The 288,358-nt window shown below is 36.5% G+C and overlaps 2 protein-coding genes and 1 long non-coding RNA gene across 4 annotated transcripts; all 3 read right to left on the reverse strand.

The window, feature by feature from the left end:
• Positions 1 to 25,619: 25,619 nt before the first annotated feature.
• LOC108022040 (tiggrin) lies at positions 25,620 to 183,018 on the reverse strand. Of its 2 annotated transcripts, XM_050889986.1 has the most exons (6): positions 182,919 to 183,017; positions 180,178 to 180,411; positions 130,267 to 133,511; positions 46,115 to 47,074; positions 25,878 to 27,680; positions 25,620 to 25,817 (listed from the first exon to the last, which is right to left on the reverse strand). In XM_050889986.1, exons 2-6 carry the CDS (start codon positions 180,398 to 180,400, stop codon positions 25,755 to 25,757), a joined length of 6,294 nt encoding a protein of 2,097 aa, XP_050745943.1. In that variant the 5' UTR covers positions 180,401 to 180,411; positions 182,919 to 183,017; the 3' UTR covers positions 25,620 to 25,754. The 2 variants fall into 2 exon arrangements, with proteins under 2 accessions (XP_050745943.1, XP_050745944.1); XM_050889987.1 differs by lacking the exons at positions 25,620 to 25,817; positions 25,878 to 27,680; positions 46,115 to 47,074 and adding exons at positions 94,601 to 94,737; positions 94,793 to 94,905 and having other exon boundaries at positions 182,919 to 183,018.
• A 10,050-nt stretch (positions 183,019 to 193,068) lies between these two features.
• LOC127011812 (uncharacterized) lies at positions 193,069 to 193,918 on the reverse strand. Its single transcript, XR_007765181.1, has 2 exons — positions 193,660 to 193,918; positions 193,069 to 193,602 (listed from the first exon to the last, which is right to left on the reverse strand). It is a non-coding gene; the product is annotated as an uncharacterized LOC127011812 (long non-coding RNA).
• Positions 193,919 to 262,744: 68,826 nt separating this feature from the next.
• On the reverse strand, positions 262,745 to 263,833 carry LOC127011805 (uncharacterized). Its single transcript, XM_050889940.1, has 2 exons — positions 263,257 to 263,833; positions 262,745 to 263,184 (listed from the first exon to the last, which is right to left on the reverse strand). Exons 1-2 carry the CDS (start codon positions 263,630 to 263,632, stop codon positions 263,039 to 263,041), a joined length of 522 nt encoding a protein of 173 aa, XP_050745897.1. The 5' UTR covers positions 263,633 to 263,833; the 3' UTR covers positions 262,745 to 263,038.
• Positions 263,834 to 288,358: the final 24,525 nt, after the last annotated feature.

A 288,358-nucleotide genomic window follows, 5' to 3' on the forward strand; every position in this document is an offset into this window, starting at 1 on the left:
TTATGGATTTGCCAAAATTTCATATTTTGAGGCCACTTATTATTTTGCTTATATTTCCAATTACTAGAAGGGTCATTTTTATTAAATTTATTATAGTTTTCAGAAACATTCCTTCTACCCTGTCTAAGGATACCTTATTTAATCGCAGTGACATGTCAGACGGCAAAACTTTGTGCCGCTGTCGACGTCAGCAGAGAAGTCGGCGCAGCGTAAAAGAGTACCGACAAGAGCGGTCCTGCAACTGAGAGAGGCATACTATTTTAGAGATTTCTCTCTTTAGCCTCCAAAAGAAAAACAAAAATTTTGGAAAAGTGGCGATTTATTTCTCAACATATCTCCTCTTAGCTTGATACACTTGACCCAGCGAGTGACTTTTTGGTTTGAAAACAAAAAGTCAAAACTGGAGAATTGGTGGAAGGGGTAGCAGTTTGTAGCCTAGTTCGACCAATTTGGCCTTGGCGAGGGCGGAAGTGTGAGCTAGTGCGTTGTCATGATGGAAGAGCATTTTTTTATTTCGCCAAATGGGGCCGTATTTTCTGCAATTCGGCGGCGAATCGGCCCAATAATTCGACACAGTGAACTGTGACCGTTTTGCCCTTCTCCAGGTAGTCGATGTAGATCACACTTTGTGAATCCCAAAAAACGGAAGCCACCACTTTTCCGGCCGATGGAACAGTCTTCGCCTTCTTCAAGCAGGTTCGCCGGGTGAAATCCACTGCTTCGACTGTTAATTGGTCTCTCGTGTGTACCATTGGGTCCATGTTTAGTCGACGATCGCGAAACGACGCAAAAACTCGTTCGCTTAAACAGTGTTAAACACTACCCTGAAATGATCTCACGGTTACGTTTGTTGTCCGGAGTGAGCAAACGCGGCACCCATCGCGCCGGCAGCTTTCTCATTTCCAACATTTCATGCAGGATATGACCCACGCGATCTTTTGACATGCCTACTGTTTCAGCTATCTCGCGTATCTTCAATTGGCGGTCTGTTAATGCAAGATCATGGATTTTTGTCACTTTCTCCTCCGTGGTAGCCGTTTTCGAATCACATGTTGCGACCACGTTGAAACTCGTTAAGCCAATTTTCAAAGGTCGCTACCGAAGGAGAAGTGTCACTATATACAGCATCCCAGCGGTCTGCGATTGCGCGATTTCCCTTCCATAAACAAGAATCGAATTACAGACCGATATTGCTCTTTCTCCATTTACACGCAGTCAAAACAAAACTACGAGTCCGATTCGACTACACAAGGCTAAGTACTAATCGGACTGCCAATGTCTAATCTGCCTGCCCTCGGCGCTCGAAGAGCCAACAGTCCGCCGTCCTTTTTTTCGTCTCTCCCTTATGTTCAGGAGTAGCGACATGAAAATGCCCTAATATTTGAAAAGCATTATGGTATATCAAAATAAAAAAACTAATTTTGTTTAAAAATTTAAATTATTTAATCAAATCAAAATTAAGTAAACTGAGTTCACTTAATGTTATGTTTATGTACAATAAATTATTATTTAAATATATTACGAATGTAAGATCTAAGTTATGTGTCAGATGTTGTGCGTTGATCTAAATGTAATTTTGGTCCACTTTTAAGATGTTTTATAGGTATTACAACGTTGGCCAGGGACGTATGATAAATGTTCAAGGAAGGCGATGACTATTGTAAAAAAAGTAATTGTTATTTTTTTTAAACATAACACGATCACTGTAAATTTGTTTGGTTTCGTTGTTGGATGTTTTACTTTTTCCACACAAATGAATTTTGGATGACGTGGCCCACGTCGGCGCCAATTAATTTTATGTGTGGTATTTGACTTATAAAATTATTTTTTTAGTTATTTTGTGGGTGATTGACCCTAATTCACTTACTCATTAATATTTCAAGAAACTTTTACTTAATGTTATTTGATGTGACCGATCGCGGCTTCCAATATAGACTTTTTTAATTTTTGGGTATTTTATATAAACTATTAAAAGTTATGAAGTGTGAATTTAAATGCATAGATATCCATTATGTCAGCGAAAATTACTGGTTTTTGTTCGTGTTTAATATTTCTTTGATATTTTCATTCTTTACAATTTTTGTATTATAAACACATTAATTTTTAAAAGGTGATGGTAGTAATCAAGTTTTTTGGATCACATGTCAATAATAGTAAGCGTTGTTTTCCTAATGGTAAATCTTGATCAATCAAATAATTTTTAAATCTATAGAAAGATTTTTATATATATTAATATAAATATCATATTTCTTTGAACAATTTGGAATTGATAATATTATTGATAATTATGGCTTATTATTACTTTTCATAAGTCATTGATTTTTTACATTAACAAGACTACCATTATCCGGAGTTCTAGCCAACCTTTTCCAGACGGTGCCTAGCTCATTAATTCCCCTTTTTGATTTTCTTTTTATATTAATTGATACTACGAGTATTATTATATACCCGTTACTCGTAAAGTAAAAGGGTATACTAGGTTCGTCGGAAAGTATGTAACAGGTAGAAGGAAGTCGATCTAGCCATGCCTTTCTGTCCGTCTGTCTGTCTGTCCGTATGAACACTGAGATCTCGGAAACTATAAGAGCTAGAACAGTCAAACTTGGCATGCAGGTTCCTGGGCGTCCGCACCAAATCAGTGGGGTGGCGCCCTAAAATATCGCTTTGCTGCTTATATATCTACATTCCCTATTTGCTCCGTTAAGCAGAGTAACAGGTATCTGAAAGTCGAAGCACTCGACTATAGCGTTCTTCCTGTTTTTTTTAATGTTTATGAGTTATGTAGAATTAATGGAAAGAAAATCCTTGTTGTCCTTAAACAGAATCAGAAAAATCAATAATTTGGGAATAAAATATAAATTTAAATTAGTAACGTAGAATTAATCGTTACAGTATTATTAAAAAAGAACATCTTTGTTAACTGAAAAATGAACGTTATCAATTAATTCTGAATCACTGTGGAGGACAGTTGTAAAATTTTTAAAATCAGTGACATCGATTTCAAAGTTATTAATCAACCAAAATGGCCACATTCACCAGTTGAGAACATCTTATATAGCTTGAGCATTGACACAACTTTATTTTGTGCGTATTTTTGGCATTCTTTAAAAATACCCGTTTCAAAATTATAAATAAAAAATGTCCTATTTACCAGTACCAGGTATTAAAAAGGTTTTTGAAATACGTACGCCTTACTAATAAGATTTGTTCAAATATCATCGATTGAAAATTGTGTGCAAAAGATTTTTTATTAAAAGCTTTTTTAACCTTTTTTTTTTGATTTCGAAAACTGCTTAAACGATTTCAGATTGAATTTAAAGGTGGATAGATATTTTAGAACATATAACACCTTCTGAGTTTTGTTTTTTTGTGCGTATCCATTTTTTTATTTAAGTTCTTATAAACAGAAACTTGAATTCTGAATTTTTTGGGATTGTAAATGGTAATCATGATTAATGTTTGAAATAAAAACTTCTGATATCAAACAATAACACCTGTTAGCGAGGTAAAAATATAATGACGATCGCACCTTTAATAAACAAAAGTTATGATATCTTAAATCTTATCTTCTGATATTATTAAATCTTGATTTCTTTATTAGCAGAATGATTTACTGTTCCTTCTAGTTTCCTTTTTTGAACTTAATTTTGCTTCCTGGTTTACTGGTTTGAACGGTTTAAACTGGTTTGTAGGATCATTCTTCTGATAATAATTATTATTATATCTGCCTCGAATTTTATTTGCCTGAAAATATTAAATATATTGTTTCAAAGCCATTGAATCGACAGCTTGTTGTTTACGACTGATATTCTGATTATGGATTTGCCAAAATTTCATATTTTGAGGCCACTTATTATTTTGCTTATATTTCCAATTACTAGAAGGGTCATTTTTATTAAATTTATTATAGTTTTCAGAAACATTCCTTCTACCCTGTCTAAGGATACCTTATTTAATCGCAGTGACATGTCAGACGGCAAAACTTTATGCCGCTGTCGACGTCAGCAGAGAAGTCGGCGCAGCGTAAAAGAGTACCGACAAGAGCGGTCCTGCAACTGAGAGAGGCATACTATTTTAGAGATTTCTCTCTTTAGCCTCCAAAAGAAAAACAAAAATTTTGGAAAAGTGGCGATTTATTTCTCAACATATCTCCTCTTAGCTTGATACACTTGACCCAGCGAGTGACTTTTTGGTTTGAAAACAAAAAGTCAAAACTGGAGAATTGGTGGAAGGGGTAGCAGTTTGTAGCCTAGTTCGACCAATTTGGCCTTGGCGAGAGCGGAAGTGTGAGCTAGTGCGTTGTCATGATGGAAGAGCATTTTTTTATTTCGCCAAATGGGGCCGTATTTTCTGCAATTCGGCGGCGAATCGGCCCAATAATTCGACACAGTGAACTGTGACCGTTTTGCCCTTCTCCAGGTAGTCGATGTAGATCACACTTTGTGAATCCCAAAAAACGCAAGCCATCACCTTTCCGGCCGATGGGACAGTCTTCGCCTTCTTCAAGCAGGTTCGCCGGGTGAAATCCACTGCTTCGACTGTTAATTGGTCTCTCGTGTGTACCATTGGGTCCATTTTTAGTCGACGATCGCGAAACGACGCAAAAACTCGTTCGCTTAAACAGCGTTAAACACTACCCTGAAATGATCTCACGGTTACGTTTGTTGTCCGCAGTGAGCAAACGCGGCACCCATCGCGCCGGCAGCTTTCTCATTTCCAACATTTCATGCAGGATATGACCCACGCGATCTTTTGACATGCCTACTGTTTCAGCTATCTCGCGTATCTTCAATTGGCGGTCTGTTAATGCAAGATCATGGATTTTTGTCACTTTCTCCTCCGTGGTAGCCGTTTTCGAATCACATGTTGCGACCACGTTGAAACCGATTCGACTACACAAGGCTAAGTACTAATCGGACTGCCAATGTCTAATCTGCCTGCCCTCGGCGCTCGGAAAGCCAACAGTCCGCCGTCCTTTTTTTCGTCTCTCCCTTATGTTCAGGAGTAGCGACATGTAAATGCCCTAATATTTGAAAAGCATTATGGTATATCAAAATAAAAAAACTAATTTTGTTTATAAATTTAAATTATTTAATCAAATCAAAATTAAGTAAACTGAGTTCACTTAATGTTATGTTTATGTACAATAAATTATTATTTAAATTTATTACGAATGTAAGATCTATGTTATGTGTAAGATGTTGTGCGTTGATCTAAATGTAATTTTGGTCCACTTTTAAGATGTTTTATAGGTATTACAACGTTGGCCAGGGACGTATGATAAATGTTCAAGGAAGGCGATGACTATTGTAAAAAAAGTAATTGTTATTTTTTTAAAACATAACACGATCACTGTAAATTTGTTTGGTTTCGTTGTTGGATGTTTTACTTTTTCCACACAAATGAATTTTGGATGACGTGGCCCACGTCGGCGCCAATTAATTTTATGTGTGGTATTTGACTTAAAAAATTATTTTTTTAGTTATTTTGTGGGTGATTGACCCTAATTCACTTACTCATTAATATTTCAAGAAACTTTTACTTAATGTTATTTGATGTGACCGATCGCGGCTTCCAATATAGACTTTTTTAATTTTTGGGTATTTTATATAAACTATTAAAAGTTATGAAGTGTGAATTTAAATGCATAGATATCCATTATGCCAGCGAAAATTACTGGTTTTTGTTCGTGTTTAATATTTCTTTGATATTTTCATTCTTTACAATTTTTGTATTATAAACACATTAATTTTTAAAAGGTGATGGTAATAATCAAGTTTTTTGGATCACATGACAATAATAGTAATAGTATTAATATAAATATCATATTTCTTTGAACAATTTGGAATTGATAATATTATTGATAATTATGGCTTATTATTACTTTTCATAAGTCATTGATTTTTTACATTAACAAGACTACCATTATCCGGAGTTCTAGCCAACCTTTTCCAGACGGTGCCTAGCTCATTAATTCCCCTTTTTGATTTTCTTTTTATATTAATTGATACTACGAGTATTATTATATACCCGTTACTCGTAAAGTAAAAGGGTATACTAGGTTCGTCGGAAAGTATGTAACAGGTAGAAGGAAGTCGATCTAGCCATGCCTTTCTGTCCGTCTGTCTGTCTGTCCGTATGAACACTGAGATCTCGGAAACTATAAGAGCTAGAACAGTCAAACTTGGCATGCAGGTTCCTGGGCGTCCGCACCAAATCAGTGGGGTGGCGCCCTAAAATATCGCTTTGCTGCTTATATATCTCCATTCCCTATTTGCTCCGTTAAGCAGAGTAACAGGTATCTGAAAGTCGAAGCCCTCGACTATAGCGTTCTTCCTGTTTTTTTTAATGTTTATGAGTTATGTAGAATTAATGGAAAGAAAATCCTTGTTGTCCTTAAACAGAATCAGAGTAATCAATAATTTGGGAATAAAATATAAATTTAAATTAGTAACGTAGAATTAATCGTTACAGTATTATTAAAAAAGAACATCTTTGTAGTCAGTTAACTGAAAAATGAACGTTATCAATTAATTCTGAATCACTGTGGAGGACAGTTGTAAAATTTTTAAAATCAGTGACATCGATTTCAAAGTTATTAATCAACCAAAATGGCCACATTCACCAGTTGAGAACATCTTATATAGCTTGAGCATTGACACAACTTTATTTTGTGCGTATTTTTGGCATTCTTTAAAAATACCCGTTTCAAAATTATAAATAAAAAATGTCCTATTTACCAGTACCAGGTATTAAAAAGGTTTTTGAAATATGTACGCCTTACTAATAAGATTTGTTCAAATATCATCGATTGAAAATTGTGTGCAAAAGATTTTTTATTAAAAGTTTTTTTACCTTTTTTTTTGATTTCGAAAACTGCTTAAACGATTTCAGATTGAATTTAAAGGTGGATAGATATTTTAGAACATATAACACCTTCTGAGTTTTGTTTTTTTGTGCGTATCCATTTTTTTATTTAAGTTCTTATAAACAGAAACTTGAATTCTGAATTTTTTGGGATTGTAAATGGTAATCATGATTAATGTTTGAAATAAAAACTTCTGATATCAAACAAAAACACCTGTTAGCGAGGTAAAAATATAATGACGATCGCATCTTTAATAAACAAAAGTTATGATATCTTAAATCTTATCTTCTGATATTATTAAATCTTGATTTCTTCATTAGCAGAATGGTTAACTGTTTAAACTGGTTTGTAGGATCATTCTTCTGATAATAATTATTATGATATCTGCCTCGAATTTTATTTGCCTGAAAATATTAAATATATTGTTTCAAAGCCATTGAATCGACAGCTTGTTGTTTACGACTGATATTCTGATTATGGTTTTGCCAAAATTTCATATTTTGAGGCCACTTATTATTTTGGTTATATTTCCAATTACTAGAAGGGTCATTTTTATTAAATTTATTATAGTTTTCAGAAACATTCCTTCTACCCTGTCTAAGGATACCTTATTTAATCGCAGTGACATGTCAGACGGCAAAACTTTGTGCCGCTGTCGACGTCAGCAGAGAAGTCGGCGCAGCGTAAAAGAGTACCGACAAGAGCGGTCCTGCAACTGAGAGAGGCATACTATTTTAGAGATTTCTCTCTTTAGCCTCCAAAAAAAAAACAAAAATTTTGGAAAAGTGGCGATTTATTTCTCAACATATCTCCTCTTAGCTTAATACACTTGACCCAGCGAGTGACTTTTTGGTTTGAAAACAGAAAGTCAAAACTGGAGAATTGGTGGAAGGGGTAGCAGTTTGTAGCCTAGTTCGACCAATTTGGCCTTGGCGAGGGCGGAAGTGTGAGCTAGTGCGTTGTCATGATGGAAGAGCATTTTTTTATTTCGCCAAATGGGGCCGTATTTTCTGCAATTCGGCGGCGAATCGGCCCAATAATTCGACACAGTGAACTGTGACCGTTTTGCCCTTCTCCAGGTAGTCGATGTAGATCACACTTTGTGAATCCCAAAAAACGCAAGCCATCACCTTTCCGGCCGATGGGACAGTCTTCGCCTTCTTCAAGCAGGTTCGCCGGGTCAAATCCACTGCTTCGACTGTTAATTGGTCTCTCGTGTGTACCATTGGGTCCATGTTTAGTCGACGATCGCGAAACGACGCAAAAACTCGTTCGCTTAAACAGCGTTAAACACTACCCTGAAATGATCTCACGGTTACGTTTGTTGTCCGGAGTGAGCAAACGCGGCACCCATCGCGCCGGCAGCTTTCTCATTTCCAACATTTCATGCAAGATATGACCCACGCGATCTTTTGACATGCCTACTGTTTCAGCTATCTCGCGTATCTTCAATTGGCGGTCTGTTAATGCAAGATCATGGATTTTTGTCACTTTCTCCTCCGTGGTAGCCGTTTTCGAATCACATGTTGCGACCACGTTGAAACTCGTTAAGCCAATTTTCGACGGTCGCTACCGAAGGAGAAGTGTCACTATGTACTGCATCCCAGCGGTCTGCGATTGCGCGATTTCCCTTCCATAAACAAGAATCGAATCAAACCGATATTGCTCTTTCTCCATTTACACGCAGTCAAAACAAAACTACGAGTCCGATTCGACTACACAAGGCTAAGTACTAATCGGACTGCCAATGTCTAATCTGCCTGCCCTCGGCGCTCGGAGAGCCAACAGTCCGCCGTCCTTTTTTTCGTCTCTCCCTTATGTTCAGCTAGCGGAAAAATGTTCGTGGAGTAGCGACATGTAAATGCCCTAATATTTGAAAAGCATTATGGTATATCAAAATAAAAAAAACTAATTTTGTTTATAAATTTAAATTATTTAATCAAATCAAAATTATGTAAACTGAGTTCACTTAATGTTATGTTTATGTACAATAAATTATTATTTAAATTTATTACGAATGTAAGATCTAAGTTATGTGTAAGATGTTGTGCGTTGATCTAAATGTAATTTTGGTCCACTTTTAAGATGTTTTATAGGTATTACAACGTTGGCCAGGGACGTATGATAAATGTTCAAGGAAGGCGATGACTATTGTAAAAAAGTAATTTTTATTTTTTTAAAACATAACACGATCACTGTAAATTTGTTTGGTTTCGTTGTTGGATGTTTTACTTTTTCCACAAAAATTAATTTTGGATGACGTGGCCCACGTCGGCGCCAATTAATTTTATGTGTGGTATTTGACTTAAAAAATTATTTTTTTTAGTTATTTTGTGGGTGATTGACCCTAATTCACTTACTCATTAATATTTCAAGAAACTTTTACTTAATGTTATTTGATGTGACCGATCGCGGCTTCCAATATAGACTTATTCTAAAATCTTATCTAGTGACCTAGGCAATACGCTTTTCCTTCTTAAGCTTCTTAAACTTTAGTTTCGGGCTTCAAACTGGAGAGTTTAAGCTTCAAACGAAAACATGAGTTTATTTTACAATGTTTTTATTTATCTTAGCATGATATGAGGAGGTATTCAATGTAAGCGATGGGAGACGTGATATGAACATCACCTATCAAAAGCGGCCGAAGGATTCGCCGCAAGGAAAAACCGTGAAGAAATCAGAGGGTGTTCGAAGAAAGAACTAAAGCGGAAGAAGCAACGGCTCAGGGAACCTTTCAATTACAATTACATGATAGGGATGCAGTCCCTAATACCAAACCACTCCTATACAGCAATAAGAAAACTATACCGATCATAAATTAGAATTGCATTTCAGGCTTGCGGATCTCAATGATCATGTACATACCACTTGGACGACTTGGAGGTGTTGATGGCAAACGATTACAAATAACACAGGAACCCAAAATTGAACTTTGTGAAATTTCCACGAACCATTTCTAGTCTAGATCAAAAGTCCCATATAAAAGTCCACCATAAAACCTACAGGTTCCGCGGTTAGCTAAAAATACAAAACATCGATGTTGGCCCATATGTTATATTATGTGGCCGACGTATTATAATATATTTTTTGCTATATACTCTCAATACATGACGGAATTACAAAAAAATAGTGCCTATCTTGAACCATTGTCCATGTCTTTGAAATTCGACGTCAAAATAAAAACTATCAAAATTTTCAAAAAAAAAGTCTAACATAAATTTTGATCTGTTAGGGTTGGTGGTAATAACATCACTTAACACACCACTATGAACCTAGTTGTTTTCTGTCTTAAAATACGCGTCGAATTACACCTGAACTGTCAAAATCAGATGCTCCGTTGAAAAGTAAAACTCAAAAAAAAAGGAACATTTTTGTTTGTTTGTCAGTTTGTCCCAAAACAATATTTTACAACCCTGAAAATTTGTTAAATTTGTTGTTAAACAGCTGAAGATAAGAAATATTAGTTTCACCACTTTTGGAAAGACCAGCTAGTTTGGCGAGAAAACAGCTAAAAATAGGTCAGTTTCGTACACTCGTAACTTGTGAACCAACATAGCTACAGGCTTGTGCTATATGTCGATAGAAAGTTATTTTAAAATTTAATATAATTTGTCAAAATACTATCATTCTTCCGATGTTTTACCATCTTTTTTCTGCTCTTTAACATCTCAATATTAGAATAATTAGCTCTACCACTTTTGGTAAAACTAGCTAAATTGGTGGAAAAACAGCTATAATTAGCTCTATTTGATACACCCGTAACTTGTGCACTACTAAAGCTACAGGCTACATGTCGTAAGAAAGGTATTTGGAATTACTTTGTTCGCTTTCCTAACATGATTTATCGAAATACTATCGTTTAAAACTATAACCAATCTGTTCCGATACTTAAACCCTTGCAGAGGGATGATGATTTTAGTGAAAATTTTGCAACGCAGTGTATTGGTGTTTTTTTAACATACAACCTCCTACGAAATAACATTTTTTAATTAGTTCGGAACTTAATTTAAATTTTATCTAGCTATCATAGGAAAGACCCGAAAATGATTGGGAAAACAATATGAAACAAATTGTAGCTTCGGTGTTTTTTAACTTATTATTCTATAATATTGGGAATATAATAATTATATTTTTAAGAATTTCGAATTAAAATTAATAATAATCAGACGACATAAAGACTGTCAGAGAAATAATGAAAAAATTTTTTTTAAAATCACTGAAACCAGGAACAATCCGTAAAAATTGCAGAAAAAAGATGTAAAACAAGAAAGTTATCTTCCTTCCTTCGGCAAGCCGAAGTTTGTATACACTTGCAGTTATAAAAAATAATCAACGTTAATAACACCATGTGAAATTTTTAAGGATTGTGGCTGGCTTCAGTGAAAAAAAAACGAAGAAAGATCGCTATAGTCGATGTTATGTGGGCGGCAAACAAGTTTAAGCGTTTTGGCCATTTGTAGGCGTTAGAGTGGGCGTGGTACCTTTTTTGGGAGTTGATAGGTATTGATGAGATTCTACGAGTAACGGGTATAAAAATATTGTATTATTTTTCTGACTTTTTTTTGACAGTTATATGTTAGAGTCGTCCGATTTTTGTAAATTTAAATTCGAAATTTTGAAAAATATAACAAATTATATTCCCATTCTATATTCACAACTAATTAAAAAATGTTATATCGCAGCTTAAAAGGTTATATGTTAAAAACACCAAAGATATTATATTTTCGTAATATTTTCCCACTAATTTCCCGATCATTCCTATATCGCATCTTAAAAGGTTATATGTTAAAAACACCAAAGATATCATATTTTCGTAATATTTTCCCACCAATTTCCCGATCATTCCTATGGCAGCTATATGATAGAATCCTTCAATTTTTATAAAATTTAATTCGAAATTCAGAACTAATAAAAAAGGTTTTTCAAAGCCACATCAAAGATTTAATTTGTTTATAGTATTTACCCACCAATTTTTGATAAGATTTAATTCAAAACTCAAACACAGTAGTGTTCAAAATGAGCACAGATTCAGTGCTTTTTTATGTGCCTAGTTAAGAAGAAGAAAAAGCACAGGTTCAGCACAGTTGAGCGCTTAATTAAGCAGAAGAAAAGGCACAGATTCGGCACAGGCTGAGCGTTTAGCAAAAATGAATCTTAGTATCTTGGTAATCTTAACACACCTTTTGCAGCGCTTTCTCCGCAGGCTCGGATGGCTCTATGTGAGAGACTACTATAAAAAAATTGTTGTTTAATTAAAACAAGTTACAAATAAATTTGTAAGTACTATTTTTTAATATAATAAATGTAATTTTTTGCATTTAGATCTTATAAGATTTATTTATTTATTATTTTTATTAATATTTTTACAAATTAAACTTACAAATAATAGTTATTTTCAGTCCTTAATAAAAACTTACTTAGTAAGGCCGAAACAAAATTTGGGTATGCCTTCACCTTCTTTTTACTTTGTCTCCCTCCAAATTATGGGTCAAAACAATTTGATCGGAAATAAAATTTCTTATTATACTGCTAAATCTTCCAGGTTTGCCATCACCTTGGTCTAAAAATATATAAAAATATTATTAGAAACGAAAAAGAAATCTATTTACGAAACTTGCATAGTCTTCCTTACCAATAAGCAAATTAATATATTTTGGACGTAAAAACAGACAAAAATATGCTTTCTTAAATATTTAAGATTGTAGTTAGTTTAAAAAATTTCAGGTTCCACATATTATCTTTGTTACAACATATATTTTAACATTTTCCTAGGGACTGAAATTAGAGATGTTTGGAGACTTTTACGAACAAATTTCTCTTATTTTTGGTCACTAGCAAGTTTGCAGTCAATATTCTTTTACAGACTTATATTTGTTGTCTTTTACTTAAATAATTAATCTTTTTCAATGCAATTTTTTCCGGAACTGTGTTTTTTGGGAAATTTTTTATAAATGGATGGTTTTATTTATTATAAAATACTTGTTACGTTGATCTAACTCCTTAAACTAAGTAAACGCAAGTAAAAAAGATGAAAAAGAAAACAACAAGCCACAACCACGGTTTCGCTAATCCGTTGTTGTTCTGTATTATTGGCATGTCCCGTTTGTCTATGCATGTTCCGTTGCACATGTAAGCAGGGTATTTATGGACATGTTAGACTATGCAAATCGTTAAATCTAATCTAATTTTGTAAATTCACTTATTAATAAATTATTGACGATATTATAAACACAAAAAAAAAGTTACAGGTAATTTAAATGCCGTTTGAATGATACAATACTTGTGTACACATTCCGTACTTATTTATCTACTGCTTATCTATCTATTTTTAAATATTTTTTTCGTATTGAAAACTTAAATTTTTTGATTAAAAAAGTTTCTTTGGGCGAAAAAAAAAGTAACTGCAAAATTAATTTTTCAAAAATCATTTTGCTTATATTTTTTAAAGTGCCAAAAGGTTCGCGGCGAGGCTAGCACCGAGACATGATGTCCGAATCAAATGGTTGATTTACTCCACCGAAAGAGCAAAAAGGAATGCACTGTACATATAACATCAATAACAGGCGGGCAATTGGAGTGAGAACGGTGATATGAGCGGACCTCAAAACGGATCTAGAGTCGATTACGTAAAGCACATGAAAGGAACACGTGACAGGAGGGCATAGGTGAACGGACAAAACGACAGACCGTGTAAACCGTTTAATCGTCAGGTAAAGCCTGGAAAAAGCAGATGGATAGGAGGCCGATCGGGTAGTCATCTAGCGCAGTTAGAGCCAGCGGGAACCGTTTAATAGTCAGGCCACAGCCGTATTCAAGGATGCAGTGTGCAAAGGCCGGCCGTTTCTTCATCAGGTGAGCGTCGTCAGGTGTAGACAAAGCAGGCAAGCCTGTGCTGGAAGCCGATAAGAAAGGAGGCAGTACAAAACGACGGGACAACGGGACGTCGACCCCTACCTCAAGGGCATGGCTTAAACTGGAAATGGATGCAAAAATAAATAAAAAATAAACTAAACGCCTTGAAAAATTTACCTAGCATGTAATATTCCCAATTCAGGTGCCACTGTCGAGTCGCACTGGACTTTAGTGTCGATCGATGGGCAAAAGAATACTGACAACTCAGGACATCGACAGGAGCGGCGAAGAAGGCACCCGAAATCCACACTGGCTTCAGATGCAACAGCCCTGATGAAAGGATAGGGTGAAACATTCGTCTTTGACTGGTTGTTTGCTTCAGGTTGCTCGGTTTCCCGGAGGGTAAAAGGAAACTAAGTGAGCATCTGGCGTTACCAGCCGGGACAGAGCAAGGCAAGTCAAGAGGCTGTGTCTGGCAGGCGGTTTTCTTTAGAGCTCGGCGCCTGTTCACCCTTGTCTGTGGACTCTTGTGGACAATGGCGCTTTTCTAAGCCCAATTCTGAATTATTGTTACTAGTAGCCAGGCTGTCACGTTTACTATAAATCTGGTGGGACGAAAACTCAAATCTACTGAGCACGAGTTTTATCGCGAGCAATCATAGAAAAACAAAAGAATAGGAAAATGGGGATGTGGGACATACCGCCTTAAAAGGGAGGGTTTCCCATGTTGCACAGAAGCAGGCAATTTTCCTGACAAATCGAAAGACGTGCGGGGCACTGACTGAACTAGAGGCAAACTAAAAGGATATGGTTCAAGGTCTAAGCTTACAGGTGACAGCCGTAGAATGAAAAGACCTTATTTCGACCTTTGACTTAAACGACATGCAGCAGGAAGAGCAACGGAGGGACGGAAGCCGGGAAACCAAGTTTTGCATAGAAAACACATGAAAGGTACAAGGAAAACTAAGTTTTAAGCAGTCGCCAGACAGCGAACATATACGGGTTAGACCTGTATATTATTCCACGAAAAAAGGTGGAACTGCTCCAAAGTAGGGCATTAACGTGGTTCGTGTCGAACAAAAAAAGTAAAGAACTTAAAAAAGGTCATAGAACGTACTTTATGTAAAGTCAAGCGAAGAAGCGATAGTTGTTCTGCAGGATGTGCGGCAGGTTTGTGATGAGAAGTACAGAATGCTGCCGAAGAGTGGGAAATGGCCAGCGATTCCAGCTTCAGAGAGACAAGCGGGGGTCGCAAGGTATTACCTCTGAAATCTGAAAGAAGAGAACAGAAGTTTTCTGAAACGTGAACGAGCACCAAACCACCATGATGGACGACAAACCTGTAAAGCAAAGGTACTACCCCAGAAAGGGGAGATCAATGCGGAGGTGGACAAACACCTACATGTGGTACTTACCGTGCACTCGAAGATTTCTTTCAGCTCGTCTTTAGTGATGGTGAAGGAATGAACCGGCAAGTGGACTTTGTGTGTCGATTACAGACAGATTATCTCAACGTCGGTGACGGAAGCATACCCAATGCCATGTGCAAGCTACATCGTACATAAACTACGAGAAGCACGGTTTATCAGCAGCATGGACTTTAAGGATGGGTATCGGCAAATTTTTCTTGAAATAAAAGGCAGAAATTTCACGTTGCCAGGAAAGGGTTTGTTCATGTCGTGGATTACACTGGATTATAGAACCACCATTAAAGTCTGCGAGCTGAGTCAGTACATAGGCGTTGCTTTGTGGTACCGACAGTCACACACATCGTCCATCTACACAAAGACCTCCCACCAAGGCAAGGCTTGTGACAAAACATTAATTTTTTAAGCTGATATCTGGCATTAATTCTGACGCAAGATACAAAAGACGGCGAAAAGGTAATCCCCTTATTCCTATTCGACAACGGAAAAAAAGTTTTTGACCTTTGTCTGGGCAATAGGGAAGCTAAGGACCTACTTACACTCTGAGCATTGAAACACTTTCAAAAAGAATCGTCATATGAGCTCTGGTGCTGCAACAGTACGATATTGAGATTTCGTACAGAAAGGGCCACTTTAACGTGGTAGCCGACTCTCTGTTCAGACTGCTTGAAGCAGCACGCCACGTCACGTAGTAACGGCAAGAGTGAGAGAAAGTATGAACACCAATGAATAATGAGGTATAAGGACGCATATATAAGCGGGCCCAGTGCTGAAATCATCGAGAATAAAAACGAGAATAAACAACATCAACTAGTGTCAATGTCAAGGATTTACAGCCGTGAAAGTAAACAAGGTCCAAGTTGGCTAGGTCAAGCGTAAGCGGGACAGCGTAAGTTTCTTATTTGGGACACAGCCAGCTGAGGCCCTCAAGGGCTCAATCGACTGTTATGAGGACTGCTTTAGCTACGTTAAAGTGTGTTTCGCCAACGTTGACTATTTTAAGTCCAGTGCGATGGCTACTCTGGCTACATCGGACGGTTGCCCAAATAGTCAATTTGAAATTGTACAGGCGTAGCGCCGCAATGGCTTCAAGTGGCTAGAGTGAAACGTTCGTCACTAACTGGGGATTGGCTACAGGGACTGCTGGCGTAAGCCGGTCGGTTTCCCGAATCGTCAAAGGGGACTGAGTAAGCGTCTGACGCGACTAGCTAGGAAAGAGCAAGGAAGAGGAAGAGAGAGAGGAGGCTGTGGCTGGCAGGGCGGTTGTCTTAAAAGCTCGGCGCCTTTCACCCCAGTCTAAGAAGGGTGACGCTTACCTATGCCAAACAGCCCACCTTTTCGTCATCTCTCTCGAGTGGCGTTAGAAGTTCCATAAGTAGAGAAACATCGCTAGCGGCAAGTTTTTTGAAGCGAACAAACATGCAGCGCCACGGTGGACTTAAAGCAGGTCCAGACTGAACGAATATGGACAAGGATTCATAAAGTGGACACGATCAAGGGTGCACGTGGTCCAGACCGCAAAGCAACAAGATTTTACGCCAGGCATTTTCTAAAGTCTCCCATGATTTCTGCACACGGACACAATGAAGGTTGCGAGAAAACAAGTTTTTGCGTCAGGACTCTTGTCAGATATATGAATAAGCCATGCCTAAAGAATATGTACACGAATAAGACTCAAGGACACAACCAAGGGTGTGCGTTATCCGAACTAAATTGCCAGAGTCATCTGTGATTGATTGATAGGCAAGGCGAAGGCTGATCATGCAGCCTTTTATTCCATATGAGTTATTCCATCTGCTGTTGTTCCTCAAGATTATATTCCTGTGTTGAGGGCTTGACCCTGTCCGGCATAATAATGGTTTCCTTAGGCCAGTTGGCTAAGATCGCCCTCCCGGAACTGTTGCATATCGCTCCGCGATATGTCGTAGTACCTTGTCAACTGGTTAATGACCCGAGCTCCTAATATTGCCTGGAGCTTAATTTACTGCGTCGAGAATTCATCAACAGTCCTCCGTCTGCGCACCTTTTATCTTACCTTTAAATTCATAACGGTGTCCAAATGACCTTCCGGTGCCTTTGCATCCAAATCATCCGTCTACCATGAGAGCTCTGAGCTGTGGTCCATTGTAGCCTGCTCTAGGAGATGCCTGAATTCGTTTTTGTACCACACACTAATTCCGAAAATTAAGAAAGTACTGGATATTTCGGCACATTGGGATGAAATGCCCTTATTTTGGCCAAAACCTAATAAGTTCGTGTTAATATATACATAATGTTACAATTATTTTAAGCTAAGAAATGTCCCTAGACATCGAAAATATTTAATTTGTATTTTATTGTGCAGCCCTCGTCTTGCACCAGCTGTTGAAAGTCAGCTGTTCTTGCCACGTGGTGCATGCAAGCTTGCTGATTAGTGAAGTTCCTAAATTTTGGCGTTCTCGTATTTTTAAACAGTTTGACCAATTGAAATACCTTAAAATGGAAAATATTTCGCATGTATGTAGAAAATATTTGTATAAGTGTTTAATTATATGTGCTTTTGTATTGTCATGTTTTTAAGGTAATACGTAAACACTAGTTTTGTTGATTCTAACCTAAAAATATTTGTGTTTCGTGGAGCATATCTAGCAAGATACAACAGGATTCAAATAACAACTTATGTGGTAGTATGAGTTATTATGTGTATATTCAGATAGCATTTAAATAATTTGCGGGAATTTTCGGGGGGGTTAAATATTTCAACAGATTCAAGCAAGGTTGCTATTCGTCGAGGTGACCTACTAGAAGTTTGGCTGGATAAAAATCGCAATGTCAACGTTTTTTTTGACTGGGTTTGCGTCGAAGTAATTCCAAATGATTTTCCGGAAAACGATTTGGAGGTGATTAAAAACAAAATAAAAAACTTTACTGTTCAAATTAAGAGACTACTGAACAAAGCGCACAAAAATATTCGTCGTTTCGTCGTTTGAAGAATGGTTTTGACGGTTCAACCGGACAGAGCGTTTATAAGCAAAGGTTTAATGATACCGAACCCATTTGCCTGAACCAATCTTTGTTTGTCACGACCATAATTCCCCTTCAAATGGTGGATCAATTTGGGAGAATTATTTGGAGAAGCAGATGTCCACAATCCGTTAAATATTGCAGGCCGCTAAAAATTGAGTTTGCTAAAGTAAGCCGGGATCATATTTTGAATTCAAAATTTCTTTTGGATTCGCAAATAAAAGACTTAAAGCCATTTATGTATGAGGCGGAACAATTGAGAGTGGAAGTTCTATTCGAAGTACACATGACGCTCATCGATGGAAAGTTGTTGAATACATTAATTCAACACAATCCTGTCCAATTTGTGGTGCCAGTACGAAGGACTTTTTAAAAGAAACAGAGTTAACAGTCAAAAGTTCAAGCCTAAACCAAATTCTTATCAGTACAGAGTTAGTCCTCTCCACGCATGAATTAGGTTTTTGGAATTCGTTCTCAACATCTCATATCGTGTTAGTATTCAAAAGTGGCGAATTAGTACGGACTCTGACAAAGAAATAATGATGGTACGCAAGAAGGTCATTGAGCAAAAGCTTTGGTCTGAAATGGGGTTACATATTAACAAACCAAGTCAGAATGGTTTTGGAAATTCCAACGATGGCAATACGGCACGAAGAGCATTTTCGAATGTTAAATTATTTGCCTCAATATTAGAACTGGATGACGAGCTTTTAAACAACTACATATCATTTTAATATTTTTATCATGCGAATATCACGTTTGTTTTAATAAGTTTAAGAAATTTTGTGAAGAAACGCTTCGTTTGCATTTAATTAAATATCCGTGGTATCCAATGACCGCTACGGTCCACAAAATTTTAGTTCATGGTCCAGAAATAATTAAATCATCTGTACTTCCTGTTGGTTGCTTAGGCGAAAACGCATCTGAGGCTCGCAACAAATATTACAAGCGCGATAGGATTTTGCATGCCAGGAAAAATAGCCGAGTGAACAATTTAACAGACGTATTTCACCGAGCTTTGGATTCTTCTGATCCTTACTTATCAAGCATCGCTCAAAAAAAGAGCTCAAAATCACACCCATTGCCAAGTGAAATTATTGCACTTTTAGTTCCTCCAAAACCGGAAGATGCAGCCCAAGTATATAGTGTTGAAGACGAGTTTGAAAGTATACTATATTTTGATCTTGATTTAGAAGAAGAAAGTTTAAATTAATACAAGTTTATGTACGTATTTTTAAGTTTTCGTTAATTAAGATATGTTATAAAATGCAAAAATATTAATATATAAAAATTTTCTAACAATTGTGGATACAAAATAAGGAAGAGAAAAGTATTACTAATATGAAAGTGTAATTAATATGAATTTTATAAATACTGCAGTTCAATTATGTGGGAGGCAAGGTTGTAGTGTTAAAAAAAAAAATCCGAAATTCAACTATAATATAAGCAGCAAATTCTCCAAATTTCAACTTTCTAGCTTTAATATTACGGTTATGGCCAAAATAAAGACATTTCATCCCAATGTGCAATGTATACCACGACAACCAGGTGGCACGCCATCAATATTATCTAAAATGGATATGGATTTCACATATCTTGTGTGACCAGAAAAAGTCAAGGCGATTAAGCGAAGTCAGAAACCGACAACACAACCGAGATTTTGTTGTTGTAAGAATTTGGAGAAATGTATTTATTTGACTTAGATATACATTTGTATAAGAAGAAACTTAAGGGATCGGACAATGCAAAGACCATAAATGGAGCTTAAAGTTTTTCTTTCATTCTAGCTTTTATTTGAGTTTTTCCTAGAAGGAAGGTTCTGTGGCAGCTTCCAGTTCTACCTGTATAGAAAGATGGTACAATTAATTTTCTTGCTAGTTTACAGTTAATCGATTATTTACTTTTAATGGTAGCTCTTCGCGCTGTCTCCTTCTCTTATGACCCTAATTAAGCCTCTCATTCCAACATAGTTGTTCCACGTGCTGCTGTCCCACCTGCTGCTTCATTTTCCACTTTCCTAGGGGACCAGCTAAAGATCCGGTGGGTCCGCCGCTAGCCGATGCCCAGGCTAGGGCCACGCTCATGGTGAAATCTTCACGGTCGTATTCATACTCTCCAACCGGTGCACCCCGGCTGTATGGAGCAAGAGGAGTGGACGTAGGAAGATTGGTGGTGGAATTTATTGTTAGATAACGAGTCGTCTCGCCTTCCAGGCCAAGTTCGTCCCCTTCAAGAAAGAAGTCCTCGTATGCGTGGGGCGGCTGGTCTCTTTTATATTTTGAAATTATTGGCTTGTATACAGCCGTTGCGTTGGTGCTTTCTGAATCCACCACGTATCCACCAACTCCACCATCTTTAGGAAGATCAATAAGCTCTTGGCTATGCAGAAAGAGAACGCGGCGCCAAGCGACTAATTCGCCGACAAACTTAGCATATCGACAGGCGGCTTAAGGACCAGTGGTGGTGCTCTCCCCATATTTCGGGAGTAGGCAGTAGTTTGCGCTCCTCCCGGAACTGTTGCTCCTGGTATTGCCTGCAGCTTTCATTCATCATGAGTCATCCGACTGTGTAATTTTTTGCTTACCTTTGAATTCACACCGGTGACCAAATGACCTTCCGGTGCTTTCGCTTTTGTTCAAGCCAGTTATTAACCAATCTTCCGGTACCCAAATCATCTGCCTGCCACGAAAGGCCTGAGCCGTGAGTGATTCTGGCCTGAGATGCCTAATTCGTTTTTGTAAGGGATGCCTAAATCTGGCCTGCTCTAAGATATGCATAAAATCGTTCTTAATTCTGAAAATTAAAATAAATATTGTGGTGAATTCCACGACCACCAGTTTGAAACGCGATCAATATTATTTAAAATGGATATTAATCTTAGACGTTTTGTGGAACCATAAAAAGGAAAGGCGATTAAGCGAAGATGGCTATCGATATTTTGTTGTTGCGCCGGAGAATTTAAATTGTTCGAATGCGATGGACTGAAAAGGAATAACTATATTTTGATCTTGATTTAGAAGAAGAAAGTTTAAATTAATACAAGTTTATGTACGTATTTTTAAGTTTTCGTTAATTAAGATATGTTATAAAATGCAAAAATATTAATATATAAAAATTTTCTAACAATTGTGGATACAAAATAAGGAAGAGAAAAGTATTACTAATATGAAAGTGTAATTAATATGAATTTTATAAATACTGCAGTTCAATTATGTGGGAGGCAAGGTTGTAGTGTTAAAAAAAAAAATCCGAAATTCAACTATAATATAAGCAGCAAATTCTCCAAATTTCAACTTTCTAGCTTTAATATTACGGTTATGGCCAAAATAAAGACATTTCATCCCAATGTGCAATGTATACCACGACAACCAGGTGGCACGCCATCAATATTATCTAAAATGGATATGGATTTCACATATCTTGTGTGACCAGAAAAAGTCAAGGCGATTAAGCGAAGTCAGAAACCGACAACACAACCGAGATTTTGTTGTTGTAAGAATTTGGAGAAATGTATTTATTTGACTTAGATATACATTTGTATAAGAAGAAACTTAAGGGATCGGACAATGCAAAGACCATAAATGGAGCTTAAAGTTTTTCTTTCATTCTAGCTTTTATTTGAGTTTTTCCTAGAAGGAAGGTTCTGTGGCAGCTTCCAGTTCTACCTGTATAGAAAGATGGTACAATTAATTTTCTTGCTAGTTTACAGTTAATCGATTATTTACTTTTAATGGTAGCTCTTCGCGCTGTCTCCTTCTCTTATGACCCTAATTAAGCCTCTCATTCCAACATAGTTGTTCCACGTGCTGCTGTCCCACCTGCTGCTTCATTTTCCACTTTCCTAGGGGACCAGCTAAAGATCCGGTGGGTCCGCCGCTAGCCGATGCCCAGGCTAGGGCCACGCTCATGGTGAAATCTTCACGGTCGTATTCATACTCTCCAACCGGTGCACCCCGGCTGTATGGAGCAAGAGGAGTGGACGTAGGAAGATTGGTGGTGGAATTTATTGTTAGATAACGAGTCGTCTCGCCTTCCAGGCCAAGTTCGTCCCCTTCAAGAAAGAAGTCCTCGTATGCGTGGGGCGGCTGGTCTCTTTTATATTTTGAAATTATTGGCTTGTATACAGCCGTTGCGTTGGTGCTTTCTGAATCCACCACGTATCCACCAACTCCACCATCTTTAGGAAGATCAATAAGCTCTTGGCTATGCAGAAAGAGAACGCGGCGCCAAGCGACTAATTCGCCGACAAACTTAGCATATCGACAGGCGGCTTAAGGACCAGTGGTGGTGCTCTCCCCATATTTCGGGAGTAGGCAGTAGTTTGCGCTCCTCCCGGAACTGTTGCTCCTGGTATTGCCTGCAGCTTTCATTCATCATGAGTCATCCGACTGTGTAATTTTTTGCTTACCTTTGAATTCACACCGGTGACCAAATGACCTTCCGGTGCTTTCGCTTTTGTTCAAGCCAGTTATTAACCAATCTTCCGGTACCCAAATCATCTGCCTGCCACGAAAGGCCTGAGCCGTGAGTGATTCTGGCCTGAGATGCCTAATTCGTTTTTGTAAGGGATGCCTAAATCTGGCCTGCTCTAAGATATGCATAAAATCGTTCTTAATTCTGAAAATTAAAATAAATATTGTGGTGAATTCCACGACCACCAGTTTGAAACGCGATCAATATTATTTAAAATGGATATTAATCTTAGACGTTTTGTGGAACCATAAAAAGGAAAGGCGATTAAGCGAAGATGGCTATCGATATTTTGTTGTTGCGCCGGAGAATTTAAATTGTTCGAATGCGATGGACTGAAAAGGAATAACTCCCTACAAATTGCTGTGGATATTATTCAAAGTGACCGGTCGGTTAGCAGAAAAGGGGCGAATCAGCTCTTAGTAACGGAAAGGCGAAAAAACTTTGGAAAACCAATTGGAGAATGTGAAAATGGAAAATACGAATTTGGAGAAGAAGAAAATGGAGAATGAAAGTTTGAAGAATGAGACTTGGTGAAAAAGAAAAAGGGCAAAGTGAGGATGCCGTAAAAAAGCTCTTGAAACTCTGTCGTGATCTCCCTTCACCTGAAGGAGGCAGTAGGCATGGCAGTTAAAGATTTAGTCATTCAACCACCCAACGAAAACAAGTACGTAGCAATTACAAACCGCTTTTTACAAAAATTTAGGAAATCTCCAGAGTCGAAACAACTCCGACTTCTGCAGGGTAAAGGTACATTTGGCTTAAAATCATCCGAGATCCTGGCCAACATGCGACGACTAGCTCACTCTTTTCCTGTCTGTCTGGAAAGTACGGATTTGCATAAGTTCGCTAAAATACTCGAAGCGGTAAACCACAACGCCACCACAATACCACGCATGCAGCGATCCCATTCGTTTATGCAAATTCCGCAAAGACCCTTGGAAAAAGATCAACTAAAACTTGCTTTCGCTATCACAGAAGTTTGACGTATTGTAAAAGGAAGTAAAACATCTCGAATTCCAAGGACGCTCACGCAGTTCATCACATCAAGGAATACTTTGCTTTTAACACGACCGATTTGGAAAAATCCCTCAAAAGTGCCGCTCACCACGTTCTTTGATTCTGGATCTGTGGTTTTCATCATCCCCTGTACACTGGTTAGACAAAAAAATTACTTTAAGTGATTTGACTTTGTACGCAGCGAACCAGATAGTCATTCATGGCCATCGCTTAAAACAGGTACCCAACACGACGTGCGCCACTATATTGAAACAAATGGGATCCCCGTTGTTGATAGAAGCCCCCTTGGTGAAAACTTGTCACTGCTAAGAGAGAAATAAACTTTTTGATTGAGCAAGCCATATACACGACTTCACGGAACAACTGCAAGGAAAAAAGTTTTTTCAACCCTCGATTTGGTTAAAGCATACTACCAAATTTACATGACAGAAAACGATATCCAAAAAACAGCGGTGTGCAACAACATCTTTTGCGGCATGGACTTTGTTTATTGATATATAGACGACATACTTGTAACGACTCATTTCGTCGTTGAGCACGAAGAACATCCTCGGGCTGTCTTGAAAGTACTTCAGAAACATGGCCTAAGAATCAATCTGACCAAATGCCACTTTACGCAGTTTGCGAATTTTGAATAAATCCACCCACTGAACGCATAGATGCCATTCTTAATTATGCAAATATTTCAAATACCTTGCTGATGGACGCATTTTTGTCATCAGAACGGATCACAAGCCGCTTGTGTACGCATTTCAGCACCGACTAGATTGAGCATCACCGAGACAGCTACGACATTTGGCTTGCATCTCTTAATTTTATTCTATTATTCATGTTTATGCTCTATAACAATGCCGACTGTCATCAAATTATGTCAAATTGAAGAGGAGCAAGCGTCAGCACCTGAACTAGTAAGCATTTTAAAGAGAACCACATCTTTATAACTTTAAAGAGTTCGATTTGATGACAACATATCTACTGCGATGTTTCTACAGGAAGCGTTCGTCCTTATGTTCCCAAAGCTTTGCGCAATGCTGAGTTTTCGATTATTCACGATTTGTCGGTCAATAGTTCGTCAAGTGCGCCAAGACTTCGTATGGCCCTCGATGAATAAAAATTTCCTCGAATGGTGCAGGGTTGGTCTACCTTGACAGCACTCTGAGATCCACAACCACCTTACCAGAAAAGATCGAAGTGAAGATAACCAGAAGCTGTACCTCTCTAACTTTTACAACTTAGTAAATGGATACTGCGTTCTGGGCTTACTGAATATCTCTATTTGGTTCTCCAAAACCGATCAATACAGATTAGGGAATACAATTTGAGTCAGAATTTTTCACACATCTTGCTAATCTGGTTAGAAGGAAAAACATACAAACGACAGTCTACCATCCTCAGTAAAAGGGACTCATATAGAAGTGGCACAAATCCTTTAAGTCATCTTTGATGTGCAACAAAAATGCGACCAATATCAATAGCGTATCATACCAAGCAGAAGATGTTCTTATCAAAAGGGTTCGATAAATGTACGCATTTATTTCTCCTTACCGACGCCGTAAAGCAGCCTCTGGAAGCCTCTTACGCCTGTCCTTATGAGATTATCAGACGCGATAACGATCGTGTTTTCATTATTAGACTCAATGGCCATGAGACTGCAGAACCAGTTGATCGCCTCAAACCATCATTTTTAGGAAAGGACATCCGTCAGTTCAGAAGTGACCCCTAGGCTGACCAGGATTCCAAACCAGGATTTGTGACGCACTCACTGGGAACCTAATAAGGCAGCAGCGCCAACAGAAGCTTGCCAGCTGACTAAAAAGAAAGACGTGAATTAAGCGGCAAGAATCAGAGAGCGACTCACGTGTATTATTTATATTAATAATTCTCGTATTTCTCTATCTCAATAAATTTAATGGCAAACATGCTTCGCCATACTCCTACTACTGATCCGCTTTTTTTATTTGTATGTATGTTCATAAATATTTTTGCTGCACAGAAAATGTATTTATTTAACTCAGATATGAAAAATATACTTGTAGAAAATAACATTGGTATAAGAAGTAGCTTAAAGACTCGGATAATGCAAAGACCATAAATGGCAGCTTATAGTTTTTTTTTCATCCGAGCTTTTCTTTGAGTTTTTCCCAAAAAGAAGGCTCTGTGGTCGTTTCTTCTTCTACCTGTAGAGAAAGACGGTACAATTAATTTACTTGCTAGTTTACCAGTAATCGATATTTTACTTTTAATGGTAACTGTTGGTGCTGTCTTCTGCTGTTGTAACCCTCCTTTTGGTCAAAGGTTGAGCCACTTTCGAGATAAACCTGCTGGCGACCAAGACCATCCGACTGATGATTCTCAGCCTGATTCTGCTTACGAAGATCATTAAGCCTCTTATTCCATCTAAGCTGTTCCAACTGCTGGTGTCCCACGTTGTGCTGTCCCTCAAAATTTGTTTCCTTTTTATAGGGCTCATTCAACTTACCTATGGGATCAGCTGAAGATCCAGTGGGTTCGCCGCTAGCCGAGGCCGAGTCCACGCTTAAGGTGGAGTCTTCACGATGGTATTCGTACTCTCCAACCGGTGCACCCCGGCTGTATGGAGCAAGAGGAGTGGTGGTAGGAAGACTGGGGGTGGAATTTATAGTTAGAGAACGGGTCGTCTCGCCTTCCAGGCCCGGTTCGTCCTCTTCAAGAAAGGAGTCCTCGTATGCGTGAGGTGGTTGGTCTCCTCTATCTTTTGAAAAAATTGGCTGGTATATAGCCGTTGCGTTGGAGCTTCCTGAATCCACCAAGTATCCACCAACTCCACCATTTTTAGGCAGGTCAATAAGCCCCTGGCTACGCAGAAAGAGAACGCGGCGCCAAGCGACTAATTCGTCGCCAAACTTGGCATATCGCCTTTGCAGGCGGCTTAAGGACCAGTGGTAGTGCTCTTCCCACTTTTTTAATTCGGCAGTAGGCAGTAGTTTTTGATGGTTGACATAGGCCAGTTGGCGAAGCTCTCCCTCCCGGAACTGTTTCAGATCGCTCTGAGACATACCGTAGTAACTTGCCAACTGGTTAATGCGCACGATTTCTTGGTTTTGCCAATCCTTGAGCTGTTGCGCCGTGATTTCATACCTCTGGGTAAATTCTTCTATCAAGTGGGTGTCCTGGCTCTGCCAATTTCTAAGATCCAACTGCGTCATGTTTAGCTTACCTACTAATTCATACAGGCGATCGCGCTCACGTTGCTGCCAAGAGGCCAAATGGTTAAGCCGGCGCTGCTCCAGTAAGTTCTTGCGCGCCATGTTGCCGATATATATGCGTTGGAATGGTGCCAACTGATCCAGACTCACTTGATAGAGCTTGGCCAATTGAACTTGGAAGCTTGTGTCTTGTGAGATAAAATCAAGAAGCTCCTTCTCTGTGATGATTATGCCGGCGGCAACTTCGAGCAGACGCTTTTGCTCTTGTTCATGCCAGTTGTCAGCCTTTCGTCTAATATCCAAATCTTCGGTATGCCAGGAGAGGTCTGAGCCGCGGTCGATTCTCCGCTGCTCTAAGAGTCGCCTAAGCTCGTTCTTGTACCATATCATTAACTCTTCCACAGTCACATGATACTGGGCGACTATGTCCTTCACGTGCTTGTGATCGTTGCTCAGTCGAAGCTCCAGCTCCTGGATGGACCACCTCTGCTGTTTGCGCTGTTGCTGATTTATCAAATTGTCGATGTGAAAGCGTTCCATGGTTTGCCACTCAGAGTTGAAAAGGGCCGCGATCTTAGCGTTCTGGTTCAGCCACAAGTGAATGTCTTCGATATTCACATGGTATTCACGTACGATCTGTTCGAAGATTGCCTTGTTGCGGATCAGGTAACTGTCAAACTCTTGCCGAGAGGAAGGACGCTGGCTGGTCACACTTCGAAGACGTGTCAACAAATCGTTTTTCCATGAAGCAGACTGGTTTTCAACTAATATTTTGGCTATATCCTCATACTTCACGTTATGTTGCGGACGTTCAATTACTCCTATCAAGGAAAGTCGAGCTGCTTCTTTTTCAACCTGTGTATATAAAAAACATACTGTAAATGAATATGCTTACCTATTTAAAAGAGCCAAATGAAAATGCCTTAGAAAACTAGATGGGACATTATTAATGTGAGCTTAAAAGAAGTTGTAATTTAATCAGATGTTAGATTTAACAAAATACCCTTAGCTTTATGCGCAGAGCAAGTTTGTTTCATCAGGATACAACACCCGCTCAAACGCCCGTAAGCCGCTTTAAAATGTAGCTTTTACAATTGTGACACAATAAAAATAAAAATAGCTGAAATGTATTTTTATCATCAAAACTTATCAATACACCTAAAAAAAATGTACTCGCCCACAAACTTCAAAAAAAATTAACTATAAAGGCGCATATCCAGCAAACTACAAAATATTGAGAATCTAGAAGGAATTTTAAATGTCGCAGTGCAAGCTTGATACGCGAACATGCCACGCGCTCTCTAATTCCCATTAACCGTTCATAACAGTGTAGCTTACAGGTTTGAAGCTGTGTTAATAAGTTTAACAAACATTTTTTGATCTTGTCAATACCTGTCAATTACAACGCTACTCTGACGACCACAAAACGCGCAAAACTGTGGTGCCCAATTTTACGTGATATGTATTTGCCTAACCATTATTTATCAATTAATTAAAAAAAAAGGTTTGAATGACACCTCAAAATCGGATGCTTCGTTCAAAAGCAAAGTAAAAAGAAAGATTTTGGCAGACTACAGTTTGTGCCAAAGGGTATTTTAGGGTTCTGACGATTCTATACGATATTAAACAGGCGTGTGCTATATGTCCTTAGAAAACTATTTTAAAATACTTTATTATATACTTTGTCTAAATACCACCGTTTAAAAATAAACAAAAGTTATTTCCCCGAATTTTTAAGCTTTTTTTCTGATTTCTCACGAATAGCTAAGCCTTTAACATTTCTCAGCAAAAATCTAAAATTCTTCGAAACATATAAAACTGGCAAAAGCATTGAACTTTTTGTATCCGTTATTCGTAGAGTAAAAGTAAAGTATGTAACGGATAGAAAAAATTGTTTCCGACTTCAAAATGTATATATATTCTTAATCACTTGATCACTAGCCAAGCCACTAGCCAAGATCAATAGCCATGTCCGTCTGTCCGTCCGTCCGTATAAACGAAAAGATCTTGGAAACTATAAAAGCTATAAGAGTCAAACAAAGAGAAAAACTGATGCGTCTACAGTTTTATGCAAGAAAAAAAATGTTATCTAAAATGTATTCTTCTCGTCAATATCTATGAAATTACTCAAAAATAAATTTTGCAACGCCCTCTCTTACACAAATCATAAGTTTGAACCCCGATATTTCGGAAACATTCAAAAATAGATAACTGGGAATTTAAATACACTACATATAGTTACACTATTTTATTGTCTTGGAATCATTTAAATTGCTATAACCAGTTTCTCTGACTTTTGGGAAAGAAGATGATTAATTGAATGATGTTAAAACATCTGATGTTAAACAAAAACACCTATTAATGAAGGAGTATGGTAAAATTTTTTTTTTAATTCTTTTTTATTTTTTAAGTTGAGTGCATAATATCAGAAGAATATTATGTCATAATTTGAAACCAAGTAAAGCAAAATTTATTTTTTATTTTTTATTAGTATTTTTATATCTGCCGGATTTTAGTTTTGCACTGTATTTTTTTTTTTTGTGTTAAAAACTTTAAAGAGTTTTTCCCAAAACTCACGTTTTTAAAGTCTGTGCTCATCATCATAATTCAAAACTATTACACCGAACGTTTTGAACTTGTAAACACTATTTCTGTAAATATTTTTCAAAATAATGCCGTTGATTTTTTTTTGTGTTCATAATTTTAATTTTACAATGACAATTTAGACGATTTTTTTTCCAAAAATTTGAGTTTTTCACTTGAAAGTCTTAAAAAAAAATTTGGAATTTGACAGCGTTACCTAAAGCTTATAATAATCTAACAAATAAACTTAGGTTTTTGGATTTCTGATGATCCAGCACTAAGTTATGAGGGGCACCGCAATTTGACTTTTTTTCAAGACAAGTCCGGACAATTGCTACTATTGCCATATTTTTGAATATTTCATTGTAAAAATTGGATAAGAATCATACTTTAAAAACCATTCGTTGAAGAAATACATTTTAGCTTTGTCCTCAGAAAAAAATCACAAAAACATTGCACTTTTCGTATAGTTTGACCTTTGTAAAAAAAAAGTTGATATTGATATCACTAGATTTTACTTCGCTACGAGGTATTATTAGTTTGATTCTATAAATACTTCAAAAATTGGCATACAATTTATAATAAATCTGAAGACTGCTTCATAATATATTATTATATTATTTTTTGCAATGAATCAAACTTCACTTTCAAATGGTTTTAAACTGTATATCTGGTAAAAAAAACAACTGAAAAAAAGCTTTTTTAGAAAAATAAATTTGAAATGAAAAAAAAAAGCTCAAATAAGTCTTGGTATATTAGTGAAAACATCATAAAAATATCTTAAACCATTCTAAATATATAGAACTATGACAGAGTGCCAAAAATTACATATTGTGACCCCTCACAGGTGCACACATAAAACTCAAAATTTCGCAAGACCGTTCGCATGAAGATTTCGTTTTGTCGTTGTGAACGAGAAACCAGAAAAAGAGATAATACCAATGACTTTTTCAATTCAGTAGTTCGCAAGTTAAGGTTGAACACAATGTAAGTATTTATAGCTGCATTTCCGCATTTGCGAATTGTTCCAAAAGTGGAAGAATTAAAGTTTATTTATTTAAAGGTCCTGGAAACATTTAAATGGAAAAAAGTAGTGTATAAATAAGAGTTCCGGATAATATTTCTGGATAATAAGTGGTAGGGGAAGCAAATTATTATGCTTATTAGGGTAATAAATTAGGTCAAGGTGCCAGGTGAGGCGGTAATTAAAGTTAATGGGTGCGTGACGAGTGATCATTAATTAGTGTGATTAGTTGACAGGTGTCTGTTCTAAGATTAAGAAAATGGGTTAAAACGAGGGGAGGGATCCTGATTAAGTTTTATGGCTATTTTTAGTACTATATTCGGGATTCCATCAGGTCCCGGTGCCTTGTCGTCCTTTATTGTCTTCAGAACCTCAAGGACTTCTTCAGGACTTGTGAGTTTTCTGCTCCTCGTGTCTACGATCTGTGCTATACGCGCAATACTCTCTTGCTCAGGGAATAGTGTTTCAACTATCCTTTTGAGGATGACTGGGCATGTCGGCGATGGTCTACTAAATGCCCGAAGCCGTTTTGTGACGAGTTTATATGCGAAGCCCCAAGGGTTGGAGTCTATTTCTTCGCATACATTATAAATGTACCTGCGTTTGCTTTCTTTTATGGATTTTTCCAGGGCTGAATTCGAGTCTTCCTCTTGAGCGTTGGTATGAGCGTCTTGCTCTATGGCATTCTTTCCTGGCTTCCGCAATGGATTGGTTCCACTAGTATGCCGGTCTTCTTCTTGATGGGCTTTTCCCCTTCCTCTACATAGATGCATCACAGGCTACCTTGATGTAATCTGCGATGCGGCTTGCCCTTTCGTCTGCTGATCCGTTTGTAGAGAGGTCCTCGAACAACATCTGCACCATCTCCACGTCTAGCGTTTCTACTTTGTACCCTACCACGGTCTTTGGAACGCGTGGTGGGCCATTTGTGGACTTAATCGTGCAAATTATTGCTGCATGATCAGTACCCATATAGGCGTCACTAACCCCCCAGCTGGAGCCCGAAGCTAGTCCAGTGCTCACAAATGTGAGGTCAATGATGGAAATTGTGCTGGCTTTACAGAAAGTCAGTTTTGTTCCAGAGTTCAGCAGTACTAGCTCGAGTGCGGCGAAGCTCTCCAGTATCGCCCTTCCCCTCGCAGGGGTAAAATTCCCAGGCAATTACGGCAGGGAGATTTTCCCGGGCGTCTTCTGCAATCTCTTCGAGCACAGTTATTGCCTGGGGGAGGCTGAGGATTGGCGGCAGGTAACAGCTATAGAAAGCTATACCATTCACATAGGCCCTGGCGAAGGATTTTCCGCTTTTTTCCTGCTAATCGGGCGCCATGGGTTTCCGCAGCTCCATATTGCCGATTTTTTGATACTATTTGCTAGCCATTTACCGGAGTTTTTATTTATACATTGCTCGCTTATGAGTGCCATGTCTACGTTTTGCTTGATGACATTTTTCATCCAAACCTGAGTTTTCCCTTCTCCATGAGACGCCTCCCATAACTCTTTGTTTGGCGGTTTGGGTGCCCAGTACGCCCCTCGTAGTCCTACCACTGCAGATTCTAGCAGTTCCACATCAAACTGTGACTTAACCGCAAATATGACATCCGTTTTGTCAGTGGTCTCGTCGATGTCCTTCACCTCGATCAGCGTTGTCTCAGTCAATAGGGTGGGCTTAAACAATCATAGAGAAATTAGAATGATCACACGAGCCATAAGAGAAAGTTAGGGTGGGGTAGATAGTAAAAATTGGAGAGACAGTTGATAGTATTTAAGGCTTGTTTTCTTTTATGACCCTCGCAAAGCAGGAGCCTGTGTATGTGTGCCTGCTCCATTTGCTTTACAACTCCATTTTGTGAGCTTTTCATTTTCATATCCCTCGTTTTTTGTTTTGTTTTCTGTTTTTTTTTTTTGTCTCTGGGCCCGGTACTCTTTTAATTAGTTTTACTTTACGTGTCATGTTTGTGCGATTTTTGGAGGCTGGACAGCTGAAAAAGTTACAAAAGATAACCTCATAAAAAAACTTGAAATGTGTTCCTCCAGCTGCCATAGGTAAACGTTGCTTGATAAGTAAGGATCAGAAGAATCCAAAGCTCAATTTTTAGCGGCCTGCAATATTTAACGGATTGTGGACATCTGTTTCTCCAAATAATTCTCCCAATTTGATCCACCATTTGGCGACAAACAAAGATTGGTCCAGGCAAATGGGTTCGGTATCATTAAACCTTTGCTTATAAACGCTCTGTCCGGTTGAACCGTCAAAACCATAGCTTTCTATTAGCTTTACTTTATTTATATCAATAAATTGTTGGAAAACAGGCTTTTGATATAAAATGATCCGAGATGCTGTATGGTTCAGTAAGTTCTGCATTGGCACTTCGGCAGTAGTATCGGATACGCTTATATCTATAGGCCGACACTTTTCCTTAGCTTCTCTCACCTTTTCGTAGCTTGGATATATATTGCAGTTCTTTTCGATACTTTTTAAGCGTATGTTAATATATTGCTGCTTGGAAAACGAGTTTTCTATAATAAATTCTAGGGCCTCATCAGGTGATAATGGTATAGGCTCTTTCAATGAAAGTTGTTGCCTTAATTTTGAACTGTCAAGACTATTTATTGTCGTTTTTAATATGTGAGAAATATCCGTATTTTAGCAGACATAGCAGCTGCTTCAACAAGTGGAAGTGTTGAATTTTCCTTTGCAAGTTCGGAAGCAAGTCTTCTTTTATGCCGTAAACTTCCTTCGTCATAAGAGACCCGAGGTCGTCCACCAAGATTATGACTACAATCATTTTTTGAATAAAATATTAGCTCCGATGCAAGCCAGCTAGCATTTTCTTCTTTGAAACGACGAATATTTCTTGGCGCTTTGTTCAGTAGTCTCTTAATTTGAACAATAAAGTTTTTTATTTTGTTTTTAATCACCTCCAAATCGTTTTCCGGAAAATCATTTTGAATTACTTCGACATCTGATGTTAAACAAAAACACCTCTTAATGAAGGAATATGGTAAAAATTTTTTTTTTAATTCTTTTTTATTTTTTAAGTTGAGTGCATAATACAGAAGAATATTATGTCATAATTTAAAACCAAGTAAAGCAAAATTTATTTTTTATTTTTTATTAGTATTTTTATATCTGCCGGATTTTAGTTTTACACTGTATTTTTTTGTGTTAAAAACTTTAAAGAGTTTTTCCCAAAACTCACGTTTTTAAAGTCTGTGCTCATCATCATAATTCAAAACTACTACACCGAACGTTTTGAACTTGTAAACACTATTTCTGTAAATATTTTTCAAAGTAATGCCGTTGAATTTTTTTTTGTGTTCATAATTTTAATTTTACAATGACAATTTAGACGATTTTTTTTTCCAAAAAATTGAGTTTTTCACTTTAAAGTCTTAAAAAAAAATTTGGAATTTGACAGCGTTACCTAAAGCTTATAATAATCTAACAAATAAACTTAGGTTTTTGCATTTCTGATGATCCAGCACTAAGTTATGAGGGGCACCGCAATTTGACTTTTTTTTAAGACAAGTCCGGACAATTGCTACTATTGCCATATTTTTGAATATTTCATTGTAAAAATTGGATAAGAATCATACTTTATAAACCATTCGTTGAATAAATACATTTTAGCTTTGTCCTCAGAAAAAAATCACAAAAACATTGCACTTTTCGTATAGTTTGACCTTTGTAAAAAAAAGTTGATATTGATATCACTAGATTTTACTTCGCTACGAGGTATTATTAGTTTGATTCTATAAATACTTCAAAAATTGGCATACAATTTATAATAAATCTGAAGACTGCTTCATAATATATTATTATATTATTTTTTGCAATGAATCAAACTTCACTTTCAAATGGTTTTAAACTGTATATCTGGTAAAAAAAAACAACTGAAAAAAAGCTTTAAAAATAATTACATATATTTTTTAGAAAAATAAATTTGAAATGAAAAAAAAAGCTCAAATAAGTCTTGGTATATTAGTGAAAACATCATAAAAATATCTTAAACCATTCTAAATATATAGAACTATGACAGAGTGCCAAAAATTACATATTGTGACCCCTCACAGGTGCACACATAAAACTCAAAATTTCGCAAGACCGTTCGCATGAAGATTTCGTTTTGTCGTTGTGAACGAGAAACCAGAAAAAGAGATAATACCAATGACTTTTTCAATTCAGTAGTTCGCAAGTTAAGGTTGAACACAATGTAAGTATTTATAGCTGCATTTCCGCATTTGCGAATTGTTCCAAAAGTGGAAGAATTAAAGTTTATTTATTTAAAGGTCCTGGAAACATTTAAATGGAAAAAAGTAGTGTATAAATAAGAGTTCCGGATAATATTTCTGGATAATAAGTGGTAGGGGAAGCAAATTATTATGCTTATTAGGGTAATAAATTAGGTCAAGGTGCCAGGTGAGGCGGTAATTAAAGTTAATGGGTGCGTGACGAGTGATCATTAATTAGTGTGATTAGTTGACAGGTGTCTGTTCTAAGATTAAGAAAATGGGTTAAAACGAGGGGAGGGATCCTGATTAAGTTTTATGGCTATTTTTAGTTTTATGTTCGGGATTCCATCAGGTCCCGGTGCCTTGTCGTCCTTTATTGTCTTCAGAACCTCAAGGACTTCTTCAGGACTTGTGAGTTTTCTGCTCCTCGTGTCTACGATCTGTGCTATACGCGCAATACTCTCTTGCTCAGGGAATAGTGTTTCAACTATCCTTTTGAGGATGACTGGGCATGTCAGCGATGGTCTACTAAATGCCCGAAGCCGTTTTGTGACGAGTTTATATGCGAAGCCCCAAGGGTTGGAGTCTATTTCTTCGCATAAATTATTAATGTACCTGCGTTTGCTTTCTTTTATGGATTTTTCCAGGGCAGAATTCGAGTCTTCCTCTTGAGCGTTGGTATGAGCGTCTTGCTCTATGGCATTCTTTCCTGGCTTCCGCAATGGATTGGTTCCACTAGTATGCCGGTCTTCTTCTTGATGGGCTTTTCCCCTTCCTCTACATAGATGCATCACAGGCTACCTTGATGTAATCTGCGATGCGGCTTGCCCTTTCGTCTGCTGATCCGTTTGTAGAGAGGTCCTCGAACAACATCTGCACCATCTCCACGTCTAGCGTTTCTACTTTGTACCCTACCACGGTCTTTGGAACGCGTGGTGGGCCATTTGTGGACTTAATCGTGCAAATTATTGCTGCATGATCACTACCCATATAGGCGTCACTAACCCCCCAGCTGGAGCCCGAAGCTAGTCCAGTGCTCACAAATGTGAGGTCAATGATGGAAATTGTGCTGGCTTTACAGAAAGTCAGTTTTGTTCCAGAGTTCAGCAGTACTAGCTCGAGTGCGGCGAAGCTCTCCAGTATCGCCCTTCCCCTCGCAGGGGTAAAATTCCCAGGCAATTACGGCAGGGAGATTTTCCCGGGCGTCTTCTGCAATCTCTTCGAGCACAGTTATTGCCTGGGGGAGGCTGAGGATTGGCGGCAGGTAACAGCTATAGAAAGCTATACCATTCACATAGGCCCTGGCGAAGGATTTTCCGCTTTTTTCCTGCTAATCGGGCGCCATGGGTTTCCGCAGCTCCATATTGCCGATTTTTTGATACTATTTGCTAGCCATTTACCGGAGTTTTTATTTATACATTGCTCGCTTATGAGTGCCATGTCTACGTTTTGCTTGATGACATTTTTCATCCAAACCTGAGTTTTCCCTTCTCCATGAGACGACTCCCTATGTCGGCCATAACTCTTTGTTTGGAGGTTTGGGTGCCCAGTACGCCCCCCGTAGTCCTACCACTGCAGATTCTAGCAGTTCCACATCAAACTGTGACTTAACCGCAAATATGACATCCGTTTTGTCAGTGGTCTCGTCGATGTCCTTCACCTCGATCAGCGTTGTCTCAGTCAATAGGGTGGGCTTAAACAATCATAGAGAAATTAGAATGATCACACGAGCCATAAGAGAAAGTTAGGGTGGGGTAGATAGTAAAAATTGGAGAGACAGTTGATAGTATTTAAGGCTTGTTTTCTTTTATGACCCTCGCAAAGCAGGAGCCTGTGTATGTGTGCCTGCTCCATTTGCTTTACAACTCCATTTTGTGAGCTTTTCATTTTCATATCCCTCGTTTTTTGTTTTGTTTTCTGTTTTTTTTTTTTGTCTCTGGGCCCGGTACTCTTTTAATTAGTTTTACTTTACGTGTCATGTTTGTGCGATTTTTGGAGGCTGGACAGCTGAAAAAGTTACAAAAGATAACCTCATAAAAAAACTTGAAATGTGTTCCTCCAGCTGCCATAGGTAAACGTTGCTTGATAAGTAAGGATCAGAAGAATCCAAAGCTCAATTTTTAGCGGCCTGCAATATTTAACGGATTGTGGACATCTGTTTCTCCAAATAATTCTCCCAATTTGATCCACCATTTGGTGACAAACAAAGATTGGTCCAGGCAAATGGGTTCGGTATCATTAAACCTTTGCTTATAAACGCTCTGTCCGGTTGAACCGTCAAAACCATAGCTTTCTATTAGCTTTACTTTATTTATATCAATAAATTGTTGGAAAACAGGCTTTTGATATAAAATGATCCGAGATGCTGTATGGTTCAGTAAGTTCTGCATTGGCACTTCGGCAATAGTATCGGATACGCTTATATCTATAGGCCGACACTTTTCCTTAGCTTCTCTCACCTTTTCGTAGCTTGGATATATATTGCAGTTCTTTTCGATACTTTTTAAGCGTATGTTAATATATTGCTGCTTGGAAAACGAGTTTTCTATAATAAATTCTAGGGCCTCATCAGGTGATAATGGTATAGGCTCTTTCAATGAAAGTTGTTGCCTTAATTTTGAACTGTCAAGACTATTTATTGTCGTTTTTAATATGTGAGAAATATCCGTATTTTAGCAGACATAGCAGCTGCTTCAACAAGTGGAAGTGTTGAATTTTCCTTTGCAAGTTCGGAAGCAAGTCTTCTTTTATGCCGTAAACTTCCTTCGTCATAAGAGACCCGAGGTCGTCCACCAAGATTATGACTACAATCATTTTTTGAATAAAATATTAGCTCCGATGCAAGCCAGCTAGCATTTTCTTCTTTGAAACGACGAATGTTTCTGGGCGCTTTGTTCAGTAGTCTCTTAATTTGAACAATAAAGTTTTTTATTTTGTTTTTAATCACCTCCAAATCGTTTTCCGGAAAATCATTTGGAATTACTTCGACGCAAACCTAGTCAAAAGTAGCGTTGACATTGCGATTTTTATCCAGCCAAACTTCTAGTAGGTCACCTCGACGAATAGCAACCTTGCTTGAATCTGTTGAAATATTTAACCCCCCCGCAAATTCCCGCAAATTATTTAAATGCTATCTGAATATACACATAATAACTCATACTACCACATAAGTTGTTATTTGAATCCTGTTATATCTTGCTAGATATGCCCCACGAAACACAAAAATTTTTAGGTTAGAATCAACAAAACTAGTGTTTACGTATTACCTTAAAAACATGACAATACAAAAGCACATATAATTAAACGATTATACAAATATTTTCTACATACCATGCGAAATATTTTCCATTTTAAGGTATTTCAATTGGGCAAACTGTTTAAAAATACGAGAACGCCAAAATCAGCAAGCTTGCATGCACCACGTGGCAAGAACAGCTGACTTTCAACAGCTGGTGTAAGACGAGGGATGCACAATAAAATACAAATTAAATATTTTCGATGTCTAGGGACATTTCTTAGCTTAAAATAATTGTAACATTATTTATATATTAACACGAACTTATTAGGTTTTGGCCAAAATAAAGGCATTTCATCCCAATGTGCAAGGGTTTCTCTGGGTTCTGGGTTCTCTGTCTGAAAATAAATTAAATCTCTTGACTGCACCCCAAAGCAAGCTGCGGTTTTACAAAATTTAGAGCAAGTACTACTATGATAGATCACGTTCCTTAAATTAATAAAAATTTAAATATTTCCTAAAGAAATGTTGAGTAGTTTTTGCCCTTTCTGGTATGACTAGGTAATTAATTAAATCAATTTAATTAAATTTTATCAAGTTTTCATGGTTTTCCTTCAGTATCTTTGGCTGAAATCAAGTTAATCAATTCAAAACCAAGAAAAGTCATCCAGCCAGCGGTTACGAGTGGCTCTCCTTTCCCTTGAGGAAATTGACTAGGGGATTCCTTAGGTATTCCAAAAATTAACGTAACATTAAATTTAATATTTAATATTTTCAAAAACATCACAATAAAATTATGTGCTCCCAATGGTACAATATTTTGATAAACCAACTTCGATATCCTCACAAAAAGTGCGTAAAGTTTGGTAAACATTTTAAGTACAATAAGTATGAACCACATGGAACTAAATTTCTATAAATATACTACTATGCTGAGCATAATCAGTCTATTATTTTATTGAGGAAACATCTATAATAATTACGACAACTAGGTGCAATTGAGAGAAGTTCGCAGGTTTTTTGGAGCTTAAGAATTTAAATGACTCTCCCCTTAGAACCAGTTAGAAGCAACATAATTACCACGTTCACAGTCACTTTCCCTCATCAAATGCTTGCTAAAGAAGGGGAGGAACACGCGTTTTTTACACAACAATAAGAATGTCTGTCTAACATCCCTCTCTCAAACAAACACCGTTTGACTTGTTGGCTGACCTGTGACCTGTCGTTAAAAGGCCACACCCTTCACACACCCCTACACAGGGAAGAGTTGTGAAAGCAGAGAGTGCGGTCGCGTTTTTAAATCGCTCCGTCTATTTTCCCAAGTTTTCAGCTTTCAAAACCCAAAAGAACAGCCGGCTATCCGGCCTGGAGCATCTGGACACGTACCGTACCAGGAGACCGTTAACGACACCTAGAAACAACCCGGGAGTTTATCCCCAGCAGGTTTGGCGGCCAGGCAGGGTCGGTCGTAGGCGAGGAAGGGGAGGCTTCTTTTTCTTTTTCCTCTTCCACTCGATTTTTGTTTAGTTGTTGCCAAATTTTCCAGTCGCGCTTTTTGTTTGCGCTACCAGCTGATCATAGTGTGCGAAAGGGGATGCGGGTGACATAGCAGCAAGCTTCGGACAGGGTGCAGGCCAAGCACATAAGTGCGTGCCGTAGCACGTAGGAACACCTTGGGGGGTTATTGTTCGCTTGAAAATTATAAATAAAAAACTTTTAAACCTTATCACAAAGATTTTTTTCTTTTCTATTAAATAATTGAGCAAAGTCCGATCGAAGAGAATCAGGTCACTACGGGTAAAGGCTTAAATTTCGTGCAGTACCGGTGAACTCCCCAGGCGGGAATATGGTGGGGACCGGGGGCACAACCCCCAGTGAGCTGAAGAAGCTAATGGACGGAAAGCGCTCCATCACAAACCCTATGCGGGACATAGTCGATGAAATGGACTTTCTCCAGAGAGAAGTTCTGTCGGCTGTGCAAGGCATACTCGAAGAGCAGCAAAGAGCTAAGGAGACTGCTTAAAAAACTGAGCAGAAGTGCTCGCGAGCAATAAGAAGCGACCCAGGGGACATGAAACTGGGAAAACGCTGGCCATGCCAGCAAAAGATGCGATGCATACGGCGCTGGCAAGCGAAGCTAGCCAAGGGGGAAATAGGGGCAAACATGCTGGGACCAAGAGCATCAGTAAGCCCCAAAAATGTGCACAGGAGTGGAAGAAGTGGAACAGAAGGCAAGGAAGCCCAAGGTGCAACCGCCACGCAATGACGCGACCTCCACTGGAGGGTCCGCAGCTGGAGGACCTAGGACAAGCCGTACAGGTCCTAAGGCGAACAGCTAAGGGGGAACTGCTGATCCTCCTAAATAAAGTCTCTGACCAAAAAACCTCAGAGCTTCAGTCCAAAATGAAAGCGGTCCTGGGCAGCAATGTCGACGTCAGAGCGCTGACTGAGACAACGCTGATCGAGGTGAAGGACATCGACGAGACCACTGACAAAACGGATGTCATATTTGCGGTAAAGTCACAGTTTGATGTGGAACTGCTAGAATCTGCAGTGGTAGGACTACGGGGGGCGTACTGGGCACCCAAACCTCCAAACAAAGAGTTATGGCCGACATAGGGAGTCGTCTCATGGAGAAGGGAAAACTCAGGTTTGGATGAAAAATGTCATCAAGCAAAACGTAGACATGGCACTCATAAGCGAGCAATTTATAAATAAAAACTCCGGTAAATAGCTAGCAAATAGTAGCAAAAAATCGGCAATTTGGAGCTGCGGAAACCCATGGCTCCCGATTAGCAGGAAAAAAGCGGAAAATGCTTCGCCAGGGCCCATGCAGCAATAATTTGCACTATTAAGTCCACAAATGGCCCACCACGCGTTCCAAAGACCGTGGTAGGGTACAAAGTAGAAACGCTAGACGTGGAGATGGTGCAGATGTTGTTCGAGGACCTCTATACAAACGGATCAGCAGACGAAAGGGCAAGCCGCATCGCAGATTACATCAAGGTAGCCCGTGATGCATCTATGTAGAGGAAGGGGAAAACCCCAACAAGAAGAAGACCGGCATACTAGTGGAACCAATCCATTGCGGAAGCCAGGAAAGAATGCCATAGAGCAAGACGCGCATACTAACGCTCAAGAGGAAGACTCGAATTCAGCCCTGGAAAAATCCATAAAAGAAACCAAACGCAGGTACATTAATAATGTATGCGAAGAAATAGACTCCAACCCTTGGGGCTTCGCATATAAACTCGTCACAAACCGGCTTCGGGCATTTAGTAGACCATCGCCGACATGCCCAGTCATCCTCAAAAGGATAGTTGAAACAGGCCTTAAGAAGTCTTTGAGGTTCTGAAAACAATAAAGGACGACAAGGCACCGGGACCTGATGGAATCCCGAATAAAGTACTAAAAATAGCCATAAAAGCAAACACTTAATTGGGATCCCTCCCCTCGTTTTAACCCATTTTCTTAATCTTGGTAACAGACACCTGTCAACTAATCACACTAATTAATGATCACTCGTCACGCACCCATTAACTTTAAAAGCCCCCTCACCTTGCACCTTGACCTAATTTATTATCCTAATTAGCATAATTAATTGCCTCCACCTACTACTCATTATCCAGAAATATAATCCATTTATTACTACTTATACACTACTTAAATAATAGCTTTACATAAGAAACAAATTTAATACCACTTTTGGGAAAGAAAACGCTAGTTAAGCAATTCTCAATAGCTCAAAATAGATCGATTTAAAATGGTTGTAGTTTTTAATCGTATAAGCTGCAGACATGTGCATTCCTATGAAAAGGTATTCTAGAACGTTAATATTAATAATTTTACCGAAATTTCTATGTGGAACTAAAAGTCAAAGACTGTGACACCGATTTTATTTTTTGAGATTGGATATGGGAATGCCCAATTTTTGAAATGTTGACATGGTCTGAAGTTATTAAGATTGAAAAATTACAACTTTTCTCAGTTCAAGAACAACAAACGCTGCCTGCGCCTTAAATTTTGCTGAATAGTAGGAGTTAGTTATTCGTAAAACAACAAATTATAAAAATATTTAAAAATAAATAAAGTCAAAATTTAAATCAAAAGGTAAGGTATGGGTACGTACGAAATGTTATTCAGGTATTGTTACGTGGGCATATTAACGCCTGAGTCCTGAGTAGGACTTTTGCCGGCATAAGCTACGACATATTCGGGTGGTGGGATCTTAGTAAGACTCTCTCATCTCCAACGTTATGAGGATGAATATTTAAGGGGCCAGGAAAATAATATTAGTGCGTAAGGTTTGTCAATCGTCAGTCCACACTGCCCCACAAGCTTAACTAACGCTTGATCGCAATACAATCGGAATGTCTTTTGGCCATATTACCTCCCTTTCACACACGAGTGTACCAAATAAATAATAATAAATTTATTGGGTTATGTGTATTTGTTCCGACAAACTTAGCCCCTTTTAAATCCTGTGCGGTGAGATCTCGACGCTACGGATTTTGGAATTTTCAAAATATTATATGGGATATATATATCTAAATATACGTCCACCAAACAGACTGCTTCCTTTAAGTATACCAATTTACTTAAGCTCAAAGTATTTTTAAGCCCGAGGCACGCGTCGTCTATCATGGCTGGTGGAGAGACTCGTCTTATCACTTGATTTAAATGTATTTGGTATGGCATACATTTTCTTTAGCTTAGATTGATTCGATGGACACATTTATATTGCACCACCACTTTTTCGAAGTATGGTATTGGACACTACTTCTCTGATCGGATAGCTGAACAATCTTCAGGAGCATAAGAATCACGTGTACTGCAGCCACAAACATCCCAGTATGCCGGATGTCGTCCTAATGGTTAATCCTCCCCTCCTTCCTTGATTATAATGGTGGCGGTAGTCCTACACATTCTTTCGTGCTGTTTGTGTCCTCTCCAAGGGCTGTTAGATGTTTTGGCTGATCCTGGTGGCAGACGACTCAGTGGACGACTGCCCCTGGGAATGTCGCCTTTTCTCCAGATTGAATTCTCCTCTCTTTTTTAATAGTCTGAGGTTTTTCTTATGCCCTAAAAGAACATTTATTTGGCTACCAGTATGGATCGGATGAACAAGGTGTTTCCATCTAGAATTACTATTTCCGTATCCGCTATGTTGGGAGTCAACAGCCGGCTGTTGCACTTTGCCAGCTACTGGGGTGTGGTTACCATTAGGTCGATCGTTGACGTTGTTCTAGCCACGTGACACCCTTGAGTTGCAGAATTGCATTTTCTTCTGCCTTTAGGAGTTTGATTATGGCTAGTCAAATGCACCCCCTCCCACCGACTCAAGATTCGTCGTTGTTTCTCTATGTAAATTTTTCTATGAGGATACGTACGTAACAGGCTCGAAGTGATCTATGCTGATCGCGTAAAATGTATTCGCAAAATGAATCCTTGTAGGGTTATTGTTGTCTTTCCTTTCTTATTTCTCCCTCCTTTTCTCCTACTCCATTGCTCAAGAGTCTTATGTTTTATTGGCTGAGCTGTCCGGGCTGAAACCTGCTGATGTTTTATGTTGTTGAAGATATATTCTGTTTTTTAGTGTTTTTTTTTTTTCAACTTGGCGCAAAGAATCTGGACTTTGATGATTAATCTTTTTATGTATCTGATAATATTTTACTTATTGTAATGTATGATTAATTTGTTGCTTTCGTGCTTTTTTCAGAGTTTTAGTGAATATTTCCGGGTAACACAATGTGTATGAACTGTTATACTATTCTTAAAATTTGGTAGCGCTGAACATTTTTTCGCAGTATTTTTTAACAAGCGGTCGACTTGAAAACCCCCTTTAATAGCCACATGCACCCTTTAATAGCCACATTCCGCTAACGAAGTTAATGGGAACGTTTGTAGCAAGCCGCCCATATGGGAGTTTATGTTGTCTATTAAGAGCTCGACAAATTAATCTTTAACGATTTTATGCTTCAGTTTGAAATGTTAGTTGTGCATATTCGTGACATCATCGCTGAAGGATCCGTTAACTCCATTAACTCCTTGACTTTCATTAGTCCGGTAGTGGAAAACGCTCGTTCCATCTCCTGTGTCAACGAATAGTACTCAAAGTCGTAGCTTTATGCTTTTTTCTCCATCAGTTGCCAGTAGCATATGGAATTCACGAAAGACTTGTTGTGGGCTTAGTCATACAACACTTGCAATAGTTCGACGCGGATCAGGAAACATTCAACTGTCATGCCGCGACCGCTTCCATCGAACTTTAGGTACCATTTGTCCATCGTTATTTCTTTTGACCTCGGTCCGAACGCAACTGGCCTCTCTTCTTTATTTCGTTAGTATGGGACTCTCTGTGGCGTGGTGTACCTATCTGCCTACATGTCCCGTTGGAGAGGCGGCATCTCTTGGTATCTTAAGAAGCTGTCAGTCGAAACGGTTCGGGTCGGTGAAGGCAGTCCCTTCTGTTTGGGTCAACTGGATGTTGGGGACTGCAATTGCTTGGCAGCCGCTAAGTTGTCCTTATCGTGCCTTTGATACTGGGGAAGCATTAATAATTTGTCACTTTGTGCGTCGGCCAGAGAGAACATCTAGATTGTACTTACGTAAATGTCAACAAGTAGTCGGTCAGCACAGAGTTGTAAGTATAGTATTATAAAAAGGGAAACTCCTAACTCTTGATTTATGTAAGTTCTGTTACTTTTTCTTAAGAAAAAAATAGGGGATTTTTATTCTAAGACGAAGTTCTGACTAAGCGGCATTGCCGAGTCACAGAAGTTAGGGAATTTGAACCTAAATGTTTGAAAATAAAACTATAAAACAGTTAAATAACTCATGGCAAAATGAGATAAAAGTTAAGCAATATTCAAGTACATCAACTTCGGTACTTCATGGATGTCCTTAATAAAATTCACTACAAATATTCAAAATGCTAACGTTGTATTGTATTACGTGGGCATATTAGTGCCTGAGTCCTGGGACAAGGGCATCCGATGTTCAGGCACCATTTTTGCCGGCATAAGCTACGTCTTAATTGAGTCATTGGAAATATTATTAATGCGTAAAGTTCGTCAGACCACACCGCCTCACAAGCACAGGTGTCCCTTGATCGCAATACGATCGGGCTGTGTTTCGGCCATATTTACCTCCCTTCACACTTTCGTGTGCTGATAGATCATCGCGGGCCGCGCAATACGATCTCCTGTTGTTAAGGTTGTCCGACGAATGTTATCTCATTGTTCTTGATTTACTCCTCTTTTCGCGTCCGCATACCCCCTTGTTATATTATAAATTTATTATTTATTGAGTTTAAATAATTTTAGAAAAACTTTCCTCCTTCTTAAATCCTGGGCGACGAGATCTCGATGCTTCGGATTCTGTGCTTTGGAAAATATTATATTGGATATCTATATATAAATATATGTGCGCCAAAAATACTGCTGCCCTTAAGTATACCAATTCACATAAACATACTATATATATATTTTTAATCTACCTGAGGCTGGGAACTTTTTAAGGGCTGGTTCTTTAATTGTTCATCATGATTCGCACATTGTCCATCGATTCGCTTGATTTAAATGTTTTTCAATGCATTTTGAATGCTACCGCTCGATGCTTCGGATTCTGTGCTTTGGAAAATATTATATTGGATATCTATATATAAAAATATGTGCGCCAAAAATACTGCTGCCCTTAAGTATACCAATTCACATAAACATACTATATATATATTTTTAATCTACCTGAGGCTGGGAACTTTTTAAGGGCTGGTTCTTTAATTGTTCATCATGATTCGCACATTGTCCATCGATTCGCTTGATTTAAATGTTGTATATATATTTGAATGCTACCGCTGCTTTTGATATTAACTTGTCCTGTAATTGTATTATTTGAGGCTATTGGGCTTTGGCTGGCAGCAAAACATATTTTTAATTGTATACATTTGATTTTGTTACTCAAAAATATTTGCCCTGGCAATGCTGAAACACTTTTAGATTGAATAAGTTTGCTTATATTTGTTCAAGCATTGTATACCAAATTGTCTTATGATAAAAAATTTATTAAAAAGAAAAAATAACGGCTAATCGTATGTAAAATATTTGTCGTGACGTTAAAAGATAAATTTTAAAAAGCTGAATTCGGTTATGGGCAAATAACTCGTTTTTCTATAAAGTATTTGATTACAACCAAATGTCAATCTTCAAATCTTACCCATTTCTTCACTTGCTCCACTGTCACGTGGTACTCGATCGCGATGCCGTCCATGCGCTGCTTGTCTCGCTTGAGGAAGTCCACAAAATCCTGGTAGCTAGTCCCATTGCGCTGCTTCTGCAACCAGCGGTTAAAACCGTCGCTGATCTTCTCTTGCCATTGTGTTTGTTTCTCAAATTGTATGAGACCAGAATTTTGCAGGCGCACTAGTTCTTCTCTCAACCACTGATCAACCTGGTCGATGCTTACGCGATGAGTCTGCGAAAGGCTCTGCAGACGGTCGTGGTCCTGAAACAGCTCTTGCTCCACCTGCTCATAAGGTATCTCTTGCTGCTTCTTAAGCAGTAGTTCTATTAGGCGCTGTTGCTCATCCACCTGCCACTTGCTCATATTGTCTACTTTTGCCTGACCCGTAGTTCGCAGGTTAATCAGCTGCTGACGAAGCCACTTCTCGATATCTACGATGTTGACGGAATACTGGTTTGCCAACTTTTGCAAACGCTCCCTTTCCTGGTTTAGCTCCACCTCGAACTCCACAAAGGTAAGATGATTCTGCTGTTTAACTAAATTCTGCAAGCGCTCCAATTCGGAAGTCTGCCATGCACTAAGGCTTTTAAAAGATTCATCCGTACTGCCCCGCAGTCGTTTTAGTTCCTCAACCATCCACTCCTCGATCTGCTCAACGTTCAGGCGGTATTGGTCAGCGAGGTGATTTAAATGGGCTCGGTCTGCTAACAGTTTTTCTTTGTACTCAGAAGTAGTCAGCCCATTCCTGTACTCTGCAATCAGACTCTTAATATAGTCTCTTTCCACTCTCTGCCATGTTTGAAGATGTTCGATGTCAAACTGACCGTTTTTTCGTAGGTCCTCGATCACCTGCTTAACATAGTTGTCCACTTCTTCAACGTGAACATGGTGCTGTTCCGCAAGCCTCATAAGGAAACGACGATCGTTTTGTACCTGCAATTTGTATGCAATTATTTGTAAACATCTTCTTAAGTATATAAGTACAAGGTGAGTTCCAAACTAAACCGGACTTTTTTAATCTAGCGCTCTCTAGTATCGCCATCTAAATGTCAACTGGTGCATTAGAATCTGCTATCGTTTATTGACTTCTAGTAAAAATGACATTTCATCTATTGGAAGTGAGGTTATTGCGTTTTAAGTGTCAGTATGTTTTTGGGGGCGAAAATGAGCTTCGAACAAAGAGCCAACCTTACATTTTGTTTTAAAATTGGTATAACTTTTACCGAAACGTTTCAATTGGTGAAACAAGTTTATGGCGATGATTACCTATCCCGTATCAGAGTGAACGAGTGGTTTTAACGTTTTCAAAGTGGTCGTGAGGGCATAAATGACGATGAACATGTGGGCCAATCAAAATCCGTGATCACCGAAAATTAGATCGAAACTGTACGTGAATTCGCAAAAAGAAACAGCCGAAATCATCATTGAAATTCATGGAAATAGAATTAAACATATCCAAAACATCGATTTATCGCATTTTGACCGAACATTTCGGCTTACAAAAGGTGTGTGGACGGTTTGTTTCGCTCAAATTGACTGATGTTCAAAAATTTCTCAGAATTCAACATTCGAAGGACATCATTAAAAAGGCAAAAAAAAGACCCGAACTTCATTTACAAGATTGTGGCTGGTAACGAAACTTGGTGTTTTCAATATGATCCCGAAACGACCAAAAAATCACGCCTGGAGAAGTCAAAAGTGAAGACAATGCTGATTTGTTATTATGATTCCAGTTTATTGTCCACAAAGAATTTGTCCCACCCCGCCAAAACGTTAATGCGGTATTCTACCTTAGAGTTTTGAAGCGTTAGGTGCTCGCGAAGATGGAAGTTGGCGTCGATCGACGCTTGTGTCCGACTATATGACCAAAAATCACATTTTAACCATCAACACCTCCCCGTATTCACCTGACATGGCACCGTGCACCGTGCATCGTTTGACATGCTTGTGGACCGTGCAAAACGCTGTATTAAAGTAGAAGAAGACTATTTTCAATAAAATAAATTGATATTGCCGAAAGAACTATTTGTTCTGTCTTTTTTTTAAAAGTCCTGTTTACTTTGGAACTCACCTTGTATATAAGAAATAAGTGTGTCGCTTTATATTTCAGACCACTTGGCAATAAGCCGCACAATGAGTGTGAAATAGGGTTTTCAATATCTACGATAGACTGGGATAGGCCGGGTCGATTTAAATGGTGCCGATAGGAAATATGAAGTAACATTATTTTTAAAGAATTGTAAGAAATACTTCCGAACTAATTTGTGTTCCAAAATGACGGTAAACAAAACCATGTTCAATTGAACAGTGTTACCAACTTTTTTTTCAGATCTCCCTAACCGTAGTGCTTAGGTGTTTTTATAACTTTCTTAATCGTTCCTTGCCGACTCATTGGGGATATATGATTAGCAATTTTCTTATATTGCACCATTTGATCCTTTAGTTCAGTCCTGCGACAAATTGATATGACCAGTCCTGACACGCACTTCAAATGACAAATATCATGTTCAGTGGTATTTGCATTTTCGTGACTTATATCAAAACAAATTTGAAGTTCTATACCCCTAAAAAAAACACTCTTTATTTGCCGTAATTTTAGGTTTTTTCAAGGTCTGTTTCTTTCATGAAAATCTGGTGAAACCCGGATCTTGAATAAGTATTTAGCTATTAGAAGATTTGACAAAACAATGAAGGTTCTTGAATTAGATATCTGTCCGAATTAGTGTTTTCGTAAAGTTATTTATAGTCTATAGTTGCAGAACCATCTTCATTAAATCACTTTTTTGTTACCACAAAACAGGAGAATTATAAGCGATTTTCCTTGGTCTTATAATTTCTTCTTTCGTCACGCGATAAGCTTTAGAGTTTACGAAAACTGAATCTGATAGAGCATGGGAACACAGATTGCTATAAACGGGGTCGTCGGCCAAACATGTTTTGCTTTGATTTGCATCTCAGTTCTGATGCAGACTCAGTTCTGATTTGGCTCTTTTCATCAACAATTTTTCGTATAATAAATTCCTTTAATGGAATAAAGGTGGTAAAAAAAGCTGTCATTATCATCAATTAAGTTTTCTTCCGTGCCCCCTTATCTTATTACTCCTGAGAAGGGGCGGCTTTACGAGTGGATAATGAGGTTGAATAGATTATTACTTATGAAATTATAACTTAAAGCGCTCTGTACACGTTCTGCTCTTGAGTACGACTCTATCTCGACTATTCTATAATTACAAAGTCTGACAGATAATTATATTCTAAATTAGGCGCTGTTCACAGTCTTTAACAAGATATCTGCCGTTCGGAAGATTATGAATGGACCTTTATAGCGAGGCGTCAATTTGAGTGATGTGCCCGTGCTGAATGGCTAATTTTCGACCAACACAAGGTCTCCAACGCTGTACACAGTTGACTTCGCATGTTTAGTGTCGCAGCGTTTCTTGGCAGTATCGCAGCATCTGCTCTTAGTTGTTCCAATTCCGCATCTACTATCATCTTTTGGTCCTGTCAACACTATGTTTATCGATGTCATTCGATGCCAATAAGCGTTCTTATCACATAACATAAATATTGAGCGGCAACACTTTGTTAGCCGAAGTCACAACACTTTGCTGTTATGCCAATAATATACATAGGGCATTGTCACTCAGCGACAACGTGCAAAGTGCCCACAACCATTTCAAGTGCAAACGTAATATGATCTGCACTCTTAGCATACCGCGCTTAGAGCCGAGTCATCAAGGTTCCCATACTGACCGCTTATATACATATGTGCATGCATAACTCTCAATCTACCCGATTTACATATTGTTACTTTACTTATATATAAAATATATAAAACGGCTGATCTTCCGCTGCGTCGACAGCTAGCAAGCCTTAAGCAACCACAACCGATGGTCTACTTAATTTCAAATGTGATTGAGCTTTTGGTTACTGGCGACCGTGACAAGTGTGACGAGGAGCAGCGAAGAGGCAAGTGGACTCGCAAACATTCTACATCTTAAGAGTTTGGCAAAAATACAAGGCGACATGAGGAAATAAAAAAAAGTCTAAGTGAGTAGAGTGTGAGTGATGGTACGTGAAGGTCAGAAAAATAAAATTAATAAAAGAATAGCGCACATCAAGTGGTTGCTATTTGCACAGTTAACACCGCCCGCACGGACAACGGCTCAAAAACTTAAAAATTAGCTTGAATTTTTAAAAGAAACCCTCAAAAATAGAGTACCACAAGACACAACTCACTCAGCAAATAAAATAAAAGTTATAAATCAAAAACTCATATCAAAAACAAATACTTTCAAGCCACTTCCGAAAAGACCAGAAGCCTGCCCGACCGACTGTCCCGGACCTCTCTACTCTGCAACATGTAATTACGCATGCATGAAGCCGAAGACCAGTGCGAATACCGGCACCGGCCACGCCTAGCCAATAGGCCCCGAACACCAGCAGCAGATCAACAAGCGAGAGGGGCAACCCGACACTTTCGCCTGCGAAGGAGGGTCAGTGCAGCCAACCGGCGACGACCAGCTACTAAAACTAAATATAAAACTAAATTTTTGTAAAATCGTGCGGAACCATTTACGCTCGTTTAGAAGTGTAGCCCGTAAAGCTATGCGAAACTATAGGTAGGATATATGCAAAAGAAAGATATATAAGAAAGGCCCTTATAAAATAGATGAGGAGTAATTCTATAATAAAATTCAGTGAAGAAATCCATGATATTTATAATTATAATTTTAACAAAACAATAATGGTTATAGTAGACGTTAAGCCAGTAGATACCACTGCTAACGTAATAAAGTTGAACCAAATAACATTGATTTTAAATTTGTTAATACAATGCTAGTAATAATTGTTGTCGTAATGTGCGCCAACTGCTTTTATAAATTGTGCAAGCTTCATAATAAATGTTTGAAAAAAAGAAATAGTAGCCGAGAGAATGACTTGGACAAAATTTAAAGAAAAATAGAGAACAAAGCGCACAAACAATATATACTTATCATGAAAAAAATATAAAATTAAATTTTATTTAAGAAGCAACAACAAGGAAATGAAATAAAATATAGTAAATCTAAAACAATATATATATTTGTATATTCAAGTATAGATACACAAAGGATCATAAGCAAAATATACATAAGAGACCCAGATTTCAGTAGAAGAGTTCAGCAATTAATATCTACAACCCCTGTTAGTGTATACGAGTTGAAAATCCTTTATATAGACACATTTAACAGTCATGCCACCATTGTTTCACTGCACTGCAACCCCAAAAAAGGAATAGCACTAACGATCATTTCGGATGTGCAACTTAGATCATGAATAGATAAGCATCCAATCTTAGGTAAAGCAATTGTTATGATGTTATGAATATAAATTATATCCATAACATAATGGAATGAAATGAATTATGACAAGAATTATCAAACATTAAAGCTGAATTTGACAAATGGCATTAGCCCAGAATAGACCGATACAGAAAACCCCTGTTAGAAAACACGTAGAAATATTAGTTAAGTGCTTGAATACTAATAATAAACACAGAGATAAGTTTAATTAAGAGCATTGATCAATTTGTCAACTATAAGAGAAAAGTTCAAGCTAGATATATCAATACCTTATGTTTTTAATACTTCACTAATAATAGAAACTAGTGATGAAACAGAATCAAAAGATGTTATTAATATTAACGAAAAGGATTTGGAAGAGGAAGAAATAAATAATATCACTATCCCACCTATATTAATGTCTTATTTGGACAATTCTACAGATTCTACAGAAGGCGAACACGAACAATTAGATATTTCGATATTAAAAACAAAGCTAAAAGGTGGCGCCAGAAACCTAGTCGGAAATGAAAAAACTATATCAGAAGTCTTTTCCATACTAAAAAGAAATGTCAAATGCGAAACTATAGAAGTACTATCGGCCAAACTGATGAATCTACAGCAACGACAACAAGAAAACTACTAACCAATACACGTCAGAAGGTGAGCAGATGACGAAAGTTCTAACCCTTGAATTAGCCAAAAGTTATTCTACACAGTCTGCAGTTAAGGCAACGACAAAGAGTTGATCAATTGATAAGGTAAAACTTATGATGCAGGCTGTCTCCTTCAACACGATGAATGATGCCATATCCAAGTTCGTAAATACTTGCACGGAAGCAACTGGACAACCACGAAAGTGGACATTTCAGAGATAACTTTTATAGTCTTTATAATAATTATAACAACTACAACAGTTCCAATTATTATAATAATGCAAGAGGTCAATACAGAGGAAACAATCTAAGACGTGGTAACTGAAATCGAGGCCTAAATAGCCATAACACCAATAACCATGTGAGAGTAACCCCAAATACATTAAGCTACCCAACAGTAGAAAATGTAATGGTTCATGCAAGTAATCTCAGTCAAAATATATTTGTTACTTTTACTAACGTATTCAAAGGAAAAGAACTGGTGTTTTTAGTAGACACGGGTACAGACATTTCAATAATCAAAGAAAATTCTGATGTCTATCATGACATAAACCATAACTATATAGCAGATATAAAAGGAATAAGTCTGGAAATTACAAAATCAAAACGGGTAGCTTCTATTGAGATACAGGCAACTAGGTATATAATCCAACATGACTTTCATATCGTGGATTTACATTTTGCTATTCCATGCCATGGCATATTAGGAATCGATTTCATAAAGAAATACAACCATCTGAAGATTGGCTTAACCTTAAATTTCCAATTTATGTGCCAATAACATACAACATACATGAACCAATCAGTACAAACAATTTCTACAAACAGAAACTGAGATTAAAGGATGATGAACCAGTAAACGTCAAATATTATAGAAGCCACAGTCAGGTGAACAAGATACAGAGGCAAGTCGGAAAATTGATCACCGACGGAGTAGTCGAACCTTCTGTATCTGAATATAATAGCCCATTACTACTTGCCCCCAAAAAATCATCTCCCGCTTCAGATTCAAGGAAATGGCGATTAGTGATTGACTATCGTCAAATAAACAAAAAAAATATTGTCCGATAAATTTCCACTCTTTAGAATTGATGACATTTTAGATCAACTAGTGAGAGCAAAATATTTCTCAATGCGGAGAGCGCCAGATGTTTTGTAGATTTTTGCAATTATAGTAGACGATTCATTGAAAACTTCGCCGAATATTCCCAGCACATAACAAGATTATGCAAAAAGACTATTCCCTTTAAATGGACAGTGTAATGCCAAGACGCATTCCAATATTAAAAAAACAAACTAATAGAACCAACACTGTTATAATATCCCGATTTAAATAAAAAATCTGTATAATTACGGATGCAAGCAAACAAGCATGTGGAGCGGTTTTAACTCGAAGCCATGATGGACTCCAACTTCGCATTGCTTATGCATCTATATCATTCACTAAAGGAGAAATTAATATGTGTACTGCTGAGCAAGAACTAGCTGCAATACACAGGGAAATATTATTTTAGACCATATATATATGGAAAACATTTCATAATAAAAACAGGCCATTGACCTTTAATATACCTCTTCTCAATGATCAATCCCAGTTCTAAACTGACACGTATGAGGCTCGAATATGATGAATATGATTTCTCAGTTGGATACTTAAAGGGAAAAGACAACTATGTAGCGTTATCACGAATAACCATCAAAGACCTACAAAATATAACTAGCAATATCAATAAAGTCATTACCAGATATCAGAATAGACAGAAAATCCGCGCGGAAAATAAAGAAAAAGAATTGCCCACGCAATCTTTAGATACAGCTCCTAGGCCCAACGTATATGAAGTCATAAACAAAGACGAAGTAGGTAAAGTAGTGACATAGCATGTAAAAGATATGCTATGTTTATTTAAACATGGCAGAAAAATTATAGCAAGATACGATGCTATACGATTTATATACCAATAAATTCTTAGGTTTAGGTACATTTTTCCAAAGGCTTGAACTGCAAGCCGGTATACATAAAATCAGCCAACTCAAAGTGGCACCGTGGAAAAATATCTTTGAATATACTTCAATATATAATTTCAAATTAATGGGCAATTAAATATGTGTAAAAACATTAAGAGTAGCGCTACTCAATAGATAAACAAAAAGATAAAGAAGCCATCCTGTGTAACTTACATGACGATCCCATACAAGGAGGTCATACTGGCATTTCAAAAACATTAGCAAATATCAAAAGACCTTATTTTTGGAAGAATATGACTCGTGACATCACTGAGTACATACGAAAAGACTCCATTGACAATAACAGACACTCCCATATGTTTTCGACTGAGTGATAGTTGACACTATTGGCCCACTACCAAAAGCAGGAAATGGCAACGAGTATGCAGTCACTTTAATATGTGATATAACGAAGTATTTAGTTGCCATATATGTTCCAAATAAGAATGCTAATACTGTTGCAAAAACAATATTTGAATCTTTTATACTGATGTACAGTCCAATGAAGACGTTTACTACGGTCATGGGAACAGAATACAAGAATTCAATTATAGAAAATTTGTGCAAATATTTAGATATTAAAAATATTACATCTAAGGCAACACACACACCCCCAAATAAATAAATAAATATTGAGCGGCAACACTTTGTTAGCCGAAGTCACAACACTTTGTTGGTATGCCAATAAAATACATAGGGCATTGCCTTTGTCACTCAGCGACAACGTGCCAAGTGCCCACAACCATTTCAAGTGCAATCGTAATATAATCTGCACTCTTAGCATACCGCGCTTAGAGCCAAGTCATCATGGTTCTCATACTGACCGCTATATACATATGTGCATGCAAAACTCTCTCTCTGCCCAATTTACAAATTGTTACTTTACTTATATATAAAATATATAAAACGGCTGATCTGCCGCTGCTATTCCTTCGAATAAAGACAATTAAAGCAACCACAACCGATAGTTTACTTAATTTCAAATGTGATTGAACCCAAAGCTTACAATTGACAAGATGATTCGGTTCGTTACGGCATTTCTCAAAATCCTTGTATGTAAAAGCTGTTCCACGATCGGTGACAATGCAATCTCTCATTCCAAGGTAGCTGGTTACATCTTGCAGGACATCCAGGTTGCTGTTCTTTTCACCGCTCGTACGATGTTGAACTCGGTAAATGCATCGGCTATCACGAGAATACGTTCGTTTCTCTTGGAACTCTTTGGAAATGGGGAAACCTTTTATCTTATTCCCTCAAGTTCGTAGCTGTGATAGTTATTTGCCAGCTTGGAAATAGCTCCGTTATAATAATCGATTGGTTTTAGCTGATTTCCTCATGTTGTAACAATACTCCGGCTAAACCAACGGCACTGGCATCAGTAGTTGGTTCATGTTCTGCGTCTAGGTGATAACTCGTAATAATTTGATTTGAGATTAGGCATTTATTCAACTCGTCGATGGCTTCTTCATGTAGCGGGTTTCAAGTAAATGGCTGATCCTTGAGCGATAGACTTATCAATGGCGATGACAATATGGCATACCCAGCAACAAATTATCGGAAATAACCAGAGAGACCCAAAAACTTTCTCAAATCGGTAAAGATGGCTGGTTTCGGGAACATTCTGATTGGGTTCGTTTAATTTCTCCAGGTCTATTTCCTTCTGCGTGTATCTCGTGACCAAGGAAGGTTTCCTAATTTAACGTTAATCCAGACTCCTTTAAAACTTTCAGGATGCTCTCAAGCTTTTCGTACATTTCATCAAATGTTTGGCTGCCAATAAGGATGCTAAACTTGAATGCTTTCCACTATGATGTGTGCTTTGAACACGCTTGTCTTAGCGGAGATAATGACGTCCTGTTCCAACAGAAAGTCCTCCTGCAATAGATTGTCGTCGGCTATATACACTTTCGCCATGATAGTTTTCCTATTAATTCCCGTAGCCACAGTCATCGCTTCTGTGAAAATATGTGAGCCTCCGCAAATGTCCCTAATCTTCATTGAGCACTTGTGGCGCTTGACGTTAATTTTCTCGGCAACTAATTGTCGGATAAGACTGACTACCTGAGTCGATGAAGGCGCTATAATCGTGTGAATGTACGCAGATTTTCCTGGTAAATAGATTGTCGTGATTTGCGGCTCTTAAACGTATGTCAGTCTGGGCTTGGCAACTTCCATTTGGCTTGTGGAACTTGTTGCACTTGATGCCTCGTGACTTTTTCTTCTCCTTTAAACACGAAGTAGCAAAGTGTCCTATTTCTCCGCAATTGTAACACTTTAGAGATTCCTTCGACCGTACCGGCTTAACTTCGATGTCCTGCTTCTATTCGAAGTGGCTGGCTTTCGTTGAGTATTCTTTCGTGCTCGTACTCGATCGACCTCTGTTGACAAAATAAAACTCTTCATTGTTGAGAAATGAATTGCTGCAATTCTGTTTGCATGACCAATCTATCTAATGATCGCTGCATCGCTGAGCTTGTAACGCACTCCAAGGGCTGACATCCGGAAACAGTACTTATTTACCGTTTCTTTTGATCACCTGGTTGCATTGGCCATGTTGAATAGCACTTTGTATAGTATCGGCGATGTGCTTCCACGCAGTGTTTAGAATGGGTGTTACATCTAGCCACATATTAGTTGGACCTTTTAGCCTGGTATAAATGGCGAGTAAAAGGAACTTCTCGTCCGTCTGGTAGAAATCAAATGGCGTTGTCGTCGCTGACTGACTGATGCTTGCCTCACGTTGGCTACCAACCTGTACAGGAATGCTCCTCTCTTTGCTGACCTCGTCGATATCCAAATCAAAAATTGGCTGCTGTTGCTGCTGATGATTTTCCTCCTGTACAGGTGCTGCGTTTCCCATTTGAATAGTAACTAATTGAGCTAACATGTCTATTATTTCCTTCACTTTGTTTTGCAATTGTGAAATTTCCGCTGGCTACGAGACAACAAAGTTTTGCACCTGCTTGTTTACTCTACGAATACACAAAAACTCCATGTGTCATGTATGCTCTAGAGAATTATTATTTTCAATAACTTTTGAAATTCACCAATACTCACAACTGTTTTGTGTGTATGTGCTTCGGCTTCTTTTGAACCTCTGCTCTTGAGACTTCTGCGGCCACGGTTCACTAAGAATCATCATTTTACTCCTATGCTTAAGTCCACGGGTTCACTAAGTTTCCCGATCTGAACGCATCCGTCATCTGCAATTTCTCCTGTTACATAGACCTTTGGGAACACATCAACACATTGCAAACTTTCCACGCCGACGATTCTCGCTCCTTTTCTTAGAGTTTTTGGGAAAACTCCTACGCTGCACACATATCCAACTACACTGATCCCACTTCTGAACTGAGAAGGGGTGGCTTTACGAGTGGTGTAGGTTTTATTTAGGATAATGAGGTTGAATGGATTATTACATACCATATAACTTGAAGCGCTCTTTACATGTTCTGCTCTAAGGCACGATTCGACTATTCTATAATTAAAAAGTTGTAACACTACCAAAACGGAATTATCAATACTATTCTAGGGCAGATCTAAATTAGACGCTGTTTACACTCCTTTTTCTGATCTCCGAATTTTTATACCCGTTGTTCGTAGAGTAGAAGGGTATACTAAATTCGTCGGAAAGTATGTAACAGGGAAGGAAGCGTTTCCGACCCCATAAAGTATATACGTATATTTTTGATCAGGATCACCAGCCGAGTCGATCTAGTCATGAGCTTCCTGCGCAGCGCAAGTTTGTTATCACTCCCATTCTAACGCCCACAATCCGCGAAATCTGTAGCGCCTACAGTTTTTATAATAAAATCAAAATTTCACCCGAAATGTGTTTGTCTCATCAATACCTATCGACTGACCTAAGAAAAATGTGAGTAGGCAACGTAACGCCTACAAACGGTTTAAACACTTAAATCGGTCTGCCGTCCCCATAACATCTACTGCAAAAGCCGGTAGGTGGCGCCCGAAAATATCGCTTTTCTGCTTATATGTCTTTATTTCCCTTTTGCTCCCTTACGCTGAGTCGACTGTAGAGTCTGATTTTACCCAATCTTTTTCTTAAAATGTGTATGCGTGTAATATACACATCAGAAAATAAATTAATTTTTTTTTTAAAACATTCCAAAGATTTAGAATAATGACAGAGTGCACTCAAAATTTCGAAAAACCGTTCTAAGATTTAGTTTTTGGTCTATTTTATACCTGTAGGGATTCATCCACGTTTATCAGTTCTGGCTTGATTTACTGAGTTTCATTTGAATTTCCTTAATTATGGGTATTATATTGTGGATTATACTCTCTCGCCTGATTTCAATTATTTTCAATCTGATTATAATTAGTTATTTTCTGGCTATCGGGTTGGTTAAGCCTCAATTTATTAGTATTCTTCTGATTGCTATAATAGTTATTATGGTTACTTTGCCAGGGTTTAGAACTCATAAGTCTTGCGCTGTGATGTGAAATTGTTTGCGAATTGGAACCTGAAATAATTGCTTTCTAGTTCTTATACTATTACTGTTAAGGCCATATCTCTGCAGTTTTTCGGCTCGCCGGGAGTTGACCGGATTCTTGTGCTTACATTAATTGGACCTAGCACAGTTCATGCTAGAAGGACCGCGGCACAATAGACTCTTAATCATGAATATCTACTGAAGTGGAAAAAAATGTTTATATATGTCTTGGGTAAGGCGGGCACTTCAACTGGAAAACGTTTTCAAGATACACTATAAGATATAGTTGTCCGATCCGGCTGGTTCCGACTTATATACTATACTGCAATAGAAAGAAGATCTTTGGGAAAGTTTCAGCTCGATAGCTTTAGCACTGAGAGACTAGTTTCCGTAGACATGGACGGAAAGACGGACATGGCTATATCGACTCGCCAAGTGACTCTGATCAAGAATATATATAGTGATATATTCACATATTCAGTTATGTACCAAAAAAATAAGAATATGCAGCGTAGGCGATCCCACGGTGAATCAATGTAAGCAATCCACATCCGGAGCAGACGACGCCGCTTTTCAATAACATAAACAATTCTTGCAATCAATAAGTGTCGCACCCTGAGTGGCACTCTTACTCTCAAATGATTGTATACAATCAATATCCCAAACGGGCGACTTTGCTCACAAACTTATTTACAATCCATATCCCAATCGCTCCCAAACTTTTGTAAACAAAGGGCAACACAAGAAAGATTTTTGTCACAAGAAATTAGTCTTAAGCTGGGTTCATTTGAATAAAGACGTGAAACTAAATATTCGTTATTTTTTTTTTTTTTTGTCCTTAGTCAACTGACGGGACAATAGTTCAACTCATTAAATTAATAAACAATTTTACTGACGCAGTCGGTAGGATACAAAAAGTATCCGAAAAAAAAGAACCTCGAGCGATCTTATAATTCAGTTCTCGATTTACAATTACGGAACCCTTCAACCCTTCAAATTGGATTATAATTCCAATTTGGTTGTCCAACAAAAAGTGGAAGTATAAAAACAAAAAAACTCAATAAGTCCAAAGGCAACAAGCAGTTAAAAAGAGCAATAAGTATAACATATAAAAATTAAAGAAAAATTAAGTCCAACAAAACTAAAACTTAAATAAGTGAAATCAAAATAAAAATAAAACAAATTTTTATTTATTTAACAATGGCACCACCAGTTATCGCCGCGCCCAAATCGCGGCGCTAAACGACAACAATCTTGCTGAAGCTCGTCGGCATCTTGTAGACATCACCATAAACCTTCATCAGCAGAGTGGACTATGTAATTTCACTCTACCAAACTAATGATGTGCGACAACAGAGGATTCTACTTGAAGCTATCGAAAGAAACTTAGACGAACACGTAACACGATCATTGGGCCTTCCGAACATCGAAGATTGGCCTTCCCTTAGATCGAGACTAATTGCAGAATTTAAGCCGCAGACACCGAACTACAAACTACTGGAGAACTTCAGGGAGACACCTATAAGGGAAATCTGAAAACATTCTGCGAAGAAGCGGAAAGACGAAAGATTTATGTGCAGACGATTAAAGATTCCATTAAAATACTGATTAGCAAATTACCAGTAAAATTATTTACTATTTTGGTTCATCATGATATTGCTCAATGATATTGATCATTAATTACTATTGCACAAATTGAGGGAATATATGAAGAACATATACATTTTGAATTGAATAAAAATACGCAGAATTCGAAATCATAATTATAATCATAAATTTAATACAAATACCCAAATCCCATATCAACCAAGTTACCGACAATATTCCCAACCATTCCAACCTAATTATCAATACATGCAATCATTTAGACCCACATATACACAACAGATTCCTTACAACCAAGCTTGTGGCACGTACCAAATCATTTCGGTCCCAACCAATACATGAACACACAACCAATAACTCATAAAATTCCTTTCCCACAACATTCCAATAAAATTCAAACTCCTCAAACAGCACATTTTAAAAGAAACACATACCCTCAACAGCAACAACCCTCCACATCTAAAAACACTAGCTTCCTGGCTACCAAACTACTAAGACCATCGGACAGTGAGCAAACTAAAATGTCTATTGACGAATTGAGATTTCAAGACGTGCACGAATACGAATGATGGGCAACAACAGGTACAATCCATCCAAAATACAAATGATCAAAATTAAAATAGCTCAGAGCCAAAGAAATTTTTCGGTTAACAGCCCCGGACAACACCAGTACATAGAAATGGCATACAAAGGTTGCACATTCAAATGCCTTATATACACAGGATCCACAATAAATATGATCAATAAAAATATATTTCATCTTCTTATACAAAATACTAGATGCAAAGTTTTGACATCAAACGGTCCTACGACGTTATACAACTTGATTATGTTACCCAGCAATAGTATTTTTTAAATAAATTAACCATTTTTTGTACACATTTTTTCTTATAATTACAATATACTGATTGACAGTAAATTTTTCGAAAAATGCACAATCAATTACAAATAGCACAGTAACCCCTTTCGATAAAACATTCAAATTAATTATTTTAAAATCAGATAAAAACCAACATTTTTATATTCAAAAGGCACCAGAAACAAATAAAAATTCAGCTCAGGAATCAATAAAAAAATAGATTTTGAATTATTTCGATTAGATCACCTAATTAGGAGAAAACTACAAGGTTGAAAGGTTTATTAAAAAAATTCAAAAATCTTCAACATAAAGAAGGAGACAATCTAACATTTACAGACACCATTAAACACGTACTAAATACAACATATAATTCCTCAATTTATTCAAAACAGTACCCACTTGCGAAAACCAAGTGCAAGAAATGCTCAATCAGGGATTAATTAGAGAAAGTAATTCACCATATAATAGTCCTACCTGGGTAGTACCAAAAAATAAACTGATGCTTCTGGTAAAATTAAATATAGAGTAGTAATTGATTATGGGAAACTCAATGAAATAACCATCCCCTACAGATATCCAATACCAAATATGGACAAAATCATCGGTAAACTAGGAAAATGCCAATATTTTACTACTATTGATTTAGCAAAGGGATTTCTTTAAATGGAAATGGACCCAAAATCAATATCTAAAACTGCATTTTCCACCAAATGCGGTCATTATGAAAACCTCCGAATGCTATTTGGTCTTAGAAATGCACCCGCTACTTTTCAAAGGTGCATGAATAATATCCTTCCACCGTTGCTTAACAAACACTGTTTAGTGTATTTAGATGATTTTATAATTTTTTCCAAGTCCCTTACCGAACATTTTAATTCATTACAACTAGTTTTTAAACTAGTTAAAAAGAAGCTAGCTTTCTTGGTCATATTGTAACCCCTTAATGGCATAAAGCCAAACCCCTTTAAAGTTAAAGTCATAGTTTCAGATCCAATTCCAACAAAAGTAAAAGAGATCCGAGCAATCCTTGGATTCACCGGCTATTATCGTAAATTTATCCCAAACTACGCAGACATAGCCAAACCCATGTCCAGATGTTTAAAAAAAAGGAGCAAAGATAGATACACAAGGTCTCGACTACATAGAAGTACTCAAAAAACTTAAAGCATTAACTATTAGAGAACCCATTCTTCAATTACCCGATTTCGAAGAAAAATTCCCTTTAGCCACAGATGCCAGTAATTTAGCCCTTGGAGCAGTGCTTTCTCAAAATGGCCATCCTATATCCAGAACACTCAACGAATTAAATTACAGTGCTATGGAAAGGAGTTATTCGCCATAGTTAAGGGCCACTAAAACTTTTCTACATTATTTACTAGGACGACATTTTCTCATTGCTAGTGACAATCAATCTCTTAGACGGCTGCGTACATTAAAAGACCCGAATGCCAAGTTACAGAGATGGAGAGCTAAATTAAATTTCCATTTATATTATGAGTGTTGCAGATTTTGAACTTATTCAAAGAGCACACAGAGAAATTATTAATACCACCTACGCTAAAGTAATTCGCAGCCTCATATGACGAATTAAAGAAAATATACTTCAATCACATGAAAAACTCTTACATCCTGGTATACAGAAAATGACAAAATTATTAAAAGAAAATCACTTCTTTCCCAATAGCCAATAATTAATTCAGAACATAATAAATGAATGCAACATATGCAATCTGTCTAAAACAGAACACAGAAACACAAAAATGCAAATGACAAATTTGTAGTAGTTTATTCATCTGAGGGAAAACATTACATCAGTTGCATTGACATTTATTCTAAATTGAACAAATTAAAACAAAGGATTGGATAGAATACACGAACGCGCAAATGCGTATTTTTAATCAGTTAGGTAAATCAAATTACTTAAGGCAGACAGAGACGGAGCTTTCTCCAGCTTGACTCTTAAGCGATGGCTTGAAGCAGAATGAATTGAATTACAACTTAATACGGCAAAAAAAAAAAGGCGTAGCAGACGTAGAAAGACTTCATAAAACAATAAATGAAAAAATCCGAATAATCAATTCATCCGATGACGAAGAAATAAAATTAAGCAAGACAGAAACAATCCTTTACACATACAACCATAAAATTAAACATGACACTACTGGACAAACACTTGCTCAAATATTCTTATACGCTGGGCATCCAATATTAGACACTCAAAATATTAAAGAAAAGAAAATAGATAAACTAAATGAAGATCGACAGGAATTTAACATGGCACTAGATACAGAAAAGGACCAAATCAAGAGGGTAAACTAGAAAATCCATTTAAAGCAAATAAAAATGTAGAAAAAATAGACGAAGACCATTACAAAATTACTAATCGAAATAGAGAAACCAAATACTACAAAACCCAATTTAAGAAACAAAAGATAACTAATGCCGTTAAACTCCCAAAGGAACTTTCTGTACAATGGTGTTATTTCTATTATTCACCACGGGTCACACTTAATAAATTCAAATAACCAACCCCGATTCCGACCTTTGCTATTTACTCTTCTCAAGCATTCCAATTCAAATACCGGTAGTGTTTGAACATCACTGTCTAAGAATTAATTTAACGAAAATCAATATCTTCACAAATTCTTTTGATGAAGAAGAAGAACTTGTACAATAAACTACTAAAAGAATCAAATGGTACAACTATTCATCAGCAAAATAGGCAGAAACGTGGACTATTTGACATAATAGGTTCATCCTTTAAATTTCTTTTTGGCACACTTGATGAAAATAAAAATTAACAAAAAATAGATCTAATTGCAGAAAATTCAATTCAACTTCATAAATTAAATGATGTTATAAGGTTTGTGAATAAAGGATTACAGAAACTTACTAACTACGAAAATAACCGCAATAGTATTCACACGCTTGTTTATGAACTCATGCAATTTATTGAGTACATTGAAGACATAGAAATGGACATGCAACTTTCCCGTCTTGGACTTTTTAACCCAAAGTAGCTTAATTACGATAACCTAGAAAGCATTGACAGTCAAAATATACTTTTAATTAAAACATCATAACACCATTAAAATAATTCCTTATCCCGACCGTAATGGGTATCAGTTAAACTATTCAGACCAACAATCATATTTTGAAGATGAGAATAAAATTTATAATCAAGACAGTAAAGAAATTAATAATGAATGTATTAAAAATATAATTAAGCGCAAGAACCCAACGTGTAATTTTATACCAACTCTCTCAAAAGAAATAATTCAATACGTTCAGACAAATATTATACTTACATGGAATCTAACTGAAACTACAATCGCACAAAATTGTCAAGAATTAAATGGCGACATAAAAATAAATGGACAAAAAATTATTAGAATAAAAAAATGTAGAGTTAAAATGGGAAATGTTATTTTAATCGAAAATTCGTTAAGTCCAGAACTTGATTTAACACCATTGTATTCACCGATTAATGTAACTAAGATAAAACTGCTAGAACACAATGACGTTTTAAAACTAATTTCAGAAAATAACACTACACTTTACGTAATTATAATAATTGTAGTTATTGTTCTTATTATTTTTTCTTGCCCTTTCAAACTTTTTTACACTAAATCCACTCACCATTTTATATACAAAATTTAGAAAACAAAAAAAATAAAATAGAACCTCAACAAGAAATATAACTAGCACGAGACCAGTTGCCTGCATTGTACCCTGAAATGCCAGCCCAAACATACGCATCCCTTTTTAAGGGGAGGGAAGTGACATATTCACATATTCGGCTATGTACCAAAAAATTAAAAATATGCAGCGTAGGCGATCCCACGCTGAATCAAATTAAGCAATCCACATCCGGAGCAGACGACGCCGCTCTTCAATAACATAAACAATTCTTGCAATCAATAAGTGTCGCACCCTGGGTGGCACTCTTACTCTCAAATGATTTTATACGGCGACTTTGCTCCCAAACTTATTTACAATCCATATCCCAATCGCTCCCAAACTTTTGTAAACAAAGGGCACCACAAGAAAGATTTTTGTCACAAGAAATTAGTCTTAAGCTGAGTTCATTTGAATAAAGACGTGAAACTAAATATTCGTTAATTTATTCTTCTTAGCGTTGTCCTTAGTCAACTGACGGGACATTAGTTCGACTCATTAAATTAATAAACAATTTTACTATATACTTTATGGTGTCGGTAACGTCTCCTTCAGTGCGTTGCAAACTTCTGACTGAAATTATTATACCCTCTTCAAGGGTATAAAGATTGTATGTTGTGTGTCGCGCGAATTATTGAATAATGTACATATTATAATCTTATTACTCGATCCCTTGATTGATTTTCATCAATTATAAATAATAATAAAATTAATAATAAAACACAATTGAAACATAATGAGTTTTAAAAATCGGTTGACCAATAAAAGATTTTAATACATAACCATAGTGTTTTGCTAAAGATCGGTGTAGCTGGCTCGGTGAAAAATGACCGCTAACAGTATAACAGCGGCCTCATTAATTTAAGGATCGCGGCCATAATTCATATTATAAAAGAAATTTAGCCCGCGGTCAAATTTCTATCCCCCCGGGAATGCTAAGGCTACAAAAATGTATACTGAGATGTAAAGCTTTATCTGACATAATGGTACATTGAGAACTACTGTCAATCAGTGCTCTAGTTTTTTATAAGAGCCTTAACTGGCTGATTTCACATGAATCAATACTGTGGCCAATAATGCTTATTACGTCTCCTATACACGTATTTACATTTTATTTATTATTATTAATGTCAAGAAGCGTGTGGCGCATAATGTAGCCGCTATCAGCGTAACAGCGGTCTTATTATACCCGTTACTTATAGTGTAATCAGATATCCATTTCAAGGTGTAGTTACGCACGAATATTTCACATCGTAACATTATGATGCGATGATGATTGCTAAACTAAAGATACAGTATGAAAAGGACTCAGTTCGTCCTGGAAGTAGTGAGGTAATGATTGCAGAAGTATGCGAAATTAAAACCACTTCTAGGGCTTCTAACTTAAAGAACGATTTTGAAACAATGTGGGGCATTTATGAAAGTATCTAGAGGAAACCTTTAGTAACTTAAATTGCGATTTTTATTCCCTTGAAATTAGAAAAGCAACAAAAAAATTGTTATTGTTTTTATTTATCAACCCATAATGTAACACAGTGTTATAAATTTAATAGCATGGAACCAGCGGAAAAAAATGACTGCCCCAAAAAATGAAATATTTGTTTGAAGTGTATGAGGCATTCAGCAATATGAAGCGCATAACTAAAATTCTTTGCTTGAATCGCAAGAAAACGCACTAAACGCTGCTTCACATTTATAATAAAAAAGAAAAAGTAAATACGTGTAGAAGAGACGTAACAAGCCTTACTCATATGAAATCAGCCAGTGCACATTGGGATGAAATGCCTTTATTTTGGCCAAAACCTAATAAGTTCATGCTAATATATAAATAATGTTACAATTATTTTAAGCTAAGAAATGTCCCTAGACATCGAAAATATTTTATTTGTATTTTATTGTGCAGCCCTCGTCTTGCACCAGCTGTTGAAAGTCAGCTGTTCTTGCCACGTGGTGCATGCAAGCTTGCTGATTAGTGAAGTTCCTAAATTTTGGCGTTCTCGTATTTTTAAACAGTTTGACCAATTGAAATACCTTAAAATGGAAAATATTTCGCATGGTATGTAGAAAATATTTGTATAAGTGTTTAATTATATGTGCTTTTGTATTGTCATGTTTTTAAGGTAATACGTAAACACTAGTTTTGTTGATTCTAACCTAAAAATATTTGTGTTTCGTGGAGCATATCTAGCAAGATACAACAGGATTCAAATAACAACTTATGTGGTAGTATGAGTTATTATGTGTATATTCAGATAGCATTTAAATAATTTGCGGGAATTTGCGGAGGGGTTAAATATTTCAACAGATTCAAGCAAGGTTGCTATTCGTCGAGGTGACCTACTATCGCAATGTTAACGCTACTTTTGACTAGGTTTGCGTCGAAGTAATTCCAAATGATTTTCCGGAAAACGATTTGGAGGTGATTAAAAACAAAATAAAAAACTTTATTGTTCAAATTAAGAGACTACTGGACAAAGCGCACAGAAATATTCGTCGTTTCAAAGAAGAAAATGCTAGCTGGCTTGCATCGGAACTAATATTTTATTCAAAAAATGATTGTAGTCATAATCTTGGTGGACGACCTCGGGTCTCTTATGACGAAGGAAGTTTACGGCATTAAAGAAGACTTGCTTCCGAACTTGCAAAGGAAAATTCAACACATCCACTTGTTGAAGCAGTTGCTATGTCTGCTAAAATACGGATATTTCTCACATATTAAAAACGACAATAAATAGTCCTGACAGTTCAAAATTAAGGCAACAACTTTCATTGAAAGAGCCTATACCATTATCACCTGAGGAGGCCCTAGCATTTATTATAGAAAACTCGTTTTCCAAGCAGCAATATATTAACATACGCTTAAAAAGTATCGAAAAGAACTGCAATATATATATCTTGATATATTATCTTGATTTAGAAGAAGAAAGTTTAAATTAATACAAGTTTATGTACGTATTTTTAAGTTTTCGTTAATTAAGATATGTTATAATATGCAAAAATATTAAAATATAAAAATTTTCTAACAATTGTGGATAAAAAATAAGGAAGAGAAAAGTATTACTAATATGAAAGTGTAATTAATATGAATTTTATAAATACTGCAGTTCAATTATGTGGGAGGCAAGGTTGTAGTGTTAAAAAAAAAATCCGAAATTCAAAAATAATATAAGCAGCAATTTCTCCAAATTTTAATTTTCTAGCTTTAATATTACGGTTATGGCCAAAATAAAGACATTTCATCCCAATGTGCAGTGAAGGCTGTGAACTAAGAGCACTGACTGAGAGTGGTTGTCAGAGTACCATTATTTCGGAGGAAACCTAACATCTTGTCCTGGAAGTGAAATTTATTTGTTCTAGGTGGTTATCATTTAAAAAAAACAGGAATGTGTGTTTTGAAGTTAGCCATTCGGCCAACGACATGTTATTTATTCTTTGACGGTTAATTTCGGAATGCTTACAACTAAACTCTTCGCGGCTGCGCTGCCGCAAACATTGGCAGCGGCCGTTATGTCTTATATCATATGTATATATGCTCACAAATGTATTTGGCTGATAGCCGCGAGAGCGCGAGAGAAGTTGTATATGCATTCATTGTATGTCCACTTCCAATAAGTTCGGCTCTGAGTCGCATTCATATTTCAGTTGGCCACACGAGTTTAGCGGCCGACACTTTTGTATTTATTTAAGTACATTGTGACACAATGATGGTATCGGTACAGTGGGTGCTCGTTACAATGATACATGCATTCTCCATTTCCCTCCTTTTGAAAAATAACGTAATGTAATGACGTTATTTTTTAAAGTATATATGATTTCTTATTTATTTATTTTTTAATTTAAAAAGTAATGAAATGAAATTATTTATAGGTATTAAAATTATCTTCTAGAACTTTTATGTTTGAGAATGTAAAAGTTATAGATAATACAGTGTATCATAAAAGAAATATAAAAATTGGAAAACATTATATTATTAAAAACGAGAATTTTGTTTTAATCAGAAATTGTTGATATCCTGTTGATTTTTTTGTTTTCTTTTTTTATATATATACGAGTATATATTTTATTTGCTTATTTTTGATGGTATCTATTCTATGTATGGCCATAGGTAAAAATTGTATAAAAATGATAATGAATTAAACATTTTTAGCCTATCTTTATGAACTTTTTGTTCTTTGTTTTTAATATTTGAAATTATTAAATATTATCATTATTTTCTATAACAATTACTGTATATGGTCGTGACCTGTTTTATTCTTCAACAAAACTTTATCTCCTACTTTTAGTTCAAAATCGAAACCGTTTTTATTATAATGACATTTTTGTTTTATTTTATTTGATTCTAATATTAATCTGGCTCCTTTTAAAGCTTACTCTAATCTAAACTTCGTTTATTATATTATTATATAAAGGTTCTATTCTATCTACGCTTCTAAAATGTTTTGGTAAATTTGAAGTTCTACCAAATACTAACTCACATAATCATGTGCCTAAAGGGTGTCGTGTTGAAACAATAAACAAAGCATTTTAGCCATACATCCCAATTCGCCTTATCATTTGAGATGTATGTACGTATAAATTCACTAAAGGTTCCGATGATGGTGTGGTGTCGATGTTATATGTTTGATATTTAGGTTTTTGCATAGTTGTTCGATTAAGGAATTTTTATATTCTGTTCCCATGTTCGTAATGAACGTCTTCAGAACGTACTTTAGAACAAATTCTTCGAGTATATTTTTTCGCTAATGTTTTTGCATTTTTATTTGGTACTGGTATGGCCACAAGGTATTTTGACGGATTACATATTAAGGTGATTCACTTCCTTGATCTGATTTCGGTAGTGGACACGATTACCTTATCAAATACCATTTCTGGGGTTTCTGGAAGTGTTAAAGGAGTTTTAATATGTCTTGTCGTTTTCGACATTTGGCATTTTTGACTTTTACGTATGTACTGGTTCCAATAGTACTGTCTTTTGACCTTGGCCACGGTTTTTGTTAAACCAGAATGTCCTCCTTGAAAAGGATCGTCATGTAGTGTGGACATTGCTTCTTTTTTATTATTATTTGTTATTCTTAATCTTAATGATTGCAATATTTTGTTGCCCATTTTTTTTATTTTATGAATTAAAATATATTCAAAGATATTATCCCATGGTGCCACTTTAAGTTGGCTAATTTTTTGTTTACCACCCTGCAGTTCAAGTCTTTGAAAAAACTGACCTAAGCCAAAAGTTCCGTACAAAGTATACAAATCTCCACATCATATCTTACTGTAATTTTTTTTCATGTTTGAAAAAGCATAAACTATTATTAACATGCAAGGTCACTACTTTACGTACTTCGTCATTGACCATTGGAAATAAGTATGTTAGTAGACTGTGATCAGTTTTAACTGTAAAATATTTGCCATAAATATATGATCGAAAATGTGTAACTGCCCAATGAATTTCTTCTAGTTCCTGTTCTGTAGTTCTCTTATTGCTTTCAGCTTTTGTAATTGAACGTGATGCATATGCTATTGGGAGTTTTAGTCCGTTATAGTTTTGAGTTAATACCGCTCCACATGCTTGTTTACTTGCATCCGTTATTATACAAAATTCTTTAAGGATATCAGGATATAGTAATAAAGTAAGTTCTATCTTTTAAATGTTGGAATGAATTTTCTTTTTACGTAATCTGGTTATGTGCCGTGAATAGTCGGTCTAGCGCAATTTGCATCATGGATAGTTTTTTATGACATTATATTTCTTGTCTTCCGGTAAAATTCCGTTGCCTGTGCATTTATGACCAAGGAAGGTCACTCCATGCATAAAAAATTACCATTTTTGTGGATGTAGTTTTAAATTGTATTTTCTGCATATTTCGAAGATGTCTTTAAAGTTTTTAGGCATATTTCTTTCTGTACATCCAATGACTAGTAATCATCCATATAAGAAAATGCTTGAGAAGTTTCAAGTCCAGAAAATGCAATAGTCATCATTCTCTGAAATGAATTTGGGGCTATTTTTAAACCGAAGAATAGTCGCGTGAAACGATATGAGCCCTTGTTTCTTGAATTTTCTTCTAGTTCAGTTTGATGGAAACCTAACATTAAATCAATGCATATAAAATACTTTGCCCCACCTATTTGGTCCAAAATGTCATCAATTCTTGAGAGGGGAAATTTATCAGACAGAAGTTATTTGTTAATTTGACGATAGTCAACTACTAATCGCCATTTCTTTTCGGTTGAACCCTGGAGTTTTTTCTTTGGGACAAGTAGAAGATTGTCTTTAATTAATTTTTCTACTTGTTTTATAATTTCCTCAACTTAGCTGTGCGGGCTTAAAAAGTTTTTAATAAAAATTGGTTCAGCCTCCTTCAGTCTCAATTTTTGGTTGTAAAATATTTGTTGTTTTTGATTCGGTTTTAAGACCAAATACGTCAGTATATTTTCCAGATAGTTCCGTTAATTTATGTTCGAATTGAACGGGAAATTTTTTTGTTTTCTATTATGTTTTGTGCTCAATTATTTGAAGTGTTTTGAATTATATTATAATCGGAAATTTCTTCAAATTTTAAATTCGTTATACTACTCAGTTGATCAGTACTTACTGGTTTAAGTTATCGGACAAATGTATTCTGTTTGCATGTAATAGTATTGGCAATGTAAATACCAGGTTGAATCTCCTGATTTGGTATTAAAATAGTATCAGTATCGGACATTATTTTGATTTTTCGTACTAATTGAGAACTGGCTGGTAAGAATTATATATTATTGGAATATAAATGTGAATGTCTATATTATTTGGACTTATTATAACCCAATCCTCTGTAGGGGTAAGATCTATTTGGCAGTTTAACTCTTTATAAAATCGATTCCTATTATTCCATCACATGGAATCGCAAAACCAAAATCAAATATATTTGTCTGTTTGGAGTTCTATTGGAGCAAGTCCTTTAGATTTTACGATTTCCTCACCTATTCCTTGAATGTTTATTGTATTTTTTGCTTGAATATTGTTAAAGACATCTGCATTTTCTTTTAAAAGCGAAATATTTGCTTCGGTATCCACAAGGAACGTAAGTTTCTCCCCTGTTTCTGAATTAATAAATGGTACGAAGATATTGAGATTGAGGTTAATTGTATAAACCGTTGGTAATTTTAATTCTTGTATCTAAAGGGGTCTGGCAATTTCTTGAAACTGGCTGCACTTTGTACAAAGTTGAGCCTAATATTTTTGATTTTATGACTTCAACAGTTATCACTTCAAGTGTGCATTTGGCTTTGTTTACTAATTTCAAGGCTGTGATAAATCTTTGAATGTTGATTTTTTGTCCGTTTAATTCTGGGATAGCATTTGCTATATACCTAATATATGCCCGTTGAGCAACAGTCTCGTGTGGCATTATATTAATTGATGTTGTCCGATTTCGCAATCGGAATCAGCTAGTTCCTGATCTGATAATTCAGATTGCAAAAGTAAGATTATTCAAATCTTTCTCTTATACTTATAGGCTGCCAAATTTAGATTCTTTTACCTGTACTGGGTCGACTTCTGGTGGATCTGATGATTTAAATTCATCCCCACTTTCTACTTTCAAAGGGGTGTTTAGTATAGTTTTTATTGAAATATTTAAATTATACCTTTTTTACCTTAAGTTATTAAGTTCGATCGAAGTGTGGTCAGAAATTTCGATACCTCAGACCAACGATTTTTATCTAGTCGATATCTTTGCTTATGTATTAATATACGTGCATTGTTAACGATTTAAATAATTTATCGAAATCGCTTTTTATTTTTTTAGATCCCTTTATATTTTATTACCCATTATAAGATGGGTATGAATTAATCGGGGATCGTTAAGACCAGTGTAATTATTCGTTCACTAAAATTCTGGTCCCTCATATAGGTATTAATAACTGCCTCTACGTTCATTTTTCTTTGTTTATTTATCTACCATCGATTTAGCGTCGCTTGTGAACAACTGTTTTTACTTTTGTGCTCCGAGTTTTTGTCTTTTTCAGAGAACACTAGAAACACTAAAAATTATTAACCGAGTCGCAAAAAAGCCAGCTTAACCGCCGTTAATACCACCATGGAATCCAAACCAAATACGAACTAGCAGCAGTACCTGTCGACACAGGGGTATGCGAACCAACTGTGCGTATGGATACAGCTAGCTCGAGTGAAGTCCATGTTTCCGGACTAAAAGCTACTGTATTGGCTAAGTCAAAGAAATCGGTGCCGACCGTTCCTATAGGTACTGTTCCTGGATCTCAGCCTAGTGAGGTTCAGACTGCTACTGGGGGGCGTAAGAAACTTTCAGTTGTTCCACAAAGGAAGCAATTATTTGTTTCTAGATTCACCACAGATACCACATCTGATTGCAGTTGAATAATTTCGATTTTCATACGCTCGTAGGATATCGTTTTAAAATATTTGCTCCGCCTGATGTTTTTAATGTTTTACTATCTGAAAGCTTTTGGCTTAATGATGATTTAGAATTTAAAGAATTTGTTTCAAATAAACCAAGAACAAATAACACCACTGTGCCAAAAAACCAAAAAGTTTAATTTTGGCGTATCAAAATGTTAGGGGATTAAATATGAAGCTACACAAGCTTTATGCTGACTCCTCTGCATTTAGAGAAGATATTTTAGCTTTTACGGAAACTTGGCTGAAACCAGGGATATCCGACTCTAAAGTTCTAACATATCCCGAATGAAATTGAATTTCTGTGAATTTCGTGTGAAAATTGCTTTGCAATCTTTATCTGTTTTTGTTACATGTTCTTATATTCCACTTGGCTCTGATTTAGTAATTTATGAGCACCATTTGTCTGCAATAAAATCAGTTCCTTCTTTTTAACAGATGGCCTTTTAGAATTATCGTTACAGCAAGTAAGCTTTACAAAAAACTCCTTAAGTAGAAAATTAGATCTTGTGTTTATTTCAGAACCGTCTGAAATCACAGTATGTAGAATTGACGCTCTTGTTGTACCTGAAGATCCATATCATCCTACTATGGAACTGACAATTTGCCTCCCCTGCTCTGATACCCTCTCTCCTTGAGTTTTTCCAACTAAAATGAGATGTTTTCGTAAATGTAACTATAATAAACTTAACGACATGATTTCTCATTATAATTGGACAGACTTGTCCAATTGTACAGACATTGAAAGTGCCACTGAACTATTCTATACAGTCTTAAATACGTTTTTTAATGAATGCCTACCTGATGGGTTTCTTTCAAACCTAAACAGACCTCCTTGGTTTACCAATGCGCTTCAAAGACTTAAAAACCCTAAATCTAACACTTATAAAAAGTATAAAAAATCGGGTAGACCAGCAGATTTTTCGAAATATGTTGTGGCTCGAACAGATTTTAATGTTCTTAACAGCCATTGCTATTCTATGTGTCTAAATCGATGTAAATTTGAATTTTCAAACGATCCGAAACAGTTTTACAATTTTGTTAATGCCAAGCGTAAGTCATCCGCAGTGCCTTCATCGGTACGTCTAAACTCAATGGAGGCATCGACGGATTGAAATTGCTGATTTATTTGCTGGATTTTCCAAACTACTTAAAGTTCGACAGCTTGGTCAAATTTTAACTACCCTAATCCCTTATATAGGGCAAATTGTATTTTTTTTTCCCCTGTAATCACCGAAAGCTCTCTCTTAAGAGATTTAGTAAGAACAACGCTTACTTGTTCTCGCGGTCCAGATGGACTTCCTGGATGTGTACTTATGTTTTGTTCGTCAACCATTTGCAAACCGGTTCTTAAACTTTTTAATTTATCTATTTCATCACCATTTTTCTTCTATCTGGAGGGACTCTTTTATTATTCCACTCCAAAAATAGGTGCGAAGACGGATGCCCCAAAATAATAGAGGTATTATCACTTCTCATTTGCAACATTTATGTTCCTCCCTTATATCACCGTGCCAGCATCGTTTTGTTAAGCCAAGATCGACCACCACCAACCTTCTTGAAATGACATCTATTATAATAAATGAGTTTAAAAAAAAGCAGACTGACATTGTATATACAGATTTTAGTAAGGGTTTGACTCCGTTAACCACTCACTTCTTTTATTTAAATTAGATCAGCTTGGGTTTCCTGGTAATCTATTATCTTGGATTTCATGTTACATGAATGGTTGGACTCAGAGGGATATAACCCTCAAGAATGATATTTCAAAATTGATCTACGTGACATCTGGAGTGACTCAGGGTAGTCATTTGGTCCCTTTGTTGTTTACTTTGTTTATTAACGATCTTCCCTCAATCATAAGACATTCTCGTGTACTAATGTATGCTGATGATGTTAAGCTTTGTTTATCATATAATGATATAGCGTCGGGACTTAACTTACAGTCCGATATTGATTGTTTTCATGGATGGTGTGAGTACAACCTTTTAAATTTAAACGGCCTTAAATGCAACGTTATGACTTTTTAGAGGGTTAGTCCTACGTTTATCAGTTACATTCTTAAAAATACGGCACTCGACCGTATTTATTCAGTTAACGATTTAGGTGTTCTTCTGGACCCTAAACTTAAATTTGACTGCCACATTATGTCCACTGTTAACAAAGCCATGAGTGTTCTTGGGTTTATAAGGCGTTGGTCAAAACAATTTGATGACCCTTATACGACCAATTTATTATGTCTATGTAACAACTATAACAACTTTTATCATTCAATTTGCATTTCAAAGACTTCTATCCCGGCCTTAAAACTAATATTTTAACTCATTTCCTTCATTCTTAGTTGTGCCTTTTATTTTCATTTGTATCCCGTCTCTATTTGTTTTATGTATCTTCCTCGCGAACTCGTATTTTTTGCCCAAATTGATAAAAGGGCCCCGCACGTAACAAGCATGTGCCAAGTCGTTGGGCCACTTGTGTGTACTGTTCGAAGTGCATCAACGTCCATATATTTATAAATACTTGTGGCCATAATAGAGGATATATTTATATTTTTTCTGTTATTATTGTTATAAAAGAAGGTACAACATTTTTTTGTTGTAACTCTTTTTTTTTACTTTAAATAATGCTTGAAATTATAATAGGCAAGATTTTCGTTTGTTATTGTCTTCTATCTTTTTTTTAATTTTATCCAAGTCGTTTGCGCGACTCTGGAATCTCTTCTTTAAACACCTATTGTGTAATTTATAGGCTTTTAGGAAAACACTTGCTGACATTATAATAGTATTATAGTAGTATTGTTATTGTTTCTAGATCAATATTTTAAGATTTTAATTAATTAACGATGTTCGCCGTTGAATCGACAACTTTTGTGTTTACAAAACCCATCTTGGGAATGTTTTCCAAAATTCTATATTTTATGCCAAGTATATTTATTTTATTATTCATAAATAAAAATTAGAAAATGAAAAGAAATATTGGGTATAGTTACTTTTCCACATGGCAGATTTACAATGTGTCGCTCTATATAATTTAAATATCTGCGATATGATTTTAGTACAAAGCCTAACAAAGGTTAGTAGTTTTTAACCTCCGTTGGCGCAAAAGTTTATTTGTCTTGCCGCTCCTCTTCTTTTTAGGTTTGGTCTTCTTTGGTTGTCGTGCCCTGCATACAGCTATTGTGAGGGGGTCATGGTCCATCGTTTGGATACACCTGTATAGCTTCTTCTATGCTCGGTGTTTTTCTTCGCTCCACAGAGGCAGCTTTCTCTAGTCCAATGTTGATATTCATTAGAGTTCCCTCGTAGGTGTAAGAGGATTTGCCATTCCTCCCACAATTTTATTCTTCTGGCGGCGCCGGTGCTGTAAACAGGTGGGTGTAGCAGCTCTTCAGTTTTGTGTTTTGTCTCTGGATATATAACCTCCTCTGTGGCAGGCGTTTGCTCCTCCTTCTGACCAATCAATCATTCGACTTTTCATAGCTTTAGCCGCATTAACTGAGGCGCATTCATATTTTAGTTGGCAGCACGAGTTTAGTGGCCGACACTTTTGTATTTATTTAAGTACACTCTAACACAATGTTGGTATCGGTACGGTGGGTACTCGTTACAATAATACATGCATTCTACAATCTCAGTAAAATTTTTTATTTTTGGGAGCTTGAACAGGCTTAAAAACTTCAACGAGAACCTTTAAGGGATGAATTTAAGTTTTGTTGTAAATTTCCTATTGGTATATAAATAAATAAAAGTCTAGTATTGTCGAACCCAGCCAAAATATACGATCTATTGGGATGGCTATTACCAAATTCTGTTGTTGGAAAATTATATATACAAATACTTTAATTAGAGGAAATTAATTGGGATCAAGAACTAGAGGTTAATGATTTAAACGACTGGAAGTTGTATGAAAAAAATGTTTAAATTTTGGATATAATAAGTATTTTGAAATGGTTTTTCAGATGCTTCTGAAAAAGGGTTCATGGCTGTTGTATATGCAAAGCTAGATCAATAATTTACGTTAATAGCTAGTAAAAGTATAGTAAATCCTAGAAAAAACAGAAAGACTTTCCTAAGTTAGACCTTTTCGCAGCCCATATTTTAAGTGAACTAATGCAGAGAATAAAGGAAAATATTTCTGACGTAGCAGAAAGTTTTGCAAAGATATATTAGACGTAAAACTGATATTTAAAAATGGAAATGTACTATATATTCAGATAATGGTACTAATTTTGTGCAGACCGGAAGTTAAATGAGGCAATTCTAAAAGCCATTAAACATAATAGTATAGTGTCTTCAAAAATTAAAAACTACAAAGTCATTGGCTTTTTATCCTGTCGTCAGCCCCTCGCTTCGGATGTATTTGTAAAGCAGTTGCTAAATCCATAAAATATCATTTAAAATGGGTAATTGAGGATAATATTTTGACTAACGAAAAAATGTAAACTCTTTTATATCATATGGAAGCATTGCTAAATGTAAGACCTAATGGACAACATTAAAAGTTATGAAGTTCTAACACCGGGTCTCTTTTTAATAATTAGACCACCATTAGATGTGGTTGGGTCAATCTAAGACAATGAACAAATTGGTAGCCTCGATAGGTAGAAAAAAAAAATCAAAAAATGAAAAGAGAATTTTGGGTGAATTGCATAGACGAATATCTTTACACACTGTAGCAGAAAAGAGAGCAGCTCCTAAAAGATGAAAAGAAGTTCACAAGGGTAAAGACGATAAAGTTAGAGTTGTAAAAGTTAAGACCTAAAGACCTATTTTTTTTACTATTAAGTGTCACAAGCAGCAGCAATAAAAAGCGATAATAAATTATTTACCATCCATGGTGACTATTATATATACGCGAAAAAATTAAAATCTACAGTAATCATCCGATGGATACGAATGATACATCAATCGCAGGGTATTGCAAAAAGAAAGAGGACACCAAGACTATAATAAAATCAAATAGTTTGCGAGAGTGTCGAAAGTGTAAAAATGAAAATTTGTAAAATTTTATCTGTTGGGTCCGGTGGAAATAAATGCCCCCCGCTATTAACCCAGTTGTATTTTCATTTCAAATACGTGTCGAACCGTCAACACAATGTTGGTATCGGTACGGTGGGTACTCGTTACAATAATACATGCATTCTACAATCTCAGTCAAATTTTTTATTTTTGGGAGCTTGAACAGGCTTAAAAACTTCAACGAGAACCTTTAAGGGATGAATTTAAGTTTTGTTGTAAATTTCCTATTGGTATATAAATAAATAAAAGTCTAGTATTGTCGAACCCAGCCAAAATATACGATCTATTGGGATGGCTATTACCAAATTCTGTTGTTGGAAAATTATATATACAAATACTTTAATTAGAGGAAATTAATTGGGATCAAGAACTAGAGGTTAATGATTTAAACGACCGGAAGTTGTATGAAAAAAATGTTTAAATTTTGGATATAATAAGTATTTTGAAATGGTTTTTCAGATGCTTCTGAAAAAGGGTTCATGGCTGTTGTATATGCAAAGCTAGATCAATAATTTACGTTAATAGCTAGTAAAAGTATAGTAAATCCTAGAAAAAACAGAAAGACTTTCCTAAGTTAGACCTTTTCGCAGCCCATATTTTAAGTGAACTAATGCAGAGAATAAAGGAAAATATTTCTGACGTAGCAGAAAGTTTTGCAAAGATATATTAGACGTAAAACTGATATTTAAAAATGGAAATGTACTATATATTCAGATAATGGTACTAATTTTGTGCAGACCGGAAGTTAAATGAGGCAATTCTAAAAGCCATTAAACATAATAGTATAGTGTCTTCAAAAATTAAAAACTACAAAGTCATTGGCTTTTTATCCTGTCGTCAGCCCCTCGCTTCGGATGTATTTGTAAAGCAGTTGCTAAATCCATAAAATATCATTTAAAATGGGTAATTGAGGATAATATTTTGACTAACGAAAAAATGTAAACTCTTTTATATCATATGGAAGCATTGCTAAATGTAAGACCTAATGGACAACATTAAAAGTTATGAAGTTCTAACACCGGGTCTCTTTTTAATAATTAGACCACCATTAGATGTGGTTGGGTCAATCTAAGACAATGAACAAATTGGTAGCCTCGATAGGTAGAAAAAAAAAATCAAAAAATGAAAAGAGAATTTTGGGTGAATTGCATAGACGAATATCTTTACACACTGTAGCAGAAAAGAGAGCAGCTCCTAAAAGATGAAAAGAAGTTCACAAGGGTAAAGACGATAAAGTTAGAGTTGTAAAAGTTAAGACCTAAAGACCTATTTTTTTTACTATTAAGTGTCACAAGCAGCAGCAATAAAAAGCGATAATAAATTATTTACCATCCATGGTGACTATTATATATACGCGAAAAAATTAAAATCTACAGTAATCATCCGATGGATACGAATGATACATCAATCGCAGGGTATTGCAAAAAGAAAGAGGACACCAAGACTATAATAAAATCAAATAGTTTGCGAGAGTGTCGAAAGTGTAAAAATGAAAATTTGTAAAATTTTATCTGTTGGGTCCGGTGGAAATAAATGCCCCCCGCTATTAACCCAGTTGTATTTTCATTTCAAATACGTGTCGAACCGTCAAAATCGGATGCTTTGTACAAAAGTAATACGCAAAATAAGATTTTGGGGGACTTCTCAAAATTAAATAAATATTTAGTTTGTCATTTTTTTAGTATGTCCATTTGTTCCAAAATTATATTTTAAAAACCTGAAAATTTTAGATGATGTTGAACATCTCAATATAAGAAACATTGGTTCTACCAGTTTTGAAAAGAATTAGCTAGTTTGCCGAGAAAACAGCTATAATTTACATTGAACTGTTGTACATCCGTATCTTGTGAACTATTAAAGCTACAGGATTGCTATATGTCATTAGAATGGTATTTTGAAGTTATTTATGTCTTTCAAACATGATTTGTTTAAATACCACCGTTTAAAAATGATTGGCTAAAGTTATATTTTTATTTCGGTTTTTTTTCAACTTTTTTTCTGTTTTCTCAAACACGGCTCTACGAATTTAAATTAAATTTTAAGCTGTATAGTTATTGAGATTCCTGAATATTTGACGTATGCCACATAGCTCTAAAAAGTACCGTTTGAAAGCGTATTTATAAAAATGAAATGGCCACATAGCAGTTCAGAATATTGACTGACCATTAAACTATTTTTGTGCGTATCCAAACTTTTTTTGACGATCCTGGAAATTTTAGATGATGTTAAACAGCTTAATGAAATAAACTTAAGTTTTACCACTTTACTTTACAACTAGCTAGTTTGGCGGAAAAACAGCTTTAAATTGCTAAAATTCATACACCTTTAACTTGCGTACTACCAAAGCTTCATGCTTGTGCTATACATCGTTAGAACGGTATTTTGAAATACTATTTACGACTTTCAAAATGATTTATCTAAATACCACCGTTTTAAAAGTATGTGCAAAAATTGCTTTGTTCCGATTTTTTCAACATTTTTCTCCTATTGTTCGAAAGCTGCGATAACAATTTCGGGATACCCATTGACATTCCTTAACGTTTTACATGCAACACATTGTTTTATAACGTCACGTTTTAAAATTTGTATTTAACAAAAATGGCCACATGCCATAGAAGGATTTAAATTGTTATTAACATTTCCACATGATAAACTTGAATTCTATAATTTTCACATAAACTGAAAATTCACATATTGTTGCATAATTACATGATTGATTTTAAAAACAAAAACTCTGATATCAATCAAAAACACATTTTAGCGAGGTAAAAAACTAGTGACGATCACACCACAGCATACAAATGTTCTGATATCAACTTTTGTGACGAAAAATTTATTATACAATCTACTAAAAATTATATTTTCTTAATTTTTTAAATTCGGTAAGCTTTATCAAAATCGTACAACTCAACCCAAGCATATTAATTTCTCAAAAACGGTTCAAACGATTTCAAATAAATTTTAAGGTGTATAGCCCTTGAGGTTTCTCAACTTTTGGTATACAACACATTCTTGTAAATATACCCTGCAAGCATATTCTATCGTGGAAGACACTTCTTAGTGACTTCTAGAAGATGAAAACTATCGTCCGCGATATCGCATTCGGATCGCGGAAGTCACTCCCGTCGGGAAGAAATGTGCCACTTCGGCGGCACTTCTCGGAGTCACTTCGGCGACACTTCGGAAAGTCACTTCAGCGACTCTTCTTATAGTGTCTTCGGCGACACTTCTAGGAGTGACTTCGGTGATACTTCTGAAAGTGTCGCCGAAGTGACTCCAAGAAGTGCAGCCGAAGTAGCACATTTCTTCCCGACGGGAGTGACTTCCGCGATGCGATGCCGCCGAAGTCACTTCCGGAAGTTAATTAGGAGTGACTTAACAGACGCTTGTAGAGGATACCAAAAAGGCCTTTCCGCATACCTCCGATACTTCTGAAAATGTCGCCGAAGTGACTCCGAGAAGTGCCGCGAAGTGGCACATTTCTTCCCGACGGGAGTGACTTCCGCGATGCGAATGCGATATCGCCGAAGTCACTTCTGGAAGTTACTTAGAAGTGACTTAACAGACGCTTGTAGAGGACACCAGAAGGGCACTTTCCCCATTGGAAATTATGAATAAAAAAATTGTTTTTACATGTTGGGCAATATTTTGCATTTATTTTTTCCATAAGGTCTTTGAGCGCTTGTAGACACGGTCCTTGGCGTATCGGAAATGCTGCTTAATAATATTATTTATGTCCAGCTTCGTTCACATGAGAAATTTAATAATACCCATTTCTAAAATAAATAGAAGCAACATTTCTTTTATATTTAAAATAAAAATAAATTTGGGGGAATTACATTTTAAAATTAGGTGGAGAATCATTGAATGCTTATTTCACTGCAATCGAGCCAGGTAATGTGAAAATATCTTGAAGTAATCGTACAGCTTCACGTAAATTCGCCCTCTTCGTTGAGTTGGACATTTTAATACAATTTTAAAAATTCCGAAAAACAAAACAATACACAAATTTTATACAAATTTTATCTCAGAAGATACTTCTTCGAGTTCGCCACCCTTTTTGTTTTTGTAAAATGTGTGCTATCGTCTAACTATCGTCCAGCAGTGTCTCGGAAGTTACTTCTTTGCGATCGAAATGTGTGCTATCGCCTTTCTATCTTCCAGAAGTGATTTAGAAGTTACTTCTACGCGATATATGTATATTTTGTTTTTGTAAAATGTGTACTATCGTCTTTCTATCTTCCAGAAGTGACTATCGCCCTTTTGCTTGCATGGAACTTTGTTTTTGTATCATCTATCTATCGGCCAGAAGTGTCTCAGACGATACTTCTTCGAGATCGTGACCCTTTTTGTTTTTGTAAAAAGTGTGCTGTGTGTTAGACAACTCAATATAAGAAACATTAGTACTACCACTTATTGAAAAACTAGCTAGCTTGGCAAAACAACATATATAAATACCTCAATTTTGTACACCCGTAATCTGTGAACTACTAAAGCTACAGGCTTGTGCTATGTCATTAGAAAGGTTTTTTGAAGTAGTATTTATTTTTTTTGACCATGATTTGTCTAAAACCACCATTTAAAAATTATTTGCAAAAGTTTTATTTTTTTTCGATTTTTTTTAAGTTTTTATCTGTTTGCTGAAAAACGGCTCTAATGATTTTAAATTAAATTTTAAGCTGTATAGTCCTTGAGATTGCTGAATCTTTGACGTATGTATGACACATAGCTGTAAAAAGAACCGTTTGAAAGTATTAAATAAAAAAAAATGGCCACGTATACCAGTTCAGAACATTGCGCATACTTGATGGTCCTATTTGAGTTTCAAGCATATTGAATAGCAGCGTGCCAAGTCTAACAAAATTAAGAAAAGGTATTTTTTTAGTAGATCGTATAATACATTTTCTTCACTAAAGTTGATATCAGAATGTTTGTATGCTGTAGGAGGTGTTCTTGATTGATAAATAATACGGTTTCCATACACTAAGATCCATTAGGGGATGTAGAAGTCAAAGCGCATCATGTGGTTATAGTTTTGGTAACAAAAATAAAATAAAATAAATCTATTAGATAAACAGCACAATTTTAATGAATTGATTAAAAAACAAATTGATAGAATCCACTACATACGAGTATTTGTGAAAGAAAACTGCTGAAGGAGACCATTAATTTTTTTATGATATCTAAACATTTTAACTTATTAATTGAAGAAGGAGAACGGGTGCAAGCAACAAGCATATGTATGTTAATTAGAATTTATTATAGAAGATTAAACAATAACATCCTTAAGTCATTAATCCGAGGTACCCTTTCCAAAACATTAGTTATCCAGGAAAACGGACAGGTGCTGATCTTAAGGAAGTCCATACGCTATAGACAGCTAGGGGATTATTTATCGAAAATAATTTAATTATAAATGCCAAACTACCTTTATTTAGTAGACATCCGTCTAAGCTGCTTACAACTTTTTTTAGCAATACAGAATGATAAAGGTTCTTATTACTTCGGATTATTTAATTTATACTTTTGAAATAGATTCTTATCGTATAATGTCCGAATCAACTTTATGTCAGTGTCAAAAATGCTAGCAAAAGGGAAGTTGGTTTTGAAATTCCGCAATGACAGTTCTTATGCAATACAATCACTTATTCCAAATACTGTTTCAAGCTGTATATACAAAACAGTAATAGATTTTACAACTTTTTGGACAGAGCAAGGAAAGAAATGTAGTTTGTTGTTTAAGGTTCTAAGATAAGAGTAGAGTGTACGAATAAGCAAAATAAGTTTTGCTCCAGATTTTACTGTTAGAACGAATGAGAAGATTTTGATAGCTCATCATAATATTAAATTTGAACTTAAAGAAGTATTATCATCTTCGTATGAAGTAGATATAAGTCAAATCCAAAGGTTTTTTGGTAAATTAAGCCCTTGCCATTGACCGTTGCAAAGCGTGCAATAATAAGTTACATGCAAATATATAAATATATCAAATAAAAAAAACAGTCTATTAATTTTTTGTTTGAATTGTTAACAAAAATAATTTACACTTTGTGGAGTATTTTTCACTGCTTTTTAAAGTTCTGACTGAAGGCATTATAAAATCTGGTTTAGAACTACATATTGGAAAAAACAAAAGTCCTAACAATACAGTTTTCATTTTTAAAACTCCGCCAAAATTAGATTAAAAAAAAAAAAAACATTTAAGCGGAGCATCAGGTTTTTAAAATTAGGTGTTTTTCGACACCTGGTCATAAAATTGGAGCAATTATGCTCAACGGCTCCGACAGATACAATTTTATACTTTTTCACTTTTTTGGCTTTGTAATGAACTGATTTTATTGGTCTTCTCGTTACAAGATTCGTGCAGCTAACTCAGTAGATTTTGTGCTCGGTTCCACCACATTTATTTGACGTAATCACCCCTTAGATCAGTAAAAAAGCACAAAATTCAATACTAATTAAAGCGGGTGGGTGGATCGGTTGGTCTCGGGGTCGCTACGCGCTGACTCGTCTTGGCTCGTCGACGCGTTGGCACAATGATTGCTGATTTCCTTCTTTATCTCGAGGTGCTCCTTGTGACCTTCGCATCTACTCTCGTGCAGTTTCATTGCCTCGACTCGCAGAGAAATCGGCCCTGCCAGCTTAGGGTAGAGTCACCCTTCTCCAACATTTCATTCTTACACTCAAGGCTAACGTCAGGAAGCAGACTCTCACTTTTCTTTACCCCGAGTGCAGACGAACGTTTCACGCTAGTCATATCCTATTGCTAGTCGTCCGTGACGTTTCTGCGCTACTCATTGAGTTCTCCGCGACGGTTGTGACGTGACTGCCTGTGATGTTTACTGATTTTATTGCAGATGTCTCGTTCTTGCTGCCAGGTCTTAGACGATCGCCGTTCTGGGATTTGCTGAGCTGCTGGAATCCTCAAGAGCAACGATTCTTGAATGCATCCACCATACAACTGGCTCACCCTTCCTGGCTAGTTCAGAACCAATAACGCTGCCCCAGCGTTAAACTTTTTTTTTTTGCTATCCATTCATTTTAAGGTTTTAGAATCCTTCAAATTGTAATTAATAGATCCACATAAGAAACTTAAAACAAATAAAAGTTCAAATACATTTTTTACATTCGGTACGCTTTATCAAAATCGTACAGCTAAAAACCAAGCATATTGGAGAACAAATGAAGAAAATGTGTATGTAAATGTAGTTTAGTAGTTCGCATGTTACGGGTGTATGAATTTTAGCAATTTAAAGCTGTTTTCCCGCCAAACCAGCGAGTTTTTCCAAATGTGGGAGAACAATTGTAAATTATATTGAGCTGTTTGACATCGTCTAAAATTTCTGCGATCCTAAACATAATTTTAAAACAAACTGAAAAACAGAATATACAATATCTTGGTGTGCACTTATTTTAGTTTTTGCAATACCTTTCAATTGATGTATCGATCGTGACCATCTTTGTGTACATATATGTACATGTATAGAGTAGTGGCACACTCTCCTGGTGCGCTTCGATAGAACGTGGACTGCCGCCCATACTGATTTTTACTAAAATCAAAATTTAAATTATCATATGACTATGATTAGAAACTCAAACGATTTTTTAAGTTTGATTAATTATTTGTGATAATTTCTCCATTTAGTTTAAATCCAAATAATGCAAATCGTGGTTTTTCGCGGTTAGCCGACCATTTAACATACCAACTGTGTTGGCCGCCGTACCCCAATTTGGGTACTATATGAATCCCAACTTCGGAACGCGACTGGTAGGCTTGCACTACTTTTAATAATATCGAACATCCTAATTTAATTTCTGATTCCAGTTTATGATGGATGGGTTTGGACCAGTTAGTATCTCTTTCTTGTTGCTAACTATTTCACTAGTTCAAGCTTTCTAGTTCTGTTTCAATTATGTACTATTTGAAAACAAAGTGGTTTAAAAGCTGTAAAACAGTATAGCGGACCCCTTACGATGTTGGTATAAGTAGTTTAAGTGTACTAATAAATAATTTCGATACATGGTATCAAATTTAAAAATAAGAGGAAAAATAAAAAAACATGTTTTCTCTATAATTTAGAATAATATGTTAACACACCGAATCTATAATTTGTTTCAAATTATTTTTCCACCCATTTTCGCATCTTTCCTATGGAAGCTATTTAATATGGTCGTCCGATTTTGATAAAATTTAATTCGTAGTTCAAAACAAATTAAAAAATGTTATTTCCAAGTGTAGGAGGTTACATGTTATAAAACAGCAAAGATATATATTTTTATAATTTGTTGTTTCTATTATTCCGATTGGAGCTATAAGATTTAGTATTCCGATCCGGCTGGATTCGACACATATACTACCTGCAAAGAAAAGAATGCTTGTGGGAAAGTTTCAGCTTGATAGCTTTAAAACTAGAGACTAGTTTGCGTAGAAACGGACGGACAGACAGACAAACGAACGGACAGATGGACATGGCTATGGCTAATATGAAAAAATTATATCTCCGGTGTTTTTTAACATATAACCTTCTGAACTTAGAAACAACATTTTTTAATTAGTTCTGAATTTCGCATTACATTTTATTAAAATCGGACGGCTATATCATATAGCTGCCAAAGTAACGATCGGAAAATTAATGGTTAAATATTATGAAAAAATTATATTTTCGGTGTTTTTTAACATAACATTTAAAAATAACATTTTAAAATTATTTTTGAATTTCGAATTAAATTTGATCAAAAACGGAAGACTATATCATATAGCTGTCATAGAAACGATCTGAAAATTGGTGGGAAAATAATATATAACAAATTAAAGCTTTGGTGCTTTTTAACATATAACCTTCTCAGCTTGGAAATAACAATTTTTAATTAGTTCTGAATTTTGAATTAAATTTTATCAAAATCATATAGCTGTCATAGGAACAATTCGAAAATTAGTGGGAAAATAATATGAAAAAATTATTTACTAAAGTTGATTATTTCTTATAACTGCAAGGGTATACAAACTACAAAGGGTATACAAACTTGCCTATCGTTTTTCTGATCACATTACTACCATAGTAAACAAAGACAGAAACGTGCTTGTATTTATCAAAATGTGGTTGAAGGAATTCGATGATAACAAAGGTTTTATTTATTTCATTAGTCCGACCAATTCTTGAGTATTGCTCTCCTGCTGGGAGCCTATAGTATGGGGTGCATATAGACCGGATAGAGTCTGTGCAAAAAATCTTCTCAATATTTGCCTTACGGGGAGTGGGATACAAGCCTAATACTACCATCCTACTCTAGAAGACTGCTTTCTATTAGCTTACAATCATTAGCCAACCTTTGAACTATGCTTACGTATATTAGAAATCTTATTTATGGTGATGGGGAGAGTTCCGAGTTACTGGGTCGACTGCAGTTAGTGTGCCAAATATATTCACTAGAAACTATATTCCGCTAGAATCAAATCATTATAAATGCATGAACGTTTTAGAGTACTTTGCAATGAATATAGTAAACTATATCATCTAATATACCAATATACAGTTTAAAATACATGCTCACTGAAATGTATTTATCTCATCAATACCAATCGATTGATCCAAAAAAAATCCTTCACACCCACTCTTACGCCCTCAAACCTCCCAAAACTGTGGTGGTGTGTAAAATGTATTTGTCTCATTAAAGCCTTTCTTTGACCTACAAAAATGTTTGCACGCCCATTCTAAAGCCTTAAAGGCTTATATCTGTCTAACGCTCACATAACATCTACTGAAATAGCCGGTAGGTGGCGCCTTACAATAGTCCTTTGCTGCTTATATATCTTCATCTTCATTTTACTCCGTCAAGCTGAGTTACGGGTATCTGATATTCGAGGCCTACCGTCTAAACAACAACTTAGTTCACAGCTGATAGGGTTCGACTGACAAGCCGCTCTCTATACAAGGTGAGTTCCAAAGTAAACAGGACTTTTAAAAAAAAGACAGAACAAAAAGTTTTTTCGGCGAAATTAATTTATTTTATTCAAAATAGTCTCCTTTTGCTTTAATACTGCGTTTTGCAGGGTCCAAAAGCATGTCGAATGAGTGTTTTAGCTCGTTGCCCGGTATGGCCGGTATGTCAGTCGTATTATCCCGCAGAGGCCTTGTGTATGTTCGTTGCGGTGACAATATGTTATACTGCATCAAGCCCATGGATGAGCTTTCAGCGCTCTCTCGTGGTCTGGGCGTATAAATTTAATCCGGTCTTCCGCTCCCTTCCTTATCTACATCGGCTTTTGGGTTGGTGCTCTTAACAGTGAGAGCTTTGAATCTTTATACTCTTGGTGTACTATGGTCAGTACAAACGAGTGGCTACATCGGCTACAACTTCTGGGCTGGTGGTCTTAACAGTAAGAGCTTTCGCCCCTAAAATGGTATCTTCATATTCATGGACTCTGATGCGCTATGGATAGTACAAACAAGTGGTCCCTAAACCGTTTTGAGTAAATAAACGAAATCGCGGACATGGAAAAGGATTATATACCAATAGACAGTTTAAAATAAATGCTCACATAGAATGGTTAGTAACATAGAAATTTACAAATTATTGGTAATCAGTTGCATTAGGGTTATTAAACAGTAAGACGTGACAAAGGTCATTATAATCTTCACAAGGAAAAGGATCACGAAGGACGTAATTGGATCTACAAATTGGCAGGGACAACGGACGAAAACGACGAATGGTTCTACAGGGTACATTACAGTAGAGGGAATTAAGAAGGAAGGGAGAGTCGACATGACCATTAATAAATTTATGGAAAAACATGATACTTTTTACGATGGTTGAGTGTTGCAAGCAAGCGCAACCTCGCATGATAAGAGGGCAATCAACTACCTTTGTAAAGTTTAAGCCTGTCAAAGCAAATAAAAGGAATTGTTTTTGAACTGACTCAGCATAATTTGGTAACAGCTTATTTGAGATGACAATATACACGAGCAATATTCCATAGACGGACAAACAAGAGAAACATACAAAAGCTATGTTGTGAATGGATCATCAAACTCCCTTGACCAACGCTACATAAATGCCAGGATACTTCTGGTTTTGTTAGCTATATATGCTGTTTAAAACATGAACTGAAAAATACCCCACGTATACAAACAATCAAAAATCTAATTGAAGGTTATTACATGAATAAAGTAAGCATAGCTTGACATTGTCTGCATACATTAAAACAGTTGACGATTTTATGACATAAGGTAGATCAATCATCATTAAGTAAAAAAGTAAAGGTCCCAGGGGGCTACCCTGTGGCACTCCATAAGTAACATTAATTATTTTGGAGATTTTATTATTTAAACAAACCATCAATCAAATCGTAGGAAAGTATCCACTCTATTAGGTTTATATATATAAGGTGCCTATGAATCAAAAACTTTACAGAAATCAATATAAATCACATCAATTTGATGATGTGTTGGAAAACCTCTAGAACCTAAAGATAAGTTTAGGAATAGACTGAGTCTAGCAAAACCATGATAATTTAAAATATCGATATTAAGATATTGTTCCCTTTTTAAATAACGGAATAGTAAAGTATTCCTTTCATTTGGATGGAAATCTATATTGACTTAGGGACAGATTAAATATTAATGTTAAGGGAAGTCGAAATAGATTGAACAATTCCTGAGTACATTCTGTCAGGACCCGGTAAAAATGAGAGCTTGCGAGTATTAAGACTCTCAAGAACATCAGATACATTTATCCCTAGTTTGAAGATAGAGTTCAAATGGGGTAGTGGGTATGGATAATCTTTATTAATTACATTATTGCATTCGTATATACCGATTGAAAAACTTCTGCGAATAAGTTAGAAAAATCATTATCAGCAGATGCTACATTTTTATTGAGAAAAAAGGAAGGAAGAAAGCAGTTAGATTTCCGTTTAGAATTTACGGAAGAAAAAAGAGCTTAGTATTACTTTTAAAATCCCGCTTACATGACACAGGTAATTTTTGAAACAGTCAGAATTGTACTGGACAAACTTGTCCTTAGTTGAACTATATTTGGTGAAGTCTGTCTGTAGGCCGGATATTTTGAACCGTTCACATTTATGGCAGTCATAGGATTATTAAGAAATCCATTAATACACAGCTAAAGGGTAGGAGATAACAGATGAAGATCGTGTCTAAATACTAATAATAACTTCAGCATTGCTACTATTAAAAATAAAGATTAAGTCAAGAAGACGACCAATATGATTGGAAATCCTGTTAACTTGCTGCCAGCATAGTTTAAGACCATCAATATAATCATATTGCATCCTAGGAATCATTGCCAATGAGTCCTTACTCTCCAACCAAGAAATATTGGGAAGATTAAAGTTACAAAGCACATTTTCAGCAAGCAACAAGGAGATAGAATGTATGGTCGACAGGTTCAATAGATACTCGTTAAATTTAGAGAAAGAGAACATAAATGAGCGTGTTAGAAAAATGTTACTTTTTGGAAAAGATAATTTTACGGAAATAAATTCAATATTTGATGATTCAGAAATATCAACAAATTCAGAAGATACATTGAATTTGACTGCAGTAAGAACGCCGCCACCTCGTTACTTTTTGGAAAAGATAATTTTACGGAGATAAATTCAATATTTGATGATACAGAAATATCAACAAATTCAGATTAACTTGGATTTGACTACAGTAAGAACGCCTCCACCTCGACGGATCTGACGATCCCTCTGATAAACAAAAAGTTTATTAGACAAAATCTCACGGATGGGTTATGCCAGTAAGATAACACTGGCTTCATAAATTGAACTGTTTAGCGTAGAGAGTTTGCTAAGAATCCCCAGAACATTCTAATAGTGAATTCGGAAATTTATTTTTTTGAATTTAGATCAGAGCTGGGCGACGACAACAAAGTCATGGAAAGGGAGTTTTTTATTTATATACTCGTGGAAAATTATACCAGCAGGCCAAAAATTGGGGCAAAGAAATTTGGAGAACAGCCTATCCGGAACAAGTATTTTAAATGAAGTGTAGTCGTTTATCTGTTTAATATTAAATTTGGTGATGTCAATACCATTATGAGAGGTTTTTGACACTATAATGCCCCATGTCATTTACTGTTAGTGCTGCATACAGAGACATGATTGCCTTAGAATAATCCGACCTTTAAAGGTGAGGCCGCAGAGGAAGCTTAACTGGAGTGCCAACAAACAGCTCTGTGGCTTTACAAAACGCAGAGAAAAGAAAACAAAAGAGCGCGATAAGAACAATTCAGCAAAGACCCGTTAACTCGAAAATGAGAGCCGGTGACATTAATAATTGCCTACGTTTTTTTAATTCATATAATAAAAAATATGTAATTTAATTCAATACATTGATTGTCCATCGCAAAACTTAATAAAATTAATTATTTTATGGTCTCCAACTAGTAAAGTAGTATAGGTTATCACATCACTTTTTAATATATCAATAGTCAATCCAGTTTTCTCTCATGAAATAAATCAAATCCCGCCCCCTCTACAGTTAACAAAGATAGGTTCCGTTAATCCATATTTAAGATATTTTCATGCTGCTCTAGCAATGCATATTTAAGCCAAACGCACCCCTATAAATGATAACATCAATTTATTTTCGATATACTTCTGATCTCATCTTACCATGCGCTTTTTTTTTGTTTTTTAAATTTTGTTTTATTTATGAATAATAAAATTATTATTCTTCAAATTATTTGTTTGATTTAAAAAATTAGATTGGTAAAATTAATTAAGGTTATTAAACTATTATCATTAATGATATTATAGATCACCGTAAATTCTACACACTGAGTTAAAGACGCCGAGTTGAACAATATTTGGTGAAGTCTGTCTGTCTATTTATAGATTTCCGAGAGTTAAGATACAACAATAAGATTGAGGCCTAGTTGTTGCTCTACAGTAGCCTGAGTCCAATTTGCCTTGTTAGGATTTTTATAGTCTCTAACCATAACTTTCTGACCCTTTTCGAATCTTTCGTTGCGTTAACATAATATAAAAATTCTTTGTCTTTTAAACTCTAAAAAAAGATCACTACATTCTTAATGGCTTCGCACACTTTTGACCAAATTGTGTCATGTCTCGTTTCTCGAGCAACACTTTTGAAATGCAATTTAAATGCACAATTGGACTGTACAAAATCAGATAGTTATATTCTTTAATAACTTTAGATGTTTTCCACTGAGGAATTCGAGACAGGCCATCAGCAATGTTTAATGTACCTTTGATATATTCAATCTCACATTGAAAACCTGACAAAATTAGAGCCCATCTTTGTATGCGCGCAGATGCCATTAAGGGCAAACCTTATAGTGATATATGGACGTTGATGCACTTCGAACAGTACAAACAAGTGGCCCAACGACACCAAGCACGTGCTTGTTACGCGCGGGGCCCTTTTATCAATTTGGGCAAAAAATGCGAGTTCGCGAGGAAGATACATACATAAAACAAATAGAGACGGAACACAAATGAAAATATAAAGCATGACTAAGAATTAAGCAAATGAGTTAAAATATTAGTTTTTAATACCGGGATAGATGTTGAAATGCAAATTAAATGATAAAGTTTATTATAGTTATTACATAGAACGCGAAAGGGCTCGTGCAGACAAAAATTTGATGTACATCGTGGCAAATTTAGAGGATAATAATTTCGTGTTAGTCTAACGGGAACGTTGAATGTTAGGCGGTTTAAAAGTTTTGCAGAATCAATGTCACCTCTTGTAAGATTTTGTATAAAAATAGTACCAAGCATTGTTCTACGATTTACAAGTGTAGGTAAATTAAGCAATTGTAATCTACTCTCGTAGGAAGAAAGCCTTACGTTTTGATCCCAGTTCAAACTACGCAGGGCAAATAAAAGAAATTTGTACCGACTCAATACGGTCGATGTGCACTTGATATTGTGGACTCCAAACCGACAAACAATATTCCAAAATAGGACGGACAAGGGAGGTAAATAATAATTTGGTCGTATTAGGGTCATCAAATTCTTTTGACCAACGCTTTATAAACCCAAGAACACTCATGGCTTTGTTAACAGTGGACATAATGTGGCAGTCAAATTTAAGTTTAGGGTCCAGAAGAACACCTAAATCGTTAACTGAATAAATACGGTCAAGTGGCGTATTTTTAAGAAAGTAACTGATTAACGTAGGAGTACCCCTATAAAAAGTCATAACGTTGCATTTTAGGCAGTTCAAATTTAAAAGGTTGTACTCACACCATCCATGACAACAAGTCAAATCCCGACTGCAAGTCAAATCCCGACGCTATATCATTATATGATAAACAAAGCTTAACATCATCAGCATACATTAGTACACGAGAATGTGTTATGATTGAGGGAAGATCGTTAATAAACAAAGTAAACAGCAAAGGACCCAAATGACTACTCTGAGGCACTCCAGATGTCACGTAGATTAATTTTGAAATAGCATTCTTGAATATAACCCTCTGAGTCCTACCATTCAAGTAACTTGAAATCCAAGATAATAGATTACCAGGAAACCCAAGCTGATCTAATTTAAATAAAAGAAGTGAGTGGTTAACGGAGTCAAAGACCTTACTAAAATCTGTATATACAATGTCAGTCTGCATTTTTTTCTTAAACCCATTTATTACATTAGATGACAATTCAAGAAGGTTGGTGGTGGTCGATCTTGGCTTAACAAAACGATGCTGGCACGGTGATATAAGGGAGGAACATAAATGTTGCAAATGAGAAGAGATAATACGTTCAAATGCTTTAGGAATTGCCGACAATTTAGAAATACCTCTATAATTTTGGGCATCTGCCTTCGCACCTTTTTTATGGAGTGGAATAATAAAAGAGTCCTTCCAAATAGAAGGAAAAACTGATGATGAAATAGACAAATTAAAAAGTTTAAGAATCGGTTTAGAAATGGTTGACGCACAAAACTTAAGCACACAACCAGGAAGTCCATCTGGACCGGGAGAAAATATTGGCGTTGTTGTTGCTAAATCTCTTACGAGAGAGCTTTCGGTGATTACAGGGGAGAAGATACAATTTTTCCTTGGCCTTAACAAAATTGTAAAACTGTTTCGGATCGTTTGAAAATTCAAATTTACATCGACTAGACACATAGAGTAGCAATGACTGTTGAGAACATTAAAATCTGTTCGAGCCACAACATATTTCGAAAAATCTGCTGGTCTACCCGATTTTTTATACATTTTATAAGTGTTAGATTTAAAGTTTTTAAGTCTTTAAAGCGCATTGGTAAACCAAGGAGGTCTGTTTAGGTTTGAAAGAAACCCATCAGGTAGGCATTCATTAAAAAACGTATTTAAGACTGTATAGAATAGTTCAGTGGCACTTTCAATGTCTGTTCAATTGGACAAGTCTGTCCAATTATAATGAGAAATCATATCGTTAAGTTTATTATAGTTACATTTACGAAAACATCTCATTTTAGTTGGAAAAACTCAAGGAGAGAGGGTATCAGAGCAGGGGAGGCAAATTGTCAGTTCCATAGTAGGATGATATGGATCTTCAGGTACAACAAGAGCGTCAATTCTACATACTGTGATTCAGACGGTTCTGAAATAAACACAAGATCTAATTTTCTACTTAAGGAATTTTTTGTAAAGCTTACTTGCTGTAACGATAATTCTAAAAGGCCATCCACAAAATCATGGGCGGATAACGGCATAGCGACAAATGAGTCAGTAGGAGAACACCAAGAAATATCAGGTAGGTTAAAGTCACCTAAAACAATCAAAAGGTCTCTGTTAGAAAGAAGGAATAACACTGATTTTATTGCAGACAGATGGTGCTCATAAATTTCAAGGTCAGAGCCAGGTGGAATATAGGAACATGTAACAAAAACAGATAATGGTTGCAAAGAAACTTTTATACTTAGAAATTCAATTTCATTGGGTATATGAATGAGAATTCTTTCAGATGTTAGGCTAGAGGTAACGGCAATCAGGACACCGCCCCCCCTAAGTGAGTGGCGATCGGTCCTATAAGTATTAAATTTATTACCCAGAATTTCAGAGTCGGATATCCCTGGTTTCAGAAAAGTTTCCGTAAAAGCTAAAATATCTTCTGTAAATACAGAGGAGTCAGCATAAAGCTTGGGTAGCTTCATATTTAATCCCCTAACATTTTGATACGCCAACATTAAACATTTTAGTTTTTTGACACAGTGGATTGCCTGTTATTTGTTCTCGGTTTATTTGGGACAAATTATTTAATTACTTAACCATCATTAAGCCAAAAGCTTTCAGAAAGTAAAACATTAAAAATGTCAGGCGGAGCAAATATTTTAAAAGAAGATATCCTACGAGCATATATGTCCATATAAATTTTTTATCCTTACGAAGTAGACAATACAATCGATTCATAATTTTTCAAATTTATTAATGAATTTGGTATAATAATTTACCATACCGTTGAAAGCTCTTAATTCAGAAACGTTTTTAGGATTTGGTGCCAACAAAATACTGACAATTCTGTCTTTGTTTTTACTCAACCACCCTTTTAATCTATCGAAAATCCTAAGTAGCGAGTTTTGGACTTAAAAAATTCACACTTTCCTTCATTTAATTTTAGGCCTGCTGATTTCAGCTTTCTCAGAACTACTTTTAAATTCGAAATGTGTTCTTGTAAACAACAACACCTTTACTTCATACAACTTACTCAAACGGTTTTCTGAAAAATGGATGTTGCGGTTTCGATAAAGAAAGGTAAACATTTCATTTTTAAAAGACCTATGTGTGCTCCAAGGCCACATCAATTGAGACTTTTCATCCAACATTAACTGATTGTATGCATTACTTAAGTTCATCGTACATCAACTAATGATTTATTTAAAGTAACTTTTAAGTCGCCACAAATTCTTTTGTCGCCGTTAGGGTTTTAAACGGAAACCAAGAGAACTATCAACCTGTTCCAAACCTCCTTGTTCAATTAAAAAGCGTAATTTTCCTTCCAGGTTAAAGGTAGCTTTCTTGGCTTGAAAAATATTGGCTTGGCGCCTTCTTAAAGCTCTAATGTAACCTTACTATTTTTGTAAGAACCGAAACCAGGACTAAACATCTCTGTAAACTCATTTTTAATTTGGCTTGTAATAACAGAATGCTGTTCTTTAATATCCACATTATTAACTTAAACTATCTCGGAAGTGAAAGCTATTTAGAATGTTCTTCCAAGTAAAAGGGACTCGCTCTATTTGTGATCACAACAAATATTTTTTTTTGATTCCTCGATACTCTATTGTTGCATCTTACTCACCAAAGATTTCGATTCGATCGCCATTTCCTTAAAGATTTTCTCATCAGTTCCTTTTGGTAAAATGATTTTTAAGTAGGGTACATGGTGCCCTTGTGTCACAAGTAACGTTCAAACTGCAACCATCAATAACGACTGGTAAATAATAATTTCCACTAAATATTGAAATATTAAAACCATTACTTTCGGAACTTTAATCATCAGAGTGGGAATTCGATACCACAGGCGTGACAACTAAAATCTTTGTATTTGCAAACGTCAGTACTGTGATTTCTCCACCCACAATGAACATATGGAGCTTGCTTCTTTTTGCCTCTGATTGCTTTGCTGTTTCTGCTTGCACCTCTGCTTCTGTTATCGTTGTTTTGCTTTATATGCTGATTGCTTGACTTCTTAACATAATTTAATCTGTCGTCTGTCTTCTTTTCTGCAATTATTGCTTTTGTGATCATTGTTTTTCGTTCAAATATAATACTAGGTAGGTTCATCACAAACTGTTTGAGAACAAATGCCTCCAACTGTTAGCCAAACTTGCAATTGAGGGCCAATTGCTTTACTCGAGCGTACCACTCAGCCATCGTCTCGAAACACGAGGGGTGGGGTAGTATAGTGAGTCTTGAGTATATCACAAATTCCTTCATATGTTTTTGACACAGGTGATGCGGGGACTACATAAACTATTCAATAAAGTGGCCTTTTATGGTCTTCAGTCATCCAAATTGAAAAACTCTAAGCATTTGGAGAAAATTTGTGGACATTGCTCATTTGATAAAATTGTGGTGCATTTCCTGAGGTCATGATGCTGTTTTTGTTATATTTTTTTTGTTTTTGTATTACAACTTTTTTTTAAGTAGCATAAGTATTTTGACAAAACAAAAGTTTAATATAGTCATAACTTCATGAAAACTTTAGAAATAGTCAAACTTATTTTTTTAAAGTTTTTTTTATGCAAAAAGCTTCTTAAAACAAAACTAATAGTAACTGCCAAAAGAATTTTTTAAATATCATTTTTCTTATACTTTTTATGATTATTTGAAAATGTTTAGAAATACGCATTTATCCAAATTTTTCTCTTTTCCATACACATATTTTCCGACATGTGTCTCCTTCAAAAAATCATAAAAAATTTAAGCAAAATGATTTTTGAAAAATTCTTTCTGGAGTTACTATTAATTTTGATTTAAGAAACTTATTGCATCAACATTTTTGAGATTTCAAGACGAGGAAAAAAGTTTAAAAAGTAGATTTTACACAGATTCGTACTTTCAATAATTACAGAATGGATTAAAAAAAGTTTTGTATCATTCAAACTGCATTTTTATTACCTTTCTATTCATGGCAAAGTTTTACAAGAAGTAAGTTCAAATTAAGAGTTTATTAAACTTTTGTTTTGTCAAAATACGTATGCCGGCTAGTGTACTTATATTTGACATAGTTCTTGCATTTCAACTTAACATGATGTCTATGATGATTAACAGAGTAACCAAATTAACTTATGTTGACAATATCTAACATTAGATAAAATCATAAAGCTAACATATTTAAATATTTTATCATTTTTGAAGTGAGAAGGTTTAGATCGTTGAATATGAGGAAAGCCCTAAAAATAAATATATTTCGGGTTGTTGCGCGACGTGCGTGGGTGTTTATTGGTACACTTGGAATCTTAGCTTAGGGAAGAGATGGAGACTGAGAATGAGAGCAGAGTAAAGTGCGATCGAACGATATTAAGACCTTTGGATAAAGTTCTGCTCTACACTGCGTCTTTTGACGTAAACAATACTATACTCGTCAGAAAGTATGTAAGAAGTATAAGGAAGCGTTTCCAACCCCATAAAATATATGACTAAGATCCAGTATCAAAGACTTTCGGCGAAGCGTTTTCTGGCGCGTGGCATGATCTCCAGCTCCACTTTTTAGTCTGCCGCTCGAACTCACGATCGTTTCTTCTCATTTCCCTTACCCTCGAATACACACGCATAGTGTGGTGAGTTATGATGAACACTATTGCGGAATTGCGTATCCGTCTCGCACGAATGAACCGAGAAACAATAAGAAGTAAAACAAGAGTGTACCAAAAAATAATCGTTATAATTTGAATTTCCAAAACAATATGCGACTCGGCCTTCCTGACCTATCTCACGTCCTCGTAAGTGTACAATATAAAGGTTTACAAAATATATTCTCTTATGTTCTACACAAAAATAAAGTTCAAGATGATTTCACAATTTTTTATTTCTTATTAAATCAAAATCAAACAAAATTATTTCAAAGTTTCTCTTATTCGTTTATGTCTTATCTTCATACAACTCTTGCCATGAGATCAGGATCGCCACAAACTTAAATTCTAACAATTTCAATTATTCATATTTTTCTTCCATATAGCAATCATGTTCATCATTAGTTTACAAAAACCATGTCATCAACTAGCACACAGTCATCCATAAGATAAACTGGCCAGTCAATGCGTGTTCATTTAGCCCACAGCTTCTATCTGGGCAAACCGGCCATCATAAATAGCTCGCAGTTTGATCATAAGCCGGCCAAATAACAATTCACCGATCATTTTAAAAATTTTATATTTTTTCAAGCACTCACCGACTTGATCTGTGGTATCTCCATCACCACCTTCATCATTAAGCTCCATGGCTTCCATCACACTCATCATCCAATTCTGTGGCAATCCCCTTCTCTGGCATACGTCTCAAAAATTCGTGAGAATATTTATATGTCCTATTATTATTTAACGCCTTAAGTCTATACCGATCTCCTTCTAAAATTTCGGTCACTAAAAATGGTCCCCTAAACTTAGGGTCCAGTTTTGTCTGATGACGCTCTTCGTTTTTAAGCAATACGTAGTCACCGACCTTGTGTCTTATAATAGTAGCCTTAGATTTATTAAATCTAGCTTTATCATAACATGCATTCTTTTCCATGTTTTGCTTTGCCATTTCTCAAACTTGGTGAATATCAACAACATTTTCATTTTCGACAATAGGTACGAGACCAAATGGCCTTGCTTCCTTGCCAATAAGCATTTCTAAAGGGCTAACCTTAGTCACTCTATTGGGAGTACAATTAAGAGCCAGTTGAATCTTGCAAAGAGCATCCTGCCATGACCCCTGACTTGTCTCAACCGCATAGATTTTAGAGTACTCATAACTCGCTCTACTTGGCCATTGGCACTCACATCTGTATGAAGTTCATTAGGGAATAGGGGATCGAAAATAGTCAGAACGGGTTCACTAGTCAGGATACGAATCACTTCCTGTCTTATCTGCTCATGCTCTAATTTTCATAAAACTGTTATACTTTTTGAAGTAAGAACATAGAGGGGTTTTAGCAACTGTGAAAACTTAGGTACAAACTGACGAAAATACGAGACCAGTCCAATAAATTGTCTCAGTTGAGTGACAGATTGCGGGGGTGGTAAGTCTACTAGAGCTCGTATTTTCCTAGGATTCGTTCGAATCTCACCTGCTCTAACTTTAAAACCTAAGTATTCGACACAAGTTTTTAGAAAGGAACATTTCTTTATGTTGAAAGAAAATCCTGCTTCGGCTAGTGTTTGCAGGGGATTTATAATCTCTCCAAAGCTTTTTCATTTGTACGTGCGACTATCAATACATCGTCCATATAAACAATGGCATATTTATAAGCCAGATCACCTAAGGCACGATTAATAGCCCTTTGGAATACCAAAGGCGCATTTTTAAGCCCAAAAGGCATAGCCAAGTACTCGTAATGTCCTTTTGGGATTACAAAAGCCGTTTGCATGTATTGGGATCTGATGAAAACCACTGGCCATATCAATGCACGTGAAAAACCTAGCCATACTCGACCTAGCTATCTGGTCCGATAAAGGTGGCAACGGATACTTGCTGGAAACAGTATTGGCATTAAGCTCCCGATAGTCAACACAGAGACGATCTGTACCATTTTTCTTTCGGACAAGTAACATCGGACTCGCAAAAGGAGAGGAACTTGGTCTTATAATGTTCGCATCCAACAGCTCTTGAATAGAAGTATAACCTTTTCTTTTTCCTCAACACTCAAACGGTAAGGGCGCCTCTGAACCGTCTTGTTTTGAATCACGCAATCACGCAATCACGCGGCTCTGTGGAATACCGTTTATGAACGAATTTGAGAATTTTTGTAATATTGATAGCAGTCTATCTTTATCTGGTCCATGCAAATCGGTGTCAACATCGGCCAGGTCAGGAATACATTCGGAGACTGCGGCAGGTAATATAGACTTTTCACTAAATAAAGTAAGCGCGCTTGATGTAATTGTCAGGCCGATGCCCTGGCTCAAAATTTCACGACCAATCAAAGCTTCGTATTTATTATGATTATCTAAAACTACGTGAAATAAGATTTCAAGTGAACGCTCACAAATCAAAACATTTTCCATAATCTGTAAAGTGCTACAAACGGAGTTACCACCTATACCCTTAATGTCACTACGTTGTTTATTTTAGTGCTTGATAATCTCAACGATGCAGTCTCTTTGATGAGTGAGCATTCGGCTCCGGAGTCGAAGTATAATTGGAACGACTCACCAGACTGCAGTAAAGTTCCTAAGGGCTCAAGTACGGTGCATTTGTTCACATCTTTGATGGTGTTGCTTTTGACTGGCGGAAGATCCAGGCAGACAGTAGATACATGTCTAGCTTTTCCACATTTGTAACAGATGACGGATAATCGATCTCTTCCTCCAGTATATCCAGATTGTTGATTACGAGGCTTTTGACGCTGGGTTGTCTCTTTGTTAAAGCGACATTCAGCCTTCTTGTGGCCGGGTTTGCCACAGTTGTAACACGTGATGTGAGGCATAGCGCTGTTTTTCCTTGTAGTACTGGTACGTTGTCTCTCTGTTGGCTCTGTCTGGCGTCAAACGAAAAGGCTTTGAGTTCCTGATGCAGCTCGTTTCTGGTTTACATATCCGTGGTAAAGACCAAACGGCGCAATCTTTTATCTATCCCAGCTGCGTGTGCCAACGTAACGGATACTGCAATTTGCTCGACGCTGAGCGACTTCCAGCGGGCCATAAGGGAAGTGACCATTCTGCTACCATACAACGACAAGCACTCTCCTTCATTTGGGCGTCTATTTAGCAAATTCATAACGATGGCGGCCAAAGTCTCCGTTTCAGAAAAATGTTGCAAAAATAATTCTCGGAACTGCGTCCATGTAATGACGGGAAAACATGTCTGCGAGAGCCAGTGTGATGCGGTGCCTTCCAGTGATTTGCTGAGCGCCATTACAAGAGCGCTACCCACGAGCTGATTTTCAGACAAAATGTAGTCGACTGTTGAACACCAGGACACCGCGTCTGATCCTGCACGATCGGCGTTGAACTTTGGCAGTGCAATGGTTTTGATATCTTTTGGTTCATTTTGAGAGCACTGCACTTGTTTTATCAGTTCGGCGAAATTACGATTTTGCAATTCCAGGATTGCTAGGAGATTTGCGTCTTTGGATGGAGGCGGAGGTAATCCCACTTCTGATAACGAAGATCCAGTATCAACGTCCTCGACTTGACTTTCAGCGAAGCGTTTTCTGGCACGTGGCATGATCTCCAGCTTCACTTTTTAGTCTGCCGCTCGAACTCACGTTCGTTCCTTCTCATTTCCCTTACCCTCGAATACACACGCATAGCGTGGTGAGTTATGACGAACACTATTTGTCTCACTCACGCCCACGCCCAGACTACGCTGAAGGAATTGCGTATCCATCTCGCACGAAAGAACCGAGAAGCAATAAGAAGTAAAACAAGAGTGTACTAACAAATAATCGTTATAATTTGAATTTCCAAAACAATATGCGACATATATATATTCATGAGCCCAGTCGATCTAGCTATATCCGTCTGTCTGTTTGTTTAAAACCCTTTGATTGACCTAAAAAATGTTTACCACGCCCACTCTACCGCCCCAAAGCGCTAAAACGCTTAAAACTGTCTTCCGCCCACATAACAAATACCAAAATAGCCGGTAGGCGGCGCTTTACAATATTTCTTTGCTGCTTATATAATTCCATTTTTATTTTGCGTCCTCAAGCTGAGTAATGGGTATCTGATATCGACGTTCTAGAATTGGATTGGTTACATATAGTTTAACGTGTATTTTAGGTAACAACCCTCTCCGTGTTCCTTAACACACCAGACAAATGTTGATTTCAGAAATATATAGTGTTTTAGGCTATATATTCTCATCAGCAGAGAAAAAAATTGGTTTAGGTAAACAAAATTCCACAAGTTCACTGTGTCAAAATGAGAAAAGGACAAAGTAACAGAATAGAAGAAAACAAAAATTAAAGCCAGAGCAAGATTGTCCCGCCGTCACCACCGAAGCCCAGCGTAGCAGGCGGCCACGGCGGCGGCGAGAATCGGTTGGCTTAAGTAAACAAAATCCCACAAGTTCACTGTGTAAAAATGAGAAAAGGACAAAGTAACAGAAAAGAAGAAGATAGAAATTAAAGCCAAAGCAAGATTGTCCCGCCGTCACCACCGAATCCCAGCGCAGCAGCCGACCACGTTACCGCCGACTCTCGCCGCCGCCTCCAGACGCCACCACTACCATCGATACATATCATTTATATACATGCACACATACATACACCTATATCAACATCCATACATCCACATATATTAAATACCCTTCAGTTCTGTAGTCACGTCGCCGAGACATGTCCAAACGCAAAAAGCTGTTTTTTTTTTTTTCTTCCTAAAACTGTTTGCTGCTGTCGACGTCAGCAGAGAATTCCGAGCAGCGTAGAAGACTTCCGACTTCAGGTGAAACTCCATAGAAAAATCGAGAATTTCCAATGGGACTTCCATGGGACGTTTCCATTGCAGGTGAAAGTCCCTGGTAAAATCTCGAATTTCCGATGGGATTTCCCTGGGATGTTTCTCTTGCAGGTGAAAGTCCCTGGAAAAATCGCGAATTGCCGATGGGATTTCCCTGGGACTTGTCCCTTGCACAGGAAAGTCCTTGGAAAAATGAGTATAGTGAACAGGGGAAATCCGAGGAGACTTCAAAAATATTTCCTGAACATTTTCCCCTCGGAAAAACGGAAGTCCCATACAATTTTCCTATGGGGCGTCCCGGGTAATTCCCTGTGCGCCAGGACGTGTCCCCTCGGAATTCCGGAGGATTCCCTGGTAAACTTTTGTTTTGGAACTGAAGTGTATCTACAAACATACATACACATACAGACCATATATATTACACATATTTAAATTCCGAACAGCTTTTTACCCCCAATTAAAGTTTTCCGTCGGCCATCCGGTTAGATATACTAAAATAAAATTACACCAACCGACGCGAAAAAGTTTTTTTTGTCAGTGTGTTTTATTTTTAGTACCAACGAATTAAGGAGAAGCAAAATCATACCAGAACTCCAGTGGTTCTATTTTTGGTATTTTTTCTTTCACCTGAATTTAAATATAAAAACCAAAGCTCCCAGAACTCCAGCGGTACTATATATAAATAAATAGCATCTTCCGATCAATAGCTAATTGATATATTTTTGGTATTTTTTCTTTCACCTGAATATAAAATACAAAATAAATAACATCGCTCCACAACTAAATTTTATAAATTAGTTTTTTTCTCACACCTCAATGGTAAATTAAGGAAGAATCTAATATAACTCCATCGGGGACATTAATATATTAGAAAACCTATCTGGTATTTTCCCCCCATAAATTACTTCCCAGGCAAAGTAATAGCAAAAATTTAATTCCTAACTCCGCCCAAATTATACCAAACCACAATCTACATATTCTAAAAAAAAAAGGAATACCATAGTCCTTTCCACGGGTGACATAAAGACGCCCTCTTCACCTATCTTAGACCGTATTATTGGAGTTCATCTGCACAGGAACCTGGTCGGTCCATGATCCCATTTTTATTTATTCCTCATCCTACTGTTCCAGAAATGGGCCAAGTTTCCTATTTTTTTCGACATAAGCAAAAACAAGCAGATTCTGACCCAAAAAAGGTCAGTTTTTTTTGCCATGTCCGTTTGAAGTGATAACAAAAAGTTGTCATTCCACCTGCAAGACTCTCTGGCAGATCCATAGATCCACCCACACCCGAACTGAGCACTAAGACTTCGTAGACCCAAAAAAGGGTCACACGCGCAACCGTCAAAATGGCTTTAACAGCTTGCCAAATTCACCGCCAGTAAATTTGAATCCAGGGCAAACACTCCTTCGCCGGTTCCTCCTACTCTTTCGTTGCTTAACGGGCGTTGTGGGACCGCATTAAGCGGAGTACGACGAATGCACCGGGTGCATAGCAAAAGCCGGAGAAAGTGCAGCTGATAGCTTGCCAATTCTCAAAGCTTAATACGGCTACTGCAATTCCGTTTACGATGATAGCCCAAGCTCCCCAAGTTCCAGCTGCTCCTACCCAGACATACATTTTCTGTCATTGGCTGTCCGCTGCCTCCGTGCGAAACCGAGGTGTTCACCAGAGATTATCTACGGTGGCCGACCTTTAGGGATCTGTTTATAGTAATTTATATAAATAACCCAAGGCTGACGCCAGTCAAAAAAATCTTTAGCTCGAACTCTAAAACAAGTAGCGATGCAATATAGTTTAAACTCCCTTCTTACTAACGTTGGCTTGTGCCTGTGCTAACCTAACTGAGCGTTTCGAAAACAACAAAATTTTAATGTGCAGTCCGTTAATCAGGAATCTGGGTCAGCTGAACTTCAACCCACCAGCCAGGGGTGCCTTATGGCGTTGGATACGTCCGGTATTCAAACCCAAAATTATGATGGCCTCTTAGTGTACATGTGCTCAACTTGCTAAGCTCACGCCATCCTTGTGGGAACTGTCCCTGCACAACAAGGCTGAAATTCCGATGTTGCAGGAGCTAAACGCATTCCTTACGGAGCATTACCGAACTTATAAGCCACCGACGATCCCTAAGACATCCGCCCCCACAGCAGAACCTTAAAGAATAAATTCTTACAAGACAAGGGTAACTCCCAAGCCCAAAGGATGTGACCGATTTCTCCAGATGACTGTCGACGAGCGGTCGGCATATACAAAGAGAATGCAGCTGTGCCTGAACTGCTTCGCACGAGGGCATTAGCTGTGTGATGGCGAAAGCACTCATAGTCGCGGTCGCCATCACACCTTACTACATAGAGGCATCTCCTCACATCGCCTTCGAATCCTTCGCCGATGCCCAGATCAAAACCAAATACGCCACTTTCGACCGCTTCCGGGTCCACGAATTTTACAGTTCAAAATACTTCGCGACGGAGTATAGATCCGTCTTGCTTGGCACCGCCATAATTGACATCTGTCACCTGGCATTTTATTCAAAATACTTCGCGACGGAGTATAGATCTGTCTTGCTTGGCACCGCCATAATTGACATCTGTCACCTGGCCAAATGTTAAAGCTCGTTCCCTGATATATTCAGGATCAGAGGCAAGCTTTATTTCTGAGTGGTTGCTCAAATTAATTAAGTTGCCTCACCAGGTTATCTGAGAACAAGTAACAGGCTTAAAGCAGACAGTATCCGCTCAATCTAAAATGCTCTGTCAGTTTACCATCTGTTCTCCAACCAGGCCTGACTAGTAAATAAACACGACGGCCTATGTTCTTCCTCAATTGCTATCTTGTCCGATTAAGCAAAGGTCTACGGGATCTTCCCGAATCCAAAGTTTTACGAAAGTGTAGACGGATATTCTGATCGGGACCGACGTGCTCCCATCCATTCTTCTAAGCGGCACTCGGCCGAATATTTTCGTTTCTCTGCTCGGTCAAGATATCATTTACGGGTGGATCCTAACTAGACCCATTCCTCCTCCAAAGGTAAATCACATTTCCACAATTGACACGTCCTTAAAAGGTTCTCACAACATTTTGGGAGGTCGGGGATCTGCCAGAAAAAGTCCGATGCGACCTGTGACGAAAATGTTCTTCGGACAACTACGAGAGATGATAACGGCAGGTATGTTGTAAGTTTTATGTTCAGGCATCCGTAAAACGTAAAATCCGCCGTCGGTCACTCCAGGTTTTACGCGTTGACACAGTTCCTAAGAACCTAGGAAAGCCAAAAAGTGACAGTCAGCTGAAGCTCTCTCTCTCTCCGACCTACCCTTAATTCTCCAAGTCATTATCTTCTGTATTATGCCGTGCTCAAGCTGGAAATTACAACCACCAAGCTGGCTGTGGTATTTAATGTCTCCAGCCCTTTAGAGAAAAAGTTCGGTCTGAATGATATCCTCCATGCTGGCTTAGTCATATAGTCTGATCTAACGATCCAGATCCTGAAGTGGCGATATTTCCGATACGTAAGCAGTGCCGATATCGAGAAAATTTATCGACAAACATGGGCAGATCCGAAGCATTCCGCTTTCCAATGCATTTTATTCCGAAACGGCGAAGGGCCCATCCGACGAGTTCTTCTGCGTCCCACCAGATCTGCCAACGGCAATGTCACGAAACGCCAAGTCCTTTCTCAAACTGCCAAACTGTTCGATCCGGCTGGCTGGCTCGCTCCATTTGTTGTGTGCAAAAATCTTTATTCAAGATCTAGGTTTGGACGATAAACTTATAACTGAGCTGTGCCAAAGGTGGAACAGCTTCCTCCAGAGCTATTCGGTTCTAGACCAGGTCAGAATACCAAGACGGGTTTCGTATCGTGCAGAGGTCCGCTTAAAGCATCACGCATTCTGTGACACCCCGCAAAAGGCATAAGAAGCTGAGATTTATAAGAGACTAGAGATGGGCCATAAGACGACGATGCACTTGCTCGCGGCGAAGAAGCGTGGGGCGCCAGTCAACACGGTGTCCCTTCTGAGGTTGGAGTTATGTGGCGCTCTATCTATCCTTCCTAAAATGCCGAGGCTGACGTCAAAACTCCAGCGTTGGACCGATGCCACAATTGTGCTAGTTTAGCCAAACCAGCTTGTCAATGGACAATGTTCGTTGCCAACAGGGTGACGAAGATCACCGAGTCAACAGAGGCAGAAAATTGGTCCCACGTTCTATCCGAATAGTTGAATAACCCGCTTTACGAGCTAGTGGATAACACGCTTTGTTGGCATGGACCCACTAGGCTACAACGGCCACGCGAACATGGGCCTACCCAGGGAACCGATCTGCCGGTGACCGAGATTGAAAAGGGTGCCGTCAAAGCCCACTTGGAGTCTATGCTGACAGAAGATTTCCTAGGTCCCTTTTCCAATTTAGATAGAGCCTTGCGGGTCTTTGCATATGTCCATCGATTCAAGCAGCGATGTCGTAAGCAATCACCGCTGTCCGTCATTTCCGCCGCGGAACAGCTCATGACCATTTGTACTCCGTGCAGGTATTTTCCAAGAGCTTCAAGTACTTGTTTTACAAGTCCACCGCTACACGTAAGTACGAGCCACGTATCCCATAGACAATAGTCCGTAGTCATTATCAACGTAATTGTTAATCAGCTCTGTTTGTTTTTTTTCCTTATCTACACTTTGACCAGGAAAATTGCTCCCCGCCTACGTAGAGCTCAGGCATCGAATAGAAAACGTAAGAGAGGTATTCAATACTACCGATGCCGAGTCTCCCGCGGAATTCTTCCTCTTCGGAAATGTCAGAGGTTCCTAAAGCTGAGCGCAGAAAAGCGGCTGCGGTCTGATAAACAAAGACTCCGCAAACTGTCTCGCACACGAGAACTCCAATGGGAGTTGTCGTAGCGGTGACCGGTGCAGAACGTGCGAGCCATCACACGCTGCTCCACATGCACGAGAACGCTTCCAGGAAAAAGTCCAACTTCTTTCAACCCCAGCTTCTTGGTCATCGAAAAACTCTCGAAACGAGTGTTTCTAAGCCACCACCAATTTACATTAGGAAGAAAATCTCGAACGCCCTGGTCAACAAAATTGTTGCGCTGACCGGGGACGGAAACTTTCATGTTGTTCCGGCCACAAAAGGGGATATCCATGAAAGCTTCAGACCAAATCTGAAGAACATTTCCGAGCAGTATCCAAATATCTGGACGAAGCTAGGAAAAGATACTATACATACAAACTACTAAAGGGAATCGAGCCCGACGTAACCGCCAAGAAAGTGATCGATGCTCTCAAGGAAAAAGGGTTTTCTGCAAAGAACGCCAGTAATATAATTAACAGGAGAAAAGAGCCGCAATCACTCTTTAGGGTCGAGCTGGAGCCTGGCAGCAGAATCATGAAGAAAAATGAAATGCACTCCATTTATAGCCTGCACTATTATCGCACCGAAGAAAAAACGTTGAAGAGCCACATAAAAGGTCCCAAGGCAATCCACAAATTGTCAGGAGTATGCACACACCAGGGCATACTGTTCACTTGTGGAGACTTCCACAATTCGGCTAACTGCCCTGCCAACAAAGAAGACCACAAAAAGAACAGATGCGTTTACTGCCAGGGCAAACTACAGGGGCTAACCGATCTACAGGAAGATGAAGGACCGCATGCGAAAAGTGACAGCAAAGCGTCATCAGAATACCCAAAATGCGTACACATACTCGGGTCCGGCGCTGAAAATATTTTTCGGCACGGCTGCAAGATCCTCATTAACCAAAAAAGCTTCTCATACGCCGGTGCCCTTCGATCAGGGACGGAAAACCCACTCCAATCTAATCTTGGAAACGCTCGTTATATGCTTTTACAGTCACAAAGGACTCTGGAATCTATGATGGTCACCATGCAACAAAGTATGATGGAATACATGTCATTCATAAAATCGACCATGCAAACACAAGTTCAAATCCAGTACATGGGGCTACAGCTACTTGCAGCTAGGCAGTCCAAATAACAGATGGCAAATCGAAGAATAACAATGTGGAACGCCAATGGCGTTTCACTGCACAGCCTTGAAGTAACACAATTCCTGAATGATAATCATATCGATACTAAGCTACTGTTAGATACCTCACAAACAAATACAACTTCTAAATAAGAGGCTACGCTTTCTACCGCACATATCATCCAGATGGTAAAGCCCACGGCGACCAAAGGTGTTGCAAGCCACGTACATCAAAGTATCAAAAGTATTATCACGTTGGCATTCATAATGTCAAACTTGGAGTACCGGAGCAGTATAAGCAAAAGTTAAACAGACCCAGTTCATTGATAGCGAGAGACCTAAGCCCTCAATGGATTCTACGTGTATTTATTTCTTAAAAGATTAAACCCATTCCAAAGGCGAATCAAGTAACCCCCAATAGTTGACGTCACTGATATAGACGCCACTATCGGCCTGATCTCTTATATGAGCAGTCGGATACTCTCTTCACTGTGCTCTTCACCGAATCTCTGCAATTTCTTCTGCGCTCTTTTGATGGCATGAGTCCGTAAGAAAATCATTTACATTTTCCCAATTTGCCTGCAAATTTATTCTTTTGAACTTTGATCTTAACTTGCCTATAAAAATACGTAAGGACTTTGCAAGGCCGCTATCAACATATTTCGATGTTGAGAATTTCTCTTCAACAATTTGCGCTTACTAAATTTAAGCAGTCATTATTCAGGAAGTAATGGCCTGAAAATATGCTTTCAAAATATATCCAGCATGAGAACTAAAACAAAATGTGTCCTTTTGAATTCAAACAATGATTATGAGATCATCGTACTGGTTGATACTTGGTTAAATGCCAACATTAGTTGGAGTGAATTCTTCGATTTAAAATTATTTCATTTGCTATCGAACTCTTTCATTGAATCTAATTATAAAACCTTTTTTCAACGATTTTAAATACTCTTGACAGCATAGTCCGATCCAAGATACGGAGCTTTTATATGCTTTCTTGGTATACTAAAGTACCGTAAAAATACTGGTTGATTACCTAAACATTAACCAAACAAGACTTTACTAACACACACTTGTGAAACACTTGTTTGCGAAACACGTTTAAAAAAAATATGTAAATAAATCCAGGACAACTAAACATAGAATTAATAAATAAATAAATAATTAAATAAAAAAAAAAAAACAATATTATAAGAAAATCTTTAAAATAAAAAAAAACAAGGGAGAACGCTATAGTCGAGTGCCTCGACTATCAGATACCCGTTATCAAGCTTAAGGGAGCAAAAGGATATTGAAGACATATAAGCAGCGAACCGATATTTTAGGACGCCACCTACCGGCTATTTCAGTAGGTGTTACGTGGGCGGCAGACAGATTTAAACATTTTGGCCATTTTTGGGCGTTATAGTGGGCGTGGCACATTTTTTTTTTGTGAGTCGGTAGGTATTGATGAGACAAACACATTTCAGTTAAAATTTTGTTACTATTATAAAATCTGTAAGCGCTACAGATTTTTAAGGATTGTGAGCGTTAAAGTGGGAGTGGCACCCCGCTGAAACAAACTTGCGCTGAGCAGGAAGCCCAGGAATCTGCATGCCAAGTATGGCTGTTCTACGGACAGACGGACATGGCTAGATCGACTCGGCTAGTGATCCTGAACCTGTTACAGACTTTCTAACGAATCTAGTATACCCTTTTACTCTACGAGTAACGGCTATAAAGCCTACTGGTTGCCGGTGTCGCCAATTGGGAGGCGTGTCGGTCTGCCACGACGAAAAACTAAGACATGTTTATGCAACCATCTTGACAAAATAAAAAAAAATGAAGACACGCCCTTCCACCATTTTGAACTTCTTCGATCTGCTCTTCCCTTCTCTCTCTTTGCTAAGCCATGAGTCAAAATCCGTTCTTCCTGATTCGAATATTCCGGGTCGTTGACCAGGATTATACCCCGGTGACCATCATTTCTTGCCCCATAGATAATTTGGCAGGTCTACCGGCTCTGCTTGCTGGTCTGTTACAAGAAAGTTAGCAGGACCTAACCGATTGTTAATAGCCCTATCCTATTGTGATAACAACATGGTACAAGGTATAGGAAGCTCAAGCGAGAGTTTGATTTTCTCAATAAATTTATACATATGTGAGTTGACCTTAGTTTGAAGTCCCAAATTATCGTAATTTTTTCTTTTCTCACTTTTAAAGAGCGAACTTGCGAAATTATTTTACCTAAATATGAGAATATAAAACTAAAACACTATGAAATTCGAATCGATAAACTTAAGATGTCTGAAATCAACATTTTTATCATGCGTTATGGAAGATTTAAAATACACGTAAAACTATTTTTTTAGAGTTGATATCTCCAATCAAACTTTTCTACCTGCAATAAAAATCAATATGATAATACAATATATTGAAATCTGTTAGCTTATTGATTTTCCTAATTTATTTTAGAATTTTGCGAACAGTAATTAAAAGAGATGGAAATTGTGCAGTACAGATATCTTAAAAGTAAGTTCTATAAAATTGTAAACCAGTTTTACCTGTATACATTATTCATATTCACTGGCGGAAATCTGTTAATTAAAATTAAACTGCAAATATCGTAAGAGCATTTTAATGTCTTTAACTCAGTGTGTGTAATTTAGGCTTATCAATAATCCCATTATTGCTAATAGTTTAATAGCATTAATTTGTTTTACCAAACTGTGTTTTTTTGTAATCAAATAAATACAATAGATAAATGTGCTAAAAAGTTAAACCGAAAATAAAAAAAAAAACACAAACAGATCAAAGATATCACGAAAATACATTTTTGGAAGCCATTAAAGAACCAGTTTTAAAATTATGCTCATTTTAAGATAAAAAAGAAATTTATATTGAATGATTCCCTTTATAAAATACTTTCTCAATTACCTTTTTTCACGTAGGGATAATATTTCAAGAATTTTTTCATTACATCAATATTTGCGCGTGTGTCGAAGCATTTGAGCAATCTTTTTCACCTCCACCTTTTGTATTGTTTTTAACACACTTGACTCTAGGCTTATGGTACGGTTAGCAAAGGGTGGTTTCCTTAATGAAATTTTATACGTGAAAACAATTGGTCATTTAGGTGTGGGTACACATATTTGTTATGGTGATAGAAATGGGATAAGATCATTTGTTTTTGTTTTTTACGGATTAACACCTTAGCGATTTTAACTATACAGGTAGAATCATTTTAGTACATTGTTCATTTTGTATATAGTACATTTAAAAAAGAATATTTTTAAGAACATTCAATGCTCTCAGTATGAGAACGAAATGGTAAAAAAAAAACTTTTTTATTGAGTTTATAAAAACTTGTTGATATTAATAGATTAATAGTTAAATTGTTATGATAAACCATTTAAATACCGACAGTTCTAGTTGATTGAATCACAATAAAAATATTTTTAACTTCTAAAATACTATTATATTTTAAAAACATTTTCAACTGTAAAAGTAACAATTCTCTCTGTGTACTTTACCGATGTTAAACAATTTAATTTCATTTTTTTTTTATACTTGGTGTTGTATGTAATACAAGGTGAGTTCCAAAGTAAACAGGACTTTAAAAAAAAAGACAGAACAAAAAGTTTTTTCGGCAAAATCAATTTATTTTATTCAAAATAGTCTCCTTTTGCTTTAATACTGCTTTTTGCACGGTCCAAAAGCATGTCGAATGAGTGTTTTAGCTCGTTGGCCGGTATGGCCGCCAGTCTGCCGATGCAAGCCTATTGAATGGCCTCTACGTCTGCATAACGCTTTTCTTTCATCGGCAAATGCATTTTTCCGAAAAGGTAGAAGTCGCACGGTGCCATATCAGGTGAATACGGGGAGTGGTTGATGGTTTAAATGTGGTTTTTGGTCACATAGTCGGACACAAGCGTCGATCGATGAGAAGGCGCATCAGCGTGCATCAAACGCTAACTTCCATCTTCGCCATATTTGGGCCGAATACGTTAAATACGGCGCACCAAACGCTTCAAAACTCCAAGGTAGAATACCGCATTAACTTTTTGGCCGGGTGGAACAAATTTTTTTTTTGACCATACCCTTGGAATCATAAAATCAAATCAGCATTGTCTTTACTTTAGACTTCTCCAGTCGCGATTTTTTTTGGGTTTCGGCTCGTCCGACGCCTTCCATTCAGCACTATGGCGTTTCGCTTCGGTATCATATTGAAAACACCACGTTTCAAGTGTTTTTTTGCCTCTTTAATGATGTCCTTCGAATGTTAAATTTTGAGCAATTTTTGGACGTCAGTCAATTTGTGCCGAAAAAACCGTGCACACACCTTTGGTAAGGCCAAATGTTCGGACAAAATGCGATAAATCGATGTTCGATTTCCATGAATTTCAATGAAGAATTCATCTAAGTTTTTAATGAATTCACACATAGTTTCGATCTAATTTTCGGTGATCACGGATTTTGATTGGCCCACATGTTCATCGTCATTTATGCCCTCACGACCACTTTGAAAACTTTGAAACCACTCGTGCACTCTGATACGGGATAGGCAATCATCGCCATAAACTTGTTTCACCACTTGAAACGTTTCGGTAAAAGTTATACCAATTTTAAAACAAAATGTAAGGTTGGCTCTTTGTTCGAATCTCATTTTCGCACCGATGACAATAAACATACTGGCACTTAAAACGCAATATCCTCACTTCCAAAAGATGAAATGTCATGAAATTTTTACTGGAAATCAATAAACGATAGCAGATTCTAACGCACCAGTTGACAAAAAAGCCCTGTTTACTTTGGAACTCACCTTGTAACTGAGGTTTTGAAAATCTTTTGAATTCTAAGTCATTCCCATATGATAATCTAATTTTCGATTTTAGTTAGAATCAGTAGGCCCACCTATATGAAATGTATACAAGATTTCAATCTAGAAACTTTAATCGTGAATTACAGCAACAAAAGCAAAGACACCAAGTTATGAGAATATCCAAGTTGTCTCCTCATAAATGACCATTTAGTAGAATATAACCCATTAATTAATTTTAGTAAAATGTTGAAAGATACTGTTTCAATTAATGTTTACGTTTATTTGCCACCTTTTCGTTAAGGAGGATAAGTTCTTATCGCCCCACCCTGAGCGGGAGTCTAATAGAGCACTCCGATACCATTAAGTATCTTGGGCTTACTCTGGAGAGGCGGCTTACCTGTAAGCCAAAAGGTGAGTTTAACGAAACACACGGATGCAATGTTTTAATAAATGCAGTGAGTTCCCTCCCGTGAGCAAACAAATGGTGCCCCAAATGGTATCTTAGCCTTCATCCAACATTCGCATTGCGGCAATTAGAAGCGCTTTGGCATCGCATATCACGTGCATTGTAGCCACCGTTGTAGAGGAACTGCGGTGAGTCTCCAACCCAACGTCGACACATTAACACCAAGCGATCCACATCGCATACGAATCCCACATCGACGGTAGAGCTACCACAATATTGGAGTGGTTCGATCTCACTCAAATTACCTTGTCTCAATCTTCGCGCTCATTTTGGTTGTGTCAGACTTTTCGACTCACCTATTTTGATTGCAATCGCGCTTAGCACAGCAGATTTCTCCAGTAGCATAACATTGTATTTTACTGGGAAACACCTAAAAAAAAGGGATGTTCCTGTTCACAGTGGGTGGAAGTCGAAAATATAGCGTGAGAACTCCCTCAACGGATAAAGACACAAACAAATGGCTGAAGTAGCATATCGAAAAGAGTAAAAGGATTTAATAAATAAGTTTACCTTAGCAAATAATCTTCTTTTAAGTTCTTCATCAAGCCAGTGTAGAATACTAGCACATATGAAACCACCAAAATTTGACGGAAGTAAGGCAGGGTTTTTAAAATTGTATACGTTTGTCAATAGATTGGTACACAATGAAGAATCGCTATACAACGTCGAAAAGCTCAATTATCTGATATCGTGATTGACGCGTTAATCACAGTAAAGACTTAATAGACTACTGACGCAAATAACGCAAAAACCATATATTCTTTAAAAGTGTATCTCGCTTTCCCTAAATTCAAACAAAAAATGCGCCATCCGATCTCTAATCCAAGCCGTAACTGCCATTTCATTTCCAAAACGCGATCGCGATTCGAAAAACCACTTAGTTACGAATCCATTCATTTATGGAAAGATTTCTCAGACGCTCTAAACAAAGGTTTTAGGAACCCACAAAGGGCAGAAGAGCTCCTAACCAGGGTCGATCATAGATATAGCACTTTTTTTTGCAAATATATTAACCAGTTAACCAGCACTTGACGGTAATCTGAAATCTATGAAAAGTCGAAAACTCCTTTTGCCATGAGAAGGTCGTGAGAATAACAGCACCTATTTTAGTTTTTGTTCCTGAGATTGTCTATCAAAGGCATAACTTAGTTTTCTGTTGTCTATCATCACGCAAGCTGTTCAGCGTGAGTTGTTTACAGTCATTTTCAAGACACTTAAAAAACAGTTAGCATTAACCAGTTTTTATTCAAAGCTTAGCCCATTCATATAAAATTAAGCTTCCAGACTCCATAACTCATTATTGGTGGAGGTTGGCGGTTGATTAGCGCACGCTGTTCGAAAACCCAGTGCAAGTACCAGTATTTTTGTTAAATTAGGCATTGATCACTGTTACTAAGCGAATTGCCGCGCAGGATAGGTAGCTTGCTTTGGCAGAAAAATTGTTTTGCACCATCGGTGCACCAACTGATTCCGATAAGACAGGGTTTATCTCCGCTCACAGAACTGTGCCCGAAATATCAGTATTGACCAACGTATGGATTAGCCATGTTGTAAAACTTTTGTTTTTCAGGACGTTAATATCGGAAAACGAAACCATTTAACAAATGAACATAAAAGAATTCAATTTAAATGAATATATATTATATTATTATAATAATAATTATGTGTAGCAACAATCAATATATATGCTACAAAAAATAATATTTTAAGACAAAACTAAAATGACCTTCAACTATGAAAGAGAACATTAAAGAAGGGAGAGTATAACAATATTGAATCCAAATCTGTTGGAAATAAACTCAAAATTTACGGATGTAAGCTATGCTCGATCTTTCAATAAATGGTGTTAAATTTAAAATAGTTTTATTTTATCTTCCTCCTAGTGATCCCTGGATATATATCGATTTCGACCAGCTATTAGTATTTTTAAGGTATTTTTTTTTCTTCCAATACCAGTTTTACTCCAACAGTCCTGGACTTTTATTCATTGTTAATAGAGTACCAATCAATAAACTCGGCATCGGAACAAATTAATAGCTATCTTCGGGCGTTACTGCAAGGCTTAGTAAAATACCGCAATGCAATGTGAAATATGTTAATTAAAAACTTCCTCGGGAACAAATATATATATCGCAAAACTACAGAAAAGTATCAAATGTATATAGGAGCCAATGAACATTGAACAAGAAACTATTGCCGTCATTGATTGAAGGGCTGCAGAGTTTTAACACAAGCAATGTTTGGTCTTTTCATTATATTTTTGTTAACTCATTATTTGTTACAGTGCTTATTGAGCCTCATTGTTACCTGCTTATTTCTTTTGATAGTTTTTAAAATATTACGTATTAGTAAACTTAAACTATACTGCCTCAGGGAGTAACATGAACCTCCTACGTTAGCTATGACTGAAATTCTAATATTAAGCGCCATTCTTTTACCGGCGTAATAACGCAACATCTTTTTATCATGTGTTGGTAATAGGTTTTCTAATATTCCAATATTTCGTAAATATACAAGTTTCTCAACACTGTCCAAGACATACTTTAAAATAAAATTCAAAATTAATTGCAAATAATGATATAAAGTTACGCTGCTCATAAAATGACTAAAACGAATATAAATTTATTTTAAGTATCCTATCTATAATGTTTTTTGTGTAGCCAATACTAAACGTCTAAAGGCTGCAGATATAGATTCCTTATTTTCATAAAATCTTTGACGTCCAAAAACACCACAAAACTGTGGCTCTACAGTTATAGTGGAAAAAAAGATGAAAAAACATTGTTCCCATCATCCGCTCACAAACAGCCCATTAAAATGGTAACAAAATTTTAATTGACACGTATTTTTCTGGTCAACTTCCAGGATCTACTCCGATTCTCTTCCTTTAGCTTCACAGTCTTTAAAAACTGATTATTTACGTCGATGACTGGTCGAAAGGGGCCGATTCCATGCGGGAGTTAAGGAAGTTGAAAGTGGATATTAGATTTGGCCGGGTTCCTTTTGGTTGGGTGTCGAATTGTACCCTCAACGAACGACAGGTTGATCGAATACTCCGATGCAAAAACCTTGGGTCCAAAACAGAATACGTTCAAAATCTACAGCTCAAAGACCCTCACTAAGCGATCCATTCTTTAATTTTCAGCGCAGCTGTTCAATTCGTTAGGATTTATTTGGCCTATCGTTACTTTTGCAAAGATGTTAATTCAAAAACTGTGGTCGCTACAAATTGGATCGTTCAACAAAATACCCGCTAACGTACTGAATCCTAGCCGACGGTGTCCATGCTGTACAGATTTAGAAACGTTGAACATTCCTGGACATGTCGGAACTGAGTTAGGTGGCACCTATCAAATCCACGGCTTTGCGGACGCGTCAGAGGATTTTAGATTTGGCCGGGTTCCACTTGGTTGGGTGTCGAATTGTACCCTCAATGAACGACAGGTTGATAGAACACACCGATACGAAAACCTTGGATCCAAAACAGAATACGTTCAAAATCTACAGTTCAAAGACCCTCACTAAGCGATCCATGCTTTAATTTTCAGCGCAGCTGTTCAATTCGTTAGGATTTATTTGGCCTATCGTTACTTTTGCAAAGATGTTAATTCAAAAACTGTGGTCGCTACAAATTGGATCGTTCAACGAAATACCCGCTAACGTACTGAATCCTAGCCGACGGTGTCCATGCTTTACAGATTTAGAAACGTTGAACATTCCTGGACAGTTCGGAACTGAGTTAGGTGGCACTTATCAAATCCACGGCTTTGCGGACGCTTCAGAGGATTTTAGATTTGGCCGGGTTCCTCTTGGTTGGGTGTCGAATTGTACCCTCAACGAACGACAGGTTGATAGAATACACCGATACGAAAACCTTGGATCCAAAACAGAATACGTTCAAAATCTACAGCTCAAAGACCCTCACTAAGCGATCCATGCTTTAATTTTCAGCGCAGCTGTTCAATTTGTTAGGATTTGTTTGGCCTATCGTTACTTTTGCAAAGATGTTAATTCAAAAACTGTGGTCGCTACAAATTGGATCGTTCAACGAAATACCCGCTAACGTACTGAATCCTAGCCGACGGTGTCCATGCTTTACAGATTTAGAAACGTTGAACATTCCTGGACAGTTCGGAACTGAGTTAGGTGGCACTTATCAAATCCACGGCTTTGCGGACGCGTCAGAGGATTTTAGATTTGGCCAAGTTCCTCTTGGTTGGGTGTCGAATTGTACCCTCAACGAACGACAGGTTGATAGAATACACCGATACGAAAACCTTGGATCCAAAACAGAATACGTTCAAAATCTACAGCTCAAAGACCCTCACTAAGCGATCCATGCTTTAATTTTCAGCGCAGCTGTTCAATTCGTTAGGATTTGTTTGGCCTATCGTTACTTTTGCAAAGATGTTAATTTAAAAACTGTGGTCGCTACAAATTGGATCGTTCAACGAAATACCCGCTAACGTACTGAATCCTAGACGACGGTGTCATTATGCTTTACAGATTTAGAAACGTTGAACATTCCTAGACATGTCGGAACTGAGTTAGGTGGCACCTATCAAATCCACGGCTTTGCGGACGCGTCAGAGGATTTTAGATTTGGCCGGGTTCCACTTGGTTGGGTGTCGAATTGTACCCTCAATGAACGACAGGTTGATAGAACACACCGATACGAAAACCTTGGATCCAAAACAGAATACGTTCAAAATCTACAGTTCAAAGACCCTCACTAAGCGATCCATGCTTTAATTTTCAGCGCAGCTGTTCAATTCGTTAGGATTTATTTGGCCTATCGTTACTTTTGCAAAGATGTTAATTCAAAAACTGTGGTCGCTACAAATTGGATCGTTCAACGAAATACCCGCTAACGTACTGAATCCTAGCCGACGGTGTCCATGCTTTACAGATTTAGAAACGTTGAACATTCCTGGACAGTTCGGAACTGAATTAGGTGGCACTTATCAAATCCACGGCTTTGCGGACGCGTCAGAGGATGCTTACGGTAGTTTTCTGTACGTAAGGTCAGTGACGTCAGAAGGGAAAAAAGCTAAGTGTTCCATGACTAGAGTTCTGGCTCCAACTGCAGTCTGGCGACACGTCCCAACTTACTTCAGTCCAGCGGACCTACCTTCTCGAGGAAGTAAATTCAAATATCTCGATATGACACTTTGGGTGGAAGGCCCTTCGTTTTTGTGCATGGACTCGACCCATTGGCCAGTTAATCAGCACTTGGCTGACATGCCCCTTGAAAGCCAATATGTTATGTTGCTGTAGATGTGGTTGCTGTTGTTTTTGATCATCCGTTGCTACAAGTATTTGAATGATCAGCTGCCGAGCTTCGTTCTTTCTTCTTTTATATCGCGTAGGCTACTCATGGTGTACAGTGCTGTTGTGCTGTAATGTCGCAAATTATGGAAATGGGCCTCTTAACCGTGTCAGAGTCAGTCGACCCTTGAAATTAATCCGAGCTTCGCTGGGAGTGCGTGATAAGGCAGCTCTAAAAATGAGTATTTTCAACGAAAGCGGTTCCCCTAGAACTATTGAAAGATCTCACTTTTAACTCATTTATCCTCTGTCTCAGCAGATTTGTTGGGCGGCGCGGCCCTTTCGAACGGCTGCTCTGCGATAATGCAACGCTAGCAACTTATATGAGCCATCAAACAACGGTTTTGCGAGGCAGGTCCCAAAAAGTTAAGTGGACAAATGAATCGACCAACTCTCTACCAGGAACCATTGTCTTTATCAAAGATGACAAATTACCGCCCCGGAAGTGGCTGCTCGGTAGAGTCACAGAAGTAACGCAAGGATCGGAAGCAAGCAAGGCGTATACAAACAATCAATACATAATCTGGCGCCTCTTCCCATTAATCATGTTTGGTCGTTTCATTGCGATGACCGACTATCAAAAGCTGCGAGTAGGGGCGCACAGCTGATTAAAGCTAATAAATTACCCCCCAAGTCGGCAAGCACGATCCTTCTAAAATTACAGCTTATGTCTTGGGTCCAAAAAAACCACTCAGACTGTTTACTAGAGTTATTCTACGAAAAGAAGACCTCACTCAACGTGTATGTTGCAAATTGAGGATTGACACGACAAAAAGTATTGCATGCATAATTTAAAAGAATCTGCGCACATTAGTACGAGTACAAAATGGCCTTATAAAAGGATGGTCCTTTATTAATAAAGTAAAATGTAAAGGCCCCAAGTAGAATTTTTAAAACGAACTCTTTGTATTCTGCAATTCAGATAATTTAAAATCCATCTTAAAACATCCACAAAGAATCCTATAAATCGAGTTTAACTAACTAGCAGCTCGTGATTTACAGAGTCAAATGCTTTACTAAAGAGAGTGTAAGCAACGCCTGTTTGAAGATGTTTTTTTACATTTCATTATCACAAATAGTGTGAGTTTCAAAAGGTTTGTGGTTGTTCATCTATGTTCATAAACCCGTGTTGCCCAAAGATATAACTGAAAAAAATAGTTTTAAGAGCTTTGATAATTGACAATTTGGAGATGCCCTTTTCCTGGAGAGGAATTATTAACTATTTCTTGCACATTATCGAGATTGTGAAGATTCTAAAGGTAAATAATTTAAGAAAGGGCTTGCAAAAGGCCCCCGTGAAATATCTAAGCACGCAGCCATGAATTCCATCAGGACCAGGGGAGTATATGGGCGTGACGCGTTGAAGATCAACAAGCAAAGAGCTTTCTTTTAAAGTGGGCCGAATATTAAATTCGACTTGGGTGTGATGAATGAGGTAAAACAAAGCATGGCAAAAAGATCGGCCATCGCCTGATCAGTTGTTGCTGTAATATTTTTAATAAATAGCGAGGAATAATAAGTGATGGATTTAGGCTTGGTTTTAATAAAATTATAAAACTTTCTCGGATTTTGAGAGAATTGTACTTAACAAGGATTTAAATAGTCTTTGTACTAAACTGCTTATTTTTTATGTGGTCCCACTGCTTGTTGGGAGAGTATTTTTTTTATTCATCGATGTTTTTGGATAAGTAGATATCGGACCAATCAAAGTCTTATATATACAAATTTAACCACTGAAAGTCAGCCTTGCGAAAACAATAAAATCACTTAGTTGACTTCTCTAATGGTTCTTCTAACAAAGCAGCAGGGCTATTAAGACCTCAACAGCAGGATGGGTTGAGTAAGAGGTGCTTCTTTGGTAAGTTGGCTTTCGTTACAAATGGTCTATATTAGGCAGCTTATTTGTGACTGACTACATAGCAAATGATGATTTAATTGCTCCGAGAGTTCAGATGCAGGCGGAATGTACGCGCAGGTGATATATATATCTACCAGAAATCGACAGCCTTAAACATACGAATTTAGTATTGGATTTGCTACTTCAATTTGCGTTCCTATCTATTTATATTTTCACAGGTTCGTTAGCTAATGTAATTCAATATTAAAACGATAGAGTGACAACCGTTCCCGTTTTAAAGAAAATTAAATGGTCATAATGGTTGATTAGGTTGCGCAGTGGCTATTAGCGTTTTATGGCATGTTTTATTAATGTCTAGATGCCTTTCATTTGATTTTTAGCTTTGAGAGTTTGTTTGTATTAATTTAAACCGTAGCTCGCAATCCATTTTTCGCTTTACGGTTTACACACTAACACAACAGAAACAAAAAATCAAGTTAACTTCGCTAAGCCAAATTTTGTATACCCTTGCAGTTATAAAAAATAAACAACGTTAGTAACCCCATGTGACATTTTAAAGGATTGATGCTGGCTTCAGTGATATAAAAAAAAATTATTTCATTATTTCTCGGACTTTTTTTTTTACTGCTATATCTTAGAATCGATCAGAAAAATATTACAACTAGATGATATAGTCGTCCGATTTTGATGAAATAAAGTTTAAAATTTAGAACTAAAAAAATGTTGTTCCCAAGCCTAGCTGGTTGTATGTGAAAAAACACGAAAGATTTAATTATACCCGATTCTCGTAGAGTAAAAGAGTATACTAGTTTCATCAGAAAGTATGTAACAGGTAGAACGAAGCGTTTCCGACCCCATAAAGTATATATATTCTTGATCAGGATCACTAGCCGAATCGATGTAGCCATGTCCGTCTGTCGGTATAAACGCTGAGATCTTGGAAACTATAAAAGCTAGAACAGTCAGACTTAGCATGCCCACGCCTACGCCCACTTTAACCCCCTATACTTTTATGATAGAAACAAAATTTTAACTGAAATCTGTTTGTCCGTCAATACCTATCGACTGTCACGCCTTGATTAAACGCTTAAATCTGTCTGCCACCCAAATAACATCTACTGAAATAGCCGGTAGGTGGCCCTAAAATATCGCTTTGCTGCTTATAAAAACGTGCACGCCCACTCTAACGCCCACAAAGGGTTTAAACGCTTAAATCTGTCTGCCGCCCACATAACAGCTACTGAAATAGCCGTTATATCTCCATTTCCCTTTTGCTCCCTTAAGCTGAGTAACGGGTATCTGATAGTCGAGGCACTCGACTATAACGCTCTTCTCTGTTTTTCATATTATTCTACCTATTTCCGATCGTTTATATGGCAGCTATATGATACAACAGTCCGATTTTGATAAATTTTAAGTCAAAATTCAGAACTAATTAAAAAATGTTATTTCAAAGCGTAAGAGGTTATAATGGGTGTTTTTTTTTTTAGAGGTATAGAACTTTTAGTTGCAATAAAACAACGATGGATTATTCGATTGACATGCATTTTTTTTATTCGAAAGATAATCTTGTGACATTACATTTTATATATGATTTCTGGCATATGACCGTCATGGCTGGCTCGGATGTAGTCCAATCTGGACGTCCAGTTTTCGATGACTTCTGCCAACATTTGCGGCCGTATATCGGCAATAACACGGCGAATGTGGTCTTCCAAATAGTCAAGCGTTTGTGGCTTATCCGCATAGACCAATGACTTTACATAGCCCCACAGAAAGTAGTCTAGCGGTGTTAAATCACAAGATCTTGGAGGCCAATTTACAGGTCCAAATAGGACTACATCCGAGCCAATGTAATGCCATAAAATTATCTTTCGAATAAAAAAAATTCATGTAAATCGAATAATCCATCGTTGTTTTATTGCAACTTAAAGATTTATACCTCTAAAAAAGAACACGCGATATATTAATAAACACCATAAATATATATTTTTTAAAATTTTTTTTTTTCCACAATAGTTCCTATGGGAGCTATAAAATATAGTTGTCCGATCCGGCTGTTTCCGACTTATATACTACCTGCAATAGAAAAAAGCTGTAGGATTTAGCTCCGTTAAAATTTTGGATCGCACTTTTATATAAATATGTTCAGCAAATGTAAGCAATTCTCTGCTTTTCACTATTGAAAAATATTGATTTTTGGGGAAGTTATATTAAAAATTGGATCGTTTGTCACCTTATCCTACACGCTCCTAACATATTCGATAACGTTTTGGGAAGTTAAGGGTTCAATGAAAGAGCATTGTAAAGTCGCTTTAGAACCTGTCAAAACCCTTCACAATCCAGAAATAAAAAAGGATTTCCATGGGTGGTCACAAATTTTGTTATCGAAGAGACCAGATTAATATGTAATTTTTTATTTTTATACCCGTTACTCGTAGTGTAAAAGGGTATAATAGATTCGTCAGAAAGTATGTAACAGGCAGAAGGAAGCGTTTCCGACGCCACACAGTATATATTCTTGATTAGGGTTACAAGCCGAGTCGATCTAGCCATGTCCGTCTGTCCTTCCGTCCGTAAGAACGCTGAGATCTCGCACTATAAGACCTAGAGAAAATGTTTGCCACGCCCGCTCTAACGCCTAAAACGCCTGAAACTGTCTGCCGCTTACATAACATATTTCGAAATAGACGATAGATTGCGCTTTACCATATTCCTTTGCTGCCTTTTATCTCCATTTTCATATTGCTGCCCCAAGCTGAGTAACGGGTATCTGATAGTCGAGTGCTTCGGCATCCTCCTTGTTTGATTTAATTTCTTCGCTTATCGCAAAAAGGTTATCTAATGATCAGTGCAAAAAGAATACACGAAATTGGTTTTTTGTTGAGCACAGACCGGTTTCATAACAAGACACTGATGATGGGTTCTTGTCCTGATTCTTTTCGCTGGTGATGCATAAATAAGAAAAAAGTTGTGACAGCTAGAAGCGAGCAACTACCCGAAAAGTATCCCTGTGTTTTTTTCTTTCCTCTCTTCTACAATTAAGCGATGAAGGCACCATTGCCCCAATATTTTTAAAATCTTTGAATTTATGGGTACACAACTTCCTTACAATTTTGCGGCATTCATATTTAGAATTAGGGACCCTATGGGAGCAAAACATTTAAAATAAAGACAAAATTCCTTCGTGGCTTGAGCTTGGTTTAAAATTCGACATCTCTGATTTTTAGCAATTCAACAAAATTTTTAAGAGCCCCAAAGATGTTGAATTGCTGAAATTACTGAAAGTCAACTTTGTATGGAACAGCAGATTAACATCTAATCAAAATTCAGCAATTTAGCATTTCAACAGTTTAAGAATATCCTGAATTTTACATTAATATTAAAAAATTCTATATCCCTTCTAAAAACATGATCAAAATCAACAAAGCAAATTTTGTAATAAAATAATATTTTATTATTTCTCTGACCATTTCTTTGACAGCTATATGTTACAAACGTCCGATTTTTATAAAATTTAATTAAAAATTCTTTAAAAAAAATTTCATTTCCAATAGTATAGTAGACAATATATCATAGAATCACCGAAGCTATAATTTGATTCATATTATTTACCCACCAGTTTTCCGTTTGTTCCTATGACTGCTATATGTGGTCCGATTTATATAAAATTAAATTCGAAATTCAGAACTAATTAAAAAATGTTATTTAAAATCGTAAGAAAGATATAATTGGTAAAAATTTGTTTTCCGATTATTGCTATAGGAGCTATAAGATTTATACTACCTGCAAAAGAAAGGAGAAAGTTATGAAAGTTTCAGCCCGATAGCTTTAAAGCTGAAAGACTAGTTTGCGTAGAAACTGAGGGACAGCATCACTCGTCTAGTGATGCTGATCAGGAATATATATATACATACACATTATGGGGTATGTGCCTACCGATTGATATAATTTTGCCACGTTCAGTTTAACGCCCACAAACGGTGGTCTGACTGCCGCCCACATAACATATTTTTTCTCCATTTTCCTTTTTCTCTCTTAAGCTAAGTAACGGCTATCTCGAGGCACTCGACTATAGCGTTCTTCCTTGCTCAGAGTGAGTGTGGCATGTTCGCGTAACAAACCTACATACGTGAAAGGAATCAGCCTAGATTGACAGGGCTGGTAATCCTGATCGTGTAGAGTATGTAGAGGCTCATTATTGAATATTATAACACAAGTATAATTTTTGAAGTGTATTTATCTGAGTTTTTAATCTAAAATACGTTTTTTGTTCTAAGCCTTTTTTACGACATATGAATAACGAATTCAAATCTGGAAACGCGAGAAGACGGTTGATGAATTATATCTCAAAGTGCGAAATAATAACAATTAAATTCTTGTACCTCTATAATTTTTCGGAGTTGGCAGGCCGATAGAAAAACATACATAATTCTTAATTTCACCAAGTGTTTTTTTTCATTCAGTCGCAAGAAAATTAATGTTCATGTTTTATTTTGCGGATTAATATTGACACGCAAGTTAATTAGGTGCGAATGAAAGAAAGAAATATACTTAATAATCGGTCATGGGATTACCTTTTACCTTCTGTACCTTTCTCTATTAGCTAAGATTAAAGAAAAGACTGAATTCGGTCGAGGCGCACGTGGCGTACACAAGCGTACACAATACACTACTGGTAATGACAATGCCATGAAACATGAACAAGATATTATTAACAGTCCTGCAGCTCAAGAAAAGGATAACTATCCTGAAGTGGTAGGCCTAACAAAATCACTGTGGATGGCAGTACACACACTACTATATATAGCCGGAGAATTAAAAATCTGATATGATGGTCCGATCGTAACGAGTGATACACCAATCGAAAAGTATCGCAAAAACTAAGAAACTGAGAAAAGTAAAAGTTTAGAAAGTTGGATCTGATAGGGCCGGTCGGTATAAATGTAGTCAAAAACTGCAAAAAAAAGTGTTTAATTTTTTTTTAAATAAATTAAATTTTTTAAAATTTGTATACCCTTGCAGAATGATTATTTCAATCAGAAGTTTGCAACGCAGTGAAGGGGACGTTTCTGACCCCATAAAGTATATATATTCTTGAATCACCGTCACAAGGCGAGCCGATCTAGCCATGTCTATCTGTCTGTCCGATTCTACGCAAACTAGTCTCTCAGTTTTAAAGACATAGGGCTGAAAAGTTCCCAAAAGGCTTCTTTCTATTACAGGTAGTATATAAGTCGGAACCAGGATCGGACAACTATATTTTATAGCTTCCATAGGAACTATCGAGGAAAAAATTAAAGGAAAATTATATCTTTGGTGTTTTTGAACATATAACCTCCTATGCTTGGAAATAACATTTTTTGATTGATTTTGAATTTCGATTTCAATTGGAAATCGGACGATTATATCTTATAGCTGTCATAGAAACAACCGGAAAATTAGTCAAAAATATGAACAAATTATATCTTTGGTTTTATTTCAACATAAAACCTTCTAAGCTTGGAAATAACATATTTTAAATAGTTTTGAATTTCGAATTAAATTTGATTAAAATCGGAGGACTATATCATATAGCTGTCATAGGAACTATCGGAAATTGTTGGAAAAATAATATGAAACATATTATAGCTTTGGGGCTTTTTTAAATATTATCTTATAATATTGGGAATATAATTTTAAAATTTCGAATTTAATTTAATAAAAATTAGACTACTCTAACTTATGGATGTCAAAAAAAAAAAACAATGTGAAAAAAGAATGTGTTTTTTTAATGAACTCAACATCAATTTCAGTAATGTTTTGAATTACGATTAGGTCAATGTTAAACAATGGTATTGGCACAGGAGGGGCTTCTCGCATTTTCTATCTTCTTTTATTCCGATCTGCAGTGCATTCACATCTATTAAACAAATTGTAAATCTTTAATTATCTCTTTCAACTAATATATATTAGTGTAGTGCGCAGCTAATTTATTCTATTGAATAATTAACAATTTAAACTATTTTGTTATTTCTGACTCTCCTGTTATCTACCCTAATACCAATTTATTGGTCTACCAATTCTGATTATTGTAACACGTAAATGTCTGAATAAAACAGTACGAGCGCGAGAGGGAGGGCTTTCGCTCTTTGCATTCATTCTCTTCTTAGTGCTTTTTAGTGCGCCAAAAGAGAAGTCAAATTGGTTGAAAAGGACCGAAAGTCGTGTACCTAATTTGACGGGCTAAGTCCTTACAGCGCTGTAATAATTTCTGTTTTGTCATTTTAAAGATATGTATGTAAATACATATATGATTGATCGATGCCTTTGACAAAATAGCTATTTCACTCCAATGCCTACAAACCGCCCAAGAAGTTGAAAAAGCAATGACACCAGACGTCAGTCAGACAATGTATACATACATCTTTTTTTCATCATGTTTGTATGTAAATAGTTGTAAACTAAACATTTATTTGAACAAACATTTTATTGAACAACTAAAGCTGAAATTTAAAATGAAGAATACAATTTAGTCTTTAAGATTGTTTCTGTTAAGTAAACATACATAAATATTAATGTTTTTTGTCTATTTTATGTTTTGCTCTCTCTTTTTTAGAGCTGGCTGTAACAAGAGCGAAAAGAGTACGAAAAGCGCTGGCACCACTAAGAGAGAGGAAAGTGCGCGGCTAACTTAATTCATTGAATTATTGTTTGTCGTCTTTGACTCCCCTTTTCACTACCCTAATACTAATTCATTGGTCTACCTAATTCCGGGTAGATTAATTTAAGATTTTAATTACTAAAAAACAGTGGGAGGGCTTTTCGCTCTTTGCATTGTCTCTCTCTTTACAGTGCATTCACATGCGCCAAAAGGAAGGAAAAATTGTGTAAAAGGACTGAAAATCCATGCACGTAAAATTGGCGCGAAAAAACTTTACAGCGCTGTATATATTCTGTTATGTCTTTAGTCTACGACTAACCATCGTAAGCAAAACTTCTTGAAGGCATATTATTTAAAAGTTTATTATTTGAGTAACGTCGAGAGTAATAGTCGAGACACTCAACCATAGCGTTCTCCCTTGTTTTTTTTTTAACCATGGTAGTTTGTGGTCGATTAACGAAAACATCAAAAAAATATATTTAACCATTTCAAAGATATTGAAAAAAATCTATATTATGACCCCTATTACTCTTCTAAAACTCAAAATTTCGTTTTGTTGTTGTGAGCTGGAAAAGAAAAAAATTCGATAAAAATCACCCCGATCAAAATTAAATACAAAAACAAGATTTTCTTCTTTTTCCCAAAATGAAAAGGTTTGCCCCTTCTTTTGTTCTACGACTTTTGAAAAACCCCGCTAATTTAGATCAGATTTGAACTGATGTCTCTACAAAGATAATTTAATATGTTAAATATTCTTCCTATTGGAGCTATAAGTATAGTCTTCCGATTTTGATAAATTTAAATTCGAAATTCAGAACTAATTGTAAAATTGTATTTCCAAGCGTAGCACCTTAGATGTGATAAAAAAACAAATAAAAACATTTTTCATTTTAATTTACCACCAATTTTCCGATCGTTCCTATGACATCTATATGATAAATTCGTCCGATTTTGAAAAATTAAAATCGAAATTCAGAACTAATTAAAACCTATTATTTCCAAGCGTCGGACGTTATACAAGGTGAGTTCCAAAGTAAACACAACTTTTTTAATCTAGCCTTCTCTAGTGGCGCCATCTATATGTCAACTGATGCGTTAGAATGTGCTATCGCTTATCGACTTCCAGTAAAAATTTCATGACATTTCATCTATTGGAAGTGTGGTTTGATTTTATGATTCCAAGGATATTGTCCACAAAGAATTTGTTCCACCCGGCCAAAACGTTAATGCGGTATTCTACCTAGGAGTTTTGAAGCGTTTGGTGCGCCGTATTCGACGTGTTCGGCCCGAATATCGCGAAGATGGAAGTCGGCGTTTGTTGCACGATAATGCACCGTCTCATCGATCGACGCTTGTGTCCGACTGTTTGACCAAAAATCACATTTTAACCATCAACAACCCCCCGTATTCACCTGATACGGTACCATGCGACTTCTACCTTTTCGGAAAAATGTATTTTTATTTATTTGGACCGTGCAAAACGCTATATTAAAGCAGAAGGAGACTATTTTGAATACAATAAATTGACTTTGCCGAAAAAACTATTTGTTCTGTCTTTTTTTTTTAAGTCCTGTTTACTTTGGAACTCACCTTGTATGTTGGAAAAGACCGATCCGGCTGGTTCCCGTTTAAATACTATCTCAAAAGAAAGAAGACTTTTTAGAAAGTTTCAACCGATAGCTATAAAACTGAGAGACTAGTTTGCGTAGAAACGGATGGACAGATGGACGGACAAACGGACATGGCCAGATCGACTCGTCTAGTGATGCTGATTAAGGATATTTATACTTTATGGGGTCGGAACTGCCTCCTTCTGCCTGTTACATACTTTCTGACGAATCCTAAGCCCTGTTACTCTTCAAATAAATACAATCAAAGCAAAATAAAAGGTTTTTTCATTTTTTATACATAAAAACCTTTAAAATATACACCCACCTTGTCTTGGAACTGCTCCAAGGTGATGTTAGAATGCTGCTGGAGTATCGAAAGGATTCGCTGCTGCTCGGTACGCTGCCAGGCAGTACGTTCTTCGATGTTGAGTTTTCCTTGCTGTTCCAGTCTTTCAATTTCGTTTTGAACCCACTTTTCAATTTCCTCGACTGATGTGTGGTACTGGAAAGCCATAGTGTGCATGTGTTGACGATCCTTTTCCAGCTCGGCTTTAAGCTCCTCGGCGCTCAACTGTTTGTTCTGCTTGATGAGGGCCTCCAAACGCTCGCGCTCCGCCAGCTGCCAAGAGGTAAGGTTGTCGACTTGAAGCTGGCCCTCGTCCCGCATGCGAGATATCTCTTGCTTCATCCACCTTTCGATTTCCTCCACTTGGACGCTATACTGGCGGGCCAGGCCTTTAAGAAGTTCTCGATCCTGTTGCAGACAGGCCTCTAACTGCTCTGTAGACTTGTACTGCTGCTGGGCTAGATTCTTCAGATGTAAGCGTTCTACCTCCTGCCAATTAGTCAGCTTTTCACTCGGTTTTAATAGACCCATTTCGATAAAGCGCTGCTCTTCCTTTTGAACGAACTGCTCAATTTCCTCAATCTGCACGTTGTGTTGCATAGCCAAACTCTGTAATTGGGCTCGGTCTTTGAGCAACCACTTGTGGAATTCCTCGACCGTGTAGTCGCGGTCCTGCACCATGTTAGAAAGATTACCGCGCCACTCCACCTGCCAATCCTGTAGTTTCTGCATCTCAATCAGGCCCTGGTCCTGTAACTTTTGAATCTGCTTTTTGATCCATTGCTCGATCTCCTCGACGTGTACCTGATGCTGTTGTGCCAAGCTATAGAGGTGAGTCTGGTCCCTGCCAATTTTTAACTCGATTTCATCGATTGAAAGATTATTCTTATTGATAAGGTTTAGTAGGCGCTGGCGCTCAATTTTCTGCCAGTTGTTGAGCTGAGACTCCACTCTCAGTTGCCCCTCGTGTTGTAGTCGAGCAACCTCGGACTTAATCCATTCCTCAATCTCAAAAACCTTTACTTTATAAGTTTTCGAAAGCTCTTGGAGACGTGCATGATCTGTCAATACTTTGCGCTCAAGCTCGGAGAGCGAGTATTTATTCTTCTCCACGAGCATCAAGATTTTTGCGCGCTCATTTTGTTGCCAGTCTTTTAACGTATTCGCCTTGACCAGGCCTTCGCTTTTCAAGCGGGTCAGCTCCTTTTTTAGCCAGTCTTGAATCTCGTCTACACTGATTTTATACTTGTCGGCCAACTGAAAGAAGTGCTCTTGGTCATTTTTTATTTTTGTCTCCAACTGATCCACGGTCAGCGTGCTGTGCTGGACCAAGGCCTCAAGACGATTGCGCTCCGCCAACTGCCACTGAATCAACTCATTTTCCATATCTTTGAGCAAGCCTTCTGAATGCAACTTCTTTAGTTCGTTCTTTATCCATTGCTCGATCTCCTCCAAATTCACTTTATACATGCGAGCCATGTCCTCCAAGCGACTGCGGTCGTTAATGATGTAATTTTGGAACTCCTCTAGGGTGAACTGATTTCTAGCAACAATGTCGCGCAGGTTGGTGCTTACGCTGGCCTGCCAGTCCTTGATGTGGTCCTCCAGCTGTTGCTGCCCGCGCACTTGAAGACGCTGCAACTCTTCGTGCTGCCATTTCTCCAGCTCTTCAACGGTCACTTGGTACTTAATGGCCAGATTTTGCAGGTAGTTCCGATCTTGGTTCATTCGTTGCTGCAGTTCTTCAATAGAACCGCGGTGTTGTATCAGGATATTTTTAAGGCGAGAGCGCTCGGAGATTTGCCATGCAGTGATCTTAGAAACCTGCTCGCTTTGGTTCTTTATTAGTTCTCCGATTCGGGCCACCTCACTGCGAAGCCACTGCGTCTGGTTTTGTATATCACCCTGGTACCTTATTGAAAGATTCTTCAGTCGCTGTTGATCGGTTTTAATTGAGTTTTGTAGAGCGGTGATTGTGGTATTGTGCTGACGAATCAGCTCAACCATACGCTGTTGCTCTTTTGTGTTCTCCTCGGTAAATGAGCTGGGTGAAAAGATAGTGTAGCTCATTTGAGGCACCAGTGACGCGTTCTTTTGGTTAAAATGGACGTAAAGACGTTGCAGCTCGTCCGTCTGCCACTGCCGTAATTCCTTCTGAGTGATATCGTGTTGTTTGGCCACCTGGACAAGCTTGCGGTCGTTCTCGTTCTGCCAGCGCTTCATGTCCTGGGCAGTAAAGCCATTTTGTTTGATCAGCCAGTTCAGGCGACCAAGCTCCTGCCTTTGCCAACCGCGTCTATCATCAATTTGGGGCCTGTTCTGAACCAGAAGAGCCTGGTAGCGGGATAGTTCGCGGCGATGGAACTCTTTTAGCACGGACAGAGTTATCCCATAGCGCTTTACGACACCAAGCATACGCTCTTTCTGCTGCTGCTGCCAGTCGTCGAGCCTTTGCGGCGTAGTAAGATACCAGAAAAGCCTTTCGCGTTCCTCGCGTTTCCATTGCTCATCATGCAGGGGTGTGGTCTTACCAATAGGCTGGCCCAGATCATATACCAACTCTCCGTCCTGCCAGCGATGCTGCGGCTCCGAACCTCCTATGGAACTGGTTCCGTCCGCATTCCTGGCCAATGTTTCATTAAAACTGTATATTGACACGGTCGAGCTGGCTCCGGGCTTCATTTGGTTGTAGACGGTGTTTACCAACTGGCGGTCCACATGAACCACCGAGTTGTAGCCGACCACGTTTGGCTCCATGTTCTCCCTTACCCAGTCATGTATGGTCTTCTTTTGGGCGGTGGTGGTCGTAGTGCTGTTGAGAGGAAGAGCTGCCTGCCCATGGTCGAGTAATCTTTGCTTCAGTTGCGCCGAGCCACTGAATTCTGATATCTTTGTGGCCTCAGTGCAATTGCGATGCACCACGTAGGTCTTCCCTTCAAGAACTTTGACTTCAGCAGGATAGGCATAGTTCTTCACCTCATCGAATCCTGTCAAGTCTATGGGTTGAAAAGGTTCCAGGCCCACTGTATGCGGCTGGCTATCACTCTTGCTTGCCGCGTAACGCTCAAGAAATTCAGCGGCCTTTGCTTCAAAGAAATTGGGCTGTGCTATTTCACTATAGGTGATAACTCCCTGATGCATATTCGCCACAAGCTGTTCGATGATTTTAGAAGTTAAAACGTCTAACTGGGAGGAGCTTCTACCGCTGAGTCCTAAAATAGAATCTAAAGAAAAAATAAATATTAACGGCTTAGCTTAGATGCATCTCAAAGTTGGTACAAGCAATTGTACAACTCTTTTGTAAAAGTAATCGGTAAGAGTACCTATAGTACTAACTCTATTGAAGCTAAAGAGTCGAAATTTTTGGTAGATTTTAGTATGTTTTTTCAGCCAAGTACCACGCCCCATTAATTTTTTAATTTACTTTTATTATCAATATACTTTCTCTGGACAAAAATGTTCAAAACCTGACCATCTCTTAATAAGTTATAAGATATAAGCAAATAAAAAAATCAACTTTACCTTGACTTGCTTTTATCTATGCTACTTAAGCCAAATTTACAACGCGAAAGGAAGTTAACTTCGGAAAGCCGATGTTTTGTAATCCCTTGCAGTTATAAGAAATAATCAATGTTAGTAACACTATATTCAATTTGTAAGGATTGTTTCCAGCTTCAGTGGTATATAATAAAATGTTTTTTCAAATAATTATTTCAATATTTCTCTGGTCGCTTCTTTGACAGCTATAAGTTAGTATCGTCCGATTTTGATTAAATTTAATAAGATTATCTTAAAAATACAAAAAATAATATTCCCATAATGTCAAAGAACACCGAAGCTTAAATTTGTTTCATATTATTTTCGCACCAGCCACCAACTAATTTAAAATAATTGTTTCCAAGCGTAAACAAGAAAGGAAGTTAGCTTCGGCAAGCCGAAGTTTGTATACCCTTGTATTTTTAAGATTTAATCAACTTTATTAACACCATGTGCAATTTTTAAGGATTGTTGCCGACTTTAGTGATATTAGAAAAAAATTAATTCATTCTTTTTTTAGACCTTTTTTTTACATCTATATCTTAGAGTAGTCCGATTTTTATTAAATTGAATTCGAAATTCTTAAAAATATAAAAATTTTTATTCCTAATATAATAAGATAATTTGTCAAAAAGCCCCAAAACTATAATTTGTTTCATATTATTTCTTCACCAATTTTAAAATTGTCCCTATGACAGCTATATGATAAAGTCGTCCGATTTTGATAAAATTTAATTTGAAATTCGGAACTATTTAAAAATGTTATTTCTAGTCTTAGAAGCTTATAATATGTTTGATATTATTTTCCCACCAATTTTTCGATCGTTCCTATACAGCAATAAATTGAATTCGAAATTATTGCAGTAATTTTGTTAATTGGTTATGTTTAACAAACATATACATATTAATACAAATGTTTTAAGTATATTTTACGTTTTGCATTATCTTTCTTAACGCAGGCTGTAACAAATGCTGGTCAAAAAGTCTCTGATTAGCATTCGTTGTAGTCATCGCTTTGTCGTCGTACTTTTCACACTGCATGTGTTGATCTCCCGGAGGATGCTATTACATTATTAACAAATATGCCGAATCTACTCTGGCAGTGTGATCGCTGTGTTGTGAGTAATGATTCATACTCCAAAATCGATGAAGTAATGGAAGAACTTCATGACCTGAAGAGTCTATACATGGATTTAAATTCAAAGTTTCTGAAGGCTTTTCCCAATTCTACCACTGACAATAGCAATGTCAGTCAGCGTAAAAAAATGGTGAAACCATTGCCTCCACCTTCTTCAATTGGTCGTCAAGCCAACCATGCAGACCTGATACCCCCCGCTCCACTTTCTACTGCCGCCAGGAACCATGCAAAGAATAACAGGAACAAGAGGCAAATAGTTGGTCAAGCTCCTAATTGTGAACTTCTCGAAGTTGTGCCGAGCAATAAATTCCTTCATATTGGTAGATTCAGAGCGCACGTAAAATCTGTTTCTGTGTGTGAATATGTTGCAAATAAGCTAGGTGTGGATACCGCCACCATAATTTGCAAGCCTTTAGTCAAAAATGGTGTAGATGTTGCTACACTGGAATTCGTCAATTTTAAATTAGGAATACCTGAGCAGCACTTTCAGACTGTGTTTAGTGATGCGTTCTGGCTCAAGCCAATCAAGATCAGTCGATTCATCCACAGGGATAGGCCGATTGTTGATGGGAACGTTCTGGATTTGCACAATCATCATACATCGGACTCAAAAAACCCCCAATAATCGGCGCCTCTGGTGTCGATTTGACTACGGCAAATTTTTATGATCCTCTTCCTCATCGTCATGCTACTTATTCGCAATGTCAACGTCCGCTGGTTTCGATATCGCTAACTGCTACCATTACTCTCTCATACGCCGCTCCCAGTACACTCTTAAGTATTGGGCGCCCGTCACTCACAAATCAAAAACATTATCAGCTGGATTTTTCCTTTTCTGTTCTGTCTAACGTTCATCAAACGCTCATTGGAGAGGCGTTGTCACCAGATTCCGTTAAGATTCCCGCTCTAAGCGCTCTCTTCGGAGATGTGCACTCATCACAATCAAAGCAACATCGGCAATAGCTGGATTTGTCGTTGTCTATTTCGCGCGACGTTTGTCAAACGCTCTTTGGAGACCCGCTCTTATCATACTTCATCAAGATTCCTGCTCTAAGCGCGCTCGTCGGAGTTGTGCGCTTATCACAATTGAACCAACAACAACGTCAGCTGGAGTTGTCGTTGTCTGAATTGTGTTACGTTCGTCTAATGCTCACAAAAACCCAACGGCTGGAGCTTTCAAAATTTGCTCTGAGTTATACTCGTGATCACAGTATCATTTCCTTATTACCGCGCTCCTCTCTGACGCTACGAAATTGCTTGAATTTCTCATCGACCGCTTTGTGTGGCTCTTCCCGCTGGCAGCATCAACAACAACTTTGTCCATCTGTCCCCAACTTGGATAGATATGCTCTGTTAACGGCGACATTGCCATCGCTCTTAAGAACTAGTTGCTCTTTACTAAAAGTATCTAGCAAACTTAGGGAATGCATCGATCCTAGTCTGCATGATAAAATTCGTGTTAAAAACACTACATTACTGAAAGCGATCAGCAACATACATCAACCACACGAGATTCTTTTCATCGATGATATTTTCAGTATGGGCTTAATACAAGTCATTAATATATTCAATAACTTACATAAAATTTTAGACTTAGTATTTCTTAGCGCTGATATTAACTTTTCTTTAGTCCAATGTAGTTCACCTATAAGCAATTGTGATATCTATCATAGACCATTTTACAGTTTTGCGCCTTCAGCTGAATATTCACCTAGATTTATTTTCAATGACACCAGCCTTTGTGCCATCAGAAATAAGATCTCTGCCATTAACTGGGAGTCAGTTTTATCACAGTTTGGAGTCGTGTTATGACACATTTTTAGTTGTTATTTTAAACATAATTAAGAACAATGCTCGAGAAAGGGTACACAATTTGTTTAAGTTGCCATGGTATACGAAAAGTTTGAAAAAGCTTAAAATTCTTCGAAATAAATTCTATAAAAGGTTTTTAGTTACACAGGATCCTGGTGATTGGAATAGACACTTTCAGCACAAACGAGAATTGGAATTTCTAAATAAATTTCTTTACAATCAGTATATAGCGAGTGTTGAGAACGGCCTAAAAAGTAATCCCAACTCTTTTTGGCGATTCATCAAGTCAAAGAAAAGTGCTTATTCAGTTCCATCTGCTATGTTCCTAGGGAATTTATCTTCCAATTCAAATACAGAAACTGCAAATCTCTTTGCCTTTTATTTTAAAGCTAATTTTGAGCCAACAGCAGCCTGAAATGATTCTCAAACCTTAAATGCAATCACTCCTCTATTGAATATAGGTAGTTTAACCGAGCTAGAAGAGAATATTCATAGGGCTGTGGAAGATGTGGATGAATCGTACACTCCGGACTGTGATGGGATTCCGGCCTACTTTCTGAAACATTGTATAGAGGTGCTATTCGTTCCACTAAAAATTCTGTTTGATAATTCACTATCTAGTGGACACTTTGCGGATAGATGGAAGGTCGCATCCGTGACTCCAATTTTAAAATCAGGGCCGAAGAATAACATTGCCAATTACAGGCCTATAGCAAAGATCAGTAATATCGCTAAACTCTTCGAACGCATTGTTGCCCATAAATTATCATTTCTTGTAAAAACATATATAAGCACTTCTCAGCATGGTTTTGTTGCAGGTCGGTCAACTACGACTAATCTTGCCGTTTTCAGCAACTATTGCATTCATGCCTTTAATATGCGATATCAGGTTGATGCTATTTACACCGATTTTGAGAAAGCCTTTGACAAAGTTAGCCACAGTGCCCTACTGGCAAAACTGGCCCGCTTGGGTATACATTCGGCACTACTAAATTGGATAAAATTATATTTACACCATCGACTTTATAGAGTTAATATTAATGGAAAATTCTCGGATTCCTATTGGCAACCTCTGGCCTCCCTCAGGGAAGTGCTATGGGACCTCTGCTTTTCATCATTTTCATTAATGATGTGAGGTTTTGTCTATCTTCAGAGTGTCACCTGTATGCAGATGATTTAAAAATTTTTAAGTCAATTAAATAAGCGACAGACTCACAATTGGTTAAACATGACTTAGTTTCCTTGAGCTCTTGGTGTAGCCGAAACTCGCTTCCTCTTAACATAAGCAAGTGCTTCTATGTCACTTATAGTCCGCATACAATATCGTCACATCTTATAATATAAATGGTCAATCTCTACCACTGCGGCAGGAATCCTTGGATCTAGGAGTGTTGTTTGACTCAAAATTTAAGTTTGCAGTACACTTCGATTACATCATGCCCAGGACATATGCTATGTTTGGATTTGTAAAACGGAACGCATCGCTATTCATGGATCCCTACACCAGACTTGCGCTTTATTTTGCATTTGTCCGATCTAAACAAGAATATGCGTCTCTTATTTGGAATCCCTCGCTACCACTCATGGAAACAGAATAGAACGTCTACAGAAGCAGTTTTTGAAATTCGCGTTCCCCTTCATACCACCAGCAATGTAGGCTTGTTCACCTACCATCCCTTGAGCATCGTAGAAGTATCCTCGCCATTTGCTTCATCTCTGATTTGTTGGATGGTAGTATTGACTGTCCAGAACATCTATCAAAAGTTGGTCTTCACGCCCCGCCTAGGCAACTTCGGAATTTTGATCCCTTTTTCCTCGAGCTGCGGCGGACAAATTATTCCAAAAACGAGCCCCTCTATAGGGCCTTATATGAGTCTAACGCACTTCCAATTGATATGCAATTGGACTACTTCTCAAGTAAGGCAAATCTTAAGCATAGGTTGTTGAAATGTTCAAGTAGCCAGTAAAAGAATTCCGTTGGTGAAATAAATAAATAAATAAATAAAACAAAAAAGCACAGTGACAATTACGGCGCTGTACATACTAAGAGAGAGCAGGTCCAAAGCGCTGCCAACGCCAAGTGTGCAGCTAACTTATTCTATTGAATAATTAACAATTTAAACTATTTTGTTATTTCTGACTCTCCTGTTATCTACCCTAATACCAATTATTATTCTACCAATTCTGATTATTGTAACATGTAAATGTCTGAAAAAAACAGTACGAGCGCGAGAGGGAGGGCTTTCGCTCTTTGCATTCATTCTCTTCTTAGTGCTTTTTAGTGCGCCAAAATGTATATATGTATAAACTGAAGAATACAATTCAGGCTTTAAGATTGTTTCTGTTAAGCAAGCATACATAAATGTTAATGTTTTTTGTCTATTTTATGTTTTGCTCTCTCTTTCGTGGAGCTGGCTGTAACAAGAGCGAAAAGAGTACGAAAAGCGCTGGCATCACTAAGAGAGAGGAAAGTGCGTTGCTAAATTAATTCATTGAATTATTGTTTGTCGTCTTTGACTCCCCTTTTCACTACCATAATACTAATTCATTGGTCTACCTAATTCCGGGTAGATTAATTTAAGATTTTAATTACTAAAAAACAGTGGGAGGGCTTTTCGCTCTTTGCATTGTCTCTCTTCACAGTGTATTAACATGCGCCAAAAGGAAGGAAAAATGGTGTAGGGAACAAAAAATTCGTTCACTTAAAATTGGCGCGAAAAACTTTTCAGCGCTGTAAATATATAGCCATCGTAAGCGAAATTTCATGAAGGCATATTATTTAAAAGTTTGTTATTTGAGTAAAGTCGAGAGTAATAGTCGAGACACTCGACTCTAGCGTTCTCTCTTGTTTTATATAATTTTCCTACCAATTTTCCTATTGTTCGTATGGCAGCTAAGTGATAAGCTCGTCCGATTTTATAAAATTAATCGTTTATTTATTTATTTATTAATCGTGATGCTATCTGCATCATACCGTTTAAATTATATTATTTGTCAACGTGCGTTGCAAAACTGTATAAAATCTTTTTGATGCAGTTCAGCAACTTTCGGTTTTTATATAACAAGTGTTGGTCACTCAGAATTCTGTCCAATACTCAACAGCTGATTACCTTTCCCGCCAATTTGGTGAATGTGGTAACTCGAATTTCTCATCCAAATATAAATAACAAAAAAAGTTGTAAAGTTGATTCAATTTATATTTATAAACAGGTATTTATATTTAGTTGCATATTGTCGAGTTTTTGTGTTTATTGCATTATAATACGAATAAATCAACAATTTCGCTTTGTTGCAGATATGCATCAAAGTAGCTTAACACATAAAAAATACTGACAACCATGAATTATTTTTCATGGTTAAGCCTGATCTTGATAAATAACATTTATGTTTCGCTTGTTGCATGTCTAATATGATTCGTTTTAGGATTTGTGTTTCTCTATATGATTTATATATGTGTTTGTCTTAATGTATACGTGTTCGTTTTCTGTTGGTATTACTATTATTAATACGAACGAGAAGAATACGGTCTGGAAAGCTGTTGACGTCACCACAAATTATTGGAATTATAAAGAATCCAAATTCTAATCTTATCTTCTCGTCTTTGGAATTCCGTCAATTTGTTGGTGTTCCTGCAGTTCCTGGGCAAATAGCGGAAGCTTTGACTAAATTGGACGCTACAAAAAGTCGAGGACAACGTGAACCAAATGGTTCGGCAGGACCAATTCGGTCATTGACCGTCTGGACTGACAAGCGGCTGCGCTGCAAATATCCGATCTGCAATGGATTCTCCCGAACGGAATATTTTCCTTTTAAGAAAATTTTATGCAGAAATGCATCACTCCCCTTTTAGTAACAAAAAGGTAAAACCAAAATGAAATAAAACAAGAAAGGAAGTTAACTTCGGCAAGCCGAAGTTTGTATACCCTTGCAGTAATAAAAACTAATCAATAATTTGATTAATTTAATTCGAAATTCTTTAAAATAAAAAAAATTTATATTCCCAATATTATAAGATAATATGTCAAAAAGCCCCAAAGCTATAATTTGTTTCATATTATTCCCCACCAATTATCCGATCGTTCCTATGAAAGTTATATGATACAGTCGTCCGATTTTGATAAAATTTAATACGAAATTTGTTTTTGTTTTGAAGACATCGGGCTGAAACTTTCCCAAAAGTCTTCTTTCTATTGCAGGTAGTATATAAGTCGGATCCAGCCGGATCGGACAACTAGACCTTATACCTCTCATAGAAACTAACGGGGGAATTTTTTTTTTCAAAAATTACACTTTCGGTGTTTTTTAATAACCTTCTAAGCTGGAAATAACATTTTTTGATTAGTTCTGAATTTCGAATTAAATTTTATAAAAATCGGATGAGTATATAATATAGCTGCTATAGAAACGATCGGAAAATTAGTGGTAAAATAATATGAAAAATCTATATCTTCTGTGTTTTTTAACATATAACTTTATAAGCTTGAAAATAACATTTTTTATTTTGTTTTCAATTTTGAATATCATTTCATAAAAATCGGACGACTATATGATATAGCTCCCATAATAACGATCGGAAAATTAGTGGTAAAATAATATGAAAAAATTAAATATTCGGTATTTTTTAACATATAACCTTCTTTGCTTGGAAATAACATTTTTTAATTAGTTCTGAATTTTGAATTAAATTTTGTCAAAATCCGAGGACTATATCATATAGCTGTCATAGGAACAATGGAAAATTAGTGGGAAAATAATATGAAATTATTTATTAAGTTTATTTCTTATAACTGCAAGGGTATACAAACTCCGGCTTGCCGATGTTAACTTGTTTTCTTGTTAAATCTGTTCTGAATTTTGAACTAAATTTTATCAAAATCGGCCGACTATATCATTCTATATTCTTATATTCTAAATAAATTTATTTACAATCCGTATATAGCGAGTGTTAAAAACGGCCTAAAAAGTAATCCCAACTCTTTTTGGCGATTCATCAATTCAAAGAAAAGTGCTTCTTCAGTTCCATCTGCTATGCTCCTAGGGAATTTATCTTCCAATTCAAATACAGAAACTGCAAATCTCTTTGCCTTTTATTTTAAAGCTAATTTTGAGCCAACAGCAGACTGAAATGATTCTCAAACCTTAAATGCAATCACTCCTCTATTGAATATAGGTAGTTTAACCGAGCTAGAAGAGAATATTCATAGGGCTGTGGAAGATGTGGATGAATCGTACACTCCGGACTGTGATGGGATTCCGGCCTACTTTCTGAAACATTGTATAGAGGTGCTATTCGTTCCACTAAAAATTCTGTTTGATAATTCACTATCTAGTGGACACTTTGCGGATAGATGGAAGGTCGCATCCGTGACTCCAATTTTAAAATCAGGGCCGAAGAATAACATTGCCAATTACAGGCCTATAGCAAAGATCAGTAATATCGCTAAACTCTTCGAACGCATTGTTGCCCATAAATTATCATTTCTTGTAAAAACATATATAAGCACTTCTCAGCATGGTTTTGTTGCAGGTCGGTCAACTACGACTAATCTTGCCGTTCTCAGCAACTATTTCATTCATGCCTTTAATATGCGATATCAGGTTGATGCTATTTACACCGATTTTGAGAAAGCCTTTGACAAAGTTAGCCACAGTGCCCTACTGGCAAAACTGGCCCGCTTGGGTATACATTCGGCACTACTAAATTGGATAAAATTATATTTACACCATCGACTTTATAGAGTTAATATTAATGGAAAATTCTCGGATTCCTATTGGCAACCTCTGGCCTCCCTCAGGGAAGTGCTATGGGACCTCTGCTTTTCATCATTTTCATTAATGATGTGAGGTTTTGTCTATCTTCAGAGTGTCACCTGTATGCAGATGATTTAAAAATTTTTAAGTCAATTAAATAAGCGACAGACTCACAATTGGTTAAACATGACTTAGTTTCCTTGAGCTCTTGGTGTAGCCGAAACTCGCTTCCTCTTAACATAAGCAAGTGCTTCTATGTCACTTATAGTCCGCATACAATATCGTCACATCTTATAATATAAATGGTCAATCTCTACAACTGCGGCAGGAATCCTTGGATCTAGGAGTGTTGTTTGACTCAAAATTTAAGTTTGCAGCACACTTCGATTACATCATGCCCAGGACATATGCTATGTTTGGATTTGTGAAACGGAACGCATCGCTATTCATGGATCCCTACACCAGACTTGCGCTTTATTTTGCATTTGTCCGATCTAAACAAGAATATGCGTCTCTTATTTGGAATCCCTCGCTACCACTCATGGAAACAGAATAGAACGTCTACAGAAGCAGTTTTTGAAATTCGCGTTCCCCTTCATACCACCAGCAATGTAGGCTTGTTCACCTACCATCCCTTGAGCATCGTAGAAGTATCCTCGCCATTTGCTTCATCTCTGATTTGTTGGATGGTAGTATTGACTGTCCAGAACATCTATCAAAAGTTGGTCTTCACGCCCCGCCTAGGCAACTTCGGAATTTTGATCCCTTTTTCCTCGAGCTGCGGCGGACAAATTATTCCAAAAACGAGCCCCTCTATAGGGCCTTATATGAGTCTAACGCACTTCCAATTGATATGCAATTGGACTACTTCTCAAGTAAGGCAAATCTTAAGCATAGGTTGTTGAAATGTTCAAGTAGCCAGTAAAAGAATTCCGTTGGTGAAATAAATAAATAAATAAATAAAACAAAAAAGCACAGTGACAATTACGGCGCTGTACATACTAAGAGAGAGCAGGTCCAAAGCGCTGCCAACGCCAAGTGTGCAGCTAACTTATTCTATTGAATAATTAACAATTTAAACTATTTTGTTATTTCTGACTCTCCTGTTATCTACCCTAATACCAATTATTATTCTACCAATTCTGATTATTGTAACATGTAAATGTCTGAAAAAAACAGTACGAGCGCGAGAGGGAGGGCTTTCGCTCTTTGCATTCATTCTCTTCTTAGTGCTTTTAGTGCGCCAAAAGAGAAGTCAAATTGGTTGAAAAGGACCGAAATTCGTGCACTTTAAGTCCTTACAGCGCTGTATTCATTTCTGTTATATTATTTTAAAGATATGTATGATTGTTTACTAATGTTGTTCTTTAACTACCAAGAAAATAGCCATGTCACTCCAATGCCCAAAAAACGCTCAAGGAGTTGAGAAAAGCAATGACACCAGACGTCAGTCAGACAATGTATATATGTATAAACTGAAGAATACAATTCAGGCTTTAAGATTGTTTCTGTTAAGCAAACATACATAAATGTTAATGTTTTTTGTCTATTTTATGTTTTGCTCTCTCTTTCGTGGAGCTGGCTGTAACAAGAGCGAAAAGAGTACGAAAAGCGCTGGCATCACTAAGAGGGAGGAAAGTGCGTTGCTAAATTAATTCATTGAATTATTGTTTGTCGTCTTTGACTCCCCTTTTCACTACCATAATACTAACTCATTGGTCTACCTAATTCCGGGTAGATTAATTTAAGATTTTAATTACTAAAAAACAGTGGGAGGGCTTTTCGCTCTTTGCATTGTCTCTCTTCACAGTGTATTAACATGCGCCAAAAGGAAGGAAAAATGGTGTAGGGAACTAAAAATTCGTTCACTTAAAATTGGCGCGAAAAACTTTTCAGCGCTGTAAATATTCTGTTATGTCCTTAGTCTACGACTAGCCATCGTAAGCGAAATTTCATGAAGGCATATTATTTAAAAGTTTGTTATTTGAGTAAAGTCGAGAGTAATAGTCGAGACACTCGACTCCAGCGTTCTCTCTTGTTTTATATAATTTTCCTACCAATTTTCCTATTGTTCGTATGGCAGCTAAGTGATAAGCTCGTCCGATTTTATAAAATTAATCGTTTATTTATTTATTTATTAATCGTGATGCTATCTGCATCATACCGTTTAAATTATATTATTTGTCAACGTGCGTTGCAAAACTGTATAAAATCTTTTTGATGCAGTTCAGCAACTTTCGGTTTTTATATAACAAGTGTTGGTCACTCAGAATTCTGTCCAATACTCAACAGCTGATTACCTTTCCCGCCAATTTGGTGAATGTGGTAACTCGAATTTCTCATCCAAATATAAATAACAAAAAAAGTTGTAAAGTTGATTCAATTTATATTTATAAACAGGTATTTATATTTAGTTGCATATTGTCGAGTTTTTGTGTTTATTGCATTATAATACGAATAAATCAACAATTTCGCTTTGTTGCAGATATGCATCAAAGTAGCTTAACACATAAAAAATACTGACAACCATGAATTATTTTTCATGGTTAAGCCTGATCTTGATAAATAACATTTATGTTTCGCTTGTTGCATGTCTAATATGATTCGTTTTAGGATTTGTGTTTCTCTATATGATTTATATATGTGTTTGTCTTAATGTATACGTGTTCGTTTTCTGTTGGTATTACTATTATTAATACGAACGAGAAGAATACGGTCTGGAAAGCTGTTGACGTCACCACAAATTATTGGAATTATAAAGAATCCAAATTCTAATCTTATCTTCTCGTCTTTGGAATTCCGTCAATTTGTTGGTGTTCCTGCAGTTCCTGGGCAAATAGCGGAAGCTTTGACTAAATTGGACGCTACAAAAAGTCGAGGACAACGTGAACCAAATGGTTCGGCAGGACCAATTCGGTCATTGACCGTCTGGACTGACAAGCGGCTGCGCTGCAAATATCCGATCTGCAATGGATTCTCCCGAACGGAATATTTTCCTTTTAAGAAAATTTTATGCAGAAATGCATCACTCCCCTTTTAGTAACAAAAAGGTAAAACCAAAATGAAATAAAACAAGAAAGGAAGTTAACTTCGGCAAGCCGAAGTTTGTATACCCTTGCAGTAATAAAAACTAATCAATAATTTGATTAATTTAATTCGAAATTCTTTAAAATAAAAAAAATTTATATTCCCAATATTATAAGATAATATGTCAAAAAGCCCCAAAGCTATAATTTGTTTCATATTATTCCCCACCAATTATCCGATCGTTCCTATGAAAGTTATATGATACAGTCGTCCGATTTTGATAAAATTTAATACGAAATTTGTTTTTGTTTTGAAGACATCGGGCTGAAACTTTCCCAAAAGTCTTCTTTCTATTGCAGGTAGTATATAAGTCGGATCCAGCCGGATCGGACAACTAGACCTTATACCTCTCATAGAAACTAACGGGGGAATTTTTTTTTTCAAAAATTACACTTTCGGTGTTTTTTAACATATAACCTTCTAAGCTGGAAATAACATTTTTTGATTAGTTCTGAATTTCGAATTAAATTTTATAAAAATCGGATGAGTATATAATATAGCTGCTATAGAAACGATCGGAAAATTAGTGGTAAAATAATATGAAAAATCTATATCTTCTGTGTTTTTTAACATATAACTTTATAAGCTTGAAAATAACATTTTTTATTTTGTTCTCAATTTTGAATATCATTTCATAAAAATCGGACGACTATATGATATAGCTCCCATAATAACGATCGGAAAATTAGTGGTAAAATAATATGAAAAAATTAAATATTCGGTATTTTTTAACATATAACCTTCTTTGCTTGGAAATAACATTTTTTAATTAGTTCTGAATTTTGAATTAAATTTTGTCAAAATCCGAGGACTATATCATATAGCTGTCATAGGAACAATGGAAAATTAGTGGGAAAATAATATGAAATTATTTATTAAGTTTATTTCTTATAACTGCAAGGGTATACAAACTCCGGCTTGCCGATGTTAACTTGTTTTCTTGTTAAATCTGTTCTGAATTTTGAACTAAATTTTATCAAAATCGGCCGACTATATCATTCTATATTCTTATATTCTAAATAAATTTATTTACAATCCGTATATAGCGAGTGTTAAAAACGGCCTAAAAAGTAATCCCAACTCTTTTTGGCGATTCATCAATTCAAAGAAAAGTGCTTCTTCAGTTCCATCTGCTATGTTCCTAGGGAATTTATCTTCCAATTCAAATACAGAAACTGCAAATCTCTTTGCCTTTTATTTTAAAGCTAATTTTGAGCCAACAGCAGCCTGAAATGATTCTCAAACCTTAAATGCAATCACTCCTCTATTGAATATAGGTAGTTTAACCGAGCTAGAAGAGAATATTCATAGGGCTGTGGAAGATGTGGATGAATCGTACACTCCGGACTGTAATGGGATTCCGGCCTACTTTCTGAAACATTGTATAGAGGTGCTATTCGTTCCACTAAAAATTCTGTTTGATAATTCACTATCTAGTGGACACTTTGCGGATAGATGGAAGGTCGCATCCGTGACTCCAATTTTAAAATCAGGGCCGAAGAATAACATTGCCAATTACAGGCCTATAGCAAAGATCAGTAATATCGCTAAACTCTTCGAACGCATTGTTGCCCATAAATTATCATTTCTTGTAAAAACATATATAAGCACTTCTCAGCATGGTTTTGTTGCAGGTCGGTCAACTACGACTAATCTTGCCGTTTTCAGCAACTATTGCATTCATGCCTTTAATATGCGATATCAGGTTGATGCTATTTACACCGATTTTGAGAAAGCCTTTGACAAAGTTAGCCACAGTGCCCTACTGGCAAAACTGGCCCGCTTGGGTATACATTCGGCACTACTAAATTGGATAAAATTATATTTACACCATCGACTTTATAGAGTTAATATTAATGGAAAATTCTCGGATTCCTATTGGCAACCTCTGGCCTCCCTCAGGGAAGTGCTATGGGACCTCTGCTTTTCATCATTTTCATTAATGATGTGAGGTTTTGTCTATCTTCAGAGTGTCACCTGTATGCAGATGATTTAAAAATTTTTAAGTCAATTAAATAAGCGACAGACTCACAATTGGTTAAACATGACTTAGTTTCCTTGAGCTCTTGGTGTAGCCGAAACTCGCTTCCTCTTAACATAAGCAAGTGCTTCTATGTCACTTATAGTCCGCATACAATATCGTCACATCTTATAATATAAATGGTCAATCTCTACCACTGCGGCAGGAATCCTTGGATCTAGGAGTGTTGTTTGACTCAAAATTTAAGTTTGCAGCACACTTCGATTACATCATGCCCAGGACATATGCTATGTTTGGATTTGTGAAACGGAACGCATCGCTATTCATGGATCCCTACACCAGACTTGCGCTTTATTTTGCATTTGTCCGATCTAAACAAGAATATGCGTCTCTTATTTGGAATCCCTCGCTACCACTCATGGAAACAGAATAGAACGTCTACAGAAGCAGTTTTTGAAATTCGCGTTCCCCTTCATACCACCAGCAATGTAGGCTTGTTCACCTACCATCCCTTGAGCATCGTAGAAGTATCCTCGCCATTTGCTTCATCTCTGATTTGTTGGATGGTAGTATTGACTGTCCAGAACATCTATCAAAAGTTGGTCTTCACGCCCCGCCTAGGCAACTTCGGAATTTTGATCCCTTTTTCCTCGAGCTGCGGCGGACAAATTATTCCAAAAACGAGCCCCTCTATAGGGCCTTATATGAGTCTAACGCACTTCCAATTGATATGCAATTGGACTACTTCTCAAGTAAGGCAAATCTTAAGCATAGGTTGTTGAAATGTTCAAGTAGCCAGTAAAAGAATTCCGTTGGTGAAATAAATAAATAAATAAAACAAAAAAGCACAGTGACAATTACGGCGCTGTACATACTAAGAGAGAGCAGGTCCAAAGCGCTGCCAACGCCAAGTGTGCAGCTAACTTATTCTATTGAATAATTAACAATTTAAACTATTTTGTTATTTCTGACTCTCCTGTTATCTACCCTAATACCAATTATTATTCTACCAATTCTGATTATTGTAACATGTAAATGTCTGAAAAAAACAGTACGAGCGCGAGAGGGAGGGCTTTCGCTCTTTGCATTCATTCTCTTCTTAGTGCTTTTTAGTGCGCCAAAAGAGAAGTCAAATTGGTTGAAAAGGACCGAAATTCGTGCACTTTAAGTCCTTACAGCGCTGTATTCATTTCTGTTATATTATTTTAAAGATATGTATGATTGTTTACTAATGTTGTTCTTTAACTACCAAGAAAATAGCCATGTCACTCAAAAAACGCTCAAGGAGTTGAGAAAAGCAATGACACCAGACGTCAGTCAGACAATGTATATATGTATAAACTGAAGAATACAATTCAGGCTTTAAGATTGTTTCTGTTAAGCAAACATACATAAATGTTAATGTTTTTTGTCTATTTTATGTTTTGCTCTCTCTTTCGTGGAGCTGGCTGTAACAAGAGCGAAAAGAGTACGAAAAGCGCTGGCATCACTAAGAGAGAGGAAAGTGCGTTGCTAAATTAATTCATTGAATTATTGTTTGTCGTCTTTGACTCCCCTTTTCACTACCATAATACTAACTCATTGGTCTACCTAATTCCGGGTAGATTAATTTAAGATTTTAATTACTAAAAAACAGTGGGAGGGCTGTTCGCTCTTTGCATTGTCTCTCTTCACAGTGTATTAACATGCGCCAAAAGGAAGGAAAAATGGTGTAGGGAACTAAAAATTCGTTCACTTAAAATTGGCGCGAAAAACTTTTCAGCGCTGTAAATATTCTGTTATGTCCTTAGTCTACGACTAGCCATCGTAAGCGAAATTTCATGAAGGCATATTATTTAAAAGTTTGTTATTTGAGTAAAGTCGAGAGTAATAGTCGAGACACTCGACTCCAGCGTTCTCTCTTGTTTTATATAATTTTCCTACCAATTTTCCTATTGTTCGTATGGCAGCTAAGTGATAAGCTCGTCCGATTTTATAAAATTAATCGTTTATTTATTTATTTATTAATCGTGATGCTATCTGCATCATACCGTTTAAATTATATTATTTGTCAACGTGCGTTGCAAAACTGTATAAAATCTTTTTGATGCAGTTCAGCAACTTTCGGTTTTTATATAACAAGTGTTGGTCACTCAGAATTCTGTCCAATACTCAACAGCTGATTACCTTTCCCGCCAATTTGGTGAATGTGGTAACTCGAATTTCTCATCCAAATATAAATAACAAAAAAAGTTGTAAAGTTGATTCAATTTATATTTATAAACAGGTATTTATATTTAGTTGCATATTGTCGAGTTTTTGTGTTTATTGCATTATAATACGAATAAATCAACAATTTCGCATTGTTGCAGATATGCATCAAAGTAGCTTAACACATAAAAAATACTGACAACCATGAATTATTTTTCATGGTTAAGCCTGATCTTGATAAATAACATTTATGTTTCGCTTGTTGCATGTCTAATATGATTCGTTTTAGGATTTGTGTTTCTCTATATGATTTATATATGTGTTTGTCTTAATGTATACGTGTTCGTTTTCTGTTGGTATTACTATTATTAATACGAACGAGAAGAATACGGTCTGGAAAGCTGTTGACGTCACCACAAATTATTGGAATTATAAAGAATCCAAATTCTAATCTTATCTTCTCGTCTTTGGAATTCCGTCAATTTGTTGGTGTTCCTGCAGTTCCTGGGCAAATAGCGGAAGCTTTGACTAAATTGGACGCTACAAAAAGTCGAGGACAACGTGAACCAAATGGTTCGGCAGGACCAATTCGGTCATTGACCGTCTGGACTGACAAGCGGCTGCGCTGCAAATATGCGATCTGCAATGGATTCTCCCGAACGGAATATTTTCCTTTTAAGAAAATTTTATGCAGAAATGCATCACTCCCCTTTTAGTAACAAAAAGGTAAAACCAAAATGAAATAAAACAAGAAAGGAAGTTAACTTCGGCAAGCCGAAGTTTGTATCCCCTTGCAGTAATAAAAACTAATCAATAATTTGATTAATTTAATTCGAAATTCTTTAAAATAAAAAAAAATTATATTCCCAATATTATAAGATAATATGTCAAAAAGCCCCAAAGCTATAATTTGTTTCATATTATTCCCCACCAATTATCCGATCGTTCCTATGAAAGTTATATGATACAGTCGTCCGATTTTGATAAAATTTAATACGAAATTTGTTTTTGTTTTGAAGATATCGGGCTGAAACTTTCCCAAAAGTCTTCTTTCTATTGCAGGTAGTATATAAGTCGGATCCAGCCGGATCGGACAACTAGATCTTATACCTCTCATAGAAACTAACGGGGGAATTTTTTTTTTCAAAAATTACACTTTCGGTGTTTTTTAACATATAACCTTCTAAGCTGGAAATAACATTTTTTGATTAGTTCTGAATTTCGAATTAAATTTTATAAAAATCGGATGAGTATATAATATAGCTGCTATAGAAACGATCGGAAAATTAGTGGTAAAATAATATGAAAAATCTATATCTTCTGTGTTTTTTAACATATAACTTTATAAGCTTGAAAATAACATTTTTTATTTTGTTCTCAATTTTGAATATCATTTCATAAAAATCGGACGACTATATGATATAGCTCCCATAATAACGATCGGAAAATTAGTGGTAAAATAATATGAAAAAATTAAATATTCGGTATTTTTTAACATATAACCTTCTTTGCTTGGAAATAACATTTTTTAATTAGTTCTGAATTTTGAATTAAATTTTGTCAAAATCCGAGGACTATATCATATAGTTGTCATAGGAACAATGGAAAATTAGTGGGAAAATAATATGAAATTATTTATTAAGTTTATTTCTTATAACTGCAAGGGTATACAAACTCCGGCTTGCCGATGTTAACTTGTTTTCTTGTTAAATCTGTTCTGAATTTTGAACTAAATTTTATCAAAATCGGCCGACTATATCATTCAATATTCTTATATTCTAAATAAATTTATTTACAATCCGTATATAGCGAGTGTTAAAAACGGCCTAAAAAGTAATCCCAACTCTTTTTGGCGATTCATCAATTCAAAGAAAAGTGCTTCTTCAGTTCCATCTGCTATGTTCCTAGGGAATTTATCTTCCAATTCAAATACAGAAACTGCAAATCTCTTTGCCTTTTATTTTAAAGCTAATTTTGAGCCAACAGCAGCCTGAAATGATTCTCAAACCTTAAATGCAATCACTCCTCTATTGAATATAGGTAGTTTAACCGAGCTAGAAGAGAATATTCATAGGGCTGTGGAAGATGTGGATGAATCGTACACTCCGGACTGTAATGGGATTCCGGCCTACTTTCTGAAACATTGTATAGAGGTGCTATTCGTTCCACTAAAAATTCTGTTTGATAATTCACTATCTAGTGGACACTTTGCGGATAGATGGAAGGTCGCATCCGTGACTCCAATTTTAAAATCAGGGCCGAAGAATAACATTGCCAATTACAGGCCTATAGCAAAGATCAGTAATATCGCTAAACTCTTCGAACGCATTGTTGCCCATAAATTATCATTTCTTGTAAAAACATATATAAGCACTTCTCAGCATGGTTTTGTTGCAGGTCGGTCAACTACGACTAATCTTGCCGTTTTCAGCAACTATTGCATTCATGCCTTTAATATGCGATATCAGGTTGATGCTATTTACACCGATTTTGAGAAAGCCTTTGACAAAGTTAGCCACAGTGCCCTACTGGCAAAACTGGCCCGCTTGGGTATACATTCGGCACTACTAAATTGGATAAAATTATATTTACACCATCGACTTTATAGAGTTAATATTAATGGAAAATTCTCGGATTCCTATTGGCAACCTCTGGCCTCCCTCAGGGAAGTGCTATGGGACCTCTGCTTTTCATCATTTTCATTAATGATGTGAGGTTTTGTCTATCTTCAGAGTGTCACCTGTATGCAGATGATTTAAAAATTTTTAAGTCAATTAAATAAGCGACAGACTCACAATTGGTTAAACATGACTTAGTTTCCTTGAGCTCTTGGTGTAGCCGAAACTCGCTTCCTCTTAACATAAGCAAGTGCTTCTATGTCACTTATAGTCCGCATACAATATCGTCACATCTTATAATATAAATGGTCAATCTCTACCACTGCGGCAGGAATCCTTGGATCTAGGAGTGTTGTTTGACTCAAAATTTAAGTTTGCAGCACACTTCGATTACATCATGCCCAGGACATATGCTATGTTTGGATTTGTGAAACGGAACGCATCGCTATTCATGGATCCCTACACCAGACTTGCGCTTTATTTTGCATTTGTCCGATCTAAACAAGAATATGCGTCTCTTATTTGGAATCCCTCGCTACCACTCATGGAAACAGAATAGAACGTCTACAGAAGCAGTTTTTGAAATTCGCGTTCCCCTTCATACCACCAGCAATGTAGGCTTGTTCACCTACCATCCCTTGAGCATCGTAGAAGTATCCTCGCCATTTGCTTCATCTCTGATTTGTTGGATGGTAGTATTGACTGTCCAGAACATCTATCAAAAGTTGGTCTTCACGCCCCGCCTAGGCAACTTCGGAATTTTGATCCCTTTTTCCTCGAGCTGCGGCGGACAAATTATTCCAAAAACGAGCCCCTCTATAGGGCCTTATATGAGTCTAACGCACTTCCAATTGATATGCAATTGGACTACTTCTCAAGTAAGGCAAATCTTAAGCATAGGTTGTTGAAATGTTCAAGTAGCCAGTAAAAGAATTCCGTTGGTGAAATAAATAAATAAATAAATAAAACAAAAAAGCACAGTGACAATTACGGCGCTGTACATACTAAGAGAGAGCAGGTCCAAAGCGCTGCCAACGCCAAGTGTGCAGCTAACTTATTCTATTAAATAATTAACAATTTAAACTATTTTGTTATTTCTGACTCTCCTGTTATCTACCCTAATACCAATTATTATTCTACCAATTCTGATTATTGTAACATGTAAATGTCTGAAAAAAACAGTACGAGCGCGAGAGGGAGGGCTTTCGCTCTTTGCATTCATTCTCTTCTTAGTGCTTTTTAGTGCGCCAAAAGAGAAGTCAAATTGGTTGAAAAGGACCGAAATTCGTGCACTTTAAGTCCTTACAGCGCTGTATTCATTTCTGTTATATTATTTTAAAGATATGTATGATTGTTTACTAATGTTGTTCTTTAACTACCAAGAAAATAGCCATGTCACTCCAATGCCCAAAAAACGCTCAAGGAGTTGAGAAAAGCAATGACACCAGACGTCAGTCAGACAATGTATATATGTATAAACTGAAGAATACAATTCAGGCTTTAAGATTGTTTCTGTTAAGCAAACATACATAAATGTTAATGTTTTTTGTCTATTTTATGTTTTGCTCTCTCTTTCGTGGAGCTGGCTGTAACAAGAGCGAAAAGAGTACGAAAAGCGCTGGCATCACTAAGAGAGAGGAAAGTGCGTTGCTAAATTAATTCATTGAATTATTGCTTGCCGTCTTTGACTCCCCTTTTCACTACCATAATACTAATTCATTGGTCTACCTAATTCCGGGTAGATTAATTTAAGATTTTAATTACTAAAAAACAGTGGGAGGGCTGTTCGCTCTTTGCATTGTCTCTCTTCACAGTGTATTAACATGCGCCAAAAGGAAGGAAAAATGGTGTAGGGAACTAAAAATTCGTTCACTTAAAATTGGCGCGAAAAACTTTTCAGCGCTGTAAATATTCTATTATGTCCTTAGTCTACGACTAGCCATCGTAAGCGAAATTTCATGAAGGCATATTATTTAAAAGTTTGTTATTTGAGTAAAGTCGAGAGTAATAGTCGAGACACTCGACTCCAGCGTTCTCTCTTGTTTTATATAATTTTCCTACCAATTTTCCTATTGTTCGTATGGCAGCTAAGTGATAAGCTCGTCCGATTTTATAAAATTAATCGTTTATTTATTTATTTATTAATCGTGATGCTATCTGCATCATACCGTTTAAATTATATTATTTGTCAACTTCAGCAACTTTCGGTTTTTATATAACAAGTGTTGGTCACTCAGAATTCTGTCCAATACTCAACAGCTGATTACCTTTCCCGCCAATTTGGTGAATGTGGTAACTCGAATTTCTCATCCAAATATAAATAACAAAAAAAGTTGTAAAGTTGATTCAATTTATATTTATAAACAGGTATTTATATTTAGTTGCATATTGTCGAGTTTTTGTGTTTATTGCATTATAATACGAATAAATCAACAATTTCGCTTTGTTGCAGATATGCATCAAAGTAGCTTAACACATAAAAAATACTGACAACCATGAATTATTTTTCATGGTTAAGCCTGATCTTGATAAATAACATTTATGTTTCGCTTGTTGCATGTCTAATATGATTCGTTTTAGGATTTGTGTTTCTCTATATGATTTATATATGTGTTTGTCTTAATGTATACGTGTTCGTTTTCTGTTGGTATTACTGTTATTAATACGAACGAGATGATTGTCCGTTATAATTCAAGAATACGGTCTGGAAAGCTGTTGACGTCACCACAAATTATTGGAATTATGTATGTATAAATGGACTCGAAAGTGAAGGTGAATTAGATTAGGATTTCGGATAGCCTGGACCAGCACCTATGGTTGCTTAGCAACAATGTTTTTGCGGATCCTTAGCAACACGTCTCTTAAGAACATCTGGGAGAAACAAGTCAACATGTTGCGCTCCTAGTAGGTCCGGGAAAACTGTGGCTGTGTGGGTTGCTAGGAGAGACTGATCGAGAATATGGAGGAAAAGATTTTCGCGCCTCTCTGTGGGCAAACGGCGGAGTGGTGGAATCGCGGTTTGGTGGCGTCTTGCAGGGGGTATAAAAGGCGGTCCGCTGGCGTCAGCTGCTTGCAAGTGAGACTCTAAGTGCAATTTCAAGTGGGTGAAAGTGAAAAGGTTGTGGTTTTCAAATGCTAATTTGCAGCTTAGACATTTCGAACTTAATCCCGTGAGGAGTGATTCAACCCCTTGCAACAGCAGTGGCTCAAAGGGTGAGTTAGGCATTTTCTCCCAGTTTGGGTTTAACTTTGACTTTGTGGCGCAGCGGCAAGCGACAGCGACGCGGAAGAGCGATCTCGGAGCACCACGACGAGTATTGCCAAAGAGGGTGCTCTACCACGACGGCGAGCCTGGATTGTGGCAACCACACCCAAGAGTTGGCGCAAGCAGACCACGGCGCTTCTAAGCGCCAATCAAAAAGAGAATTGCACAGGCGCATTTGTTTGTTTAGCGCAAGGTTTTTTTTTGGATCAGCCGCCAGCGGCAAGGCCGTATCGAGGTTTTCCGTCAAACGCGGCGTTCCACAGGGCAGCACTGTGCTTTACCTTAATGTGATGAAAACGCTGAAATCCACCAATTAATATTCCTGACCACCTGAAGAAGGTCAACATGATTAGTTAAATGCACTTTTTTTTATTGTCATTATTTTTATTTAAACCTAAGTCCAATAATTCCAAGAAACACAAAAGAACAGTCGGTCATAGAGACGAACAAAACGAACATAAAGATTAGGTAACAACAAAGATTATGCGCGAGATTTGTTTGGAGGGCGATATTTTCCAATATATTTACAGGTGCGGCAACCTCTTTGGAAGCGCTTTCATCGGAGGATGCGGCACAACTTCACGTGAGTTAAACTTTCATTTGATTGAAACACCTAAACGCGAACGGCGAAATATTCGGAAAAAAAACCCCGCAGGGCAAACTAGAGCGCACCGTCGCAATGAAACGCGAGAAGTAAATGAAAAGAAGATAAGAACGTAGTCGCCGGCTAGCATCCCTCCCTTTCCCCCTAACCGCCACTTGGGCGCACAAGCAGCGGCGTCAGAGCTCGCTAGCAGTCGCGCATGCGCGCCTGGTATCGCATCCCGGCCATTGCCGAGGGATTTTTATGTTTATAGTTTTGGTTCTATCAGATCCACAAATGCTTTTGTTGTTTTGATTTAATTCGCTTTGATATATTCTGCGTGTAGTTTCTTTTGGCAGCGCTGACTGCAGTCGCTGCGCGACAAATTTTCGAGATTACGATTGGCGAATGCAATCCAGGGCTCAATTAAAGTTTTAAGATATTGTTTAATTAAATGTTATTTTTTTGTATTTTTTTTTATTTCACGTCCCGTTTATGTTTTAAGATTTATTTGTTCATCTATGCTAATGTTTATTTGTTTAATGTTTCACTTTACAGTTAGGCAATAAATTATAATGATTTTCTAAGAGATTTTGTAGTTGAACTCGGGCTGCGGCAGCACCGGTAGGAATGTGGAAGGGGCCGTGGGAAGAGGTCTCCCGAGGATGTAACGGCCATAGGTAGGGTGGGCATTGACCACAACAACATCAGTGGTCATGTTTGAATGTGTGTGTGCATATGAGGTGTCAGTTCGTAGTTTCGTTATCTCCGGTTGTAGTTGTGTCTTACAGTGCATGGTTATGTGTATCTGTGAGGCATATTTTGTCGCAGCACGCTAATTTTAAGATAAGTTGACAACATTAAGGCATTTTTCGGTGCAACACTATACCATCCCCTCAAGCCGACGAGCGCAGCCGAAACATCAGAGCGTGCGTTGCATCGAAAGTTTTTTTCAGCTGCCTTAAACGTTGTTCATTACAACTTCTTTGGAAGCTGCAAAGCTCCAATATTTCTGACGCGGTCTTAAATTTTATCAAAATCGGAAGACTATATCATATAGCTGTCATAGGAACGATCGGAAAATTGATGGAAAAATAATATATATCAAATTAAGGCTTTGGTGCTTTTTGACATATAACCTTCTTTGCTTGGAAATAACATTTTTTAATTAGTTCTTAATTTTGAATTAAATTTTGTCAAAATCCGAGGACTATATCATATAGCTGTCATAGGAACAATGGAAAATTAGTGGGAAAATAATATGAAATTATTTATTAAGTTGATTATTTCTTATAACTGCAAGGGTATACAAACTCCGGCTTGCCGATGTAAACTTGTTTTCTTGTTAAATCTGTTCTGAATTTTGAACTAAATTTTATCTAAATCGGCCGACTATATAATAAGCTGTCATAGGAACGATCGGAAAACAACATAGTATAGTCAGATAACAAGGGATTCATAAAAGGGATCTTCTATTTACCAGAGATCATACTGGGCTACGTTCTTTTTTTGCTTACACGATAGGGATTATTTTTAAATATGAAAGGAATGCCGTGGAAGATAATAACCAAATATTATTTTAAATGGAAAATGGATCCCAATGATTTCAAAAGTGTCCGAAGATTGCCCGCAAGAAAGGAAAGGACAACAGGCTAATCAAGTGAGAGTTGACCGGGACAGAGTAATATGAGGAAATAAACATTGTGTGAAAATTATCCTCAAGATTAAATGGCAATCGAGTAGACTGGAATTACTTACGAGATAGGCACCCCACATTCGAGGTAAGAAATAAAATGCTTTAGCTTAAATATAGAAAGTACCACCAAATTGGATATAATAATAGTATAATTGCAACACGCTAGAGAGAAGAAAATTCCCGATATTGCGTAAAATCTTACTGTATGCCCTCGGGACAGCGAGGAATGACGACTGAATATTTGCAAAGCCAATACTTAGTCAAAATAAACTGCAACACACGCGTTTAGTTTAGTTGCGGTACATTAAGTCCGAAATATACAAACAAGTAAACAAATCGAGTTAAATAATTAGTTATAATGGCATTTGCCGGTAAGCTGAAAAGTGACAACCGTGCTTAAGCAGGTTTCTGACGGCATTCGTCTCTCAAATTTTATTTAATCGTATTGTATTGGCGAGCGGCATCGGCCACCCCGCAGCTGCAGCAAGTGCTGGTTGGCACGGACTTCGAGGGAAGCGCTCAACCAACGATGGAACCAACAATAGATGGATGGAACAGTTGCACCCTCTGGCAGCTGTGCCTGGTGTCACGCGGTCGCCCACCGCGTGACTCGATATCTGTTGTCAACTAAGCCATTGCAATTAAATATACAACAAACAAGAGCAACAGTAGCTCGATAGAATGTACAGAGTCAATATAAATACATTATTGGAATACCTCAGGGTTCCGTTTCAGTCGCCAGTGTTTAAATTGGCCGAAACACGACTTTAGGGCTGGATCACGTTCGCATGAGAAATTTTACAAGGGGTCAGGCAGAGCCTGAAAGTATATCAACAGCTGCAGTTTGATCACCGCCGATGAACCAATAAAAAGTTAACCATCGTGCTTCAACGATTAACTCATTGATTCGCAGTTTATTAAAATACTTAAAAGCATATAAATCCGCACAATGTTAGGATTTTCTTAACATTTGACCCACCCCTGAGCACGATCGGACAGAATCGCTAAATGTGCGCAGACACACACTGAGAAAACAGTTTTAAAATAAATTGTGTTAAATATAAAATAAAATTAAAGTTACTTTAGGAAGATAAAATAAAAGTTAGGTTAAGTTGGATAAAATAATTAAAATCAATCACTAAGTGAGCATAGCTATATTCTTAAGAATACATAGGCCGTCTCTCCGCTGACGTTGTTGGCAGCGTCGCTACGACTAAGTAAGACCTCTTTATTTCCTAAGTAAATTCGGCTTGATAAGAAACTCCTTCGAGCTCGGAGCGGCAACAACGGCTGCTCCGAAACAATCAATAAATTTGTACAAAACCAAATAAATTATAAATTTAAATGAAGAACGAGAGCAAGGACAACCTGTGGACCTATCTTCTCTATGTCGGAGCGGGATCATTTCATGGCGACCGTGACGGGACACAGGATGTAAACTTGAAGAACGAGGACATCGAAGGACCACAAGAGGGAAAAACAAGGGAAATGGAAACACAAAAAAATTAGCAGCAGACAACGAAAAAATAAAGATCGCAGTAAGTAGAGTGCGATGTGTCCTAAACGCAGTGGTGTGGTAAAAAGATTAAAAGCCAGAAGAGCTGAATTACTGAAGCTACTAAATAGCGGACATAAATTAAATTGGAACAATTCGGTAAAACTATGTAGTATGTAGCCGAACTTGAACATATACAAAATTTACTAAGTAAAAGAAGAAATCAAACCACAGCCACACACACATCACCCTACCCTGCAATTAAAAGTCTCGCTAAAGGTAAGATCAAATTATCTCTGCCACAGAAGAATGAAATACTTGCTTTCCCCATTGCGAGTACACCTGTGCAGCCATCACCGGTGCCCCAGCATAGAAGACCGTCGAGGAAGTCCGAGGCGCCGGCCTCGTCTTGCCAATCAAGAGAGACCAAGGAGAAGTGATCCAACAGCGTTTCATTGAGCGCATATTTTTTTAACCATGCACTGCGTTGAATAAATATTTTCATTGCACTGCGATGCATATTTTTTTATATTATATAAAAAATTTGAGCAAAATTAAAGTTGCCCAATTACCGTTTGCCCTGAAAACCATACAAGAACTAGGCAGGTTTTCCCGTTCTTTAAAAGAGAGCCATAAATAATCTGGACAAAATATAAAATATATATATAGCGCCAACAATTTTGAGATGTTAAAAAAAAAAAATAATAAATAAAACCACAAAACATCTAATATAAATACAGGGTTGCCCATATTCGAAAGACCCATGTTTTTTTTTTTAAATCAAAGAAAAAAATAAAAATTTGGCGGTTGGCAATCTTAATCATTTAATTTGTTCCAAGTAGATTTGTTTACATCAATTTTTGAATATGATATCTTTCAAATGGCCCCCTCTGGCGTTGATGGCGTATTGAGCCATAAATAATCTGGACAAAATATAAAATATATATATATAGCGCCAACAATTTTGAGATGTTAAAAAAAAAAAAATAATAAATAAAACCACAAAACATCTAATATAAATACAGGGTTGCCCATATTCGAAAGACCCATGTTTTTTTTTTTAAATCAAAGAAAAAAATAAAAATTTGGCGGTTGGCAATCTTAATCATTTAATTTGTTCCAAGTAGATTTGTTTACATCAATTTTTGAATATGATATCTTTCAAATGGCCCCCTCTGGCGTTGATGGCGTATTGAGCCATAAATAATCTGGACAAAATATAAAATATATATATAGCGCCAACAATTTTGAGATGTTAAAAAAAAAAATAATAAATAAAATCAAAAAACATCTAATATAAATACATATGTATATTCATATATTGATATATTGAATGTAGATGTTATTTTATACAATAATCTTGTCTAATGTACAATAAAAATAAATATATAAAAAAGTATATAAATATGAATAATACAACTTTCAGAACAGGGTATTATCAATAATCGAAAAAGAAGCTGAGCCTCTACTAATAAATGAATTTGAATATGAGTACATGAATAGGTACAACTTAGGCTTTTCTCCCTTGATACATTGCTCAACTACCCAAAAGGCGATAGTATTGAGCACCGTCCCGACCCTAAAAATTAAATCAGTTAATAACAATAAAAATATACTTGGAACACATCTTTCATTGATGGTTTCAAAAATCTAGAAAATATTCCATTAAATAATGGAATGGGACGAATTATATAAATAACTAAATAATATAAAAATTGCTTTTGACAGATCTTATATGTCATTATCAGACCCCGGCCTGCAGATCAAAACACTGTGAACAAGCATGCCGAAATATTGGTAAGCCGCTTCAATAGAGCGCGTATACTAATACACGATCAGGGAGACAGGCTGAACAAAGCCCATTGGTCTCAGGTATCACAATATTTAATCAAATTACGGGATAACCTAATAGCTATAAAGCAAGGGTACGATTTAACAATTTCAGTACCAACTATCCTAAACATACCGTTGAAGATAGAAGATAGCGAAGAGTCAGAATCATCAGATCCACCAGTACAAGCTGAGGCTGACGACCCTATCTTTAGTGATCCCGATATAGAGGAAAACGATATAAACACTCTAACTATTCCAGCAGTCCTTATTCAATCTGAATTATCAGCACTTGACCGACTCGGGTTCTAACAACAGCATTGTAGAAATAAAACCAACCACAATGGCTGAGGAGATAATTGGCCAAAGGGCATATATAAAAGAAATATCGAATGCCATGCCGAAGTTTAACGGGCAAAGGACACACCTTCAGAGATTCGTAACAGCTTTGAAGTTGGTTAACCTTACGAAAGGTACATTCGAGGTTTTAGCTGTAGAAGTCATCAAATTCATAATAATTGGATCGACATTATACAGAGTCCAAAACGAAACCACAAAAGAAGCTAAAAAACTGCAAGATACTATAGTCGGATAATCATCCAAAAACGGTAAAACTGCAGAAAAATTCACCACAGAAGCTGACAACCTACAAAAACTCCTAGAAGCTTCGTATATTGATGAAGGCCTACCGGCCGAACACGCTAACAAATTCAGCACCAAGGAAGCCATCACCACAATGGTCAAAAATTGTGAGCATGGTCGCCTCAAAACAATATTCGAAGCTGGTAATATTGCAACCATGAACGATGCCGACGCCAAGTACATACAATGTATGACTAAAATGACAGGCAATGCCAATTCCATATTGTACACCCAACGTGGAAATAATTATCGCGGTAATAATTACAATAACAATTATCGCGGTAGAGGTAATAATGGAGGTAATTATATCAATACCAGATATTATCAGAATAACGGATATAATCAAAACAATGGTTATAACAGAATTAACAAAACCAAAAAAATAATTATTATAGAAACAACAACCGTGGTGGAAACAACCTCGGCGAAAACAGCCGTGGGGAAAAAAAACAACAACCACAATGACAAACGTTAGGGTAGCACAAACAAATTCTGGAAACTCCCATACACCTTTAGATATACGACAAAAAACAACATCAAAATTCACACATTAAATCTCAGTCAAAATACATTCGTCATTTTCATGAACGTAGCAAAAGGAAAAAAATTAGTTTTCTTACTAGATACAGGTGCAAAAATATTCATATTGATGAAAAATTTCGATAATTTTCGAAACATTCAAGATAATTTAATCATGAACATACAGGGTATAAGTCAGGAAGTTACCATATCAAAAGGCTTAACTTTTATTGAAATTCAAACTTCTAAGTATATTATTCCACATGATTTCCATCGTAAATATGCAATTCCTTATTTCATGTGATAGAATACTAGGAAGACTGGAAGACAGTCTAAAGACTGAAGACAAACTTTTCCCGCCTCTATTCAATGAACAATTTACAGAATTATGCACCCAGTATAGTGATGTATTCGGACTAGAAACCGAATCGATCACTACCAATAATATTTTTTTAGAAACAAAGGCTGAGATAAACTGATGATGAACCCATATGTATAAAAAATTAAAGATATCCTCATAGTCAACAAGAAGAAATTAAAAAACAATTTCAAAAACTCTTCAATGATAAAGTAGTGGAATCCTCTGTATCACCTTATAATAGTCACTTCCAAATTCGGAAAATAAAAAATGACTTTCGTCAAATTAATAAAAAAAACTCATGTTTGATAAAATCGATGATATTTTAGATCAACTAGGTAGAGCAAAATATTTCTCATGCCTTGACAGTTCATCAAATTGATCTGGAAAACAGTTCACGGGATATAATATCTTTTTCAACAGACAATGGTTCAATGAAGTCACTTTCATGGGATATAAATGCACAGATAAGAGAATCTTTCCCAACGACAAAAAATACGACGTCATTTAAAATTAAAAAAATCCCACATCTTGCGGATAGCGCCTTTGCTGAATATTCCCATCACATAACAAGACAACCCTACTCTGTTGCAATAACCAGATTTTCGAAAAAAAATTTTGTATAATCACAGATGCTTGCAAATACGCTTGTGGAGCAGTCCTATCTCAAAACAAAAATGGACTACAGCTTCCTGTTGCATATTCATCCAGATAATTTACGAAAGGTGAAAGCAACAGGAGCTCTACAGAACAAGAATTAGCATATATTCATTGAGCAGTAACACACTTCAGACCATATATTTATGGTAGACACTTCACTTCAAAACAGATCATAGAGCATTTACCTACTTATTTTCAATGGTAAATCCCAGTTCCAAACTAACACGAATGAGACTTAAATTGGAGAAATATAAAGGGTAAAGATAACAATGTAGCCGATGCGCTCTCTAGAATAACCATCACATACTTAAAAATCATACAAACAAACAATACATTTCTGAATGTGACTACCAGAAACCAAAGTAGACAAAAATGCTGCACAGGAATAGAACAAATAGAGTTGCATAAGCAATCTATAGAAAAAGCTTAAAAGCCCAACATATATGAAGTCATTAATAATGATGAAGTGACCTTGCATGTAAAAAATAAAATCTGTTTATATTAGCACGGAAAGAAAATTACAGCAAGATATGATGTTACCGATTTGTATACTAATGAAACCATTTACTTAGGTCAACTCTTTCAAAGGCTTGAAAAGCAGGCCGTTATTCACAAAGTCAGAAAACTCAAAGTGGCACCGTGGTAAAATATCTTTGAACATGTTTCAATTGATAATTTTAAAATTATGGGCAATATGTTGTTATGTATGTTGAAATCATTGAGAGTAGCGCTACTCAACCCGGTGAACGTAATAAAAAATAATAAAGAAAAATAAGCTATATTGTCTACCTTCCGTGATGATCCAATACATCGTGGTCATACAGGCATTACAAAAACCTTGGCCAAGGTCCAGAAATACTATTGCTGGAAAAATATGTCCAAAGACATAATAGAAATGCCAAAAGTCGAAGACGACTAAACTTACTAAGACCCCACTAACTATAACCGAAACCGAAAAGAGCTTTCGATATAGTAATTGTAGATACTATTGGTCCACTACCAAAATCTAATAATAAAAACGAATACACAGTAACGCTCATCTGCGATACAACTAAATACCTAGTAGTACAGAAGATGAAGCTATATTTGAAGATTTTATTCTAAAGTACGGTCCAATGAAGACGTTCATTAAGGACATGGGAACAGAATATAAAAATTCAATTATTGAAGATCTGAGTAAATATTTACATATTAAAAGCATACCTTCAACTGCACACCACCAATAGACTGCAGGTACCGTGGTGCGAAGCCACAGAACACTCAATGAGTTCATTCGTTCATACATCTCAGTTGACAAAACAGATTGGTATGGCTGCGATAATTTGTTTATTGTTTTAATATAACCCCCTCTATGGCACATGAATATTGTCCATATGAGCTAGTTTTTGGTAAAATTTCAAATATACCAAAACATTTTAGTAGCATAGATAAAAAAAAACCCCTTTATAATATAGAAGATTATGCTAAGGAATCCAAATTTGGATTAGAACAGGCATTAAAGAGATAGACTAATGATAGAATCTCATAAGCTAAAACAGAAAATTATTTGTTACAAAACTAGTTTAGATTTCGATTTAAAAATAGGAGATCAGGTTTTATTGAAAAATGAAACAGGACATAAATAAGATTTGAAATATACAGGTCCTTTTAAGGTAGAACCAATCGGAGATAGAGACAACATAACTTGCGTCTTCTACGAAAGACCCCTTTATTTTTTGCTGGCCCTGCGATTCGATGATGCACGTCAAATGTGCAGGATTCACCGGCAGAGTTAAAGATTGATTTATTAACTCTGGTCTTATTTGGTCATGTGGTTCCGGCAAGGAAATGGTGGTTGAGATGAGCGGCTTTATGAAGCAGACTCGAGACAGCCTGTTGAATATCTCGGGTGCTTTTAGGCAACTCAATGAGGGGTTCAAAACCGTCTGTGCCCAGTTTAATAATAAAAAGTTATTAACAGAGTCGCCTAAACGCAAAAAAGCCAGCTTAACCGCCTTTAATACCACCGTGGAATCCAACCCAAATCCGAACTTGGTAGAAGCAGTTCCTGTCGACACAGGGTTACGCGAACCAACTGTGCGTATGGATACAGCTAATAACTTTAATACTTATAGGACCGATCGCCACTCACGTAGGGGGGGCGGTGTCCTGATTGCCGTTACCTCTAGCCTAACATCTGAAAGAACTCTCATTCATATACCCAATGAAATTGAATTTCTAAGTGTAAAAGTTTCTTTGCAATCGTTATCTGTTTTTGTTACATGTTCCTATATTTCACCTGGCTCTAATTTATGAGCACCATCTGTCTGCAATAAAATCTGTTTTATCCCTTCTTTCTAACAGAGACCTTTTGATTTAGTTTTAGGTGACATTAACCTACCTGATATTTCTTGGTCTCCTCCTACTGACTGCCGTTATCCGCCCATGATTTTGTGGATGGCCTTTTAGAATTATCGTTACAGCAAATAAGCTTTATAAAAGATTCCTTAAGAAGACAATTAGATCTTGTGTTTGTTTCAGACCCGTCTGAAATCACAGTATGTAGAATTGACGCTCTTGTTGTACCTGAAGACCCATATCATCCTACTATGGAACTGACAATTTGCCTCCCCTGCTCTGATACCCTCTCTCCTTTAGTTTCTCCAACTAAAATGAGATGTTTTCGTAAATGTAACTATAATAAACTTAACGATATGATTTCTCATTATAATTGGACAGATTCGTACAATTCTACAGAAATTGAAAGTGCCACTGAACTATTCTATACAGTCTTAAATACGTTTTTTAATGAATGCGTACCTGATGGGTTTCTTTCAAACCTAAACAGACCTCCTTGGTTTACCAATGCGCTTCAAAGACTTAAAAACCTTAAATCTAACACTTATAAAAAGTATAAAAAATCGGGTGGACCAGCAGATTTTTCGAAATATGTTGTGGCTCGAACAGATTTTAATGTTCTCAACAGTCATTGCTACTCTCTGTATCTAAGTCGATGTAAATTTGAATTTTCAAACGATCCGAAACAGTTTTACAATTTTGTTAATGCCAAGCGTAAGGCATCGGCATTGCCTTCATCGGTACGTCTAAACTCAATGGAGGCATCGACGGATTCTGAAATTGCTGATTTATTTGCTGAGTTTTTCCAAACTACTTATAGGTCAAATTCTAACTACCCTAATCCATTAAATAGGGAAAATTGTATCTTCTCCCCTGTAATCACCGAAAGCTCTCTCGTAAGAGATTTAGCAACAAAAACGCCAATATTTTCTCCCGGTCCAGATGGACTTCCTGGTTGTGTGCTTAAGTTTTGTGCGTCAACCATTTCTAAACCGATTCTTAAACTTTTTAATTTGTCTATTTCATCATCAGTTTTTCCTTCTATTTGGAAGGACTCTTTTATTATTCCACTCCATTAAAAAGGTGCGAAGGCAGATGCCCAAAATTATGGAGGTATTTCTAAATTGTCGGCAATTCCTAAAGCATTTGAACGTATTATCACTTCTCATTTGCAACATTTATGTTCCTCGCTTATATCACCGTGTCAGCATGGTTTTGTTAAGCGAAGATCGACCACCATCAACCTTCTTGAATGGTCATCTATTGTAATAAATGGGTTTAAGAAAAAAATGCAGACTGACATTGTATATACAGATTTTAGTAAGGTCTTTGACTCCGTTAACCACCCACTTCTTTTATTTAAATTAGATCAGCTTGGGTTTCCTGGTAATCTATTATCTTGGATTTCAAGTTACTTGAATGGTAGGACTCAGAGGGTTATATTCAAGAATGCTATTTCAAAATTGATCTACGTGACATCTGGAGTGCCTCAGAGTAGTCATTTGGGTCCTTTGCTGTTTACTTTGTTTATTAACGATCTTCCCTCAATCATAACACATTCTCGTGTACTAATGTATGCTGATGATGTTAAGCTTTGTTTATCATATAATGATATAGCGTCGGGATTTGACTTGCAGTCGGATATTGATTGTTGTCATGGATGGTGTGAGTACAACCTTTTAAATTTGAACTGCCTAAAATGCAACTTTATGACTTTTTATAGGGGTAATCCTACGTTAATCAGTTACTTTCTTAAAAATACGCCACTTGACCGTATTTATTCAGTTAACGATTTAGGTGTTCTTCTGGACCCTAAACTTAAATTTGACTGCCACATTATGTCCACTGTTAACAAAGCCATGAGTGTTCTTGGGTTTATAAAGCGTTGGTCAAAAGAATTTGATGACCCTTATACGACCAAATTATTATTTACCTCCCTTGTCCGTCCTATTTTGGAATATTGTTTGTCGGTTTGGAGTCCACAAATTTCTTTTATTTGCCCTGCGTAGTTTGAACTGGGATCAAAACGTAAGGCTTTCTTCCTACGAGAGTAGATTACAATTGCTTAATTTACCTACACTTGTAAATCGTAGAACAATGCTTGGTACTATTTTTATACAAAATCTTATAAGAGGTGACATTGATTCTGCAAAACTTTTAAACCGCCTAACATTCAACGTTCCCGTTAGACTAACACGAAATTATTATCCTCTAAATTTGCCACGATGTACATCAAATTTTTGTCTGCACGAGCCCTTTCGCGTTCTATGTAATAACTATAATAAACTTTATCATTTAATTTGCATTTCAACATCTATCCCGGTATTAAAAACTAATATTTTAACTTATTTGCTTAATTCTTAGTTATGCCTTTTATTTTCCTTTGTGTCCCGTCTCTATTTGTTTTATGTATGTATCTTCCTCGCGAACTCGAATTATTTGCCCAAATTGATAAAAGGGCCCCGCGCGTAACAAGCACGTGCTTGGTGTCGTTGGGCCACTTGTGCATCAACGTCCATATATATAATAAAAATAAAAAACAAATAGTAGTATAGTTTAGTATAGTATTGATTAAAACTTATTATTTCATAATCAATTTTTATTTCATAAATATTGTACGTATGGCCATAGAAAATATAAGACCATATAGGATAACCATATCTTAAATAAGAATACACAATAATAACTATAAAAAAAAATAGAAAAACAAATTAAAAACAAAAAATATTTTTAATCTTATTGCTAAATAATATAATTTTTCTTAAAGTTTGCAAAATTAATATTATAAAATAACTCGATTATACTACGTTATTTTTCAAAATGAGGCAGATGTAGTATGCACACATATAAAATATATATATCGACCACCCACTGTACCAAAAGTACTTAAAGGGCACGCACTATTACACTTTGTCGCAGTGTTTATACAATTCAGGGTTTCGGTCATCAACCTAAGCGGCCGTAATTCGAACCGCTTTCTGCGCCTTGGCCCACACGCTGAAAGTGCATGTGTCAGCATAAGTGCAACACGAGCGGAGCTCATGTATATGCCGCGCTCCCGACTAAGTGAGCATATCTATATACTTAAGAATACATAGGCCGTCACTCCGCTGCCGCTGTTGGCAGTGCCGCTTCGAGACTTAGACCTCTTAAGCTCCTAAATAAATTGGGCTTGAGAAGAAATTCCTTCGAGCTCAGAGAGGCAACAAGGTCTTCTCCGAAACAATCAATAAATTTGTACAAAACCAAATACAAAATAATAATAAATTTAAATAAAGAACGAGAACAAGAAAACACTGTGTACCAATCTTCTTCATGTCGGAGCGGAATCATTACAATACTTTGCGAACCAGAATAGCTTTTCTGTTACGACCTCTTCGGGATATCGATCTTTCGTCGTGGATTATATACAAAGTCAGTTAGGCATTCGTATTTAATTTCTTAAAATGGTTAATTTAATACAATGTTCAAACAAAAGAAAGCGAGAACATTTTATTAAAGAACTTTATGAATTTTAGTGAAACATTTGTTGTCCGAAAGCCGAACGAGATTTATTATTAGAATATTCTAGTAATAATACTAGTAATGAACTAAATTAAATACTAGTAATAAAATGAATGTAAAGATTATCTATGGAACCAACAATGAAATTTCTGTGTATTTTATATATATTTAGACCCTTTATCAAAATTTAAGATTACCTCATACTGTGCGTACCTAGTGATTAAATTTTGTATCCTTTTTTTTGTTTTGTTCTTAGACATTAATAATATTCCTCACCTCTAGGGTTCATATTCCCTTCTGCTATTTATATTTGCTATTGTATTTCACTTAAGTCTTTTTCTAATGCCAAAGGGGAGTAACCCGTACTGGCAACCAAGTATAACAGCGAAAACATGGAGTAACTATTTCGATTGAATTCTTATCTGAGGTAGGGCGTAACAACATCGGCGTCTCAATTTCCGAATTTTCCTCCTTTTTTTATTTCTCTTAATTTAATCCATCTCTCTTCTAAAGTTAATTTACATTTTCCCAGTTTCCATTCTTTGTCTACAATTTATTTATTTATTAATAGTAAAATTAATAGGTATATCTTTTAACACTCGTTAAGACTTATCGTAGATAAAGTTCAGATCTTTCATTATTTTCTCTCATTTCCTTAATACTTTTTATGAAAGCTTTTTTTGTTTTGGAGAGCAAGAGGAGTACAATTTTAGTTATTCTTTCACAGCTAAAAAAATCAGGCGGTAAAATTCGACTCTTTTTTACATACGTTGTATGAACTATTTGTTGGACGTTCAATCGTTTGCGGAGAAAAGTATAAAAAGAAAGGAACTTTGATCAATCTGTTGGTCACGAGCAGTTACATATTCTAAAAAAAAAAAAAACGGGAATACAGGCAGTGTTTATTATAAACGGCCTTCTGTCCGGAATAATTTAATAGATTATCTTTAAACTGCATTTAACTATCTTACTATAACCATTCAAATATAAATTTCAACGAAGACAATTTCGGAAAACAATAATTATTAATACAATTAGTTCAATCAATATCTTTTGAATATTGATCAGTTTTTTTAGTTTTAGCTAATCGCGTTTAGTATCAATTTAAAGTGTTTTCTTTAATCGATCGTTAGTTGCTCTTTTCTAACACGATACATTCTCCAGCCGGCGGGTTCGCACCAGTGTGCCAGTTGTGCGAGAAGGAAATAAGAGGCGCTATTACTGTATATCAGCACGAGTATAAAAGAAATGTATTTAAAGTTAGGAGAAGCGATAATTGTCCCTTTTTAAAGATAAAGTCTATAAGTTGTATTGGCGCTACCACAAGTACGTAAAAATCCAATAGGATCTGTTGTGTTCCGCCGTAAGTATACAATTTCAGCGGGAAATGGACGGTGTAGATGTTGAAAAGCTCATTAGAAATAGGAAGCAGAAGACCAAATAAATCTTTCGACGATAGCATATAGGGATTAGTGGATCAATTAGAAGTTTCATGGTCTGCTCGCAAGCTTTTACGATTCCTCAAAAATTATTTACGTTCAGAGATCAACATAGAATTCAAAACGATTCAAGAAAACTTGTAGGAGACGCGAGGCCTTCTTGGATGAAGTCAAGAAGATACACGGGTATAAAAAGCGAGCAAGAAACAGAGATAAATTTAAAAATAGAGACGTTTTCACTGGCAAGCGGCAACGATGGAGTAAGAAAGACGTTTCTTAATGTCGATAATACCATTTCTTTCTATAGGGAAAACACCAGATGTTCATAAGATTAATTATTTACCTTACTTACAAAAGCGCAAATCGCGTTGTTCAAGGAGTATGAAAACTTTCCTGCAATCAGTGAAGCTTTGCGAGCTCAGTCTAAAATTCTTTTGTGCCAATCCTTATGCAGCTCGAGATCCTCGACCAATTATTCCAGTTCATCTGTTGGTTCGCACTGTGTACGGCTTACTCGATTTAGGTGAATTTATTAGTTGTGAAGGAGGAAGGTTAGCATCCGAAGTACTCGTAGATGCAGAAAATGGGCCTTTTGGGCCGATAGAAATGAATGGTGTGACGGCTGATGGAAGTCTTCAGTGTATAGTAGTATTTTATTTTGATATTTTTTAGCTGTATTTTTGTTGACTATTTTTTAAAAATATTTTTGTTATTTATTTTTGAACTTTTTTTTATTTTTCTATTTTAAATTATGTTTTTTATAGCAAAAGTTTTTTTAGATGTACCAATTGGGGCTTTAGAAATTAATTGTTCCTATAGACATATTTTTTGAGTGTAAATTACATATAAAAGGTTTTAAAAAATATATATTTAATAACAATAATAACATAAAAACAGGAATTCACTTTGAATTTAAGCGTATTGTGTACTCAGAGAAAGATTTTGTATTATATTTTCATGAATATGAGTTCTTTCCATATAAAATGCAAATGCGATATATTTTATTTATTGTGAGGAGTTGAATAACTCCACACAAATCCCTGCACCAGATGGCCGGCCGCTCACCAGGTACGCGGCGAATTCGCGTAGTGGCGGAACGGCGACGAGAGCTCGAAAACGTGAGAGTTTGGAGATCAAGGACGGAGAACGTGAGAGTTTGGAGAAAGTGAAAGTTTGGAGAACGTGGGAGTTTGGAGAGCGAGATGGTTTGGAGACTAAGAGAGTTTGGAGACAAAGAATGGAGAAAGAGAGAGCGGAGACTTGGAGGGCGGAGCGATAGTGCCGTGTGCGAAAGGGAGTAACGGGACGCCGCCGGACTTTGGACGCGGCCATGAACTTTAGACCGAGAGAGAAGGTGCCACATCTCGGCAGCGGTGCGGCACACAAGCATGCCATATGCATCACCGGAATAAGCGGGACGGAAACATCAGGCTGGACGTCGACGGGAAGCAGGTCGTGAAGGACAAGAGGGTCAAACAGGAGCCATGGACTTTGGACCCGGTGTGGAGAGTTTCGGTCGGCCGTGTGCAAAAGGGGAATAACGGTTCCCGGAGGCCCAATATAAGCCCGCAGGGCGCTGGCAGCGGGATCAGTCAGTGGATTACGGTCAGTCCAGCACGATCAGTCGATTACAATCCGTCGATTACTATCAGTCAGTCGATTACGGTCAGCCGAGCACAATCAGTCAAGACAAGCATTTGAACGAATACCAACCGAGCAAACTACGAGGGAGCCACATCAAGGCGAGTCGTCGGAAGCAGCGCCGTGGGAGCCTACGAGGAGCAATATTGTCACGCCGAGACGTTCGGGATTGGGATTACAAGGAATCTCCGAACTGAGACACAGGTGGCTGAGGTCTAAGGAGGCACCATACGGCTAAGTCAAGGCGGTCTGTTCATTCCTGCCAACGAAGTCCTGGCATTACGCGTGGAGGGTCTACCAGACTTAGAGCAGTGAAGGCCGGCGACTAGGAATCGTGAGCTCGGGGGTAAGCCCGTCGAGCCCCATTGTGCCTCGCCCGAAGCACTACTTTGGCGTGTCCCGGCGTAAGCCCAGTGCCAGAAGGGAGAAGGGAGAGAAGTCCCGGATCGGAATATGCCCACGAACCCAACACAGAAGTCACGCGACGTACAGCCACCCAGTCAGGAGCAGTTCGCAGGATACCGCCACCAGCAAGCAGGACACCACACCGCGACAGCCACGCAAGTAGAATTGAGCCCGCAGGAACGGCACGGACAGTACGCGAAAGGGTGAGGCTAGGGTGAAACGTTCGTTTACACGAGGCGTAGAAGCGAAGTGAAGAGCGAGGCAGCTTCCTGGCGTTCCGCCTTGACTGTCCTCACGATCTGAGCCGGAGCCCCGTGGGACCATACGGGAAAGAGCAAGGGACAGGCGGTCGTCGAGAGGAGTGTTCCTTGAGAACTCGTCAGTCTGCTCACCCTAATCTGAGAACGGTGATGTATCCCTAACCCCGCACAGCTGACCCCATAGCGAGTCTGAATCATGGCCGAACAGTCACCGAGCCAAACGCGTCAGGAACAAGCAGCGGACAAGGATCTTTAGGGGGCGACAAAACTGGAACACCGTGTCAACGAGGCGAGCGAACATCGAGACAACCCATACCGTCGGAGACAGCGAGACAAGCAAATTATAAAGCCGACCGCAGTTATACCCGCTATAAACCCACTACGAACCCGTGAATTCTGCGCTTTTTTACTGAATTGCATTTTGAAATTTGGTGAGACGAACACACACAATCTACTAGGCTAGCCGCACATATACCATAGCGAGCAGAAAGCAAACAAATCAGTTCGTTACATTATTATTTGTTTATTTATTAATGGCGAAGCTTTATGTTACTTTTATATTACACAAGCGATCGACCAAAACATCGACTGGGAATTAAATAAATATCGATGATCAATTGAAACATGGGCTATACACGTTCTGTTAAATTTATTAAATTGTTTAAAAATAAAGCCTATTGCATAAAAAAAAAAAATGGGTTCGGAGTCAGAGTTAAAATCCAACCTGCGGTTGAGCAACTAGACCCCTGGCCTACAGCGCATTGACACCGACCGTAATATCAAATGCGACATTAAGCGCTTGTTCCAGCAGACCACACGAAATTATACACCAAAGCAAAAAGCTTTACACAGACAACACAAACCAGCATGATCGAAAATCCACACCAAATATTTAGCCGTTCTTTGTAAAAGTCTATATATAGAGAAAGTACAGTTAACTGAAGACAAAGCCAGTAACAGCAGTAGTGCCGAATTTCATGTTTTATCCGAAGGGACTTGGGAATACTAATTTATTCACAAACTCAAATGACGTGCAAACCCCACTTAACAAAGTCATTTTCCGATTTAGCCGGCCCTAGAAAAGGCTATGTATACCGAAATAGACAGAATGTTATAGTTAGGCGGTTTAGAGAAGTCACAAATTTGTCTTGAAAAGTAAATAGCTTCACAGAAAGAGACGCTTACCTCCTGCCGCAGATATTTATTACTAGCTTAGATTTGAAGGAAGCCTAATGGCAGTGGCCGTTAATGGTCAATTCTTTCGACAAAACGGCCATTATTGTTCCCGGTAGGCCAAGTCATGCCATTTGGCCTTTGCACAGCGACGAGTATCATGTCTAGACTGATGGACATGGTTGTTCCGCCGCATTATCAAAATTAAGTTTTCGTTTATTTTGACGAATTATTGGTGTTTTTGCAAAGCTTGTTCCACACAAGCTTCCAAATTGTCACCGATCACGCTTCTCTTAAGTGGCTTATGGCCAATCGCGACTTAGATTCATGACTGGGACGATGGGCAATTGCTTTACAACCTTTCAAGTTTCATATCAATCACCGCAAGGGTTCATCGAACATAGGTCTCAATTCACTTTCTCGAGTTAACAAAAACGAACTCGATAGTGCGTATTTACAAAGAAAGGCCAAACATCTGACGGGTAATACTCTTCATGATGAGTGTGCAGCCTCTATGCACCCTATCGGTACCCTAAGAAATTATTCCAGAAGTCCTCGTTCGCGCAGATGACAGTCCTTTATGCTCCCACGGCGGGATACATAAAACTATTGAGACATACTACTATTTGCCCGGATTAGTAAATTATGTGCAAGCGTATGTCAATACTAACGAAATGTGCAAATTCATCGTGTCGCTATATTGTTCTCTGCCTCTGCCGATAGGAAAAGTTTCGGAAACACAACGGTTTTTCTAGCGGCGTTAGTCTCTCACTGATCTTACGGATCAAGGCTTATATATTATCTGATCAAATGGACTTGGACGAGAATTTGAGTAAAATTATTTGCGCTATGCGTGTATTCAAGCATCGTAACGTCATCTTACTACATGGTCTATGGTCAACATATGGTCACATCGTGTGCAACATAGGAAAACATATTCTGTGCTTAGAGTTTTTGGAATGTAAGATTACCTACCTAGTGTTTAAATCTTGTTATCCTTATGGAGAACAAACTAATTTTTTTTTGTTATTAGACATACGAAAGTGCTCATAACCTCTAGGGCTCCTATTCCCTTCTGCTTTTTACATTTGCTATTGTATTTAAGTTAAGTTCTTTCCCAAAGCCAAAGGGGAGTAACCCGAACTGACATACCAGTATATAATTTAATGTATATTATTAAAATGGTTTTAAACGAAACTATTTCGATTGAACTCTGCAGGTGATTATGCGATCGTAAGGGTATCTTAATGGATCTCGTGACTCAAAAATTGGATCCAGCGATGTGAGGTGGGGCGTTCCAAGGGCGTAACAGTATTGGCGTCTAATTTACCGAATTTTCCACCTTTATTTCTTTCTCCTAATTTAATCTATCTGTCTTTTGGAATTAACTTAAATTTTCCCGGTCTACGATTTATTTATTTGAATACCTTGTACTTTATATTATAATATTATTAATTAATTATTATTAATATTAAAATTAGTAGCACCCAACGTGGGGCCTTAATGGTTATATCGTTTTGCAGTCGTTAATTAAATTCACATCTTTCTTTATTTTCTCCCATTTTCTTAATGCATTATATGTAAGCTTTTTATGTTTTGGAGAGCAAGAGGGATATATGTCATATACTGCATTTACAGCTTGTCACATGGATTTAAAATCATCGCGACAGGTGGAAACATTGGAGTTGTTTTTATAAGGGCAATGTGGCAAAATTAAATATAAAAAAGAAAACTTTCTCACACAAAGAACTAATTAGCTTCCTAAAAAATTGCTTTGGATCAAAAGAGAAGATTGATTTTGTTTTTAATTTATTATTATTTTTCAATACATTTTTATACCCGTTACTCGTAGAGTAAAAGGTTATACTAGATTTATGTGAAATATGTAAAGTTGATATATTCTTTATCATAGTCACTTGACATGTCGATCTAGCCATGTCCGCATGACAAGCATTGGCCTTTCTGCGCAACGCAACAGCAAAAGCAGGGTGCCACACCAACTCTAGGGTCCACAATTCGTGAAAGACTGTAACTGTTTTAACTGAAACGTTTTGGTCTTATCGATACCTATCAGTTGAGCTCAAAACCATTTTGCCATGTCCACTTTAACGCCAACAAACCGCCCAAAACTGTGGCGGGCGCATTTGTCATGCTAGAATAAACGTTTAACAGAAATCGTTGAAACTGTGTGCCGGTAGGTGGCGCTTTACAATATCGCTTTGCTGCTTATATATCTAAATTTCCCTTTGCTCTCTTAAGCTGAGTAACGGGTATCTGATAGTCGAGGCACCCGACTATAGAGTTCTTCCTTATTATACTGGATTCGTCGGAAAGTATGTAACAGTTAGAAGGAAGCGTTTTCGACCCGATAAAGTATATATATTCTATATTCGATCTAGCCATGTCCGTCTATCTGTCTGTCCGTTTGTCTGCCTGTCGTTATGAACGCTGAGATCTCGGAAACTATAAGAGCTAGATCAGTCAAACTTGGCATACAGATTCCTGGACTTTCTATGCAGCGCACTTTTGTTTCATATTATTTCCCACCAATTATCCGATTGTTCCCATGACAGGTATATGATATAGTCGTCCGATTTTAATAAAATTTAATTCAAAATTCAGAACTAATTTAAAAATGTTATATCCAAGCTTAGGTAAGTATCAGATAAAAAACACCGAAGATAAAATTTTTTTAAATTTTTTCCCCGATAGTTCCTATGGGTTATAGTTATAGTTAAAAGATATAGTTGTCCGATCCGGCTGTTTCCGACTTATATACTACCTGTAATAGAAAGAAGTCTTTTGAGAAAGTTTCAGCTCGATAGCTTCAAAACTGAGAGACTAGTTTGCGTAGAAACGGACGGGCAGACGGACGGACAGACGGACGGACGGACAGACATACGGACAGACGGTCATGGCTAGAGCGACTCGTCTTGTGACGCTGATCAAAATATATATTTTAGGCGGTCGGAAATGTCTCCTTCACTGCGTTGCGAATTTCTGACTGAAACCATTATAACCTGTGCAAGGGTATAAAAAAACATTTTGAATGATCTTAAACTTTACTGAACATCTCATACAATGGTTACTGCTTATGGATTTCAATCAGCGTCAACATTTCTTTTGAGTATCACTGTGGACGGTAGTCCACGTAGTGACGAAGCGCACCAGGAGGGTGTGCGAAGGCGACTACTATATACACGAAATGAAAATCTACAGTAATCATCCGATTGGTACATCAATCGAAAGGTATCGCAAAAACTGAAGGAATCGCATACCAAGACATTAAAAAAATTGACTGGTGTGGGAGATAAAGTGGTGAAAAAGTTAAAATTTAGAAAATTTGATTTGTTAGGGCCGGTGGGGATAATTTTCTCCCGCTATAAACCTAGTTGTATTCTCAACTGTCAAAATCGGATGCTCCTTTCAAAAGTAATACCCATAACAAGGTTTTCGGGGTCCTCTCAAATTGAAAATTTGATCTTGTTTATCAGTTTGTACCAAAAGGTTATTTTAGAGTCCTGAAAATTCTGGACCATGTTAAACAGCTCAATATAAGAAACATTAGTTCTGCCACTTATAGAAAAACGTACTATTTTGGCGAGAAAACAGCTATAAATAGGTCGACTTTAAATACATGTAAATTGTGAAGTACTGAAGCTAAAGGAGCAATATGTCATTGCTTAGTTAATTGATTTTAATTAAACGAGCCGAATGTAAAAAATATAGAAAGTTTATTTATTTAGTAGATAATATATTACATTTTCGTCACAGAAGTTAATATCAGAACTGTAGATTGTTAAAGGTTCAGTCGTCATTATATTCTTACCTTGTTAAGAGGTGTTTTTGTTTGATTGGAAAGGTACGTAGATTTCGCCAAATGCTAACTGTTTTGATTCTTCACAAGCTTTCTCCCTGGGAATCTGGTTTTTAATTTCCAGATACCCTACGGCTGATACGAGAGGTTGAACATTGAGACAAGGTCAAGTCCAAGCAGATGATGCTCTGCTCAATGTCCTCATTCTGAAAAACTACAAACTTGAGACGTGTTGTATTTTTATTTTCTGCAACGTCAGCCTCTCTAGCAAATTAAGGAGCTCCGAGTATTGGTATACTACTACTACTACAAAAATGTAAAAGTGGTGTACATACATTACTTTTCTATTTTTGTCATTTTGTCAAAAATTAGTACATTTATTTGATGTACCATAGGGATCAACACTCTGCCTCGAAATTGTCAAACCGATGTTTAACTGGAATTCTCTCTGTCGAGCTCTGGGATGATTTTTGCAAAACTTTCATCCGTAATTATGCAACTCTCCTCTGCTCTACTTTGCTTATTTTTTTCCACTATCTTGACGACCCCCTTTCAATCTTCTCGCTTTCCTTTCTAGCCCCTTTTGCTTCTGCTGCTATTTTCTGCTTCCGTCGTGTTTAAACTGTTAACCAATCATGCATATATACTAAACTATGTTAGTAATAAGGTTATAGTTTGTTTTTGCTTAGGAAAAATATGTGCGTTAATGTAAATGTTTTTAGTCTAGCTAGCTGTGATAGAAACATAGCCTGGTGCAGACAAATCAGACCCCAAAAACAGATACCGGCACTAAGAGAGAACATATTTCGGGACGTACTTTTTCTATTTAATAGTACCAATTTAAAACAAATTAAATATTAGAAGATTTTTTAAACAACATTTTTTTGGTGCCTCCGCGATTTTAATTATTTATCGAGCTGCGCTCCACCAATTTTTGAATTTAGGTACTTACCAATATAAGTTATGTTATTTTTTTAGGAACTGTTGTGTAACTTTTCTCTTTAACGTCGTTATAATCAACAAAACTATGCAAGCAAATAAAAATATATGTATACATAAATTAATAATAATATAAAATACTTATACAGAAACTGGTGTACAAAGAGAGTTTTTTGTAATTATTTTATACAAATATTTCTGATGTTACGTAAATAAAGAATTTTTACTGCAATGCCTAAAGAAATATGACTCTTTTGAATCAATTGCTCAACATTATTTATACCGTTGTTTTTATGATAGTAAAACTCAACAGAAAATAAAGAAGAATGTTATCGTTGAGGGCCTTGACTATTAGATACCCATTACTCATTTGAAGGGAGCAAAGGGAGGATTTTAGTATAGATTTGAGAGTTTTGGGCATATCAATCGATAGACATTAATAAGACTAATACATTTCAGAAAAAAAAATTTCTGGGCGTGGGATAACGTTTTTCGGATCAACCGATAGGTTTAACAAGACCAATACATTTCAGTTAATTTTGATTCTAGCATTATACAATAGATGCAGGCGCTACAGCCTTTCACGCATTGTATTCGAAATTCAGAAGCAATTTAAAAATGTTATTTCCAAGCGTATGAGGTTTTTTTTTTGATTATTTCTATGAGCTATAAGATATAGTCATCGAATCCAGCTGGTTAAACAAATTTGTTTAGCCTCACTATTAGAAGGAAATTCAACGTTTCAATGGGTTCTACTTTAAGATTGTGCCCAATTTTTTAATAGTTTTAAGTTTGGGTTTATAGAGTGCTGGGCAGAATGCTTAAAGAAGAACCCTTCGAAGCGTTGAACATTCTTCTAATTGTGAGAGTAAAAAAATTTGTTTATATTTTTTTTTTTGTCATATTTTTTATGTTTTCTTCACTTATTGTTAAGTAAATTGATTTCCATAGAGTCATTTCTACATATTATTAACATACGTTTATATTTACATCAAAGTTTTGTTTAATTTTGTTGTAAGAAATATAAGGAAAGAGATGTGCAACGGCTAAACAGTCAAAGCTTACTTGCACATCTTCGAACACTCCATGGTTTCCCAGAAATGCATTTTTTTTTTTACCAAAATTCTCTAATTATTGATAATTATATGAATAGCAGTCCCCCGATTTTATAATTTTAAAAATCATTTAAGTTATGAAGATCCTTTGAGCTTACCACTCCACGACGAAGTGTATCGAAAGTCAGTCAATCCCTGGGATAAAACGTTGAATTTCTGCTTAAGTTGATTAGCCAGCTCTCGCACTTCATTGAAGTTTCCGGAGGCCCAAGAGTTTAGCTGTGGTACTGTCTGTGAGAACTGTTTAGGGTTTTGATTTGACAAGTATCCCTGACAGATAGCAACCGCGTAAAGCAAGGTGAGACTTCCAAGAGTCCTCATCCCGTGGCAACCTGTGAAATAATAATAATAAAATTAATAATAATAATAATTTATATAATATGATATAGTCGTCCGACTTTCATAAAATGTAATTCGAAGTTCAGAACTAATCAAAAAATTTTATTTCCAACGTAGGAGGGTACATGTTAAACAAGAAAGGAAGCTAACTTCCGCAAGCCGAAGTTAGTTTACCCTTGCAGTTATAAGAAATAATCAACTTTAATAACACCATGTGAAGTTATTAAGGATTGTTGCCGACTTCAGTGATATTAACAAAACATTTCATTCTTTTTTCCAGATCATTCTTTTGACATCTATATGTTACAGTAGTCTGATTTTTATACCCTTGCAGAGGCTATAATGATTTCAGTCAGAAGTTTGCAACGCAGTGAAGGAGACGTTTCCGACCCCATAAAGAATATATACTTGATCAGCGTCACAATACGAGTCAATCTAGCCATGTCCGTCTGACCGTCCGTCTGTCCGTCCGTCTATCCGTCTGTCCGTCCGTTTCTACGCAAACTAGTCTCTCAGTTTTAAAGCTATCGGGCTGAAACTTTCCCAACAAACTTCTTTCTATTGCAGGTAGTATATAAGTCGGAACCAGCCGGATCGGACAACTATATCTTATAGCTCCCATAAGAACTATAGGGGAAAAAATTAAAGAAATATTATATCTTTCGTCTTTTTAAACATATACCTTTCTAAGCTTGGATATAACATTTTTAAATTAGTTCTGAATTTAAAATTAAATTTTATCAAAATCGGACGACTATATCATATAGCTCTTATAGGAACAATCGGAAAGTTGGTGGTAAAATAATATTGAAAAATTATATCTTCGGTGTTTTTTAACGTATAACCTACTACGCTTGAAAATAACATTTTTTATTTGGTTTTGAATTTCGAAGTAAATTTTATCAAAATCGGACGTCTATACCATATAGCTGCTATAGGAACGATCGGATAATTTGTGGGAAATAATGTGAAACAAATTATAGCTTTGGGGCATTTTTACATATTATCTTATAATATTGGGAATATATATTTTTATATTTTTCATTTTATCCTCTGCAAGGGTATAAAAACAAGATACAATATTTAAACAATGTTTTCCGAATATTCTTGTGGAAGCTATAAGATTTAGTGGTCCGATCCGGCTGGTGGCGACCTATCTAAAAAAATAATACTTTTGGAAAGCTCGACTCGTCTAGTGATGCTGATCAAAAAATATATATACTTTATGAGGTCGAAAACGTCTCATTTATTGCGTAGGGTATAACACCCTTGCAGTTATAAAAAATAATCAATAATTTTATTAAATTGAATTCGAAATTCTTAAAAGTATAAAAATGTATATTCCCAATATTATAAGATAATATGTCAAAAAGGCCCAATACTATAGTTTGTTTCACATTATTTCCCACCAATTATCCGATCGTTCCTATGACCAAAAAAAATGTTATTTCCAAGCGTATGAGGTTAAAAAACACCGAAGATAAATTTTTGAATATTATTTTACCATTAATTTTCCGATTGTTCCTAAGGGAGCTATATGATATAGTCGTCCGATTTTGATAAAATTTAATTCAAAACTCAGAACTAATTTAAAAATGTTATATCCAAGCTTAGAAAGATATATGTTAAAAAAGACGAAAGATATAATTTTTTTTAAATTTTTTCCGCGATAGTTCCTATGGGTGCTATAAGATATAGTTGTCCGATTCGGCTGGTTCCGACTTATATATTACCTGCAATAGAAAGTTACAGCCGATAGCTTTAAAAATGAAAGACTAGTTTGCGTAGAAACGGACGGACAGACGGACGGACAGACGGACATGGCTAGATTGACTCGTCTTGTGACGCTGATCAAGAATATATATACTTTATGGAGTCGGAAACGTCTCCTTCACTGCGTTGCAAACTTCTGACTGAAATCATTATACCCTTTGCAAGGGTATAAAAAGAGAACCAAGTTTGGATTAGTAATGGCGCTTATAAGCCTGGTTTCTGAGATTTAAAAATAAGTGTGCTTAAAAATGACCCCTAAGTACGACTAGTCTGTCGTTGATAAGGTCGTAAAGTCTAGTACAGACCGCAACATCAGCTTATCACACTAGATGCGGGCTGCGGGTCGACAAAGGTTTCTTAAGCGATTATGAGCGGGATTATCTCATGAAAAAACTGTTACCTGAAGCTTATTGCTTACTTTTGATGTTATATTGTATAAAAATTCTAATAATTAAATATAATTTAACTCAACTGACCAAAAATTAAATTTCCATCCGGTCTTCGTTAATAAGTTACAAGGACTTGTCATCTTGTAATCTAAAAACTGACTTCTTAGATAAGTCCCCCATTTTTTTCCTAATTTAGTGTAATATATTTCTGGAACGAAAAATCGTTTCCACTATAGCCTGTCTTTAATTATTTTTAAAATTTAGTTCTTTCTATTTAACTTTTTGAAGTTAACTTTTTTTGAATTTGACTTTAAACTCCTTACTCAATGCTTACTTACTTTAAGTACAGAAATATTCCAGAGGAAACAGCAGCGACTTGGGGCGCGTTCAAAGAGAAACTGACAGTTTAGAATCCAGCACGAACAAATATGCACAGATTACTTGACATGAGAGTTTGTACCACACAAAAAAATCTCTGTATCACTTGGGAGAGCCAGTTTATCAACAGAAGAGAGAAACAGAGTTCTTACTTGTCCGACCAATCCTATGTTTTGTGCAAATGGTATCTCGAACAATGTTTAAGTTAGAGAATTTTATGAACACGCTATCTTTTGAAAAGCGTATTTTCTGGTGAATGAATGAACTTATTATTTAGATTTTGCTTCCACTCGATCGGTACAAACAGAAATAATAAGCAAATGAAAATTTTATAAGGTGGTGCATATGCAATTGTTTCCTTCACATGATTCAAAAAGGATAAACATGGTCAATTTCAGCCCCGCTTAAACTTTAAAATAAAATCAATTTAAATTTTTACTTTTAAAAAATCTTCAAAAATATGTTTCACAATACTGCTTGAGAAAGTCAGAACCATCCTCCGTTACTGGACTAACATTGAAGCTAATATAAAAAAATTAAATATATTATACAAAAGATATTATGCCAACATTTTCTATTTTGTGCGTATGCACGGTAAGTTAAAATTAAGCATTCCTCGGATTTTTTTTCAATTTTTTAACCTTGCAAAGGGTATAATGAATTCAGTCAAAAGTTTGCAACGCAGGGAACCCCATAATTATATATATTCTTGATCAGCATCAATATACAAGTCTATCTCTGTCCGTCTGTTCGTCCTTTTGTACGCAAACTAGTCTCTCAGCTTTAAACCTATTGGGTTGAAACTTTCCCAAAAGTCTTCTTTCTTTTAATGGCACCAGCTGGATAGGAATAATTGGAAAATAAATTGTAAAAATTATATCGTTGGTGTTTTTGAACATAAAACCTCCTTCGCTTGGAAATAATATTCTTTAATTAGTTTTGAACTTCAAATATCATATAGCTGCCTTAGGAACAATAGGAAAATTAGTGAAAAAATAATATGAAAAAATTATATCTTTGGTGTTTTTTAACATATAACCTCCTACGCTTGGAAATATCATTTTTTAATTATTTTTGAATTTAAAATTTTAACAAATGTAAAAAATTAAGAAACATTTTTTTAGTACATTGTATAATAGAGTTTTCGTCATAAAAGTTGATATCAGAACTTTTGTATGCTGTAGGTGTGATCGTCACTAGATTTTTACCTTGTTAGAGGTGTTCTTGATTGATATCAGAAGTTTTTGTTTTTAAAATCATCAATCATGTAATTATGCAACTTTCACAAAAACTATAGAATTTAAGTTTCTTTTGTGGAACTGTTAATAACAATTTAAATGAATGGATAACCCTCAGACAATGTTGTAGGTTCTGGACTAGTACATGTGGCCATTTTTGTCTGTACGCCTGTAGCCTCAGTACTTCACAAGTCACTGGTATACAAATGTAACTATTCATAGCTGTTTATTCGCCAAACTAGCTAGTTTTTCCAAAAGGCAGAACTAATGTTTCTTATATTGAGCTACTTAACATCGCACTATGGTCCAAAACCCGTTTTTTTTGGCATAAAGTCGATTTTTTTATGTCAATATATCGTTGTTTTCTTGTTTTTATCTTAAAGTAAATTCTTCATACATTATAAAAATGTTAATTAAAAGCTTTAAATGTGCCACCAAAGCTTATTGTGAGCTTTTAAAAGTGCGATTGCGATCAGCTGATTTCCGAATAGAAATTCGCGCCAAAATATTTACTTGCTTTGAGTGGTGTCACACGCTTTAATTTTATCCGAAAAATTAAACTAAAATATGGAAAATAATCCTCAAGGTATGCACTATTAAATGTATATTGTTATTTTATGTGTAGTTCTACGTATTTAGTGTTGTGTAATGTTCAATTTATGTGTATGTTTTTAGAAAACTAACATGCGTTCTCCGTGTTTCGTGGAATATAACTAATGAGCTGCTCCATGCTGACAGCAACTAATTGGTCCAGAATGTACTTGTGAGTGTTGTCTTTAGCCACAAACCAAAAACTCATCCCCGTTCGTCCCCCTTTTTTCGCATTTTGGTAATTTATAGGCACGTTTGAGTTTACTCACAGCGAACTTTTTGAAATATGGCGCAGCGGCAATCGCAAAAATCAATGTGTATCTGATTGGATATACACAAAAATTAATAAAAACGCTTTGGAATCCAATACGATAAAGGAAATAGATAAAAAAATTAGTAATTTTAATAGTTATATTCATAAACGGCTTCCCAAATATAACTACATGCTTGAACGGTTCATGTCTAAGCATACTGTAGGGTTGGAATCATCGCTCATTCGCTCATTTTGTGAAACAACTTTTTTATTATATTTGCGAAGCTACCCTTGGTATCCGATGTCACCAACAATTCATAAAATATTGGTTCATGGTTACCAGATTATTAATTCGAGCTTAGTTCCACTAGGATGCTTAGGCGAAAATGCTTCTGAAGCTCGCAACAAAATATACAAAAAAGATAGATTGTCGCATTCAAGGAAAAATAGTTGTCTCAATACTATGAGAGATATATTTCACAGAGCTATAGATTCCTCGGATCCATTATTATCGAGTGTATCTCTAAGGGAAAGAGAAAAAAAAATAAAAAGAAACCTTTCTCAAAAGAGGTATTAAGTTTTTTGGACCTTCCGTAAGTAAGTAATTGAATAGAACAGGAAATAATATATATTTATTCTTAATCAGTTTGCAGGGGCGGCAGGCGTCGGCGTGATCGCACTGACCCAATTTTTTGTATAGAAATTTTTAATGCCGTAAAAATAAATTCTGCAAAGTTTGAACCCTGTAGCTCAATTTTTCGACTTTAAGCCAAAAAAAAAACGGGTTCTGGACCATAGTGCATCGTCTAAAATTTTCAGGTCTCTAAAATAACGTTTTGGAAGATACTGACAAACAGACAAACTAACAAACAAAATAAAATTTTAATTTTGAGGAGACTTAACAATTTGATTTGCTTAATACTTTTGAACGGCGCATCAGATTTTGACAGTTAAGGTGTCATTCGACGAGTATTTAAATTGAGACTATAACTAGGTGGGTAGCCGGTCCCAACAGATCAAGTTTTCCTAGTTTTAACTTTTACACTGATGCTAGCAACGATCCATACAAATTTAACATGTTGTTACTAACGTTTATTATTTCTTATAACTTCAAGGGTATACAAACTTCGGCTTATCGAAGTTAACTTCCTTTCTTATATTTTTTGTTTTTTTTCGATATGAACCAAACGCTTTACATTAATAACATTTTTAAAAATTTCAAGCTTTTAAACTTTTGTTTGTGATTTAGTCGTTCAACTCTGCCAGGAATCAACATTATCCTTTTTAGGCCATTTTCAAAATATTTTTTTGTTGTAAGCTAGTGTAATCACAAAGTCATAACAAGTGCGTGCTGATTGAACACCTTTTGGATTCAATGCATCATTTTAACTATACGAGTAACATCAATACATACGTTATTGATTTTAACCAAGCAAAATTAGGATTCGAAAAATATTTTAATTTGTAGGTGCCATAAAAATATATAATGTTAATAACAATAGACGGTTAACATTTAAAGCCATGTTTGTATTCCATGACCTACCAACGGGTATGCATAAGCGAAATTTCTCAAGTACAAAAACGCGACGACCGGATCTGTTCCTTACATTTATGTGTAAACCGCAGTGGAATAACATTAAGACCAAACCGGGCCGTAAACAACACTGATCGCCATAAGATTACACCATGTTTTTTTCGCCATTGTAAAAGTTTAATTATCAGTTTTTTACCCAAATACTTTGTTTAAAATTTTAAAACAGTTATCAATTATTAAAATTTTTGTATAACAATTGCTCATGGAGTAAATCGGTATATCAGATACCTGGGTTAGTATTTAAAAAACAGAAGGTAGCGTTTGCGATGATATACAATATATATATTCTTGACCAGGATCACTTGCCGAGTGATGATATGGATCTAAATTTGAAATCTCAGCTTTTATGTACTTCTACATGTTACACACTTTTCACTGTATTAAACATGCCCTTTTACGTAACGAGTAACGGCCATACCATGCAAGCAATTTCTATCGCGGAAGACACTTCTAAGAATAAACTATCGTCCGCGATATCGCATTCGGATCGCGGAAGTGACTCCCGACGGGAAGAAATGTGCCACTTCGGCGGCACTTCTCGGAGTCACTTCGGCGGCACTCCGGGAAGTCACTTCAGCGACTCTTCTTGAAATGTCTTCGGTGACACTTCCAGGAGTGACTTCGGCAATACTTCTGGCATTTATTTTTTCTATAAGGTCTTTGAGCGCTTGTAGACACGGTCCTTGGCAGGTCGGAAATGCTGCCTAATAATTTTATTTATGTCCAGCTCCGTTCACATAAGAAATTTAATAAAAAGCACTTCTAAAGTAAACAGAAACAAATTTTTCTATATTTAAGAAAAAAATAAATTTGAAGGAATTACCTTTTATAATTAGGTGAAGAATCTTTAACTGGACTGATCACAAGCAAATTGGGAAATAAACTGAGTCTCGGTCGAAAAACAACAGTGTAGGTAAAAAGGGAGAGGAGTTTTAGGAATAAAAGGGTAACGGCAATTATAGTGTCCTCCTTTTCCCAGATACTTTGTTTTTGTATCATCTTTCTATCTTCCAGAAGTGTCTCATAGGCTACTTCTTCGCAATCGCGCCCCTTTTTGTTTTTTGTGTGCTATCGCCTATCTAGTCCAGAATTGTATCAGAAGTTACTTCTTTGCGATCGAAATGTTTTCTATCGCCTTTCATCGCTCAGAAGTGATTAGAAGTTACTTCTACTCGATATATGTATATTATGTTTTTGTAAAAGGTGTCCTATCGTCTTTCTATCTTCCAGAAGTGACTGTCTTGCAGGGTAGCTAAAAGTTTTAGAATAGATAATAAACAAGAGAGAACGCTAAAGTTGGGTGTCTCGACTATTAGATACCCGTTACTCAAATAACAAACTTTTAAATAAATATGCCTTCTTCATGTATGTTTTTCGCCGCTCGCTTTAGCTCCCGATTGTTAAGTTAAAATCGGTACCCAGGGAAAACCTCTAGGAGGCCGCTGCTTTTCAACGGGGTCTTTCAAACCAAAATACAATTTGGGAACCTACGAGTCAACTTGAGTTGTCAAACTTAAAACAAAATTGTATCCAAAGAATATTTGGAGGGTTGGACGGAAGCCTATCTCCCTAAGAACATTTGTGGCTCCATTAACGAGACCATCTGATGTATCTACATTGACCGTCATCATATATTTTGCAGTGGTTTTTAAAATTAAAGATGTACACAAACCTTGTGTTTCAGATGTTTTTAATGCCATAGCTTGTTCCAGACATCTGTTTCTCTGCTCTAAGCTAAGTTGTGCAGATTTAAGTGAGTCTATAACTTCCAAGATAAACTGATCAGTGGGAATCAAGTTGAGATTCTGTCTATTGTATCGATCTGTGTCCTGATTGCTTGAAAAAAAGGTGAATTGCGTCAGTTGGTACTTGACTTTCATCGGAAATTCGGGTTCGACATTTGGCCGGACGCCATGTTATTGAGTGTAATTGCAAACGGCTTCAATTCCAAAAGCAGCTTTGCCTGTGGGAGCACACAATAAGATTTTAACAGAAGTAGGGTCGCATCCTACTCAACCATTATATTCCTTGGAAAAAGATTAAAATAAGGGAAATAAGTCTACTCTTGCCGACACCTGTTCCGTCTCCTAGAAACTCATAGAAACAAGCATTTCCTCTTGCATTATGCAAAACATGCGTTAAAAAGGTTTTTTTGCTTTAAATTGAGAGATCTAAGTAAAGTTACTAAGTTTTCAGGATAACAATTGGCGGGAGCTTTATAATCCGGATATTGCTGTCCGGATAAACTTCTTGAACATCGTTGTTTAAGTTTAAAACTTGTATTTGAGATTTTTTCCCGGAAAAGCTAAGGCCCTAACTCCTCATTAACTGCAGCCTCCTCATCTGTATTTTCCTCATTATTGTTCTCTACCTCCATGGCCCTTCTAAGCTCGTCTTCCAAAAATTCTATATTCAGTATATTTATTAAAATTGGTTTTAATAGCCTTCTCATTTGCTTGATAAAATTCCTCACAATTTCTCTGTATTAATTCCACCTGTTCGTCTCTCCACGGAGAATAAAGCATAACTAATAACTATAAAATAATGCTGCCTATCTGTGTAAATCTGTGGTAATATTGAACGGGCTATACCTAATAATACTGGGCCTATTCCTTTCTCTAATTAAACCACTACCGTCGCGAAGCGCAAAATAAACTTCTCCTAAAATTGCATTTTTTTCTTCAGCTTTATGTCCACTATTTACCCCTTGACGAGTTTTTCCACGGAAGTTCCGAAATCGAAACACATGAGAATCTGGTCTTTGTTCGTATCTGTTCAGCTAACCGTTCTGATGTTAGAATTGTCAGTAGAATTCTGAGGCATATTTTGCAGGATGCTTTTAGGTCTAAGCATACGAACTCGTTGTTCTGGGGGGAAGGTGTTGATATGAACGCACTTATTGCTTGTATCTGACAACGCCAATGCCAGACAACAATGTACGGCCTCCTGAGCAGAGATTTCAGTGCTTGAAACAAATTGTGACCAAGATACTGGAGCTTTAGACGAATGCTGGAATTGCCTCTTCGAACGTCATAAGCTGTGATTTTGGAATTGTTAATTAAATTAATTATGTAGCTACAGCAAGCAAATCGGTCAACAATTAACTGGATAACTTTGCCCTTTGCAAAGAAAGAATGTGTATTATAAGCATTAACTTGAATTTCTGCAAATGTTCTCTTTAGAAAAATCTATGGTTTTTTCAAACATATGTGTAGTCCTCGTAACTAAGGCTCACCTGAGCGTGAGAAAGAAAATTTTCAAATATGTTAATACTCGTATGGCTAATCAACTCATCTGATTGATCGCAAAACAAAAGACTACGAATTTTTTTAAAGCTTGAAGTTTCTTCGGGAAGGGGCTTCAATATTTCCGTTTGGGTCATTGAAGGATATGGAATACCGAATCGACAAGCAGATTGTCCGCGCACCTTTTTAAGACACGAATGCCCGTGCTTATGCTTTTGGTATTAAACATACAGAGCCAAATCTGTGTTTGTCACATCTACATTATTATTATATTATATTACACTACACATAGATTCTTCATCCACTTCCGGGGCGTCATTCAGCTAAAACATACTGTGAATATGGGGTGAACCTCTCTGTTGAAACTCAACTCGCCAATATAAGGTAGAAACAATATTACTTCCAAAAATAGCCCCAGGTTTCTTTATCAATTTAAGAACTTCCCTATATATATAATCAAAATATCTAGCACACGTCACTGGTTCTGCCCTAATCAGGCGCGCCTTTTCCCTAAATTGCAAATTTAAAGCTACTTCTTCATTAATTTCAACCCTATCTACATTGCGCAGTACTATCAGCTCTGGCACCAAGTTTCAGCGGCCGTTACAGTTATGAAGAAAGTTGGCAAACCAAACTGGCGAATCATAGCATCGCTCTGGAGGCGCTGCGCTTACGTAAGCAATTTGAAATGTTTCGAATTTGCATCAATTTTCATCCATCGCCCTGATAATCAGAAATTGAAGGCGAGGGCAAATCTGTCGTTCCTTCAAGTGAGTAAGCCTCCTTAAGGTAGGAGAAATTTCTGGAAAATCTTAGCCGTTGGAAATGGCACCTTTAGGCTTTCTTCCACCTTTCATATTGCTGTGCCAAGTTGCACAGAACTTAAAAGATTGGTAAATCTCTTCCCTGAACTCGCAATGTTCTTCCAAAGAGGCTCTAGAAAGCTTATTTATTTGCTTGGGGAACCACCAATTCAGTTAGTCTTTTACTGGGCCTTTTTTCCTGAGATATACTAAGTCGGAACTCCTGACTTCGGGTTGAGTTCCAAAGTTTTTTGCTACCCTATTATCACTAAGACTTCATCTAAATGCATCGATAGTTGCTTGTCGCCTGCTCGACGACCATAAAAATTCCTAGCTGTAGCTCTCCTAGCCCTATCCTGCGCTCTTTCCAATAGGCGATCCTGAGTTGCTCTTACCTGCGCACGTTGCAGCGTATTTGCTTCTTGCTGACTCGCGCGATACGTAGGATCTAAGCGCATAATTGAGCGCCGCCGATATCGGCTGCTTGTTCACTCGCTCGGAAAGCGGAATCCAAGCGCCTTTCTGAGTGTTCAGCAGTATTTCGAACCTGCTCTATTGCTCGGACTTGGCTATTTCGTCACCTTATAGAACGACGCCGAGTATCGGCTACTTGTTCACCCGCTCGTAAAACATGATTTAAGCGCCTTTGCGAGTGCTTTCCAGTATTTAAAGTCTGCTCTGTTGGCCGGACTGGGCTATTTTGTTGCCTTATAGAACAACGTCGTGTATTGGCGGTTTGCTCAACTGAACGAGCTGCCGGATTCGACCGTCTTGACCTATGAGACGCAGTATTGAGTCCTTACTCTGCATCCCTGACCAATGGATTTTCCCTGCGCCTATGTTGAGCTTCTACATTTTCTAGCCTCTCCATCTCTGCATACTCTGTATTTTCCCTATTGACCCTATTTCTTAGTAATTGATTCCTATCCCGTTGAGATGCAGTAGGTCTCTTTAGTGGAGGCATTTTTATACAAATAATTAATTTCACTAAAAGAAAATATAGCCTTAATAAAATAGATAAACTAATAGAACTACAAGTCTTCGAAAGACGAAACTTATATGGTTCTATTACGAAAATTTAAGTTAATATGTTTATATATATAATAATAATAATTAAAGAAAAAGTCTTTAGAAAGACCAAGTCTTAAAGTATTATTATTATATCTACTTTAAGGTCAATATCAAACAAATATTATTAAATTATTATTACCTTAATTAAATAAATAAGTACCTTAATAAATAGAATTATAAGTGTTTGTCTTTAAAAAAACCTTTACAAAGAATATTTTGCTATATTGATATATAAAATGTATGAATTGGGTACTTAGCAAAGTGCGCAGCAACCCAGTCAGCAGCGAACCGCGAAAGCGATGTCGGCAGAAACAGCAACAACTCGCGTTAAGATGATCGCTTAAGCTTTGGAAAACAATTGAAAAATTCGCAAACCTTCGAAATACTGGCAAAAGTTTCGCTTACGATGGTTAGTCGTAGACTAAAGACATAACAGAAGATTTAAAGCGCTGTAAAGTTTTTTTTACGCCAACTTTATGTGCACGAACTTTCAGTGCCTTTAAGCCATATTTCCTTCCATACCAAAGACATTAGAGTATGACATTATATTGGTCTTTGCCCATACCATTGTTTTTCAGCAATTAAAATTTTAAATTAATCTACCAGGAATTAGGTAGACCAATAAATTAGTATTAGGTTAGAGAAAAGGGGAGTCAAAGACGACAAGCAATAATTGGTGCCAGCGCTTTTCGTACTCTTTTTGCTCTTGTTACAGCCAGCTCCAAGAAAGCGAGAACAAAATATAAAAAAGAACAAAAACAATAAATATGATGAATGTTTGCTTACAGGAACAATCTTAAAGGCTAAATTGTATTCTTCAGTTTAAATTATTGCTTTAGTTGTTCAACAAAATGTGTGGCCAAAGAGCTTTTTTCAGTTTGCAATAATTTATATACATACTCCTACAATAAAAAAAAATTATGTAGTTATGTATACATTGTCTGACTGATGTCATTGCTTATCTCAACATTGGAGTGAAATGGCTATTTTCCTAATAGTCAAGGGCAAGACGGGTAATGCCAATAATACCGTTATTTTATTCTTTTCATTCCTTTTGACTCGGTTATGCGTTTTTTCTAATTCGGGGAAGTCCAAAAATTAAGTTGGTTGCGTTTCTAGAGCTTGCGCAAGCTGCTGTATTCGTTTAAAGAAAAGAAGATGTGCTGGAAAAAAATTTTACCGTGTTGCTGATAGTCTCGAAGACGCAAAATACGAAACCCACACTAAAAATAAGTTTTCATTAGTTTTTTATTGCATAAAGTAATATCCGTCTAGAGGCAGTCTTGGAACAATTCGGGGAAAAAAATTTATAAAATAAGTTTAAAAGGGAAACAACCCCTGACATATTTAAGTACAAATAATTGCTTTAGTAGACATGGAACGACGATAAGTGAATAAGCTATCAGCTCTTTCCGACGTGGAGATTGGAAAATTATTAAATTCTATAGATTTTGACATTGATACGGTTGGGGAAGAAGAATTAGAGGACGATTTGACTAATGATGTTTACGAGGCAGCACTTCCTGTCCATGAGGAAGATGAAGAAGCGATTGAAAAAGTGTCAGATTCTATGTCGGCTAGAGAGATTTGTGTAACTTCAAGTGGAAGCCCTACACTCCTTTTGCAAAATTGTTGTCACTCTCAATTTCGATTGCGTCCAATTCACCTCAAGCACAGAAACGAAAACGTAAAGCGCCTGCTGAGCATAATACTGCTCATACTGCGTAATAGCAGAATGTGGATCTGCTTGGACTATCGACCCAAAAGCACCGCTTATCACGATCCTTCATACAAATCGTGAATCATTTCAAAGACAAGTTTCAACTAGTTCCGATGCGCCAACGCTTTTCTGTGGATTAACAAATGTGTGAAACGAAGATAAAGACCTTTCTTAGGCAATACTTACCAGACAAACCACCCAAATGGGCAGTGAAATTCTTCAATTATTGTGACTCTTCTGGCTTTTGCTATATATTCGAGATATATTGTGGAGCAGGTGACAACGTTGTTCAATCTGGCTCACTAGATCTTGTTGCGGCAGCAAATGTAGTTGTTCGATTGTCCCGCAAACTTGTCAAAAATCAGATTATCTACTTTGACAATTATTATACTTCGTTGCCGCTTCATGTATATCTGAAGTCTCGGGGAATATTTTTTTTGGGAACTATTCGCTCGCATTCCAAATTGTAATCTGACAGCGATCCAAAAAACAAGTGCGTGGATATTCTACAGAATTTTGTGGATTTGTATCAGGGGGTCGACCTGTCTTTGACGATTTGGAAGTACAATAAGGTAGTACGACTTGCTTCGACTTACGCGAGCACCAATCCTTTCCTGAATTAAACGAATCCAAAAAGTCAGGTTTCACGTTTGGTTCGTTCCGAAAAAAAGTACGTAGACATAAATTGCCCAAATGTTATCCACGAATACAACAGACACATGGGCGATGTCGACTTAATGGACGGACTTATAGGTCAATTTAAAATTCCCGTAAAGAGAAGAAGTATACAAATCGACTATTTACGCATATGCATGATTTGGGCATGGTAAACGCTTACATATTGTTCTACCGAATAAACCAGCCCGACGCTAATAACGCAAATACCAATTGACAAACTTCCGATCAGAGGTCGCATATGTGCTTTGCTACAAACTCCTAATCTCCAAAAGGACCGGGCGCCCGCGACAAGTGATGGAAAGGAAAATAAATACACAGGGAGGAAAACTTTCCTACCGCGTTGACAAAAAAAAACTCGTGCGCTTCCTGTTTGTAAAACTAAAAATTTTTTTAAAGCAAACATTCACTTTTGATACATACTGAATCCAAAAATAATTTTTTTCTTGGATGCAAAAAACAAAAGACCTCTTACTGTCGTTTTGTAGCAATTCAAATCTTATAATAATCAGAATTGGGTAAATGGAATATGTAGACTAATAAATTGGTGTTAGGGTAGATAACAGGAAGCCAAAAATAAAGAAAAATTTAAATTGTTAAGTATTTAATAGAATAAGTTAGTCACTGTATTTTTTCTTAGCTTTGGCAGCGCTTTTGACCTGTTCTCTCTTAGCATGCGCAGCGCTGTAATTGTCACCGTTTTTTTTGACCAGCATTTGTTACAGCATGCGTTAAAAAAGAGAGAGCAAACTAGACTTAGAACAAATGTATTAATTTATGGTTGTTAAACATAAACAATCAACATAATTACTGCACCTGACCTAATAAGTATTGATTTCATTAAAGAAGTAGAGGGGGAAAAAAGGATAAATTGTTAAAAATGTTCATGACTCAATAGAATAAGTTAGTCGCGCACTTGACCTACTCTCTCTTAGCCATGACTGCGATGCACTATGGGAAATTTTACCACTTTTTGGCCAAAACCCATTTTTTAAAAGTGGTTTGAAATTGATTTTGACTTTTTTTATGGATTAAGATAACATCAGTCTCCAATGATACTAAAATAAAAGTTTAACAGACTGCACTACCGTTAAGTTATCAGCTGTTAAAGTCTGTTTTTTTTAACGAGGTGGCAGCTGTAGTAAACCACCAATTATTCTTAAATGTTAAAATTGTTAAAAAGTATAAAACTAAGCAAAGGACTGCCGTTTTTGAAATGTCATTTATTCAGAGGGGTTTGTAACTTGCGTATTTGACCTTGATATTGTATTTATCGATTGTGGTGCTCGTATAATCGTGTGTAAGTTCTAACCTAAAACAAGAAAGGAAGTTAACTACGGCAAGCTTAAGTTTGAATACCCTTGCAGTTAAAAGAAATAATCAACTTTAGTAACACCATGTGAAATTTTTAAGGATTGTTGGTGACTTCAGTGATATTAAAAAATTAATTCATTCTTTTTTTCAGTCCACTTTTTTAACATCTATATGTTAGAGTAGTCTGATTTTTATTAAATTGAATTCCAAATTCTTAAAAATATAAAATATTATATTATAAGATAATATGTCAAAAAGGCCGAAAGCTATAAGTTGTTTTATTTTATTTTCTCACGGATTTTCCGATCGTTCCTATGATAGCTGTATGAAATAGCCGTCCAATTTTGATAAAATTAAATTCGAAATTCAGAACTAATTAAAAAATGTTATTTCCAAGCTTAGAAGGTTATATGTTAAACAAGAAAGGAAGTTAAATTCGGCAAGCCGAAGTTTGTATACCCTTGCAGTTATAAAAAATAATCAATAATTTTATTAAATTGAATTCAAAATTCTTAAAAATATAAAAATGTTTATTACCAATATTATACGATAATATGTCAAAAAGCCCCAATAATTTGTTTCACATTATTTCCCACCAATTATCCGATCGTTGATATGACAGCTAAATGATATAGTCGTCCGATTTTAATAAAATTTAATTCGAAATTCAGAACTAATTTAAAAACGTTATATCCAAGCTTAAAAAGGTATATGTTAAAAAACACCAAAGATATAATTTTTTTTTTAATTTTTTCCCCGATAGTTCCTATGGGAGCTATAAGATATAGTTGTCCGATCCGGCTGGTTCCGACTTATATACTACCTGCAGTAGAAAGCAGACTTTTGGGAAAGTTTCAGCCCGATAGCTTTAAAACTGAGAGACTAGTTTGCGTAGAAAAGGACGGACAGACGGACGGACATGGCTAGATCGACTCGTCTTGTGACGCTGGGGGATAAAAAAACGAAAACCCTAAGTTAATTTATATAAGGCGAGTCCAGCTCGCTGCACCTCTAAAACCTTTTTTATCTTGTAGATCATTTAATTCTCATTAAGCTCAGTTAGTATAAAAGTGCATTTTTGATCACGTTCTTTAAAATTTGGCTTTTACAACCCCTACTTAAGTTTGTATATTTCGCACATTTTTGTCTGGTAAATTTCACTTCCAATGTTAGCTTAAAAAAAAACAGTACCCAACTTTATCTGTTAAGAATATTTTACAACATCATTTCACTTACATTAAATTACATTACATTAAGTTATTAATTTATGCCACAAAAAGAAGTCAAATTTCCTATAGTGCGCTGTAATTGTCTTTTTTTGTATTGAGCAGCCTTTGTTGCAGCCTAGGCCAAGACAAAGAAAGAGAACAACATAAAATAAGCTAAATAGTTTTATTAACATGTTTGTTTAACGTAAATATTCAATACTCGATCTAGCCATGTCCGTCTAACCATGTCCGTCTGCCTGTCCGTTTCTACGCAAACTAGTCTCTCAGTTTTTAAGGCTATCGGGCTGAAACTTTTCCAAAAGTCTTCTTTCTATCGCAGGTAGTATAAAAGTCGGAACCAGCCGGATCGAACAACTATATCTTATAGTTCCCAAAGGATTTATTGAGGAGACAATTAAAAGAAAATTATATCTTTGGTGTTTTCTAACATCTAACCTCCTACGTTTGAAAAGAACATTTTTTAATTGGTTTCGAATTTCGAATTGTCATATAGCTGCCATAGAAACAATCCAAAAATTAGTCGAAAAATATGAAAAAATTGTATCTTTGGTGCTTTTTAACATATAACCTCCTACGCTTTAAAATAACATTTTTTAATTAGTTCTGAATTTGGAATTAAATTTTATTAAAATTGGACGACTATATCATGTAGCTGTAGGAACTATCGGAAAATTGGTTGGAAAATAATATCAAACAAGTTATACCTATGAGGCTTTTTGATATATTATCTTATAATATTGGGAATATCATTTTTTATATTTTTAAGAATTTCAAATTCAATGTAATACAACTCGTACTACTCAAAAATATAGATGTCAAAAAAATGATCTGAAAAAAAGAATGAAAGATTTTTTTTTTATTACTGAAGTCAGCAACAATCCTTAAAAATTTCACATGTTGTTTCTTAAGTTGATTATTTCTTATAACTGCAAGAGTATACAAACTTCGTCTTACCGAAGTTATCTTCCTTTCTTGTTTTAAATAAAACCGATTGTTTGGCAATTTGTTTGCTAGTTGTGAGCGTCCCACCACCCCAAAACCAATTTTTCTTAAATCAAGGCTGTTTGTACTTGTTTTTAGCACGGTGTTTTTCCCTGAGTGTAGGAGAACTTGGAAGGAGAACTAGGAAGGTTGACACCATCCGCTCAAGTAAATTGCATTTTAACAAGCAGTGGACTAAACGTGTTTTAGATGTGGTGTTACTCGTATTTAACTGCTCAAGTTTCTGCAGTCAGTGGATTACAATTTACAATTTACAAATAATGACTTAAATGCTCCAAGTTAGCGTAATTAACACTGAGAAGGGGTACAATAGCTAAGGATAAGATAATATATGTTTATAAACCTTCCACGACCGTACTAAACAGTTACCTTCCAACTTGGTGTTACAAATTTGACACTAAAAAAGAATACCATACAATATCCTGTTAGTTTGGCAGAGTCTTCAAAGGCTTAAAATAAATATATATAATTTATACATAATTATATATAGTTTATTTGGACGGAAACAAAAATTGAATCTTTGGAAAACGTTAGGACAGTATTAGGAAACATATCATAATAAAGTTGTTCCAGTAGTTGTGACAATATTTCTATTGTAGAAAATTTTGGAAACACAGTCAAAAGTGTTCCAGTCAACAAAAAGGCATATCGTAGAGCCGAAGACGATCTTAAGAAACTTCTTTATAAAACGAATCGAGAATATTTCGTTACGATGCTTCTCAATGCTAACCCCACCAAGCCTTACGGATTTAACCTTTGGAAATGTTCACGGAATATAAAACGACAGCCACTTCGAAAGATCCCCATTAAAAAATCTGACGATACATGGTGCAGGTCCGACACGGAAATTTCTTCTGCTTTTGCGGACGAACTCGAGAGACGCTTCCAGCCATATGACCTAGCCAGCCGCGAGGACTTCGATGAAACGCTTGCATTTCTTAACGCTCCTTCCCCGGTTGCGTTACCAATCAAACATGTTAGCCCAGAAGAAGTTTGGCTATATATTCAAAAGGTGCATGCAAGAAAAGCGCCGGGCTTCGATGGCATTGATAGCAGAATCGCTGAAGCACTGCCTAAGAAGGGAATCCTGTTCCTTGTTCTCCTACGATGATACCTAAGCCAGGAAAACGGGAGAACCTTGTCGAGTCTTACCGACCAATAAGTTTACTGCCCACTTTCTCTAAAATATTCGAAAGAATATTCCTTAGCAGAATGATGGCAGTTAAAAGAGTGCAGGAAGCCATCCCAGACCACCAGTTTGGTTTTAGACATCAGCACGGTACTTCTGAGCAAGCAACATGTTGAGCATATCCTTAATGCTTTTGAAAATAAGCAATATAGCTCTGCTATTTTTCTCGAAGTCAAGGAAGCTTTCGAAGGAAATCGCAACACTGCAATTTCTCATTGAGACCATAGATCCTTCCCACAGCTGAAATTCACGGCATCACTATCCCACAATTACAACAAGCACAATACCTGGGCCTAATCTTGGACAAGAGGCTCACCTGGAAGCAGCACACAACCAAAATAGCTGCTACATGTCGAGCTAAGCTCAGGAAGTTTAACTGGTTGCTTAAGCCAACGAGCAAGCTGAGCCTTGGCAACAAAGTGTTGCTGTTTAAATCGATTGTGATGCCCTCGATGACCTACTGCATCCAATTTGGGGCATGGCTTCCGACTCGAACGTCATGAAAGTGCAAAGGATTCAAAACCGGGCGCTGCGAATGATTGCAGATGCGCCGTGGTATGCAAGGAATGAAGCCTTAGCCACTGACCTCCTCGTTCCCTCTGTCCGGGAGCAAATAAACCGACACTCCAGTCGGTACAACGAACGCCTAACAGCGCACGCTAATCACCTAGCTGCTGCCTTGGCCAACCCAAGGACCAGAAGAAGATTAAAGCGCAGACACCCCGGCGGTCTCTGGACAAGAGGAAGTTATGTCACTCGAGTCCTTAAGTTTTGAAATTATTTTGTTGACAAATTGTTATAAAAATTGTTAATCACCAATCTGTTATGTATGCATGTTAATTGTTTATTTACTGTTTATTTACTGTTAAACAGAACGTTTTATAACCATTAAGTTGGTTGATCAACGGAATAAATATTTATACGCTTACTAAAAAAAAAAGTCAAAAGTGTTATCTTTACTTACAAATAATCGCTTTCTCTGTACAACTGTTGACAACCGGGTGTAGTCACACGTTTAACAGAGCTTGATTCATTGGCAGGATAGGTCATAGAAAAGGTTGTCCTCTATGCTCGTCTTCCTTTTAGTCCTCTACAAGTAGTTAGCTTAACGAAACAAGTGGAGAGTTAGTTAGGTCTATGTTCAGCCTTATCAACAGATGATAGCCTTCCTCCTCAGATAGGAACCTTTACCACCATTAATTCCGCAACCAGCACCATTCGTACATTCAAACGCATTAGGCTCTAGGGCACCAATGCCGATGAATATTAGGCCGGACGTGTTAATTTAAGTTTATATAGAATAAAGGACCTGACGTATCAGACATTAGGTGGCAGCTTTGAGTTGTTGAAACGCTACATAAGAAATCTATTTGAAGGCAGTGCCGGTAACTGGTACTGGCGCTATCATAAGAATGCTAGAAATATTTAGTGGCCTGAGTAAATGGGCTCTGTTAGCTCAGTTCAGTTATGAAAGAACCGATGCCAATATTCCCGCTGCTACAGATAGGATATATCTCACAACATTCGTATGAAGGCAACTATTCACATTATCTGGGCTTATTTAAACTAAAAATTCGATCCAAACAGCGAAAAGGAAACGGCTTGAGCAAAAAAAGCTGGTGTTAGTATCAGTCATAGCATCTCCTAATGTTACACCACATGCCGAAGTTACGCAGTTAGATAGAACCTTGACGGGGTTAACGGATATTTGTGCCTCAATAAGTTGCATGTTGGAGAGAATTTGTCAGAGACTTATAAAAATCTCATTTTCCGTTCAAATTTATTCCGGCCAGTGTTCGAACGGCCGAAGGCCAAAACCAAAAGGTCAAAAGGAATGTTATTTTCATGTTAAGTTTAAGGATCAAAAAAGGTTGATAACGTTATATATAGTTCTGTCAATGGAACAACCTTTATATCAAGGTATTTCTGGAAAGAATTTGGATTGCTGCTCGACTCGTTGGTAGAAGAAAATACAGGCGAAGGTAAGATAAACAATTGCGATAAGTTAGAAATACCCAGGCATAAGAAACCATTGTTTGAAGAGCAATTCTTCGAGCTTAATAGAATTAGTCAAAGTTTTTCATCGTTCACGGAAGTAGGGCGAGGAAAGACGTCGCTGCTGTCACATAATTTAGATGTAGGAGACTCAAAGCCAATTAAGCACCGGCACTATCCGGCTTATGTAAGAGGAACTCGACCGTAAGCTGGCCCTAGGCGTCATTGAGGAGTAAAACAGTACTCGGTCTTCTTCAGTAATTTTAGTAAGGAAAGTAGGCGAGTTAATGAGGTAACCCGCAAGGATGCATACCCTATACGATGTATAGATGGAGTTTTAAGTCGGCTCCCAAATGCAGAATATATCTCAAGAATGCCTTTTGGCAGATTCCCTTAGAGTCAGGATCGAGGAACAAAACTGCTTTTAAAGTATCTGGACGAGCACTGTATTAGTAATGGCGTTTGCTTAAAGCTCTGAAGGCTCTGAATGTTATAGCTCAGAAGAAGGCTATGTATAAAGCCCCAGTGCTACACACACCAGCTTTTTACGAGCCATTCTTTATTCACTGCGACGCCAGTTATAGAGGAATTGGAGGTGTCCTCATGCAGGTCAATAAGGATGGCAATGAGGTCACTATAACGTTTAAGTCGCAGAAGCTCAATAAATTTCAGTGTTCCTATTCCGTAACGGAGAAGAAATGCCTGGCTGCCATTCTCAGTATAATAAAATTTCTGCCCCTGAAATGGCTAATGACTCAAACCAATCTCAGTAGTAGACTCTACTAGTTGGGCCTTGGAACTGCAAGGATTTTCTTTTATATTTAAACACCAAAAAGGTTCCCAGAACATAGTTCCCGACGTGCTGTACCAAGTGTTTACCGAAGTGCTCGCAGTACAGCTATATAGGCAGTCGACCTAAAATCAGGACACTTTGACCCCGAAGAATATAAATCTTCAAGGGCTATAAGTAGCTTAACTCTGGATCATAAAACAGACTTAAAGGTCGTAGGTCAAAATAGAAACGCTTTGCGTCGAGATGGTAAAGATGTTGCTCGAGGACCTTTATACAACCTTATCAGCTTAAGAAAGGTCAAAACACATCGCAGATTACACTAAGGTGCTTCTATGCAGAAGAAGGTGCATCAAAAAGAAGCCGTGCATACTGGTAGAACCAATCCATTGCGGAAGCCAGTAAAGAATGCCACAGGGCAACACGCGCATACCAACGCTTAAGAGGAAAACCCGAATTAAGGGTATTTCAGATATCTTACAGGAAAAAAGACGAGTCCTAAAAGAACCCATAAACGAGAGCAAACACCGGTGCTTTAATAATATATGCAAAGAAATATACTCCAACCCATGGGGCTTCGCATATAAACACAAATGCCGAAGAAGTCCTCGGGGGACTGAAGGCAATTCGGAATAAAGTTCTTAAAATTGTCATTAGAGCAAACACAAAAGAGTATGTTGACATGTATACATATCTTGACATATATACAATTTATAAGTGAGCGGCACACGCGGCTATCATCGACCGTTGTCGATAAGCTCATATTTTAAAACAAAGTTAGGGATAGTAAAGTAGGGATAGTGCATTAAGAATAGTAACGTAAGGACACTATACTGTCCATAGTACAATATCCCTATGAAGAATTATTTTCTTTGGACCATGTATATAATGAACAATGATATTCATTTTTTTTATTTAGCTTTATTTCTATTTACAAAGAAAAAATAGTACAATATACTACCGAAATGGACCATGTACACAATGAACAATTTTATTTTAATTTGTTTTTTTCGTCTTTATTTCAAAGTGAATAATAAAATAAATATTTTTTTGATGAAAATTAGATTTTTATTTTAAGACATTACAAATTAAAATAAAGCTTAAATACACTAAACAAAAACTGCCTATTGTTTTTATTAAATCATCGATGTTTTTCGCAAAATATACCGAAAACATCCATGTCTGTGAACATCGATGTTTCTCCACCTCTACCGAGGACAGTTCACACGAACTAAGCCACGTGAGCTTTCACCTTTTGGTCAGCGATTGTGGGAATGCAGAAAAGCCAATTTCCAAAGTTGATTGAACTAAGCCAAGTGCAAATTACATTTTTTGCTTAGTAAATTTTTAAAAAACAATATTTTTTTTATACCCTTGCAGAGGGTTTAATAATTTCGGACAGAAGTTTGCAACGCAGTAAAGGAGACGTTTCCGACTCCATAAAGTATATATATTCTTGATCAGCGTCACAAGACGAGCAAATCTAGCCATGTCCGTATGTCCGTCCGTCTGTCCGTCCGTTTCCACGCAAACTAGTCTCTCAGTCTTAAAGGTATCGGGCTTACCCAAAAGTCTTCTTCCTATTGCAGGTAGTATATAAGTCGGAACCAGCCGGATCGGACAACTAGCTCCCATAGGAACTATCGCCGAAAAAATTAAAAAAAAAGATGATATCTTTGGTGTTTTTTAACATATAGCTTTCAATGCTTGGATTTAACATTTTTAAATTAGTTCTGAATTTCGAATTAAATTTTATCAAAATCGGACCACTATATCATATAGCCCTCATAGGAACAATCGGAAAGTTGGTGGTAAAATAATATTGAAAAATTATATCTTAGGTGTTTTTTGACTTATAACCTCCTACGCTTGGAAATAACATTTTTTATTTGGTTTTGAATTTCGAATTAAATTTTATTAAAATCGGACGACTATATCATATAGCTGTCATAGGAACGATCGCATAATTGGTGGGAAATAATGTGAAACAAATTATAGCTTTGGGGCTTTTTGACATATTATCTTATAATATTGGGAATATACATTTTTATACTTTTAAGAGTTTCGAATTCAATTTAATAAAATTATTGATTATTTTTTATAACTGCGCAGCAATGAGATTTTCTTTCGGCTCGTTAAAAACTTTAATAACTGGGTCATCTAGCTGAATTAACATTTTCGTTGACATTATTTTTGAAATTTTGCCATTATGACCTCCAAGATATTTTGTTAGGGGTAGTTTAAAACAAGGCGTAGTTTAAAAAAAATTCTCTATAATAGCCCACAAGGCCTAGGAAACGTCTTAGTTCCCGAATATTTTTTGGAAGCTGATGTTTAGTAATTGTGTCAATTTTTTCTGGGTCTGTCCTAATGACGTTATAAGATTCGATGTATCCTAGAAAACTGGTTTCGCGTTTAAAAAACATTGATTTTTCCAAAGAGATTTTTATACCCTTGCAGAGGGTATAATAATTTCAGTCAGAAGTTTGCAGTGGAGACGTTTCCGACCCCATAAAGTATATATATTCTTGATCAGTGTCACAAGACGGGTCGATCTAGCCATGTCCGTCTGTCCGTCCGTTTGTGCGCAAACTAGTCTCTCAGTTTTAAAGCTATCGGGCTGAAACTTCCAAACTTTCCAAAAGTCTTCTTTCTTTTGCAGGTAGTATATAAGTCGGAACCAGCCGGATCGGAAAACTATATCTTATAGATCCCATAGGAACTATATATATAAAAATTTTTAAATTGAATCGTCTCGATTCATTGGAACTGATGGGTATAATGAATGTAGCTGATTAGTCAATTCGACAATGATATTTTCCTTTACAGTATTTTCATTATCAGGGATTTTAGTTTCTGGTTGAATTTCAATTTGAATTTGCCGTGGTTTGAATACTAAGAATTTTCTGTATTTAATTAGCATGTTAATTAAATATAAAAATGCGATTATGATCAATATTAATGTAATTGGTATTTGAGTTGGTTTAATTTGAAAAAAAGGATTTAATACGTTAATATTATCGAATGAGAATTCCAAATCATTTGAAATAATATATTCGGAAATTAAGAAGTCAGTATATTTTCGTGCAGTGATGTATTCCAATATCTTATTGTCTACATTAGTGTTGTATTTATTATTAATTTTTGTGGTGCCATTAAAGGTTATTAAATATGACCCATCTAAATGAGTGTCATTAACTGTATTAGCTCCGTTTATAAAAATGGCTCCTTCTTGAATTACATCTACATTTTTATTTTTTTCTCTTGTTTTATTACATAAAGAATATTTTCCATATGTTAAAACAAGAATCTTCTGGGTTTAATGTGCAATAGTTGTTAAATAATTCCGTCTTAAAATTAGACATTACATAAAACTTATTTTTACATTTTGCGACATGGTTATTGATTAAAAATTTTCTTAACTTCACAACGTTCAAAATTGAAGGGTATTTAATATATATAATAATACGATCTTGGTGCAAAGCGATTTTAAATTCAGATATATCCAATAGATCAGTAATAATAGCAGGTTTTTGTTCATGCTTATAAATTTTCTGTATGTCATCATTGTTTAGAATTTTTGTGTTGAAAACATCTACTTTTGCTAATGTAATTGTGTCCATTAAATTCATAAGATCGTAAGTCAGCAAACGAAGGCGGTATTTTCTTTGTGATCTTTGAAGGCGGTTTTAAATTTGTCAGATAGAGTTTTTATTTCTTTAAATATTTTGGAATTAATAACGATTTGATCGTTATTGTTTTTTTCAATTCATCAATTTTATTTTGAACTGTTATGAAATCATCATGATCTGGTGTTCCTGCTATCCATTTCCAGATTGTGCCTAATTCACTAATGCCCCTTTTTGACCTAGTGGGTATTACTTGAGAAATAAGTATTTTAATAATTTTTTAATCGTTTGGTATTTCCCATTGTGAATTCTGAACGTTATGGCTGCTTAAAAATTCTGTTTCAAGAGTAATAATGTCTTTATAAAATCTTAAATAGTTATATGAAATAAATCCGCGTATGATTCATAAATGAGGACTTCTTTGGTATCTTTGTAAAGAAAGAAATCATGGTTTGTGTAATCCATTTGGTTGAAGCTACCAGCATTAATAAGTACATTATTGAACTAATTATCTGGAATTTAGGATAAGTAAATTGGTTTAAAATTTAATATTATCTTTATGAATCGTACGGTTTCGGTTTTTTATAATAACTTTATTAGGATGATTTTCCTTAACTACCTGTTTTTTATATCTAGAGCTTAAGCTTATTTCTTTCCCCGTGTTTCTTTTCGTTAATTACTTCTCCTACGTGATAGTCTTTTTTTTCTGTCTTTGTTATGAAAATGTAACATTTTATCATGTGCTTGCTTTAATAATTGGGGAATTTTATCGTGTTTGGTTTTATTAAATAAAATATCATACGGTCGTTGATTGGTTATAGAGTGATTTGATAAGTTGTTTTTCTGTGCTAAGTTGAGTTCATCTTTAATGCAACGCGCCATTTCTGTTAAAGTAGAGTGTGCCCTTTCAATTTGTCCGTTGGAAGTACTATGTCGAGGATCTGCATAAAATAAAGATATCAAATTTCTTTGTGCAAAAGATTTAAATTGGGATGAAGAAAAACTTGGTTCGTTATCTATCATCAAGGTTTTGGCTAATGTTTTGTTTTCTATATTTAGCTTCTTTGGGATTTTTTTACGACTAAAAATTTTGAATATGAATCTATACAAGTGATGAATATAAGATTTTAAGCGTAGTAAATGTCAATATGCAAACTTTCACATTCTCTATCCGGAATAGGTGCTTGACCGATAGGAATTTGCACTGGATGTCTGTTATATTTGTTCTCTGCTGAATGCTGAGTGTTTTGATCTGAGACCGACTCGATACTATCTGTTAAGTTATTAATTTGTATCCTAGATAATGCATCTGCATTTGTTGTTCCTGGCTTATAAATAATTTTTGGAGAATAACTTTCAATGAAAGAATACCATCTTTTCATTTCGATATTAGGGTTCTTTTGAGAAATTGAAAATGAAAGAGGTTGATGATCTGTGCAGATTTCAATGTTGTTAACCCCATATAAATAATTTCGTAAATTTTTAAAACTCCAAACTGTAGCTAAAAGTTCCTTCTTATTAGTAGCATATAACTGTTCAGGTTTTGTGAGAGTTTTTGATATAAAGTAATTGGTTTTCCTTCCTGAGAAAGAACCACAACAAAAGTGCGTAAAGTAAATTTTTTATTATAATTGGGTTGAACTAAGTCCTTAAAGGAATCTGCATATTTATTTTAGAAAGTTCTTTATTAATAATATTTAATAATTTGTCCAAATTTTTTCTTTGATAAGAGGATGAATTCTGTATATTGTTAATTTTTTTGTTGTCGGATACTTCTACGACGGTGCGTTCAGGATTTTTGAATCCCAAACTTTTATTTTTGTCGGATATTCCGACGACGGCGCGTTCGTGATTTTTATATCCCAATCTTTTATTTTTGTCGGATAATTCAACGACGGCGTGTTCAGGATTTTTATATTTTAAACTTTTTTTTTGTCGGGTAATTCAACGACGGATTAAGGATTTATGTTTCCCAATCTAAATTCACATTGATTTCCCTCTTCAGATTCGGATTTGATTTGAGGCTTTTGATCAAAGTATTTTTTATTATGAATTCTTTTAACAGAAGAATGGTGTTTTCTTCTGTCAAAAAATGTTGGTTTAAAATATTACCTCCTTTCCATTATACTTTTTTACACCTTTTGGTGTATCAATTACAGCTCCGAATCGTTTCAATAGGTTGTAGCCAACAAGTAAATCTGAGTCTAGCCCATCTATTTCATAAAAAGTATACCACGTATCGAAAATAGTTATCATATGATAAAACTTAATTATTGAATATCCATTCACTGTGGATACTCTTTTATTTATTGGTCGTTCATTTTTGTTCTCATAAATTCCTGTTTTAATATAACAAGAAGTTGCCCCTGTATCAATAAATATCTTAAATTTTTTATTTATTTTATTATCCTGTCTTATTATGTAGGGTAGGCCTACTCCTGAGTTTGCCCTAAAAAATGGTCCTCTTCAATGTTGTTAAACCTTATAGTTTTGTTAGCCGGCTGGTTAACAGTTCCTGTTTGTACTCATTTATTTTGAGATTGCTGCTGTTGTGTGTTTTGTATTTCGATTCTCTTAGTTTAATTTCATTTATTTTGTTAATTATTATATCCCTGATTATTACTGTTATGGTGTCTTTTTGGCATCTGGATTGATTTATCAACATCCATTGGCTCTGGCTTACTTTGTTGTCTAAAAGAGTTCCACTGATTTTGTTGGTCATTATTAAATCTTCCTTGATTCCAGGTATTGTTTCTATTTTGATTAAACCTTGATTGATTAAACCTTAAGTTATTAGTATATTTTTGATTATTATTATTATTGTTATATTGTCTGGGTTTGTTATTTGAGTTTTGTTGCCCATATAAGTTTGACTCATTAGTCTTGCGTTGTGATGATATAAAATTGTTCGCGAATTGGGCGCTCAAATTGTTGCTCTCAAGTTCTTATACTATTACTATTGAGTTCGGTAAATAGGGTGGATTCATTGAAAATATTACATCTGAGATATGGCCGTTAAGGCCAGTTATGAACACTCGTAGGGCTGTCTTTCTATGCTTTTCATTAAGTTCAGATGTAATTGGTTTATTCCTCCCGTGTGTCATAATGGTTTTGTTAATCAAGAGAGTTAATTTTTTATTTACCAAATTATAAAATTCCATAATCGATAATATTCCCTGACTTAATACACTTAAGACCTGTTCTAAAATATGTATAGGTCGCTTGCCACTAAAAACAAAATCTAGTCTTGCCATTATGGCGTCAAAATTCAATACGGTTCCATTATGAGTTAAAGCATCATTGGCAATGCCTCTAATTTTATTTCGAAGAATAGATAGTCCCGAAAAATATTTTTCACTTCCCCTTTCGTATTGTCCCATTGCTATTTCCTCCGATTTTCTCCAGTAAACATACCTATCTTCTTCGCCTTTATATTCTTGAACCGACTTAATGATTTCATAAGAAGTATAGCACCTCTCGTTTGGATTAAAAGCTTCCTTGAATTCCTCAACCTTCTTTATATTGTGATTTAATTGTGTCTTTAAACTCGCGATTTTATTCCTTAAAGGACTCAATTCATTATTAGCTATTTGTGCTATTAAATCGCTTACATAAACCATTGGGGTCTTCTTAAAGCGAGGGATGGCCCTCAGCTCTTCCTTTAATTTATTTCTCAGCTCTTCCTTGTTTTGTTGAATTTGTATTTGATTTTTAATTAAAGTTTTTTTTGTTTATCCATTTGATTTTTAAATGTATGTTTGTTATCTTTATTTTTGTTCAATATTTGTTTTTGAGAGAAATAGTTTTTTTAAGCAGTGTGTTTTTCGTTACGGTCACTAATTAAAGTATTGTTGTAAACAAAGGGGGATTTTTGCATTTACTGTTTTCCTTTTTCACGATGTAAACACTTTTTATTATGTCATCGGTTAGGTTTTTGAGCGGCGCGAATTCCCTTTTTGTTTTCGAAAACTGTTTTGTTTTAAAACTTTTTTAAAAAGCCCCACGTTGGGCGCAAATTAAATTTTTTGCTTGATAAATTTAAAAAAAATTTGTTTTTTTTATTTTTTTTATTAATAATTCTTATTTTTATTAGTACCGAACTTAATTTTCCCTGCTCGCGATATTCAAGTTGTCGACCGATCAATTCGGATTGAAAAACGGACTCCCTGACTTTGATTTAATAATCCATAATCAACCCTCGGCTTAAGAAATTTATCACAAAAATCTGATTAGGAGAATCATCCAAGAGAGTCGAAAAATAGGATGATGAAAATTATCAAATAAATTTGAAATTGCAATTTTTCAGAATTGAAATTCTGCCGGAAGTCAATGTTTACGTTAGCGGACTTGGGGCTCCCTGTCTGGGGCTCTGGTGTTTACAATATCGGCTTGGATGTTTACAAAATCCGTTTGGAGCGGAGAGTGTGAAACTGATCTGGGTGGGAATCGATTGGAGGCTTTGCTTAAAGAACGGAAAGAAGCTCTTGGCTTAAAGTTGTTTATAAATTGGGCAAGGGCCCCTAATTAATGTGTCATATAACTTGCATACAACAATAACAATAACTTAAATGCACTGGACAATGAGAATTCAATTTGGTCAACAGCGACAGCAACGAAAAGGAGCAGCCAATGATGATAAATAACGTTCTCAAACCAACTCAATAAAGTTAAGTTTTAATTTTTAAAATAAAAAAAAAAGCATTCCTTTAACTTATATGTATGTAAATGTACTGCAACACATCTACCCACACAGCGTGCGTTTACCGTCAAAGTCGATCGTGTCGCGAATTTCTGTATTTAACAAGAGAGCGTGCGAAGACAACTGCTATATATAGCCGCAGAATTGAAAATCTGCTATGATGGTCCGATCGTAACGTTTGATACACCCATCGAAAGATATTGCAAATACTAAGAAGATTGCGATGAAAGTGTAAAAGTGAAAATTTGATCTGCTGGATATGGTGGGGATAAATGCCCCGGCTTTTAATCTAGTTTTATTCTTACTGATGTCCCGTTCAATAGTAAATCGAAAAATGCATTTAATTCTTTAAAATGCTAATAATAACTTAACTATTACTACGGAGACGTGGCATATGTCTTTGTCATTTAATAAATTTAATAAATACTCTTTCTATAGTGAAATTGTCTGAATATAATAAATTTGGTGTTATGACAAAAAGTTATTTTTTTAAACCACTTTTTGACTATTTCCTGAAAATTGAATCGAACGATTTCTGAGATTACTAAAATTTTGATACATAACACTTTTTGTCATAAAAATTACGGTTTGGATGATACTAATTGAAAAAATGAGCAAGAAAAACAATTTAATGCTTACATGCATGCTCGAAACTCTGAAACAGTAATTTGATAAGAAAAATTCTTATAAGACATTTCGTAATTAAAAGGGAAGCATTTATAAGATTTTCATCGACTAAAACGTTTTAAAAATAAATTATTTAAAGCCCGAAAAATGGTTTGAAATTCTATTACCTATTATTAAATCAAAATGCGATCGCATTTTATTATAGATTTTGGAGAAAAGGCCAGACAACGTTTTTATACCCTTCAACATCTAAATTTTTTTTAATTTTTAAAAACAGTTTTTTGAATCTTCCTATGTGAGCTATACGATATTGTTGTTTGATCCGGCTCGTTTCGACTTGGACTTGGCTAGATCGACTCGTCTTGTGATGCTGATATGGAATATACTTTATGGGTTCAGAAACGTCTTCTTCACTGCGTGACAAACTTGTCAATGAAGTTATTATTATGCAATGATTTATTCAAAACTTCTAATATCAAACAAAAACACATCGTAAGGGGTTGTGGTGATCGCGCACCATCAACGTAAAAAGTTTTGATATCGACTTTTGTGACGAAGAATGCTTGTTTATTCGACTAAGTAAAAACACTCTCTAAATTGTTCTCATTTGACACGCTTCAATAAAATATTCCTTTATTACGAGAACCTAGAATACGAGTATATTTAGCTGAAGCGGGCAGATTGAGAACATTTTATAAAGTATTTTTATAAATAAACCTAGTTTTTTATTATCAGCAGGTATAACATTATATTGGGTTTTCTTTTTAAAATTCGATGTATCAAAGCGATTTGGGATTTTATTTTATTAAATTTTCTTTAGACGACAATATGTATAACTAAATCTTTTTCCATGTAAATTGTTTTTGAAGATCTGTACTTAACCGCAATAAAATTATAAAAGTAATCGTACATCAACCACTTTGAATGTTATAAAACACTTGAACCAATATACAAGGTGAGTTCCAAAGTAAACACGACTTTTAAAAAAAAGACAGAACAAATAGTTTTCGGCAAAATCAATTTATGTTATTCAAAATAGTCTCTGCTTTAATACAGCGTTTTGCACGGCCCGGTATGGCCGCCAGTATTCCGGTTCGTCCGGCGCCTCCATTCAGCATTCTGCCGTTTCGTTTCGGGGTCATATTGAAAAACCACGTTTCGTCACCAGTCACAATCTTGTAAAGGAAGTTCGGATCTTTTTTGACTTTTTAATGATGTCCTTCGAATGTTGAACTCTGAGCAATTTTTGGACATCAGTCAATTTTCGCGGAACAAACCATGCATACACCTTTTGTAAGCCCAAATGTTTGGTCAAAATGCGATAAATCGATGTTTTGGAGATTTTCCATTCTTTTTCCATGAATTTCAATGATGATTTCGGCAGATTTTTTATGAATTCACGCACAGTTTCGATGGAACTTACGGTGATCACGGATTTTGGTTGGCCCACATGTTCATCGTCATTTATGTCCTCACGACCACTTTGAAAACCACTCGTACACTCCGCTACGGGATAGACAATCATCGGCATAAACTTCTTTCATCAATTGAAACGTTTCGGTAAAAGTGTTACCAATTTTAAAACAAAATTTAATGTTGGCTCTTTGTTCGAAGCTCATTTTTGCATCGATGACAAAAACATACAGACACTTAAAACGCAATAACCTCACTTGCAATAGATGAAATGTCATGTCATTTTTACTGGACGATAGCAGATTCTAACGCACCAGTTGACATATAGATGGTGCCACTAGAGGGCACTAGATTAAAAAAGTCCTGTTTACTTTGGAACTCACCTTGTAGGCCATTCAAAAGGCTTGCACCGGCATACTGGCGGCCATACCGGGCAACGAGCTAAAACACTCGTTCGACATGCTTTTGGATGGTACAAAACGCTGTATTACAGCCGAAGTAGACGATTTTGAATAAAATAAATTGATTTTTCCGAAAAAACTATTTGTTCTGTCTTTATTAAAGTCCTGTTTACTTAGGAACTCTACATCTTCAGGTACATTACTATCTACTCCTCAGGTATATTACATTAACTACTTTGTCAGATTTATTAGCATCTACAGGTACATTATCGCACTTTGTTTCTCCACAAATTTTAAGCACATTTTTTAGACGAGCTGGCAACAGTTTTGGAGTCCTCAGTCTCGTAAATAGCTGAAAATAATCGTGCAGCTTCACACTTAGTACGCAATTTGGCAGCCATTGTTACTAGGGACTTGTTAAAAATTGATTTAGAAACACAAAGCAAATAAACAAACAAAAAAATACTTTGTAAGCACACAAATTTAAAAAAAAAACAAATTTTATACAAATTTGCACTGATCTCATGTAACTCGCGAAACAAAGTAACGCTTAGGCGGAAAATAATAGCGTGGGTCGAAAGGGAGAATCGAAGAAGTAACGGCATATTGTCGCAAGCTCCTTTTAACACGCGAGCGTTGTTTTTGAACATACAGGAACTATCTTTAAGTGAACCTTTAAGTAACGGGGGCCGAAAACATAAAGTTCACTGAAGCAACAGTCTTAAGTATTTTATTTATTATTATTTTCTTTTTACTTTTTTAAACTTATTTAATTTACCATTTATTATTGATATAAATTATTCCTAAAAATAGTTTTTCTTATAAAACATTTTACATTATTATTTATTTTAGGCATATATTAATATATAAAATATATTTACCATATAATTCTTCTAAATATTATATATAGAAAAAATAAATGGTTAGTTAAAAAATCCGATTTCCGGCAACGTATCTCCAAGCGAAACCAATCCAGTTGATAGATTGTTTTTCACGATTGTTAAAATGAATTGTGATTTAGTAAAGTGTGTTGAATTTTTGTATTATTTCGTGGTGTAGGCTGTGATAAATGTTGTTTCAGTATGGTAGAATATTTTGTTCAGAGTTTTTTTTTCTAATGTTTCAAGCCTCACTAAATAAAGAATGTTTTTAGTTGACGATCTTATTTTTTCGATTTCCTGGTCAATGGAAATGGTTTGTGCATCCGTGTAATGTGTTATTGCTACGGATCCATTGGATGTAGCCAAGTTAAGAAAAATTCGTCTGGAAAAAAAAAAGTTTTGTGTTTTATAAGGCTTAGTTTTTTGGGTATGGTCTATTCGTGGTGCTATAATCGGTTGGCATCCGCAATCGGATGACAAATTCTTTAATTTATGGAATTATATAATTATTTTTTTAAAATAGGGACCAAAACATCTCGGAAAACCTAACAATTTTGTATACTACTTTTGTGAACAATTTTTCTGACATTGTTGTTATGGTTTATTGTTACTTTTCTTTACTATTTCTTTTTCGAACCTGGGAGTTAATTTTAAACCTATTCTTAAATTAATTTTGACAAAAATTTATTGTCCTGGCGGTACGTTGTAATTTTTATTTTGATTATGTGTTTTTAAGTCTGACTGTTGTTTTATTTTTAGTTTCTCGATATTTTCTTGTCGACTTTTCTCATATTGATCGAGTTCATTGTGGCGTTCCTCCCAAAAAAAAATTCTGACGGTTTCTGGTTACTTACTGAATGTGTAGAAATATTGTATTTATAAATGTCTCGATCGAAATGTGTTGTGAACTCTAAAAGTGTAGAATAAAATCGTTCTATTTCTCTATTTACTGAGATTTTAAGCGCGGAGCAGTGTAGACTTGAATTCTTAGTTGCTCTATCATCATAAAAGTTATGGATCTGGAATTGAACGATTTTTTGGTTATCTACATAGAACAAAAATTAATATGATATGATGGTTAATTTGATGAAATTCAGTATAAAATCGGCACTGATATGGCACATATCAAATTGATATTACCGAAATGTTAAAATCGATATTTCAGGAATATCATTTTTACATTTTATACATTGGCTAAGTCAAAGAAATCAGTGCCGACCGTTCCTATAGGTACTGTAGGCACCGATCCTGGATCTCAGCCTAGTGAGGTTCAGACTGCTGCTGGGGAGCGTAAGAAACATTCAGTTGTTCCACAAAGGAAGCAATTATTTGTTTCTAGATTCACCCCAGATACCACATCTGAGGATGTTCTGGAATTTATACGTGAAAAATTCCCATCCGAAGATATTGCAGTTGAACAGTTTCGATTTTCATATGCTCGTAGGATATCTTCTTTTAAAATATTTGCTCCGCCTGACATTTTTAATGTTTTACTTTCTGAAAGCTTTTGGCTTAATGATGGTTTAGTAATTAAAGAATTTGTCCCAAATAAACCGAGAACAAATAACAGGCCCTTCACTGTGTCAAAAAACTAAAAAGTTTAATGTTGGCGTATCAAAATGTTAGGGGATTAAATATGAAGCTGCCCAAGCTTTATGCTGACTCCTCTGCATTTACAGAAGATATTTTAGCTTTTACGGAAACTTGGCTGAAACCAGGGATATCCGACTCTGAAGTTCTGGGTAATAACTTTAATACTTATAGAACCGATCGCCACTCACGTAGGGGGGGGGCGGTGTCCTGATTACCGTTACCTCTAGCCTAGCATCTGAAAGAATTCTCATTCATATACCCAATGAAATTGAATTTCTAAGTGTAAAAGTTTCTTTGCAATCGTTATCTGTTTTTGTTACATGTTCTTATATTCCACCTGGCTCTGACCTAGTAATTTATGAGCACCATCTGTCTGCAATAAAATCTGTTTTATCCCTTCTTTCTAACAGAGACCTTTTGATTGTTTTAGGTGACTTTAACCTACCTGATATTTCTTGGTCTCCTCCTACTGACTCATTTGTCGCTATGCCGTTATCCGTCCATGATTTTGTGGATGGCCTTTTAGAATTATCGTTACAGCAAATAAGCTTTATAAAAGATTCCTTAAGAAGACAATTAGATCTTGTGTTTGTTTCAGACCCGTCTGAAATCACAGTATGTAGAATTGACGCTCTTGTTGTACCTGAAGATCCATATCATCCTACTATGGAACTGACAATTTGCCTCCCCTGCTCTGATACCCTCTCTCCTTTAGTTTTTCCAACTAAAATGAGATGTTTTCGTAAATGTAACTATAATAAACTTAACGATATGATTTCTCATTATAATTGGACAGACTTGTACAATTTTACAGACATTGAATGTGCCACTGAACTATTCTATACAGTCTTAAATACGTTTTTTTATGAATGCGTACCTGATGGGTTTCTTTTCTCCTTGGTTTACCAATGCGCTTTAAAGACTTAAAAACCTTAAATCTAACACTTATAAAAAGTATAAAAAGTCGGGTAGACCAGCAGATTTTTCGAAATATTTTGTGGCTCGAACAGATTTTAATGCTCTCAACAGTCATTGCTACTCTATGTATCTAAGTTGATGTAAATTTGAATTTTCAAACGATCCGAAACAGTTTTCAAATTTTGTTTATGCCAAGCGTAAGGCTTCGGCATTGCCTTCATCGGTACGTCTAAACTCAATGGAGGCATCGACGGATTCTGAAATTGCTGATTTATTTGCTGAGTTTTTCCAAACTACTTATAGTTCGACAGCTTGGTCAAATTCTAACTGCCCTAATCCATTAAATAGGGCAAATTGTATTTTCTCCCCTGTAATCACCGAAAGCTCTCTCGTAAGAGATTTAGCAACAACAACGCCAACATTTTCTCCCGGTCCAGATGGACTTTCTGGATGTGTGCTTAAGTTTTGTGCGTCAACCATTTGTAAACCGATTCTTACACTTTTTAATTTGTCTATTTCATCATCAGTTTTTCCTTCTATCCGGAAGGACTCTTTTATTATTCCACTCCAAAAAAAAGGTGCGAAGGCAGATGCCCAAAATTATAGAGGTATTTCTAAATTGTCGGCAATTCCTAAAGCATTTGAACGTATTATCTCTTCTCATTTACAACATTTATGTTCCTCGCTTATATCACCTAGTCAGCATGGTTTTGTTAAGCGAAGATCGACCACCATCAACCTTATTGAATTGTCATCTATTGTAATAAATGGGTTTAAGAAAAAAATGCAGACTGACATTGTATATATAGATTTTAGTAAGGCCTTTGACTCCGTTAACCACTCACTTCTTTTATTTAAATTAGATCAGCTTGGGTTTCCTGGTAATCTATTATCTTGGATTTCTAATTACTTGAATGGTAGGACTCAGAGGGTTGTATTCAAGAAGTCTGTTTCAAAATTGATCTACGTGACATCTGGAGTGCCTCAGGGTAGTCATTTGGGCAATTATAACACATTCTCGCGTACTAATGTATGCTGATAATGTTAAGCATTGTTTATCATATAATGATATATCGTCGGGATTTAACTTACAGTCGGATATTGATTGTTTTCGTGGATGGTGTGAGTAGAACCTTTTAAATTTGAACTGCCTATAATGCAACGTTATGACTTTTTATAGGGGTACTCCTACGTTAATCAGTTACTTTCTTAAAAATACGCCACATGACCGTATTTATTCAGTTAACGATTTAGGTGTTCTTCTGGACCCTAAACTTAAATTTGACTGCCACATTATGTCCACTGTTAACAAAGCCATGAGTGTTCTTGGGTTTATAAAGCGTTGGTCAAAAGAATTTGATGACCCTTATACGACCAAATTATTATTTACCTCCCTTGTCCGTCTTATTTTGGAATATTGTTTGTCGTAGAGTAGATTACAATTGCTTAATTTACCTACACTTGTAAATCGTATAACAATGCTTGGTACTATTTTTATACAAAATCTTATAAGAGGTGACATTGATTCTGCAGAACTTTTAAACCGCCTAACGTTCAACGTTCCCGTTAGACTAACACAAAATTATTATCCTCTAAATTTGCCACGATGTACATCAAATTTTTCTCTGCACGAGCCCTTTCGCGTTCTATGTAATAACTATAATAAACTTTATCATTTAATTTGCATTTCAACTCTATCCCGGTATTAAAAACTAATATTTTAACTCATTTGCTTAATTCTGAGTTATGCTTTATATTTTCATTTGTGTTCCGTCTCTATTTGTTTTATGTATGTATCTCCCTCGCGAACTCGCATTTTTTGACCAAATTGATAAAAAGGCCCCGCGCGTAACAAGCACGTGCTTGGTTTCGTTGGGCCACTTGTTTGTACTGTTCGAAGTATTATATATAGAAAAAATAAATGGTTAGTAAAAAAAGTTTTTACTGTTCTATTTTGATTCGACCACAGTACCTGCTTAGACGCAGTCTGGACTCCAAGAAAATAGACAATAAATTACAAAAGCAAAAACCTTGTTTTTCAAATTCCTTTCTTTTGCCGGCCATAACATTGTTTTTGTAAAATGTGAGCTGTCGTCTAACTATCTAGAAGTGTCTCAGAAGGTACTTCTTCGCGATCGTGACCCTTCTTCACGATCGCGACCCTTTTTGTTTTTGTAAAATTTGTGCTATCGTCTAACTATCATCCAGAAGGGTCTTAGAAGTTACTTCTTTGCGATCGAAAGGTGTGCTATCGCCTTTCTATCGTTCAGAAGTGACTTAGAAGTTCCTTCTATGCGATATACGCATATTTTGTTTTTGTAAAATGTGTACTATCGTCTTTCTATCTTCCAGAAGTGACCTCTGGACTATAAGCGATAGAATTGTCGCCCATTTGCTTGCAGAGTAATGTATCACGATGCAATTTAGACGCCTACAAACCGCACATAATTGTGTTGGCCACAGTTTGCATGCTAGAAAATTGTTTTTGCTATAATGTATTTATCTCATTAATACCTATCAATTGACCTAAAGAAATTTAGCCTCGCCCTCTCTTAAGCCCACAAACGGTTTAACCGCTTAAATCTATCTGCCGCCTACATGACACACTCGTATACTGAAATAGCTGGTAAGGTGCGCTTTACAGTATCGCTTTGTTGCTTATATATCCATTTTCCTTTTGCTCCCTTAAACTGAGTAACGGGTATATGATAGTCGAGGCACTTGGCTATATCGTTCATCCTTATTTTAATACCCTCGGACGACTATACCATATAGCTGTTATAGGAACGATCGGAAATTTAGTTCGAAAATAATATATAAGCTTTTGGGCTTTTTGACATATTACTTATTTTATTGGGAATATAATTTTTTATTTTTTTATTTTTAAGAATTTCGCATTCAATTTAATAAAAATTGGTCTTCACTAACATATAGATGTCAAAAAAATAATCTGAAAAAAAGAATAATATAATCCTTAAAAATTTCACATGGTGTTACTAAAGTTGCTTATTTCTCATAACTACAAGGCCGAAGTTAACTTCCTTTCTTGTTTATTGTTGTATTTCTAGGGTATTAACCCTTCCCCTCTAAACTGTTGCTAGTCCTCGGGTAACTGATGCATTTGGAAGAATCGGTTGTTATTGAATTCAGGTGGTAAGTATAATTGGCTCAATTTTATTTCGGGTCTTATAGTTTGATCTTCGGTTATCTTTGGAGTGGTAGGGCTCATTTGTATTAATTTTTTTTTGTCGGTTTCCGACATTATTATTAATATTCAATAATCATTGTTACAAGAAATAAGGTTAATATGAGATTTGGTTCCACAGAGAGTGAATTTCAAGATTTTTTAGATGGTTGTTTTTATTAGTAAGCTGCTTTTTGCATAATACAATCGAAAATATTTAAATCAAAAATTTGGCCGTGATTACATGTTTTTATGTTTAACAATGTTTTGTAACTTTCTTTTATTCCATAAATTTATCTTATAATCTTATATAAAAATTATAATCTTATAATAATAATAATTATGTATTGTAATTTAATAATAAAGAAGTAATACAATTAAGTATTAACCAGACAACCACCAATGAATAAATAATAACGCCCAATTAGATTTTAGGTGTACCACACGCTCTTAATGCCAGAAAGGAAGTGAACGAGAATATCGTTAGGTCAAGAGATCAACGAACAGGCGTGATAGATGTCAAGACAACAACGAACATAATTTGGTGTGCATAATTAATAATGTGACTTTTGCATATTTGAAGATGCAAATTTCAACACGCCGCCTCAAAAGTTACATTGATTATCACTTCGATTCTTGACATGAGTTTGTGCTTTAATTTTTATTTATATCTTCATTTTTTTTTTATATTCTTATTCTGGGGGTTCAATTCTTTTTAGAAATAGCATTTGCTACTGGAGTTGGGAAAAACCGAGTAAAACCCAACTAGATCATAAATCAAATTAACATTAGTAGGGTTTTTACATAAATGAAATTAAACAGTTCATAAACTTAATTCAATTAATTAAGTTAAAATTAATGACAAGTACTTCATGAGATCCATTTAGAAAAAATAATCAAGTATATGAATTCGATTCAATTACTTAAGGATTAGTAGGTATGAGAAATTGAAATTAATAACATAAAAAAAAAATCCATTTCACATATGGCTTCTAAAGGCGATGAATTTTCAGCAATCATTCCCATAGTTCGTAGTTTATTTATTCTGAAAGTCCCAGCTGGCTTCTCAGGGAAATAAACCGCGCAGTTGGTAATGGCTTCGTCAGTATATCAGCTAGTTGCAGATCTGTGGGAATATACTTTACACAAATTAGTTTCTTTTCAATTTGCTCTCTTGTAAAATGATATTTAATGTCTACGTGCTTAGTTCTCTTATGGCAAGTTGGGTTATTTGCAATACTTATACAACCTTGATTATCTTCAAAAATCTCTATAGGACCATTTAATTTTAGGTTAATCTCATTTATTAGTGATTTAAGCCAAAGAGCTTCTCTTACACCTTCAAATAAGGCCATGTATTCAGCTTCAGTAGATGAAGCAGCAACTGACTTTTGTTTCATGGTACTCCAGGAAATTAAACAACTTTCAAACATTTTAAATAAATACCCTGTGGTACTTCTTCTATCAGTTTCATTCCCAGCCCAATCTGAATCTACATATCCTGTAAGAATATTATTAAAATTAGTTTCTTTCTTGAATCTAAGCTTGAGTTTAACAGTTCCCTTCAGATATCTAAGAACTCTTTTAAGGTTTTGCCATAGTTCCTTATTGTTGTTGTTTGTATATCTGCTTAGAATACTTATTGAAGTACTTAAGTCAGGCCGTGTACATAACATTATGTACATCAAACAACCAATTAAATTTCTACAAGGTGCATCACATAGTTCTTGTTTGGGAGGGGAGTACTAACTGAATTACAATCTTCTATATTAAATTTTCTCAATACATTCAGAATATATGACGACTGACTAAGACAAATCTCTCCATCGGTTCTGTCAATTTTTATGCCAATAAAGTGTCTAATTTCCCGTAAATCGGTCATTTGAAACTTATCATGAAGGTAAGATTTAAATTCTGACATTGTATCTGATTCGTTTGTTGCAATTACTATATCATCCACATATAACAAGATATATATATTTCTCGAAATATCTCCCTTATCCAGAATGTAAATACACCGATCAACTCCTAAGTTTTGAAATCCAACATCCTTCAACACACTTTCAAAAACTTCGAACCAACATCTAGCAGCTTGCTTAAGGCCATATATAGCTTTATTAAGCTTACATACTTTATTCTCATAAGACTGATTCAGGCCTTTTGGAACATTCATGTAGATTTCATCTTTTAGAGTTCCATTTAAAAACGCAGTTTTTACATCCATATGATGAACAATTAAATCATGTTGATTTGAAAGGGTCAACAAAAATCTAAAACTGGATATTCGTGCAACTGGTGCAAATGTCTCATCGTAATCAGTAGTATATTCTTGAGTGAAACCCCGCGCTACAAATCTTTCTTTGTACTTTACTAAGTTCCCAAATTCATCTTGTTTAATACTTAATACCCATTTACAATCAACTATGTTCTTATTATCTGGCTTATGCACTAAAGTCCAGGTATTATTTTGAAAATGAGACTTAAGTTTATCTTGTATAGCATTCTCCCAGAAAAATCTGTCCTCACGAAACTTAATCTCATCAAAGGTATTAGGAATATCATTCAAGCATATTTGAGTATTCATTAGACATCTTTCTAAAAATCGATATGTTAATTTGGGTTTACTTTTAATTCTTTCACTACGTCTGATTTCTTCTTTCTCTTCATTTTCTTTTAATTTATCACCGGTTTCAACGACTGGATCGGCATTCTCAAGATAAGTGGAATTTTCATTGAGTTGTTCATTTAATTCAGAATCAACAGATTCATTATTTTCCACTATAGGAAAATCCAACTCTTCATTTTCTTTAGTTAAAGATTCATTACTTTTTTCAACAGTATTACTTTGAACATCCGAATCTTTTTCATGTAAAACTCTTGGTTTTAGCATGTTTATTTCATCCACCACAACATCTCTAGCTGTCATAATTTTAATCCTGCATTTTCTTTACTGATAGTAGGTTGTGTGGAATATCCTTGCAATACAAAACGTTTTCAAGGTGATTTGGTTTCCGCAGCTGGTAATATTCACACTCCTTTGGCTGTAGCGTGGATAAACTCTCCGCGCTTGGCAATTTCGATTTGATTCCAAATGATCATATTCGGAGAACAATTCTGTGTCATTTATTAGGTGGTCTGATGCATCTGAGTCAAGTATAAACTCAGCCTCGTTTGTCTTTGAGTTGGAAGTTTCACTTCTCAACATAAAGGCAAAACTATGCTCTGGTTGGGTTGTTGCTGCTGTTGCCATCTGAGCCTGCCCTTCCTTTCTTTTATTTTCATTCAGATTCTGATTTGGCTGCCTTTTCAAAAAGAAACAATCCTTCTTTAAATGACCTAGCTTACCGCAATGAAAACATTTTGGTTTCGTTTTGAAACTTGGCTTGAACACTTTTTTCTTCAACTTCTGCATTGGATTATTTTTAAATTTAATATCTTTGAACTCCTTTTTACCTACTGCTTGCAAGACTTTAATACTAGTATCCTTACTAATATTCTTAAGTTTTATTTCTTGGTCAAGAAGTCGTGTTTTAACAAAGGCTAATGTCAAATTATCTTCCGATAGAGTCTCTATTGCCGTTATAACTCCATCATAACTAGGTGGAAGAGTTAGAAGTAAATGGGATATTTTATCCATGTCATCTAATTTTGCTATTGGTGCGATTAGTTCAGTAATGAGATCGTCGAAGGAATTAAAATGATTGAGGAAAATCTGTTTAGCAGTGCTCCCACTATTAGTGAAAGATAGAAACGCATCACTTAACTATTCTATTATTAAACCTTTTGCATTTCGTTCAGCCTTTTTTATCTCATCAGTCATTTCTTCATGCGTTTCATCTATAACCTTCAGAAGATCATGCTCTTCTAACAACGCTCTCATTCTAAACTTCCAAATCGAATATTTATCACCATCAAACAGCAAATCAAAAAAAAACTAGCAACACTCCTCAGAAACAGTCTCCAGCAACTTTTCACAGCCACAATTTTTCTTAACATTTTTTCTTAACAATTTTTCTGGTAACTCCGTCTTGCCACCACGCGGAGATTTGCGGCAAATTCGTCGAAGCGTCTCTAGAACGATCTCGGCGAATTGGTTAAATGTATGTGTGCTTTTTGCTGTGGAAGTATATAATAAAATAAAAAAAATTATTTAATTCTTTTAAAGATTCCCTTTATTATTTAGTGATCACTCCTTGTTGTTTATGTACATTCCGTATGTACAATTGCAGAATTGCATATTCGTATGCACACACACACTTTTACACTTTTTTCACTTTTATACACTTTTATATTGTAATAATCAAAGCGTTACCATTTATTCATTGTAACTGTGTCTGGGCCCATAACCTATTGTAATTTAGTAATAAAGAAGTAATACAATTAAGTATTAACCAGACAACCACCAATGAATAAATAATAACGCCCAATTAGATATGTCTGATATGGAGTTTGATTTTGGAGTTTGATAAGTCGTTTGTTACCTTTGTTATTCTATTATTTTGTCTGCATATTGTTTATTTATGATAACTTGTTTATTGTTATATCATTAAAATTTTGCTCAATCATCCGAATCCGATTTCCGGCAACGTATCTCCAAGCGAAACCAATCCAGTTGATAGATTGTTTTTCCCGATTGTTAAAATGAATTGTGATTTAGTAAAGAGTGTGGAATTTTTGTGTTATTTCGTGGTGTAGGCTGTGATAAATGTTGTTTCAGTATGGTAGAATATTTTGTTCATAGTTTTTTTTTTTCTAATGTTTTTTAATCCTCACTAAATAAAGAATGTTTTTAGTTGACGATCTTATTTTTTCGATTTCCTGGTCAATGGAAATGGTTTGTGCATCCGTGTAATGTGTTGTTGCTACGGATCCATTGGATGTAGCCAAGATAAAAAAATTCGTCTGGAAAAAAATAAATTTTGTGCTTTAATTTATGGAATTATATAATTATTTTTTTAAAATACGGACCAAGACAGCAAAACCTAACAATTTTGTATATTACTTTTGTGAACAATTTTTCTGACATTGTTGTTATGGTTTATTGTTACTTTTCTTTACTATTTCTTTTTTGAACCTGGGAGTTAATTTTAAACCTATTCTTAAATTAATTTTGACAAAATTTTATTGTCCTGGGGTGTACGTTGTAATAGGTTTGAATTTTGACTATGTGTTTTTAAGTCTGACTGTTGTTTAATTTTTAGTTTCTCGATATTTTCTTGTCGACTTTTCTCATATTGATCAAGTTCATTTTGGCGTTCCTCCCAAAAAAAATTCTGACGGTTTCTGGTTACTTACTGAATGTGTAGAAATATTGTATTTATAAATATCTCGATCGAAATGTGTTGTGAACTCTAAAAGTGTAGAAAGTTTAGAAAGTGTATTTACTGAGATTTTAATTTCTAGTTGCTCTATCATCATAAAAGTTATGGATCTGGAATTCAACGATTTTTTGGTTATCTACATAGAACAAAAATTAATATGATATGATGGTTAATTTGATAAAATTCAGTATAAAATCGGCCCTGATATGGCACATATCAAATTGATATGACAGAAATGATAAAATCGATATTTCAGTAATATCATTTTTACATTTTAGCGGTATCAATTTTTTGTATATTTGATATTACGCAGTTGATATTATAATATCAGATTTACGTTATTGTAGAAAAGAAACTAAGAATATCAAATAGATAATGTTGTTAATTTGGTATTATAATGTCAAGTTTACATACACAAATTTAAATACAAAACAATATACCGAATTTTTTCTTTATTTTCGTTTTTATCGCCTATTTTCACTTTGTATATTTATATTTTTATATATATTTTTATATATTTAATTATGTTTACTTATCAACTACAATTTTTTAATTCTAAGTAACTTATAATTACAAAATATACAAAAATTACAAAACATAACAAAATATTTACAGCATTTCATATTTACACGTTTTGTTTTTTACATATTTACAGTTGGCTATCTATTTTTTAATTATGTTTATGTTTTATATGAACTAAAACTTCCTTATTCTGATTAACTTATAATTAAAGTTTTTATATACATGTCGGAGAATTGAAGTCTTCTCCACGCCGGCCCTCATCCGTCGCTTGATCACTAGCTTGCTGCTCCTCCATTTCAAGTCCTGGATGATGCTGCGAGTCTTCGTTGCCTTTGTTGCTCATAGCCGCCACTTACTCAACAGTTCTCAACATAACACCACGCTAAAACTCGGGACGAATAGAAGTAACGAGTGGTAACGAAAATAGAGAGACCAGATCCAGCAACACAACGAAGCCACACACGGCCTCAGTTCACAAGCTGAGTCCCCATCATTCCGGAACTGGTATATCCTACCACGACCTATGGTCACACCATAGTCTTGGTCTAATGAGAGACTGACTTGTCCCCGTGTCTATGATAAACATCTGAATTTCATTCCACTTTATAATTTTTGTTTTTATTACTATTATTTTTTTTCTTTTTGCTTCCAAAAACTTAACCACATAATCTCAAATTCGTATGATGTCCCTTAACTTAACTTTAATCATATTAATCAAGAACTTAACCATATAATCTCAAATTCGTATGATGTTCCTTAACTTAACTTTAATCATATTACTCTTGGCTTCACTAAGACATCAAACACATCACTCGTCCATCGCACAACACTTGGCTTCACGAATTCGTCAAACACATCACTCGTCCATCGCCCAACACTTGGCTTCACGAATTCATCAAACACATTTCTAAAGCAACTCTCGTTCGTTGCCAATCACTTGGCTTCACGAATTTTCTTTTTCAACAGGCTTTTCCAACTGACATTGTTCTTTGTAATTTATATCAAGCTCTTCTGGAATTTGCACATCCGGTAACTTCCGCAAACTTTCGTGTGGGTACTTGTAACGCCTATTGTTCTGTGTAGACTTTAAAACGTATCGATCTCCCTCCAATACCTCGACCACCAAAAAGGGTCCTCTGAACTTAGGATCTTGTTTTGTTTGTTGTCTCTCGCTGTTTTTAAGCAGCACAAAGTCCTCCACACAGAACCTTATATCTCATATCTAGCGGCCTCCTCCATGTTCTTAGAAGCGAACTCCCTTGATTGTGTCTTGTCAATTTCATCTTCGGTATCACTAAACCCTAGTGGTCGCCCAACTTTATCAATCAAAAGTTCTAAAGGACTACACTTAGTGCTACGATTAACTGTACAGTTAAGAGCTAACTGCACATCCCCTAGTGCATCCTGCCACGATCTAGAGCCTGTCTCAACAGCCGTCAAAAGATTCTTCAGGGTACTCATGAAGCGTCTATTTGTACAAAGATAAATTCCTTACGATCGCTTTTCCCGCTCAATTTTCCTGATATATCTATTTGAACAGTGTGCCAAGGAATGCTTATTTTTGGAATTGGGTGTAATTCCATTTGGGGTTTTCCTGACGTACCCTTAGAAACTCTACATGTAATGCAGTTCTCCACGAATCTTCGAACATATTTGGTCATACCCGAAAACCAGTAATGATCGCACACTTTATCCAGTGTTTTCTCCCAACCTAGATCCATGATAGACTCAATTACCTGATTTATAACTGACCAGCGAAAAGTACGAGGAACTACAGGTAAACAACGCGTTTTTGAATTCCTTTGAATCTTTCTATACAAGACATTTGATTTAATTTTATAAGTGGCAACTAATGCTAGTGGTAAATCGTCATTCTTCAACTTAGTTAGGATTTCTGATATTTCTGGATCCTTTTGTTGTTCTACCATTATCCAGTTCTCCTATATTTCTGTTAAGTCAATTCGTTTTTCTACTATTTTATTTGATACTAACTTATTCCTTAGATACACCGGGCTCCTGGATAGAAAGTCGACGTGTGCCATACGTTTACCTTCCCTGTATTCAATTTCGAATTCAAATGTTTGTAGAGACTCCCACCAACGATAAATCCTAGGTGACAACTCGACTTTATTTCGAGAAGATTTTATTGAGTTACAGTCAGTAAAAATTACGAATTTTCTCCCATGCAGATAGTGACGAAAATGTTTTACAGCATTCACGACAGCCAACGTTTCCAATTCATATGATGTACGAGGTATGTTCAATAAGTAAGGTGACTTTGTATTTTCAAGAAAAACTATTAATTTATTTATCAATTCAAAGTAATCCCCCTCAGATACAATACGCTTATGCCAACGGTTTTTCCAATCCTCAAAGCACTTCCGTTTCTTTCGTATTGCTTCTCGCAAACGGCGCAAAACTTCCAGATAATACTGTTTACATACGACCATATGGTAAGAACTCCTGATGCACCACGCCATGGTAATCGAAGAATACAGTGATTAAAACTTTGACATTTGATCGAACTTGGCGTGCTTTTTTCGGTCTTGGCTCTTCCATTGTGACGATTGGGCTTTTGTTTCGATATCATAACCATACCCATGATTCGTCACCCGTTATCACCCTGTTGAGTAAATCTGGGTCGTCGTTGACGTCATCCAACAGCTCTTGAGCGATGCTCAGCGACGGTTCTTTTGGTCAAAATTCAGCAGTTCAAAAAGTGCTTATGGGAAGTGCTTTGAGGATAGGAAAAACCGTTGGCATAAGTGTATTGTATCTGATTATACAAAGTCACCTTACTTTTTGAACACACCTCGGATGAAACAAAACAACCAAGGAGTTGCCATCAATCATGAAGTTTGATTCGACTTGTGCTGTACTGTAGGTATTGGCATTACCTATCCCCTTTAAAGAAATAACGTTATGAATTCTCTTACCGACTTACTTATTAGAAACGCTTTCCTTAATTAATGAGCACTCAGCTTCCGAATCAAATGTAATTGGAAATCTCTCACCATTGACCAGCATGCTCGATTGACGTTCTCACCCCACAAATCCAAAGCTTCAATTAACACCAATTCCGGAATACCCAGTACGTACTCTTCATATTGATATTTATTCCACAAAAAAAATTTAGTTTTGTCAGCATAAGATAAATTCTTTAAGTTGGCGGAGGGGAAAATTATGAAATCCAGAACATGTAAAACCCGCCCTACACGATCTGTATTCATACACAAAAAAAAGGGAGTAAAGAACAATTTGATATGCGCATGGTAAGTTTGTGTATTTTATACACATATTAATCTTACCATGAAATAATGTCAATTAATACCAAATAATTTCGATTTATTGATTTCTCTCTTTTCGATAAGTTATTGATTTCGAAAAAGAGACGGTATAACAATCAATTATGTGAGTGAAAACGAAATAGATATATTAGAAATTCGAATTGGCCAACTTCGAACATGTTGTCTCGTTGTATACATTTTGTCATTCGTTTTAGTGGATATTTCGCCACTTGTGTTTTATCCTGAAGCCGGCCAGTCGTGTAGTGTTTCCCCAAGTGCACAAAACATGAAAAGGTGAGTAAACTTAACATCTAGTGTTATAAGGTTAATAATAATAATATAAGTGAAAAGAAAAATTAGCCGTGTGCTGTTTTCGGTATTGCTTTTTTTGTACATCTGTCAACGGCAATGAAAACACGTGTAACTACATTTGTACGTACGTATTCAAGCGTGTGTATGTGTAGAGGATGTGCGGGAGTGAAAACAAAATGTATAGCCATGTGCATTTTATTCATAATGATTTAATCATAAACATAAATTTATATTGAAGTATTTCACTTGTGCATTCTTTACATCTCACACGCACATTTATTCAATTGGCAATGAAAAGCGCGTGCATCTATGCATACTATGTATATACGTAACAATGTGTGTACTGATTTACCGAAAATTTAGTAATTTCACTTGGGCATTTTTATGTATAAACAGTTACAGGGTTTTTTTTTGCTCGGCTAAGTCTTGTCCTTTTTTTGGAAAGATGAAAAAGTCTGAAAACGACCGCTCAGGACCTACCAATGTCCTGTTACGATTGCCTAATTGGTAAAAATAAATGGATGCCACGCAGTGTTGCGCTACGTTCGACATCATCTTACGAGAAAAACCATTAAGTGACAGCGCTCTAATATTAGCGTTAAGTAAAGCTTTGGAAGGCACAGCTGCGCAATGGTTATCTCAAATTTGTTACTACGGAATAACTTGGCAATAGTTCCGGCAATTGTTTGAGCAGCGATACGAGACTTCGGAGACGCCAACCGCCCTTATTTTAAATCTTCTAAATAGCCGTCCAAGCAACGGTGAAAGCCTGCCTGTTTTCGCAAGTCGCAGTGTGACGTCACTGTGCACAAAACTGCGTAATTTGAATCCTGAACAAATATCCATTGCGCTGGTTCTTGGTCACATGACTTACTTTAATGGGCGTTTGCAGCGAATGATACACACAACGCATGTTAACAATCGACGTGAACTGCAAGCAGAGCTGCAAGCACTCTTAGCGCTAAGGGAGCACAAAAATTCAACGAACTGGGAACCAGAGACGAAGCGAGCTAAATCTGCGGAAATTAAATGTTACCAGTGTGGAAAACTAGGCCACAAAACGCAAGACTGTAGATCTGGATCTCAGGGTTCGACAAATGGAAAGGAGTGGCGGTTAGTGCCTCCTCTTCATGGAAGGACAAACGTAACGTGTTACAGATGTCAGGAGCCGGGACACATGGCCACAAATTGTCAAAAAAAAGTACAGAATGCTGGATTGGGGGTGAGAACGGAAAAAAGAGTGGAGCTATGCGCTATACTCGTAGTGGAGCTTTAATCGAGCATGCTGGTCAATGGTGAGAGATTTCCAATTACATTTGATTCGGAAGCTGAGTGCTCATTAATTAAGGAAAGCGTTTCTAATAAGTTAGTTGGTAAGAGAATTCATAACGTTATTTCTTTAAAGGGGATAGGTAATGACAATACCTACAGTACAGCACAAGTCGAATCAAACTTCATGATTGATGGCAACTCCTTGGTTGTTTTGTTTCATACGAGGTGTGTTCAAAAAGTAAGGTGACTTTGTATATTCAGATACAATACACTTATGCCAACGGTTTTTCCAATCCTCAAAGCACTTCCCATAAGCACTTTTCGGTATAGCCTTGAGCTCTTCCAGCGATGCAGTCTTTATCTCTTCAATCGTTGCAATTCTCCGTCCTTTCATAGGTCTCTTTAGTTTTGGGAACAAGAAAAAGTCACATGGGGCCAAATCCGATGAATATAGTGGCTGAGGCATTACTTGTGTTTTATCCTGAAGCCGGCCAGTCGTGTAGTGCACAAAACATGAAAACATAATGATTTAATCATAAACATAAATTTATATTGAAGTATTTCACTTGTGCATTCTTTACATCTCACACGCACATTTATTCAATTGGCAATGAAAAGCGCGTGCATCTATGCATACTATGTATATACGTAACAATGTGTGTACTGATTTACCGAAAATTTAGTAATTTCACTTGGGCATTTTTATGTATAAACAGTTACAGGGTTTTTTTTTGCTCGGCTAAGTCTTGTCCTTTTTTTGGAAAGATGAAAAAGTCTGAAAACGACCGCTCAGGACCTACCAATGTCCTGTTACGATTGCCTAATTGGTAAAAATAAATGGATGCCACGCAGTGTTGCGCTACGTTCGACATCATCTTACGAGAAAAACCATTAAGTGACAGCGCTCTAATATTAGCGTTAAGTAAAGCTTTGGAAGGCACAGCTGCGCAATGGTTATCTCAAATTTGTTACTACGGAATAACTTGGCAATAGTTCCGGCAATTGTTTGAGCAGCGATACGAGACTTCGGAGACGCCAACCGCCGTTATTTTAAATCTTCTAAATAGCCGTCCAAGCAACGGTGAAAGCCTGCCTGTTTTCGCAAGTCGCAGTGTGACGTCACTGTGCACAAAACTGCGTAATTTGAATCCTGAACAAATATCCATTGCGCTGGTTCTTGGTCACATGACTTACTTTAATGGGCGTTTGCAGCGAATGATACACACAACGCATGTTAACAATCGACGTGAACTGCAAGCAGAGCTGCAAGCACTCTTAGCGCTAAGGGAGCACAAAAATTCAACGAACTGGGAACCAGAGACGAAGCGAGCTAAATCTGCGGAAATTAAATGTTACCAGTGTGGAAAACTAGGCCACAAAACGCAAGACTGTAGATCTGGATCTCAGGGTTCGACAAATGGAAAGGAGTGGCGGTTAGTGCCTCCTCTTCATGGAAGGACAAACGTAACGTGTTACAGATGTCAGGAGCCGGGACACATGGCCACAAATTGTCAAAAAAAAGTACAGAATGCTGGATTGGGGGTGAGAACGGAAAAAAGAGTGGAGCTATGCGCTATACTCGTAGTGGAGCCTTAATCGAGCATGCTGGTCAATGGTGAGAGATTTCCAATTACATTTGATTAGGAAGCTGAGTGCTCATTAATTAAGGAAAGCGTTTCTAATAAGTTAGTTGGTAAGAGAATTCATAACGTTATTTCTTTAAAGGGGATAGGTAATGCCAATACCTACAGTACAGCACAAGTCGAATCAAACTTCATGATTGATGGCAACTCCTTGGTTGTTTTGTTTCATACGAGGTGTGTTCAAAAAGTAAGGTGACTTTGTATATTCAGATACAATACACTTATGCCAACGGTTTTTCCAATCCTCAAAGCACTTCCCATAAAGTATAGCCTTGAGCTCTTCCAGCGATGCAGTCTTTATCTCTTCAATCGTTGCAATTCTCCGTCCTTTCATAGGTCTCTTTAGTTTTGGGAACAAGAAAAAGTCACATGGGGCCAAATCCGATGAATATAGTGGCTGAGGCATTACTTGTGTTTTATCCTGAAGCCGGCCAGTCGTGTAGTGCACAAAACATGAAAAGGTGAAAAGGTGAGTAAAAAGGTTAATAATAATAATATAAGTGAAAAGAATATTTAGCCGTGTGCTGTTTTCGGTATTGCTTTTTTTGTACATCTGTCAACGGCAATGAAAACATGTGTAACTATATTTCTACGTACGTATTCAAGCGTGTGTATGTGTAGAGGATGTGCGGGAGTGAAAACAAAATGAATAGCCATGTGAATTTTATTCATAATGGCATTTAAACATAAACATATCTTTATATTTAGTTATTTCATTTGTGCATTTTTTACGTCTCACTCGCACATTTATTCACTCGGCAATGAAAAGCGCGTGCATCTATGCATACTATGTATATACTTAACAATGTGTGTACTGATTTATCGACAATTTAGTAATTTCACTTGGGCATTTTTTGCATCTGACACGCATATTCTGTCGTATGTATAAACAGTTACAGGGTTTTTTTTTGCTCGGCTAGGTCTTGTCCTTTTTTTTGGAAAGATGAAAAAGTCTGAAATCGACCGCTCAGGACCTACCAATATCCTGTTACGATTGCCTAATTGGTAAAAATAAATGGATGCCACGCAGTGGTGCGCTACGTTCGACATCATCTTACGAGAAAAACCATTAAGTGACAGCGCTCTAATATTAGCGTTAAGTAAAGCAATAGTTTCGGCAATTGTTTGAGCAGCGATACGAGACTTCGGAGACGCCAACTGCCGTTATTTTAAATCTTCTAAATAGCCGTCCAAGCAACGGCTTGATCCAGGCGCCAGAATACCAGATGTATATTCGACGTAGCGAGTTCCGGACCATTAGAGAATTGCCTAAGTTGGCCACTGAGTTCGAGACCGTCCGGAAGCGAAGCCTCGGGAGAATTAAAACAACCACGCCTCTAAAAATGCTTACCACCCATTGTCGCAGGGTCGGACTATACCTGCGTGCGCTGAGATAATTCCCCCAGGAAACCCACCACGAGCATGGCCAGAACCCAGAGCTTATCCGCCAGCTAGGGCTAACCGTGTGATCACATCCGACGTGCGGGATGCTTGCGGGAACTGTAGAGCTCCGGGACATTAAAGCCCCGATTGCCGGAGTCCCCGACGGTATTTCAGTTGGGACTCCGGACGACGAGACGTCAGGACAGTCGAATGTTGTCGACGCTCAAAACCGGGAAATGGGATGGGTCTCCTCGTTCGGTGGGGCCCAATCCACCAGAGAACCACCATTACCCGCACTGCTTAGTATATATAGAGGATGGATCGCCGCTGAGGTCGACCTTGGCGGACACATGCGTTTAACCAACGCATATCCGTTGCCGTGTATTAACCACATCTTAAAGCAATTGAGAAACATAAAATACATTTCGACCCTGGTCTATGTAACGTGGAACGGAAGGAAGCTCAAGGCGACAGGGATAATGGAATGCGCGGGGCACGCTTTAGAGTTCGGCGGCGGAGAAAAAAAATCCAAAAATGTCTCAAAAAAAATAAAAAAAAATATAAAAAAACAAAGAGAGAGTGAGAGAAAGGGAGAGAAAGAGAGAGAGAGAAAAAAGAGAGAGAAAGAAGAGTGAGAAAAGAGAGAGAGAGAAAAAAAAACGAGAGGGGGAGCGAGAATTAAGGTAGGTCATCACAGCTGTTATGTGATGAGTGTCCCCTCCAAGCCTATGATCACTGCTTCAGAGGATGGCTCTGGGATCACCAGATTTTCCCAGTGCTTTTTATTTTAACTAGTTTTGTTTACTGCATGATTTGTATTTCCGTAATAATCGTTTTTTTTTTCTTTTAGTTTTTATCTATCCGATTTAATAATTTTTATTTTGTTTCTCATGCGTTTCTTTTAACGTGTATGTGCCTAATGAATCATGTCAATAAAATGTATGTGTTTTCAATAAAAAAAACTTATAGACAAAACTCCAGCGGCGGCGATTGATCTACGGCGAAGTACTAAAACCTTGCTGTAGAAAAACAAAATTTTCGCCAAACGTTGTCATTTCATATGGCACAATCGTGAGGCAAAAGGAAAAATAATATTCAATGTAATTCTGATTTGATTTAAACTTGCAACTACTTCCATTATTTATTGCTTCGATTTGATTTAATACTCTATTTCTTGGTTAGGCATTTTGCCTGAAAAAATTTTAGCTGTCTTGTTTTACAGCTTTTAACTTTCTTTTAATTTGTACGCAACACTTTCAACAATTGTTTACATCTCCTAAAATTTCCCTTGCTCTACATTTTTATTTTTTTGATCAACTATCTAATTTGTGTTGGTACATTTGTATTGGTATCATTTTGTAGCGCTTTGCTTTTCAACTTGTTATACAATATAGTACCGCTTTAACTTTAATTCGAATTTTAAATATTTTGTTTGTTTCATTTTTACATTTAACTATCGCAAAAATTTTCTTTTACTTTTTTCTTTGTTTTAATTTTTTATTTTTATTGTGCGATTTCGAAGTTCTGCAATACTAAATTTTAATAATATATTTCTATTTAAATTTGTGCGACAGAGTGGCGCTCTACTTTTGCCTTTCTAATTTTTTCTTTTTAACTTTTTGTTTCTTTCAAACAATGTATCGCATCACTTTTAAACTTTTGTACTTTAATTTACTTTGAAATTGTTTTAAATGTATGCTCGCATCACTTTTAAACTTTTATTCTTTGAAATTATTTTAATGGTATGGCATCCCTTTTCACACACACAAGATTTGGAATTTGCGAAATAGTCGCTGAGGTTGAGGTGTAAGGATTCAGATGCTGGGCAATGATGCGCAGGTGCGCTGCTCTGGCGGCTGAAGCAGATGCTTGGCGCTTCGCCGGCGCAGTAAGGCTCTCTGCTCGGTTAAAATATGGACAAGAGAGATGCCGCTCAGTAGCGCTTCGCTGGCCGAAAGTGCGGCGTCAAAGATGGCGCTCACTGGCGCTCCGCTGGCCGAAAGAGCGTCCTGCGAAATAGAAAAAAGAATTATGTCAGGCAACAAAAATCGATGCATCACTCTGCTTGAGTGTAAGTTGGAGTTAAACTTGCGTACTTTTAAAATGGGATACTTTTAGGCGGTATCTAATTCACATTAGCTTCAAGCGCCGCTACAAAACCCCCCGGTAGAATCAGGCTGGGGTATTGTAATTGTACCCTAGACTGACTCCGCCTGCAGCGAACTTACTGCCGTATGTCCTTAGCATGGTAATTACCTAACAACCGGCCCAGCAGATCCTCTAATTCGTAATACGAATTGCCTATCTTTCTCATCACTCCTGCTTTAATAAAGGCAGGCCCGAACTGGGCGTTGTACCCGGTTTGCTTAAAGTTACTTTTGTACCATTGTCGGAAAAAATTGTCTCCGAAACCCCAAAAGTCATAAACAACTCGCTTTCCAGATATTTTATGACGAGTGCTGCTTTTATCTTCCTTACAGGCTTCAGAAAAACGTATTTAGAAAAATTATCAGGAACAACAATTATTCCAATATGTCCGATTCGCGATCGTGGATAGGGCCCACGAAAATCTACGTATAGCCGTTGGAAAAACCGCTGAATTTCAGGCCCTATCCCTAATGGCGGTCAATATGCATAATTAGGTGCTATATTAATGCCTGTGAGGTGTGGCCTTGACGTCAGCCACCAAAGCGGGCCAAAAATAGTATCGCATAATTCTTTCACCGTTTTGTGAATACCTCCATGTGAGCACAAGGGATTGTTATGTGCTTGAAACAGGACATTCGGAACCAGCTCTTTCGCTATCCAAAGATTCCAGGCATATTCATCGTGTTTACGCTCACCTATGAGATGTTCAGGCTTACGATACACGTACCATTATCAATTTTCAAATCCGGAAATTTTTTTCATTTGGCTTCACCTTGTTAAGCAAATCTAAATAGTCGGCGGACATAAAATGCAGATCTATCGCTGCTATCGTATCTTATTTAATTTTATCGTGATGAATGCGACTCGACGCTCATCTTAATTTTCATCTAACTGCACCAACACAGCGCCAAGGCCCGTTTTGCTTGCGTCACAATGTATTGCAAACGGCTTTGCAAAATCCGGACTGCACAAAACCGGAGCATCGCTAAGTCGAGCCTTCAATTCAGCAAACGCTCTCACTGCTTCAGGCGTCAAACTGAAACTTCGGTTGGTCATTATATCAGTCAATGGGGAAGCAAGTGACGCAAAATTGGGGACAAACTTGCGATACCAGCCACATAAACCCATAAAACTTCTTAAACCTCTTAAAGTTTTTGGCGCCGGAAAATTTAAGATGGCTTCCACATTTTCAGGGTGTGTTCTAATGCCGCCATCATCTATTATGCGACCCAAATAGCGCACACGCCGCATGCACAAATGACTTTTGCCAATATTTATCGTCAGACCTGCAAGCTTAATGTATAAAGCTATTTCCCTTAGCACCTCCAAATGCCTTTCCAAACTAGAAGAGACCACTAGGAGATCATCTAAATACACAAATACCTCATTCCTAAGATGAGCTGGAACCACCTTATCCATAAACCTAGACATTGTACTTAAATTGGTAAAGAGGTCTACCAGGGACTGTAAACGCTGTTTTGTCTCGCGATTGAGGCTCTAAAAGCACTTGCCAATATGCATCCTTCAAGTCCAAACTGCTTATATATTCGGCCCTTGGCAGACGGCTCAAGATGCCTTGAATTTGTGGCAGAGGATATGCGTCTTTCTCTGTGAAACTGTTTACCTTCCGACAGTCAAGATAAATTCTCACTTTACCGGGCTTAGTGACCATAATTATGGCAGATGACCATGCACTCTCTGACGCCTTTATTACGCCGAGCTGCAACATTCTGTCAATTTCGGCGTACATATCCTTCTCCACCGAGGGTGAGATTGGGAAATTCCGTTGCTCCACAGGCTTAGCATTGCCTACATATATTTCATTCGATATCAAGTTCGTTTTTCCGAGACCTCCTTGAGCGAAGAAGGAAAACTCTGTACTTTTTCAACGTCAACTTTCATGTGACCTATTACTTGCTCACAGCTTCCGTCCGCAGTGGTAGCGCTTTTCTTCATAGACTTGAAAGACACCATTTCCTCCAATAGTTCTCTGGCCAAATTGCCCCCACAACAATTTATGGATGCACCGGAGTCAAGCAATCCAAAGACTGTGCCGTTCAATATACGAATTGACAAGAATGGCCTTGGATCGAATAATCCTGGAGAGTTGGAGCAAACGTATTCTATTCCGATTACAGCCTTTTGACGTACTGCCAAAAGGACTTAATACGCTTGGATTTTCATGTCTTAGTTCTCTGAGTATCTGGTAAAACGACACGTTCAGGGTTTTTGGACAGGCTATGCATTTTGTGATGTAGCAATGAGCTTCCATCGTTTTTGTGTAAGTCTGGGAACGTAGCAAGTGAAAGACTCGGGGCTTCCACTATTGGTCCGTCATAGTCGCATGGCTCTTTGGGGCACTCTTCGGTCTGAACGCCGACTTCGATGTGTTCTTTGAACTCCAACTTGGCTTATATGTGTTTGCCGCTTCACAACCGTAACAGAAAACGGAGCCCTTCTTCTCGGCAATTCCAGCATATCAAGGATATAGCCTCCACCTCTAGATCTTCTGCTAGCTCCGTCTCGCTAACCTCTTCTGACTCTTGGACCAACTCCGACACTTCATGTTTAAAAGGAGCTAGTCTAGCGTATCCATGAGACCGTTTTACGTCGTCTAGAAACGTTTTACGACGTCTACATATCTCTCCTAGAGCGGGAACGGTTCTGATTTTCACATTAAGCAACTCATGTCTCGTTTGCCTTTGCTTCCTGTTTCGGATCATCTTTTCGATATCGCAATCGTCTCTACCAATACGAAAATGCGACCGCAATGCCGAGCACAAGCTATCCCATCAAACTTCGCCAGTCAATTTATGATATCGCCAGTAAAACTCTAGTGCTTTGCCTTCAAAAAGCACACTGGCATTTCTGCAAGGAACAGCAAAGTTACCTCCCAGAGTTTGATGAGTGAGCACTCCACTTCCCGAAAATTTCATTTTCCACCCATTCAGAATTTGAACTACTTTGTCGGGCCTGTTAAAAGGATCGGATATGTGGGAGATGGGAGTGGCTGAGTGGTGCGACAGGAAATCAGTATTGGCATCAGTTCTCGTATCGTGAACTGGTCTGCTTTCAACTCTTGGAGCGGCTTGCGTAGGAGTGAACCTAATTTCACTATAGACGGGAGTCGCTAGCAATCTTTGCATGCTATCGTCTACAGAACTTCGGATCAGTTCGGCCATTCTCTCTGTCAGAATTGTGAGCAAAGGAAATGGATCAGCCGCGTCAACATTTCTCGACTCTCGAGTCTGCGACATTGCAACGCCTTGTGATGTGCTGGGGCCATCACTTCCTGTCGATTTGAATTTACATAAGCTTCGATGCACTTTTTATGAAAGGTGTTTTACATACATCTGCGACGGATCTAAATTGCATAGCAGAAAAGAGCTGGGCTTTCCTAAAGCGCATTTATTCGGCGAGCGAGCGACACTCATTTGAAAAAGAAATCGGTAGAAACGGCCCAACTATGAAGGACTGAACAGTGATAACGATCACACCTAATATAACAACTCCAAGAATAATTGTAAAATAAAGAAATAAATAAATATATGAATAAATAAATAAATGTATAAATAAATAAATGAAAAAATAAATGAATGACCACAAAAAAACACAACTCAAAAATCGTACTGTCACAAGGACAAACAAAAAAAAAATTCAAAAATAAACATTTTTAGCCGCGAACAAAGCCTGACATCGCACATATCATAGGGTAATTTCATTTACTACCGAAATTCTCAAGAAAAAAAAGAAATAGAAATAGTGTGTCAGAATGCATTTTCCATCAAAAAGAGGATACGTTCTTATTTTAGGCCTGATTAACGGACAACAAAGCAATCTTCAATACTTTTATTGTATTCCAGCAAATCAGAGAAGCCTAAACTCTAAAGAAGAAGAATTTTATTTTTGGATATTCTTCAGTCATTCGTGGTTGTAACATTGTCTAAACAAAATGTCTACATTTTCCATCCGACTGACATGAAGGACATCAAAACTTTTGATGTTTTACCAATGATAAAAATAATTTAAATGGGACAAAATAATCAAGCGTAGTTAAATAATTTTGTATTTCCTCATACAAATGAATACCCCACTATTGGCAACTTTTGGAAGGGAAATTTCGAGCCCAACTTTTTCTTTTTGGACAAAAAGGAACTGATTGTATATTCCCTCTTTGAAACCCATTAAGATTTTTGAAATAAAGTCGAATTTTCTTGAAAAGAATTATTTCCCAGTGTTTTATATTTTAATTAGTTTTGCTTACTGCATGATTTGTATTCCTATAATAATCGTTTTTTTTTCTTTTAGTTTTAATCTATCCGATTTAATAATTTTTATTTTTAATCATGTCAATAAAATGTATGTGTTTTCAATAAAAAAAAACTTATAGACAAAACTCCAGCGGCGGCGATTGATCTTCGGCGAAGAACTGAAACCTTGCTATACAAAAAATAAAATTTTCACCAAACGTTGAAATTTTGCGAGGCAAAAGGAAAAATAATATTCTGTGTAACTCTGATATGATTTAAACTTGCACCGACATCCATTATTTATTGCTTCAATTTGATTTAATACTCTATGTCTTGGTTAGGCATTTAGCCTGAAAGGCTTTTAGCTGTCTTGTTTTATAACTTTTAACTTGCTTTTAATTTGTACGCAAAACTTTCAACAATTGTTTAAATTTCCTAAAATTTCCCTTTCTCTACATGAAGCGCAGGTGCGCTGCTCTGGCGGCTCGAACAGATGCTTGGCGCTTCGCCGGCGCAGTAAGACTCTCTGCTCGGTAAAAATGTGGTCAAGAGAGATGCCGCTCAGTAGCGCTTCGCTGGCCGAAAGAGCGGCGGCAAAGATGGCGCTCACTGGCGCTTCGCTGGCCAAAAGTGCGGCGGAAAAGATGCCGCTCACTGGCGCTCCGCTGGCCGCAAGTGCGGCAGAAAAGATGGCGCTTACTGGCGGTCCGCTGGCCGCAAGTGCGGCGGCAAAGATGGCGCTTACTGGTGCTTCGCTGGCCGCTAGTGCGGCGACAAAGATGGCACTAAGTGGCGCTCTGCCGGCCGTTACTGAGACACAAAGAAGGCCCTGGCAGCTAGTGAGTCGCAAAGAAGGCGCTCGGTGCCGCTCCGCTGGGCGCTAGTGCGGCGACAAAGACGGCGCTCAGTGTCGCTTGTGCAGGCACTGTCGCGCTCCAAAAGAGCCAAACCAAAAGGCCAAGGAAGCAACGAAAACGACCTGCGAAATCGACAATACTAAGCATGTAATATTTAAAAAGAATCGAACGCTTACCAGATTCAAATCCAAGAATATAATCTAATTGTGACTCGATGCACAAAAATTTTCACCCAATTGCAAATACGCGTCTATGCTCGCGGACGGTCATTAGAAAAGTGATTTGACCGGAACCGGCCCAGCTTAAGTTGGCTGCGCTCGCCCGCGGTGCAGCTGGCGAAAGGTCAAGCTAAGCTTTTCAACGCACCTGACGACTCGTCAAGCCGAGCTTTTCAGTGCAACTGACGAATAACTTAAAGCTCGGCTTTCCAGCGCAGCAGATGCACTCAAAGTTTTGCCCCTTATGTCAGGCAACAAAAATCGATGCATCACCCTGCTTGAATGTAAGTTGGAGTTAAACTTGCATACTTTTAAGATGGTTTACTTTTAGGCGGTATCTAATTTACATTAGCTTCAGGCGCCGTTACATCTACCCAACAGATATTGGCAGATACCCATGGCCAAGGGTAGCCCGGCATGTAATGCATTTATAGTACCCGGACAAGGCCTATTTCAGTGGTGAGTCATGCCTTTCGGTTTGCATTCGGCCCCGGCAACATTCAGCGGGCTTCAGATAGCGCCTACCTCGATGACATTATTGTCATCGGAACCAGCCTAGGAGCGCACATGGACATTCTCAGTCAAGATGACACTCGGGGGAGTTCTAACCCAGAAGATCGACGGCCAGGAACGAGTTATTGCCTACGTCACCTGCGAGCTCGATGTCGCGGAGTTCAATTATTCACCACGAAAAAGGAGTTCTTGGGGAAGACGGACATTGCGATGCTACCTCGAAGCCTGTAGGTTCAACGTAATCACCGAACACCTGGCTATGAAATGGCTTGAGCAAATAGAAAACCCAACCGGAAGGATTGCCAGATAGACCTTAGAGTTCCCCGACTTCATCATCGAAAACTGAGAACTATATCGTCATCTAGGCCACCGTCCAGCTGACCAGGACCTCGTAACATGGAAGATGTGCGTAGCAGCCGAACATCGAGCTCGAATCCTACACGAATGCCATGATGTACCCAGAGCCGGGCATCTTAGCGTTAGGAAGACCATCAAAAGAATCTCGCGGAAGTATTACTGGCCAGAGATGTTTCTCTATATACTACGATGCGTACGGCAATGAATCCCGTGCCAGAAATAAAAGTCAGAACAGCGATAAAAAGCCGGAAAGACGCTAACGAGACGGGTCAGCGAACCCTTTGGCATACTGTGTGCGGATTTCCTCGGACCGCTGCTCCGCTCCAAAGAGGGGAATACCACTCTCCTCATCTTTTTCGACATCTTCACCAAGTGGGTCGAGCTGATACCTCTACAAAAGGGAACCACGGCGACTCTGATACGAGCCTTCCGTGAACGGATCATCAGCCACTTCGGAGCCACGAGGAAACTGATATGCGATAACGGTTCACAGCTTACCAGCGAGGCGTTCAAGGACTTCCTCAAGGAAATGCCCGCGAGAGAATCCAACCAAGCGCGAATTGCAGAGTCAAAACCATGATCGATGGAGAATAGACAGAACACCTGAGAGAGTTTGCTGCTAGAGCTGTGACTCGCAATCAACACAAGCGTCTCGGAATCGACCGGGTGTAGTCCAGCCTTTCTCCTACAAGCTCGAGAGCCACGGCCTGGATCCAGGTACGACAGCGTGAATCCCGAAACAGCAACATCGGAGAGAGGGGAGCGCTTGAAGGAAGCCTTTCGGATCGTGCAAAACAACCTTCAAAAAGTCATCCGAGAACGGGGAAGAAGCCCGAAATAAAATCACTTATCCTTGTGTGACAATACCATCTGTCTAAGGCAATAGAAGGGTATATAGAGAGGTCGCTTTTCCTTCGCTTAACGTCGTCCGAATTCGCCTATCCGGCCAGCGGAAGGGGTGACTTGAAAATATAGGAGACTTAAAAGCGTTCCACTCTTCTTGCACAGGTAACACCGATGATGTGGACACCGAATCCACCAGGAAGGACACCGGCGACCAACCCGGACAGTCCCAAAGAGGTCAACCCACCGACATTAGCAACGGGAGAGATCATAAGTACCACAATCTCCTTTTGTGTCCCCGCTAAGTTTCAATTCGTTATAAACCTTTAAGACCTAAAGTAAGAGGTTAGGAGATTATTTTGCTGCTGCCCATCTATCCCTATTTCTAAGTATTTAACTAATTTAAGTATTTAACTAATTTAGTTACTTCTCCATAAATTCCACATGGAGACAATAATACTGTCGTCCGGCGACAGCGATAGGGAATCTGGACCCAGTTCCCCGGGTAACCTCCAGTCGTCGACCACAAGATACCCTCGGCTACGTCTGGGAACGGCGTACGCCGAGAGATCCACCCGGTCATGCCCGACGGGTAGGCGCCAGTCAGGAGGCTCTGGAAGAGCGACCTCACCCTCCGAGCCAGGGGAGTCTCTCCCTAATATACGGACGCGACGAGACGTAGCATCTACCTGGAGTTCTATCAGTAACACCCAAGTCCAGCCGGGTCAAAGCGTTTTGACTGGTCCCCTCCTATTCCTAGCAGTTGCCAATACAAACCTGAAACTTAATACCCCCGTGTATTATTTTGTACCCCTACAACACCTCGTCCTTCTCCCTCGGCCGAGAGCTCCCACCTTAGAATCATCGTAGCCTCCGAGAATATCTGGAGTGTAGAAACCTAGATGACTCTGATAACCGGAGTGTAGAATCCTCGTAATCTACGAGAATATCCGAAGTGTAGAATCCTCGAAGTCTCCGAGAATATCCGCAGTGTAAAGTCTAGTAGATTCCCAGAACCTCCGAAATGTAAAAACCTAGTAGACTCCGAGAATATTCAGCGTGTAGGACCCCCGTAGACTCCAAGTTCACCCGGTGAAGATAAACCCCGTTCTTTTCGCCTAGCGGAATCCCTGTAGCCAACTCTAGTCATCCCAGTTCACCACCAACCAGTGCGATTGACCTCTCAGTAGATCGCCCTGCCACCAGAGGGCGTTCTCAGCAGGACCCCTCCAAGTTCCCCAGCAAGCAGTGCGATCGTCCTTTCGGTACCTCATGTTGCCACCCGAGGGCGCCCTATCGTCGGCCCTATCGCCACTACAGGGCGCCAGGCGGCGTCCAGATGTATATCTCGGGTCGTCAATCTCGCGGTACGATCGGATCCACTTACGGTTTCCAAGCAGGGAAGCCTACCTGACGTCTGGACACTGTGCGGAAACCTTTACGATCAGTAACCACAATCGAATAGCACCGATCTCTAGGCGTGCTACCACCCCCATACAAATTCCTGCTACAGGTTCCACCCTTCTATATTAATTTCTTGTATAGGTTCCTTGGCCCCGACTGAGATTTTACCACGGCCAGAGAACTGCGTGACAGTACAAACTGACGAAAATACGAAATCCATCAAATAAATTGTCTTAGTTGAGTCACAGATTGCAGAGGCAGTAAATCTATAAGAGCTTGTATTTTCCTAGGATTCGGTCGAGTTTTACATGCTCCAACTTCGAAGCCCAAACATTCTACACAAGGTTTAAGAAAGGAGCATTTTTTGATGTTGAAATCCTGCTTCGGCGAGTTCTAGTAAAGTAATTTGTAGTCTTTCGAAAGCTTCCTCCTTTTTAGGTGCAACTATCATTACATGGTCCATGTAAACGATGACATATGTATAGGTCAGATTACCTAGGGCACAATTAATAGCCATTTGAAATACAGAAGGCGCATTTTTAAGCCGAAAGGGCATAGCCAAGTATTCATACTGCTCTTCTTGTCTGGTAGTGGTGTACCTTAGATGTTATATTATTCATTTTTAAGTATCTGCATAACTCGTTCATAATTGATTTTTTTACCCTTGCAGAGGGTATAAGGATTTCAGTCAGAAGTTTGCAACGCTGAGCAGGAGTCGTTTCCGAACCTATAAAGTATATATATTCTTGATCAGCGTCACAAGACGAGTCGATCATGCTATGTCCGTCCGTCTGTCCGTCCGTTTCTACGCAAACTCTCAGTTTTAAGGCTATCGGGCTGAAACTTTCCCAAAAGTCTTCTTTCTATTGCAGGTAGTATATAGGTCGGAACCAGCCGGATCGGACAACTGTATCTTATAGCTCTATATTTAAAACAATCGGGGAAAACATTTTAAAAAAAATTATATCTTTCGTGTTTTTTAACATATACATATACTCTAAGCTTGGATATAACATTTTTAAATTAGTTCTGAATTTGAATTAAATTTTATCAAAATCGGACGACTATATCATATAGCTCCCATAGAAACAATCGAAAAATTAGTGGTAAAATAATATTGAGAAATTATGTCTTCGGCGTTTTTTAACTTATAACCTCCTACGCTTGGAAATAACATTTTTTATTTGGTTTTGAATTTCGAAATAAATTTTACCAAAATCGGACGACTGTATCACATAGCTGCCATAGGTACGATCGGAAAACTAGTCGGTAAACATGAAAAAAAAATTATATCTTTGGTGTTTTTTAGCATTTAACTTTGTAAGCTTGAAAAAAACATTTTTTAATTAATTCTGAATTTTTTCATATAGCTGTCATAGCAACGATCGGATAATTGGTGGGAAATAAAGTAAAACAAAATATAGCTTTGGGGCTTTTTGACATATTTTTTTAATATTGGGAATATACATTTTATACTTTTAGGAATTTCGAATTCAATTTTATAAAATTGTTGATTATTTTTTATAGCTGCAATGGTATACAAACTTCGGCTTGCCGAAGTTAACTTCCTTTCTTGTTTTTATTCGGTTCCCATGTCCGACATGAACGTCTTCATTGTACCCTACCTAATTTTAAAAAGTTAAAAACTAGGTTTGGCGACAGTGTTTGCACTTTTATTGGCAATTGGAATGGCACTTACAAATTTACATATAACTGTGGTTGCATGTTCACTCTGTCGAAAGCATTTATTGTTGTCACTTTTGATTTTTGTCATTTTTGACATTTTCCTATGTATTCAGTAATACATCAGGTTATACCTTTCCAATAATAATATTTTTTGATTTTGGTTTTAGTTATGACAGTTTGACCTCTTTTACTGGATCGTTGTGAAATGTAGACAGTAAAGCTTATTTTTCTTTATCATTATGTATTATGCTCACCGTCTTGAGTACCGCTACTTTCAATGATTTCAGTGTCTTGTTGCCCATTTTTTTAAAAATCATCTATTGAAACTTGTTCAAAGATTTTTAGCACTTTTAGTTGGCTTTGGTTGGATTTTATATATACCGGCTTGAATTTCAAGCCTTTGGAAGAACTGACCTAAGTCAAGAATTCGATTGGTAAATAAATCGCTAACATTTTATCTTGCAGTAATTTGTTTTCCGCGTTTGAAGACATTATTGATGACTCCGTATACTTTGGGCTTAGAAGATTTTCTATAGATTGGCAAGGCAACTCTTTTTTTTTCTCCTGCGCTGGATTTTTGTCTACTTCGATTTCTTGTAGTGATTTTATTTATATTCCTGATAATGTCTTTTATCTCTTCGATGGCTATTCTCGAAAACGGATCTGTCTTTACCCGTCAGATACTCTACAGTGTATTCTACTCTTTAAGCCTTATTCGCGTGAGTTTCTAACTCGGATTTATCATGGAAAATAGGTACGTAAGTGGTTTGTAATCTGTTTTGACAGTGAAGTGCATAAAATAAATATATGGTCTGAAGTGTGTTATTGTCCAATGAATTCCCGTAAGTTCTTGTTCCGTTGCATGCATGCATGTAAAATATAAAGTCAACATTATCTGAAAAGAGTTGGGCGCTATTTTTCAGCTGAATTTTTCATCGTTTTTGTACCTGGGCATGAATTTCGTATTTTTGACATAAGGACTTTTGTATTTCTTAATATAAACCAGTTCTTCTTCCTACAATCTCAGCTTTTTTTATAAAAATTAATTTTTATCAATGATTTGGTTTCCAATCTGAAAACATCGCTATATTGCGTGCATAGGGTTGGCAGTTGTGTCCGTAATTGTGGAGGAAAATATTTGGAAAGTCTAGGTAATACAGACATTTCTCTAATTTCTTTGTTTGATTCGAAAATTATTAATAATTATTGCTGACTACTTTATCTGTATTTTTTGTGGTCTAAGTTTGCTATGTACACACCATGCTCAATTTCTTTGTTTGGAATCAATACACTGTCTTCTATTTGAATCTATTTTCATTTTTCTGACAATTTTGGTTCTTGCTTGCAGAATTATGGAGTTGAAATCGGAAATTGGGAATTTTAAGTTATTTGGTCTAATTATAAACCAATCTTCGGATGGCTTGAAATGCAACTGACAGTTGTATTTTTTGATAAAGTCGATTCCTAATATTTCATCACAGGGAGTGTTGAATTGTTAACTTACAATATAAAAATTATGAAGAATTATATATTTAGTAGTCTTTATCTCAATGGATATTTGTACTTTTGTAATTGTTCGACTGATTCCTTGTATGCTTATTACATAGTCGGATTGAAGTCAAGAAAACATTTAAATTTTCTTCGAGTATCGATATGTCTGTACAAGTGTCTATTAAAAGTATAGGTTCCTTTCAGGTTGCAAATTTTTTGAAAGTTGAAAATATATTTTTGCAAAGATTGATTGTGATTCCTACTGCTGGGTATTTTAAGGTTGTTGGAAGTATCCCGAAGTATTGTTGGTTACCCTAACGTTGTTGTTATTATTATTATTAGTAGAGTTCTTCTATATTGTTGGTTATTTTCTCTATAATTTCCTCTGTAGTAGTTATTATTGTTATAATTTTGGCCGTTGCTTCGATTATAATTATTATAATAATTATTATTATAATAATTATTATAATAATAATTATTATTATAATTATTATTATTATAATTATTATTTTTATAAATATTATTATTACAAATATTATTATTATAATAGCCATGACCATTGCTTCTACCGCGATAATTATGTCTCTTATTGTAATTACCGCACTGGCCATGTCCTCTTTGGGCGTATAACACTGCATTTGCGTCGCCTTTTATTTCAGTACTACATTGTAAGTACTTAGTGAAGGCTTCGTTCATCGTTGCGAAGTTTCCTGCCTCAGGCATTGTTTTCAGTTTTCAATGCTCACAATTTTTAATCATTGTCCTAATGGCTTATTTGGTGTTAGGTTCATCAACATGTTCTGCCGGTATACCTTCGTCAATATACGAGGCTTCCAAAAGTCTACGTAAATTGTCAACTTCTGTAGTGAACTCTTCAGCAGTTTTTCCTTTCTGTGTAGTTTTATCCAGTTTTGCCGGTACTACATCAGATGTGTTGCCTACTATAGTGTCTTGATATTTTTGTTAATTGCATTGATTGTTGTTTCGTTGTGTACTTTTTACAATATGGATCCTATTATTTTTAATTTTATTACTTCGACAGCGATCTTTTCAAATGTGCGTTTTATTAAGTTTACTAACTTCAAAGCCGTTACGATCTTTAATGGTGTATCCTCCATAGAATTCTGAAATGACACTTTAAAAGTCTTTTATGTATGCCCTTTGGGTATTAGCTTTATCCGGCATTGTGACTGGTTTTTTCTTAAAATATCAGATTCAGATCCTAACCTTTTTTTTTCTCCTCAGGTAATGTTAGTACGGAAGTCATTTATATTTTTCTCGTGTATATTTTTACTTTTTCTTCTTTTGAATCTATTTGTTTCAGTAGTAGCGGTATCTGACTTTAGTTGTTGACTAGTTTTTAGTTTTTCTCTGTTATTATATACATACTGGCGTTCGTGTTTCATTAAATAATTCTACTAGTATCTTAGCGTATTTGTTCATGGTGCCTTTTTGTATATTTCTATTTTGATTTAGGCATTTAAAGGATTTGACAAAGGTAATTTTTTACTTCTGTCAGCATTCCCTTTATTTCTTTCCATTCCATGCTGCTTTTATCACTATTACCTTACCAAGAAACGGATGTTTATTTACTCCCGAAAAAAATGTAGACATAATAGTTCCCTTTTGTGTTAGAGTACAATGGTAAACTGTAAGTTAAATCTTCCAATATATTCATTTTCCAGTTCATTGATTGATATTGGTGAGTTGTGCAATTTATTTTTTAGAAATAAGATTTTATGACTATTTCTGAATTTCGAATTCAATTTTATCAAAATCGGAATACTATTTCATATAGCTGCCATACGAATAATCGGAAAATTGTTGGGAAAATAATATGAAAAAAATATATCGTTGGTGTCTTTTAACATATAACCTTTAACTCTTGGAAAAAACATTTTTTAATAACTTCTGAATTTCGAAATTTCATTTTATCAAAGTCGGTCAACTGTATCATATAGCTGCCATAGAAACGATCAGAAAATCGGTGGGAAAATCCTATAAAAAATCATATCTTTGGTGTATTTTAAAATATTAACTCATATTTTAATGAGTTCTAAATTTCGGATTTAATTTTCTCAAAATCGGACGACAATATCATAAAGCTGTCATAGGAACGATCCGAAAATTGGTTGGAAAGTAATAAATTAAAATAAAATAAATATTTTTCGGCCAACTCTAATATGCACCTTTTAACAACGATCAGAGAAATAATGGAATAGTTTTTTTTAATATCACCAAAGCTAGCAACAATTCTTTAAATTAATATACGATGTTACTAATGTTGATTATTTCTTATAACTGCAAGGCTTGCCGAAGGTAACTTACTTACTTGTTTTCATTTTCACCTATCCATCTATTTGTATAGAAAAATAAATTTTGTCTTTTGAATTATCAAAAATTCTCTATTCCCCATTCTCAAAATCTAGTTCCCTTTTTTTCGTAAAGTCGTTCTTTTACGAACATATAATTTTCTTTTTTATTTATCATCATTATTTTTGTTTTATTAAATCCCTAATTCAGAAAAGATATTTTTTTTCAACAATTAATTCTTTTCTCATTACTAAGACCATTACTAAGAAGTTTGTTCCTTTCGTTATATATATATTTTTGTTTCAAAATTTTTATATATATATTTTGATTATAATTTTCAATTTTTTTTTGTATATGCAATTAGATTTTATCTAGATCGTATGCTCGGCCTAGGGCTTTCTTTGTTATACACTTATTGTGTAATAGGTATGCTTTATAAAGTATATATCCGCACAAATTTATGACATTTATCAAAAACAATATATTTGTTAAATGAGGATCGATATTTGTCGATTCTATTTTATAAATGACATTTGAGTGGAGTCCACTGTTTTCGTATCAATCAATCTCATTGTGTTATATAACTTATCTCATAACTTGTATCGAATTTACATAAGCTATTACTTTTCTTAAATCAAAATTAAACAAATTATTCCAAAGTTTTCTCTTGTTCCTTTTATTTCTTACTCTTATACATCACTTGCCATAAGAGCCAGATTTTCACCAACTTAAATCCAAACAATTCAAATTATTTAGCCTTTTCTTTGATAAGGGGATCACATTCTTTATTTCATTTACAAAATTCTTGCCAACAACTAGCACACAGTCATTATCTAAATAAACTGGCCAGTCAATATACAAGTTAATTTAGCCCACAGATTATATCCAGACAAATCGGCCATCACAAATAGCTCGCAGCTTAGCTTATAAGCCTGCCAACTAACAGATGTCCGATCATTGCCAAAGTTTCAGTATTAATGCAGCATATGGCGAACCACATAACTCTGGTGCCCACCCCTACTGAAAGTGGTAATCCGTTTCCCAGGCATACGTCTCAAAATTTCGTGAAAATATTTATATGTTCTATACTTCGGTCACTAAAAACGGTCCTTTAAACTTAGGGTCTAATTTTGTCTGATGACGCTTTTCGTTCTTAGGCAAGACGTGGTCACCAACTTTATGTCTTACAATAATAGCCTTATCTCTATAAAATTTAGATTTATCGTAATTGGCATTCTTTTACATGTTTTGATTAGCCATTTCTCTAACTTTCTCAATATCAACATCGATCCTATTTTTAACAATAGGCAAAAGAATAAACGGCCTTGCTTCTTTGCCAATAAGCATTTTTAAAGGGCTGACCTTAGTCACTCTATTGGGCGAACAATTAGGAGCCAGTTGAATTTTACATATAGCATCCTGCCTTGACCCCTGACCATTTCAACCGTAAGCATGGACTTTAGACTCGATACTCATAACTCGATTTACTTAGCTATTGGCCCGACTAGCATCCGTAGCGATCAAATGCAAATCTATCTTTTGAACACAGCGGAATGCCCTGCTAGAAAAACTACATTCCTGATCTGCGATCAGACGCTAAGGTACGCCGAACAATGATATAATTGATCGTAATCTGATCTTGCTGTACCGGGCAAAGAAACAAACTTCGTGAAGGCGTTTATTGACAGGATTATATATATTTTTTCTGTTCAGTTTTACCTTCAAGCATCCCTGTGATGTCGATGTGGACTGGATGCCAGGGGATGTTAGCCTTAGGTATGGGATACAAGTCGGCTTGTACCCTACCAGATGGGCTTTGACAATCTGCATGTAATGCAGTTGTCGACAGATTTGCGTACGTATTTGGACATCTTGTCAAACCAATAGTATTCGAACATTTTCTCAAGGATTTTTTCCCAATCGAGGTGCATTATTAAATTGGCACTCTGTTTACGGCTGACCACCTAAATGACTTTGTGATGATAGGGAGACAACGAGTTTTCCCATTTCTTTGAATTTTTTTATACAGTGTGCCTGCTCTTAATTCGTACGTTTTGGCCAAATCCTCAGATAGATCCTCGTTACGGAATTTGGAAACAATAGACAACGTTTCTTCGTCTCATTGCTGCTTAGCTATCAAGCAATTGTCATAATCTCTCTCAAATTTATATGTTTTTCCACTGTACCTTTTGACTTAATGCGATCTTTTGATATGGGATTTTGATACAGAAAATCTTTGTCAGCCATTTGTTCGCCTGGCCTATACTGAATGTCAAACTCAAATGATTGCATGTACGATCACCACCTGTGGGCCCTCGGAGTCAGTTCCGCTTTTGTGCGAGACGCCTTGAGCGTGTGCTCTTAAAGTAATTTGTAGTCTGTGAGGAGTCGTTTGACCCCTCACAAATAGCGTCCACAACATCGACAAACAGCGCCAAGAACATGGGCCGCCCGCGCCAACAACATCGGCCGCCAGCAACAACAACATCGGCCGCCAGCGACAACAACATCAGCAGCCAGGGTCGACAACGACAACAGCGTCAACAACAACAGCAGCTAACAACAAAACAAAACCCTCGGGCATAACTTTGTAAAAACTTTGTACAGTTCACTTAATATGTAAGCTTAACCAATAATTGTAATATTTGTAGTTATATTAGTACCCAAGAATTATCTAAGCTTTCCCCCTCCGCTCTCGTATCAGCAGTAGCCACACACACACCAGGAGCACAACGAAATATTCACCACGATAAGTGCAGCGCAGCACAGGAGCAAGCGAGAGAGGACATGCGATCGAGGAGGAAAACAACCCCCGAAAATTGGCGAGCGCCAAGGGAAGAGCGAGAGAAAAGGAGTTCTGAAACTTCGACAAGTGGAAAAAACCCAGAAGTGCGAGAAGCACGGGCTCTTTTGGAAAAGGCGGTGCACGGGATCAGAAGTGCGAGGAGCCACTTTGCAAAGGCGGTGCACGGGATCAGAAGCAGGGGCACTTTTGCAAACGCGGCGCACCGGACCAGAAACGCGCGCAGGTGTTCTTTGGAAAACGCAGCGCAGCGGACCAGAAGTGCGAGCAGGGCTCTTTTGGCAAAGGCGGCGCACCGGATCAGAAGTGCGAGCAGAGCAAATTCATGTGGACAACAGGAGTCTTTTGCCTTCGGACTGGTGCCAAGGGACCCAGGAAGGAGTTTACCTGGACGACCTCGAGGAGAGTGTGCCGGCCCAGGACCAGCGGCGGAGCACCCGGAGTCACGCGTGTGTGTGTGCGTGAGAGCGAGACGGGTGAGTGAGTGGAGTGAACCGCATTTTGGCCATCGAGAGTCCCGTGCAGTAGCTATTAAAAGCGCTTGCGGAGGTTTTTTAGGCGGTTTTAAATGTATTTTGTATGACTTGTTTTTAATTGCAAGCGTATACTCATCCCAGAATCAGTGTGTTCGGTATTCCAAATTTTCAAATATTGTGACCCCTCCTTATCTTCTGAGAATGAGCAGGAGAAAGTGAACGTGCGTACCCACGAACCCGAATCTCATCCCCTACCCTCGAGTCCTTGCTCATGACTGCTTGTGCGCGAAGTTGTGAAATTTTAATTTTGTGAGTTTTTTTTTAAAATGTGCAGTTTTTATTTTAGAACAGAGAAAATTATACCATTGGAAAGGGCTTAAAAATGCTTTCCAATGACACCAAATTTTTTTTTTGTTTAGTGAGGGGGTATACTATTTACGGTATCGGAGGTCATCGTCGTTTTTTGCCTTTTTCAGTCGAGTAGTGGGAATATATATTTTAAAATTGATGGCTTATAATTGTTTTTTATTTATTGAACAATTTTTCTTTGCCTTACAAATACTTTTTAGCTCTGCGCTGTGAACCAATAGACGATGCATATTAAAGTCGTATCGCAACCAAATTTTCCGTACTTTAGGACAGAAATAACAATAATAAAAGGAGGATTTTGATTTCTGATAGGCGAAGTTGTGTATTTTTAATGTATGCGCTTTTAGACCGCTGCGAGTAGTAAAGGATTTTGTTTCGGAACACAACTCGCAATGGTTCTTCACCATTTCGATGTTTTAAAAAATAAACTGACTTTTCTATAAAAACTGTATCTTATATAGCATTTGAGGGACAATTTTTACGTTATATATACTAACTTTATTTTAACGCTATTGGATGATTTATATAAATAGAAAAAGAGATAGACATACTGATATGTATTTCTGACTTTATTCTCAAGTATAACATAGTTTGAATAAGTATTTTGGTACATAAATTGAAGACATATTGTTATCTCATTTGCTCCACATGAATTGATAGAAATGTATAGTTTTTGAATGGTATAAAAGACGATGTAATTTCTGGTTAAAGAATTAGTATACAACAGTTAGGTACTAGTGCACGACGAATCCAATCTTACGCTGATCAAAAATGGTATGCATATAAATTAAAAGTAAATACTTTATCACCTTATTTTGTTGAATTTGATAGGACTTCTTAGAGACCTTAAATGACGTGAAGCCTGTGATTGGCTACACAAAAATTGAAAATCTATGTATTGGATTTGCGTATAAGATCACTGGATGTAAGCTGAAAAAGACACCATATGGAACTAAAATAGCTCTGTATTTAACTGATAAGGACGATAAAGATGTTTGGATATTTCTACCTAAAAGTTATGTGAACAAATTTTCTACAAAGACACCATTTAGGAAATTAAATGAGAATGGAATAACTCATATGGTATATAAAGGAAAAGATCTGAACAGATTTAGTTGTGCTCAAATTGAATTTTTATCAGTAAATAAGTAAAGTAAATAAGATTCTTTAAAATAAAGAGCTGAGTTTTTAAATCCAGCAACAGTCTTAAATCAGTCTCAAAAAGAAATAGTTTTCCTTAAAAATGTACGCTCAACAGATAGAACTATTCTTGATGCAATTTGAAGGCATGCTTTTCGAGCAACACCTACAAAGGATGGAGTTCCTAAAAGCTACTTTGGAGGATTTAGAGGAAAAAGAGTTGATCCATTCGAAGTTTGGATTCCATTATAAACTTTGTCCCTGGAGCGACGATGATGCCTCATCTGGACCAGACACATGTCAGTGTCATATGCTGTCTGCACTGAAAGGGGAAGCCCTTAGCCTAATGATTAAATATTACAAGTTAAACAAACGTATTGCTCCAAAACCATAAATAAAACGAATTAATTTTACTTAAATATATATATATATGTTTTTTATTTTTTAAAATGGTTCTTAAACATTTTTATTATTAATTTATCATTAAATGAATAATCGTTTTTCTTGAATTTTCTTAAAAAAGAATTCAGTGTTTTCTTTTTACTTTTAAAAAGACCGAACAGCATACAATAATGTCCGCAAGTGTTAGAAAAGTATTCCTGCAGTTGTTGCTTATTAGTCTTTAAAAATTTTAAAAATTCTTTTTTCTGGGGATATTGACCATATGAATCGAAAAATTCTGCTGACCTACGACTTTTAAAATAAAATGCAATCCAATGAGTTCCAGGTTGATCTGAAGTGTCGGTATTCGCAATTATTAGTGCGGGATACTTTAAAATAGTTTTTGGTAACCTATCAGAAGGAAAAACTCCTTTTAAAATAGATTTTGTCTTTGAATGCTTAGAAAGAAAATGTTCAATTTGTAAAGTATTCATTTTAAAAGAGCGTACAAATATTTCTGCTTATCAATATAAATCATTGAATCGTATTCACAGTATACCAAGCAAGTAACTGCTTCAGCAAGTGGTTCCGAAAATCTTCCTTCGATTCTTATAGTACCTGGAGAGATTAAATTTGAACATATAGTTGAATTTGATTGATCAGCAGTTAAGTCAAAGGCTAATATAAAACTGTTTGAATCAAACATTTCCTTGGTAATTTGTAGTCCACGATCGTAATGTTTAATTCCACATGATCTAAAAAGCATATTATAACCTCTTGAGCTCTGAACCTTTTCAGCGTTCGAGTAATCGAACTCCAGAGCCTGGGAAGGAACTTGAACTCCGTTAACCAATAGGTTAAAGCGTTGAATTTTAAAATGTTCAAATTGAAATGGGTCTAAGCCTCGGTTTCCTGAGTATGAGCGGTTCTTAACCATAGAAAAGGCCAGAAAATTTGGTATTTGACCAATAACTGCGTTGTCTATCGACAGTGTATTGTTGCCCGGATATATTGTAAATGATTTGACTTCAACCTTGCTGAATGGGTACAGAGCATTTTTTGTTTGTAAAACATGATGATGAGCCAATAAAATGCTTGGGTTAACTGTTATGTGGTTCATGAAAAGTTGTGCTTCAAGTATCTTTAAATTTGATTCAGTACCAATTTCCATTAAATAAAACGCTGTTTTTTCAATATTGAAATTGATTCTTAAATCAACATTGTTAACAAGCAGTTTGGTTTGATTGAAAATATCTCCATGAACTTTTCCGAATAACTCAACCTTGTTACTATTTTGAAACATATTTTTAAGGGTTTCATTCGAGTCCGGATAAACATATTTCCCTGCTGTTATTCTTCCAAAATTGGGAAAATAACCTTGGGAGGCCAAGTGACTTTCAGAGGCGTCACTCCCATAGTTTAAAATTGTTTTATTATTATTATTATCACTTTGCGATACCAGTATATTATTTAAATAAACTGACGAACTTCTAAATATTGAATGTAGAATATTGTTTACAACACCAACAGCATTTCCTTCAATACTGTTGTTATCATTTTTTTTAAATTGCACAAAAAGTCGTAAATAAACACTGGATAAATCTCGATACGTTTCACCATTTCCCAAGCAAACAAATTCGATTGAAGAGGCACCGTCCAAAGAAGCAATTGGGTTGTATGAGACTTCTTCACTTCTTAAAATAGAACTTTGCGTGGGGTGTGCCGCAAACAAATCTAATTCACTTTTCATACATTCGATATGCGTACTCATTTTGCTTTAGAAAATATATCTTTAATATTTAATTTTCTTGTTGATTTTTTTTTTTATGTTGCGTTTGGGTATGTTTACGTGGTCGTTTAGATGTATAATGAAGTCGTTTTTTCCTATTAACTAGCCTTTTTTCCACTTCCACTTTGAAAACGGGTAATTTTATCAATTGCTTTATTTGAAAGATTTTGTAAAGCAATTTTACTCTGTTCTTGAATTATATTTCTTAAAGGCTTTCTCCCAAATTCATTGATTACAGCCTTACCAGTCTCAGCATCCTGATTTTTTATAGCAGTTATGCCCGAAAGAAAAAGTGTTTTTATGTAATTAAAAAGACTGCTAAAAAAATTTCCGATTCCTCGTCCTTGAGATATGTAAAGACTTCCGGTGTTGCTTAGGCCCCCACCACACTGATTTACATAATAACCCTGATAAGATTTCACCATGATGACTATATTGGTTCTTAATAAATAATATTTGGGTATGCATTATTTATAGTCCTGACCTTCTTCTTCTTCTAAAGTGAAGAGTAACGAAAATCGGAACAGCTGAAGTTTCAAATGGTACCTTATATCCATTGGAATCAGTAATGAGTATTGAGATTTCATTTGGCGACCATATGTCCAAAGGGTAATATTCAATATTTTTAAATTAAATATTTTTGATTCCTTTCCAATATAATGCATTACACAAAGACATCGCGGTCTTTTACTACCTACTGACCTTGGTTTTATTATGTCAGTGTAAATAAAAATCAATCCATTTTCAGGAATATTTGTGTGAACGGATACATTTTTATACCTACATGTTTCAGCATTTACAAGACTAACAAACTCGGTTTTTTCAATGACATTTTTATCTTGGTTAGGTGTATATTTAATGTAATTATTCAAATATATGTCCGAATACCATCGTTACTGTCTTCTGGAATGTTAACAATGTTTGTAAATGCACATTTTACGTTGTCAGGAAATACATTCATTGAGTCATTACTTAACAATGTGATAAAAATCTCATTTAAATAACCCATATTAGATATTTATGGAAGTTAATGATACGAAATCCAATTTAATTTATTTTGACCAGTTTGTAGTGGATTTTTTGTTCTAACCGATCGCATTAACCTTTTACGTCCTGTTACATATTTAAAATTTTGATAAGGTAAAGTTTCCGTTTTCAATATTTGTAGTTTTGATTTGAATTTGCGTTGTCGTTCATTAAGCTTCGCTTTGAGCACTGGTTTCTCTAATCCTATTTTCTTTTTATCTGTTTTACTATCTAAAAAAGAGGTATCACTCACTTTTCGTTTATCTGAAACAACATTTTCTTTTTTATTTGAACTAAAATCCTCATTATCACTTTTAGGTGGTAAATTGGGGAAACTCAAATTTTTCCGGACGTGAGTGATCGTACTTTGATGTTGATTTTGATGTGCTGGGTTTTACATCAATCCAATCAGTGGTTTGAGATTCAATTGTTTTGGTTGTAATAGGATTCGCTTTTTGTTCATTTTGAAAATTCCATGATTTATTACGTTTTTTATTTTGATAGTAACTTAATTCTTGACGAATTTTGATTCATTTATCGAAATCACTTATTTTGTTGTTATTTAATATTGGTAAAAATTTTATATTTATTAATTTATTTCCTCTATCATTGTTTATCAATTTCTGATAGCTGTTAGGATGCATTAAAATTACTTTGCTTAAATTATGTTTGTTCTTAATCATTTTTTAATAGTTTTCCAAGAATTCCAGAAAGCAATGAAGTTATTAGAATCGGTAGAAATCCCCCTTTTTGAATAAGGACTTTTCTCTTAGAGTTTAATGTACGCTTTGGGCACGAAAGGTAGCGCAATGCATTTTTATACTTTTTTAGAGCATTAAGATGGGATTTAGTAACTTTATGGTTTCCCTGTAATGTGTTCAATACAATCTCTACTATTGTTTTTACCAGGTCACTATTACTATTGCTTTAATTGCCTTACGTAGTCTATTGTCGGCCTTTTTGAGCACATACAATAAATGTTTGTTCGCTTTCAAGCGACTTAGGCTCTTTTTGTAAACCATTTTCATTTGAATAGCACACAGAATATTCTGAATTAAAAATGTCAGATCTAAATCTTAAGAGATCGTTAATGCCCTGAGTGAGATCAATAAGTAAATATCCGTGAGGTTGCTCCGTTACTTCTTTATATATTCTAAATAGCTCCGTGGGGTTTTCTGGGTAAATTTGTCTTGCTAAACATTGAAATTGAAGCTTATCACGAGGATTTTTGAAAGCAACAATGTATTTGGTATTTAGTGAAATATCTCTGGTGTGCGAAGATTTATGAAATATGTTCTGAGTTACCACTATTACTGATAAATTCCTATGGTGTGATCCTTTTGTAAACAGCTCACACACATTTTTATTAAAGGCTCCCATTATCAAGTCATCCAATATTAAAAGAATTGGTTCATTCGTTTCATTTTCAACTGTTTCAGGGACTCCTTTAAAATATTCAGTCTGTTCGAAATTGGGCTTGGCACTCTCCTCTGCATAACACCAAATAATTCGATCTATTGAAATATTAAAAAGATCATTTTTTTTGGTAATTAGATTTTCTAAAAAGGTTGTTTTTCCCGATCCTGAGGGTCCACAAATAAGCATTGTAAAAGGATGTATAAATTGTGTAAACATTTATTATTAAAAAAAATTTTTTTATTCGGAATGAATTTTAATATATTATATTATTACTAATTGCTTATATAATGTTTTTAAGTTATACTAGGTTTTATTAATATTCTCTTGATCGCGTTTCTTGGAGCAGTTCTTCTCGAAATGAGTATCAGATCCGCAATAATTACAATAAATAAGTTGCGTGTATCCATTTTTACGGGGATCATTTCCAAAAAATCTCTTAAAAGAATCCATAATAAGAGACAACCTGATAGGACCATGAATTTCTTTTTACTAAATTTTAAACACATGTGTCACCATTACTATATATTTCATAATTGGTGTTTTCTAAGAATACAAACAGCTTAAATAAATTATTTAATGAACATCGAAGTGGAAGTTTTTTCTTGTGTATTCTACAATTCGTAAAAAAATTGGGTAGTTGGGTTAACTTCTTCCGATATCTATATCGATAATATTTGTTGATAAATACTTGATTAAAAAATTCCTTTTAATTTCACCACGAACAAGAACTGTGTGATACTTATTGAGTGGTGTGACTATTTCTTCATGACTTGTGTATGGAATATCTCTAGCTGATCAATCCAATCCGTTTATATTCTGCTGTTTAAGGTGCTGCTGCTTAAGCGCTCCATTATCCAATTCTTTTATGTTATATGGTGGTTTGAAATGGAAAAAATTTGGTATAACAGTTCCAGCAGGCATAAACGCCAGCTCCTTAACGAAAACTTGTTTGTTGTTACCAAGTACATATTGAAAATCTACTATAATGCTTGAATTACGATCGACTGTGTTCATCATTGGTTGAGATTTTTTAATCAACTGAGGGTGTACTTCCTAGGGCTTTCTCCTTTATATACCGGTAAGACTAGAACATATTTACAGTTTATTTAAAGTAGTCTTACCTGATGGACATGTGTGTAACTAAAAGAAATAAAACTTCTCGAAAGAAACAGGACCACAAAATCATTTTTGGATTCGAGTATTATATTGTTCATAACTTAAATTTAAAATGTGGTCTGTCAACTACTCGAAAATTTTTGCCGATGTTTTGGATGCAGCAAAGTAAAAATAATTTCATTGGATTTGTCAAGGACGAATGGATGCAACTGCTTACGTATTCAGTTGAAACTGGACCAGTATGACTTCTTGATGCCTGATACAATTATTGATCATCCGTGCTTGCACTCCATAAAATGTAACTTTAGATTTAGGAAATCAGTACGTTTTTGTGATTAATCAGTATGATAACAAAATTGAATTTGATTCTGAGTCCTGGAGATCATTACTAAGACTAGGCATATTTTTTACCACATTTTTATGTTGGAACTCCATATTAAGACAGCAAGTTATATATCTTTACAATAATCATATTATTCCTAAGTGTGTATCTTTACAAAAATTTGATATTCAACTATCTGATTTAGAAGGTACCTATGATAAGGATGTGCAAATAGATTTAACACGATTATGTTTTGAAATTTCAAAAAAGATGCGTTCAGAAATAAAAAGGGATGTCCTTGTATATAAGCAAGCATTATTGACTAAGCAACCATCGTCATCAAATAAAAAATAGCACTAATAAATCAACACCTTAAGATGAGCAAACAACAAGTTTATACCATTTTCGAAAGAAAATAAGGGTTTTAGATATTTACTGACCGTTATTGACACGTTCTCAAAGTATGTATACGCCGAGGCAGTTAAGTCAAAGTCTGCCCTGGATGTAGCAGAGGCAATGAAATGTGTTTTTAAAAGGAGTAAAAGTACACCCAAGAATATTCAGTCAGATCAAGGGAAAGAATTTTTTAATTCCACTTTTAGGAAATTAATGGATAAATTTGATATAAATCATTATCATACTTATACGCATCTCAAGGCTTCTATATGTGAACGCTTCAATAGAACATTAAAAAATCGTATGTGGAAAATGTTTAGTATGCAGGGTAATATAAGTGGATTCATAACATCAATTATCTCGTAAATCAATACAATAATTCATATCACCGAACAATTAAAATGAAGCCTATAGATGTCTGCACGAAAAATGAAGAGTTTATTTTAAAATCGGTACATAATATACAAAAAATATTTCCAAAACATAAATTTTTAGTAGGTGATTTTGTTAGAATAAGTAAATACAAGGGAGCATTAAGAAGGGATACGAACTTAATTGGACCACAGAAATTTTTAAAGTTTTAAAAGTCAAGTCTACATACCCCGTAACATATGAAATACAATATTATATGGGTTCACCTATTAATGGGTCATTTTATGAAGAGGAACTTCAAAAAGTGAAAGACAAAAATGTTTTCCTAGTAGAGAAAATACTAAAAAGGAAAAATAATCAAGTGCTTGTAAAATGGAGCGGTTTCGATTCCAGCCACAACTCATGGATATCTGTAAATGACCTGCTAAGTAATAAAACGCAACAATAACAAGTTTAATTTTTTATATTTACTTACAAATTTTTATTCTTACAATATAAACATATAAACATTTATTTAATAACGGGTTTAATTTTGACTACTTAATATATGTTCAATATTATAATGACCATGAGCCAATGTATTTCAATTATCTGATAAAATATATCTCTTATCATCCTTATAATTAAGACTTATTTTATTCATAATTTCAGTATAGAGGATGTGCGATTTACTTCGAATAACTCGCTGGGATCCATAAAATGTTTTTTTATATTTTATACATTCTATATAATCTTCATGATTTAGTTTTTTAATAACTGATTTCCTAACTCCTTTAATTTTTTTTATACATTCGTTTTCGTTTCCTTCCTTATCAACTAAACAAGAGTATGCCTTAGCCTTAAGTCCAGCAAAAGAAGTCATAACCCTACCTGCATGTTCATGCTTTATTTTGCCAGGTTCCCTATTATTAGCTTGAACTATATTAAATTGGTTTTCTAGTTTATAATTTGAGGTATCAAATCGTTCAGGATTTTCTTTTATAGTTTCGTAAAAGTCTTCCTCTGAAGATAAAATAAATGAATCTGTATCCATATAAATTTTTTTCTATGAAGGACTTTTAAGTAATAGAAAATTATAATAAAATTCATACATTAACCATTTAGATAATTCTAAAACAGCAACTCCTATGTATATTGGCTTATCATACATAATTTTTGATGGTTTTGATTCAATCGCTGCAAGATCTGTCCCAAATATCTCAACGCTATGGAAGTCAAGTCTAGCTATGCGTTGCCTGAAGCCTGGCGAATTTTGTCTTGATTTATAATGTTTTACTAATACTATATTTCTACGCTTGGCGACATTTTCCATTGTTTTGCCGTATACTGCATTATTCATTAACTTAAAAAATTTTTTTTCAAAATAATTTTCGGCTATTTTTCTTTGATCAGTGTTTAAATCAATATAGGGCTTTAACTAGCCTGATTGTGTAAAAGACAAAACCCTATGTATTTTTTTTACAATTAAACCATGCTGTATACAAAGTTGAAGCTGTTTTATGTGAATAATGTATTCGCTTTTATTCGATAAATCAGCTATAAGTTTTTTCTGCTTACCTCCTGGAGGAACTTTGTTTTCTGGACAGAAAGGCAAGTAGTTATGCGAGTCATGGCGATCAGTAGGATATTCTAAATCCACTTCTAATATATATCCTGCATTTCCATCAGCAGAAATATTTTTGAAATCGAAAGATTGGGTTGACTCATTGCCCAACCATATAAATTATTTGCATCAATATAGCTGAGGTAGTTATTTGGTTTACTTGAATCGAAGTTAGTCATATATTTATTATTAGCTATATAGATTCTTTGGGAACATTGAGTTAACCCACCCCTTATCGCTCTTTTTAAAAAGTTGTACATGTCTCCGTCACTAATAAGTTCTAAATTTACATTAGTATACTTGAGCATAGCATCCCAAGATATTGACGGTGCTGTAACATAGTTAATAGGGTCAAGCTTATAAATTTTCTGACAAATTTTTCTACAATTTTCGAAAACATCAGTCAAAATTAAAACAACACTTTCTAAATAAAGTTTTATATAATCTTTTATAGTATTACAGTTGAAAGTTTTCCAAACCTTTTGTGCAAAATTGTAATCATCTATACTACAATTTTCTTCGCTGAGAGAATTGTAAAAACTATCAATGTCAGGAAGCTGGGTATCCTCAAATTTTTCAAAACTATCTAAATAGTCGTAAGGGAAAACACCCTTCTTACGCATTTGCTTAAATTTTTCTCCCTGAAATTTAGTACTTAGAATTTTAAAATCTTTGTCCTCCATATAGCTTGATAGTTTTTCTAAACTAGAATTTAAAAATCTAATCGAATCGATATATCTTATTTTATATCTATTTGATGCATTTATTTTAATTGTCTGCGTTAGCGCTATATAAAGCTCTTTATTACAGGGTATAGGGCTTAAGTCTCCTTCTAATTCAGTAACGAATAAATGTATGTCATATTTAGATAAGTTATGAAATACTACAGGAAAGAAGGGATCACTTAATTTGTACTTTGGCTTACAATTTTTATGAATGGGACCCATGTATTTTCCAGAAAATTGATCAAAATATTTGTCCAGGTCGTCAGCGTTTATTTCCTTTTCACAGGCACAGCAATTTCCTTCCTGTTCATGGATTGCGCTAGCAATCGGGTTTTTGGAGGTCGACCAGTACATGTAAAACAAGCTCGTATTTTTTCCTTTAGTGATTTGCAGAATTTTTGTATGCAGTCAGCGCCTATAAAATTATACAAAATTTGAATTAGTTTTTAAAATACTAAGAAATTAATTATTTATTGTTTTTACATACCTTCATATGTCCACAATTCGTTAAGATCCGGATAATATTTATGTGTTATATAAAATGATACGGCACAGGCAGTATGCTTCTGCACTTTTGTTGTTGAAGACGAATTTAGGCATGTTCCATAGTTTTCAAGAACATCCTCAATATCGGCATATACCACCACCGGAGGAGATAATTTTTTATGAAAGCCCTTGAATAAAGTTGTAGTGTTTGGTTCAGGGTAAAATGAGGCCACTTTTCCGCATTCAAGTTTGTTGTGGGTAGTATTATTAACTGTGAAAAACTGTAGACAGTTATCACAAAAATATCTTTCTGATTTGGGCTTGGAATGCTGTGAGTAGCATAATCTTTTTACACTTGTAATGTAAGCGTAATGCATACGGTCTTGGTTTACGTTATTTATTCCCAATATATTGATGTGGTTGGTTTGAATACATTTGGTTCTAAACGTTGGGCCGATAATTTTATCACCATCAGCGTCGATCTCATAAACATTTATACTGAAGTCTTTATTATTTTTCTCGAAATGGATAATCCCTTTATTCGTTATTGGAAACTCGATTCCTGAAAAATCCAATCTTATTCCGTCATATACAATTATTTCATTATTTGTCATTTTCTCTCGTGCTTTTTTTTTTTTTTTGCTTTGCTGTTGTAATGGTAGCACTCTCATGAGTTTTGTTAGCTATAAATGCCAGTATGCACCATTTGAAACAAAATACGTCAGTATTCTGTACGTTTATAAGTGCATTTCGGGCTCTTATATTCTTCGGGGCCTGAATGTATCCGCTAGCAGGAATGTTTTCTAGCTTTATTATAGTAATTTCAAAATAATTGAAATTTTTTATTGGGCAACCAGAGTCTTTTTCTTGAAACTCACTGCTCGATGCTAGTAAACTATCTACTGCCATATTAAGTTCATCGATAATGCTTTCATTTTGGTATACAGATTTATAAGATGTCCCAAAATGTTTTGTTGTTTCAACAGTAACTCCTTCGTCTGTTTGTTTTATATAGGTTGAATTTAATGGCTCTATATTCTATCATGCAATGCTTTATAATTTCAATTATATTTTTTTGGCAAAGCTGATAAAAATCTTTTAAATCAATAGTGTTTTGGACTGTACTATTGATTCGATATGATTTAACAGGAAAAACAGTTTGAGAGTTAAGAAGAATTATGTTTTCATTATTTTTTACTTCTCTGGCTGATGCATTTTTATGCTTATCGGTCAATATATGTTGACGTTCCCTGGATGCAAGATATTTATCACCACAAGTAGGACATAAAAGTTCTAATTTTAAATCATTTTTATTTTCGCTAATCTTAGCTTTTTTTTCATTGTTTGAGTACTTCCGTACCCTCATCCATTCTCATACGTTTGAGAGCATTTGATGATGTTGTGGGATGATCGTCCATTCATTAGAACTTTGAATGCATTTATAGGTCCATTACAATTTTGATAGTGCTCATCAAATTCATAATTATGAACTAAGGTAGAGCATAAGTCACACCTTATTTTTGATTTACACATTAAAACCTCGAAGGCATTCCGAGGCTTTGACCACTGAGCATAATGAGTTTCAAACTCACTCATCTCCACATTTTTGGTACACAAATCACAAGCAACGAATGACTCCATTTTTAGGGTTTTGGTTTTAATATTTTTATTCAAAAAATATATTGTTATATGTTGTAATATTGTTAACAATTTTTACCCACTCGTTATAAAAGTAAAAAGCACGATAATGTTGTTACCAATTTTCACCCACTCGTTTAAAAGGTAAAAAGCACGACTAGAATTGTTAGGCGCGATGGCAAGGACCGATGTGGATCTAATTATTTTATTAGAATACAGTACTGAGGCATTGGAAGAACTGATCCTGAGCAATTTGAGTGGTGTCATTTTTATAGTCCAGAATGTTCACTTAACAGGTTGACATTTACAGGGAGTGCATACAGGCATGTTGTACTCCTAGAACCAATCCAATTGGTTCTCGAACATAAGGAGCAGCCCAATACCCCAGTAGAATGGTTATTAGAAGGAAAACGAACACAAGGATTGATAACAAGTTACCGGGGGTGAACGTGGTATAGGAGGGGTCTGGATGTAGGTAAATATAGAAGGTGTGCAACTTCGACATAGGTTAAGGAAAGGCAATCTCTGTGTAAGCAAGATATGAATAAATGATCAGTTAAAGTCGGGCCAGCATTGGCATAAGATGTCGCGATGCAACCATTCGAATTTCCTAAGCCTTAAGCTAAGAGTAGCTATTAAAAGCGGTTGCGGAGGTTTTTCAGGCGGTTTTAAATGTATTTTGTATGAGTTGTTTTTAATTGCAAGCGTATACTCATCCCAGAATCAGTGTGTTTGGTATTCCACGGAACCCTCCCTTTTTATTGCATTTCAAATATTGTGACCCCTCGTTATCTTCTGAGAATGAGCAGGAGAAAGTGAACGTGCGTACCCACGAACCCGAATCTCACCCCCTACCCTCGAGTCCTTGCTCATGACTGCTTGTGCGCGAAGGTGTGAAATTTTAATGTTGTGAGTTTTTTTCAAAATGTGCAGTTTGTTTAGAAAAGAGAAAATTATACCATTGGAAAGGGCTTGAAAAATGCTTTCCAATGACACCAAATTTTTTTTTTTTTTTAGTGAGGGGGTACTATTACGGTATCGGAGGTCATCGTCGTTGTTTTTTGCCTTTTTCAGTCGAGTAGTGGGAATATATATTTTAAAATTAAGGGCTTATAATTGAAATGCTTTCCAATGACACCAAACGGTATCGGAGGTCATCGTCGTTTTTTTGCCTTTTTCAGTCGAGTAGTGGGAATATACGGGAGGAGGCAGAATTTGAAATTCGGTACAATTTTCCGCTTCAGTGCACCATTTTAAGAAATTCTTAAAACTAAACTTCTTATCCTACACATAAATATTATTCGGTGGCCTTTAGATAAAAACCCATAAAAGTGTTCCCAATTAGAAATTTAAAATATAAACCTTAAAGTGATCCCACTAGCTAATTTTTCTATACACACCCGTCTAACTTTATCGTAGACACAAACAATTTCGATATCCTCAGCCCTGAAAAGTGATCCTATAAGTCTTATCAACTTGAACATTCAAGTGATTCTTCAGCTCATTTTTCCTAGACACACTCCTCAAAAGGAATCGTATAACATATAAGAAAAACTAGAGTATAAGACCGCAGCGGCGGTCATCGCACCCCTTTCCAATGGTATAATTTCCTCTGTTCTAAAATAAATACTGTACATTTTGAAAAAAACTCACAAAATTAAAATTTCAACCTCGGCCTAAAAAACCTCCGCAACCGCTTTTAATAGCTACTCCGTGCAATGAGAAATTTCTCGAAGGCCTCGATGCGGCTTCGCCCAGAGTAGACTAGAATTTATAAACCATGTCCTAACCTAACCCGTTAATTGCGAGCACTGAGAAAAACCATGAGCCAATAAATAATGCTCTAATAAATATAAAATATTTCTCTCCTGATTTTAACACAACTCGTAGGAAAAGAATATACCAAGCCGGCCACGCATAAATACAGATATTCGAAGACAAATGCCTAGATTTTACGCCATAAATTCTGCCCTAGGAAAAAGTTGTCCCTATAATCGATACCCTCTCTCTCGGCCTTCTCGTAGCGAATGCTATGAGCCAGGCCCAAATGCGCGTTACCGCTGACCCCTTTCACTCTGCTACAGACACCGAGTAAACTATTTCTCTCACTCCATACCCCGGTGGGTGGCACTTACATCTCACGCCAGCAAACCGATTTTCGTCCTAGACCTTTTTGTCCCATATTTTTACAAATATTTTGTAATATTTTGTTTTTGTACGATACTTCTTTACAGAATGGCGCCCGAGCAGGGACGTGGGGTTTACGAAATATTAGACGACCCAAATATGGCCTAAAGACACATCTGGGTACATGGACGAAATTTTTAAGTCGGAACGTAAGGAGAGTCATATATCGAGGGACACCAAAATTTCTAGGGCAGAAAACAGGGAAAAAAATATATATATATTTATAAAATATACCAGCGCATCGAACATAGCCTCAAAAGAAAAACTTAGAATTTGAGCAGAGCACATGGCACATTCGGGAGAACTTACACAAAAGTATACCCACACACAGCGAGAAATTTCTAACGCACGCAGACAGACATACATTTATTTCTAAGCAGAGCAAAGTAAATAACCTAAAATCATAGATTATTTGTTCCAAGATCACGTGGCCAGCAAATCACGTGAGGACGAAACACATACAGGTAGATAATCGGAAAAAGAGAGAGAGAGAGAGCGAGAGCCCTCTAGGCTAGCCAACCCAGGTCACGAGAGTTTCGAAAGCACGAGGTAGGGAAAAGCTAACGTATACTCCCCACAGTGCAGCCATTTTGTTTTTCGTTTTCACTCTCATCGTCATCCCTCTCACACGAGCAGGAGTCGAGCAAGTACAGGCAACGGGATCACATCGGTAGGGGGCTTCTCATATAACCATCGCCTCGTCAACACGTGCATCGGCAGCTCTCTAAAACATCGTCGTGGAAAAATTTAAAACTACATCGTCGTCGAACAAAATTCAATACACTGTCGAGAAAAATTTAAGAATTAAATCGTCGTTTGACATCGGATTGTGGTCACCATCGTTGCACGTGGGAATTCAGTAAATTCTTGGTGACAAATAAAATAAAATTTTCAATGAAGGTTTTAACCAGTTCAAACCTCGTTTAACCCTCGTTCAAGAATTTCTCTCGTCCTATCGAAATTTTTCCTGTCGTTTATTTCACAGCAATATGGGCGCGCGTTGGATTTCGCATCTCCGGAAGCGGGAATTGGAGTCGATTCTGAAGGAGTTTTCTTTGGAAGCAACCGGAACAGTTGAGGAAATGAGGACGACCATGTGCTGGAGATAGCCGATCGGCTACAGGAATGCGAGGCGGAAATTACAGCCGCACTAACGGATAGGAAGCAGCGTTCACCGACCCCGAACCCACACCCACCGGGTCCAACACAGCCTCAGGTGCCAGCACTGGAAGGCAGATGTGCCGCCGATGTAGTCGGAGACACAGAGATCCATCTGGTCAAGCGGGATATCTTTCCCAGGAAAGCAGAAATGTCCGCAGCCACGCTAGCGAAGAAGCTGAAGAATTGGGGAATCACTTTTGACGGGACCACGGATCCCAATACCTTCATCCAACACCTCGAGGAACGAGTCCCCGCGTACGAAGTTGACCTGGATAAGATGCCGAAGGCCATGCCTGGTCTTTTGACGGATACAGCTGAGCACTGGTTTCGGAGAAGCCAGCTGCTAGGAAAATCTTGGACGAACTTGAAGAAGGCGTTTCTTGACTTCTTTCTGCCACCCAGGTACTTTCAGCGACTCGAGGATGAGATCCGCACCAGAGATCAGCGACGGGGAGAGACTTTCAAACAATACCTAGTCAACATCAGACTCATGATGCAGTCTCCAACGGAGACTGCCTACAGGAATCCCCGGAGTTAGGAGAAATCTTACAGGTTCAGTCGAGCAGAATTATCGCGCAGGTGCAAATCGAGGGTTAGGAGTTTAACGCTACTATAGACACCGGAGCTAGCAGAAGCTTCGTGAGCGAACGAGTTGTTCAACGTGTAGGGACGCCACACAACGTACGGTCGGTACACACTCATGTCAGCCTGGCGGAAGGCTCACGCAAGGAGATAACCAAGTCTCTGGTAGCCAAAGTCCGGTTTGGCCAACGTTGTCACCTTTTCACTGCTAGTTTTCCCTTCGATCATGGAAGACGTGCTATTGGGCACGGACTTCCATTGTGGCGTGTCTGCCACTCTGCAATGCGGCCGCGCTTCGCTGCAGCTGAACCCTCTCCTAATAAGCAGCCCCACCAACGACTTAGCTATGCCTTCTCTCTTGAAAAACGCGTTCACTCCAGCAAACAACGATCCAGATAACGAGGTGCAAGCCACCCCGACCAGCAGTATTTTAGGGCCTCGAGACGACAACGCCGTGCGAAATAATCCATTTCGACGGAATCAGGCTACTGTTTCAGCGGAACCAGTAGAGGAAGGGCGAGCGCCCCAGCCAGACCAGGGTACACACCTGACGCTGGAGGAGCACTAGCCGTAATCACAGCAAACACCGAGCAAAAAGAATTAGAACCCTGGGTAAACAAATTCCTACAGGACGAATTGGCCAAATTCGAAGGATTGACGGGAGTGTCAAATATCGCGGAGCATACAATCACGATGCGAGATGATAAGCCCATCAAACAGAGGATTATCGATGAGCAGATCAACGAACTGCTACGCAGCCTTATAGAGCCTTCACGGAGCCCCCACAGCGCCCCTATTGTGCTCGTGGGCAAGAAATCTGGAGAAACGCCCATTCTATTCCAGATGCATACCCGCTGCCCAGAATGACACACATCTTGGAGCGTCTGCGCCATACCAAGTAAATATCGACGCTCGATTTGAAGAGCGGATATTGCCAAATTCCTGTAGCCGAGTCCAGCCGCGAGTGCACAGCATTTACAGTCCCTGACATCATCTTCATCGGCCGCACTCTGGAGGAGCATGTGCAGCATCTACAAGAAGTATTTCGACGGCTACGAAAGGCGAACCTTCGTCTCAACGCGAAGAAATTCAGTTTCTTTAAGCGCAGCTTGGTGTACTTGGGACACGTCATCACTGAGGAGGGAATTCACACGGATCCCGACAAGATTTCGGCAGTACGGCGACTGAGTCCGCCCACCACATGCAAGGAGTTGAGGAGATGTCTAGGGATCGCGTCATGGTACAGGAGATTTGTACCCAACTTTGCCAGCGTAGTGCAGCCCATGTCCGTGCTACTCAAGAATGGCAATGGGAGCAGGAGCAGCAAGATGCGTTCGAGGAACTCAAAAGAAAACTCACGGAGGCGCCGGTTCTCGCCTGCCCCGACTTCAACGAGAAGTTCGTGTTGCAAACAGATACCAGCGACATCGGCCTAGGAATACTATGCTGCTCGTATTTTTCGACGCCTTTTCGAAATGGGTTGAGTTGGTCCCCTTGAGAAAAGCTACTTCGGCGCATCTCGAAAAATCCTTTCGGGAGAGGATTTTGAATCACTTTGGTATCCCCCGAACATTTGTCTGCGATAATGGGACACAGTTTACCTTCTGCAAGCAGGCGGGAATGGAGATCCAACGTACAGCACCTTATACTCCACAGCAGAACCCGACAGAGAAGACTAATCGCACCATTAAAACAATGGGTATCGAGGGCAAGCAGACGACGTGAGACGAACTTCTGCCCAAACTGAATCTGGCAATTAATAGCAGCATCTCAGACTCAACCGGATTCAGTCCAGCGTTCATCGTCCAAGGCAGAGGGCCACGTCTCCCAGGAGCCTTTTACGATAAAGTGACTCCAGGACCAAGCCAAGCGCCACGTTCACCCGGAAGTGCTACGGGACATTTTCAAGGTAGTACAGGAGAACACTCAGAGAGCTTCGTTGGAGCAGCGGACCATGCGTGGAGACCGACCATAGGATCGCTGGTCTTCGTAAAACAGCATCATTTGTGCAGGGCAGCGGATAACTTTGCCGCTAAGCTAGCACCCAATTACGAAGGCCCCTACAAAGTAATTAAGTTATTTTCTCCCACCATAGTTCGCTTGCAACATACCCAGAGCAGACAACGCAGAACGGAATCCCTTAGAGATTTGAAGGAAGCAGTCAACGAGCCAGAATACCAGAATCTGAGCCCGAACGGAGTCATAATTGACTATCCGGCAGAGGAATTCCGGATACACATCACAAAAACCGCCAACAACAACAGCAGCCAGCGACAACAACAACAACGCCAGCCAGCGACAACAACATCAGCAGCCAGCTTCGACAACGACAACAGCAGCCAGCAGCTACAACATCACAAGCGGCAACAACAACAGCAGCTAACAACAAAACAAAACCCTCGGGCATAACTTTGTAAAAACTTTGTACAGTTCACTTAATATGTAATATGTATCCAGCATGCAAAGTGGCCTATACGAAGAAGGCACCAACTGCTGAATTTTTCAGCGACTAGGGAACACTCCTTCTGTTAGACATGCATAATACATGTCAACATACTGTTTTATGTTTGCTTTTATGGCTATTTTTAGTACTTTATTCGGGATTCAGTCAGGTCCCGGTGCCTTGTCGTCCGTTATTGTTTTTAGAACCTCAAGGACTTTTTCAGGACTTGTGAGCATTATGCTTCTCGTGTCTACGACCTGTGCTATACGCGCCATACTCTCTTGCTCAAATAATCGTGTTTCGACTATTCTTTTTAGGATGACTGGGCATGTCTGCGATGGTCGACTAAATGGCTGAAGCCGTATTGTGACGAGTTTATATGCGAAGCCCCAAGGGTTGGAGTCTATTTCTTCGCATATATTACTAAAGCACCTGCGTTTGCTTTCTTTTATGGATTATTCCCTATTTGGAGTGCCCTGAATTCGAGACTTTCTCTTGCTCGTTAGTATGCGCGTCTTGCTCTATGGCATTCTTTCCTGGCTTCCGCAATGGATTGGTTCCACCAGGATGCCGGTCTTCTCCTTGATGGGGATTTCCCCTTCCTCTGCATAGATTCATCACAGGCTACCTTGGTGTAATTTGCGATGCGGGTTGCCTTTTCGTCTGCTGATCCGTTTGAATAGAGGTCCTCGAATAACATCTGCACCATCTCCACGTCTAGTGCAAATTATTGCCGCATGATCTCTACCCATAGGCGTCACTACCCTCCCAGCTGGAGCCCGAAGACAGTCCAGCGCTCACAAATGTGAGGTCAATGATGGAACTTGTTCCGGCTCTAGAGAAAGTCGGTTTTGTTCCAGAGCTCAGCAGTACTAGCTCGAGTGCGGCGAAGCTCTCCAGTTGCGCCCTACCCCTCGCATTTGTTCGGGGGGAGCCCGACTCCGTAGCCCAGTCGTTAAAATCCCCGGCAATTACAATTTCCCTGGCGTCTTCTGCAATCTCTTCGAGCACAGTTATTGCCTGAGGGAGGCTAAGGCTTGGCGGCAGGTATAGAAATCTATTCCATTCACATGGGCCCTGCCGAAGCAATTTAAAGTTGATCTGAAGAATCTTCATTAGCCCCTAAGCCCTTGCAAAGCCCTCCTGAAGTACGGACATTTTCCGCTCATTGTTGGGTGGTCACAGTCCTTCTCCTTTTTGCGCTTGCAGAGCTTACAGCAGGCCTTTGCTTTGCAGCCTCTGGCTTGGTGCTCCTTCGCGCCGCAGTTGTAGCAGCATTTAGATCAGTCCTCCTGGGATCTGCAGTTCCCCGCTATATGGTTGAACTCCATACACTTAAAGCACCTTTTGGGTGTTATCTTTGACCGGATTCTGCACCAGGTCCATCCCAACCTTAGTTTCACTGTTTGGGTGCCCCCGCACGCCGCCCGTAGTCCTACCACCGCAGATTCTGGCAGTTCCACATCAAATTGTGACTTAACCGCACATATGACATACGTTTTGTCCGTGGTCTCGTCGATGTCCTTCACCTCGATCAGCGTTGTCTCAGTCAGCGCTCTGACGTCGCCATTGCTGTCCAGGACCGCTTTCATTTTGATCTGAAGCTCTGCGGTTTTTGGGTCGGAGACATTATTTAGGAGGATTAGCAGAACCTTTGCTGTTCGCCTGACGGCCTGTACAGCTTGACCTAGGTCCTTCAGCTGCGGAACTTCCTTTACCTTTTTAAGGATATCCGCGTAGGACCCTCCAGTAGGTGATGCGATAACTATTGCGTCATTTCGTGGCGCACGTACCTTGGGCTTCCTCGCCTTCGGTTCTACTTTTTTCCACTCCTGTGGGGGTTTTAGGGGCTTACTGGTGCTCTCGGTCCTAGCATGTTTGTTATGCATCGCCTTTTTTGCTGGCATGGCTAGCGTTTTCCCAGTTTCATGTCTTCTGGGTCGCTTGCTATTGCTGCTCGCGTGCACTTCTGCGCAGGTTTTTTTAGCAGTCACCTTAGCTCTTTCCTGTTCTTCGAGTATGCCTTGCAAAGCCGACAGAACTTCTCTCTGGAGATAGTCAATTTTATCGACATGTTTGTTATGCATCGCCTTTTTTGCTGGCATGGCTAGCGTTTTCCCAGTTTCATGTCTTCTGGGTCGCTTGCTATTGCTGCTCCCATGCACTTCTGCGCAGGTTTTTTCAGCAGTCACCTTAGCTCTTTCCTGTTCTTCGAGTATGCCTTGCAAAGCCGACAGAACTTCTCTCTGGAGATAGTCAATTTCATCGACTATATCACATCTTTGATGGTATTACTCTTGATCGGCGGACGCTCCTGACGATCCGGGCACACAGTAGATACATGTCCAGATTTCCAACATTTATAGCAGATCATAACAGATCAATCATTCGATTTTTTGCTCCATTATATCCAGATTGTTTATTACGGGGCTGCTGACGCTGAGTTGTCTCTTTCTTAAAGCGACATTCCGCCTTCTTGTGACCGGGTTTGCCACAGTTGTGACATGTGAGGTTAGACATAGCCCTGAGTCTTTTTCCTTGTGGTGCCGGTAAGTTGTCACTCGAATGCTGGCTCTGCCTGGCGTCAATCGAAAAGGCTTTGAGTTCGTGATGCAACTCGTTTCTGGTTTTGATATACGTCGTAAAAACCAAATGGCGCAATCGTTTGCCAATCGTGCCAGCGTAACGGATACTGCAATCTGCTCGTCGCTGAGTGACCTCCAACGGGTCATAAGTTATGTGACCATTTTGCTTCCATACATCGACAAGCACTCTCCCTCGTTTGGACGTACATTTATCAAATTCATAACGAAAGTCTCCGTTTCAGAAAAATATTGCACAAATAAATCTCGGAACTGCGTCCATGTAATGCCGGGAAAATATGTCTGCGAAAGCCAGTAAGATGTGTTGCCTTCCAGTGATTTCCTGAGGACCAAAACAAGAGCGCTGCCCACTAGCTGGCTTTGAGACAAGGTGTAATCGACCCTTGAACACCAGTAGTTTGGCAGTACAATGATTTTGGCATCTTTTATCTTATTAGCTCAGCGAAATTGCGATTTCGCACCTCCAAAATTGATAAAAGATTTGCATTATTGGGTGGAGGCAGAGGCAATCCCACTTTTGATGATGAGGATTCATTCTCCGAGTTTTCCGTCGGACTGGCATGATGATTTAATTTCACAACAAGACTGACTTTTCAATTCCATCTCACCCTCCAATACACATGCCCAGTGTGGTGAGTTATAACAAATCTCACTCATGTCTACGGCCAAACTACTTATGTATCTGCCTCACACAAAAGAATAGAGAAACAGTAGGAAATAAAACAAGTGTGTACCAACAAATAATCGGTACAATTTGAATGTTTAAAATAATCTGCAATTTATGTATATATAGTAAAATTGTTAATTAATTTAAGTCGAACTAATGACCCGTCAGTTGACTAAGGACATTCCTAAGAAGAAGAAATTAACGAATTTTTTTGTTTCAGGTCTTTATTCAAATGAGCTCAGCTTAAGAGTACTTTCTTGTGATAAAAATCTTTCATGTGCTGCCCTTTGTTTACAAAAGTTTGTGAGCCATTGGGATATGGATTGTACATAAGTTTGGGAGCGAAGTCGCCCGTTTGGGAAATTGATTATATACAATAATTTGAGAGTAAGAGTGCCACTCAGGGTGCGACACTTATTGATTACAAGAATTGTTTATGTTATTGAAGAGCGGCGTCGCCTGCTACGGATGTGGATTCATATTTTTTTGGTACATAACTAAATATGTGAATATGTCACTTCCCTCCCCTTAAAAAGGGTTGCGTATGCTTGGGCTGAAATGCAGCCCAGGGTACAATGCAGGCAACTGGTCTCGTGCCGGTTCTATTTCTTGTTGAGGTTCTTGATTATTTTTTTTCTTGTTTTCTAAATTTGGTTTTTAAAATGGTAAGAGTAGAAAACTTTGAAAGGGCAAAAAAAAAAAATAATAAGAACAATAACTACAATTATTATCATTACGTAAAGTGTAGTGTTATTTTCTGAAATTTGATTTAAAACGTCATTGTGTTCTAGCAGTTTTATCTTAGTTACATTAATCGGTGAATACAATGGTGTTAAATCAAATTCTGGACTTAACGAATTTTCGCTTAAAATAACATTTCCAATTTAAACTCTACATTTTTTATTCTAATAATTTTGTGTCCATTTATTTTTATATCGCCATTTAATTCTTGACAATTGTGCGCGATTGTAGTTTCAGTTAGATTCCTTGAAAGTATAATATTTGTCTCAACGTATTGAATTATTTCTTTTGACAATTGTGTGCGATTGTAGTTTCAGTTAGATTCCTTGTAAGTATAATATTTGTCTCAACGTATTGAATTATTTCTTTTGAGAGAGTTGGTATAAAATTAGACGTTGGGTTCTTGCGCTGAATTAAATTTTGAATACATTCATTATTAACTTTTTTATTGTCTTGATTATAAATTTTATTCTCATCTTCAAAATATGATTGTTGGTCTGAATAGTCTAACTGATACCCATTACGGTTGGGATATGGAATTATTTTAATGGTGGTAATGGTTTTGTGATTAATAGGGATATGTGAAACAAGAAGTAACTCGTTATTTTTATGGTCAATGCAAGTTGATGTTTTAATTAAAAGTATATTTTGACTTTCAATGTTTTCTAGTTTATCGTAATTGAGCAACTCTGGGTTAATAAGTCCAAGACGGGAAAGTTGCATGCCCATTTTTATGTCTTCAATGTACTCAATAAATTGCATGAGTTCATAAACAAGCGTGTCAATATTATTGCGGTTATTTTCGTAGTTAGTAAGTTTCTGCAATCCTTCAGTCACATACCTTATAAAATCATTTAATTTATGAAGTTGAATTGAATTTTCTGCAATTAGATTTATTTTTTGATAATTTTTATTGTATCATTTTCATCAAGTGTGCCAAAAAGAAATTTAAGGGATCAACCTTTTATGTCAAAAGTCCACGTTTCTGCCGATTTCGCTGATGAATAGTTATACCATTTGATTCTTTAAGTAGTTTATTGTATAAGTTTTTTATTATGGGCAAGTCTGTGATTTTGTTACCAAAAGAATTTGTGATTATATTGATTTCCGTTAAATTAATTCTTAGACAGTGATGTTCATACACTACCGGTGTTTGAATTGGAATGCTTGAGAAGAGTAAATAGCCAAGTTCGGAATCTGGGTTGGTTATTTAAATTTGTTAAGTGTGGCCCGTGGTGAATAATAGAAATAACATCATTGTACAGAGGTTCCTTTGGGAGTTTAACGGCATTAGTTATCTTTTGTTTCTTAAATTGTGTTTCTCTATTTCGATTAGTAATTTTGTATGGTCTTCGTCTATTTTTTCTACATTTTTATTTGCTTTAAATGGATTTTCTAGTTTACCCTCTTGAATTGGTCCTTTTCTGTATCTAGTGCCATGTTAAATTCCTGTCGATCTTCATTTAGTTTATCTATTTTCTTTTCTTTAATATTTTAAGTGTCTAATATTGGATGCCCAGCGTATAAGAATATTTGAGCAGGTGTTTGTCCAGTAGTGTCATGCTTAATTTTATGGTTGTATGTGTAAAGGATTGTTTCTATCTTGCTTAATTTTATTTCTTCGTCATCGGATGAATTGATTATTCGGATTTTTTCATTTATTTATTGTTTTATGAAGTCTTTCGACGTCTCCTACGCCTTTTTTGCCGTATTAAGTTGTAATTCAATTCCTTCTGCTTCAAGCCATCGCTTAAGAGTCAAGCTGGAGAAAGCTCCGTCTCTGTCTGCCTTAAGTAATTTGATTTACCTAACTGATTAAAAATACGCATTTGCGCGTTCGTGTATTCTATCCAATCCTTTGTTTTAATTTGTTCAATTTAGAATAAATGTCAATGCAACTGATGTAATGTTTTCCCTCAGATGAATAAACTACTACAAATTTGTCATTGGCATTTTTGTGTTTCTGTGTTCTGTTTTAGCCAGATTGCATATGTTGCATTCATTTATTATGTTCTGAATTAATTATTGGCTATTGGGAAAGAAGTGATTTTCTTTAAATAATTTTGTCATTTTCTGTATACCAGGATGTAAGAGTTTTTCATGTGATTGAAGTATAATTTCTTTAATTCGCCATATGAGGCTGCGGATTACTTTAGCGTAGGTGGTATTAATAATTTCTCTGTGTGCTCTTTGAATAAGTTCAAAATCTGCAACACTCATAATATAAATGGAAATGTTTTTATGAATGAAATAATCCAGTTAAATCTATTTGGCCTTTTCGAATGTCATATCATTATATTGAATTGTGGTAATGGAGTTACCAATTATTGTTGAATTCTCTACTTTATTTTTATCAAATTTAATGAAAATTATTTGTTTCTTGTAATAATCTATTGGTTTTCCTGTTAAATGAATAAGATTGCTATTGTCTTCAACTGCACTATGTTGAGTAACTCCGCTATGATGATTTTCTTCAATTTTAATTTTTGATAATGCATCAGCAACTGAATTTTCCTTCCCTTTAATATAGTCGACTTTAAATTGGTATTCGTTTAATTTAGCTCTCCATCTCTGTAACTTGGCATTCGGGTCTTTTAATGTACGCAGCCGTCTAAGAGGTTGATTGTCACTAGCAATGAGAAAATGTCGTCCTAGTAAATAATGTAGAAAAGTTTTAGTGGCCCTAACTATGGCGAATAACTCCTTTCCATAGCACTGTAATTTAATTCGTGTTCATTGAGTGTTCTGTATATAGGATGGCCATTTTGAGAAAGCACGGCTCCAAGGGCTAAATTACTGGCATCTGTGGCTAAAGGGAATTTTTTTTTCGAAATCGGGTAATTGAAGAATGGGTTCTCTAATAGTTAATGCTTTAAGTTTTTTGAGTGCTTCTATGTAGTCGAGACCTTGTGTATCTATCTTTGCTCCTTTTTTTTAAACATCTGGACATGGGTTTGGCTATGTCTGCGTAGTTTGGGATAAATTTACGATAATAGCCGGTGAATCCAAGGATTGCTCGGATCTCTTTTACTTTTGTTGGAATTGGATCTGAAACTATGACTTTAACTTTAAAGGGGTTTGGCTTTATGCCATTAAGGGGTTACAATGTGACCAAGAAAGCTAGCTTCTTTTTAACTAGTTTAAAAACTAGTTGTAATGAATTAAAATGTTCGGTAAGGGACTTGGAAAAAATTATAAAATCATCTAATTACACTAAACAGTGTTTGTTAAGCAACGGTGGAAGGATATTATTCATGCACCTTTGAAAAGTAGCGGGTGCATTTCTAAGACCAAATAGCATTCGGAGGTTTTCATAATGACCGCATTTGGTGGAAAATGCAGTTTTAGATATTGATTCTGGGTCCATTTCCATTTAAAGAAATCCCTTTGCTAAATCAATAGTAGTAAAATATTGGCATTTTCCTAGTTTACCGATGATTTTGTCCATATTTGGTATTGGATATCTGTAGGGGATGGTTATTTCATTGAGTTTCCCATAATCAATTACTACTCTATATTTAATTTTACCAGAAGCATCAGTTTATTTTTTGGTACTACCCAGGTAGGACTTTTATATGGTGAATTACTTTCTCTAATTAATCCCTGATTGAGCATTTCTTGCACTTGGTTTTCGCAAGTGGGTACTGTTTTGAATAAATTGGAATATTATGTGTTGTATTTAGTACGTGTTTAATGGTGTCTGTAAATGTTAGATTGTCTCCTTCTTTATGTTGAAGATTTTTGAATTTATTTAATAAACCTTTCAACCTTGTAGTTTTCTCCTAATTAGGTGATCTAATCGAAATAATTCAAAATCTATTTTTTTATTGATTCCTGAGCTGAATTTTTATTTGTTTCTGGTGCCTTTTGAATATAAAAATGTTGGTTTTTATCTGATTTTAAAATAATTAATTTGAATGTTTTATCGAAAGGGGTTACTGTGCTATTTGTAACTGATTGTGCATTTTTCGAAAAATTTACTGTCAATCAGTATATTGTAATTATAAGAATAAATATGTACAAAAAATGGTTAATTTATTTAAAAAATACTATTGCTGGGTAACATAATCAAGTTGTATAACGTCGTAGGACCGTTCGATGTCAAAACTTTACATCTAGTATTTTGTATAAGAAGATGAAATATATTTTTATTGATCATATTTATTGTGGATCCTGTGTATATAAGGCATTTGAATGTGCAACCTTTGTATGCCATTTCTATGTACTGGTGTTGTCCGGGGCTGTTAACCAAAAAATTTCTTTGGCTCTGAGCTATTTTAATTTTGATCATTTGTATTTTGGATGGATTGTACCTGTTGTCGCCCATCATTCGTATTCGTGCACGTCTTGAAATCTCAATTCGTCAATAGACATTTTAGTTTGCTCACTGTCCGATGGTCTTAGTAGTTTGGTAGCCAGGAAGCTAGTGTTTTTAGATGTGGAGGGTTGTTGCTGTTGAGGGTATGTGTTTCCTTTAAAATGTGCTGTTTGAGGAGTTTGAATTTTATTGGAATGTTGTGGGAAAGGAATTTTATGAGTTATTGGTTGTGTGTTCATGTATTGGTTGGGACCGAAATGATTTGGTACGTGCCACAAGCTTGGTTGTAAGGAATCTGTTGTGTATATGTGGGTCTAAATGATTGCATGTATTGATAATTAGGTTGGAATGGTTTGGAATATTGTGGGTAACTTGGTTGATATGGGATTTGGGTATTTGTATTAAATTTATGATTATAATTATGATTTCGAATTCTGCGTAGGGTTTGCATTTTTATTACAGTTTTCTGTATTTTTATTCAATTCAAAATGTATATGTTCTTCATATATTCCCTCAATTTGTGCGAGAGTAATTAATGATCAATATCATTGAGCAATATCATGATGAACCAAAATAGTAAATAATTTTATTGGTAATTTTAATTTCAGTATTTTAATGGAATCTTTAATCGTCTGCACATAAATAAGAAATCTGATAGGTTACCTTCCAGATGTAATTTTGGAATTAATAGTTGACGCCGTCTTTCCGCTTCTTCGCAGAATGTTTTCAGATTTCCCTTATAGGTGTCTCCCTGAAGTTCTCCAGTAGTTTGTAGTTCGGTGTCTGCGGCTTAAATTCTGCAATTAGTCTCGATCTAAGGGAAGGCCAATCTTCGATGTTCGGAAGGCCCAATGATCGTGTTACGTGTTCGTCTAAGTTTCTTTCGATAGCTTCAAGTAGAATCCTCTGTTGTCGCACATCATTAGTTTGGTAGAGTGAAATTACATAGTCCACTCTGCTGATGAAGGTTTATGGTGATGTCTACAAGATGTCGACGAGCTTCAGCAAGATTGTTGTCGTTTAGCGCCGCGATTTGAGCGCGGCGATAACTGGTGGTGCCATTGTTAAATAAATAAAAATTTGTTTTATTTTTATTTTGATTTCACTTATTTAAGTTTTAGTTTTGTTGGACTTAATTTTTCTTTAATTTTGATATGTTATACTTATTGCTCTTTTTAACTGCTAGTTGCCTTTGGACTTATTGATTTTTTTTGTTTTTGTTTTTATACTTCCACTTTTTGTTGGACAACCAAATTGGAATTATAATCCAATTTGAAGGGTTGAAGGGTCCCGTAATTGTAAATCGAGAACTGAATTATAAGATCGCTCGAGGTTCTTTTTTTCGGATACTTTTTGTATCCTACCGACTGCGTCAGTAAAATTGTTTATTAATTTAATGAGTCGAACTATTGTCCCGTCAGTTGACTAAGGACAAGAAGAAGAATAAATTAACGAATATTCAGTTTCACGTCTTTATTCAAATGAACTCAGCTTAAGACCAATTTCTTGTGACAAAAATCTTTCTTGTGAGGCCCTTTGTTTACAAAAGTTTGGGAGCGATTGGGATTGTGCATATTGGGAGCGAAGTCGCCCGTTTGGGATATTGATTGTTTACAATAATTTGAGAGTAAGAGTGCCACTCAGGGTGCGACACTTATTGATTGCAAGAATTGTTTATGTTATTGAAGAGCGGCGTCGCCTGCTCCGGATATGGATTGTTTACATTGATTCAGCGTGGGATCGCCTACGCTGCATATTCTTCTTTTTTGGTACATAACTGAATATGTGAATATGTCACTGTATATATATATATATATATATATATATGAAACTTTGGGCACGTCTTCTCTCTTTTTGGAAGAGGCTTTGGAAGAGTTGTTTTCGTATTTATTACTTTTAAGGCCGAGTGAGCTGTCGCTAGTGGCTATTTTGTTTCAGACTTGAATTTAGAAAATCAAGTGCATCTTGTAGTTATTGTAAAGTTAATGAGAGTGTAGCTGCGCCGCCAGAGACGCCGGCAGAGCAGCGGTCAAAGCTTATGAATATATTATGTATTAGGAGTGGCTAGCGTAGTAGCGCCGCTGCAGAAGAGAGGTCTCGTGTAATTCTATAAAGTTATTTTCTTAAAATATTTATTTATGCATAAAAATATATTTGTAAATTTATGATTTTTTTTTGTTTTTTAAATTTTTTTTGGTGTAGTTATGTTTTTATTTCTATGGCCTTTCTTGGATTATTTGTAACAGTATTGTAGTATGAAATCAAAGATTTTAATCTGTCTTTATGTACTGTTTGTTTCTTATTTTTTGGCTTGACTTACCTATATTTTCGTTATCTTCCTAACTTTCTACCGTATATGGTCCAGTATATTTATAATCTAACTTTTATTCTGTTTCATTTTTAAATAAAATTGTTTCTACTATTTTTATATTTATGTTATTAGCCGAAAGGTCATAAAATTCTTTGTTTTTTTTTTCTTATTTATAATCTATGTTTACTCTAATCATCTATGTTATACATAGGCTCTATGTTTTTTATAAAATTTAATTGTTTTGGCAATTTCGATGATTTTCCAAAAACTAACTCATATGAACAGTAATCATGTGCCAATGAGGGTGTAGTATTATTCCAATAATTTTTATCAATCGCTATGTATGAGCGTACGTAGAAGTGGTAGTGGTGTACCTTAGATGTTATATTATTAATTTTTATGTATCTGCATAACTCGTTCATAATTTATTTTTCGTCTTCATTGAACCCTACCTAAATGTATAAGATTCAAAACTAGCTTTTGCGACAGTGTTTGCACTATTATTGACAATTGGAATGTCACCTAAAAATTTACATATAAGTGTGATATTCGTTACCGTTATCTGATTTTGGTAGTGGACCAATTTAGTCTACTATCACTCTGTCGAAAGCATTAATTGTTGTCCCTTTTGATTTTTCATTTGTATTCAGTAGTAAATCGGGTTATACCTTTCCAATAATAATATCTTTTAATCTTGGCCGAGGTTTTAGTTATGACAGTGTGACCTCTTTGTACTGGATCGTTGTGAAGTGTAGACGGTAAAGCTTATTTTTCTTTATCATTATGTATTATGCTCACCGTCTTGAGTACCACTTCTTTCAATGATTTCAGTGTCTTGTTGCCCATTTTTTTTTAAATCATCTATTGAAACTTGTTCAAAGATTTTTTACCACTTTTAGTTGGCTTTGGTTGGATTTTATATATACCGGATTGAATTTCAAGCCTTTGGAAGAACTGACTGAAGTCAAGAATTCGATTGGTAAATAAATCGCTAACATTTCATCTTGCAGTAATTTGTTTTCCGCGTTTGAAGACATTATTGATGACTCCGTATACTTTGGTCTTAGAAGATTTTCTATAGATTGGCTAGGCAACTCTTTTTTTTCTCCTGCGCTGGATTTTTGTCTACTTCGATTTCTTGTAGTGATTTTTTTTATATTTCTGATAATGTCTTTTATCTCTTCGATGGCTATTCTCGAAAACGGATCTGTCTTTACCCTTCAGATACTCTACAGTAAGTTCTACTCTTTAAGCCTTATTCGCGTGAGTTGCTAACTCGGATTTATCATGGAAAATAGGTACGTAAGTGGTTTGTGATCTGTTTTCACAGTGAAGTGTCTAAAATAAATATATGGTCTGAAATGTGTTATTGTCCAATGAATTCCCGTAAGTTCTTGTTCCGTTGTACTTTTGTTACTTTCACCCTTTGAAAAGGACCTTGATGCGTATGCAACTGGGAGTTGGAGTCCATTTTTGTTTTGAGTTAAAACTGCTCCAGAAGCACGCTTACTTGCTGTCAGTTGTCCAATCACATTTTACATTATTCTTGCATAACTTAGTTGAGTGACGAAAATAGTCGGCAAAGTTTTTAATAACACGTCTGTAATAATTGCACATAGATCGTGTGGAACTGCATAATTTTGTATGACTTTTTGTTGTCGGGCAAGATTCCTTTATTAGTGCATTTATTTTCGAAAAAAGTGACTTCATGCAACAAAAATTAAGGTTGTATATTCTACATTTTTTAAAAACATCTTATAAATTATTAAGCACATGTTTTTTGGAACAACCAATAACTATTAGTTCATCCTGTAAAATATATAGTCATCATTGTCTGAAAAGAGTTGGGCGCTATTTTTCAGCCGATTGGTAATCGCGTGAAGCGATACAAACGTTATATCACTAAAGATTTTTTCAAGCTCGATTTGGTGAAAACCTGTCATTAAGTCGAGGAAAGAAAAATATTTTGCTCAACTAAGTTGGTCTAAAATGTCATTTGTTTTAGGTAACTTATCAGATAATAGTTTTATATTGATCTGACGATAGTCAATTACTAGTCGCCATTTCTTTTTATCTGAGCCCGGTATAGACTTTTTCGGAACGAGTTAGAGTGGGCTATTAAATGCAGATACAGATGGTTCGGCATTTTTATATTTTATCAATTTTTGTACCTGGGCATGAATTTTGTATTTTTGACTTAAGGACTTTTGTATTTCTTAATATAAACCAGTTCTTCTTCCTACAATCTCAGCTTTTTTTATAAAAATTAATTTGTATCAATGATTTGGTTTCCAATCCGAAAACATCGCTCTATTGTGTGCATAGGGTTGACAGTTGTGTCCGTAATTGTGGAGGAAAATATTTGGAAAGTCTAGGTAATACAGACTTTTCTCTAATTTCTTTGTTTGATTCGAAAATGATTCATAATTTAATTTATTAATGCTGACTACCTTATCTGTATTTTTTGTGTTAAGTAGTCTAAGTTTGCTATGTACACACCATGCTCAATTTTTTTTTTTTGGAATCAATACACTGTCTTCTATCTGAATCTATTTTAATTTTTCGGACAATTTTGGTTTTTTCTTGCAGAATTATAGAGTTAAAGTTGGAAATTAGGAATTTTAAAGTTTTTGGTCTAATTATAAGTTAATTTTCGAATGGCTTGGAGTCTAACTGATAGTTGTATTTTTTTATAAAGTCGATTCCTAATATTCCATCACAGGGAATGGTGAATTGTAAATTTAGAATATGAAAATTATGTGGGATTATATATTTAGTAGTCTTTATCTCAATGAATATTTGTACTATGGATTTATTAATTTTTTGCTTATAACATAGTCGGATTGAATGTCAGAAAAACATCGATATGTCCTTACTAGTGTCTATTAAAAATACTAGACCCGTATAAAACTGCATTTGCGTTGCCTGTCATTTCAGTACTACATTGTAAGTACTTAGTGATAGCTCAAAGAAGTTAACTTCGGCAAGAAAAAGTTTGTATACCCTTGCAGTTATAATAAATAACCAACTTTAGTAACACCATGTGTAATATTTAAGGATTGTTCCTAACTTCATCTTTTTTGTAGACCATTTTTTTAACATCTATATCTTAAAGTACTCCGATTTTTATTTAATTGAATTCAAAATTCTTAAAAATTTTAAAAATTTAATTTCCAACCGTAGGAGGTTATAAGTTTAAAAATACAAAAAGTAAATTTTTCATATTATTTTACCACTAATTATCCGATTGTTTCTATGGCAACTATATAGTCGGCCATTTTGATAAAATTTAATTCGAAATTCAAAACCAATTAAAAAATTATATTTTCAAACGTAGGAGGTAATATGTTAATAAACACCGAAGATATAATTTTTTCATATTATTTTGCAACTACTTTTCCGATCGTTTCTATGGCAGCTATATGATATAGTCATCCGATTTTGATAAAATTTAATTCAAAATTCCGAACTTATTAAAATATATTATTTCCGAACTAAGAAGGTTTTATATTTAAAAACACGGTAGATATAATTTTTTTTTATTTTTTCTTCGATAGCTCTAATGGGAGCTATAAGATAATGTGTTCCGATCCGGCTAGTTCCGACTTATATACTATCTGCAATAGAAGGAACACTTTTGAGAAAGTTTCAGCCTGATAGCTTTGCTCAGAAACAGCCGGATTGACGGGCAAGGCTAGATCGACTCAACTAGTGACGCGGATCAAGAATATAACAGCTGTGATGTTAACAGAGACGCCGTCTATTGGATTTTCTGAAACGTAACATTAAAGATTGGTCTTCTGCTTGAAACCATGTTTTTTGATTTATTTTCTTTTTAAATATGGCCATCCAAAGTGGTCAAATGCCCCATAGTGCATTGGTCAAGTCGTTTAATTGGTTCGAGTCTTTACTGTTTCCCATGATATATTTAGGTGGCGGACGCTCTTTAGTTTTTCTGGCCGATGCCCCACGACAAAATACGCTAGTTGTCCGGTCGATTGTGAAGCCCGAGAATAGTCGGTTAAACAACCTGATTTCCGACGACTTTTGGGAGCTGGTTAATTCAAAAAGTATTGTTCTCATCAATTCCTTTTGATTAACCTAAAAAAACAGTTGGCCACGCTATGTTTTTCTATCTACTGACCGTCTGTCCGTGTAAGCGCTGTGATCTCCGAAACTATTAGAGCTATTTTCAGATTTAGATTTCTTATCTTCGTCCGTACCGCTTGTTTGTTACGCCAATGTGCTAAACCAATGTGACGCCCACAAATTGCAAAAAATGTATTCCTCGTCAATAGCTTTTCACAATTTTTTTTGCCCACTTTTAGTTTTTGTAGCTTCGTATGCAGTGCATGCAAGTTTGTTACGAAAATGTGTCAAGTCCAATCTAACTTTGAGAGCTAAAAAAAATTGTTTGCTAACTTTAATTGGTTTTAATTGAAATGAGTTGGCCTTTACAATCTCGCTTTGCATCTTTTATATCTCTATCTTCCTATTTCCTTTTATGAATAAGTGTCAAATTAACATGCTTTTAATTTCATACATAACATTGAAAAGTAAAAAAAAGTAGACGCAGAATGTTTTCGTTTCAAACGTTTGAGCTTAATAGAAAAGGGAAAGTAAGGGTATGTTAGCTTAACAGAGTCACAGTCTTTCTGCGATGCGCAGTTTTTTGAGAACTATTGTGATCATGTTGCATACAGCGGTCCAGTTTACTTCTGATTCAAGCATAATTTCAACCAGATTACAAACGGCAGGTGTCCTCCCAACCCTTATGCTAGTACCTCGTCGTTCATTTTAAAATCGCGGAGTTGGCAGTACGGATAACGTTCTTGCTTAAACCTATTCAGATAATATTTAAAGCATTAAAAGTCCACATGTCCATGCTTCCTTCCCTGCCACTTTGCAATGGTAAGTTGTCTGCACCTCTTCTGTAGGGACTCGCCTTGTCCAGGCGCGATTTTTTGGGTTTCGGCTCGTCCGGCGCCTTCCATTCAGCACTCTGGCGTTTCGTTTCGGGATCATATTAAAAACACCAAATTTCGTCACCTGTTAGACCAGGAAGTTCGGGTCTTTTTGTGCCTCTTTAATGATGTCCTCCGAACGTTGAATGATCTCGGCTGATTTTTTATGAATTCACGCACAGGTTCAATGGAATTTTCGGTGATCACGGATTTTGGTTGGCCCACATGTTCACGTCATTTATGTCCTCACGACCACTTTGAACACGTTGAAACCACTCGTGCACTCTGCTAGGCAATCGTCGTTTTACCAATTTTACAACAAAATTTAATGTTGGCTCTTTGTTCGAATCTCATTTTTGCACCGATGACAAAAACATACTGACACTTAAAACGCAATAACCTCACTTTCAATAGGTAAAATGTCATGAAATTTTTACTTGAAGTCGATAAACGATAGCAGATTCTAACGCAACAGTTGACATATAGATGGCCCCTAGAGGCCGCTAGATTAAAAAAGTCCTGTTTACTTTGGAACTCACGTATCCTAAACAATGCTACCTATATCCGGTAGCAAACTATTCTGCTTCTCGCGACAAAAGTCTTTTCCCATTCGTCAATGGAAAACAAATCAAAGTTGGGGTTAAGCACTTAATAATGAAATTTAATTTAGTTCTGACAACATAGGCTTGAACAAGAATTAAATACTCTACAAATTCTAATAGGTTTCAGAAGTGGACTCACTTTGTTGTTCTTTTCAAACTTAAATTTCTAATTAAAACAAGAAAGGAAAGGCGACTATATGATATAGTCGGCCATTTTGATAAAATTTAATTCGAAATTAAAAAGCAATTAAAAAATGTTAATATGTTAATAAAGACCGAAGATATAATTTTTTCATTAATTTTATAACTACTTTTCCGATCGTTCCTATGGCAGCTTATGATATAGTCATCCGATTTTGATAAAATTTAATTCAAAATTTATTTCCGAGCTTAGAAGGTTTTATGTTGAAAAACACCAAAGATATAGTTTTTTTTTTATTTAATGGGAGCTATAAGATCCGATCCGGCTGGTTCCGACTTATATACTACCTGCAATAGAGAGAAGACTTTTGGGAAAGTTTCAACCTGATAGCTTTAGAACTGAGAGACTAGTTTGCTTAGAAACAGACGGACTGACGGGTAAGGCTAGATCGACTCATCTAGTGGCAGCTATATGATATAGTCGTCCGATTTTCATAAAATTTAATTCAAAATTCCGAACTTATTAAAATATATTATTTCCGAACTAAGAAGGTTTTATATTTAAAAACACGGTAGATATAATTTTTTTTTATTTTTTCTTCGCTAGCTCTAATGGGAGCTATAAGATAATGTGTTCCGATCCGGCTAGTTCCGACTTATATACTATCTGCAATAGAAGGAACACTTTTGAGAAAGTTTCAGCCTGATAGCTTTGCTCAGAAACAGCCGGATTGACGGGCAAGGC

Source organism: Drosophila biarmipes, unplaced genomic scaffold (genome assembly GCF_025231255.1).
Source record: "Drosophila biarmipes strain raj3 unplaced genomic scaffold, RU_DBia_V1.1 ptg000009l, whole genome shotgun sequence".
Lineage (NCBI taxonomy): Eukaryota > Metazoa > Arthropoda > Insecta > Diptera > Drosophilidae > Drosophila > Drosophila biarmipes.

Bases quoted from the DNA above. Each gene is read 5' to 3' on its own strand.
- LOC108022040 (XM_050889986.1), bottom strand. From the start codon at position 180,400: ATGAGGACTCTTGGAAGTCTCACCTTGCTTTACGCGGTTGCTATCTGT. The intron at 47,075-130,266 runs GTGGGTGTATAT...TACAAATTGCAG, and splicing joins TGGAGCAGTTCCAAGACAAG to GTACAAAACGATCGTCGTTT. The intron at 27,681-46,114 runs GTAAGATTTGAA...TTATATACACAG, and splicing joins TGGAGCAAGTGAAGAAATGG to GTTGAAAAAGAAGCAGCTCG.
- LOC127011805 (XM_050889940.1), bottom strand. From the start codon at position 263,632: ATGCATTACGCTTACATTACAAGTGTAAAAAGATTATGCTACTCACAG. The intron at 263,185-263,256 runs GTATGTAAAAAC...ATAATTTTATAG, and splicing joins CGAATTGTGGACATATGAAG to GCGCTGACTGCATACAAAAA.